Genomic DNA, 267,500 nt, shown 5'->3' with positions numbered 1-267,500 from the left:
GGTGTGTGTCTTTGAGTGCACCGTGTGTGTTCATGGCATGTGTGCCTGTGTGTTTACATTCCCACTCTGTGTCCCCCCCAGTAAGCTGAAGGTAATGGATAAGGACCGTCGTCTGTCTATAGAGGTGTGGGACTGGGACCGTACCACCAGGAACGACTTCATGGGCTCAATGTCGTTCGGTGTGTCTGAACTCATCAAGTCCCCCGCCTGCGGCTGGTTAGTGATCCTTCACACACAGACAAGTGCCCAGGCACACACACACATATACACACACATATACACACACATATACGCACACATATACACACACACACACACACACACACACACACACACACACACACACACACACACACACACACACACACACACACACACAACTAGTGTTCTTGTTCATTCATCCTTTACTTATATAGGTAGCTGGAAGTTTTCCAGTCCGATCCAATGGCTGATACTATTTTATAATATGAAATAGGTCCATACTGTTTTCAAATACAAAAACACACTCAGTGAAGTACAGCCTGTTGGACAGTGCCAACTCCATTCATTCATTCATTCATTCATTCATTCATTCGGACAGACAGACAGACAGACAGACAGACAGACAGACAGCATCCCTCTGGGCTCTAATGCATAGACAAGTTGTTGTTGGGATTTTTGTCCGGCTGCTGTGACAAGCCTGGATGGGCATACGTAAACACTCTCTTTTAATGTTAGCATACTTCCATCAGTTAGCCTGATTCAACCCTGACTCACAGCTAAGTGCTCAGCGTGTCCTTAGCCTTGCTAGAAGCTGGGGAGAAGATTCAGGACTGGGAAGGAGACCATTGCTTCCTGGAAAGACCTGGGCCCACTAGTGCTTAATGCTTGGCATCGGCAGGCATCACTGTAGACGATGACGGTGGTGATGATGATGTGTGTGTTTGGCAGACATTTTAAAGAGGTGTCTCTGTGAGTGTATACAGATGGTCCCTGATGCTTAGTAATGAGGTGTGGTGTGTGTGTCGTGTGTGTCGTGTGTGTCGTGTGTGTCGTGTGTGTCGTGTGTGTGTGTGTGTGTTCTGCCAGTGGGGAAATGTGCCAGAATGGTTACACAACAGAGCAGCCAACTGTAAACAGAGATATCCATTCTGCTGGCATTGCAGTATCGAGGCTAGACTTACTATAAACACATTATACATATCAATACAGAGCACTGCCAGCTGCAAAACCTCTATTGAGTATCACTGATGCTTACATTTGTGGTTGGTCCTGGTCCAGTATAGTGAAGTCAACAAAGGTCATTTTTTAAATTGGTTAACCTGATTGATTTATTGATTGATTGATTGATTGACAGATTCTGACAGTGCTGCTCTGGTCCACTCTGCAGGTACAAGATGCTGTGCCAGGAGGAAGGGGAGTACTACAACGTTCCCATCCCTGAGATCGACGACGTCAACATGGAGCTCAGGCATAAGTTTGAGGTGAGGAGAAGAGGATCATGGGATTTGTAGTCCATCGACCACTCACTGGGAAAGACATTAGAGCGTGTGTGCGTGTGAAATTCTAGGAATTACATATTACTTTATTAGATCTCTGGATGGAATAATAATTGGTTACTGTCACATTGTTGAATAACAATCTTGCCTCCCACCAAGCAGTCTTCTCACTGTCACACACACACACACACACACACACACACACACACACACACACACACACACACACACACACATAAATACCTAAACACTCTCCCTTAACAAATTGATTATTTCCTGATTCCAGAGCTCTCTGAGATACTGAGCCACCATGGTGATGTTGTCTGTTCTCTCTCTCCTCTTCAGCTGTGTGATTGAATATTACTCTCTCCTCTTCAGCTGTGTGATTGAATATTACTCTCTCCTCTTCAGCTGTGTGATTGAATATTACTCTCTCCTCTTCAGCTGTGTGATTGAATATTACTCTCTCCTCTTTAGCTGTGTGATTGAATATTACTCTCTCCTCTTTATCTGTGTGATTAAATATTACTCTCCACTTTAGCTGTGTGATTGAATATTACTCTCTCCACTTTAGCTGTGTGATTGAATATTACTCTCTCCTCTTTAGCTGTGTGATTAAATATTACTCTCTCCTCTTTAGCTGTGTGATTAAATATTACTCTCTCCTCTTTAGCTGTGTGATTGAATATTACTCTCCTCTTCAGCTGTGTGTTTGAATATTACTCTCTCCTCTTTAGCTGTGTGATTGAATATTACTCTCCTCTTCAGCTGTGTGTTTGAATATTACTCTCTCCTCTTTAGCTGTGTGATTGAATATTACTCTCCTCTTCAGCTGTGTGTTTGAATATTACTCTCTCCTCTTTAGCTGTGTGATTGAATATTACTCTCTCCTCTTTAGCTATGTGATTGAATATTACTCTCTCCTCTTCAGCTGTGTGATTAAATATTACTCTCTCCTCTTTAGCTGTGTGATTAAATATTACTCTCTCCTCTTTTGCTGTGTGATTGAATATTACTCTCTCCTCTTCAGCTGTGTGATTGAATATTACTCTCTCCTCTTTAGCTGTGTGATTGAATATTACTCTCTCCTCTTTTGCTGTGTGATTAAATATTACTCTCTCCTCTTTAGCTGTGTGATTGAATATTACTCTCTCCTCTTTATCTGTGTGATTAAATATTACTCTCTCCTCTTCAGCTGTGTGATTGAATATTACTCTCTCCTCTTTAGCTGTGTGATTGAATATTACTCTCTCCTCTTTAGCTGTGTGATTGAATATTACTCTCTCCTCTTCAGCTGTGTGATTAAATATTACTCTCTCCTCTTTTGCTGTGTGATTAAATATTACTCTCTCCTCTTTAGCTGTGTGATTGAATGTTACTCTCTCCTCTTCAGCTGTGTGTTTGAATATTACTCTCTCCTCTTTAGCTGTGTGATTGAATATTACTCTCTCCTCTTTAGCTGTGTGATTAAATATTACTCTCTCCTCTTTATCTGTGTGTTTGAATATTACTCTCTCCTCTTTATCTGTGTGATTGAATATTACTTGGAATGAATGCTCTCAGAGTACTACTAGCCCCTTTCACATTTCTCTTTTTCTGTCTATTTTCCTCCGTCTCTTTAATCCATACAAACTACTGACACAGTACCACAGGGCAAAACCATATAACCTCCTTTCCTCGCGTAGTCTCCTGTCCTGAAACAGTCTCCTGAGACCTACATGTAGTTGGGTTGTTTTAATTCTCATGTCGCTCTATTCAACAGCCTTCACATCCCTCCAAGGCCAGGGTTTTCACAAGTCTGGGTGGGTTGCCTGGGAAACCAAAACATCATCATCAGGAAGAGAGAGAGAGAGAAAGAGAGAGAGAGAGCGAGAGAGAGAGAGAGAGAGAGAGAGAGATGCCTCTACAGGTGTATAGTATCATTAGAATATTGTAGCTCTTGAGCATGGTGTCCGTTGCATATTGTGAGAGATGGTTTTGACATTCTCTGTATGTGCTGATAATGCCATCCTTCATTAAAAATAAGCTGTTAATAATCATGGATATCGAAGCGCTTTAAAGGGGTGGTGGGGACTTACTACCACTGTAGCTTCTCTTTCCTGTCTCTTCTAGGCCTGCCAATTAAACCACTACCTCAAGGTAGCTCTTCTGCCCCCCCACCTCTCCTTTAACCATCCCTCCTTTTCCCACCCTTCTCTATCAGCTCTGCAGTCTCCTCTTGTCTTCTTCCATTGATGTCTCACACCTCTCCTCTGATGGTTTGAGTAGCGCTCAGCTTCTTCAAACGTGATTTACTAACAAAGATGCCAAGTTTGTACAGGTCAGGTCATGTGGTTAGGAGCCATTCCAGGCCTGGTCTGCTATGCAAGAGAAATTCTCACATTTTCACTATTACGTCACACATTGTACACACACACACAGACACACGCATAAACACACACACACATAAACACACACACAAAAACACACACACAGCGTTGATGTTAGTAAATCTGTGGACCACACAGACCTCTGGAGGGGTCCTCATCCTCACCATCTCAGGCTCAGCAATGCACTGTCATTGCCCAGGAGAGCAACACTACTGCTCCTCATTGGCTAATTCTGACAATGACCCCTCCTTATTGGCCAGTAGTGTGGTCCGCAGCCCACCTTCAATTAGTCCATCACAAGCTAGACTATAGAAGGCTAATAAGTGGTTAAGCATGTGGGCATGTGTATCGTGTTGAACTGTCCTGTACATGCACGCCTTGGTGTGTGCACACACTCTCCTCCACAAGGTGGCAACATTGGATTGGATTCAATTGTATAGGTTTGTGTGTGTGTGTGTGTGTGTGTGTGTGTGTGTGTGTGTGTGTGTGTGTGTGTGTGTGTGTGTGTGTGTGTGTGTGTGTGTGTGTGTGTGTGTGTGTGTGTGTGTGTGTGTGTGTGTGTGTGTGTGCGTGCGTGCGTTAAACTCTATGGTCAAATGCTCTCACAAAATCTATTGTATGTTTCACATTGTCTAACTTCTCATCTACGTTAAGCTTTTTTGTTGTACAAACTAAACTTCAGATTCCAACACATCACCATCATTGGAAAGCATTTAAGTCATCATATCAGCTAACATAAAACTGTAGTAACATAGTAAGTAAGTACTGTAGTGAGTACTTACTTAAAAAAGTGCCTTTTTAATGCTTTGCATACATAAAAAAAAGAAAACATTGCACCTTGTGTTTCACTGCCATTCTGATGTTGACCACTAGAGCTAGCTGCTCTTTTTCCTACCAATAGCCACTAGATTGGAAACCGATAACACCGCCTAACACTACCAACCCATTTAGTCAACGTTAATGTCAACACACCTACCTATATTCTCCCTGTAGGTCTAACATGATGACGTTCTGAAGTTCATGCTTGTTGTTGGTGGTGTGTCGGTGCAGTAAAGGGCCGGTCCCTATGCTCTGCTTGCATTAGCCTCTCCTGTCTATAGACTGGTTTAGCGTCTGTCTCTGAGCAATCATACATCAGTCAGCCCACCTTTATTTATTTAAACAGGTAGGCTAGTTGAGAACAAGTTCTCATTTACAACTGCGACCTGGCCAAGATAAAGCAATGCAGTGCGACACAAACAACAACACAGAGTTACACATGGAATAAACAAACATACAGTCAATAACACAATAGAAAAAAAGTCTGTATACAGTGTGTGCAAATGAGGTAAGATAAGGGAGGTAAGGCAAAAAATAGGCCATTACTGGCAAAATAATTACAATTTAGCAATTAAACACTGGAATAATAGATGTGCAGAAGATGAATGTGCAAGTAGAGATACCGGGGTGCGAAGGAGCAAAAAATAAAATAACAGTATGGGGGTGAGGTAGTTGGATGGGCTGTTTATAGATGGGCTATGTACAGGTGCAGTGATCTGTGAGCTGCTCTGACAGCTGGTGCTTAAAGTTAGTGAAGGAGATATGAGTCTCCAGCTTCAGTGATTTTTGCAATTCGTTCCAGTCATTGGCAGCAGAGAACTGGAAGTAAAGGTGGCCAAAGGAGGAATTGGCTTTGGGGGTGACCAGTGAAATATACCTGCTGGAGCGTGTGCTACGGGTGGGTACTGCTATGGTGACCAGTGAGCTGAGGTAAGGCGGGGCTTTACCTAGAAAGTACTTATAGATGACCTGGAGCCAGTGGGTGTGGCGACAAATACGAAGCGAGGGCCAGCCAACGAGAGCATACAGGTCGCAGTGGTGGGTAGTATATGGGGCTTTGGTGACAAAACAGATGGCACTGTGATAGACTGCATCCAATATGCTGAGTAGAGTGTTGGAGGCTATTTTGTAAATTACATCGCCAAAGTCAAGGATCGATAGGATAGTCAGTTTTACGAGGGTATGTTTGGCAGCATGAGCGAAGGACGCTTCGTTACGAAATAATAAGCTGATTCTAGATTTAATTTTTGGATTTGGATTGGAGATGCTTAATGTGAGTCTGGAAGGAGAGTTTACAGTCTAACCAGACACCTAGGTATTTGTAGATGTCCACATATTCTAAGTCAGAACCGTCCAGTGTAGTGATGCTGGACGGGCGCGCAGGTGTTGGTAGCGATCAGTTGAAGAGCATGCATTTAGTTTTACTTGCATTTAAGAGCAGTTGGAGGCCACGGAAGGAGTGTTGCATGGCGTTGAAGCTCGTCTGGAGGTTAGTTAACACAGTGCCCAAAGAAGGGCCAGAAGTATACAGAATGGTATCGTCTGCGTAGAGGTGGATCAGAGAATCACTAACAGCAAGAGCGACATCATTGATGTATACAGAGAAAAGAGTCGGCCCGAGAATTAAACCCTGTGGCACCCCCATAGAGACTGCCAGAGGTGCAGAAAACAGGCCCTCCGATTTGACACACTGAACTCAGTCTGAGAAGTAGTTGGTGAATCAGGCGAGGCAGTCATTTGAATAACCAAGGCTGTTGAGTCTGCCAATAAGAATGTTGTTGATTGACAGAGTCGAAAGCCTTGGCCAAGTCGATGAATACAGCTGTACAGTATTGTCTCTTATTGATGGAGGTTATGATATCGTTTATGACCCTGAGCGTGGCTGAGGTGCACCCATGACCAGCTCTGAAACCAGATTGCATAGCGGAGAGGGTGTGTTGGGATTCGAAATGGTCGGTGATCTCTTTGTTAACTTGGCTTTCGAAGACCTTGGAAGGCAGGGTAGGATAGATATAGGTCTGTAGCAGTTTGGGTCTAGAAGAGGGGGATGACCGCAGCAGCTTTTCAATCTTTGGAGATTTCAGACAATAAGAAAGAGAGGTTGAACAGGCTAGAAATAGGGGTTGTAACAATTTTGTCTAATCATTTTAGAAGGGAGGGTCCAGATTGTCTAGTTTTGCTGATTTGTAGGGGTCCAGATGTTGACCAGGGTAGGGGTGGCCAGGTGGAAAGCAAGGCCAGCTGTAGAAAAATGCTTATTGAAATTCTCAATTATCGTGGATTTATCGGTGGTGACAGTGTTTCCTAGCCTCAGTGCAGTGGGCAGCTGAGAGGAGGTGCTCTTATTCTCCATGAACTTTACAGTGTCCCATAACTTTTTGGAGTTTGTGCTACAGGATGCAAATTTCTGTTTGAAAAAGCTAGCCATTGCTTTCCTAACTGCCTGTGTATATTGGGGGGCTATTCGATGCTAATGCAGTATGCTACAGAATGTTTTTGTGCTGGTCAAGGGCAGTCAGGTCTGGAGTGATCCACGGGCTATATCTGTTCCTGGTCCTACATTTTTTGAATGGGACATGCTTATTTAAGATTGTGAGGAAAGCACTTTTAAAGAATAACCAGGCATCTTCTACTGACGGAATGAGGTCAATATCCTTCCAGGATACCCGGGCCAGGTCGATTAGAAAGGCCTGCTTGCTGAAGTGTTTAAGGGAGCGTTTGACAGTGATGAGGGGTGGTCATTTGACCGCAGACCCATTACAGACGCAAGCAATGAGGCAGTGATCGCTGAGATCCTGTTTGAAGACAGCAGAGGTGTATTTGGAGGGCAGGTTGGTTAGGATGATATCTGTGAGGGTGCCTGTGTTTACGGATTTGGGTGGGTTCTGGTGGGTTCATTGATAATTTGTGTGAGATTGAGGTACATCAAGCTTAGATTGTAGCATGGCCGGGGTGTTAAGCATGTCCCAGTTTAGGTCAAATAACAGCACGAGCTCTGAAGATAGATGGGGGACAATCAATTCACATATGGTGTCCAGGGCACAGCTGGGGGCAGAAGGTGGTCTATAGCAAGCGGCAACGGTTGGCCTTCATCAGAGTGTCAAGAGTCTTTCCCTGGTGTCCAGAGACAAATTTCAACAAATTAAAAATACCTAGTTATCGAAAAGACAAAGTCAACCGGTCCTTAAAAAATTGCAGTTCATTTTGTCAAATCGTGTTTTTTCATCAGGTGTGCATTCATCACCAGAATCATAATAGAATCAGGACCGTGATAGCGAGTCTGGTCCAAGGCTTCAGTTCTTTCTGAAATGCAATCATAGACAGGTAGTTGGCCTGGCAACAGTTGTCTCTCTGCTGGGTGTTAGTTTCCTTTTTCTCTTGTTATCTGAAAGAAACAGACAGCGGTTGGAGCTGCAGTGGTGGCCGGTGAGCTCTAATTGCCCTCTGTGTTGGGGACATGGCAGTCCAATCATTGTCACAAAGGGGAACAGAGACACCCCTACTGACCCACACCCATGCCCTCACAATAATGCCAAATACTACTCTGGATAACTGTCAATCAAAGGGCAACAAATATATTTTTTTATGCTCCAATCAGTCGATATGAAACATCAAAACATCTGAATTGTTCTGTTATTACAACTTTTAGTTATCAAATCTTTATGTTGTCTTGGTGTTTCTGCATTCATTTTCTGAATAAGTTTGTGTTGTTTGGGATATAAATTGTTTCTGAAGCTCTATAGGAACTTGTTATTACCACCTCCCTACTAGCTATGAAGTAGCTTCATCATGGGTCCATTCTGAATCCTTGAAAATATGTAGATCTTAAAAGCTGTAAGCCTATCGTCAAAGGATAGAGCATGGTAGCAGTCTATTACCATGGCATCTATCCCAGTGTTAAAGCTACCATAAAGCAGACAGATGAGTGGGAATAGTGTTTGTGACTACCTGACTGTTATGGAACTCCCACAAGTCCCAGAGGACCAGACTATACTTTCTGACTGACTCTCTGTCAGTCTCATAGGCAGGAGACACTTAAAGGGGCAATCTGCTATTTAAACAACACAAAAGTGGACACCCCTCTGCTTTTTTGGGTAAACACCTGAGGTATAGGGTTAGGGAAATGTATTGACAGAGCAATCGATGCAAGAACTGACCATCCATCTGATCAAAATGACAGTTTTAACTATTTTGAAGCTATACAGTGTTTGTTTACAATTACATTGTTTACAAACAATGGAGTAAAACAATCTTCTATTTTGGGTTCTGATGACAGTTGAACTACTCTCATGAGGCATTTCTAAGTTATATTCTTGACGAATCAATGGATATATATAATTCATTTAAAAGTCCCAAAATGGATGTAGCAATCGCAGATTGCCCCTTTAATGCTTGGTCTCAACTCTGTTCCACACCAATAGACACTGGATGACAGGCAGCTGAGCACTGGGTTTCATTTGATGCTGTCAGAATCAGAAGAGTAGAATTTCATCATGTTGGTTGTTCGAAAGAAAGAATCTGGATGCATCCCAAATAGCCCCCTGTTCCCTTTATAGTGCACTACTTTAGATTAGAGGCCTATGGGTGCCACTCTCCCTTAAGGACAGATCATTTACTTGGCAGGCTGCATCAAGCACCTCATGACATTTTTGTTATTTTGTTTGTTGGATGTTGAGTCATGTCTGTGGAGCATGTAGTATGAATTGTAATATGTGGGGTTAATAAAATGTGGTGTAACAAGTTTGTGTTTGTGTGTGTGTGTGTGTGTGTGCGTGCGTGCGATGTGTGTGTGTGTGTGTGTGTGTGTGTGCGTGCGTGCGTGCGATGTGTGTGTGTGTGTGTGCGTGCGTACGTATCTGCGTATGTGTGTTTTGCGACGTAGAAAGCCAAGCTGGGCCATGGGAAGAAAGTGATTACGCCAGCGGACCACAGACGGTTCAGCTCGGACCGCACCGTGCCCGGAATGGACCGTGTCCGACTCAGTGACTTCAACTTTCTGGCTCTGCTGGGGAAGGGCAGCTTTGGCAAGGTAAGAGAAGAGGCTGGGAATGTAACATGTGAGTAGTTGAATTCATTAGAGGTTGAGGCATCAAGCTGGACCAGCAGAACCAATGGCAGGGATCATTTTTGACATATTCGGTAGACTACTTTTGAAGTGTGAAAACATCTGACAAACTTATATTTTTGGAATGTAATGTCCCTTTAAGGTTAGGGTTAGGGCTAGTGGTGTAAATCCTTTAACCCCAGGTGTCCCTGTGTAGGTGATGCTGGCAGAGATGAAGTCCACAGAGGAGCTGTACGCCGTCAAGATCCTGAAGAAGGACGTGGTGATCCAGGATGATGATGTGGAGTGTACCATGGTAGAGAAGAGAGTCCTGGCCCAGAGAGACAAACCACCGTTCCTCACTGCACTCCACTCCTGCTTTCAGACTGTGGTAGGTACTGTACACACACATGCACACATGGGCATACATACATGGACTTACACATATACGCACACACACACACACACACACACACACACACACACACACACACACACACACACACACACACACACACACACACACACACACACACACACACACACACACACACACACACACACAGGGGATTCCCAGTGGGACTAGGGGGTTCAGGGGTCATGCTGCAGCTGAATAATAGAGGAGGCCTCGTCAGTGTGTTCTCATCACTCTTTCATGAACCTCTCACTGAGAAGAAACAGACAGAGCCCTTGACGACGCATCTACACACACTCCTTTAGAGCACGGGCTTGTGTGTGAAGTCCTCACAAGGATGAGAAACAGACAGAGCCCTTGACGACGCATCTACACACACTCCTGTAGAGCACGGGCTTGTGTGTGAAGTCCTCACAAGGATAAGAAACAGACAGAGCCCTTGACGACGCATCTACACACACTCCTGTAGAGCACGGGCTTGTGTGTGAAGTCCTCACAAGGATAAGAAAACAAAGACAGTTCTGCCAAGTGAAGACATTTTGCCTGTCCCCACAAGGAACATTACTATTTTAGGCTTAGGGGTGGGTTTAGGTTTAGGGTTAGAATTAGGGTTAGGGTTAGAATTAGGGTTAGGTTAAGGGTACAGTTTAGGGTTAAGGTTGGGGTTTTGGATTAGGGTTATGGTTCGGGTTAGGTTAAGGTTTAGGGAAAATAGGATTTTGAATGGGAATCAATCGTTTGGTCCCCACAAGGATAGTAAAACAAATGTGTGTATTTAATGTGTGTATGTTTCTTTTGTGTCATTGTCTTTGTGCGTGTACACGGCACACACTGCTTCAACACAGTGGCCAGTGAGTTGAGTGAGTTGAACCTCTCCAAACAACCCCATCATATAGATCTACAGAGCAGAGGGAGCAGAGAGAGAAGAGAGGCCTTTGTCTTCAATCAGCCCTGTGGAGAGTCCTGCTCCAGCCTCTCTGTCTGACTGACAGATGACTTATAAGGCCTTTCATAAAACAATAAAACACTCAGGTCTGAAGGTTACACCTGACACCTGCTGGGCTTTCATACACTTCAGGGATGGATTATGGGACTGTTGGTCTTCTATGTTGTGTACATCAGCAGGGTACTGATGAGGGTACAAACCTACTGTGTTTTGTTTCCTCCGTTGACGTCTGTCAGCTTTCTATTTCTGTGGTTCAGGTAGTACAGGTATTAATAGGAGGCTGTGGTTCAGGTAGTACAGGTATTAATAGGAGGCTGTGGGTCAGGTAGTACAGGTATTAATAGGAGGCTGTGGTTCAGGTAGTACAGGTATTAATAGGAGGCTGTGGGTCAGGTAGTACAGGTATTAATAGGAGGCTGTGGGTCAGGTAGTACAGGTATTAATGGGAGGCTGTGGGTCAGGTAGTACAGGTATTAATGGGAGGCTGTGGGTCAGGTAGTACAGGTATTAATAGGAGGCTGTGGGTCAGGTAGTACAGGTATTAATAGGCTGTGGGTCAGGTAGTACAGGTATTAATAGGAAGCTGTGGTTCAGGTAGTACAGGTATTAATAGGAGGCTGTGGGTCAGGTAGTACAGGTATTAATAGGAGGCTGTAGGTCAGGTAGTACAGGTATTAATAGGAAGCTGTGGTTCAGGTAGTACAGATATTAATAGGAGGCTGTGGGTCAGGTAGTACAGGTATTAATAGGAGGCTGTGGGTCAGGTAGTACAGGTATTAATAGGCTGTGGGTCAGGTAGTACAGGTATTAATAGGAGGCTGTAGGTCAGGTAGTACAGGTATTAATAGGAGGCTGTGGGTCAGGTAGTACAGGTATTAATAGGAGGCTGTGGGTCAGGTAGTACAGGTATTAATAGGAGGCTGTAGGTCAGGTAGTACAGGTATTAATAGGAGGCTGTGGGTCAGGTAGTACAGGTATTAATAGGAGGCTGTAGGTCAGGTAGTACAGGTATTAATAGGAGGCTGTAGGTCAGGTAGTACAGGTATTAATAGGAGGCTGTGGTTCAGGTAGTACAGGTATTAATAGGCTGTGGGTCAGGTAGTACAGGTATTAATAGGAGGCTGTAGGTCAGGTAGTACAGGTATTAATAGGCTGTAGGTCAGGTAGTACAGGTATTAATAGGAGGCTGTGGTTCAGGTAGTACAGGTATTAATAGGAGGCTGTGGGTCAGGTAGTACAGGTATTAATAGGAGGCTGTGGGTCAGGTAGTACAGGTATTAATAGGAGGCTGTGGTTCAGGTAGTACAGGTATTAATAGGAGGCTGTGGGTCACGTAGTACAGGTATTAATAGGAGGCTGTGGGTCACGTAGTACAGGTATTAATAGGAGGCTGTAGGTCAGGTAGTACAGGTATTAATAGGAGGCTGTAGGTCAGGTAGTACAGGTATTAATAGGAGGCTGTGGTTCAGGTAGTACAGGTATTAATAGGAGGCTGTGGGTCAGGTAGTACAGGTATTAATAGGAGGCTGTGGTTCAGGTAGTACAGGTATTAATAGGAGGCTGTGGGTCAGGTAGTACAGGTATTAATAGGAGGCTGTGGTTCAGGTGGTACAGGTATTAATAGGAGGCTGTAGTTCAGGTAGTACAGGTATTAATAGGAGGCTGTGGGTCAGGTAGTACAGGTGTTAATAGGAGGCTGTGGGTCAGGTAGTACAGGTATTAATAGGAGGCTGTAGGTCAGGTAGTACAGGTATTAATAGGAAGCTGTGGTTCAGGTAGTACAGGTATTAATAGGAGGCTGTGGTTCAGGTAGTACAGGTATTAATAGGAGGCTGTAGGTCAGGTAGTACAGGTATTAATAGGAGGCTGTAGGTCAGGTAGTACAGGTATTAATAGGCTGTGGGTCAGGTAGTACAGGTATTAATAGGAGGCTGTGGGTCAGGTAGTACAGGTATTAATAGGCTGTGGGTCAGGTAGTACAGGTATTAATAGGAGGCTGTGGTTCAGGTAGTACAGGTATTAATAGGAGGCTGTAGGTCAGGTAGTACAGGTATTAATAGGAGGCTGTGGGTCAGGTAGTACAGGTATTAATAGGAGGCTGTAGGTCAGGTAGTACAGGTATTAATAGGAGGCTGTGGTTCAGGTAGTACAGGTATTAATAGGAGGCTGTGGGTCAGGTAGTACAGGTATTAATAGGAGGCTGTGGTTCAGGTAGTACAGGTATTAATAGGAGGCTGTGGGTCAGGTAGTACAGGTATTAATAGGAGGCTGTGGGTCAGGTAGTACAGGTATTAATAGGAAGCTGTGGTTCAGGTAGTACAGGTATTAATAGGAGGCTGTGGGTCAGGTAGTACAGGTATTAATAGGAGGCTGTGGTTCAGGTAGTACAGGTATTAATAGGAGGCTGTGGTTCAGGTAGTACAGGTATTAATAGGAGGCTGTGGGTCAGGTAGTACAGGTATTAATAGGAGGCTGTAGGTCAGGTAGTACAGAGGTGTTCTATAAACACAACATCCTGCCTTTCAGCTTTTGTGAAGGCTTGTTTGATGTTGATGACTCTCTCTCTCTCCCTCGCTCCATCTCTGTCATCTCTCCTAGGATCGTCTGTACTTTGTGATGGAGTATATTAACGGAGGGGACCTCATGTACCACATTCAGCGTGTGGGCAAGTTCAAGGAGCCACAGGCAGTGTAAGTTACAGTCTGTTGTCACTGGCTATATATCAACAGCCATACATATAGACCTAGCTCACCTATAAGACAGTTTAAAGTCAATAGTGCACAGCATCTATATCCTCAAAGTCAGCTCTCTGTAAATGGATGTACTGTATTATCAACCTGGTATCATACCTTTCTGTAACATCTACTGTTTTGAAAAATCATCACACTTTTCACATATCTACATGCTTTTCCATGTTTCTAAGTGATCATGTTGTTGCCATTGTAGGTTCTATGCTGCAGAGATCGCTGTGGGCCTGTTCTTCCTGCACAGAAAGGGTGTTGTATACAGGTGGGTGTGAAAGTCTCCCTGGAACCATATTCATCTCTACACTAGTTTGGGGGATTTCCTTATCCGGTGTAGTGTAGAAATTTGTCCCACACTGAAATTTAAAACACATCAGGGACAACTACAGTGTTATTGAGAAACTGTGGTGACACAGGGAGTAACTGCTGTTTGTGAAAGCTGAGTATTGAGCTGCAACTTTGCCTGGCTTGTTTATAATAGCTGTATCTTAATTATATCTGCATGCTGAAAAAGTTAGCTTAGAAGGTTCTATAAATACAGACTGAGAGACTCATTGTAGAGGTAGTGAGATAAAAGAAGGAGCAGTACAGGGAAGATAAAGAAAGAGAGAAAGGAAGAGCCAAGGCTAAGAGATGTACAGTTGAAGTTGGAAGTTTACATAACCTTAGGTTGGAGCCATTACAACTCCAACCACTCCACAAATTTCTTGTTAACAAACTATAGTTTTGGCAAGTCAGTTAGGACATCTACTTTGTGCATGACACAAGTCATTTTTCCAACAATTGTTTACAGACAGATTATTTCACTTATACACTTTACACACTGTATCACAATTCCAGTGGGTCAGTTGTACACAAAATGGACTGTGCCTTTAAACAGCTTGGAAAATTACAGAAAATAATGTCATGGCTTTGGAAGCTTATGATAGGCTAATTGACATCGTTTGAGTCAATTGGAGGTGTTGCTGTGGATGTATTTCAAGGCCTACCTTCACACTCAGTGCCTCTTTGCTTGACATCATGGGAAAATGAAAAGAAATCAGCAAAAAATTGGAGACCTCCACCTTGGGAGCAATTTCCAAATGCCTGAAGGTACCACGTTCGTCTGTACAAACAATAGTATGCAAGTATAAACACCATGGGACCATGCAGCCGTCACACCGCTCAGAAAGGAGACGCATTCTGTCTCCTCGAGAACCAACTTACCTGGGTCGAAAAGTGCAAATAAATCCCAGAACAACAGCAAAGGACCTTGTGAAGATGCTGGAGGAAACAGGTACAAAAGTATCTATATCCACAGTAAAACGAGTCCCATATCAACATAACCTGAAAGGCAACTCAGCAAGGAAGAAGCCACTGCTCCAAAACCACCATAAAAAAAGCCAGACTACGGTTTGCAACTGCACATGGGGGCAAAGATCGTACTTTTTGGAGAAATATCCTCTGGGCTGATGAAACAAACATAGAGCTGTTTGGCCATAATGACCATCATTATGTTTGGAGGAAAAAGGGGGAGGATTGCAAGCCGAATAACACCATCCCATCCGTGAAGCACGGGGGTGGCAGCATCATGTTGTGGGGGTGCTTTGCTGCAGGAGGGACTGGTGCACTTCACAAAATAGATGGCATCGTGAGGATGGAAAATTATGTGGACATATTGAAGCAACATCACAAGACATCAGTCAGGAAGTTAAAGCTTGGTCGCAAATGGGTCTTCCAAATGGACAATGACCCCAAGCATACTTCCAAAGTTGTGGTAAAATGGCTTAAGGACAATAAAGGCAAGGTATTGGAGTGGCCATCACAAAGCCCTGACTTCAAATTCTATAGAATATTTGTGGGCAGAACTGAAAGCGTGTGCGAGCAAGAAGGCTTACAAACCTTACTCAGTTACACCAGCTCTGCCAGAATTCACCCAACTTATTGTGGGAAGGTTGTGGAAGGCTACCCGAAACGTTTGACCCAAGTTAAACAATTTAAAGGCAATGCTACCAAATACTAATTGAGTGTATGTAAACATCTGACCCATTGGGAATGTGATGAAAGAAATAAAAGCTAAAATAAATTATTCTCTCTACTATTATTCTGACATTTCACATTCTTAAAATAAAGTGGTGATCCTAACTGGCCTGTAACAGGACATTTTTACTAGGATTAATTGTCAGGAGTGTGAAAATTTAAATGTATTTGGCTAAGGTGTATGTAAACTTCGGACTTCAACTGTACATAGATACTGTACATGGAGAATACTGTAGGCTACAGGGAAAGAGTTAGAGAATGGAGACAAAAGCAATAGTAAGAGAGAATTAGTTTTGAAGAAAGGAAAGACAGATGTAAAGGGGGAGGAATATAGAGGTAGAGATATGGAATGAGAGGTTCAAAGAGAGAGAGAAAGAGAAAGCTCTGTTTTATCTCCATCAAATCAAATCAAATTTTATTTGTCACATACACATGGTTAGCAGATATTAATGTGAGTGTAGCGAAATGCTTGTGCTTCTAGTTCCGACAATGCAGTAATAACCAACGAGTAATCTAACCTAACAATTCCACAACAACTATCTTATACACACAAGTGTAAAGGGATGAAGAATATGTACATAAAAATATATGAATGAGTGATGGTACAGAACGGCATAGGCAAGATGGAGTAGATGGTATTGAGTACAGTATATACATCTCCATCCCGCGGATCAGCGGGTTGTTACCTACCCTCACCACCTGGGGGTGGCCCGTCAGGAAGTCCAGTACCCAGTTGCACAGGGCGGGGTTGAGACCCAGGGTCTCGAGCTTGATGATGAGTTTGGAGGGTACTATGGTGTTAAATGATGAGCTGTAGTCGATGAACAGCATTCTCACATAGGTATTCCTCTTGTCCAGATGGGTTAGGGCAGTGTGCAGTGTGGTTGCGATTGCATCGTCTGTGGACCTATTGGGGCGGTAAGCAAATTGGAGTGGGTCTAGGGTGTCAGGTAGGGTGGAGGTGATATGGTCCTTGACTAGTCTCTCAAAGCACTTCATGATGACGGAAGTGAGTGCTACGGGGCAGTAGTCGTTTAGCTCAGTTACCGTAGCTTTCTTGAGAACAGGAACAATGGTGGCCCTCTTGAAGCATGTGGGAACACTAGACTGGGATAAGGATTGATTGAATATGTCCGTAAACACACCAGCCAGCTGGTCTGCCTAGGAGCAAGACATCCTGGTCCGTGATGGGGCTGGTTTTCTTTTTGTAATCTGTGATTGAATGTAGACCCTGCCACATACCTCTTTTGTCTGAACCATTGAAGCGTGGAATCAGATTGGTCGGAAAAGCGTTGAACAGACCTGAACGCGGGAGCTTCCTGTTTTAGTCTCTGTCTATAGGCTGGGAGCAACAAAATGGAGTCGTAGTCAGCTTTTCCAAAAGGAGGGCAGGGGGAGGGCCTTATATGCGTCGCGGAAGTTAGAATAACAATGATCCAGGGTTTTACCAGCCCTGGTAGCTCAATCAATATGCTGATAGAATTTAGGGAGTCTTGTTTTCAGATTAGCCTTGTTAAAATCTCCAGCTACAATGAATGCAGCCTCAGGATATGTGGTTTCCAGTTTACATAGAGTCAAATAAAGTTTGTTCAGGGCTGTCGGGGAGGAATATATGCGGCTGTGATTATAATCGAAGAGAATTCTCTTGGTAGATAATGCGGATGACATTTGATTGTGAGGAATTCTAATTCAGGTGAACAGAAGGACTTGAGTTCCTGTATGTTGTTATGATCACACCACGTCTCGTTAATCATAAGGCATACCCCCCCGCCCATCTTCTTACCAGAAAGATGCTTGTTTCTGTCGGTGCGATGTGTGAAGAAACCAGCTGACTGTAACGACTCCGATAGCGTGTCTCGAGTGAACCATGTTTCCGTGAAGCAAAGAACGTTACAGTCTGTTATGTCTCTCTGGAATGCTACCCTTTCTCGGATTTCATCAACCTTGTAGTCAAGAGACTGGACATTGGCGAGTAGTATGCTCGGGAGCGGTGCGCGATGTGCCCGTCTACGGAGCCTGACCAGAAGACCGCTTCGTCGGCCCCGTTTACGGTGACGTTGTTTTGGTTCCGTTTCGTGAAAGTCGTATTCCTGGTCGTAATGATAGTGAGTTGACGTTGCTCTTATATCCAGAAGTTCCTCTCGACTGTATGTAATAAAACCTAAGATTACCTGGGGTACCAATGTAAGAAATAACACGTAAAAAAACAAAATACTGCATAGTTTCCTAGGAACGTGAAGCGAGGCGGCCATCTCTGTCGGCGCCGGAAGTAATATGTGGTTCTGTGGTAAACACAGTGATATAAAACACAGGGCTTAAAGACAGGGCTAAAACACAGTGATATAAAACACAGTGCTAAAACACAGTGATATAAAACACAGTGATATAAAACACAGGGCTTAAAGACAGGGCTAAAACACAGTGATATAAAACACAGTGCTAAAACACAGTGATATAAAACACAGTAATATAAAACACAGGGCTAAAACACAGTGATATAAAACACAGTGATATAAAACACAGGGCTTAAAGACAGGGCTAAAACACAGTGATATAAAACACAGTGATATAAAACACAGGGCTAAAACACAGTGATATAAAGCACAGTGCTAAAACACAGTGATATAAAACATAGTGCTAAAACACAGTGATAAAAAACACAGGGCTTAAAGACAGGGCTAAAACACAGTGATATAAAACACAGTGCTAAAACACAGTGATATAAAACACAGTGATATAAAACACAGTGCTAAAACACAGTGATATAAAACACAGGGCTTAAAGACAGGGCTAAAACACAGTGATATAAAACACAGTGATATTAAACACAGGGCTAAAACACAGTGATATTAAACACAGTGATATAAGACATAGGGCTTAAACACAGTGATATAAAACACATGACTAAAACACAGTGATATAAGACACAGGGCTAAAACACAGTGATATAAAACACAGTGATATAAGACACAGGGCTAAAACACAGTGATATAAAACACAGTGATATAAGACACAGGGCTAAAACACAGTGATATAAAACACAGGGCTAAAACACAGTGATATAAAACACAGGGCTAAAACACAGTGATATAAGACACAGGGCTAAAACACAGTGATATAAAACACAGTGATATAAGACACAGGGCTAAAACACAGTGATATAAAACACAGGGCTAAAACACAGTGATATAAAACACAGGGCTAAAACACAGTGATATAAAACACAGGGCTAAAACACAGTGATATAAGACACAGGGCTAAAACACAGTGATATAAAACACAGGGCTAAAACACAGTGATATAAAACACAGGGCTAAAACACAGTGATATAAAACACAGGGCTAAAACACAGTGATATAAGACACAGGACTAAAGGACTAATATAAAACGCAGAGCGAAAGCAAATGAACAGGCAAAAGAGCAGAAAGACGCCAGAAAGGAAGGTAGAAGCGAAGGAATGGTGAAAAGAGGCGGGCTGCTGTAGGACCACAACTGATTAGAGGCCAAAGAATGATTGTCTGTTGTAGTGTTTTAGTGTGTTGAATGCGTGTTGAGGGACAGAAAAACAGGATAATTTAAGGCAAAATATTGATGTTTTTCAAATGTTTTCAGCCTCCCTCTGATCTTCTGCCTCCTTCAGAAAGAACAAACAGTAATAATTCAGTCAACAACACACCAGCTCCGTAATCAAATGACAGCTTACACAATTAAACTCTCAAACGCCTTCCTTCCACATAAGAATTTGTTCTTAACTGACTTGCCTAAAAAAATAATTGCTCTTTCACTGTCTCTGTCTGTCACCAACTCTCTTGCTCTTTATCTCTCTCCCTTTCTTTGATCCCTCTATCACAGGGACCTCAAATTGGACAACGTGATGCTGGACTCTGAGGGCCACATTAAGATAGCAGACTTTGGCATGTGTAAGGAGAACATGTATGAAGGCATGGTCACACGCACTTTCTGTGGTACCCCCGACTATATCGCCCCAGAGGTGAGGACCACGGGGGGGGACTGAGGGGAGAGACTGGGGGCGAGAGATTGAGGGGAGAGACTGATGGGGAGAGACTGAGTGAGAGAGACTGAGTGAGAGAGACTTAAGGTAGAGACTGAGTGGGAGAGACTGATGGGGAGAGACTGATGGGGAGAGACTGATGGGGGAGTCTGAAGGGAGAGACTGAAGGTAGAGATTGAGGGGGAGAGACTGAGGGGGAGAGACTGAGTGAGAGAGACTTAAGGTAGAGACTGAGTGGGAGAGACTTAGGGGAGAGACTGAGTGGGAGAGACTGAGGGGGAGAGACTGAGTGGGAGAGACTGAGGGGGAGAGACTGAGGGGGACAGGAGGGAAGAAATTAAGGGGTAGGGGTGAGGATGCCGAGGGCCAGAGATAAGGGGTCATGAACGGAGACAGGTGGTAGAGCTGCTTCCTGTATTGTCTGCTTGAGGGGGTGACCGGTGGTAGAATGTTCTTTCCCAATTTCTGCACGTGCTGTGTTTTATCCCTCACTACATGTAAGAATTGAATCTCATTTCACGTCTGTGGCAAAAGCCATCACAGCTCAGTTACAATTTAGCTGTGTGTGTGTGTGTGTGTGTGTGTGTGTGTGTGTGTGTGTGTGTGTGTGTGTGTGTGTGTGTGTGTGTGTGTGTGTGTGTGTGTGTGTGTGTGTGTGTGTGTGTGTGTGTGGGTGGACATGTGGACTGGTAAATTGGATGGTAGGAAAATAGTCCTTTGTTATGGCAGATATACATAGCCCACTGTAATAATGGTGGGTGGTGTGGTGGAAGTTTAGAAGAGAACAATCGTATGTGCTGCTACTGCTGTTAACGTAGCTCAGACCAGAGTAACTGTCCTTGACTGAAATTGCAGGCAGAGCAAACCTGGGTAAATATGAAAATCACATGGGTTGCAGTGGTTCCCACATGCTGGTCCCACAATGGAATAGTGGGTGTGTTTGGGTTGGGCTTCCAGCAGTATATTATTCATGTAATGTGGCTCTTTCACCTTTCTCTCCTCTCTCCTGACAGATCATTGCATATCAGCCCTATGGGAAATCAGTGGACTGGTGGGCTTATGGGGTTCTCCTCTACGAGATGCTAGCAGGACAGGTACGTGCAGTAGTATATTTGTCAGATGGAAGTCTATTGTTCAATAGATCAAATGTGGCCTCATGTTATGCTGAGTCCATATTTCATAGCATTCTATAGCCTATATATATATATATATATATGGCTCCAGGTCATCTACAAGACCCTGCTAGGTAAAGTCTCCCCTTATCTCAGCTCGCCAGCAGCAAGAGCGACATCATTGATGTATACATAGAAAAGAGTCGGCTCGAGAATTGAACCCTGTGGCACCCCCATAGAGACTGCCAGAGGTCCCTCCAATTTGACACACTGAACTCTATCAGAGAAGTAGTTGGTGAACCAGGCGAGGAAATAATTTGAGAAACCAAGGCTATTGAGTCTGCCAATAAGAATGTTGTGATTGACAGAGTCGAAAGCCTTAGCCAGGTCGATAAATAAGGCTGCACAGTAATGTCTCTAATCGATGGCAGTTATGCTATCGTTTAGGACTTTGAGCATGGCTGAGGTGTACCCATGACCAGCTCTGAAACCAGTTTGCATAGCGGAGAAGGTACGGTGGGATTCGAAATGGTCGGTAATCTGTTTGTTAACTTGGCTTTTGAAGACCTTAGAAAGGCAGGGTAGAATAGATATAGGTCTGTAGCAGTTTGGGTCTGGAGTGTCTCCCCCTTTGAAGAGGGGGATGATCGCGGCAGCCTTCCAATCTATGGGAATCTCAGACGATACGAAAGAGAGGTTGAACAGGCTAGTAATAGGGGTTGCAACAATTTTGGCAGATCGTTTTAGAAAGAGATGGTCCAGATTGTCTAGCCCGGCTGATTTGTAGGGGTCCAGATTTTGCAGCTCTTTCAGAACATCCGCTATCTGGATTTGAGTGAAGGAGAAGTGGGGGAGGCTTGGGCGAGTTTCTGTGGGGGGGCGGTGGGCTGTTGATCGGGGTGGGGGTAGTCAGGTGGAAAGCATGGCCAGCCGTAGAGAAATGCTTATTGAAATTCTTAATTATAGTGGATTTATTGTTGGTGACAGTGTTTCCTAGCCTCGGTTCAGTGGGCAGCTGGGAGGAGGTGCTCTTATTCTCCTTGGACTTTACAGTGTCGCAGAACGTTTTTGAGTTTGTGCTACAGGATGCAAATTTCTGCTTGAAAAAGCTAGCCTTAGCTTTCCTAATTGCCTGTGTATATTTGTTCCTAACATCCCTGAAAAGTTGCATATCACAGGGGCTGTTTGATGCTAATGCAGTACGCCACAGGATGTTTTTATGCTGGTCAAGGGCAGTCAGGTCTGGAGAGAACCAAGGGCTATATGACTATATATGGCTATATATCTGTTCCTGGTTCTACATGTTTTGAATGGGACATGCTTATTTAAGATGGCGAGGAAGGCACTTTTAAAGAATAACCAGGCATCCTCTACTGACAGGATGAGGTCAATATCCTTCCAGGATACCCGGGCCAGGTCGATTAGAAAGGCCTGCTTGCTGAAGTGTTTTAGGGAGCGTTTGACAGTGATGAGGGGTGGTCATTTGACCGCAGACCCATTACGGATGCAGGCAATGAGGCAGTGAGTACAGACCTGGGTAGTAAGACAGAACTCTGCAGGCTTTCTCTGCAGGAGATTACATCACCGCCCCCTTTGGCAGTTCTATCTTGTCGGAAAATGTTACAGTTAAGGATGGAAATTTCAGGGTTTTTGGTGGTCTTCCTCATCCAGGATTCAGACACGGCTAGGACATCCGGGTTGGCAGAGTGTGCTAATGGCGTTGTTGTCACAGTAGCACTCAATAACAGGGCAAAGCATGTCATTGCATTCTGATGGGACAATCTGAACAGATGGTAGAGAACTATGGCTGGCATCTATTGCCAATATGAACCCACTGTACACCAATGACTTCTATGACAGATGAAAGACTTCACAGAGGAACATTAAAGGAACTCACACACACACACACACACACAGAAATTAGATCCACAGGTTGGTTCTGAGTGGCTGCTGGGTTTTTAGGGCTGAGTTCCCAACTGTCCTCTGTTTTATTCCACCTCAGAGTGGTGGCTAGTCCGGTGGTATCGCGCTGTGTAAGATCACAAAGACAAGGGGATTGATTGGTCACAAAATACATGATTGGTCACATTTCTTTGGCTATTTGTCCTTTTTGAAGATATACTGTAAGTATACCATAAGCACTGCATGTACAGTAAAATTATTTTCATATCTTATCCACTATAACCATGTTGCTACAAATGTGGACCTTCAGTAAGCAAATTGCAGTAAAATGTGGACCCTCACTCGTGTGTACATTTTGGTTGTCAACTGTATCAATGAATGACGTGTGTATGTTGTTTCCCTGAAGCCGCCGTTCGATGGAGAGGATGAAGATGAGTTGTTCCAGTCCATCATGGAGCACAACGTGTCCTACCCCAAGTCCATGTCTAAGGAGGCTGTCGTCATCTGCAAGGGAGTAAGTAGCTGGGAGATATGGGGTTGTATCTCTCCTACAGTAACTCACTGAGAGATATGGGGTTGTATCTCTCCTACAGTAACTCACTGGGAGATATGGGGTTGTATCTCTCCTACAGTAACTCACTGAGAGATATGTGGTTGTATCTCTCCTACAGTAACTCACTGAGAGATATGGGGTTGTATCTCTCCTACAATAACTCACTGAGAGATATGGGGTTGTATCTCTCCTACAGTAACTCACTGAGAGATATGGGGTTGTATCTCTCCTACAGTAACTCACTGGGAGATATGGGGTTGTATCTCTCCTACAGTAACTCACTGGGAGATATGTGGTTGTATCTCTCCTACAGTAACTCACTGAGAGATATGGGGTTGTATCTCTCCTACAGTAACTCACTGAGAGATATGGGGTTGTATCTCTCCTACAGTAACTCACTGGGAGATATGGGGTTGTATCTCTCCTACAGTAACTCACTGGGAGATATGTGGTTGTATCTCTCCTACAGTAACTCACTGGGAGATATGGGGTTGTATCTCTCCTACAGTAACTCACTGAGAGATATGGGGTTGTATCTCTCCTACAGTAACTCACTGGGAGATATGGGGTTGTATCTCTCCTACAGTAACTCACTGAGAGATATGGGGTTGTATCTCTCCTACAGTAACTCACTGAGAGATATGGGGTTGTATCTCTCCTACAGTAACTCACTGGGAGATATGGGGTTGTATCTCTCCTACAGTAACTCACTGAGAGATATGGGGTTGTATCTCTCCTACAGTAACTCACTGAGATATATGGGGTTGTATCTCTCCTACAGTAACTCACTGGGAGATATGGGGTTGTATCTCTCCTACAGTAACTCACTGAGAGATATGGGGTTGTATCTCTCCTACAGTAACTCACTGAGAGATATGGGGTTGTATCTCTCCTACAGCAACTCACTGGGAGATATGGGGTCATCATTTTAAATGGGCATCGATGACCCTATACATAAGTTGTTCAACTCATGTACAAAGCATTTTACACAATGCTTGTGAGGCAACATATATATATATTTTTGACACCACACAACGGTGCCAATGTGATTTGGAACTGGATGGCATGCTCCAACTGAAAGTTTGCTGCATTTCTACACATTTTCCCATGGGGCGGAGGGAAGTTTTAGTAATTTTATATAATTTCATTGGCAGTGGGTGGAGAGAAAATTTTTACAGCTAATTTCCTGTAATTCCACACGTTTTGCCACAGGGTGATGAAAAATGTTTCAGTAATAAAAATGAATAAGGGCCCCCGGTCGGTAATTTGACCATGATTACTACATGTTAATATAGCTGGCTAGACTAACTTACCGATCTCATTTTGTTTGCTGACATGGGCTGATTGAGTGACTGTCAGTGACTGACATGACAAGAAAAATACTGCTGATGCACAAACACATTTCATTCTACAATTGTAACTCTCAACAGTAAGTTGAGATCCTGACTAAGTTCCTACAAAAGCGGGCCACCTGGCGGGCCACCATCCCTGGTCTCCTTGGTATCAAAGTCACATAGTCTTCCTCTTCTTTCTGTGGATGGCCATGCTTATATACACTATCGTTCAAAAGTTTGGGGTCACTTAGAAATGTTCTTGTTATTGAAAGAAAAGCATTTTTTTGTCCATTAAAAGAACATAAAATGTATCAGAAATACAGTGTAGATATTGTTAATGTTGTAAATGACTATTGTAGTTGGAAACGACTGATTTTTTAATGGAATATCTACATAGGCATAGGCCCCAAACTTTTGAATGGCAGTGTACCATTGAAATTTGAATTTTGCAGCAATTTACACATAGAAGAGATTCAATTTAGATGTTCTGTCTTCGGTTCAGTTACTTAGGGATGATGTCACCCGCTGTCCATGCTTCTGAACATATACAGTAATTCATCTGATGCTCTATTGTCGTCGTGACAACAGAGGCGTGTCTCCTCAACCCTTCTCTCCTCCACCTTTAAATCTATATGATCTATGAAATCATTATTAAATGAGACAATTTGGAGTTGAATAAAATAGGCGCTAAATACATATTATCGATAACCATCATTTGCAATTTCCTCCCCTTTCTATTTTTAGGCTGGATTCTGAATAATGAAAATATGGATCAAAAATAAGGTTATTAAGGAATGCTGTTGGAAAGGGAAATATAGAGTGGCTTTAAGAGTTGAAGGGAAGCTACACAACAGACCACCAGTACACCAGTAATAAAGAACTGCTGTTGTCAAGGCTATACAATTGTAGCTTCTATAATGCTCAGTTATGGGCCTCTCTCTCTCTTTCTCTCTCACTCCCTCCCTCTCTCTCCCTCCCCCATCACTTTACTTCCCCCACCCTCCAGTTCATGACCAAGCACCCATCAAAGCGTCTGGGCTGTGGTCTGGAGGGCGAGAGGGACATCCGGGAGCAGGCCTTCTTCAGACGTATCGACTGGGACCGCCTCGCCAACAGAGAGATCCAACCGCCATTCAAGCCTAAAACGGTGTGTATGTGTGCGTGCGTGACTTACCCAGCTATTAGAGTCATTCCAGAAGTTATTGGAAGTCTATGATCAGATGAAAGAGACCTTTTTATCCACATGCACAGGCTGCTATCATAACAAGTCTCTTTAAAGGAGAAATCTTCAGTTCAAACCATTACAAAGCGTCACCCCTCCACTGATAGCTACAGTAAGAGATGGGGCTGGAGAAATGTATCCACTCTCAAATTCATAGACAAAGCTATGGATAGAAAGACTGACCATCCATCATATCAAAATGACAGTTTTGACTATGTTTTGAGGTGATACAGTGTTTGTTTACAATGATTCTGTTTACAAACAAAGGAGTAAAACAAGCTTATATTTTGGGTTCTGATGGAGTAAAAACATGTAACTAAGCTCTTGAGGGTTTTATAAGTTATATTCCTCAAGAATCAATGGGGAAATATCATAAAATTAAAAGTCAAAAAGTGGATGTAGCACACACGTATTGGCACTTTAACCTTTTAATGCAGTGGGCTAAATCAGGGTCACATGGAATGTTTCTTGGTAGTCTTAAATAAATCTACTTTGAAAGAAAAGTATACACCTCACACACATGGTTATGGTCTTAAAATGAAGAAGACACCTGTACCATGTCAGATATGGAGTTGAAATGTATTAAATCTTTTGTTTAAATCCCAATATTACACTTTATATACATCACAGGAGCCTGAAATATAACAAAACCGCTTGACATAGAAACACAACATTTTCTGCATTTAAAAAAAATCTAAGTTTCTAAAAAATATTAATAACATTCCACTCATGAGGCCACTAGAGGGCGATTTGGTCATTTGACTGCAGGAAAGGGCTGGAGAGGACCACTCACCACTCTGATGCACAACATCAAAGACACACACTTCAGGTGCACTATTACTCATAAGTGGGGTTTGTATCATATTTCTAAAGAGTTGTAAAACTATTTTTAAAGAGTTTTAGAGAGTCTGTTTCCATAACTAAATTGGCCACTGTAGAAATGTAGGCATCACTTAGTGTGTGTGTGTGTGTGTGTGTGTGTGTGTGTGTGTGTGTGTGTGTGTGTGTGTGTGTGTGTGTGTGTGTGTGTGTGTGTGTGTGTGTGTGTGTGTGTGTGTGTGTGTGTGTGTGTTCGTCCGTGTGTTCGTGCGTGTGTTCGTGCCTGTGTGTGTCTCTCTGATTCATCTCCTACCCTGTGTGGGTCTGAGAGCCTGCAGCCATGTGTCACTGTGGGAGGTTAAAAAACTGCTAGAGCACAGCTGCAGCCTCCATCTACCCTCCTCCATCCCTCCCTCCATCCCACCATCCTCCTTTGCCACCCTTCCTATTGCTAAACACACTCTCACAACCAGGTGTGGGGGCTTTGTGACCAAACCTACACCCCAACCCCTACCCACCCCTCTCTCCCTCCATCCCACTTCTCTCCATCACAGCCCCTTCTTTTCCTACAAACACACTTGCCGGGCGTGGGGGCTTTGTGACCGAACCCTCCTACAGAGGTTTAAGAATACATTGGTTTAAAAATAGCCCTCTAAAAGCCTCGTAGCCCTCACACCATATCCGCCGCATTGCTTCATGGCGGATGTATCAGTGTGGGTTCACATACAAACAGAGCTAATTCTGGTCTCCATTTATTCTGGAGGTATTGTGAGGTACAGTATATTGTCATAATGAGATCGTTCTGGAGGTATCGTGAGGTACAGTACACTGTCATAATGAGATCACTCTGGAGGTATCGTGAGGTACAGTATACTGTCATAATGAGATCATTCTGGAGGTATCGTGAGGTACAGTATACTGTTGTAATGAGATCATTCACCCACATAAAGTGACAGCTAGACATCCTCTTGCTGTGGGCAACATAATGCACTTCCTTTACCGCCTAATATCAGCCATGTCTCTGTCTCTCCCTCTCCCTCCCCCCTCTCTCTCACACACCCACACAGGGCGGCAAAGGAGCAGAAAACTTTGACAAGTTCTTCACACGCACCCAGCCCATGTTGACCCCTCCAGACCAGCTAGTCATCGCCAACATTGACCAGAGCGACTTCGCTGGTTTCTCCTACATCAACCCACAGTTCATCCACCCTTCCCTCCTTCACAGTGTGGTATGAGGGGATAGATCAGGGAGAGGAGGAAGAGAGAGAAAGAGGTTGGTGAGAGAGCAAGAGAAAGAGAGAGAGGGGGAGAAGAGAGCCATGTGGACTGGGACTGGGACAGCAACCCTCCACATTGACCACCAATCCCCTATTGTCCCTTTGTCAAAGAGACTAATATTATCTTCATGTGTTCTCTGGACTTCAGTCGGCGACATTCTGTAAACAAGCTGTCCGCGAACGATCTCGATTGGAATTTGTCTGATGCGATGGAGGGGGTAAGGGAGGGGTTGGTGTACAGGGGAGTATGTCTATCTGGTGATTGAGCGCAGTAATCATGGATACATTGATTTGAGAAGTAGGCCTGCAGTAAGCGTTGACAGTACAGTAAGCATTGACATGAATTGCACACTGTTACCATGGGGAACCCTTTAACTCTGCAACCTACTGGCCTAACATTCAGGAATGGGTTCCATGTTTTCCACAGTTCCAGAACCTCCTACTTGCTCTAGAACCTAGAGCCAAACCCTACAGTACCTTCCTGTCCGGAAGTTGTCTGTGGGACTACGTACAGTATCTCATGATTCCTCAGTGTGTAGCTATGGATAGTAAAAAAGAACTCCCTCCCTATGAAGCATGATGGAACATACCCTCCTGTCCCTACCTTTCCTCTCTCTGTTGTACTTACTGTACTGTACTGCCATTTCTAAACAGTCTGCTACACCACATTCTAGATTATATTTATATACCTACAGAGAAGAGAGGTCTATTATCTACTGTTACACGAGTGCCAAAATAGAGGTGAAACAAATCATTTTATTCCAGTACATATCTATATAAACATCTACTATCTACAGCGTCCTTTTCTTACGAAATTCCTATAGTCAACTATGATGTCTTTCCTTGTGGTGAAGCCGTCAACCCTTCTGATGGTGTCAGCACGCTAAACTAAGCTCAACACAGTGTTTCGCTGGCAGTTTTATTAAAATACTCCAAACCGTTACCGAACGTTTACAAACCGCTATCAAACGTTTACAAAACGTTACTAAAATGTAACCCACCAAGTATAGCTGTGTCTAACCTAGTATGTTGTTAAAGAACAGCTTTTAGGTCCGTATGAACAGTTGACTGATGAAACAATGATGAACTTTTAAAGATTTTATTTTTGGTGAAAGCACCGGTACCAATTTTCTCAGAGTTATTTAGGAGAATTAATGAGCAAGACTGAATTGAGGATATGGTTCTGTTCATAAGGTTTGCAACAACATGTAACTTGGTATTCCGGACTTCTATTTATGGGGAAAAATCTTGAACTGAGGTTCATGAGAAGACGATGTTTTGATTTTCCTACTGAAAATGCTCTTTCCATATGCACAATGCAGTTCTCGGTTGCATGCTTATTTCCTGATTCTGAAAAAGCGCTAGATGACTTTCTAGGGGCTGCAGCACACGTCTGATATTTATCATTGTGAAACCAAGTATTATGATATCTGTTGATTCATTCATTGTTGTCTGTATGAAAGTCCTACCCCACTGAAAAGCTGAATGAGATTCAGAGACTTGTTACTTATTAAACATATTCCGTATGTTTCCCTCTATACTTTTCTGTCCAGAGAGAACATTGTTTACCCTATTTGTCGACCATTTTGTAGATATCGAAAGAGCTTTTTCAAAAAGAGAAATGACTCGCAGATTTTATACCACGAACTGAATGTGCTTTTACTACCTTAGACGGGTTAAACATCTCTGTTTAGATGACTATCCCAAAAACACATGACGTTTGGCTGAATCTTTGGTAGCTTTGTTATCAGCGAAACCTTGTAATATGTATTTTCTCTATTTATCCACAGTTTGTTTTTGACTATTTTAAAGGTAGAGTCAGAGAAATGACCTTTGCACAAAAAGCATCGCAGAAATTGCGATGAGCAAGACTCAAGACTTCACTCTCACAAAGTCACCCACAGTATCTGTACATGGGTTCCCTCCACGCGCTTACAGAGTAGTAGGCACTGGACCAAAACTGACCCGCACTCTCAGTGTGTTGCAGAGATTGACCCACTATGCTGTTTACTTTGTGCATCTTGGTCATATCGCTGACTCTACCTTTAATGTTTCACAGACGATATGCAGTATCTACAGTATGTGTGACTGTGGCGCGTGGTCCCTGGTTGAATACACTCCTACTCCTAGCCTTGGCAGAAGTGTGTTTTCTGGCTTTCGCTGTGTGCATGTGAGGGTAAGGCCTGATCTAAGCATGAGAGAAGGCATGATGCATGTTAACACAGATCCCCAGGTGTACAGTATGAAGTTCATGTGTCACCAAGCATCACAGTGAGACACACGCCTGTCCCGCTAGCCCCTCCCACTACACTTCTCTCCTCTTTCTGTTCTCCTCTTCTCCATTTGTTTATTGGTTTGTCTTAGTGTTCAGTCTCCTGACTCAACCAAGTTCTAAATTCAGTCAGAACTCACATCTAAGTCATGAACGATTTGAATTTTCTGTCTCTTCTGTTTTGGTTGTGGTTATGTAGAAGATCTCTTTCTGTGCCAGACTGTGAACCTACATAATGAGAGATCAACACAGAACAAGCACAGGAAGTTCAATCAGACACAACTGAACTGCCAAAGAATAAAGAAACGTTGGTCTATTGTGTAATACACCCTGACCACAAAGACACAGTTGTTTTGGCGTTTCAGCCTATTGCCAAATGTCTTGCATTTAGTCAGTTTCTGTTAGACAAAAGTATTTGTAGCATGTCCTTGAAATGTAGCTGTTCAATGGGGATGACTACTGAAATGATGTTAACATGTAACTTTGATTCCATTTTAGTATTAAAGTGTCCCATCTGGACCAAATGGACCTATTAGAAATAAGGGGAACCATATGTTTACACAACATTGCTGATGAGACAAACTGAGAAGTATTTCATTGAGTCAGGATCTTGTCTGTCCATCTAGATATTATGTTTTACTTCAAAGATGTGGAGGTTTCTACATGGAGAATATAGCACTCTCTATAGAACTTATCAGATACTAGTGGGAAAGAGAGGCTAACCTTAGTTAGCCCTGTGAATGACGTCTCACATTGAGAATCTATGTCTAGTGAGTGGGTGGTGTTTGGGCTACTATAGACACAAAACCTCCAAGCAGTATGTACTTTCAGGAGGAACTACAATCACTTGCAGTCATTATTTGAATCACCGTGGCGATCATGGGACCACAACACAGGGATGTTTTGTATGCTTTGTTTTCATTTCACTCTCCTTGCTTTTGTTTGTCAGGTTCTCCCCTGTTCCTTCGCTAACTGGGGTATAAAGGATACTGTGTATGAATAAACCAATGAAAATGCAATCTGCTTTATTTGTGTTGTTTAGCTTTCTGTAGCCTCCCAGGCTTCGTGTGTAGATTCTACATGTTGGACGGTTTGCTGTATCATTGTACTGTCTATCACTATTGCTATCCATGAGGAATCCTGCTTTGCCTCACAGACTTCAAAAGTATTCTTGCTTAAAAGCAACGAAATCTCACCAATATCCAAATGCCACATTCAGTATTTTCTCACCGAACAACAGAAACCACAGCAATAACTTTTCCATCTCCTCAGGGTGACAAAAGGATGAAGGTTGTCTGCCGTCTTCATATTAACCCTTCAAACGTGGCCTGCCAGATAGGAGCATTTAGAGGTTTTGCACACTCGGCCTGCACACAGACAAATTGTCAGCAATCAAAGCCTACTGAGCCCTCAGATGAATCAGCAGAGTCCTGCTGTTTGTTTTGTCTTGGGCTGGGGTTCGCCTCGTAATGTGTGTGTATGTCTGTTGTTTCTCCCACTCTATGCCCCCCCCCCTGCCCCCCCCCCCTCTCGCTATCTCTCTTCCCCCTCTCTCTATTTCTCTCTCTATTTCTCTCTGTCTGTCTAAGTGGACCACTCTGCATTCACAGCACACAGACCTGGCCTGGTACGTTGGCTCCTATTATATTCCAGTTGCTGAGCAAGTGAACCTGCTCATAAAGCCATAATAATGCAGAATACTTTTGGAATCTAATGGAAGTTCATCTAGATAAGATATGCCCTTGAGATATACCTCGTCGGTTATATATGTAACGCTCGTCGTCGTAAGGAAGAGTGGACCAAAGCGCAGCATGGAAAGTGTTCATGATCTTTATTGTCAAGAATCACTCAAACAAAAATAACGAATACAAAAACAAAAGCGGACAGTTCCGTCAGGCACAGATACTAAACGGAAAACAACACCCCACAAAACCCAAACGGAGAATGACAAGTTATATATGATCCCCAATCAGAGACAACAATAGACAGCTGCCTCTGATTGGGAACCACACTAGGCAAAAACAACAAAGAAATAGAAAACATAGATTCTCCCACCCGAGTCACACCTTGACCTAACCAAACATAGAGAATAAATAAGGATCTCTAAGGTCAGGGCGTGACAATATAAGCTAATACTGAACACATGAGTAAACAGTTTGCTTCATGTAAAGCACTCAAAGGCCCCCTACACACTTAGATTGTACAACTTATTTACAACGCATTTGACATAATGGTTGTGATACAACAGATATTTTTCTGATACAATGGACAGTTTTGTCTGTTCCTTGTGTTGTTGTTTTTGTACAGAAGAACTCTCTGTTGTATCACAACGGTTGTGCCAAATGTGTTATGTATTCCTTGTACAACATGAGTGTGTACGGGGACAAGAAGACTCATATTTTATCCCTTATGAGAACGTGACTGTAGCAGACAACTTATCACTATGCACAATGACAGTCTTTGTTGGTACACTCTAAAAAGTAGGGGTTCAACAAGGGTTCTTCTAAGATCCTCAAAGTTCTTTGAAGAACCTTAGTCTTCCTGGTACTGCAAATGGCCCACAAAAGGTTCTTCCAAGAACCCCATATGAGGTGGGGTTCATCGAGGAACCTCCTTAGTTGGTGGGGGTTCTTGCAGGAACCTAACTGCCCAACTGAAACATTTGGATTTGAATTTGAAAGGACAGCAGGTGCAGGCACTTAACTAAAAAATGTAAAGATCTCCTCAATTTAAGGTTGGTCCCTTATATGATCTAAATTGATATTGTTTTGTAATGATACCATCTCTCTTTTCATATTTGTGCAAATCTTTCTAAAACAAAGACTGGACACAATTCAATGGATATCAATCAACAAAGAGGTAAGAATTTGTAGGCTACAATATGTTGAAGGCTATAATATGTTGAAGGCTGGCTTTATTGGGTGCAGATGACTGAACTGCTCACTTTTGTGTCTGTGTCTGCAGGTATACAGACGAGGAGGCATACAAAGGTATGTCAATTGGAATGTTATGCAAATCACATGAACACGGGAACATTGCCTTTAAATTTAAATCGAGCTGTAACATGGATTTTCTGCGATACTTCTGTCATACTCATTGAATCCAGCCCAAAGCATTCTCTCTCATCTGTCTTTCGTTCATGGCAGGAGCTGGCCTTGGTGCTGAAGTCCCAGGGGCCCGGGACTGTTTCTAGACAAGACAGAATAAAGGCACAGTGTTTATGATGCCTTTGTATCAGCTGTTTTGCTGGGGCTAATTCTGTATTTGTCCACTGGTGTGAAGTTATTTTCTGCTCACTCTATCAGAAATGTGTGACATGTTTTCACAAAATAAGAGGACATGTTTCAGATGTATTTTTAGGATACTTTGAGGAATTGCACACATAAATAACATACAGATATATACGATCTCTCTAAGGCAAGAGGTAGACTTATAATTTCATTATTGATGATCTCAAAACGTTCTAAATATACAATAAGCCATATGAGCATCTATCATTGGTGACTGGACTCCTTTAGGGGGTGATACTGACGCCACCTTTTTCGGAAAAAGTGTAAGACTGTATGTAACCTGATGAAATAGTTTGTTTTGGTTGGTGCCCCCCCTCTCTCTCTCTCTCTCTCTCTCTCTCGTAGCCTCCGCATTCAGCATTCCGCGCAGCGATGATATCAATCACCATGGCACGAAGCGTCTGAATTGAGCTGAGCAGGACAGCTACGTGCTGGTGCGGTCTGCGGATATGTCCGTCGTCAGTAGTGAGTGAGTGAGGTCGCCTGCTAAATCCTAGGAGCTCTAGAGGAAGCGCACCTTCATGCCAAGAAGCGAGTGGCTACGGTGTGCACCTCCGTCCATCTTGTCTGTTTACCCAGCGGCGCTCCAACACTTTTTGTTACTGTCTGTGAGGGGTGCAGATGAAGACACACATAGGAGGGAGAACTACTGAGAGAGAACCCAGACTCATCCTACGCACACAGATCTGAGGTACGCAATCTGATGTAATGCCGAGTTTATTTGGTCCGGAATTTAAATTGGACGTTTTTATTTCCCAATGAGTTGCGTTTTGTATGACCTTCGCATTTTAATTTAAGAGGGGATATTTGGATTGAACCGGCAGTTAAAATTGATATATGTAGTCACAGTAAATTGTTTGAATAAAGATGAGTGATTAGAGAACACGTTTTCGTACTACAGCGCAGGGCACTTTGCCTCTATTTTTTTTCGTAATTTCAGGTCCATGGATAGTTCCCATGCATGCAGCGGTTCAAATAAATGTCACTTCACTAAACCATTCAACTTGTAGCTGTAATACAAAGTGACGTGAACAATAGTTATCTCTGCAAATGATTTATTTTATCTCACCAAAGAGCTAAATTGGACAATTTATTGGTCTGTTTTCTTTCATCATTGTTTCTGATCGATATATTTTCGCGGATCAGACCAATGGAAAGTTTTCGTTCTCTCTCTCTGTCTCTCTCTTTGTTTCTCTCTCTTTGTTTCTCTCTCTCTCTCTCTCTCTCTCTCTCTCTCTCTCTCCTCTTTCTCTCTCTCCTCTCTCTCTCTCATCTTTCTCTCTCTCTTCTCTCTCCCTCTCTCTCTCTGTCTCTCTCTCTGTTTCTCTCTCTCTCTCTCTCTCTCTCCTCTTTCTCTCTCTCCTCTCTCTCTCTCCTCGTTCTCTCTCTCTTCTCTCTCCCTCTCTCTCTCTCTCTCTCTCTCTCTCTCTCTCTCTCTCTCTCTGTCAGAGAAAGAGATAATGGGTCTGGGCGGGAAATTATAGAGAATTGCGCGCTACTGTCACCTTTGAATCAACTGCACAATAGAGCGCCGATGAAATGACGGTGTCGCCGCAGACAATCAGTTTATGGACTACCTGCAATATCCTCTGCAAGTCGACAACACCGAAATTACAAGTGCCATCCTCTAAAGTTGGTTAGTTTGAATCCTCGAGCCGACAAGGTTAAAAATCTGTCGCGCCCTTGAGCTACGCACTTAACCCTAATTGCACCTGTAAACTGCTCTAGATAAGAGCATCTGCTAAAATGATTATTGAAAACGAGTTCAACCCTGATTGAAAGGATCAGTGATGTCTGAGTTCACGAATGTTTTTTAGCATCTGCATTCTGCAGCCTGTAGCCATACAGCATATTAGTGTGATGGAATCTGTATTGAGAAAGTGTGTCCACATCTTTGGTCAATTATTTAAAATACTTTATTTGAATTTATATTTTGTCCATTTAGCTAATCAATTAAGTCTGGAATGCACAGATATGTTTTGGGATACTGCCAATAAAATTATTCAAATATGCCAAGAGAGACAAAGATAATAAGCACTTTTTTTAAAACAAAACAACACCTTAAAGTCCATTTTATTTTTCTGTAGTACATTTTGTTCATCTGTAAACCTAAATCCTCAAAGGCTGGACATTTCCCAGTAAACTGGCTGTGGTTCCATGTATTATAAACTGGTCTAGAAATCCCCCTACAAACCCCAGTCACAGTGAAGCCCACCATGGAAAGGTTTATGAGTTATGAGACTGAAAGAATGGGACTCTGCAGCTATCAGCAGTTTACAGCAGGTTGCAAATCTTATATAAATACATACACATCAATACGTAGCCTAGAAACAGAACCATCACAACCATAGAGCCAAAATATAGGCTACTATCAGTCACCACAGTGTCATATTCAATCAGGGGTAGTACTAGGATGGTCTTGATTGTAACTAACTGAAAGGACATGATTCAGTCACTTCTAACCATCCAGTTGTATAACAGGTTGGGTGTAGGTCTGATGACACACTTGTAACATAGAGGATGCTTATGGGCCAGGCAATATGAATTGCTGGGCATATACAGTAGGACAAGCCATTTTCACAAGTTGAGGTGTTTTGTAGCCTTCACAGTTGTCTCTTTTGTTGACAGTTTGCCCCTCTGATGTCTTTTACCTCCTCCTTTTTACCAGTGATGATGTCATGAACCTTGAACCCGATCACGCGTCCATAACATGTTCTTCTTACTCATTCCCTCAGCAATCACCTTGGTGTTAATTGGGGGATTTTCATATCCAGTATGACACAGATCATTTGTTTTAATAAGTCACACTAAAGTGGAACATGTCTAAATTTGTCTTTTGACTCACTGCCTGGTGTGAGTGAGTGACAGGGTTGTGAATGTAAATAGAAGACTGTCTCTGTATTCAGTCTCGCTTCAGTCTGCCATGGTGAATGTTTCCTGTCAGAGTTCAGAGGCTACAGGTACTGAAATAGTAGAATCAGATTATAACTAGTAGAAGTCTTTGTGTGTGTGTGTGTGTGTGTGTGTGTGTGTGTGTGTGTGTGTGTGTGTGTGTGTGTGTGTGTGTGTGTGTGTGTGTGTGTGTGTGTGTGTGTGTGTGTGTGTGTGTGTGTGTGTGTGTGTGTGTGTGTGCGTGCGTGTGTGCGTGCGTGTAAGTTTGTGTGCATGGATGTGTGTGTGTAATGCCCTGACCTTAGAGAGACGTTTTATTTCTCTATTTGGTTAGGTCAGGGTGTGATTTGGGGTGGGCATTCTATGTTTTGTATTTCTATGTTGGCCTGATATGGTTCCCAATCAGAGACAGCTGTTTATCGTCGTCTCTGATTGGGGATCATATTTAGGCAGCCCTTTTTCCCACTTTCTGGTGTGGGATCTTGTCTATGTATAGTTGCCTTAGTGCACATCAGTAGCATCACGTTTTGTTTGTTTGGTTGCTTGTTGTTTTGTTCAGTGAGTTTCGATTTATTAAAATGATGTGGAACTCTACTCACGCTGCGCCTTGGTCCGATCCTTATGACGAATGTGACAGTGTGCATGCACAGATCCAGTCAAAAGTTTTGACACCTACTCATTCAAGGGTTTTTCTTCATTTTTTTAATATTCTACATTGTAGAATAATAGTGAAGACGTCAAAATTATGAAATAACACGATATAGGAAGCCGATTCTAGATTTAATTTTGGATTGGAGATGCTTAATGTGAGTCTGGAAGGAGAGTTTACAGTCTAACCAGACACCCAGGTATTTGTAGTTGTCCACGTATTCTAAGTCAGAGCCATCCAGAGTAGTGATGCTGGAAGGGCGAGCAGGTGCAGGCAGCGATCGATTGAATAGCATGCACTTAGTTTTACTTGCGTTTAAGAGCAGTTGGAGGCCACGGAAGGAGAGTTGTATGGCATTGAAGCTTCCTATATTTTCTATTTTGTCACTTTGTCCAATTTTTATTCCAAAATCTCCTCAATTACCGCCTCTCTCTCTTTCTTTCTTTCTTTCTTTCTTTCTTTCTTTCTCTCTCTTTCTCTCTTTCTTTCTCTCTCTCTCTCTCACTCACACTCACACTCACACTCACACTCAAACACACACACACCAATCATGTAAGCATGTCCTCCTTCAGGGCTTGATGTTCCTCCAACACTCTTAACGCCTGCCAGCACGCCCGCACCGCCCACACAGTCATTTATATACCCTCTCAAGTCCAGGGGAATTCACCACAATGAGCCAACAGCTGTGTTTTAAATCAGGACATTAGGTCTATTCACTGAGAAACATTTTCAGTCTACCTTTGAAACGTCTTTTCAAACACCTCATAGCACCCAGCCATGCATACTCCCACGGTTTCTTTCATGTGTGGCTGTAAGGTGTTGCTCCTCATGCTTTATCATTAATTGGCCTATAGATTCATCCACATGTCCTCACAGCCACAGAGCAGTGAGAGAGAACTGAAAGGGTAGTATTAGAACATCAGCACAGGGTCGGGTGGCTGTGTCATGCTGCTAGTCGCACGTCTTCTTCTCTCTCTCTCTCTCTCACTCTCCCTCCCGCTCTCTCTCTCACTCTCTCTCTCTCTCTCTCTCTCTCTCTCCCTCCCTCTCTCCCTCTCTCTCTCTCTCGCTCCCTCTCTCTCTCTCGCTCTCTCTCTCAGTGACACAGGGCAGTATGACATGTATCTCTGTCTGAGAGATCTAGCAGCATTATCCCATTATACATCCTCTACCAATCGTACAGAAGAGCATGCCAGTCAATTGTGTGTGTGCCTGGTCCTTTGCATCCTAAGTGTGTTCACTACCAGTAGGTCGCTCTGCTTGTGTCACCAACTACATCCGTGTAGTTGCTTGTGTCACCAACTACACCCCATTAACTGTAACAACCCCCTACTTCTCCCCACAGATCTGACCTCTCACCTCTGACCCAGTGCCCCCTACTGGTGCGGACCACCTCTGATCCTACCGTGATGAGCGCGTGCGGCAGGAAGGCTCTGGCATTGCTGAGCAGCGTGTTTGCGGTCAGCGGGCTGGGGCTTCTGGGAGTTGCGGTCTCTACAGACTACTGGCTGTACCTGGAGGAGGGGGTCATCCTGCCCGTGAACCAGACCACTGACATCAGGACCTCCCTGCACTCTGGACTCTGGAGAGTCTGCTTCCTGGCAGGTCACTACCATCTCCAGTTGATCCTGGATCAGACCAATTGAGACCAATTCTAGCTGTACACTCTTAGAAAAAAGGTTACAAAAGTGTTATTTGGGTGTCCCCATAGGAGAGCCCTTTATGGTTCCAGGTATAACTATTTTGGGTTCCATGTAGAACCCTCTGTGGAAAGGGATTTACATGGAACTCAAAGGGGTTTTACCTGGAACCAAAAAGGTTTTCTCAAAGGGTTCTCTTATGGGGACAGCAAAATAACATTTTTAGGATCTAGGATTCTTTCTCACTGTCTGGTTGTTTTTGGGGAATGAGAGGGAGAATGTTGCATTTCCGCATTAGCGATGAAAGGTGACAGAGCTAGAGCGGTATTTGTCAGACCAGAAGACATTAGCGATGAAAGGGGACAGAGCTAGAGCGGTATTTGTCAGACCAGAAGACATTAGCGATGAAAGGTGACAGAGCTAGAGCGGTGTTTGTCAGACCAGAAGACATTAGCGATGAAAGGTGACAGAGCTAGAGCGGTGTTTGTCAGACCAGAAGACATTAGCGATGAAAGGTGACAGAGCTAGAGCGGTGTTTGTCAGAGCAGAAGACATTAGCGATGAAAGGGGACAGAGCTAGAGCGGTGTTTGTCAGACCAGAAGACATTAGCGATGAAAGGGGACAGAGCTAGAGCGGTGTTTGTGAGACCAGAAGACATTAGCGATGAAAGGGGACAGAGCTAGAGCGGTGTTTGTCAGACCCGGAAAATGGTCTTCTCACAAAATCGTCTGTTGCGTCTTAACGGTTCGGCCTACAGTTTATGACCCCTCTATGGAAAGTCTCAGCATGTCTTTCTGTCTTCATGTCTCCCTGTCAAAATAAAGGTTAAATCATAACCTCTACAACCTCTGTATAGGCTCTCTATAATCCCTCTCTTCTTCTCTTCCAGGTGAAGAGGCAGGTCGCTGTTTCACCATCGAGTACATCATGCCCATGAACTTACAGCTGACCTCTGAGTCCACAGTCAGTGTACTTAGTAAGTTATATTTCTCTAATTTTCCTGTCTCTCTCTCGCTCGCTCTCTCAATCTTTATTGTGTGGTTGCCTCTGTTGCCAAGGCATTGTATACATAATTGAACAATATGCTTGAGAAACAATAATAATAAATATCAACTTTTAGGCCATCTGCTCTAAAGGGTCACTCCCTCTCTTCTCGATGTACAGTGTTTGGTTGAATAGACCCTGTCTGTGTGTGAGTAGATGAAGCACTCTTTGTGGTCAGAGTGAGTGGGTGGTTGGAATACTGCCAATGCATTCAGGACAAATAAGGACAAGTGACACAATGTATCAACATATGGCACCCTCTTCTGGTTACTTAGCTGAACAGTCTTTCTGCCTGAATAGCTGAAGCTGTGAGAGGGAGCAGTGCACTGTACAATTAAGAAGCTGTATGTGCATTGGAAGAACTATTACTGAGGTTTTCTGAGTTCCTGTCGATGAATGGAGTGGTAATGATAATATCAGTCTGGCTTGTAACCAGCGTTCTAAAGTGAAGAAATGGAAGAACAGACTGAATGCGAGAGATAATATATTGCCTCTTGGGTGGCAAAATATGTGTAAAATGGTGCTTCTTCATCATCAGTAATTAAACTTTCACATCACCAATTAAAGCTCTAATGCTTAAACGTAATAATACAATGCAGTTTTATTGAAATTTGTTTTCCTCCTCCTAGCGTGTCTGAATGACTACCTCTTTACTATTCAAGTCTCTTTCCAATTGCCCCGAGCCCAGTCTGCCCATACAGAATAAAATGAGTCATCAGAACTCCCAGCGTCTCTGGGTCTCCACCCTGCTGACTCCTCTCTGCTTCAGAATACTTATTAGGTAATAACTCTGAGGAGTCACACTGAGGGGAGTTTGACTTTCTCTAAAGTCCCAGCCTCATTAGGTTTTGGTTGATGCCTGTTGAAAGGTCTCTGCTAGACAGGAAGATTGTTTGGACCTTCTATGTTCAGAGTTTGAGATGAAAGTAGAGTATAAGAGTTTGTAGATGAGCATAGCTATATGTGTCTGTTAAATTCTGTTTCTGTATAGTTATGTCTTTCTCTATGTTGCTGTTTTTCTCTCTCTCTCTCTCTCTCTCTCTCTCTCTCTCTCTCTCTCTCTCTCTCTCTCTCTCTCTCTCTCTCTCTCTCTCTCTCTCTCTCTCTCTCTCTCTCTCTCTCTCTCTCTCTCTCTCTCTCTCTCTCTCTCTCTCTCTCTCTCTCTCTCTCTCTCTCTCTCTCTCTCAGAGATGATTCGTTCAGCCACTCCGTTTCCTCTGGTCAGTCTGTTCTTCATGTTCATCGGCTTTGTGCTAAACAACATCGGACACGTCCGACCTCATCGCACCATCCTGGCCTTTGTCTCCGGAATCTTCTTTATCCTTTCAGGTACTCTTCTAATCTTCCCTCTCTTCCTCCTCACCTCCTTTTCTTTCTCCTCTTCTTCCCTACTTCTCCTCTTCCTCGTTTTCTGCGGTCTCTGCTTCAGCTACAGAATGGTCTCTGCTTCAGCTACAGAATGTGACGGTGTCTATCTCGCTTTAACACAATCACTATCTGTCTTCTCTGTCTGTCTGTTTCTTTCTCTGACTGATGTTCAGGCTTTGAAGGTTTGTTTAATCTCTCGTTTGTCTTCCCCCCTCTCTCTCTCTCTCCTTCTGTTATCTCCCCCTCCTCTTCCCTCTCTTTCTGTCAGGTCTGGCTCTGGTGGTAGGTCTCGTGTTGTATATATCCAGTATTAATGACGAGATGTTGAACAGGACTAAGAGCAGTGAGTCCTACTTCAGCTACCGGTACGGCTGGTCCTTCGCCTTCGCTGCCATCTCCTTTCTGCTCACTGAGGTACTTCAAAATCCAAAAGGCACTCGCACATCTGAGCTATCTTTGTTGCAGGTCCATGGTGACAGTTGAATAAGACGAGAAAAAAAAGAAGAAACATGCACTCACTGAGGTAGATTTGTTGTAGAATAAATCTACATGTATGTCTACATGTTTTTTTTTTATTGTCACACTGGATAGGTGAGGTGAAATACTACAGCCATAGTAGTAGAGCACCCCTGGAGCAAATTAGAGTCAAGTGCCTTGCATTTCACCTTGTAGGCTCGGGTATTCGAACCAGCAACCTTACGGTTATGGCCCAACGCTCTGATCACTAGTTTACCTATCGTCTGCTGGTGTGGTACCCTCTCTTCTGGGTCTTCTGGCTCTCTATACTACAGAGTGCAGTGTCCTCTAACCTTTATCGTCTGTCTGTCTGTCTCTCTTTCTGTCCTTCTTTCGGTCCATCTGTCCGTCTCTCTCTCTTTCTGTCCGTCTCTCTCTCGCTCTCTCTCCCAGAGTGCGGGCGTCATGTCCGTCTACCTGTTCATGAAGCGCTACACAGCCGAGGAAATGTACCAGCGCCACCACCCCGGCTTCTACCGGCCACGCCTCAGTAACTGCTCTGACCACTCCGGTCAGTTCCTGCACCCGGAGACCTGGGCACGTGGACGCAGCCCCTCGGACATCTCCAGCGAAACCTCACTCCAGATGAGCACCAGCTACCCGGCCCTGCTCAAGTGCCCCGACTACGACCAGGTCTCCTCCTCACCCTGCTGAAGGGGTCATATCAGGTCAGGGCAGGTCGCCAAGGTCAAGGGTGAGAAGTCATAGGTGATTTTAGATACTGATCTAAGATCAGCTTTCTTTTTTAAGTTATCTGGAATCTGTGGAGGGTTGCTGGGAAGTTGCTGGGTGTGGATAGAACCTCCCGCCTGTTTACTGGGAGATCAGTCCCAATAGATATACAGGGAAGCCTCTGTCTCTTTATTTTCTTGTTGTTCGTTCCCATTGTGATGCTGTGCCCTGGACCTTGTTTGAAAACGTCTATGATTGCTGCTGAGGCAACAGTTGATGCCGCTGTGCCACATCTTACCTACAGATGGCAGCAAAGTGCAGAGTTTTTTCAGGAGTATTCACTTCTCACCTATTTTCTATTATATCTGGATACTTACTGCCACTGATTAGTTAACTTGACGAGGACCAAACTAACATTTACACAAATGTTTGAACGGGAAAAATACATGTCACTATATTAAAGTTGCAATCAGCAGTTGAAACAATAACAAAGTAAACTCCCATCCCTTTTCAGTAAAAAGCTGAGGAATGGGGCTAGAGAAATGTAACCACTCTCAAATTCATAGACAGAGCTATGGATGCAAGGACTGGCCATCCATGATATCTAAATTATTGTTACCATGTTTTGAAGGTATATAGTGTTTGTTTACAAACACTGGAGTGAAACAAGCTTTTATTTTGGTTTCCGATTGTTATGACAGTTGAACTAAGCACATGAGGCATTTGTAATATTATAACATCATATTCTTAAGAGGTCCAAAAATGGATGAAACAACTGCAGATTGCACCTTTAAACGTGTATGTGTGATATGTTAAATTGTGTAGTTTGCTTCATGTTGGAGTTTTTTGATGTGTCCCTGCTGGCTCACGGATCTGCCAACATGACATTTTCATGTTATGGAATCTCCTCCCAAACAATGCTTTGTTTATGTATCATGTAAAAATGAATTATTTGAAAAGTAATTGGTATTCACTCTAAGACAGATTGTTTATACATGCATATGGATAACTGTTGTACATTGTATGAATATAGCGAACCATTGTCAAATGTGTAGTCGCTGCTTAAAATGATTCATTCTGAGTGTCAGCTTCATGCCGTCGGCATAGCAACTGTTACATACAAACTGTACAATATCTGGAGAATATCTAAATGTGGGAAATAAATAGACTTTGTGAAATCTTTTTAATGACATTGCCTGTGGATGGAATGCAATTTCATTCATTAACTCCAGTTTCAAGATATTGATGGTTTGAGAACTAACACAGCAGGATAGGAGAATTAATGAAGGGTAGGAAAGGGTTAGGGCTTAGCTAAAATGCTAGTTGTCAACAACTGCTATCCCCAACGTGACAACTAGATGGCGCTGTAATGGTAGCCACAACCTTATAAACCATCAGTCTCAACAAACCATCGGTATCATGTTAATGGATTGGAGTTCAATTTGGCTTCCATGTATTGTAATGCCACATCAATACACTGGGAGTCGGTGTTGCATCACACTATAAAGCAGACAGAAATCCCTTCAGGTCAGAAGTGTATAGAATCAGGACTTAAACACCCATCTGCCCACTATGTTACCTAAGAACTCGGTCCCCCTCTTTCAAATGATTTATTTTCACACCTTATCTAGACACTATCTATTTATTGGCCAATTAAGGGGGGAACTCGTATTACTCTGACCTGATCTATGTCTGTTTGCTGATCAATGAAGGGGTAGATTTTAACCATCAGTAAAGGGTTTCACATAGACTTTAACCATCAGTAAAGGGTTTCACATAGACTTTAACCATCAGTAAAGGGTTTCACATAGACTTTAACCATCAGTAAAGGGTTTCACATACTTTAACCATCAGTAAAGGGTTTCACATAGACTTTAACCATCAGTAAAGGGTTTCTCATAGACTAACCATCAGTAAAGGGTTTCACATAGACTTTAACCATCAGTAAAGGGTTTCATAGACCTTAACCATCAGTAAAGGGTTTCTCATAGACTTTAACCATCAGTAAAGGGTTTCACATAGACTTTAACCATCAGTAAAGGGTTTCACAGACTTTAACCATCAGTAAAGGGTTTCTCATAGACCTTAACCATCAGTAAAGGGTTTCTCATAAACTTTAGCCATCAGTAAAGGGTTTCACAGACTTTAACCATCAGTAAAGGGTTTCTCATAAACTTTAGCCATCAGTAAAGGGTTTCACAGACTTTAACCATCAGTAAAGGGTTTCTCATAGACTTTAACCATCAGTAAAGGGTTTCACATAAACTTTAGCCATCAGTAAAGGGTTTCACAGACTTTAACCATCAGTAAAGGGTTTCACATAGACTTTAACCATCAGTAAAGGGCTTCTCGCTCTGTAGACTTTAACCATCAGTAAAGGGTTTCACATAGACTTTAACCATCAGTAAAGGGTTTCACATATACTTTAACCATCAGTAAAGGGTTTCTTATAGACTAACCATCAGTTAAGGGTTTCACATAGACTTTAACCATCAGTAAAGGGTTTCTCAGACTTTAACCATCAGTAAAGGGTTTCTCATAGACCTTAACCATCAGTAAAGGGTTTCTCATAGACTTTAACCATCAGTAAAGGGTTTCTCATAGACCTTAACCATCAGTAAAGGGTTCCTCGCTCTGTAGTCTTGTCCCACCACTCCACATTGACCATCTGTCTCTACACTCATAAGAATGTTCATGGACATGGGCTGGACGTCAGTTGGTTGGTTACTGTTCAGGACATGTTTTTTTTCCAGTTACATTTTCTTTTCCACTGCTTTTCCACCATATAAAAAACAGGCAAATATTGTATCTAAAGTCTATTTAAATAATTACTACCCATGACAGTTGGTACTTAGATGATTAACATACATTAAGAACTTAATAACCTTTGATCCATGACCTACTAAGTTTAATAAAATATACATTTCAGCATATTATCTACTGATAAACTGGATGATTAATTGCATATGCAAATATGTAGGTCAAGCTCAATAAATAATAAATCAATGCGTCGTACAACGGATGTAGTCTTTGTATACTTTATGTAGCTTTCCACGTCATGTACAATGTGACCAATAGCTTTTACAGAGATAGAAAAGTTCATTTAGCTATAGCCCCACACAAGGGGCAGTAGTAGGTAATATTCTGCCCTGAGATCAGGGGTCATATCTTACAAACACATAGAAAAACTACTGGATTAAACTTCTTCAGTCAGCATTATAGTTCGGACATCATCATTTTCATCATCATCCATATTACTGCCACCCATATCCTATTCATCCTCAACATCTGCCTTATCATCATCAATATTACTACCACCCATATCTTATTCATCCTCAACATCTGCCTTATCATCATCAATATTACTACCACCCATATCTTATTCATCCTCAACATCTGCCTTATCGTCATCAATATTACTACCACCCATATCCTATTCATCCTCAACATCTGCCTTATCATCATCAATATTACTACCACCCATATCTTATTCATCCTCAACATCTGCCTTATCATCATCAATATTACTACCACCCATATCCTATTCATCCTCAACATCTGCCTTATCATCATCAACATTACTACCACCCATATCCTATTCATCCTCAACATCTGCCTTATCATCATCAATATTACTACCACCCATATCCTATTCATCCTCAACATCTGCCTTATCATCATCAATATTACTACCACCCATATCCTATTCATCCTCAACATCTGCCTTATCATCATCATCAATATTACTGCCACCCATATCCTATTCATCCTCAACATCTGCCTTATCATCATCATCAATATTACTACCCCCCATATCCTATTCATCCTCAACATCTGCCTTATCATCATCAATATTACTACCACCCATATCCTATTCATCCTCAACATCTGCCTTATCATCATCATCAATATTACTACCACCCATATCCTATTCATCCTCAACATCTGCCTTATCATCATCAATATTACTGCCACCCATATCCTATTCATCCTCAACATCTGCCTTATCATCATCACCATCATCATCAATATTACTACCACCCATATCCTATTCATCATCACCCTCATCGCCATCATTATCATCCTCATTCCTGCTGGAAATGGACTTTTCCTGACATCACGTTATATAGTATTTGTTTATGATCATGTTTTTGACTTGTGTACAGAAGACCTCAAACTGACCTGATGCAAAGTACAGCCAGTAGGTGTAACATGTTTCAGAGTATTCATACAACAACAAAAAGGAGACCCATAAAACCTCTACATTATTTACATATACATAACTTAAGTCTTTAGTTAACGCTTACGGACAGAATGGAACCATTTGACAAAGAAAATAAATACAAACAAGATAATAGATTATATTTTGTAAGGGGAACACAAAAAGCAAGCAAGGATCTTCGGTTATAAATGAAAAGCATATGGGTCACATCAATGCATCGCCCCTCACTGGCGCTGTTGGACCTCGAGACACTGAAAGAAAAGCTTAAAATGACTGGTACCCTATTGGGCTGTTTCACAAACCCATATTCAAGCATTCTCTTAGACTACAACACATTTTCAAAGGATGTTCAATTGCATTGCAGACACACCATTGAAAATGGAGTAACTCCAATCGTAGGCTAAATATAGGTCTATGTAACCACCCCTATAATTCACAACCAAAGTTAAAAGTATGCACATTTTAATATTCTGTGGTCCGCACAATGTTTGGAATCAGTCCAGCTGACTCAAGACTGTAATGTTGTAGTTTTTCTAGGTTTTGTCTTCCTAATTTCAGCACTAACCTAGCGTTGTATTCTGAGGTTGCAGCAGAACTGCTGCAATGGCACCTGGGAAAAAGAGTTGAGCACCATAGTGGGATGATTACATGGTTTATGTTTAGGGCCAGGAGTGTAAGGCCCAGATTTGTTCCTGGTCAGGTCACATGTTCATGTACGGTTACTGCAGCCCTGGAACTTTCTCTCCTTCCCTCTCTCTCTGATACACTCACTCCATCTCTCACTCTCCTCTTTCTGCCATGTCTTTCCATCCACCTGAACACTCACAAGAGGAACTCTGTTTTTCTACCATCTTCATAAATGATCACACACAAACCTTTCTGTATAATGGATGTCAGAGACAGTCGTTGTGTTAAATGTCTGCTCTTGGCTTGCGCACTACTGTGTTTACATACATACATGCATATATACTGTGTAGATACACACACAAGTTAGCACACCCACTTCTAAATGCACTTTATGGTATATCTATAAACAGACATACATGCATGTGTATGTGAAAAATTGCAGTTTTGCTTTTCAAGTCGCCCAAATGCAGAAGACCTAGAAAGCAGGGGTTGGAACCAGTTCAGGGAACAGAACAGAAAAATAAATACATGTTTTGAGGAACAGAAACAGAACCGTGTACAAAAGTGATCCCTAGTGTTCCGGAACATAACTGTTATTTTCAAATCTTGAGAACCAATGTTCTTTTGAGTTCCAAAAATAAATAAATATAAATTCTAGTATATAATATTCTGTAATTCGTTGTATAAGGCTAGTAATACCCTACACTCATTCTAATTCAAGACCTGTTATGATGTTTAGAGCTTCAAGCCAAGCCCCCTCCATGTCCACCCCTCTCTCTCTCTCTCACACTCTTGCTCCACCCATTAAATTTCAGTCGCATCTCACACCTGCACTTATGTGACTAAATAAAAATGTAAACAACAATCTAACCCGTTCCATAGCAAGCTGCTCTATCGGCACTAATTGGTGGAGTAAAAATTTGCTAAATGCATGTTGATTTCACAGGTTAAACATTTTATGAAAAGGATATATATAAGCTGTTACTTTTTGATGGTTGGAACTGGTTCAGAACTTTATTTTCTGGTCGGAACACTGGAACGGAATGAAAAAAATAGTCTTTCTGCTCGGAATGGAACGATTGGGAAATAATTTCTGCTCCAACCCCTGCTAGAAACACATGGACGTAATCAGAATGAATGTGGGGAACACAGGAGGGCAGTGTGGGGGAGTAAAGAGATGAGAGAGACAGAGAGAGAGAGAGAGAGAGAATGTGTGTTAATACATGTTAATACATCCCACTGGCTTCCCTCGGTAATCTGTAGTGTGGCTGAACCACACTGGTCCTATAGAGGGATGTCTCCCTGTGTTGGTCCTCTGCTTTAGTCCTGGGACGTCATGTCCCTGTAACTCCAGCCCCTGGTACTGCAGCCAGGGCTGGGGAAGTGTCCAGAATGGGGACGGGGGTTGTCTTCAAGACCGGAGACTGTCCTCGTTGTCTTCAAGACCGGGTGCGAGTTCTATCAGGGTCTGAAGGGTCAGATGGCTATCTTTGGTTGGCCATCATCTCTCTAGTGACAAGTTGGGCTCTGGGGGTCCAGAGGGAGAGGGATAGTAGGGAGGGAACTTCATGAGTGGAGTCTGTCCGTGGGAGTGGAGGGAGGGATGGATGGGTGAGGGTGAGGGAGGGGGAGTGTGGAAGGGGTGTTTAACTTCATGAGTAAGGTCTGTCTGGGGAAGAGGATTGGTGGGCTGAGGAAAGGGGGTTTGGGGTGTCCCAGTTTGGGGAGTCCTGGGATGAGGGGTGTCCCTGCTCACTTCTTGTTGGCAATCCGTCTTTTCCTGGTGGCCAACATATCATAGAAGGGATCCCTGCTGATGCTCGCCCTGGAACAACCAATCAAAACAAATATATAATAATATGCCAGGGGGAAACTTGAGCATCTTTGATATGGAAATGCAGCCACATTTCTACTAACCCCTGCCTTAACTAACTAGATGAAAAAAATAAAAGTTTGTTCGGTGACCTAGTTTTGTTTCCATGGTTTCTGAAGAAAACCTACCCACCCCCTTTTTTCTTATTTTCCTCAGCACTACGGTTCCATCTCTTTCAGAGATTCTGTGGAATGTCGTTCCCTGATTCCCTGTTCTAGAACCCTTCCAAGTGTTCTCATTCTAGCACTCTCTCCTCTCTGCAGTTTTCCAAGTTTATAGGTTGGAGTGCAGGGCAAACAATAGTGCTCTAAATTATCGACACTCCAGCTCTCTTTTTCTGGGAGAGAAGGCACTCGGTACAAAGCGAAGTGAGTCACAGAGCCATTCTGGCTCCGGCACAGAGCGCAGTTTCAGTTTCACGGGTGTAAAATCCTGTTAGCACCAGCACAAAGCCAAAACCGGCTCAACCCCCCACTGCGGATTCTCTCTCTCTTACTCCCTTTACATTGTCCCCCATATACGACTATGTCTCTGAGCTATGGCAACAATTCCTCTCCTTTTTTTTTAGCTTTTGGTTATTTACCGCAACCTAATTTCAGAAAAACAAAAGAAGAAACCCCGGGGCGCCTTTCTTTCTGGAAATAAATTCAACAGAGAATGTAATAGGATGAAGTATATCCATGAAAAGACATTGCGACACATTGAAATGGATATGAATGTGATACCAAATATTGACTTATTTACAATGGAGCTACAGTATAGCAAATATATTGAGTTAGCCTACATAACATGTATTTCATACAGTTATATAAGAGCTTCATAGCCCAGTTCAGAATTTTCCAAACTCACACAGATGGTCCCCTAAAAGTAGTCTTAACTGTTTGTTTAAAGACTGTCCTACATCGCGATTAAAGATAAGAGGATAAGGAGCGTGACTATACGACCATCCCTATTTTACTGAGGAAATGTGATTGACATAAAAGCCTTTTATCTTGGCTAAATCCTTATTGACTCCCTCTGAAGAAGATAACACACACACTGCATGGTAATGGTTAGCCTCTGTGGCAACAGGGGGGAAGCGCTGGGGCTTTAGCCCAGTTTTGAGCCTCCTTTCCTGGCCAGGCTAGCTGGGCTCGATCCCCATCCCCCGGGGTGCTTTAAGCGATAACTAATCCTTCCCGTATTTCCCCTGGGGGAGCTAACTAGCATTATAGCCTAGATAGTGAATGTGTTGGGGAGTGGTTTTGGGAAGCGAACTAGCATTGCAGCCTAGATTGTGAATATGGTGGGGAGTGGAGGGAAGCTAACTAGCATTGTAGCCTAAATAGTAAATGTGGTGGGGAGTGGAGGGAAGCTAACTAGCATTGTAGCCTAAATAGTAAATGTGGTGTTGAGTGGAGGGAAGCTAACTAGCATTGTAGCCTAAATAGTAAATTTGGTGGGGAGTGGAGGGAACCTAACTAGTATTGTAGCCTAAATAGTAAATGTGGTGTGGAGTGGAGGGAAGCTAACTAGCACTGTAGCCTAAATAGTAAATGTGGTGGGGAGTGGAGGGAAGCTAACTAGCGTTGTAGCCTACATAGTAAATGTGGTGGGGAGTGGAGGGAAGCTAACTAGCATTGCAGCCTAAATAGTAAATGTGGTGGGGAGTGGAGGGAAGCTAACTAGCATTGTGGCCTAGATTGTGAATGTGGTGGGTAGTTCCAGGAAGCTAACTAGCCTTGCAGCCTAAATAGTAAATGTGGCAGTCAGGAATCTTACTTGATGGACTTGATCCACTCCTCTTTCTCCTCAGTCGTGGGCGCCGATATCCTGTACACCGTGTGGTTGCCCTCGACGACCCGGCCGTCCGCCTCCGTCTTACACGCCTTGATCACCGAACCCTTGTGGTTGGGGTTGTAGAGCTCGAAGCAGTTCTGGGGGTTGCAAGGTAGTGGTGAAAGGGTGGTCCAACACTTTAGGAAACCCTAGTGTCTTTCCCCAGCAATCAGTTCTGATGGGTGAGGAGATGTTTGAGTTGAGTGGGTACTAGCATTGTAGCATAATCCCAACAGGGTGGAGGTGAAAGGGTGGTTGTATTGCCCAACAATTAGAGACCCTATCCTCAACTAGGTTACATGTTCCAGGTCAAATACATGGCTAGAAATATGGAAGACTATGTTGACTTTTGACCCCTGGTGATATCATGAGTTGGGCTTCTCCACTGGGTGAGTGGAACCTTGTGGATGAGGTTGACTACCAGTACCACCTAATATAATAGTGACATAATAAGGTTTCAGAAGGGATGTGATGCAGTATCATGAAGCACTCACTGGTTTCCTGGGTTCCTCCACCTCTCTGATACTGAGGTTCTCTAAGGGGATGATCCCACGAGGCTCCTTATCCTGGAGGAGAGAGAGAACAAGACATGATCTGTGACATTGTTTCATAGACTGGAAAACAACCTTCATTCCCCTCTGCTCTGCTCTCTCTAATATAACTAATGATGTTAGTGTCTGGCAGGCAGACAGTCTGGAGGACAGAGAGATAATGATATGATCCTCTAGGATAATACAAGGGTAGAGGACAGACTGCTGATAAAGCAGCTGGATCTCTGGATAGAGAGGCAAATGCTTTGATAAAAAGCTTCCAGTTATACTACCACATATAAACGCCTGTACAAACACACAGGCAGCGTACTTGCCTACAATACTGCGCTCGCACACACACACACTTACTGTTGTGTACTCAAAGTAGTACAGGCAGTTGTCTGTCAGGATGAACCACCTTCTCTTCCAGGTCTTCACTCTTCCCCCTGAGACAGGAAATAGGAAGGGGAAACAGGAAGTGATGACACAATGGAATTAGTGACAGACTGACAGCCTCCACCATACTCCTCACAGTAGGAACAACAGGAGGAAGGCACTCCAACAAGACCAGAGCTGGAAAGTAGGCAAAATGGCCGCCTTGACCACAATAACATGACAGCTCTAGTGTTATAAATCAGCCAAGATAAATAAATAAAGTTGCTGAGAGATTTGTCTCAAACAATGGCAGAAAATCTAGATACTGTACGTAAAGCATGTATACCAATGCCACAGGAGAAATAGAATATGAGTGAGAAAGAGAGAGAGAGAGACCTTACACTTCCTCTCAAACACCCCATCCTCCTCCTGTGGACCTAAGACACTGAAAGATCAAAGCCAATGAACTCTGCTGTTGGTACTTGGCACCACTGATTGAGAGGTGATGCAATTCCATCACAGGATTTGTTCAGCAACGTGATTGGTTAAACCATGTCTTCCAGTTACTGCATAGAGAATATTCAATGATTAAATGATCACTCACACAACTCCTGAATTATTGCTAACTTTGCTCATTCATTTTTTAAAGGCAACGGAATAAAATGCTATTGGCTCTCCAGAAGAAGGAAGGTACACACCACACTTGATATGAACCTAACTTGGCATCTATAGCACCCTTGGAGGAATAACACACACGCACACAAACGCATTTGTAAGCACAAATGCACACACACACCAAACCCCCAAGCACAGAGTTTTGTAGCATGGGTATACCAAAGCTGAGGGGTATAGAGGGGAGGCAACACACAGTTGAAATAGTTTTTAACAGTGTTCCCCCTCAGGCAACTACAGCCCAATACAGTGCAGCGTTCAGCTGAAATGAAACACACAGAGATGCAAGGCAGGGATGCTGAGAAGACTTCCCTGTTGGAAGACAGCAATAAATACACCAATACTGTGTTACTCTCTCACACACACACACACACACACACACACTTAGCCCTCAGCACTGGCAGTGGTATTCACATAAAACGATACTAAATACAGCTGTTTATGAGTGAAGCATAGAAATAGACAGATATATAAAGAGAAAAGTAAGCCCCGATCCAATTTTATACTTTTGAGTTACAAATCAAATCAAAGTTTATTTGTCACATGTGCCGGATACAACAGGTGAAATGCTTACTTACAGGCTCTAACCAACAGTGCACTTTAAAAAAAGTATTAGGTGAACAATAGATAAGTAAAGAAATAAAAACAACAGTAGCAAGGCTATAACAGTAGCAAGGCTATATTCAGTAGCGAGGCTATATTCAGTAGCGAGGCTATATTCAGCAGCGAGGCTATAACAGTAGCGAGGCTATAACAGTAACGAGGCTATAACAGTAGCGAGGCTATAACAGTAGCGAGGCTATAACAGTAGCGAGGCTATAACAGTAGCGAGGCTATAACAGTAGCGAGGCTATATACAGTAGCGAGGCTATATACAGTAGCGAGGCTATAACAGTAGCGAGGCTATAAACAGTAGCGAGGCTATAACAGTAGCGAGGCTATATACAGTAGCGAGGCTATAACAGTAGCGAGGCTATATACAGTAGCGAGGCTATAACAGTAGCGAGGCTATATACAGTAGCTAGGCTATAACAGTAGCTAGGCTAGAACAGTAGCGAGGCTATATACAGTAGCGAGGCTATATACAGTAGCGAGGCTATATACAGTAGCTAGGCTATAACAGTAGCGAGGCTATAACAGTAGCGAGGCTATAACAGTAGCGAGGCTATATACAGTAGCGAGGCTATATACAGTAGCGAGGCTATAACAGTAGCGAGGCTAGAACAGTAGCGAGGCTATATACAGTAGCGAGGCTATATACAGTAGCGAGGCTATAACAGTAGCGAGGCTATAACAGTAGCGAGGCTATATACAGTAGCGAGGCTATATACAGTAGCAATGCTATAACAGTAGCGAGGCTATAACAGTAGCGAGGATATATACAGTAGCGAGGATATATACAGTAGCGAGGCTTTAACAGTAGCGAGGCTATATACAGTAGCGAGGCTATAACAGTAGCGAGGCTATAACAGTAGCGAGGCTATAACAGTAGCGAGGCTATATACAGTAGTGAGGCTATATACAGTAGCGAGGCTATAACAGTAGCGAGGCTATAAACAGTAGCGAGTCTATAACAGTAGCGAGGCTATAACAGTAGCGAGGCTATAACAGTAGCTAGGCTATAACAGTAGCGAGGCTATATACAGTAGCGAGGCTATAACAGTAGCGAGGCTATATACAGTAGCGAGGCTATATACAGTAGCGAGGCTATAACAGTAGCGAGGATATATACAGTAGCGAGGCTATATACAGTAGCGAGGCTTTAAGAGTAGCGAGGCTATAACAGTAGCGAGGCTATAACAGTAGCGAGGCTATATACAGTAGCGAGGCTATATACAGTAGCGAGGCACACAATGCAAATAGTCCGGGTAGCCATTTGATTACCTGTTCAGGAGTCTCATGGCTTGGGGGTAAAAACTGTTGAGAAGCCTTTTTGTCCTAGACAGGGCACTCCGGTACCGCTTGCCATGCGGTAGTAGAGAGAACAGTCTATGACTGGGGTGGCTGGGGTCTTTGACAATGTTTAGGGCCTTCCTCTGACACCACCTGGTGTTAAGGTCCTGGATGGCAGGCAGCTTAGCCCCAGTGATGTACTGGGCCGTACGCACTACCCTCTGTAGTGCCTTGCGGTCGGAGGCAGAGCAATTGCCGTACCAGGCAGTGATGCAACCAGTCAGCATGCTCTCGATGTTGCAGCTGTAGAACCTTTTGAGGATCTGAGGACCCATGCCAAATCTTTTTAGTTTCCTGAGGGGGAATAGGCTTTGTCATGCCCTCTTCACGACTGTCTTGGTGTGCTTGGACAATATTAGTTTGTTGGTGATGTGGACACCAAGGAACTTGAAGCTCTCATCCTGCTCCACTACAGCCCCGTCGGTGAGAATGGGGGCGTGCTCGGGCCTCCTTTCCCTGTAGTCCACAATCATCTCCTTAGTCTTGGTTACATTGAGAGATAGGTTGTTATTCTGGCACCACACAGCCAGATCTCTGACCTCCTCCCTATAGGCTGTCTCGTCGTTAATCAGGCCTACCACTGTTGTGTCATCTGCAAACTTAATGATGGTGTTGGAGTTGTGCCTGGCCATGCAGTCGTGGGTGAACAGGGAGTACAGGAGGGGACTGAGCACGCACCCCTGAGGGGCTCCTGTGTTGAGGATCAGCGTGGCAGATGTGTTGCTACCTACCCTCACCACCTGGGGGCGGCCCGTCAGGAAGTCCAGGTTCCAGACGCAGAGATGGGATAATGGTTTTGATGTGAGCAATGACCAGCCTTTCAAAGTGATGGTTGTTTTTTGCACCTCCATTCTATCCATTCTATTTCTACAATTGATAGTTATTAATCCACAGCTGAGAATATCTGGAATGATCCTGTTTTCAGTTTGTTGTTTTTCTTGCCCTCCAGGTGAGACATGTCATAGGATGTGGTGTGGCAGGCTGACTGTGCATCCTGTGGTTTCCTGGGTGTGTGTGAGTGGGATTTGTCCTAACAACGTTCTTGTGGGAGAGCTTTGTCCCAACATTCCTACAGGGCTCATCACTGACCATCCCTTAGGGCAGTAGTGTCCATGGAAAAACACATGTTTGTAAAGCACACTAAGTACTACCAGAGAGTTTTTAGCACCATCTTCGGTCTTATTCATTTCATTGAATCTCTCATTTCCTTTCTGTCTTTTAGTCGATAAATCCATGCTAAAAAGTCATTAATCCTATACACGCTGTTTTCATAGACTTTTCTGGGGAGTTTTTCCTGGCATATTTACATGAGGTAAAATGCTTAAAATACTTTCTCTTAATTTCCACAGTGTACAGAGTGATCCTCTCTAAAAGAGACTAATTCATTTAGCCTTCAGGGTTTATTTGTACTGGGCCAAATTAGAATTATTACAGAGAAAAGTCCAGTTGTAAACTGCCTGGGGAGAGAAAGCACTATAATATAATCATTCACAGGTCTTAAGGCACACTGGGACTATTTGCAAACATATATACTGGGTTTGATGAGGCTGCAGAGACGTTACATAGAGCCAGTGGAATGTGCAGCATGTCTGAGCCAGTGTGTGTGTGTGTGTGTGACAAGGCTTAGCCCACCTGCACGGAGTTGGCCTTTAACCCTAACAAGTCATAATAAGGCAGTTGGATGGCAGCGTTACAACAGCTGTTGAAACAGGGACCTGTCCAAAACACAGGGGCTGTAGGACGCAATAAAAACAGGAAATGAAAAGTGGGTTGAGATGGAGGTAATGGGAGAAGGGAATGAAAAGAGAGATGGAGGGATGGAGGTTAGGGACAGAGAGGTGAGAGGTCAGAGAGAATAAGCACAACAGAAAATAATGTGTATGCAACCTTACAGCCGACCAACCAGAAAACCCCAAATACATTTCTAAAGATATCACACCAAGATAATGTTGGTGAGGAGGAAGAGGAGACAAGGGATGACAATCAAAAACCCATGTAAACAAATAAAACATAAACATGGGAGAGAAATAGAGAAAAATGTGATAAGGTTCAAATGTGGGAAACTGCACTACTATATTTAGGAAGGCGAGAGCTCTGTATAATATAAATAAATTAAATGATTGTCTTTGAGTGTTGCTATGACACCCGTCAGTTCCACAGCCCCCGGTTATTTTGTGATCACTGCATTGTGGGAGAGCTGATGATGACCGCTCCCTCAATTAATGCTGCAACCATGGTAACAGGTCAGCTTGACTGTGTGTAGAGAGACATTGCTACCTGTCTCTAGGTCTTACAGTGTTATGTAACTAACAGTTGTGACCTCAAATGCACCTTATCATGGTGATTTACCATGGTGATTCTTTCAACTTTAACATACAACCATTTACATAAAATCCTGCTCGAATATCCTTTAAACTGGCCAAAGATTGTGAAATATTTATTCCTGAATCTTCAACATCCTGAAAACCTTGAATCTGGAGGTTTAAAATAGACAACACTACAGATAACAGCCCACTGTGTGAGAACTCTGAACACTGAACCTTGTTCATATTGTACCAACAAGACGTGAGTCATGCAGCAAAACACATTGCTTGAGAGACTGCAACATTACAGTCTACAGCAGAATCTGGATCTTAGCTGCACGGGTCAGCCAGTGAAACACTGTACTGGTTCATAGCAAGAGAATGGTGTAAGAGGAACCAAAAACCATGCATAGCAATAGCATAGCACTTAGAATGAATCTCCAATACATTGCTTCATTGTAAGTAGTATGCTAATGGAGCCATTGGAACAGAGAGGTGGGTGTGATGCAGGCATTCTTAGTAAGGGACTGCATTCTCATCTCTACTAACCCAGTTTGAGCAGCCATCCCTCTCTGTCTGGGTTGAAGAACGTGTGAGTTAGGTCGTTCCCATCATCCTCTGGGATCTTAAAGGGTTCACTCTTAATGCTCTCATAGAGATTCTGGAGAGGAGAGAGAGGGATGAGGATGGAGTGATGAGAGAAGGAGAGAGAGGGATGAGGAGGGAGTGATGGAGAGAAGGAGAGAGAGGGATGAGTAGGGAGTGATGGAGAGAGAGAGAGGGATGAGGAGGGAGCAATGGAGAGAGAGAGGGATGAGGAGGGAGCAATGGAGAGAGAGAGGGATGAGGAGGAAGCAATGGAGAGAGGAAAGAGAGAGGGATGAGGAGGGAGCAATGGAGAGAGAGATGAGGAGGGAGTGATAGAGAGAGAGAAAGAGAGAGAAAGAAAGAAAGAGAGAGAGAGAGACAGAGAGAGAGAGAGAGAGAGAGAGATGGTGATGGGGGAAAAGGCGGTGAAAGCATTAGTGTTAAACTCCTACCACTTGAACAGCCACTTCCTGCATCTTCTAACAGCCATCCCAGTCCATAACTAAATCAACAGTGCATAAAACATGACAGAACAAGATCCTATGAAGGACTTGTTAGAAAAGGAAAGTGTTGAAGGGTGTGCTCATTCATAGGGGCTGAAACTGGGTGTTAAATACTTGGGACACTTTTGACAATCTGAGTTACAACTTTGAGAACTGTTGGGAGAGAAAGGAACAACAAGCCAACCCAGAAGTGTTATGTGTGTGCCCTTTGAACTGTGGTTGAGCTGAAGGCTGTGTGATTATCTCTCTGAGCTTGTTCGATAATAATATTCATCATTAGCATTACTGGCCTGAAAGAACAGCACATTAGATGAGCTAGCATTTTGCTACAGTATCACCCTTGATAGAAGAGAGTAAAGCTTCTACGTGACGTGGGAGAAACACAAACACACACTCATCAACCATATCCAACCCCCCCCCCCCCACTCCACACACCAAACACACACTCATCAACCATATCCAACCCCCCCACTCCACACACCAAACACACACTCATCAACCATATCCAACCCCCCCACTCCACACACCAAACACACACTCATCAACCATATCCAACCCCCCCACTCCACACACACTCATCAACCATATCCAACCCCCCCACTCCACACATCAAACACACACTCTCACCCTGAGTAGGTCCTCTGGCAGGTCTCCTCCCTCGTTGATGCCTCTGTTCATGGAGATGAATCTCTCTACGGGGGGCTTGTCTCTGACGTTGGGGTTGTGGAGGCTGGTATTCAACATGATGATGGCGAAGGACAGGACATAACATGTGTCTGGGGAGGACAGCAGGGATAGGTGGTGTGAAGTGTGTGTGTGTGGGGGGGGGGGGGTTGAGTGTGTGTGTGTGTGTGTGTGTGCGCGCGCCGCTATGACTTTGCAATCATGACTCTACCACCCACTTCCCCCACCACCCCACTCTGTTCTATAACCCCTGGCCATTTTAACCTGGTGTGTGTCGGGGCACCAGTCCCCAGGGGGACGCAGCAGAAGCAGCTATAACTAAGTCAGCGTGTCACCACTGCAACACATCCATATTCATGAGGCCAAGACCACACATCAACCCACCACTGGTTACTGGGACAGGGGACACAACACTGCAGATAGAACATAGAGCTGACATGACACAATATCATATACGTCCTCGACAATACATGTCTCTACAGAGACAACGTGTGGCCTGAGCGTGCTTCACTAGTCACTAATGACCCTCTGTTATTGACCAGTGATCAAAGTCCTTATTAGAGGAGCCATGCAAGTAGTGATGACACAGCAACAATGAACCGCAAGTCTGTCAGCAACAAAGTGCATTAAGTCATCGGACAGAGAGTCAAGTACCGACTGATAGTGAGTGATTCTAGAAATGTGAGTGTACCGGTATTTGGGTTTTTAATCGTTATAGCAATTCAAGACTTCCTTTTCAACAAACTGACGCATTGATCTAAGGCAGGGGTGGTCTGGCGCTGCTCTTTATGACAGGGTCTGTCCAACGTGTGTGTGTGTGTGTGTGTGTGTACCTGTGGATTGGAAGACACCGGGGTTGCAGGAGCAGTACCGCGAAGCGAAGGCCTCCATCATACGATCGATCTTCTGAGCCTCACCAGGCAGTCTGAAACTCCACAGAAACTGTCTACACTAGCAGAGAGAAAGATAGAGAGAGGGGGAGAGAGAGCGAGAGAGAGAGAGAGCGAGAGAGAAAGAGAGAGAGAGGATAGAACACAGGAAAAACAAATGAGAAAGAAAACAGAGGCTCCAAAAGTGTATTGAAAGCAGCAGGACATCATTATAAAGTGTATTGAAAGCAGCAGGACATCATTATAAAATGGATTGAAAGCAGGACATCATTATAAAGTGTATTGAAAGCAGCAGGACATCATTATAAAGTGTATTGAAAGCAGCAGGACATCATTATAAAGTGTATTGAAAGCAGCAGGACATCATTATAAAGTGTATTGAAAGCAGCAGGACATCATTATAAAGTGTATTGAAAGCAGCAGGACATCATTATAAAGTGTATTGAAAGCAGGACATCATTATAAAGTGTATTGAAAGCAGCAGGACATCATTATAAAGTGTATTGAAAGCAGGACATCATTATAAAGTGTATTGAAAGCAGGACATCATTATAAAGTGTATTGAAAGCAGCAGGACATCATTATAAAGTGTATTGAAAGCAGCAGGACATCATTATAAAGTGTATTGAAAGCAGGACATCATTATAAAGTGTATTGAAAGCAGCAGGACATCATTATAAAGTGTATTGAAAGCAGGACATCATTATAAAGTGTATTGAAAGCAGCAGGACATCATTATAAAGTGTATTGAAAGCAGGACATCATTATAAAGTGTATTGAAAGCAGCAGGACATCATTATAAAGTGTATTGAAAGCAGGACATCATTATAAAGTGTATTGAAAGCAGCAGGACATCATTATCAAGTGTATTGAAAGCAGGACATCATTATAAAGTGTATTGAAAGCAGCAGGACATCATTATAAAGTGTATTGAAAGCAGCAGGACATCATTATAAAGTGTATTGAAAGCAGCAGGACATCATTATAAAGTGTATTGAAAGCAGCAGGACATCATTATAAAGTGTATTGAAAGCAGCAGGACATCATTATAAAGTGTATTGAAAGCAGCAGGACATCATTATAAAGTGTATTGAAAGCAGGACATCATTATAAAGTGTATTGAAAGCAGCAGGACATCATTATAAAGTGTATTGAAAGCAGCAGGACATCATTAGAAAGTGTATTGAAAGCAGCAGGACATCATTATAAAGTGTATTGAAAGCAGCAGGACATCATTATAAAGTGTATTGAAAGCAGGACATCATTATAAAGTGTATTGAAAGCAGCAGGACATCATTATAAAGTGTATTGAAAGCAGCAGGACATCATTATAAAGTGTATTGAAAGCAGCAGGACATCATTATAAAGTGTATTGAAAGCAGGATATCATTATAAAGTGTATTGAAAGCAGCAGGACATCATTATAAAGTGTATTGAAAGCAGCAGGACATCATTATAAAGTGTATTGAAAGCAGCAGGACATCATTATAAAGTGTATTGAAAGCAGGACATCATTATAAAGTGTATTGAAAGCAGCAGGACATCATTATAAAGTGTATTGAAAGCAGCAGGACATCATTAGAAAGTGTATTGAAAGCAGCAGGACATCATTATAAAGTGTATTGAAAGCAGCAGGACATCATTATAAAGTGTATTGAAAGCAGCAGGACATCATTATAAAGTGTATTGAAAGCAGCAGGACATCATTATAAAGTGTATTGGAAGCAGCAGGACATCATTATAACGTGTATTGAAAGCAGGACATCATTATAAAGTGTATTGAAAGCAGGAGGACATCATTATAAAGTGTATTGAAAGCAGCAGGACATCATTATAAAGTGTATTGAAAGCAGGACATCATTATAAAGTGTATTGAAAGCAGGAGGACATCATTATAAAGTGTATTGGAAGCAGCAGGACATCATTATAACGTGTATTGAAAGCAGGACATCATTATAAAGTGTATTGAAAGCAGGAGGACATCATTATAAAGTGTATTGAAAGCAGCAGGACATCATTATAAAGTGTATTGAAAGCAGCAGGACATCATTATAAAGTGTATTGAAAGCAGCAGGACATCATTATAAAGTGTATTGAAAGCAGCAGGACATCATTATAAAGTGTATTGAAAGCAGCAGGACATCATTATAAAGTGTATTGAAAGCAGCAGGACATCATTATAAAGTGTATTGAAAGCAGCAGGACATCATTATAAAGTGTATTGAAAGCAGCAGGACATCATTATAAAGTGTATTGAAAGCAGGATATCATTATAAAGTGTATTGAAAGCAGCAGGACATCATTATAAAGTGTATTGGAAGCAGGACATCATTATAAAGTGTATTGAAAGCAGCAGGACATCATTATAAAGTGTATTGAAAGCAGGACATCATTATAAAGTGTATTGAAAGCAGGATATCATTATAAAGTGTATTGAAAGCAGCAGGACATCATTATAAAGTGTATTGAAAGCAGGACATCATTATAAAGTGTATTGAAAGCAGCAGGACATCATTATAAAGTGTATTGAAAGCAGGACATCATTATAAAGTGTATTGAAAGCAGGATATCATTATAAAGTGTATTGAAAGCAGCAGGACATCATTATAAAGTGTATTGAAAGCAGCAGGACATCATTATAAAGTGTATTGAAAGCAGGATATCATTATAAAGTGTATTGAAAGCAGCAGGACATCATTATAAAGTGTATTGAAAGCAGCAGGACATCATTATAAAGTGTATTGAAAGCAGCAGGACATCATTATAAAGTGTATTGAAAGCAGCAGGACATCATTATAAAGTGTATTGAAAGCAGCAGGACATCATTATAAAGTGTATTGAAAGCAGCAGGACATCATTATAAAGTGTATTGAAAGCAGCAGGACATCATTATAAAGTGTATTGAAAGCAGCAGGACATCATTATAAAGTGTATTGAAAGCAGCAGGACATCATTATAACGTGTATTGAAAGCAGGACATCATTATAAAGTGTATTGAAAGCAGCAGGATGTCATTATAAAGTGTATTGAAAGCAGCAGGACATCATTATAACGTGTATTGAAAGCAGGACATCATTATAAAGTGTATTGAAAGCAGGACATCATTATAAAGTGTATTGAAAGCAGCAGGACATCATTATAAAGTGTATTGAAAGCAGCAGGACATCATTATAAAGTGTATTGAAAGCAGCAGGACATCATTATAACGTGTATTGAAAGCAGGACATCATTATAAAGTGTATTGAAAGCAGCAGGACATCATTATAAAAAGTGTATTGAAAGCAGGACATCATTATAAAGTGTATTGAAAGCAGCAGGACATCATTATAAAGTGTATTGAAAGCAGCAGGACATCATTATAAAGTGTATTGAAAGCAGCAGGACATCATTATAAAGTGTATTGGAAGCAGGAGGACATCATTATAAAGTGTATTGAAAGCAGCAGGACATCATTATAAAGTGTATTGAAAGCAGCAGGACATCATTATAAAGTGTATTGAAAGCAGCAGGACATCATTATAAAGTGTATTGAAAGCAGGACATCATTATAAAGTGTATTGAAAGCAGCAGGACATCATTATAAAGTGTATTGGAAGCAGGAGGACATCATTATAAAGTGTATTGAAAGCAGCAGGACATCATTATAAAGTGTATTGAAAGCAGCAGGACATCATTATAAAGTGTATTGAAAGCAGCAGGACATCATTATAAAGTGTATTGAAAGCAGGACATCATTATAAAATGTATTGAAAGCAGGACATCATTATAAAGTGTATTGAAAGCAGGACATCATTATAAAGTGTATTGGAAGCATGAGGACATCATTATAAAGTGTATTGAAAGCAGGACATCATTATAAAGTGTATTGAAAGCAGCAGGACATCATTATAAAGTGTATTGAAAGCAGCAGGACATCATTATAAAGTATATTGAAAGCAGCAGGACATCATTATAAAGTGTATTGAAAGCAGCAGGACATCATTATAAAGTGTATTGAAAGCAGCAGGACATCATTATAAAGTGTATTGAAAGCAGGACATCATTATAAAGTGTATTGAAAGCAGCAGGACATCATTATAAAGTGTATTGAAAGCAGCAGGACATCATTATAAAGTGTATTGAAAGCAGCAGGACATCATTATAAAGTGTATTGAAAGCAGCAGGACATCATTATAAAGTGTATTGAAAGCAGCAGGACATCATTATAAAGTGTATTGAAAGCAGCAGGACATCATTATAAAGTGTATTGAAAGCAGGATATCATTATAAAGTGTATTGAAAGCAGCAGGACATCATTATAAAGTGTATTGAAAGCAGGAGGACATCATTATAAAGTGTATTGAAAGCAGCAGGACATCATTATAAAGTGTATTGAAAGCAGCAGGACATCATTATAAAGTGTATTGAAAGCAGCAGGACATCATTATAAAGTGTATTGAAAGCAGCAGGACATCATTATAAAGTGTATTGAAAGCAGGACATCATTATAAAGTGTATTGAAAGCAGGACATCATTATAAAGTGTATTGAAAGCAGCAGGACATCATTATAAAGTGTATTGAAAGCAGGACATCATTATAAAGTGTATTGAAAGCAGCAGGACATCATTATAAAGTGTATTGAAAGCAGCAGGACATCATTATAAAGTGTATTGAAAGCAGCAGGACATCATTATAAAGTGTATTGAAAGCAGCAGGACATCATTATAAAGTGTATTGAAAGCAGCAGGACATCATTATAAAGTGTATTGAAAGCAGCAGGACATCATTATAAAGTGTATTGAAAGCAGCAGGACATCATTATAAAGTGTATTGAAAGCAGCAGGACATCATTATAAAGTGTATTGAAAGCAGGACATCATTATAAAGTGTATTGAAAGCAGGACATCATTATAAAGTGTATTGAAAGCAGGACATCATTATAAAGTGTATTGAAAGCAGCAGGACATCATTATAAAGTGTATTGAAAGCAGGACATCATTATAAAGTGTATTGAAAGCAGCAGGACATCATTAGAAAGTGTATTGAAAGCAGCAGGACATCATTATAAAGTGTATTGAAAGCAGCAGGACATCATTATAAAGTGTATTGAAAGCAGGACATCATTATAAAGTGTATTGAAAGCAGCAGGACATCATTATAAAGTGTATTGAAAGCAGCAGGACATCATTATAAAGTGTATTGAAAGCAGCAGGACATCATTATAAAGTGTATTGAAAGCAGGACATCATTATAAAGTGTATTGAAAGCAGCAGGACATCATTATAAAGTGTATTGAAAGCAGGACATCATTATAAAGTGTATTGAAAGCAGCAGGACATCATTATAAAGTGTATTGAAAGCAGGACATCATTATAAAGTGTATTGAAAGCAGCAGGACATCATTATCAAGTGTATTGAAAGCAGGACATCATTATAAAGTGTATTGAAAGCAGCAGGACATCATTATAAAGTGTATTGAAAGCAGCAGGACATCATTATAAAGTGTATTGAAAGCAGCAGGACATCATTATAAAGTGTATTGAAAGCAGCAGGACATCATTATAAAGTGTATTGAAAGCAGCAGGACATCATTATAAAGTGTATTGAAAGCAGCAGGACATCATTATAAAGTGTATTGAAAGCAGGACATCATTATAAAGTGTATTGAAAGCAGCAGGACATCATTATAAAGTGTATTGAAAGCAGCAGGACATCATTAGAAAGTGTATTGAAAGCAGCAGGACATCATTATAAAGTGTATTGAAAGCAGCAGGACATCATTATAAAGTGTATTGAAAGCAGGACATCATTATAAAGTGTATTGAAAGCAGCAGGACATCATTATAAAGTGTATTGAAAGCAGCAGGACATCATTATAAAGTGTATTGAAAGCAGCAGGACATCATTATAAAGTGTATTGAAAGCAGGATATCATTATAAAGTGTATTGAAAGCAGCAGGACATCATTATAAAGTGTATTGAAAGCAGCAGGACATCATTATAAAGTGTATTGAAAGCAGCAGGACATCATTATAAAGTGTATTGAAAGCAGGACATCATTATAAAGTGTATTGAAAGCAGCAGGACATCATTATAAAGTGTATTGAAAGCAGCAGGACATCATTAGAAAGTGTATTGAAAGCAGCAGGACATCATTATAAAGTGTATTGAAAGCAGCAGGACATCATTATAAAGTGTATTGAAAGCAGCAGGACATCATTATAAAGTGTATTGAAAGCAGCAGGACATCATTATAAAGTGTATTGGAAGCAGCAGGACATCATTATAACGTGTATTGAAAGCAGGACATCATTATAAAGTGTATTGAAAGCAGGAGGACATCATTATAAAGTGTATTGAAAGCAGCAGGACATCATTATAAAGTGTATTGAAAGCAGGACATCATTATAAAGTGTATTGAAAGCAGGAGGACATCATTATAAAGTGTATTGGAAGCAGCAGGACATCATTATAACGTGTATTGAAAGCAGGACATCATTATAAAGTGTATTGAAAGCAGGAGGACATCATTATAAAGTGTATTGAAAGCAGCAGGACATCATTATAAAGTGTATTGAAAGCAGCAGGACATCATTATAAAGTGTATTGAAAGCAGCAGGACATCATTATAAAGTGTATTGAAAGCAGCAGGACATCATTATAAAGTGTATTGAAAGCAGGATATCATTATAAAGTGTATTGAAAGCAGCAGGACATCATTATAAAGTGTATTGGAAGCAGGACATCATTATAAAGTGTATTGAAAGCAGCAGGACATCATTATAAAGTGTATTGAAAGCAGGACATCATTATAAAGTGTATTGAAAGCAGGATATCATTATAAAGTGTATTGAAAGCAGCAGGACATCATTATAAAGTGTATTGAAAGCAGGACATCATTATAAAGTGTATTGAAAGCAGCAGGACATCATTATAAAGTGTATTGAAAGCAGGACATCATTATAAAGTGTATTGAAAGCAGGATATCATTATAAAGTGTATTGAAAGCAGCAGGACATCATTATAAAGTGTATTGAAAGCAGCAGGACATCATTATAAAGTGTATTGAAAGCAGGATATCATTATAAAGTGTATTGAAAGCAGCAGGACATCATTATAAAGTGTATTGAAAGCAGCAGGACATCATTATAAAGTGTATTGAAAGCAGCAGGACATCATTATAAAGTGTATTGAAAGCAGCAGGACATCATTATAAAGTGTATTGAAAGCAGCAGGACATCATTATAAAGTGTATTGAAAGCAGCAGGACATCATTATAAAGTGTATTGAAAGCAGCAGGACATCATTATAAAGTGTATTGAAAGCAGCAGGACATCATTATAAAGTGTATTGAAAGCAGCAGGACATCATTATAACGTGTATTGAAAGCAGGACATCATTATAAAGTGTATTGAAAGCAGCAGGATGTCATTATAAAGTGTATTGAAAGCAGCAGGACATCATTATAACGTGTATTGAAAGCAGGACATCATTATAAAGTGTATTGAAAGCAGGACATCATTATAAAGTGTATTGAAAGCAGCAGGACATCATTATAAAGTGTATTGAAAGCAGCAGGACATCATTATAAAGTGTATTGAAAGCAGCAGGACATCATTATAACGTGTATTGAAAGCAGGACATCATTATAAAGTGTATTGAAAGCAGCAGGACATCATTATAAAAAGTGTATTGAAAGCAGGACATCATTATAAAGTGTATTGAAAGCAGCAGGACATCATTATAAAGTGTATTGAAAGCAGCAGGACATCATTATAAAGTGTATTGAAAGCAGCAGGACATCATTATAAAGTGTATTGGAAGCAGGAGGACATCATTATAAAGTGTATTGAAAGCAGCAGGACATCATTATAAAGTGTATTGAAAGCAGCAGGACATCATTATAAAGTGTATTGAAAGCAGCAGGACATCATTATAAAGTGTATTGAAAGCAGGACATCATTATAAAGTGTATTGAAAGCAGCAGGACATCATTATAAAGTGTATTGGAAGCAGGAGGACATCATTATAAAGTGTATTGAAAGCAGCAGGACATCATTATAAAGTGTATTGAAAGCAGCAGGACATCATTATAAAGTGTATTGAAAGCAGCAGGACATCATTATAAAGTGTATTGAAAGCAGGACATCATTATAAAATGTATTGAAAGCAGGACATCATTATAAAGTGTATTGAAAGCAGGACATCATTATAAAGTGTATTGGAAGCAGGAGGACATCATTATAAAGTGTATTGAAAGCAGGACATCATTATAAAGTGTATTGAAAGCAGCAGGACATCATTATAAAGTGTATTGAAAGCAGCAGGACATCATTATAAAGTATATTGAAAGCAGCAGGACATCATTATAAAGTGTATTGAAAGCAGCAGGACATCATTATAAAGTGTATTGAAAGCAGCAGGACATCATTATAAAGTGTATTGAAAGCAGGATATCATTATAAAGTGTATTGAAAGCAGCAGGACATCATTATAAAGTGTATTGAAAGCAGGAGGACATCATTATAAAGTGTATTGGAAGCAGGACATCATTATAAAGTGTATTGAAAGCAGGAGGACATCATTATAAAGTGTATTGAAAGCAGCAGGACATCATTATAAAGTGTATTGAAAGCAGCAGGACATCATTATAAAGTGTATTGAAAGCAGCAGGACATCATTATAAAGTGTATTGAAAGCAGGACATCATTATAAAGTGTATTGAAAGCAGCAGGACATCATTATAAAGTGTATTGAAAGCAGCAGGACATCATTATAAAGTGTATTGAAAGCAGCAGGACATCATTATAAAGTGTATTGAAAGCAGCAGGACATCATTATAAAGTGTATTGAAAGCAGCAGGACATCATTATAAAGTGTATTGAAAGCAGCAGGACATCATTATAAAGTGTATTGAAAGCAGGATATCATTATAAAGTGTATTGAAAGCAGCAGGACATCATTATAAAGTGTATTGAAAGCAGGAGGACATCATTATAAAGTGTATTGAAAGCAGCAGGACATCATTATAAAGTGTATTGAAAGCAGCAGGACATCATTATAAAGTGTATTGAAAGCAGCAGGACATCATTATAAAGTGTATTGAAAGCAGCAGGACATCATTATAAAGTGTATTGAAAGCAGGACATCATTATAAAGTGTATTGAAAGCAGGACATCATTATAAAGTGTATTGAAAGCAGCAGGACATCATTATAAAGTGTATTGAAAGCAGGACATCATTATAAAGTGTATTGAAAGCAGCAGGACATCATTATAAAGTGTATTGAAAGCAGCAGGACATCATTATAAAGTGTATTGAAAGCAGCAGGACATCATTATAAAGTGTATTGAAAGCAGCAGGACATCATTATAAAGTGTATTGAAAGCAGCAGGACATCATTATAAAGTGTATTGAAAGCAGCAGGACATCATTATAAAGTGTATTGAAAGCAGCAGGACATCATTATAAAGTGTATTGAAAGCAGCAGGACATCATTATAAAGTGTATTGAAAGCAGGACATCATTATAAAGTGTATTGAAAGCAGGACATCATTATAAAGTGTATTGAAAGCAGGACATCATTATAAAGTGTATTGAAAGCAGCAGGACATCATTATAAAGTGTATTGAAAGCAGGACATCATTATAAAGTGTATTGAAAGCAGCAGGACATCATTAGAAAGTGTATTGAAAGCAGCAGGACATCATTATAAAGTGTATTGAAAGCAGCAGGACATCATTATAAAGTGTATTGAAAGCAGGACATCATTATAAAGTGTATTGAAAGCAGCAGGACATCATTATAAAGTGTATTGAAAGCAGCAGGACATCATTATAAAGTGTATTGAAAGCAGCAGGACATCATTATAAAGTGTATTGAAAGCAGGATATCATTATAAAGTGTATTGAAAGCAGCAGGACATCATTATAAAGTGTATTGAAAGCAGCAGGACATCATTATAAAGTGTATTGAAAGCAGCAGGACATCATTATAAAGTGTATTGAAAGCAGCAGGACATCATTATAAAGTGTATTGAAAGCAGCAGGACATCATTATAAAGTGTATTGAAAGCAGCAGGACATCATTATAAAGTGTATTGAAAGCAGCAGGACATCATTATAAAGTGTATTGAAAGCAGCAGGACATCATTATAAAGTGTATTGAAAGCAGCAGGACATCATTATAACGTGTATTGAAAGCAGGACATCATTATAAAGTGTATTGAAAGCAGCAGGATGTCATTATAAAGTGTATTGAAAGCAGCAGGACATCATTATAACGTGTATTGAAAGCAGGACATCATTATAAAGTGTATTGAAAGCAGGACATCATTATAAAGTGTATTGAAAGCAGCAGGACATCATTATAAAGTGTATTGAAAGCAGCAGGACATCATTATAAAGTGTATTGAAAGCAGCAGGACATCATTATAACGTGTATTGAAAGCAGGACATCATTATAAAGTGTATTGAAAGCAGCAGGACATCATTATAAAAAGTGTATTGAAAGCAGGACATCATTATAAAGTGTATTGAAAGCAGCAGGACATCATTATAAAGTGTATTGAAAGCAGCAGGACATCATTATAAAGTGTATTGAAAGCAGCAGGACATCATTATAAAGTGTATTGGAAGCAGGAGGACATCATTATAAAGTGTATTGAAAGCAGCAGGACATCATTATAAAGTGTATTGAAAGCAGCAGGACATCATTATAAAGTGTATTGAAAGCAGCAGGACATCATTATAAAGTGTATTGAAAGCAGGACATCATTATAAAGTGTATTGAAAGCAGCAGGACATCATTATAAAGTGTATTGGAAGCAGGAGGACATCATTATAAAGTGTATTGAAAGCAGCAGGACATCATTATAAAGTGTATTGAAAGCAGCAGGACATCATTATAAAGTGTATTGAAAGCAGCAGGACATCATTATAAAGTGTATTGAAAGCAGGACATCATTATAAAATGTATTGAAAGCAGGACATCATTATAAAGTGTATTGAAAGCAGGACATCATTATAAAGTGTATTGGAAGCAGGAGGACATCATTATAAAGTGTATTGAAAGCAGGACATCATTATAAAGTGTATTGAAAGCAGCAGGACATCATTATAAAGTGTATTGAAAGCAGCAGGACATCATTATAAAGTATATTGAAAGCAGCAGGACATCATTATAAAGTGTATTGAAAGCAGCAGGACATCATTATAAAGTGTATTGAAAGCAGCAGGACATCATTATAAAGTGTATTGAAAGCAGGATATCATTATAAAGTGTATTGAAAGCAGCAGGACATCATTATAAAGTGTATTGAAAGCAGGAGGACATCATTATAAAGTGTATTGGAAGCAGGACATCATTATAAAGTGTATTGAAAGCAGGAGGACATCATTATAAAGTGTATTGAAAGCAGCAGGACATCATTATAAAGTGTATTGAAAGCAGCAGGACATCATTATAAAGTGTATTGAAAGCAGCAGGACATCATTATAAAGTGTATTGAAAGCAGGACATCATTATAAAGTGTATTGAAAGCAGCAGGACATCATTATAAAGTGTATTGAAAGCAGCAGGACATCATTATAAAGTGTATTGAAAGCAGCAGGACATCATTATAAAGTGTATTGAAAGCAGCAGGACATCATTATAAAGTGTATTGAAAGCAGCAGGACATCATTATAAAGTGTATTGAAAGCAGCAGGACATCATTATAAAGTGTATTGAAAGCAGGATATCATTATAAAGTGTATTGAAAGCAGCAGGACATCATTATAAAGTGTATTGAAAGCAGGAGGACATCATTATAAAGTGTATTGAAAGCAGCAGGACATCATTATAAAGTGTATTGAAAGCAGCAGGACATCATTATAAAGTGTATTGAAAGCAGCAGGACATCATTATAAAGTGTATTGAAAGCAGCAGGACATCATTATAAAGTGTATTGAAAGCAGGACATCATTATAAAGTGTATTGAAAGCAGGACATCATTATAAAGTGTATTGAAAGCAGCAGGACATCATTATAAAGTGTATTGAAAGCAGGACATCATTATAAAGTGTATTGAAAGCAGCAGGACATCATTATAAAGTGTATTGAAAGCAGCAGGACATCATTATAAAGTGTATTGAAAGCAGCAGGACATCATTATAAAGTGTATTGAAAGCAGCAGGACATCATTATAAAGTGTATTGAAAGCAGCAGGACATCATTATAAAGTGTATTGAAAGCAGCAGGACATCATTATAAAGTGTATTGAAAGCAGCAGGACATCATTATAAAGTGTATTGAAAGCAGCAGGACATCATTATAAAGTGTATTGAAAGCAGGACATCATTATAAAGTGTATTGAAAGCAGGACATCATTATAAAGTGTATTGAAAGCAGGACATCATTATAAAGTGTATTGAAAGCAGCAGGACATCATTATAAAGTGTATTGGAAGCAGGAGGACATCATTATAAAGTGTATTGAAAGCAGCAGGACATCATTATAAAGTGTATTGAAAGCAGCAGGACATCATTATAAAGTGTATTGAAAGCAGCAGGACATCATTATAAAGTGTATTGAAAGCAGGACATCATTATAAAGTGTATTGAAAGCAGCAGGACATCATTATAAAGTGTATTGGAAGCAGGAGGACATCATTATAAAGTGTATTGAAAGCAGCAGGACATCATTATAAAGTGTATTGAAAGCAGCAGGACATCATTATAAAGTGTATTGAAAGCAGCAGGACATCATTATAAAGTGTATTGAAAGCAGGACATCATTATAAAATGTATTGAAAGCAGGACATCATTATAAAGTGTATTGAAAGCAGGACATCATTATAAAGTGTATTGGAAGCATGAGGACATCATTATAAAGTGTATTGAAAGCAGGACATCATTATAAAGTGTATTGAAAGCAGCAGGACATCATTATAAAGTGTATTGAAAGCAGCAGGACATCATTATAAAGTATATTGAAAGCAGCAGGACATCATTATAAAGTGTATTGAAAGCAGCAGGACATCATTATAAAGTGTATTGAAAGCAGCAGGACATCATTATAAAGTGTATTGAAAGCAGGACATCATTATAAAGTGTATTGAAAGCAGCAGGACATCATTATAAAGTGTATTGAAAGCAGCAGGACATCATTATAAAGTGTATTGAAAGCAGCAGGACATCATTATAAAGTGTATTGAAAGCAGCAGGACATCATTATAAAGTGTATTGAAAGCAGCAGGACATCATTATAAAGTGTATTGAAAGCAGCAGGACATCATTATAAAGTGTATTGAAAGCAGGATATCATTATAAAGTGTATTGAAAGCAGCAGGACATCATTATAAAGTGTATTGAAAGCAGGAGGACATCATTATAAAGTGTATTGAAAGCAGCAGGACATCATTATAAAGTGTATTGAAAGCAGCAGGACATCATTATAAAGTGTATTGAAAGCAGCAGGACATCATTATAAAGTGTATTGAAAGCAGCAGGACATCATTATAAAGTGTATTGAAAGCAGGACATCATTATAAAGTGTATTGAAAGCAGGACATCATTATAAAGTGTATTGAAAGCAGCAGGACATCATTATAAAGTGTATTGAAAGCAGGACATCATTATAAAGTGTATTGAAAGCAGCAGGACATCATTATAAAGTGTATTGAAAGCAGCAGGACATCATTATAAAGTGTATTGAAAGCAGCAGGACATCATTATAAAGTGTATTGAAAGCAGCAGGACATCATTATAAAGTGTATTGAAAGCAGCAGGACATCATTATAAAGTGTATTGAAAGCAGCAGGACATCATTATAAAGTGTATTGAAAGCAGCAGGACATCATTATAAAGTGTATTGAAAGCAGCAGGACATCATTATAAAGTGTATTGAAAGCAGGACATCATTATAAAGTGTATTGAAAGCAGGACATCATTATAAAGTGTATTGAAAGCAGGACATCATTATAAAGTGTATTGAAAGCAGCAGGACATCATTATAAAGTGTATTGAAAGCAGGACATCATTATAAAGTGTATTGAAAGCAGCAGGACATCATTAGAAAGTGTATTGAAAGCAGCAGGACATCATTATAAAGTGTATTGAAAGCAGCAGGACATCATTATAAAGTGTATTGAAAGCAGGACATCATTATAAAGTGTATTGAAAGCAGCAGGACATCATTATAAAGTGTATTGAAAGCAGCAGGACATCATTATAAAGTGTATTGAAAGCAGCAGGACATCATTATAAAGTGTATTGAAAGCAGGACATCATTATAAAGTGTATTGAAAGCAGCAGGACATCATTATAAAGTGTATTGAAAGCAGGACATCATTATAAAGTGTATTGAAAGCAGCAGGACATCATTATAAAGTGTATTGAAAGCAGGACATCATTATAAAGTGTATTGAAAGCAGCAGGACATCATTATCAAGTGTATTGAAAGCAGGACATCATTATAAAGTGTATTGAAAGCAGCAGGACATCATTATAAAGTGTATTGAAAGCAGCAGGACATCATTATAAAGTGTATTGAAAGCAGCAGGACATCATTATAAAGTGTATTGAAAGCAGCAGGACATCATTATAAAGTGTATTGAAAGCAGCAGGACATCATTATAAAGTGTATTGAAAGCAGCAGGACATCATTATAAAGTGTATTGAAAGCAGGACATCATTATAAAGTGTATTGAAAGCAGCAGGACATCATTATAAAGTGTATTGAAAGCAGCAGGACATCATTAGAAAGTGTATTGAAAGCAGCAGGACATCATTATAAAGTGTATTGAAAGCAGCAGGACATCATTATAAAGTGTATTGAAAGCAGGACATCATTATAAAGTGTATTGAAAGCAGCAGGACATCATTATAAAGTGTATTGAAAGCAGCAGGACATCATTATAAAGTGTATTGAAAGCAGCAGGACATCATTATAAAGTGTATTGAAAGCAGGATATCATTATAAAGTGTATTGAAAGCAGCAGGACATCATTATAAAGTGTATTGAAAGCAGCAGGACATCATTATAAAGTGTATTGAAAGCAGCAGGACATCATTATAAAGTGTATTGAAAGCAGGACATCATTATAAAGTGTATTGAAAGCAGCAGGACATCATTATAAAGTGTATTGAAAGCAGCAGGACATCATTAGAAAGTGTATTGAAAGCAGCAGGACATCATTATAAAGTGTATTGAAAGCAGCAGGACATCATTATAAAGTGTATTGAAAGCAGCAGGACATCATTATAAAGTGTATTGAAAGCAGCAGGACATCATTATAAAGTGTATTGGAAGCAGCAGGACATCATTATAACGTGTATTGAAAGCAGGACATCATTATAAAGTGTATTGAAAGCAGGAGGACATCATTATAAAGTGTATTGAAAGCAGCAGGACATCATTATAAAGTGTATTGAAAGCAGGACATCATTATAAAGTGTATTGAAAGCAGGAGGACATCATTATAAAGTGTATTGGAAGCAGCAGGACATCATTATAACGTGTATTGAAAGCAGGACATCATTATAAAGTGTATTGAAAGCAGGAGGACATCATTATAAAGTGTATTGAAAGCAGCAGGACATCATTATAAAGTGTATTGAAAGCAGCAGGACATCATTATAAAGTGTATTGAAAGCAGCAGGACATCATTATAAAGTGTATTGAAAGCAGCAGGACATCATTATAAAGTGTATTGAAAGCAGCAGGACATCATTATAAAGTGTATTGAAAGCAGCAGGACATCATTATAAAGTGTATTGAAAGCAGCAGGACATCATTATAAAGTGTATTGAAAGCAGCAGGACATCATTATAAAGTGTATTGAAAGCAGGATATCATTATAAAGTGTATTGAAAGCAGCAGGACATCATTATAAAGTGTATTGGAAGCAGGACATCATTATAAAGTGTATTGAAAGCAGCAGGACATCATTATAAAGTGTATTGAAAGCAGGACATCATTATAAAGTGTATTGAAAGCAGGATATCATTATAAAGTGTATTGAAAGCAGCAGGACATCATTATAAAGTGTATTGAAAGCAGGACATCATTATAAAGTGTATTGAAAGCAGCAGGACATCATTATAAAGTGTATTGAAAGCAGGACATCATTATAAAGTGTATTGAAAGCAGGATATCATTATAAAGTGTATTGAAAGCAGCAGGACATCATTATAAAGTGTATTGAAAGCAGCAGGACATCATTATAAAGTGTATTGAAAGCAGGATATCATTATAAAGTGTATTGAAAGCAGCAGGACATCATTATAAAGTGTATTGAAAGCAGCAGGACATCATTATAAAGTGTATTGAAAGCAGCAGGACATCATTATAAAGTGTATTGAAAGCAGCAGGACATCATTATAAAGTGTATTGAAAGCAGCAGGACATCATTATAAAGTGTATTGAAAGCAGCAGGACATCATTATAAAGTGTATTGAAAGCAGCAGGACATCATTATAAAGTGTATTGAAAGCAGCAGGACATCATTATAAAGTGTATTGAAAGCAGCAGGACATCATTATAACGTGTATTGAAAGCAGGACATCATTATAAAGTGTATTGAAAGCAGCAGGATGTCATTATAAAGTGTATTGAAAGCAGCAGGACATCATTATAACGTGTATTGAAAGCAGGACATCATTATAAAGTGTATTGAAAGCAGGACATCATTATAAAGTGTATTGAAAGCAGCAGGACATCATTATAAAGTGTATTGAAAGCAGCAGGACATCATTATAAAGTGTATTGAAAGCAGCAGGACATCATTATAACGTGTATTGAAAGCAGGACATCATTATAAAGTGTATTGAAAGCAGCAGGACATCATTATAAAAAGTGTATTGAAAGCAGGACATCATTATAAAGTGTATTGAAAGCAGCAGGACATCATTATAAAGTGTATTGAAAGCAGCAGGACATCATTATAAAGTGTATTGAAAGCAGCAGGACATCATTATAAAGTGTATTGGAAGCAGGAGGACATCATTATAAAGTGTATTGAAAGCAGCAGGACATCATTATAAAGTGTATTGAAAGCAGCAGGACATCATTATAAAGTGTATTGAAAGCAGCAGGACATCATTATAAAGTGTATTGAAAGCAGGACATCATTATAAAGTGTATTGAAAGCAGCAGGACATCATTATAAAGTGTATTGGAAGCAGGAGGACATCATTATAAAGTGTATTGAAAGCAGCAGGACATCATTATAAAGTGTATTGAAAGCAGCAGGACATCATTATAAAGTGTATTGAAAGCAGCAGGACATCATTATAAAGTGTATTGAAAGCAGGACATCATTATAAAATGTATTGAAAGCAGGACATCATTATAAAGTGTATTGAAAGCAGGACATCATTATAAAGTGTATTGGAAGCAGGAGGACATCATTATAAAGTGTATTGAAAGCAGGACATCATTATAAAGTGTATTGAAAGCAGCAGGACATCATTATAAAGTGTATTGAAAGCAGCAGGACATCATTATAAAGTATATTGAAAGCAGCAGGACATCATTATAAAGTGTATTGAAAGCAGCAGGACATCATTATAAAGTGTATTGAAAGCAGCAGGACATCATTATAAAGTGTATTGAAAGCAGGATATCATTATAAAGTGTATTGAAAGCAGCAGGACATCATTATAAAGTGTATTGAAAGCAGGAGGACATCATTATAAAGTGTATTGGAAGCAGGACATCATTATAAAGTGTATTGAAAGCAGGAGGACATCATTATAAAGTGTATTGAAAGCAGCAGGACATCATTATAAAGTGTATTGAAAGCAGCAGGACATCATTATAAAGTGTATTGAAAGCAGCAGGACATCATTATAAAGTGTATTGAAAGCAGGACATCATTATAAAGTGTATTGAAAGCAGCAGGACATCATTATAAAGTGTATTGAAAGCAGCAGGACATCATTATAAAGTGTATTGAAAGCAGCAGGACATCATTATAAAGTGTATTGAAAGCAGCAGGACATCATTATAAAGTGTATTGAAAGCAGCAGGACATCATTATAAAGTGTATTGAAAGCAGCAGGACATCATTATAAAGTGTATTGAAAGCAGGATATCATTATAAAGTGTATTGAAAGCAGCAGGACATCATTATAAAGTGTATTGAAAGCAGGAGGACATCATTATAAAGTGTATTGAAAGCAGCAGGACATCATTATAAAGTGTATTGAAAGCAGCAGGACATCATTATAAAGTGTATTGAAAGCAGCAGGACATCATTATAAAGTGTATTGAAAGCAGCAGGACATCATTATAAAGTGTATTGAAAGCAGGACATCATTATAAAGTGTATTGAAAGCAGGACATCATTATAAAGTGTATTGAAAGCAGCAGGACATCATTATAAAGTGTATTGAAAGCAGGACATCATTATAAAGTGTATTGAAAGCAGCAGGACATCATTATAAAGTGTATTGAAAGCAGCAGGACATCATTATAAAGTGTATTGAAAGCAGCAGGACATCATTATAAAGTGTATTGAAAGCAGCAGGACATCATTATAAAGTGTATTGAAAGCAGCAGGACATCATTATAAAGTGTATTGAAAGCAGCAGGACATCATTATAAAGTGTATTGAAAGCAGCAGGACATCATTATAAAGTGTATTGAAAGCAGCAGGACATCATTATAAAGTGTATTGAAAGCAGGACATCATTATAAAGTGTATTGAAAGCAGGACATCATTATAAAGTGTATTGAAAGCAGGACATCATTATAAAGTGTATTGAAAGCAGCAGGACATCATTATAAAGTGTATTGAAAGCAGGACATCATTATAAAGTGTATTGAAAGCAGCAGGACATCATTAGAAAGTGTATTGAAAGCAGCAGGACATCATTATAAAGTGTATTGAAAGCAGCAGGACATCATTATAAAGTGTATTGAAAGCAGGACATCATTATAAAGTGTATTGAAAGCAGCAGGACATCATTATAAAGTGTATTGAAAGCAGCAGGACATCATTATAAAGTGTATTGAAAGCAGCAGGACATCATTATAAAGTGTATTGAAAGCAGGATATCATTATAAAGTGTATTGAAAGCAGCAGGACATCATTATAAAGTGTATTGAAAGCAGCAGGACATCATTATTAAGTGTATTGAAAGCAGGATATCATTATAAAGTGTATTGAAAGCAGCAGGACATCATTATAAAGTGTATTGAAAGCAGCAGGACATCATTATAAAGTGTATTGAAAGCAGCAGGACATCATTATAAAGTGTATTGAAAGCAGCAGGACATCATTATAAAGTGTATTGAAAGCAGCAGGACATCATTATAAAGTGTATTGAAAGCAGCAGGACATCATTATAAAGTGTATTGAAAGCAGCAGGACATCATTATAAAGTGTATTGAAAGCAGGATATCATTATAAAGTGTATTGAAAGCAGCAGGACATCATTATAAAGTGTATTGAAAGCAGCAGGACATCATTATCAAGTGTATTGAAAGCAGGACATCATTATAAAGTGTATTGAAAGCAGCAGGACATCATTATAAAGTGTATTGAAAGCAGCAAGACATCATTATAAAGTGTATTGAAAGCAGCAGGACATCATTATAAAATGGATTGAAAGCAGGACATCATTATAAAGTGTATTGAAAGCAGGACATCATTATAAAGTGTATTGAAAGCAGGACATCATTATAAAGTGTATTGAAAGCAGCAGGACATCATTATAAAGTGTATTGAAAGCAGGACATCATTATAAAGTGTATTGAAAGCAGGACATCATTATAAAGTGTATTGACTGCACATTATCAATAATAAATACTACTATATTATTTTTTTTAAATGTGATGAACAGCTGGGAATCTTAGTCCAGTAATATGCAGAAACAGCTCACCGTAAAGCCTGTACGAGGTTGAGATCTGCAAACTCATGAAGGTCTACGAACGCCTGCAACACCTTGAGGTTGAAGTCGTCCCTGAGATGAGGTTCAGATTCAGGTCAGGAAATGTCTGGTATTCAGTGTTAGTCAAGATCAGTCTAGCACTTCCAAAAACAGAACTATTAGAGGTAAAGTGTGTTTCAATCCATTAGGAACTGAAATGTCTGTTAGGGGAGAGGCCCTTTTTAAACCCAACTCCACCCCTTCTCTAGATTATGACTCTATCAAACCATTATACAATATGATAAGATTGCAGGTCGTAATAAATTGCTATTTGTTTGTGCATTCAACCAACTTAACATACAAGATGTTGTTGCTTTCTTAAGGGCATTTTCTAAAGAAAACGATCTATCCCAACCACAGAGCCAGCCTCAGACTCTGCTCTGTCCATTTGCTACACAGGTTGTTTTGACAGTCACATTCCTGCGAGGTGGCCCACGTGTCGTAGATATGAAACACATGTAGCCAGGCAGAGCAGATCTCTGTTTTACTGGCATGGCCCCTTGTCTACTGTCGCCGCTGTGCTCCGTAAATCCAGACAATCCATTTCCCAAGGCTTTATGCCCGGGCTTATACACGCACAGAGGGAGAAATCTCCCTGAGAGATGGACAGAGTGTAGGAAAGAGAGAGGGAGAAATCTCCCTGAGAGATGGACAGTGTAGGAAAGAGAGCGAGAAATCTCCCTGAGAGATGGACAGAGTGTAGGAAAGAGAGAGGGAGACATCTCCCTGAGAGATGGACAGAGTGTAGGAAAGAGAGAGGGAGAAATCTCCCTGAGAGATGGACAGAGTGTAGGAAAGAGAGAGGGAGGGAGAGAAGGGAGAAAGAGGGGGAAAGAGGGAGAGCGAGATGAAAACAGAGGAGGTTAGAGCAGTGTGTTTGTTACCTCTCTCCTAAGTAGTCCCCTATGACAGTTTTGTTGAGGCCCTCTCCTTTGTAGAGGAACTGGGATACGTCCTCAGGAGTGTGCTGGAGAAGGTCGTTCTCCAACAGAAACTGGATCCCCTGGAAGACACACACAGTTTGGTTAGCACTCCAAGCCACACACCCACCCACACACACACACACACACACGGTTATCTGTTTTGACCTGAAGGAGAGCTAGGAGGCATTACAATAAGTCATTAATACAGATAACACAACATCCAGATAACACAACATACAGATAACACAACATACAGATAACACAACATCCAGATAACATCTTTGATGGACATGGTTTATTGTGTAACCTTTTCTACATGGCTAAAGGAGGCATAACAGGTACACATGTAAGTTTCTATCTGTTTTTATAGAAATCAGAAAACATTCAATAACACCAGATTAACATCAGTGCAAGTGGGTAAATCATGTATTTAGCATGGATTGCATGGACTTTAGACAAACCTTTTTGGGGTCCATGTTGAATTTCTTCCTTCCCATGGCGATCTGTTTATTTCTTTGTGTTGTTTTACTGTGATTGGACAGAGCAGAGAGATCCATCAGCTCTCTAGAACAGGTGTGGCATTATCAACAACTGACGCCGGTATTTGTTCACCAGGTCAACTGTCACATTTGTCTACTTCGTACAGTATTTATCCAGGATACTGAACGGTATTGTGGTGAGTTAGTGAGTTTACACGGTTAGTTTACATAGGGCTGGGTTCAGGAGAAATTCAGCTGGATTCAGTTATTACTGTTCCAAGACAGCTATGAACATGAGAATGTAATGATCTTCTAAAAACAAGGATCTTTGACTTGTCTTTCCATTTGGACTGTAACATCAACCATGTAGGTTGTTGTACCGACTAACTGATTAGCAGGAGAAACTCAATCTAACTCAAACTCAGTCTAATGAAAAATGAATGAAAACCATATGCCTTTCTTTGTGTTCGTGTGTGTGTGTGTGTGTGTGTGTGTGTGTGTGTGTGTGTGTGTGTGTGTGTGTGTGTGTGTGAGGTGTGTGTGTGTATTATTGCATGTGTGTATACTGTGTTCTCCCTGTGTCCTAAAATAGCTTGAACCATTCCCCAGCTGCACCTAAGACACACACACTAACACACACTCTCTCCACCTCATCACCAATGAGCCCTGAACAGCCAATCAGTTGTCAGTCCCTGAATAGGAGCGGTTGTGGGGCATTTATCAACTGTTTGGCAGAGGGGACGGCTCAGCTCTACAAACAAAGATGGATTATTAACCCACACTGGGACAGGTGTGTGGCTGGACGACTTGGAGAGGAGAAGGGAACAGCAGCTAGGAGGGGGGAGGGGTGTTGAAGGGGGGGTGTTACGCACCTTTCCCCCACGCAGGTTAGCTGCTCGATCTCAGTCATCACCTCTGCAATCTCAAACTTCAACCGCTGCCAACAGGATTAGAGGGAGAATTAGCTGGGTTGAATTCACAACTGAACTCTAGTTGTTTAAGCAGTGCATTATAAATCAACAAACAGATTCAATGTAAGTGGTTAGAGTCAAAGTAACATTTTAGCCACCCACATAAAGTCATATCATATCAAGGGTGACTGATATCTTTATAAAAAATATAAAATCTTGACATTTCTTTTCATTTTCTTGACTCACCTCAATGTCATCCAGTAGCTCTTTTTTCCTGCGTCGTATGTTTGACAGCTCATCTCTCTCTTCCAAGGAAAGGTCTTCAGGTACTGTGAAAGAGAGAGATGTAAGTATGGAATTAAGATACAAACATAGTCAGACACTTCCATGGATGAAGATGTGATAGCTAGTGTGCTGTAAAACAACACACAAGGCTGACGAACCACAGATCTAGGATCAGATTAGTGTACCCCAATGCTAAACCTAACCATTAGGGAGATGGAAAAACATCTGATCCTGGATCTGTTGTTAGGGACACGTTCCAGTTCCACCTACTAGTAAAACAACACATCACTCTCTAGCAGTATACTGGAACTTCTGAGAGCTCTTGACTTCCTCTCTGGCAAAAGGAAAACTCCTCCATGAATTACAACCAAACCGCCCAGGACCTTGGACCCCCCCCCCCCACACACACACACCAGCGCTGAACATCTGCTAAAACGTGCTTCGTCCAATATTAGTTCTCAGATAGTCTGCTTCCTCATTTGAGGTAATTAGTACCACTGAGATATCTGGGCCAAATGCTAGCCCACTTTTCACACACACACACACACACACACACACACACACACACACACACACACACACAGACTATACTGTATGTGAACTGAGCACCCAGTGGTAAATCATACAGACTGACATTTACACGTGTTCTACTCAATAAGGAGTCTCCCCAGTCCGTCCTGCTTATCCCTCAGTTTACCAGCAGCACGTACATCAACCTGTCTCCCCAGACCTCTCTCTGAGGACGTCCTCCTCACCACCTCCCTGTTAGAAAGCAGGCAGAGGCAGGCATGCTCAGGCTCACAGGATGTAGGTCATTCTCACATCAAGAGCCGTGGCAGAGAGTGGAGGGGGGGATTAAATCCCAGCTGATTCATAGAGCAGCTTTACTGATTCAGATTGTTTCTCTTCTCTCTTTCCATTGTCAATAGCTATTGACTTGTCTTTTTTTCTCTCTCCGTAAAGACAAAAAGAGATACCACGGACCATTAAGTCGGGATGGGATGGCATTGTGGTACTCAACTCTCGGTGGCTTCTCATCACGGATGAGCAGCCAATCAGAGCCAAATGCAGATGGTAGACAGAGGAAAAGGATCTCAGAAGTGGTGATCATTCTCTCTCACGGCCGAGTGGACCCACTCAAAGCCTCTGACTGACTTCTACATAAATGAAACAGAGAGATAGATGAAGGAGAGAGGACACGGAGTGTACAAAACATGTTGCCCTCAGAACAGCCTCAATTCATCAGGGGCATGGACTCCACAAGGTGTTGAAAACGTTCCACAAGGATGCTGGCCCATGTTGACTCCAATGCTTCAGAAAGTTGTTTAAAGTTGGCTGGATCATTCTTGATACACACAGGAAACTGTTGAGCATGAAAAACCCAGCAGCATTGCCGTTCTTGACACTGAAAACCAGTGTGCCTGGCACCTACTACCATACCCTGTTCAAAGGCACTGAAATATTTTGTCTTGCGCATTCACCCTCTGAATGGCACACATACAATCCATGTCTCATCCTTCTTTAATGTCTTCCCCCTTCATCTACACTGATTGAAGTGGATTTAACAAATGGGGGTGCAACCCAATATTAGGAAGGTGTTCCTAATGATTTGTCCACTCAGTGTAGCGAGAGGGGAGAAATAAATAGAGTAGATACAGAGAGAGGAAAAACAAATAGAGTAGATAAAGAGAGCAAGGATAAATAAAAAGAGTAGATACAGAGAGAGAGGAGAAATAAATACAGTAGATACAGAGAGAGAGGAGAAATAAATAGAGTAGATACAGAGAGAGAGGAGAAATAAATAGATACAGATAGAGGATAAATAAATAGAGTAGATACAGAGAGGAGAGAAAAGAGAGAAGAGATATATATACTAGACAGCTAGAGAGAAGAGATATATTTATTTTTTATTTTACCTTTATTTAACTAGGCAAGTCAGTTAAGAACAAATTCTTATTTTCAATGACGGCCTAGGAACAGAGAGAGTGAGATATATACTAGACAGCTAGAGAGTGAGATCTATACTAGACAGCTAGAGAGAGAGATATATACTAGACAGCTAGAGAGTGAGATATATACTAGACAGCTAGAGAGTGAGATATATACTAGACAGCTAGAGAGTGAGATATATACTAAACAGCTGGAGAGTGAGATATATACTAGACAGCTAGAGAGAGAGATATATACTAAACAGCTGGAGAGTGAGATATATACTAGACAGCTAGAGAGTGAGATATATACTAGACAGCTAGAGAGAGATATATACTAGACAGCTAGAGAGTGAGATATATACTAGACAGCTAGAGAGAGATATATACTAGACAGCTAGAGAGAGATATATACTAGACAGCTAGAGAGTGAGATATATACTAGACAGCTAGAGAGTGAGATATATACTAGACAGCTAGAGAGTGAGATAGCAATAGGGGACAGAGAGAGAAATAAAATAAACCAGAAGAAAAAAAGACTATAGATACCACTACCATAAGACAGCCAGAGAGAGAGAGAGAAAAAAGGAAGCGATTCCCAAACCTTCCATAACAAAGCCATCACCTACAGAGAGATGAACCTGGAGAAGAGTCCCCTAAGCAAGCTGGTCCTGGGGCTCTGTTCACAAACACAAACAGACCACACAGAGCCCCAGGACAACAGCACAATTAGACCCAACCATATCATGAGAAAACAAAAAGATAATTACTTGACACATTGGAAAGAATTAACAAAAAAACAGAGCAAACTAGAATGCTATTTGGCCCTACACAGAGAGTACACAGCGGCAGAATACCTGACCACTGTGACTGACCCAAAATTAAGGAAAGCTTTGACTATGTACAGACTCAGTGAGCATAGCCTTGCTATTGAGAAAGGCCGCCGTAGGCAGACATGGCTCTCAAGAGAAGACAGGCTATGTGCTCACTGCCCACAAAATGAGGTGGAAACTGAGCTGCACTTCCTAACCTCCTGCCCAATGTATGACCATATTAGAGAGACATATTTCCCTCAGATTACACAGATCCACCTGTTGCCGTGAGAAAAGGGCAACCAGTGAAGAACAAACACCATTGTAAATACAACCCATATCTATGCTTGTTTATTTTATCTTGTGTCCTTTACCATTTGTACATTGTTAAAACACTGTATATTATATATTATATATATATATATATATATATATATATATATATATATATATATATATATATATACATATACATATATATATACATATATATATATACAGTGCCTTGCGAAAGTATTCGGCCCCCTTGAACTTTGCGACCTTTTGCCACATTTCAGGCTTCAAACATAAAGATATAAAACTGTATTTTTTTGTGAAGAATCAACAACAAGTGGGACACAATCATGAAGTGGAACGACATTTATTGGATATTTCAAACTTTTTTAACAAATCAAAAACTGAAAAATTGGGCGTGCAAAATTATTCAGCCCCTTTACTTTCAGTGCAGCAAACTCTCTCCAGAAGTTCAGTGAGGATCTCTGAATGATCCAATGTTGACCTAAATGACTAATGATGATAAATACAATCCACCTGTGTGTAATCAAGTCTCCGTATAAATGCACCTGCACTGTGATAGTCTCAGAGGTCCGTTAAAAGCGCAGAGAGCATCATGAAGAACAAGGAACACACCAGGCAGGTCCGAGATACTGTTGTGAAGAAGTTTAAAGCCGGATTTGGATACAAAAAGATTTCCCAAGCTTTAAACATCCCAAGGAGCACTGTGCAAGCGATAATATTGAAATGGAAGGAGTATCAGACCTCTGCAAATCTACCAAGACCTGGCCGTCCCTCTAAACTTTCAGCTCATACAACTTATCAGAGATGCAGCCAAGAGGCCCATGATCACTCTGGATGAACTGCAGAGATCTACAGCTGAGGTGGGAGACTCTGTCCATAGGACAACAATCAGTCGTATATTGCACAAATCTGGCCTTTATGGAAGAGTGGCAAGAAGACAGCCATTTCTTAAAGATATCCATAAAAAGTGTCGTTTAAAGTTTGCCACAAGCCACCTGGGAGACACACCAAACATGTGGAAGAAGGTGCTCTGGTCAGATGAAACCAAAATTGAACTTTTTGGCAACAATGCAAAACGTTATGTTTGGCGTAAAAGCAACACAGCTGAACACACCATCCCCACTGTCAAACATGGTGGTGGCAGCATCATGGTTTGGGCCTGCTTTTCTTCAGCAGGGACAGGGAAGATGGTTAAAATTGATGGGAAGATGGATGGAGCCAAATACAGGACCATTCTGGAAGAAAACCTGATGGAGTCTGCAAAAGACCTGAGACTGGGACGGAGATTTGTCTTCCAACAAGACAATGATCCAAAACATAAAGCAAAATCTACAATGGAATGGTTCAAAAATAAACATATCCAGGTGTTAGAATGGCCAAGTCAAAGTCCAGACCTGAATCCAATCGAGAATCTGTGGAAAGAACTGAAAACTGCTGTTCACAAATGCTCTCCATCCAACCTCACTGAGCTCGAGCTGTTTTGCAAGGAGGAATGGGAAAAAATTTCAGTCTCTCGATGTGCAAAACTGATAGAGACATACCCCAAGCGACTTACAGCTGTAATCGCAGCAAAAGGTGGCGCTACAAAGTATTAACTTAAGGGGGCTGAATAATTTTGCATGCCCAATTTTTCAGTTTTTGATTTGTTAAAAAAGTTTGAAATATCCAATAAATGTCGTTCCACTTCATGATTGTGTCCCACTTGTTGTTGATTCTTCACAAAAAAATACAGTTTTATATCTTTATGTTTGAAGCCTGAAATGTGGCAAAAGGTCGCAAAGTTCAAGGGGGCCGAATACTTTCGCAAGGCACTGTATATATATATATATATATATATATATATATATATATATATATAATATGACATTTGTAATGTCTTTATTGTTTTGAAACTTCTGTATGTGTGATGTTTACTGTTAATTTTTATTGTTTATTTCACTTTATATATATATTCACTTTATATATTATCTACCTCACTTGCTTTGGCAATGTTAACACATGTTTCCCATGCCAATAAAGCCCTTGAATTGAATTGAGAGAGAGGAGAGAGAGAAAAGAAGAAGAGAGAGCGTTCTCTTCTCCGTGTTACTCTGGCTCTTTAACCAGGCCCATAAAGCCAGTGATTGTAGAGCAGATCGCCCCCCCAGGCAACCTACATCTCTAATGGGCAAAGCAGAGCGCCATCCCACCTACTTTCCCTCAAAAAACACAGTCAACCAAAATAAAAGGGACAAATTGTCTGGGATTGATGGCCGCTGTGTTCAGTGACAATCCCCCTGCTGTGTGTATGCATGTGGAAACGCTGGGTAATCTGATATCATCATTGTGGATGAACTGCTGCTGTAGGCTATACACCGTCAGCCTGGTTATCTAATGCATTATACATGAAGGATGTGTGTGTGTGTGTGTGTGTGTGTGTATCCCTTTCTTCCACCTCCAGTCTGACTCCCTTCCTCCGCTCCTCTCCTCTACCGTGACCGACCAGATCAATGTGATCTTCAAGGGTCACCGAGGTCGTCAAAGAGGTGAGAGGTCAGATACCCCTAGGCAGGGTCAAAGTGCTACTGCTACTGAACGGTCACTTAAGGAACTCACTGTTGCAGTGTAATCAATTATACAGACCAGTGGCCACACACCACACGCCATGGGAGACTTCCTCCTTCACTTCGTTTTATACTGAAAATAATCACTTATTATACACACTCAGGGCTGAGCACTAACTAGAGCTCATGCAACTCTAAATCTAATGTGAATTATGCATTGATGTCAATAGGATATTTGAGTGGAAAGTTTGAATTCTTCAATATTTCAGGCCCTAAGCGAATTGAACTAGGAAGTCATCTTGATCTGAGAGAAAGTGCCTATTTTCCAACAGACACGTTTGTCCAACGTTTCTCAGTGTTCTACTTGTTATTAAGTCTTTATAATAATCTGTAGAGGAGATCTGAGCCCTTATTAACAAAGTGTCTCACAGTAGTGCTGATCTAGGATCAGGTCCTTCCTGTCCATATAATCTTATTCTTTATAATCTAAAAGGGATAACTGATCCTAGATCAGCACTGCTACTCAGAGATGCTTTGTGAGTACTGGCCTGGTTCTGATGGGCCCCATGATATTAAGATCTTATGACTGATTCAATTTGACATTTGACTTATTTAGCAGACGCTCTTATCCAGAGCAACTTACAGTAGTGTATTCATCTGAAGGAATGCTAGATGAGACAACCACATCACAGGCATGGTAAGTACATGATCATCCTGTCTCCTCCACCTCCTCAGTCAGACTTCTCTCTGCCCTGGTCTTGAACCAGGAACAGACAGGGAGACAACATGCAAATTCTCCACGCCATTGATAAACCAATGTCATTCATCTCCTGATCCAAGTGACGCTGTGATACACTGGACCCTGATAGAATCAGTACAACACTTGGACTTGGGGATCCCCTTTGTTGGATCAAGTTGGAACATCTCTCTGGAAAAGTTGCAGACACAGTGGTGCTGGGCTAGCCTTGTCCCAGATCTGTTTGTCCTATCTTGCCATGCTAAGGTTTGGCTGGCTTGGCTTGGAAACTGCTCTGTTATGCTGACCATGCTTCCCCCAGCCTGGACGTGCATGCCTTTAGTCCCAAGTCTTGTAACTGTTAGCTTTGCTAGCTAAGGCTACTTAAGGCCTTTTGCATAATGCATAGCTGTCTCTGGCTGCCGGTATAAGATAGATAACATACTCTAGAGATTCTAGAACACCCTGGCTGTATTCACAGTAAGAGGGCTGATCAAGGATCAGGTCCTACTATCCATAAGAAATAGTAATAATTAAGATCTAAAAGACTAAACTGATCCTAGATCAGCACTCAGTGTGGGAAGCTGTGTGAATAGAGGCCCTGGAGTTCTCTCTTGGACAGTGACTGACATAGACAGAGGGTGAGATAGAGGTCAGATGCATGCAGGGAACAGACCACTATTGACCGTTCCCGAAGTCAGATCTACAACTCAATCGAGTGTCACGCCTTTCAAATCTCCTTGGTAGCGAGAGAGAATACAAAAGCTGGCCACTGATCCCCTGGTTGCACTGCAGAGGGAGATCGACGGGAGAGGCAGACATGTTGGAGTGTCCCTTGTTGCGTGGTTTCATGGTTCCGTGGCTAAAGACAGATAGTGACAACTCTATCTGGCTATTATAGAAACAATGGAACACATGGACTTTTTGACAAGAAATACAATTTCAACTACTAAACTTAAACGTAACCTTTAGGCTACTCTCACCTCAACCCTGACCTTACCTTTGACCCTAACCCTCGATTAAGAGCACATAGCTATGTTAATAGGCTACTATTGTCCTTTCTAGCATGGCCATCTAGTGCCTACTGTGACAGCAAGGCAAGGAAACCACTAATAAACAGAGCCAGTGGAGCCACTTCCTGATTTTCTCCAGGTCTGCACTGTGACAATGAGAGAGGATGCCTGCACTGATTAGGCCCACTGACTCTGGTCCGCCGTAACAATAGTAGCCACACAAACACAGGCTGGGTTAAACTAAGTTCACATCACGGCTAGCTCAGGAACACTTATACAAGCGCTCGCCATAGTCTCCTCATTGTGTTACTATAATCATAGAGAAATATGTGCAACAACACAGCTGAGACTGTTGAATGATGTAAGTAGGTTGAATAAGTGTGTCATGGAAGACAAAACCTGAAACATGTGTGTCTGAGTCAGGGCCGACCTGAACCGTACTGTGCTAGCTGGATATTTTCTTCTCACATTGAGGTTCCAGCAACTATGGTGGAAGCATAACCAGGCCAGCTTGGTTTGACTCGGCTCTGTACTGGGAATATGGTATGGTTTTTTTATTTTACCTTTATTTAACCAGGCAAGTCAGTTAAGAACAAATTCTTATTTTCAATGACGGCCTGGGAACAGTGGGTTAAGGCTACTTAAGGGGCAGAACGACAGATTTGTACCTTGTCAGCTCGGGGGTTTGAACTCGCAACCTTCCGGTTACTAGTCCAACGCTCTAACCACTAGGCTACCCTGCTGCCCCAATCTGATTCCAGCTCTGTCTCTGAGTTGAATACATACCCCAGATCTGAGTCCAGCTCTGTCTCTGAGTTGAATACATACCCCAGATCTGAGTCCAGCTCTGTATCTGAGTTGAATACATACCCCAGATCTGAGTCCAGCTCTGTATCTGAGGGTCAGTAGTGGTCAGTAGGACTGCAGGACTGTGTTGTTGGCTGAAGCTTTACAGCTACATTGCCCACTGCTTTTAGCTGGTTGTTTTCCTCTCTCAGGTACAGGTGTGATGGCAGGTCCTTTGACAGCCATCTCTCTCTTATCCTCTCCTTCTTTCATTTTCTCATTCTTTCACCCTGTCTTTCATTATCTCCCCTTCTTTCAACCTCTTCTCTGTGTTTAAATATTTTAAATCACTATTCTTTTCCTTGTCTTGCTTCTCTTTCACTCTTTAGTTCTCTCTCCCCTCCATCTTCCTCTCCCTCCATCTTTCTTTCCCCTAATTTTCCCTGGAAAACTCTTCACTATAAGCCTTGTCTCATAAAAAAACATGTGAAACTTTCAAAGTGAGCCATGTTCTTTCGGAGAGCTTCATTGGCTATTTATTAGCCTCATCTCCATGGTAATAGTCAGGAGGATGATGTGGTTCTGGTCTGACCCACCAGACCAGTCTAGAGAATGCTGCAGCTTCTAGTGTATAGGCCCTTTAAGAGTATTGCAACTTTGATCAGACTACCGTAGCAGTAGCTCCTGTGTAGTCAGACTGAATGCTCTTAGGACCCGGCAAAAGCTGTCTGCTGCTTGCCTGCTTCAATGACCCTTCTCCAAAGTTCAACACACAGAACAGACTAAATGGTTCTATGCTCAGACCCCAAGTAGTTCTACAATTAGCACCCAGAGTTCAGACCCAGTAAATCATTCTGTTATCAGAACCCAAACTGTTCTAAAATCAGAAGATAGAGTTTAGACCATCAGACCCTTCCCCAGCAAGGTTCTTCGGTCAACACCCAAACAGTTCTCAGGTCAGAACCCTCTCCCCATTGGAAATAGTTCTACAGTCAGAATCCTCCCCCGCCAAGTGTTCTCCAGTCATATGTAACATGATTAAACCATGTGCTAACCTCATCCAGTCTCTCTCATTAGCATAGTCTCATGTCTCTCATATTGTTATTGGCTGCATTGATTTAATGCCGGTCATAAAGCACTCTGATTTACAGTCTTCTCCTGTTTAAACAAATGGCTGAAGGGAATTTCCATCACTGAGGGAATCATGCACATGTATTTCAACAGGCTCTAGGATCAACCACTTGTTTTTTCTCCTTGTGAATGCGACCTCTTTCACTCTATCGTTCAGTTGCTTGCCCTCCCTCTCTCTCTCTCCACCTCTCCCTCCACCTCTCCCTCGCTCTCTCCACCTCTCTCTCCACCTCTCCCTCTCTCTCTCCCTCGCTCTCTCCACCTCTCCCTCTCTCTCTCCCTCGCTCTCTCCACCTCTCCCTCTCTCTCTCCACCTCTCCCTCTCTCTCTCCCTCGCTCTCGCCACCTCTCTCTCCACCTCTCTCTCCACCTCTCTCTCCACCTCTCTCTCCACCTCTCTCTCCACCTCTCCCTCTCTCTCTCTACCTCTCCCTCCACCTCTCCCTTGCTCTCTCCACCTCTCGCTCTTTCTCTCTCCCACCATTTCAAAGCAAATCAGTCTTTCAATTTAAAGTATTTTCTAGCACCAAACGCGCGCACGCACGCACGCACGCACACACACACACACGCGCACACACACTGTGTAAATGGAGACAATTTCCCACTACTCTCCCTTCGGTGCCTGGACCTGCTAAGATCATCAGTCAGTCTGCTAAAGTCATCTGATCTGAAAAACATGTTATTGTACTGGGACTCCTCATTTACTGGAAGACAGACCTCGCCTAAGACACTACACTGAACAAAAATATAAACGCAACATGTAAAGTGTTGGTCCCATGTTTCATGAGCTGAAATAAAGGATCCCAGACATTTTCAAATGCACAACAAGATGTCAAAAATTCTAGGCACTAATCTGTTTACATCCCTGTTAGTGGGCATTTCTCATTTGCCAAGAGAATCCATCCACCAGACAGGTGTGGCATATGAAGAAGCTGACTAAACGGCATGATCATTACACAGGTGCACCTTGTGCTGGGGACAATAAAAGGCAACTCTAAAATGTGTCACACAACACCACAGATATCTCAAGTTTTGAGGGAGCGGGATTTTTTTTATTATTTTTTTTATTTAACTAGGTAAGTCAGTTAAAAACAAATTCTTAAATTACAATGACGGCCTAGGAACAGTGGGTTAACTGCCTTGTTCAGGGCCAGAACGACAGATTTTTACCTTGTCAGCTCGGGGATTCGGTCTAGCAACCTTTCAGTTACTGGCCCAATGCTCTAACCACTAGGCTTACCTGCCTTCCCAGCATTGGCATGCTGGCTGCAGGAATGTCCACTAGGGCTGTTGCTAGAGAATTTAATGTTTATTTCTCTACCATAAGCCACCTCCAACGTTGTTTTAGAGAATTTGGCAGAACGTCCAACCGGCCTCACAACCGCAGACCACATGTATGGTGTTGTGTGGGCAAATGGTTTGCTGATGTCAACGTTGTGAACACCCCATGGTGGCGGTGAGGTTATGGTATGGGCAGGCATAAGCTACCAACAACAAACACAATTTCCTTTTATCGATGGGAATTTAAATGCACAGAGATACCGTGACAAGATCCTGAGGCCCATTGTTGTGTCATTCATCCGCCGCCATGTTTCAGCATGGTAATGCACGTCCCCATGTCACAAGGATCTGTAAAAAATCCTGGAAGCTGAAAATGTGGCAGTTTTTTCATGGCCTGCATACTCACCAGACTTGTCACCCATTGAGCATGTTTGGGATGCTCTGGATCGATACGTACAGCAGCGTGTTCCAGTTCCCAACCAATATCCAGCAACTTCGCACGGCCATTGAAGAGGAGTGGGACAACATTCCACAGGCCACAATCAACAGCTTGATCAACTCAATGTGAAGGAGATGTGTTGCGCTGCATGAGACAAATAGTGGTCATAACCGGATACTTACTGTTTTTTTTTATCTACCTTGTTTTCAAAGGTATCTGTGACCAACAGATGCATATCTGCATTCCCAGTCATGTGAAATTCCCAGATTAGGGCCAAATTAATTTATTTTAATTGACTGATTTCCTTATATGAACTGTAACTAAGAAAAACCTTTCAAATTGTTGCATGTTGCATTTATATATTTTGTTCAGTATAGTTTGGTTCAGTCGTTTGGATTGTCATTGATTTACACCAAAAAATATGCAGCGTAATCATCTGATTTTGTACAACTCATTCTTGCTTTCATGTTTGTATTCAACGGCATATTTCACTTGATTGAGTCGGCGACAGTCACTGGGAATGTTTGCTGTCATTTCTGCTATTTCTGAGATCCAAACATTGCCCCAAATAAAAGGGGATTTCAACATCAAAACAAATATATCACAACACAGCTGTTTAATGATCAAAAAGCCCCAGAGGAAACACAAATCGCTCCCCCTGTAAGCCTAAACCCACCTCGACAGCCACGATGACTTATTCATATGGAATTAAACAGGATCACCGTTTTTACTGCTAACGTTTGCCAAAAATACACATTAAAGGAACACATCCGCTTCCCTTCCGGAGATGAAAACAGGGCCGTAATTGGTCTATTTTGGGGTCATCATGTGTCATGCTCTTCCTAACAAATGAGATTAGTCGTTTTGGCAGCAGGGTCCCCTGTTCTTTATCTCTTCTCAGTTACAGGCGCTGACTGCAGTGGGTTTGCCTTCGATTACTCTTGATGATCCTCCTTTCACGTGTCACTTCCTGCGTATTAATGGAGCGAATCACAACATCAAATCAAATTGTATTAGTCATATGCGCAGAATACAACAGTTGTAGACCTTACCGTGAAATGCTTACTTACGAGTCCCTAACCAACAATGCAGTTTAAAAAATATATATGAATAAGAATAAGAAACAAAAAGTAACAAGTAATTAAAGAGCAGCAGTAAAATAACAATAGCGAGACAATATATACAGAGGGGTACCTGTACAGAGTCAATTTGCAGGGACACCGGTTAGTTGAGGTAATATGTACATGTAGGTAGAGTTATTAAAGTGACTATTCATAGATGATAACAACAGAGAGTAGCAGCGGTGTAAATGAGGGGGAGGGACAATGCAAATAGTCTGGGTAACCATTTGATTAGCTGTTCAGAAGTCCTATGGCTTGGGGGTAGGCATATCTTGTGAATGAGTATATTATGACTGTATGCCTGCATTATTTCCAGTGTACATTTTTATAGAGAGTTTACAGTACATTTTTAGAGAGTTTTGCATGTTTTAAGTTGTGACCAATGATTACCCCTTTAAAATACCCTTGCCATGAGTCTACCTCAGAGGGGCCTTATTATCTTATCGTGCATGCACCATCCTGCTGGGGCCATGTCTCCTTTTCCAAGGAGAGACTTCTAGGGGGGAGGCTGGGTATGGCATGAGGGCATGAGAGCACAACTTGGGCCCCTTCTTACCTACACATTGACTTAAAGGAGGATAGAGGGGATACTGTGGAAGCACCGTTCAGACCTCTACTACCGTTCTCTACAAAACATCCATATTGTTGTATACTGTATATCGCAGTACTTAAAATATAGAATACTTACATAATACAAAAAAATACTTAAAATTAATTTAGACAATATTAATTGAAGCATTGGCCCTAGGCTGTAATTAAAGCAACCAAGGACTTTTGTATGTATTGTGTGTCAGGCCAGACAATGTGTGAGGATTACCGATTGGCGCTGGAGAGGAGAAAGTAGCACAGCTCACTAACGGCGTCTAGAGCAGCATCTACAATGTCACCCTACGACACAAATACTACAGTCTACAACGTCACCCTACCATAGGAGGCACTACAGCGTCTACTCCAAAGTCACCCTAGGACACACACCACTGATCAGAGAACAGTGTGACCGCTGGATCGGACCGTTTAGGAGGCAATAAAACAGCCCCGGGGACAGTGACTGTAGATAATAATGGGAGATACGCCTCTGAACCTCCAATGATGAGCAGAGGTTATAGCTGACTATCAATCATCAAGTCATTTAGGGTCAGACTTTAGAGTAGGGGGTGGTTGGTGAAGGAACAAGCGCTTGGAAGTTGTCATGCACGGCAATCTCTGAATTCCTATATGGTGGACGGAATATAAAAGGCCTACTGGAACGGTGAGATCTCCATTGGGTTGGCTTTACAGCAGTGGATGACTGCCAGCACGTGAGAGTCCTGTATTCTATTGTGAGGTTCAGAAGTCTCATCCCCCACTATCACTACTATTAGTCATAGTATTAGTAGTAAGGAAGTAAAAGAACAACACAAATGTTAACAGGGCCTCTCTTAGAACCCTCTTTAGAACCCCAACAGTCCTCCAGTGTGAGTCACTCAGGAAATGACTGGAGTGTATCTACCACTAGCCAGTTGTCTGATACGGAGACCCTGAGGAGACAAACAGAACAGAGCCTGTGAGGCTGAGGAAGGCTGCACTGAATGACTGAACTGTTTATATTGGGCTCTGGCCATCCAGACAGCACATCTGGAAAAGAGCATGAAGGAGTATAAGAGAGAGAAAGACTAAAAGAGAGAGAGACACTCTGGCTGCCAAGTAGGACTCTAGCTGCTGTTGCCTGCTCTCTGTGTTGTTCTGTGAGAGGAGAACAGCAGGATCACAGCAAACATTAAAAAAGTCGAGCTGGGATCACTTTATCACAGGGAATACGTGGGTGGTTGAGGTCAGTCAGACATCCTCTTTTTCTCTGGACGTTATTATAGAAAACTTTTTGCAGATTGTACGCCTCCACATAAGAGGGGTTTTATTCACTTCTCTAGTGTGTCTGGAACTGAAGATGGTGATGAAGTTTACAGAGATAGACATTTTAACTGTTACTAGCAGCATCTTTATGAGGAAGTGTTGTGAAATGCAGATTCTCTATTGGTGGAGCAAAGGTGCAGGGTGCAGACCTATTGGTTGCTATGTGATTTAGTATGGTACCATTGGGCAGTTAGTGTGGCATTTAAATGCAGCTTCAGCAGTGAGGTCTACAGTAATCAGTTGATAATCTTTATGCTGCCTATAAGATATTAAAAACAAACATTTGACCACAGATTTCAAGAAAAACCCCATTTAATCCAACTGATGCCATTTTCAGATATCAGAATTGGCCTACAAGATATAAATATGACATGGATTACATATGTTGGGGAAATAATGAAAAATAGTAACCCCCTCTAGCTACAGTAATACCCCCCCAATTATCCTTCAAAACACATTAACAATTTGATATAAATTACAATATTTTGATATAGTCCCACTGTTGCATTCGACCCACCTGAACCCATGTCACATCCAGCTGTGACCCAGCTTCATAGAGCTGAATATTGGGGTAGCCAGATGTTGAGGAGATAGGAAAATGCAGTCATGCAAAATAACATAGGATACAGGAAATAATATGAAGCTTCCTGTTTGAAAAGATCCAGCTGGATGGAACTCAGATGTTCTGTATGAAGTTCAGTAACGCTGGGTTCATATCTACTGTATGTATCTATGATTTGAAAATGAAAAGATTGATCCATCACTAACCTATAACAACCATATGGTTTCCTTCCTGGATTTTTATTTTACCTTTATTTAACCAGGTAGGCTAGTTGAGAACAAGTTCTCATTTGCAACTGCGACCTGGCCAAGATAAAGCATAGCAGTGTGAACAGGAAACAACACAGAGTTACACAGGGAGTAAACAATAAACAATAAACAAGTCAATAACATAGTAGGGAGAAAAAAATAATATATATACATTGTGTGCAAAAGGCATGAGGAGGTAGGCAATAAATAGGCCATAGGAGCGAATAATTACAATTTAGCAGATAACACTGGAGTGATAAATGATCAGATGAACATGTGCAGGTAGAGATACTGGTATGTAAAAGAGCATAAAATAAAATAAAATAAAAACAGTATGGGGATGAGGTAGGTAAATTGGGTGGGCTATATACTGATGGACTATGTACAGATGCAGCGATCGGTTAGCTGCTCAGATAGCAGATGTTTAAAGTTGGTGAGGGAGATAAAAGTCTCCAACTTCAGCGATTTTTGCAATTCGTTCCAGTCGCAGGCAGCAGAGAACTGGAGGGAAAGGCGGCCAAATGAGGTTTTGGCTTTAGGGATGATCAGTGAGATACACCTGATGGAGCACGTGCTACGAGTGGGTGTTGCCATCGTGACCAGTGAACTGAGATAAGGCGGGGCTTTATCTAGCATAGACTTGTAGATGACCTGGAGCCAGTGGGTCTGGCAACGAACATGTAGCGAGGGCCAGCCGACTAGAGCATACAGGTCGCAGTGGTGGGTGGTATAAGGTGCTTTAGTAACAAAACGGATGGCACTGTGATAAACTGCATCCAGTTTGCTGCGTAGAGTATTGGAAGCTATTTTGTAGATGACATCGCCAAAGTCGAGGATCGGTAGGATAGTCAGTTTTACTAGGGTAAGTTTTGCGGCGTGAGTGAAGGAGGCTTTTGTTGCGAAATAGAAAGCAGACTCTAGATTTGATTTTGGATTGGAGATGTTTGATATGAGTCTGGAAGGAGAGTTTACAGTCTAGCCAGACACCTAGATACTTATAGATGTCCACATATTCTAGGTCGGAACCATCCAGGGTGGTGATGCTAGTCGGGCGTGCGGGTGCAGGCAGCAAATGGTTGAAAAGCATGCATTTGGTTTTACTAGCGTTTAAGAGCAGTTGGAGGCCACGGAAGGAGTGTTGTATGGCATTGAAGCTCGTTTGGAGGTTAGATAGCAGAGTGTCCAAGGAAGGGCCAGAAGTATACAGAATGGCGTCGTCTGCGTAGAGGTGGATCAGGGAATCGCCAGCAGCAAGAGCAACATCATTGATATATACAGAGAAAAGAGTCGGCCCGAGAATTGAACCTTGTGGTACCCCCATAGAGACTGCCAGAGGACCGGACAACATGCCCTCCGATTTGACACACTGAACTCTGTCTGCAAAGTAGTTGGTGAACCAGGCAAGGCAGTCATTAGAAAAACCGAGGCTACTTAGTCTGCTGATAAGAATATGGTGATTGACAGAGTCAAAGGCCTTGGCCAGGTCGATGAAGACGGCTGCACAGTACTGTCTTTTATCGATGGCGGTTTATCGATGGCGGTTATGATATCGTTTAGTACCTTGAGCGTGGCTGAGGTGCACCCGTGACCAGCTCGGAAACCGGATTGCACAGCGGAGAAGGTACGGTGGGATTCGAGATGGTCAGTGATCTGTTTGTTGACTAGGCTTTCGAAGACCTTAGATAAGCAGGGCAGGATGGATATAGGTCTGTTACAGTTTGGGTCCAGGGTGTCTCCCCCTTTGAAGAGGGGGATGACCGCGGCAGCTTTCCAAACCTTGGGGATCTCAGATGATACGAAGGAGAGGTTGAACAGGCTGGTAATAGGGGTTGCGACAATGGCGGTGGACAGTTTCAGAAATAGAGGGTCCAGATTGTCAAGCCCAGCTTATTTGTATGGGTCCAGCTCTTTCAGAACATCTGCTATCTGGATTTGGGTAAAGGAGAAGCTGGGGAGGCGTGGGTGAGTAGCTGTGGGGGGGGGGGGGGGGGGCGGCTGTTGGCCGAGGTTGGAGTAGCCAGGAGGAAGGCATGGTCAGCCGTTGAGAAATGCTTATTGAAATGTTCGATTATCATGGATTTATCAGTGGTGACCGTGTTACCTAGCCTCAGTGCAGTGGGCAGCTAGGAGGAGGTGTTCTTGTTCTCCATGGACTTTACAGTGTCCCAGAACTTTTTGGAGTTAGAGCTACAGGATGCACATTTCTGCTTGAAAAAGCTGGCCTTTGCTTTCCTGACTGACTGCGTGTATTGGTTCCTGACTTCCCTGAACAGTTGCATATCGCGGGGACTATTCAATGCTATTGCAGTCCGCCAGTGGGTCAATAAGATAGGAGAGTGGAAGACACAAAGGTGCTCAAAAAAGACTGAAACTCAAAGAAATAAGATCAATACTTTTCTTGATGATCCAACATGGTGGTTCTGTTGCTGTAAACACAAGGGTTTAACATGCCACTGTTCTCATTATGGCTCTTTGAACATTTCCAGGCATACAGGGCTCAAGTGCTTCTCCCTTTCTTGAGAAATTGAATGCTGATGATGATTTTAAATAGTGAAAATTGTATTTTATCTAGAGGAAGGACAATTTTCACTGTCTTATTATTATTTACAGCCACCTGTACAGTTTTTCAAGTCTTCAGATAAGTGAAGTATCATATTTACTGAATATTTCTCCCTGCGTTTTGAATAAATCCTAGAATTACAAGGGAACGATATCTTTCAAAGCGGAAAGTGGGAAAACTAGTGGAAACAATTTACAGCCTCTGGAAAACAAATATAATCATTCCATCCAGGTCCAGATGTTGGTAATAACCATTTTCTCCATATTCACCCTTGGAAACAACTCTATAACCATTTCATTTATGGACATCTCACACCAGTGCGTCTGGCTAATACACATGGTATTGTCTACCACCTCATTCTACAGTAATATCATGCTATAACTTATCTAGCCATCAAACCTCTGATGAAAAATCAGCAATGACAGTTTGCTCTGCAAAAGCTACTCAGAGAACACCAGGATGTTAGTGGCCATCGTCTAGATATTTGGAATATCACTTTGACACACATATGGAGAACCTTATTAATGACTGTGGGATCTCTCATAATGTATTTCCGTAGCTAGTGACCCCTCAGAGGGAGGGAGGGCTTGTTTCGTAGTGTTTGTGTATTCCAGCCAGAGAGATGATGTGAAGTGACAGAGGTGACAGGAGATTAAATGTGTGTGTGAAGGGACCCATGCCTCAGAGCTACTGTAAATCTCTGGTTACACCCCGAGGCGCTCTTGTCTGTGTGTGTGTGTGTATTATTCCACCCCAGGACAGCATGTTGATGCAGCTTGATATCGAGCCGCTACGTCTCGTTATCAATGCTCTCTTGGACATCAGCAGGCCCATTCTTGAGCCTGTCAGGCTGACCTAGTCCAGAGAGCCTGAGTAGACCGACCTGCCTTGGAGGCCATTCACATTTCATTTCACGCTTCCCACCATGAAAAACATGAGTCATTCTTTCTGCTCTCCTCCCACAAATCCCCACACAATGTAGTGGAGAGGTTTGAAAGGTCAATAGAATACGTTGGATCCTCCGTATTGTATAAGCAGAACAGATACCGGCTACACACAGTTCACTAAACTGTGCCTCCTATTCACTACTTGAGATTGTCCCACTGTCAAGACGACTCGGCTGATCCCAGATCTGTGTGTGCTTTAGCCAATTGGCAGGGGTTTTTCTGGATCAAAAGGGGGTTTAGGTGGTGGGCGTGGCAGGGGCGTGGCAGAGCACGTGGCAATGAGCGCGGTCGGCTACATTTTTTATTATTTTACACCTTTTTCTCCCCGATTTCATGGTATCCAATTGTCTCATCGCTGCAAATTCCGTATGGACTCGGGAGAGGCGAAGGTCGAGAGCCATGCATCCTCCGGAACACAACCCAACCAAGCCAAACTGCTTCTTGACACAACGCACATCTAACCCGGAAGCCAACCGCACCAATGTGCCGAAGGAAACACCGTACACCTAGCGACCTGGTCAGCGTGCACTGCGTCCGGCCCGCCACAGGAGTCGCTAGAGCGCGATGAGACAAGAACATCCCTGCCGGCCAAACCCTCCCTAACCTTGACGACACTAGGTCAATTGTGCGCCGCCCCATGGACCTCCCAGTCGCGGCCGGCTGCGGCAGAGTCTGGCCTCGAACCAAGAGTCTCTGGTGGCACAGCGAGCACTGCGTAGCAGTGCCTTAGACCACTGCGCCACCCGGGAGGCGCAGTTACATTTTAGAAGCCCCCATCTTGGCGCTATATATCATTTTTAGCATTTTTAAGTCCATTTCCTGCAATTCTACAGCTTTTGCCATGGAGCTGAGAGAAATCGTTGCAGTTTTAAAGCAAATTTCCTGCAATTCTATGCATTTTGCTATGGCCTATCCTGTGTTCTTTTGCTCAAACATAAAAACAAAATGAATACTGCTAAATTCATTGTTTTGGGAATTTTCAATTCTCCTTGACTGCCTAGATTTTTATTTTGATGATTGTTAGTTCTCAAAGATGACATTATTTAAATATACATGGTCCATTATCTTTTCTACATAATTGATATCTGGTTTTAATTGTTCAAGTTAATCACTTAAATATTTTTTCCATCCTGAAAATGTTTTCCTGACTGTTTGGACTTCAGTGGGTTACAATGTCAGAAAGATGCCTGATTGGTATGCCGTATATGTAGTCAGAAAGATGCCTGATTGGTATGCCGTATATGTAGTCAGAAAGATGCCTGATTGGTATGCCGTATATGTAGTCAGAAAGATGCCTGATTGGTATGCCGTATATGTAGTCAGAAAGATGCCCGATTGGTATGGCGTATATATAGTCAGAAAGATGCCCGATTGGTATGCCGTATATGTAGTCAGAAAGATGCCCGATTGGTATGCCGTATATGTAGTCAGAAAGATGCCCGATTGGTATGCCATATATGTAGTCAGAAAGATGCCCGATTGGTATGCCGTATATGTAGTCAGAAAGATGCCTGATTGGTATGCCGTATATGTAGTCAGAAAGATGCCCGATTGGTATGCCGTATATGTAGGCAGAAAGATGCCTGATTGGTATGCCGTATATGTAGTCAGGGGATCAAGGATCAGGCTTCTCATCATTGACGTGGGGAAAGTCTTGGTAACAATTTATTTGGACAGTACCAAGGAAATGGTTTGTACATGTTCAATAACTGTCAACATCATGCCAAATAACTATCCATTAACCTTAACCCTTATTCTAAACCTAACCTTAACCTTAGTAAGTGTTTGCTTATCAACATATAGCGTGTTGATAGTATGACCATCTATATGGGACTATTTAAATAATGTGGGACCAAAGTCTCAATGTAGTAGTGACGTACGTATCCTGCATTTGTGAAGAGAGGGATGGTTTCTCATCTCTGTCATGTTTGTATCCTGTTTATTGGTGTCTCTCCATTCAGCCCACATCCCCAGTTGGATGTAGGGAGGTGACAGTCATCAGCTCTAGTTGGATGTAGGGAGGTGACAGTCATCAGCTCCAGTTGGATGTAGGGAGGTGACAGTCATCAGCTCCAGTTGGATGTAGGGAGGTGACAGTCATCAGCTCCAGTTGGATGTAGGGAGGTGACAGTCATCAGCTCCAGTTGGATGTAGGGAGGTGACAGTCATCAGCTCCAGTTGGATGTAGGGAGGTGACAGCCAGCAGCTCTAGTTGGATGTAGGGAGGTGACAGCCAGCAGCTCTAGTTCGATGTAGGGAGGTGACACCCAGCAGCTCTAGTTGGATGTAGGGAGGTGACAGCCAGCAGCTCTAGTTCGATGTAGGGAGGTGACACCCAGCAGCTCCAGTTGGATGTAGGGAGGTGACAGTCATCAGCTCCAGTTGGATGTAGGGAGGTGACAGTCATCAGCTCCAGTTGGATGTAGGGAGGTGACAGTCATCAGCTCCAGTTGGATGTAGGGAGGTGACAGTCATCAGCTCCAGTTGGATGTAGGGAGGTGACAGCCAGCAGCTCTAGTTGGATGTAGGGAGGTGACAGCCAGCAGCTCTAGTTCGATGTAGGGAGGTGACACCCAGCAGCTCCAGTTGGATGTAGGGAGGTGACAGCCAGCAGCTCCAGCCCATGACCCTTAATCTACTACCTGTCCCCATCCCTCCAGAGCTCATCTCCCCCATTTGTTTAAGCATGGAGAGGGCTTGCAGCAGCCGGTAATCCTCTCCATTTACACACAAACACAAATGCACGAATGCACACACACATCAAAGCACATTGCAGTTAATCTTGTGTGTATCTCATTGTGGTCCATGGGAGTGGGAAACTGTGAGATACTGAACACACAGCTGGGGCTGATCCCTCCACCACCAACCTACTTTGGCTGAGTACTATATAGATGGTAACTGCAGCATTCACTTTGCTCTGAATTACTCCTAAACACTCACTATATATACAGTACACTCATAAAGCCACACACACACAGGTCATGCAGAGGGTCCCTGTTCGCCTCTCCTCACAACTAAACAACACATTCATTTTACATGATGAGGCTGTATTTTACAGCAGAAAAAAAACAGTGTGTGCAGATCTACCATGAGAGAGAGAGAGAGAGAGAGCGAGAGACAGACAGACAGACAGACAGACAGACAGACAGACAGACAGACAGACAGACAGACAGACAGACAGACAGACAGAGCGAGAGACAGACAGAGAGAGCGAGCGAGACAGAGTGAGCGAGACAGACAGAGAGAGCGAGAGACAGACAGACAGAGAGAGCGAGAGAGAGCGAGAGAGCGAGAGAGACAGAGAGACAGAGAGAGCGAGAGACACAGAAAGAGAGAGCGAGAGACACAGAAAGAGAGAGCGAGAGACAGAAAGAGAGAGCGAGAGACACAGAAAGAGAGAGCGAGAGACACAGAAAGAGAGAGCGAGAGACACAGAAAGAGAGAGCGAGAGACACAGAAAGAGAGAGCGAGAGACACAGAAAGAGAGAGCGAGAGACACAGAAAGAGAGAGCGAGAGACACAGAAAGAGAGAGCGAGAGACACAGAAAGAGAGAGCGAGAGACAGAAAGAGAGAGCGAGAGACAGAAAGAGAGAGCGAGAGACAGAAAGAGAGAGCGAGAGACAGAAAGAGAGAGCGAGAGACAGACAGAGAGAGCGAGAGACAGACAGAGAGAGCGAGAGACAGACAGAGAGAGCGAGAGAGACAGAGAGAGCGAGAGACAGAGAGAGCGAGAGAGACAGAGAGAGCGAGAGAGACAGAAAGAGAGAGCGAGAGACACAGAAAGAGAGAGCGAGAGACACAGAAAGAGAGAGCGAGAGACACAGAAAGAGAGAGCGAGAGACAGAAAGAGAGAGCGAGAGACAGAAAGAGAGAGCGAGAGACAGAAAGAGAGAGCGAGAGACAGAAAGAGAGAGCGAGAGACAGAAAGAGAGCGAGAGACAGACAGAGAGAGCGAGAGACAGACAGAGAGAGCGAGAGAGAGAGACAGAGAGAGCGAGAGACAGACAGAGAGAGCGAGAGAAAGAGAGAGTGAGAGACATACAGAGAGTGAGAGACAGAGAGCTGGTCCAGAATAAGCATTACTGTACACATCCTCTTATAGAGGAGAGGAGAGGAGAGGAGAGGAGAGGAGAGGAGAGGAGAGGAGAGGAGAGAGCACTGAGATGGCAGATTATGTAGTACAGCACTATACTGTTGATTCCGTGTCCTGCCATCACAAATGTACAAAGTACATTTCTTTCCAGTAAGCTGCAAGCTCAAAAACCAACAGTGCATATCAAACCTGATGTGAAGACAAGACAGTGGTCAAGACGATAAAATCATTTTTCAGGAAGATACACTCCTCTCCCTAGCCAACACCAATCTATCCCTAGAAAATGAACACCATGGTCAAAAGAATAAAAGTATAAATAGTCTCTGTTCTGGCCACCCCGTGATCCATCCATTTGAAGGACGCATTTAGTCTGAGGAAACCAGAGGTTATAAGATCCTGTGTGTTTGGAGACAGAGGGGGGCTGGATGTCCTGGCATGCTGGCTGGCTGTAGTGACTGAGGGGGGCTGGATGTCCTGGCATGCTGGCTGGCTGTAGTGACTGAGGTGGGCTGGATGTCCTGGCATGCTGGCTGGCTGTAGTGACTGAGGGTGGATACACCTTTTTCCTGCATCTTCAGCAGCTTTTACAATCTATGACCCCTTACATAACTGTTCCAGCCGTGCCTTTTCCTCCGGTCGGCCTTCCCTTCCCCAAAAGCCAACATGTAACACATGCAGGCACAAATGCACGCATAGACAGACGCACACAGGCACAGATAGAACCTTGAACTAGACGCCTGACAAAGCCCAGACTGGAGAGGGGGCTGTTCTTTCCCGCAAATATTCTTTTCAACATATGACCCAGGACTCCTGGGAGTTCTAGCACGCTCTGAGAGAGAGGAGAAAAATAGAGCTCAATTTGCCTTATGCTTCCAAAATCCCCCTCCCACACACACACACACACACACTGCCCCCCCTCCACCCACACACCCCAAACCTCCCTATTGTTGGCCTGGTCTAGGTCTGTTATTAATCTATTCAACCATTGTTCATGTGGACCCCTTTACTCCGCAGCCCCGTATATTATCCAGCCGGGGAGGGAACATGGACTGGAGAGGAATCTTGGCTGTTATTGAGAACCTCTGTGTGCTCTCTCCAACACTAGAACCCACTGCTGGGGCACAACAGTTCACAGATTGCTGTCACACACACCACACTCACTTATAAACATTTCTTAGACCCCTTTTTTAAAAGATTGAGAAAACAGTGCTGAGGTTCAGGAGGATTTCCCCCAGTCTCTCCTAACACAACAGAACACAGAGCGCATTTACGCAGCTACATCTACCTTCCAAACCCTATCAAATCCATTGAGAGAGAAACTGATTCAACTTCCATGTGGGCCCGTCTGTCAATAATCCCAAAACTCCAACTTAACTAACTCCAACTTAATGTAACTTAACTTCAACTCAAGTAGGGAGTATAGGGAGGTATCAAAGACATAACTGTAGCACGCGCTCCACCATTCAAAATGTGGACTTGACACCCTTCAGTCTCTCTTAAAAAAGAGATCATATCTCAATAACATTAACCTGGGTGAATAAAGGTTAAATGCAATAGAAACATCTGCTTGTTTGGACCTATAGTAGGGTGTGTGTGATAGGAACAGACTTGAAACCACTCTGGCCACACGCCCACTCAACCCATCCACCGTACAGTATCAAGTCCCCCTCTCTGCTGTATCTGTTGGTATGATCAGATATTGAGCCAGGCCAAACAAGGTCTCTGTTATACAGCCAGCAGGGCATCAGGGTGGGGACAACCACCCAGCAGTCACAACACAGAGCCCAGCCTGACAGAGGTGACTCACACTGGGCTGAATCACACAGGGAGGCCTGGGTGGGGAACCAGACAACCCACCAATCAATGTATAAGATATATATTTAGACTGAAATACAGTATATTTAGACTGGAAAGAAGATGACTGTTAAACTAAGATAGAGGAAGAGAGAGAGGCTATAGGACGTAGTATTGACCAGTCTGGCTGACTGGTGGTGGCCCTTCAGGGTTAGATTGAGAAGTAACTGATTGGGGCAGCAGTGGATGTTGACCACGCCCACAGTCAGCAGCCAGAGAGATGGAGAGACATGGAACACATAGGCACTATTACCAATAAAATGTAGTCTTCATATTATTTTTGGCTGCTACTTTTTCCTGTTAATGCAGTTGTGGTAGTCTAAATCCAGACTGGCCTGCTGGGATCCAATCTATTTCTGCAGGACTGCAGTAGTAAACTAGAGCTGGTTCCAGCTCTGTAAGTGCTTTAGTGCCCTCACTATTGTTGTCAAGCCATACATACACATTGAGAGCTTCCCACTGGGCAGACGTCAATTTATGTCTATAACACGTTGGTTCCACGTCATGGACGTGGAAACAATGTTGATTTAACCAGTGTGTGCCCAGTGGGTTGGAACTATAAGATTCTATCTGCAATGATTCTGACATAATTGGCCTTAAAGTTCTGAATGCTCATTGGTTTGACTGGTGTCAGGAATCTTTATCTTAACAACGTGAATTGGAGTATTTACTGCACTATATAAGTAGAGAACTTTGAACAGAAAAAGGCTATGTCAACAACTACATTTTGACAAAAATGAAGAGAGAACCTTCTAGTCCCAAGCTCTTGACCCACTGGTCAGGTCAGTGGAGCCCTGGGAGGGCCAGTCAGTCTGGCAGGCCGCTGTGCTGTGACATACTTTGAAGGACTCCAGTCCACCTGTATAAATGGTGGATCGGCACAATGTGCGCTCTGTGCTGCACCAGAGCAAAGGGACGTCTTCTAGCTGGACCAGCTAAGCGTGAGTTGCTCTAAATTGTGGAGAGTTCATATAGTCATTGAACCGTGACCCATCAACTTTTCAGCTGCACTTCTCTTAGCTACTTCACAGAGGGTGGGCCTTGGGTAAACAGAGAGGTCCAGAGACACAGCATCTATTCCACAGACCAAACGTAAACAAACAACCTCCTTAACATTCTCTGTCTGAAGCCATTTTGCCGTCCACAGAAGCAAGCACACGGGAAGGTCTGGGACCGTTGCTTCCTCATCTTCTATCCTGAATGTGGGTTGGTCAGAGTAGAGGGCATAGCAGGCCTTCAGGTCAAATAAATACTGTGGTTGAGTGTAGTAGGTGCTTAATGTCCAATTCTTCATTAGTGCAGATGAAGGACAGGAGACAAGCAGAGGAAGCCATATCAGACTATTGAGATATGCCTCCGAGGTGGAAGGTGTCTCGCCTCGGCTAGCCTGGAGCGTGCATGGCATAACCTCGCGGCTGCACGGGCACACGAGCGTAGCCAATGAAAACGGTTGGTTTTCGCACTGAGTAAACAGAGAGGTTTGTGGCCAAACATACACACAGTCCGTCGGTAGACATGCTGTGAACGTAACTAAAGGGATAAAAACACTGATTCATCCCATATGGGGTCGGTCGGTCGGTCGGTTGGTCGGGCTCTCTCTCTCTCTCTCTCTCAACACACTGTTCATTTAAGCATTGTATTGTGGAGTGTCATGCATGTCAGACGGATTCAATCTCCTTCGTTTCTGCTGCTGCCCAGAGTTTTATAACGCGCGTGTGTGTGTATGTGTGTGTGAATGAGGAGTGCTCTGCTCTCTCCTATAAGGCCTCACTGGTGGAGAGGAGTACAGCACATCACTACTACCACCCACAGTTAGCTAATCATCACACAACAGATAGGAGTTTTATTGAACATAAATCCAGTAATAGACTGAAGAATTGATTAAGGAGGAATATGTACTCATCCCTGCACTGACCTGGCCTTCCTCCTTACCTCTCTGGTCTGTCTCCAACCTTCCCTCCTCTTCCTCCCTTCCTCTCTCCGTCTACCACTTGATCTCGCTATTATCCTTTGGCCACACTCTCATTCTCCTGCTCTCTCCATCCCTCTCTCTCTGGCAGCTCTCCATCTGGTCTGGCATGCTATGTGTGTGTGTGTGTTAATCACACTGGCCCAGCAGGACTCCTGTCGACCGCCCCACGCCCGGCGTGTCACAGACAGTATCCCACAGAGCAGAGCCAGGAACCGTCTCTCACCCACTCTGCCCTGCTCTGCTACCCAGCCTAATCACCTCCTCCCTGGGCTGTCTCTCCTCAGTGACCCTGGTAAGCTCTGGTTCTGTTCGGACATACAGTGTATATACTGTAGATCTTGGGTGAGGAGATCACTGATGATTGGTGATGATGATGTCCTTCATGTGTCCTAAATCAAGCCAAGCGTGCTAGACAATAAGCCCGGTGGTCTCTCTCTCTCATCAACTGTCTGCAGAACTGGCCTATGTGGCGCTATGGGTATCCTTCCAGGACATATTAATACGTTATTCCAGATGAGTGGAAACAGCATGGCCTATATTACACACACATCTCCTCCAACACACACACCCCCATCTCTTCCAACACATTGACTCACACACACACATCCCCTTCAACCCACACACAGACTTCCCCTCCAATACACATACACACACATCCCTTCCACTACTCACACACACACACACAAAGATCCCCTCCATCACACACACACACACACTGACACTTCTCTTATCATTCCAGACCACAATCTATCCATCCATCCATTCATTCATTCTCTCTGTTAGGGAAGACTGCCGTGAGGGAGAGGGGGAACAGGGATAGGATGGAATGGAAGGGGGGGGGGGGGGGGGGGGTCGATCTTCCTCTCTCGGCAGTCTAACTGTCAATTATCTCTGGTTGGCATCACAGGACCATACAACATGTCTGTCTGTCTGTGGTGTGTGTCTGTGCTGCTGCTGACGTCTCCCACCCACCACTGGAGGGGAAGCACTTTGATAGCAGCACAATGAGGGCTCTGTACCCTCTTCCCTCGCTCCGCTCTGCCACAGTGAACAACATACATCACATCACATAGCTCTGGACTAAACAGTAAAGGGGCCTAGCAACAGCTGTAGATCAGTGTTTTCTCAAAAGGCGGGTCGGGACTGTAGTTGGAACTAGGGCCAGATGTTTTTCCTGGACTTTTCTGGCTCAAATAGAGATATCCAAATCATGTGTAGCGTACTGAGCCGATTGTGCTTATGTCAACACACACATATTCATTCCCAAAGCATCTAGTCATGGAACTGAGCCAGAGAGAGCAATCTTTAATTCCTCATAACTTTACATATCACTGAGCAATGCTTGAATTAGCCTTCCCTACATATGGAATGACCTGTTGAGCTTGCCTGGAATGAGTGTGTAACTGACCTGGTGACTTAAAGTTTTAATAATAAGCCAAGGGAGTAGCGTTCTGCATTCAGCCTTGTGACAGTGATGTATCATACAGGCATCATGCCTATCCGCTGGAGTGTGACAGTCCTGCTTGTTATTTACGCAGAATATAGGTCAATCCATACCCCTCCATCCTGCATTAGCGCGCTACACATCCACTGTGTGTGATGACTGATGGTTATGTTTCAGATGACTTCTCATGGAACATGCTCATAACTGGGTCGCTATACCATACACGAGTGAGGGTGAACATGTAAATTGTGTCTCAACGTAGAGGTTCACATTCAAAATGCCTTCTATTTATTTTCGTATTTTTTCTTATTTTCTAACGTCATCCTTAAATCTATTGTAACATAAAACATAGACATATTATTATTATGTGAAATATCACAATACCAAATACGGTGTTAACCTGATTGTTGTCATTAAACCGGCCTTGGGTCCTGCTGTAGCCTACCCAAAATGATCATAGTGTACACAACAACACATCGACACATGAAAGATAAACATGCGTGTGAAAGGGATGTAACGATACCTTGATTGTCTTCGTCCATGGCTGAAGGGGAAAATGCTAAGGTCCAAAAAAACAAGTAAGATCGCTGAAACTTGTTGTATGAATGTGGGGTAAATGATTGAAATGCGCGTTTTAATTTGTAGGGTGCATTCGCAGACAGGTTGACCACAGAAGCCGCGTCTTGTTTTGGGGAATATTATTTTCTTGCCATCAATGCTGGAATCACGAGGCAATCCGCTTGGATATCCGTCACCAGTGTAGCCTATTTCAGATGGAACTGAATCGGCGACGTCTTTTTTCTAGAGTGATCGGTAGCATATTATCCGACAGATACACCTTCACTCCACTAGCATCGGGAGAGCAGGCTATCCCATCCGAGCTCCACGACTCCGCTTCTCCACTAGACAGACAGGCAGCTTTCACTGTACGTCATCATTATCTGTCCCGCCCTGTGGAGCAGCGACTACAAACCTGCCCTCATGTGACTGTACTGTACAACGGCTGTACTGTATTGTAATATGTGAGGGAATTATTCAATCATATCCCTAGATCAGTGATTAGGTCAAGTATGTATAATATAGGCCTACATATGAAATCACTTCTCAATGTTGCCGTCCTACGGTCACTGCATCTGGTTTCTTTCATTGACAAATAAAATATGCTCATTGTGTGTGAGTGTGTGTGTGTGCTGACGATTTTAGAAACTAGACTATTATATCATATTATCCTCTCCAATGTAGGCTATACTGCAGGATCTCTGCTTGGTCCAGTAATGCAGATCCAGAAAACAAGGATGCCACTATGAGACAGGGAATGGTACTGGGGAGTGAAGTGGTATCTGATTCCAAGCCCAGAACAAACACGTACACAAGCAATGGGAACCAGCCAGTGTGTAGGCCAATAGCAGGGAAAAGGCACACACACACTCTGCGGCTGTGTTTCTACAACACACACGGTTTCAATTATCGCATTCCTGCCTCTTCAGAGAAAGAAGGGGGTCTCTCTTCCTGTACACATTACTCCAGGGGTCAATAGTGAACAGATGTTTTAATGTATTCATTCATTCTTTCATTTGTTTATTCATTGATGTGTCTAACAAAAATGTTCCAGAATTGAATGCTTCTTCTTGTACAGAGACAATTGTGAAGACAAACCCTGATGTAGGCTATCCCTATAAACTGAAACGAATGGAGTGTGAAGCATCCAGCTGATTTTCCTATAGTCTACATACTGTAGTTTATGTTTGAACAACATGTGAAGCATCCAGATGATTTTCCTATAGTCTACATACTGTAGTTTATGTTTGAACAACATGTGAACCATCCAGATGATTTTCCTATAGTCTACATACTGTAGTTTATGTTTGAACAACATGTGAAGCATACAGATGATTTTCCTATAGTCTACATACTGTAGTTTATGTTTGAACAACATGTGAAGCATCCAGATGATTTTCCTATAGTCTACATACTGTAGTTTATGTTTGAACAACATGTGAACCATCCAGATGATTTTCCTATAGTCTACATACTGTAGTTTATGTTTGAACAACATGTGAAGCATACAGATGATTTTCCTATAGTCTACATACTGTAGTTTATGTTGGAACAACATGTGAAGCATCCAGATGATTTTCCTATAGTCTACATACTGTAGTTTATGTTTGAACAACATGTGAACCATCCAGATGATTTTCCTATAGTCTACATACTGTAGTTTATGTTTGAACAACATGTGAACCATCCAGATGATTTTCCTATAGTCTACATACTGTAGTTTATGTTGGAACAACATGTGAAGCATACAGATGATTTTCCTATAGTCTACATACTGTAGTTTATGTTTGAACAACATGTGAAGCACAAAGGAATACATTAAACTGTGTGTGAATATTCCTCACATTACAGACTCCAGCATTCCACTTCGATTGGTTCTAGAAGTCCTCTGCAGTCTAAACATTACATCAGCATGACACTACCAGAACTAGCTCAATCCAGAATGATCCAGTGTAGTCCGGTTGGGATGGAGTACTTGTTGGTTCACATGGCAAATGACAAACTAACACCTCTCTGTTTGCTGGTCCTGCAAGTCATCCTTAATTTAACTGATATATACACTCTTTGAAAAAAGGTGCTATCTACAACCTAAAAGGGTTCTTCGGGCTGTCTCCATAGGAGAACCCTTTGAAGAACCGTGGTTGATTCCAGGTAGAACTATTCTGGTTCCAAGTTGAACCGTTTTGGGTTCCTGGAACCAAATCGGGTTTTAGTTGGAACTAAGAAGGGTTATCCAATGGGGACAGCCGAGAAGCCTTTTGGAAGAGCTTCCACTACGTTTTGAGCAGCATACTCTTTGTCACCGTTGACTTATTTCTGTGGCTGTTTGTTTTTCTCCAGCTCTCGTGTTAAGTTGACATCCATCAACACTCTCTTTTCAGCCTTTAACACCACAGCAGCTGAAACTGGAGCCACTGGGCTTAGAAGTACAGTATAAACAGGGCCCTGAAGCTCCACCTGGATAACCCCACAACGCCTGGCGTAGACCAGGTAGACCTGAGGGGTGGTGGGAATGTACACCATGGACCAGTGGCTACACATCCACACGCTGTTTGCTTTTTCTGCACTCGGACCTTCTGCGTACCCTGTGATGATCTAGACATGTGTTTTAATAGGAACATAATGCTGGGGGATCATGTCACTTAGCTTGGAGAGAGGAGAAGAAAGAGGAGGGGGGGTCGTGGGAGAGTTGGGAAACGTGTGTGTTCCTGTGTTTAGTAGGAGTTTAGGGGACTGATTTGAAAAAAAGGGAGCGCAAAGGGAGATGGGGGACTTTTAGAAGTGGGGGCTCCCGACCAGGCTCGGGGTGGGGGGGGATTCAAGCAAAGTATTCAACAACGCACAGCACACAGGCCTGATTTGAATATTTTCTGTGCTACAGAATGCCTAAATGTCACCCAAGCCTGTTTAACTTCTTAAAACCCAACATATGCTGGCCTTTCTGGCTGACTACCAGGGCTCTCTCTCTCTCTCTCTCTCTCTCTCTCTCTGAGAGTGTGCCACTGCGGGCTGATGGCAGTTGCCTTATGCCCCGAGGGTGCCCATGGCACTGCATCTGGCAGATTACGCTCCCCCTCATGTCAGACGAGACGGCTGTGGCGCCCGGCGCTCCTGACCAACTTCACGTGACCTGATTGAGCAGTCAGAGAAACAACACGACTTCATATGCTCCAGTCTCCACGGTAACACCAGGGGGCAGGTTAGTGGTTACCTCCCCCTTCAGCCGCCAACTCCCTAACTGTCGAACGACCCCCACACCCAAATTACCCCCCAAAACCCATTCACCTCATAATCCAGTCCGGCGGCAGCTGCATTACATACAGTACAGCTGTACAGTAGCATCACACTGGCTTTCTATGGGGATTGTAGGGCAACATCTTTTCAACATTTATATAAACCCAGAATATATGATTTATAAGGGCAAAAGGGTGCATTGGTATAGCATTTGGGATGTTTGAGTACACACCACCAGTTGGACCAAGCATTCTGAAAGAGTCTTTACTGAAGGGGGTGCTGATAGCTGTAGTGTGAAAGAGTGGAAAGACTGAGAAAGTCTTCACTGTATAAGTCAGATTGAGATGTAGTCCACAGTGTATAGACACATACTGTATATCCTAAATCTATACCATATCCATTTGACTGATCAGAGAGTAACCAATCTACACGTCTTACACCAAACTGACCATAAGTCAGTGACGGAGTAGCTTCCTTTACATTGGGGAATGGAAGGAGGGCTTTCAGGAGGTCTGATACTCTCCTCGTTGGTCAGGGTTTGAATTGGCTTGGGGGTGCCCTAAAAATAGCAGTCTAGAACAACATCAATATCCTTTCATGCTTGGAGATGCCCTAATTTATTTTGGGAGTGTCCATTATATTCTCATGATTTGACCCGACACAGTAGAACAGGTTGGTATGTTGTATTAGAGTGTTTCGATTGTGTGAATTTCTATGCTGACCTCACAGAGTGAATTTCTATGCTGACCTCACAGAGTGAATTTCGATGCTGACCTCACAGAGTGAATAGCTATGCTGACCTCACAGAGTGAATTTCTATGCTGACCTCACAGAGTGAATTTCCATGCTGACCTCACAGAGTGAATTTCTATGCTGACCTCACAGAGTGAATTTCTATGCTGACCTCACAGAGTGAATTTCTATGCTGACCTCACAGAGTGAATTTCCATGCTGACCTCACAGAGTGAATTTCTATGCTGACCTCACAGAGTGAATTTCTATGCTGACCTCACAGAGTGAATTTCCATGAAAATGAACTCTAAAGTTACCAAGTCAAGGGTTTCCATCATAACTAGGTTGATGATTCTCCTTCTTCATACAGGCTACAGCTTGTGGGCGTAGACTGAGACAAGGGATATGGGTGGGGGATGGTGATGGTGGTGATGGGGGATTTGGGTGGGGGGGGGGGGGTGATGGGGGATTTGGATATGGTTGGGGGATGGTGGTGGTAGTGATGGGTGGTTATGGTTGTGGTTGGGAGTGGGGTCTGGGGTGAAGGTTGAAGGGGCGACTTCCTATCTTGTAAGTGGGGCGAGGGGAGTTCAGCTACTCAATCCCAAATTGACCTTCAGCCACAACCCCTACATGCTTCATGTATATTTGAATAGACTGGATAGGTATACTTATTGTCATTGTAAATAATAATTTGTTCTTAACTGACTTGCCTAGTTAAATAAAGGTTAAATAAAACATCTATAAATAAAAAAATACTTATTCTGGTAATAACTCCATCTTGCCATATATTTACTATGGTAATACTGTAGCTTCATCTTGCCATATATTTACTATGGTAATACTGTAGCTTCATCTTGCCATATATTTACTATGGTAATACTGTAGCTTCATCTTGCCATATATTTACTATGGTAATACTGTAGCTTCATCTTGCCATATATTTACTATGGTAATACTGTAGCTTCATCTTGCCATATATTTACTATGGTAATACTGTAGCTTCATCTTGCCATATATTTACTATGGTAATACTGTAGCATTATCTTGCCGTATGAGGGGTATACTACAAAACAAGAGCAATGACTTAGCCAGCTAACTTGCCTTAATATTCTGGAGATTTTTTTTGGGGGGGGGCGGCGGCATTGTCTAACAGACTCAACAACCCAAAATACACATCTAATTTTAGCTTTCTTAATGATCCAGAAATCATTAGTAATTTCTGGTTGTTTATCAAAGTTAGCTGTGTAACTCATTGATCCTGATGTGTAGTATAACCCTCTGATTGGCTAGGTGGAATTGCCATTATATTGTTTACTCCTATCCAATAGGTGGTAGGGGCAAGGGGTCAGTCTGGATTCTCCATTCACCACGCTGATCCTCAACACGGGGGCACCTCAGGGGTGCGTGCTCAGTCCCCTCCTGTACTCCCTGTTCACTCATGACTGCACGGCCAGGCATGACTCCAACACCATCATTAAGTTTGCCGATGACACAACAGTGGTAGCCCTGATCACCGACAACAACGAGACAGCCTATAGGGAGGAGGTCAGAGACCTGGACGTGTGGTGCCAGAATAACAACCTATCCCTCAACGTGATCAAGACAAAGGAGATGATTGTGGACTACAGGAAATGGAGGACTGAGCATGCCCTCATTCTCATCGACGGGGCTGCAGTGGAGCAGGTTGAGAGCTTCAAGTTCCTTGGTGTCCACATCATCAACAAAATAATATGGTCCAAGCACACAAATACAGTCGTGGAGAGGGCACGACAAAACCTATTCCCCCTCAGGAGACTGAAAAGATTTTGCATGGGTCCTCAGATCCTGAAAAGGTTCAACAGCTGCACCCTCGAGAGCATCCTGTCTGGTTGCATCACTGCCTGGTACGGAAACTGCTCGGCCCCTGACCGCAAGGCACTATAGAAGGTAGTGCGAACGGCCCAGTACATCACTGGGGCCAAGGTTCCTGCCATCCAGGACCTCTATATCAGGCGGTGTCAGAGGAAGGCCCTAAACATTGTCAAAGACTCCAGCCACCCTAGTCATAGACTGTTCTCTCTGCTACCGCATGGCAAGTGGTACCAGAGCGCCACGTCTAGGTCCAAGAGGCTTCTAAACAGTTTCTACCCCTAAGCCATAAGACACCATAACATCTAATCAAATGACTACCCTGACTATTTGCATTGCCCCCCCCCCCCTTTTTATACTGCTGTAGGTGCTACCTACACAACATGTAGGTAGAGTTATTAAACTGCATTGTTGGTTAGGGCTTGTAAGTAAGCATTTCACTGTAAGGTCTACACCTGTTGTACTCGGCGCATGTGACAAATACAATTTTATTTGATTAATACCCCTTAAACCACAGGCTAGAATACCCGACTGAGGTAGAGGTTGAGGGGGGTGGAGGAGAGGGGGGTCTGGTTTGGGTCTGGCAGGGGGATAGGGTGACAGATACTTCCTTCCTTGTGGGGGGTGAAAGGGGTCAGTCCATGGGTAGCAAGACGGAAAGGAGTCCAAGGGGGGCAGGGGGAAAGTGGCTTAACAGAGGCCACAGGAAGTTCTGTGCGGCAGGACTTCCTCTTTAAGTGTTGTTGCTATCCGACTCCAATCTCTTTCCACTTCTTTCCCAGCCACGGCCATCAGATCTGCCTGAAGTTTGGATCTCATCTGTGAAATTTAAGGGCCCAAATGAGTCCCATGGTCTCTGTTGTTACTCTGTCTGGGTCTGGTTGGTCTGGAGGTATGCAAAGACAGCACCGTGTCCAGGAACCAGAAACGTGTTAGTAAGTAAACCAGGTTCCTCTCATTGGTTATGTAACTACTGTAAAGTAGGTGTCAACGACAGCCTCCAAACACCTCTGGAATTTCCTCTTAATATTTATCTTCTCGTAATGCAGAATGCAGCTGTCTACCAGTCCTACCTGCTGAATGTGTTCATGAGCACAAAGTATTGACAGATAGATATTGATACAGATGATCAGTCTGATTTAATGAGTTTTATTTTATTTATTTATCTATCTATCTATTTCATTGTTGTTTCTCTTCACATGCTGTGTGTCAAAAATCAGCCAATCTTTGCCATCTAAACCATATCAGTCCTAATTAGGAAAGTAGCTCAAGGGGAATCAGCTCCGTGGCAGAGTATTTGACTAACGGAAAAAGGATATTAATATCATATGAAACAATAGTGTGATAGGTATACAAACACATTTAGATGAACTATGTTGTGGGGGTATGTTGGAACAAAAGCCACAACGCTGCAACATTGAATGCATTATGTTGGTGCAGTTTTTCATTAGTAGACTTCTGAGTGAGCCAAACATTTACAGTGTTTGTCACAGTCAAATGATGTGTACTACTAATAAATCAACTGTGTCATTACTGACAGCTATATTACCTTTGACAATATTGCATCATTCAACACTTCAGCTATGGGGTCAATTTAGGGACTATAGAAACAGAAACACACACACACATGATGAAACACGTGATAAACCCAACATGTTGGCAGGAGTAGAGATAACATCACCAATCCCTCCCTCCCTCCCTCCCTCCCTCCCTCCCTCCCTCCCTCCCTCCCTCCCTCCCTCCCTCCCTCTCACACACACAAACTCACACACAACTTTAATTCAGTTGCGAGGTCAGGTTACATGCAAAGTACCTGTCACCTGTTCTCATCCTTTTTCATACTTTGCACACTTTGCATGAACAAGTGTACATGCAAAAAAGCTGGTATTGTTTGCTTAACCATCAAGTGGACCCATATACTGTAACCAGCCTTGGTGCCAACGCACGGGCATGTTCAGCAGGAGAGCGTTGTGGAGCATTTAAGATAGAAATGTCATGGATAGAGACTGCTTATTCTAACCTACATGGTTGCTCTACATAATATTTATATTTCCACAATGCTGTGGCCTGCTATGCTGAACGCAGCCAGCAGTACATTCATTCTACTGCCTCAAACAACATCAGTGATCTCATACTCATATCATTATTATCAATTCTCAACATCCAATCCAGAAGGATCATGTGCAATCACAGTTTTTTACTAATGCATTTGAGATGACATGAACTGGATTCATGTTTGATTACATTTAGAATGGCTAATCCGTTTTCCCATGCATGGTGAACTTGGAATAGTAGGACTGTATCCTTTACAAATGCACATGAGAGTGAGTGAGCGACTGCCACTCTTGTTGATGATGTAGTAGTGTCCCTACAAGAAACTGACATATTTGAGGTGTTTTGTTAAGTAAACCAACAACAATGTCAGATTCTGATGTGAGGAAATACAGTTCAGAGCTATACATGATTCTGACCTCTTAAAGACTGAGGCATCCTATTATCAGATTTCACCCCTTCCCTTCACAAAGGGTCTGAATACTTACGCAAATAAATCATTTCTGTTTTTTATTTTTAATACATTTGCAAAAATGTATAAAAACCTGCTTTCACATTGTCATTATGGGGTATTGTGATGTCATTATGGGGTATTGTGATGTCATTATGGGGTATTGTGATGTCATTATGGGGTATTGTGATGTCATTATGGGGTATTGTGTGTAGATTGATGTGGACATAAAAAATTAATAAAAATCTATTTTAGAATCAGGCTGTAACGTAACAATGTGGAAAAAGTCAAGGGGTCCGAAATACTTTCCGAATGCACCGCACCTACAGTCTACACCTACAGGTTTACACCTACAGTCTACACCTACAGTCTACACCTACAGCAAGTTTACAGTACACATACAAATACATCATTATCATATCCAAACAAAGTTCATTATCACCCTGTAGTAAACACATGGAAAGCAGCATATGGACACACTCAAATACACATGCATGGACGCACATGCCCCAATGCACACAGACTATGCACCTGTGTGACCATGTATGAACAAACACACACACACACACCCCTCTGTAGCAGAATTCTCACTCAGATACACACACACATCATTATCAGGCCAAATCACACAGAGAAGTAGCCTAAAGCTCACATCCTTGTTGCTATAGAACACATAGGACTTGCCTGGTTGCTATAGGACTTGCTTAGTTAAATAAAATAAATAAAAATAGAAGCCAGTCTATTTAGCCTCTATCTTCATGTTGCATCCTCCATGTTTTTGAGTGTAGCCTGTATACAAATGGTGGTTGACTGTATTTGAGGGACAAGATAAATCTACTTATTTATTTTAATTTTTTTTAAATGTAACCTTTATTTAACTAGGCAAGTCAGTTAAGAAAAAAATCTTATTTACAATGACGGCCCACCTGTCACGACATCCGGCTCCCCTGCCTGTTCGGGCGGCGCTCGGCGGTCATCTAGCTGGTCTACTAGCTGGTCTACTAGCTGGTCTACTAGCCGGTCTACTAGCCGGTCTACTAGCCGGTCTACTAGCCGGTCTACTAGCCGGTCATCTAGCTGGTCTACTAGCTGGTCATCTAGCTGGTCTACTAGCTGGTCTACTAGCTGGTCTACTAGCTGGTCATCTAGCTGGTCTACTAGCTGGTCTACTAGCTGGTCTACTAGCTAGTCATCTAGCTGGTCTACTAGCTGGTCTACTAGCTGGTCATCTAGCCAGTCTACTAGCCGGTCTACTAGCTGGTCTACTAGCTGGTCTACTAGCTGGTCCTCTAGCTGGTCTACTAGCTGGTCTATTAGCTGGTCATCTAGCTGGTCTACTAGCTGGTCTACTAGCTGGTCTACTAGCTGGTCTACTAGCTGGTCATCTAGCTGGTCTACTAGCTGGTCTATTAGCTGGTCTACTAGCTGGTCTACTAGCTGGTCATCTAGCTAGTCTACTAGCTGGTCTACTAGCTGGTCTACTAGCTGGTCTACTAGCTGGTCATCTAGCTGGTCTACTAGCTGGTCTACTAGCTGGTCAACTAGCTGGTCTACTGGCTGGTCTACTAGCTGGTCTACTAGCTGGTCTACTAGCTGGTCTACTAGCTGGTCTACTAGCTGGTCATCTAGCTGGTCTACTAGCTGGTCTACTAGCTGCCACCAATCCCCTTTTCCTTTTCTTTTTGTTGTGTCTTATTGGTTGCACCTGTTTCTTGTTTGAGTTTTGGTTCAGGACTATTTTTGTGCGGGCTTGTTCTCTGTTAGTCTAGGTTGGTTGTGTGTTATGTTCACTGACTGTTTGGTGCCCAGTTTTGGGTTGGACATATTTGTTTTCGCCTGTTGTTTTTGGCCTTAGTTTTGGATACCGTAATAAAGTTTGGTTTCCCCCTTTATCCTCTGCTCTCTGACCTTGACTCTGCACCCACCACTCCTGGCTGTGTGACACTAACAAAGGGAAAAAGGCCTCCTGCGGGGACAGGGGGATTAAAAATACAAATATAGGATAAAACACACATGACGACAAGAGAGACACCACAACACTACATAAAGAGAGACCTAAGACAACAACATAGCATGACAACACAGCATGGTAGCAATACAACATGACAACAACATGGTAGAAACACAGCATGGTAGAAACACAACATGACAACACAGCATGGTAGCAATACAACATGACAACAACATGGTAGAAACACAGCATGGTAGAAACACAACATGACAACACAGCATGGTAGCAATACAACATGACAACAACATGGTAGAAACACAGCATGGTAGAAACACAACATGACAACACAGCATGGTAGCAATACAACATGACAACACAGCATGGTAGCAATACAACATGACAACAACATGGTAGAAACACAACATGGTAGCAGCACAAAACATGGTACAAACATTATTGGGCACAGACAACAGCACAAAGGGCAAGAAGGTAGAGACAACAATACATCACGCGAAGCAGCCACAACTGTCAGTAAGAGTGTCCATGACTGAGTCTTTGAGTTTAGAGATTAAACTGTCCAGTTTGAGTGTTTGTTGCAGCTCGTACCAGTCGCTAGCTGCAGCGAACTGAAAAGAGGAGCGACCCAGGGATGTGTGTACTTTGGGGACCTTTCACACAATGTGACTGGCAGAACGGGTGTTGTATGTGGAGGATGAGGGCTGCAGTAGATATCTCAGATAGGGGGGAGTGAGGCCTAAGAGGGTTTTATAAATAAGCATCAACCAGTGGGTCTTGCGACGGGTATACAGAGATGACCAGTTTACAGAGGAATATAGAGTGTAGTGATGTGTCCTATAAGGAGCATTGGTGGCAAATCTGATGGCTGAATGGTAAAGAACATCTAGCTGCTCAAGAGCACCCTTACCTGCTGATCTATAAATTACATCTCTGTAATCTAGCATGGGTAGGATGGTCATCTGAATCAGGGTTAGTTTGGCAGATGGGTGAAAGAGCAGCGATTACTATAGAGGAAACCAAGTCTAGGTTCAACCTTAGCCTGCAGCTTTGATATGTGCTGAGAGAAGGACAGTGTACTGTCTAGCCATACTGCCAAGTACTTGTATGAGGTGACTACCTCAAGCTCTAAACCCTCAGAGGTAGTAATCACACCTGTGGGGAGAGAGGCATTCTTCTTACCAAACCACATGACCTTTGTTTTGGAGGTGTTCAGAACAAGTTTAAGGGCAGAGAAAGCTTGTTGGACACTCCAGGGAGAGGCCAGCTGAGTATAAGACTGTATCATCTGCATATAAATGAATGAGAGAGCTCCCTACTGCCTGAGCTATGTTGCTGATGTAAATTGAGAAGAGCGTGGGGCCTAGGATCGAGCCTTGGGGTACTACCTTGGTGACAAGCAGTGGCTGAGACAGCAGATTTTCTGACTTAATACACTGCACTCTTTGAGAGAGGTAGTTAACAAACCAGGCCAAAGACCCCTCAGAGACACCAATACTCCTTAGCCGACCCACAAGAATGGAATGGTCTACTGTATCAAAAGCTTTGGCCAAGTCAATAAAAAATAGCAGCACAACATTGCTTAGAATTAAGGGCAATGGTGACATCATTTAGGACCTTTAAGTTTGCAGTGACACATCCATAACCTGAGGTGAAACCAGATTGCATACCGGAGAGAATACATCAAGAAACATCAAGAAAGCCAGTCAGTTGATTGATAAAAAGGGCAAAATAGAAAGTGGCCTATAAGAGTTAGGATCAGCTTGATCCACTCACTCTCTCTCTCATTCTGTTCCTGTCAGTCCTTTATGTTAACCCTATTATTAAAATATTTTCATGTGGCAAATCCCAGAGAAATGAAACCATGTTCTTTTCCAAAGAGGAGGTGGAGTGTTCGGGGTTGCCACATGGAGAATTATAATGCAATTGCCTTGGCAACCTTATGGTTTTTACATGTGCCTGCCATTGAAATACTCGGTCTGAAGTTTTCGTCCGGGGACACTTTGCACTGTGGGAGGTATCAGCATTTTGCAGATCTACAAATCCAGAGTGCAAGCCATAGCAAAGGAAAGAGGTCCAGTCCACCAACATTAGTCATCACTCGTAAATCGGAGTTGAGTTTAATCGGCGAGTGCAAAGTAGGGCTGTTGGTCGGATTACAGCGTAATTTTTGTTTCACTGCACGTTGACACTTTTACATTACAAGTACATCTAGTTAAAGAGTTTTGGGGAGATTGTATCTGAGATGAGAAAAGAGGAGAATCCGAGAGCTGTTCGCTGCTAACATGATGGTAAGACTAAGTCACCAGTGATAGACATTACTATTGACCAAAAAGCAAATTACTTATTTTGTCTCACTTCTATATTTTCCATTTATACTAGGTCTAGGGGTCATGAATGATGTGCTTTCAGCAAGAGTTGGGAAGGTGGTAAACTAGCAGTGAGGAGTTGCTGCCACCGTGTGGACAAACATAGAACATCAGCTAAGTCAAGATAGAAGGATACACTACCCAACAATTCTCCTTTAAAGGATGTACTACCCAACAATTCTCCTATAAAGGATGTACTACCCAACAATTCTCACAAATTATTAGCTCTTGGTGAGCTATAGGACAACCGCCATTATGAAACCATATTCTGTTATGCATATTTAATACAGTATTATTGTTCCATTAGGGGAGGATCCACATTTAGGGGAGGATCCACATTTACATAATGGGTACCTGGAGGAGGGTCATGGGTACCTGGAGGAGGGTCATGCTTTTCCAATTCCAATTTCAGTCAAGGGGAGGGTTAAGTTTTTTAAAATCTAGTCCAGGGGAGGGTCATGTAATTTTTCATTGATGAAATGTCAATATTTCTCAGTGTTTTAGAATGAGTTGTTTATCAGGCGATATATCGCTGTGTGCCTGATGCCGCCCCTCATCTCTGATTCTCCACTGGGTGTGCAATATCAAGTGTGCCTATAGGCTATTTAGTGTGGTCTCAATCAAATTATCCATAGGCTATAGGCTATTTAGTGTGGTCTCAATCAAATGATCCATAGCCTATAGGCTATTTAGTGTGGTCTCAATCAAATGATCCATAGCCTATAGGCTACGAAGTGCATGCTCGGAGAAGCACAGAGCAAAGTTATATTCCTATGATAGCTGCTGGGATGATGTAAATAAAACTAGGCAGCATTACACACTGCAATGGATATTCCAACCCTGAGCCCTGGTCTGCTCTTGCTGATCAAACACTTTTTTGTGTGCTGCCTAACCAATGGCTGTGCTGTTCAGGAGGAGCACCAAAGGCTTCTTGAACCAGGGACCCTCTGCACACATCAACAACAGTCACCCACGAAGCATCGCTACCCATCGCCCCACAAAAGCCGCAGCCCTTGCAGAGCAAGAGGAACCACTACTTCAAGGTCTCAGAGCGAGTGATGTCACCGATTGAAATGCTATTAGCGCGCACCACCGCTAACTAGCTAGCCATTTCACATCGGTTACACATAGTCCAAAAAACTCACTATCTTGAGTGTGAACTAGCCTATAGTTTATTTTCTGTTCAGTTCGAGAAGGAGAGCGTGACGATGAGAAAGGAGGACCGGAGGTCAACTTTGATAGCTTGCTACTACTATAATTGATTTGATTTAAAATAATATGTTTCTTTCCCATGGTGTAGGCCTATTTATCAGTGTTATTGACCTCACAATAAGACAGATTTACATTGTGGTGCTGAAACTTGAAGCTGCGGCACAAGCAATCTAAAATGGACAGCACATGGTGCTGAAAGTAGGCAAATTTGAGTAGGCATAATTAATTTCAACATCTTCATTTTAATTGGACTTCATTTTACTAACAACAATGGGGCTTTGTGTTGGAGCCTATTTCTACCTATTTAAGAAATAAGAGGTAAGCTTCCTGTTTGACAGACAAAATTAGGCTATAGGCTGCTATCCATAAGCTATTAAGTTAAACCCGAAACTCGAAATGAAGGGGTATGAGAGGGTTTACCATAGGCCTATTTTTATGAAAGAAAATGGCAAAAAGCACAGACCTACCTCTTGTTTGCTTAAGATTTGGAAGAAAATAAAATGGATGCGATTATATAAAGTGATCTATAACAGCGATTTGGGCCGCAATGCTTTATGCTAGAAACAAGCTGTAAAATACCAAGGAAAGACTCCCATGCATATAGGGATATTATTGTTTCATTTCTTTGACATTCAGATGCTGAGCTACAACCTGATATAGCTGAGGAGACACATATTTTTACTTTAATTCTGTCACTATCAATTGATTGAGCTATTCACTTTCTGTACAATAGAATATGTTTAAACCCAGACAGATTTTAGGGAAACCCTAGCCAGCAGCTTACATTTTTCTGCGTCGGTAGCAGGTCTACTCTGTATGGGGTGGAAAGTTTTGAAAGTACTATGCTCAGATTCCTAATGACGTCTCAGATTTTATTATTTGCAAATAGGGACAGTTTAGTCGCAAACAGGACAATGATTTGGCATTGGAGAAATATGTTAAGATTAACACATAGGCCTATCTCTCTATCCATTCTTAGCCTGTGATTTGGGGAATTTGCGCGGTATTAAAACAATTCTGCTAATATGTAATTTTTTTAAATAAAAGGCCATTTTTTATTGGTCCTGCAAATACGATGAAAGATTCATGCAATGCTTTTACAATAAAGGAGATCTTTCCACCCCTACTCTTGCTATCAACATTCCTGAGTTGCCATATAATGTTTACAGGATGAAGAACAGTTTCTAAAACTGCATATCTAAGGTTCTGGTCTGTCCAAGAAGTGAGGGTAAACGGTAGGCATGTTCTCTGCTATTCACTTTATTTAAATGATCATTTTAGGTATAGAGGGTCACTTGTTTTTTCAAGCATTCAGGGAGGGTTTAGGTCAAATATGTTTTGCTGAAGGAATTGAGAACCATTTTCATTTCAGAGGTCTGATTTTCTCCATGTAACCCTTATATAATGTTCACTCCCTTACAATATGTTTCTAAGACAATCTTTAACAGATCAATGGACCAATGGATCATCTTGATTGCAGACAATGTCCTGCTTCATCCATAAGGGGATATGTTGAATTGACTGTAATTAAATTGTCTGAAATCCACTTTTAATTAAATGAATTGATCACATTGTAAATGATCTGTGGGCTATGAAATCCATCTTGGGAGGATGAATGAATGACCTCAATAGTCACACTGTTCTTTGAAATGGTATCTCTGCTATGCCCTCTGGACACTCTCTAATAATAGATTGGATAAGATATACAGGTTAAATAACAGATTTAACACAAAAATCCTTACTATAGATCTTACCCACTTAAGTAAACATTACCATGAGGGTGTAGAAGGGTAGAGGTTTGTGTATGAATCCAAGATGATGAATCTTATAACCTTAAAGTTATTTCATAGAATGTAAATGACAGAAATAGATGATTGTTTAATAATTTATTGTTTCCAAGGAGGTACAACCATATTAAATTCCTTACCCTTTTAATACAGTGACTCGAGAATTGACAAAACCCACAAACACTTTACTGAGAAATAAGGATGAGTGCATACCTAAGACAAAATCATAAACCATTTATTTCAAATCTAAAATGCCACCTCGTTAGCTCCATTGACCGATAGAGAGAAGTGGGTGACAAGTGTGTGTTTGTGTGTCATGCAGTCATTCCTTTCCTGGATCCTTCCTGTTTGTCTGACACCTACACTGCAACATTCCATTCCAAATCAGTGAGAAGAAGTGACACTAAGGATAGATGCACATTACACAACAAGCACCTTGCCCTTTCTATAACTGAAAGGTGACCGTACCCATACTGAAAGGTGACCGTACCGAGACTGAAAGGTGACCGTACCCATACTGAAAGGTTGTAACAGTAGCCCTGCTGAGCTACACTGAAAGGTTGTAACAGTAGCCCTGCTGAGCTACACTGAAAGGTTGTAACAGTAGCCCTGCTGAGCTACACTGAAATGTATCCTCTTCCACTTTCCAACTCACTGCACCATCTTTCCATTGGCAAACAAACTTTTCCAAAACCGCTCAAAAAAAATGCCCAAACCACTGAGAATAGAAAACATGCACTGGTTTATGTCATGCGGTGGAGATGCAAACTAGTGGATACTTGTGTTTCATTATGAGGGGAACTATATGACAAGTTTCCAGTTTTCCTTCGGAGACGACTACAGATGAGCACGGATGAACACGTCAAACAGAACTCTAAGAGGAAGAAGAAATAAGGTTCCAAAAACATTCATTCCATTGTTGTCATTGTAATTTTTGTTTCTCAGTCCTCCTTGTGGTCTGCGACAAAAAGGCAGTGTCGAATTCCACTGGTCATCCTTTCCTATGTCTCCTCTGACCAGATGGGCAGCTCAAGAATCTCTGGTGGCGAGTGGCTGTGAGGGATATATCCCAGTACAACCTCACAGATCTCTGCACTCCCCGGCGGCCATTGTTAATGACATCATCATGGTGTCCTTCCCAGACAAAGGCACTGGGTTCCTATGACAAGGGGTGGCTGAGACAACGGCCGTGTAACATTGCGCATTGTCACACTGGCCCCTGATACTAGTGCCCTCTTCCACATTGTTGATTGTGTGAGGTCTGCAGGGTCTCTTTGGGAAGTTCTGACTGAAGATGCCCACTAATGAGCAGTCAGGGGTGTTGGGTCCTCAATTGTGGCAGTTGTAACACACTCAGTGAATCTCAATATGGACCTGCAAATAGGAAAATACAAAGACAGTTAGCTAAAAATTGGAAATCTGACATATTGTAAATGTATGAAAACAAGAAATGACACTCAACAAAGCATGACGTGTCAAAGTGGGCAGTGGCTGTCTAAATCTGCCTCCTTTATGGTCGTGATACTGTACTTCAAACTTGATTTGCATTGCCAAACCTTATGCTGTGGCTTCTTAGATTAGCTAGCAAACTAGCAAATTACCTTAATTTTTTATTTAGCCGTCGCGTTAACGAACGTTAGCTAGCATCTAAAATAGCTCAGTCAATCTGTGAAGATAAAATGTTCGCTTTAGCTAACTGTATGCACCGTTTAGGTGCAAGGTTAGCCAGGAATATGTTTACCTGTAATCGCACATTGAACATCATCGAAGCGATGAGGTAGAGGTATGGGAATCTGATTCGCAGTCGCCACGCGAGATCAAAAAATATCAACAAAGTCCTCGTCAATCCTTTAGAAAACACCCCATAAGTCCGACCAGCGGACCCCGAAAAACGGAACACTAAATAAGACAGACCCGCCATAAAACAATATCTACAACGGAGATTATCCACCGGAATCTTATTTACAAGTTAAGAAGATACAACAGTGCACACTGCCATCGTTGTCTGGAGTTTTAAACATTCATATTTTCGTCTTTTGACGAGGTACCCCACCCCAACCGAAAAATCCACCATTATTTTCCAGTTTTGGTCAAACGGAACATTAGTGTGACTCACGGAAGTTGCAATGCAATGATATCCGGCTACGTCATCATGGTGTAACTGTCTATGGTGTCCGTAAATACTCTTGTTATTTTTTTGGAGAATATAATCATTTGGATAAACTCGTCTCTCGTATACTCTTCTGGTTACTATGTATACCAGATACCTTTGCATACCATACCGTATATCAACATCACGATGTCAGCATATTATCTTCTGTTAACTCCACGCTACCTGAAAACTGAAAGTTGTTCACACTTCTCAAAAGTGTATTTTGGTACACGTTTTCAAACGGCTAACTTACTTATAAATAATTGGACGTATGTTGTGTGAAAGATACAAGTTCATATCCCTTTTCTTAATTTCATGCTTCTTTCGTTTTTCACAATGTACTGTCTTTTGTTTTAGGATTAAACCACTGCACATCAGTGATTTAAATCCGTGCGTGGGCGTCTAAAGCAACCGGAAGTGACCCGGTGAACGGATAGTTCCGCACGGTTTTGCGATGTAAAACGCAGCTCTGTTTTTTTCTTCAATGGGTGGTAGCAGCTGTTTGCTCCATAATTTCCAGTTGAGAAAGTATGGGAATGTAGCAAGATCACTTCAAAAAAATATCTTATCGGACACTTTCGAAAAGACACACATTAACCTTGTCAATCAGTCTTACTTTGACCAAATAATTACAGACATTTCAAGTTTGAACAAGTTTAGACAAAATAGTGGGTAACTGAGCTAGCACCCAAGCTAGTAAACGGACTTAGCGACGCATCTGGACCAGTCTGGTAGTACGGTCCGGAACAATGCAGGCCATAAAGTGTGTCGTGGTTGGGGACGGGTAAGTTTATGAACGTTTACTAACTATAAATACACGATGTACCATTGTAGCTAAGTGACTATCTATATTTGGTGTGAATGTCAAATAAATAATATAGCTAGCAAATGTGTTAACTTGCTAGCTAACGTTAGTTAGCTAGGTGAAAAGTTAGCTAAAGGCTAGGTAACTACCAAACTAACAAGTTCAATGACAATCCAACATTACGCAAGCAAATACATGCTTATTCTCACAATTGTTATTTGTGCAAATCAGCTGGTTTAGTCCCCATCAATGTGACTAAATTAAGTGGGTGTGTAAACTTTATGAATTAAATCACTGCTCTGCCATAGCTGTGTACATTCAGATGCTGAAACATGTCTATATTCTCGCCAAATATCTCAAACTTCGCTACCAATTATTATTTTGTTTTTTGTTAAAATACGGATAATGTTGGCCAAAAATGATATTGCGATATGTAACTATCGATTTTCCCCCATCACTAGTAACTATACGTCGATACTTAAACATTTAAATTATTAAACACTTACCGTATACCTGTGTTTGTCCTCTGTTGTTGCAGGCCATTTGTTTGCTGAAATCATACTTTTTTATAAAACGCTAATAAAATACAACCACCGACTGTTTCCCGGTTGCTGTATGATGGCAACTCCGCGCAAATGCGCTTGTGCCAATTGAATCAACATGGAAACAGTCAGCGATTGTATTTGATGAACATTTTATTAAAAGGTAGGGCTTAAAGCAAAAAAATAAAGGCACGCAACAGAGGACAAACAGATACATGTAAGGGTTTACAAATGTATATTATTGAAGTCGGAGGTTCCTTTCAAAACTCCAGTCTGCACTCAACTTAATGGAGGAGTTGAGGTACTTGGCAAGCTGTATTTGAAGCTTTTGTATTTTTTGGGCTCCAGTTTATTTCTGTCATTGTTTACTTGGTTATTTCATTGAATCTAAATTGTGAAAACAGTTAACTGGTATTCATCTTTGCCAGCAAGCTAATGTTACCATAGAAACATTTTCCAGGTGTGAAGTAAAGAGAGGGAAAGGGGATACCTAGTCACTTACCCACTGAATGCATTCAACTATCTCAGACCATTACAGGTGGACTGACTCACTCAATATATGAATATTAATGTCTGGATCATAGGGAGTATTTCATCTAGACTGTATAAATCTCCTTGAAGTTTGCTGTTCCCAACCAAGTTAAATGGCCTAAGGTGTGAGTGTGGTAATAAGACGTGGTGACTCACTGCACTTCACCAACCTCTGTTTGCTAACCAGGTAGATACAAACCCTTTGCTAGTGGTTGGTAGGTAGGTATTACCCAACAAATAGGTAACAAACTTGGTAACATATTTGAGTTACCCTAGTGGTGCTGGTCAAACCTGTTCCTCACCTGGCTGGTATTTAGCCATTCAAATAACTGTGCACTTTTGGATGACCGTATCAGAAAACTCTGATCTGTTTGGGCGCTCCTCATAATGTGTAGGAGGGAGGGGAGGGTGTACACAACAGAGGATGTAGCCTCTGGGCTGGGTGTGGTGGATATTGTAGGTAGCAGGATAAATTAAAGCCCACATGTCATAGATGGAACCACGGCTGAACTGTTCTATTCTTTGATTTAAGGAGGTAATATAACTGTCCACTCCCATTCGTCGGCTAGCTTTTTATCTTTTGAAATAGTAACTAGGCCACATTTCAAAGAGTTACGGACGTGAGTTGGTTTTACTGAACCTCAGATCAATGAAAAAAAAGCAGGTGATCCTCTGAAATGTGCGATTGTCAATAGAGGTCGACCGATTATGATTTTTCAACACCGATACCGATTATTGGAGGGTTTAAAAAAGCCGATGCCGATTAATCGGCTGATTTTTAAAAAAAATTGCTAAATGTGCAGGTTTAAAAATATATACTTGATTTTAAGAAAGGCATTGGTGTTTATGGTTAGGTACACGTTGGAGCAACGACAGTCCTTTTTCGCGGATGCGCACTGCATCGATTATATGCAACGCAGGACACGCTAGATAAACTAGTAATATCATCAACCATGTGTAGTTATAACTAGTGATTATGATTGATTAAGTTTAATTCTAGCTAGCAACTAGCTAGCATTACGACTCAGACACAATAGGTATGTGGCAGGGTCTACAGTCAATCACGGATTACAAAAAGAAAACCAGCCCCGTCACGGACCAGGATGTCTTGCTCCCAGGCAGACTAAATAACTTTTTTGCCCGCTTTGAGGACAATACAGTGCCACTGACACGGCCCGCAACCAAAACATGCAGACTCTCCTTCACTGCAGCTGAGGTGAGTAAAACATTTAAACGTGTTAACTCTCGCAAGGCTGCAGGCCCAGGCGGCATCCCCAGCCGCGCCCTCAGAGCATGCGCAGACCAGCTGGCTGGTGTGTTTACGGACATATTCATTCAATCCTTATCCCAGTCTGCTGTTCCCACATTCTTCAAGAGGGCCACCATTGTTCCTGTTCCCAAGAAAGCTAAGGTAACGACTACCGCCCCGTAGCACTCACTTCCGTCATCATGAAGTGCTTTGAGAGACTAGTCAAGGACCATATCACCTCCACCCTACCTAACACCCTAGAACCACTCCAATTTGCTTACCGCCCAAATAGGTCCACAGACGATGCAATCTCAACCACACTGCACACTGCCCTAACCCATCTAGACAAGATGAATACCTATGTGAGAATGCTGTTCATTGACTACAGCTCGGCATTCAACACCATAGTACCCTCCAAGCTCGTCATCAAGCTCGAGACCCTGGGTCTCGACCCCGCCCTGTGCAACTGGGTACTGGACTTCCTGGCGGGCCGCCCCCCAGGTGGTGAGGGTAGGTAACAACATCTCCACCCCGCTGATCCTCAACACTGGGGCCCCACAAGGGTAAGTTCTGAGCCCTCTCCTGTACTCCCTGTTCACCCACGACTGCGTGGCCACGCACGCCTCCAACTCAATCATCAAGTTTGCGGACGACACTACAGTGGTAGGCTTGATTACCAACAACGACGAGACGGCCTACAGGGAGGAGGTGAGGGCCCTCGGAGTGTGGTGTCAGGAAAATATCCTCACACTCAACGTCAACAAAACTAAGGAGATGATTGTGGACTTCAGGAAACAGCAGAGGGAACACCCCCCTATCCACATCGATGGGACAGTAGTGGAGAGGGTAGTAAGTTTTAAGTTCCTCGGCGTACACATCACAGACAAACTGAATTGGTCCACCCACACAGACAGCATCGTGAAGAAGGAGCAGCAGCGCCTCTTCAACCTCAGGAGGCTGAAGAAATTCGGCTTGTCACCAAAAGCACTCACAAACTTCTACAGATGCACAATCGAGAGCATCCTGGCGGGCTGTATCACCGCCTGGTATGGCAACTGCTCCGCCCACAACCGTAAGGCTCTCCAGAGGGTAGTGAGGTCTGCACAACGCATCACCGGGGGCAAACTACCTGCCCTCCAGGACACCTACACCACCCGATGTCACAGGAAGGCCATAAAGATCATCAAGGACAACAACCACCCAAGCCACTGCCTGTTCACCTCGCTATCATCCAGAAGGCGAGGTCAGTACAGGTGCATCAAAGCTGGGACCGAGAGACTGAAAAACAGCTTCTATCTCAAGGCCATCAGACTGTTAAACAGCCACCACTAACATTGAGTGGCTGCTGCCAACACACTGACTCAACTCCAGCCACTTTAAAAATGGGAATTGATGGGAATTGATGTAAAATATATCACTAGCCACTTTAAACAATGCTACTTAATACAATGTTTACATACCCTACATTATTCATCTCATATGTATACATATATACTGTACTCTCATCTACTGCATCTTTATGTAATACATGTATCACTAGCCACTTTAAACTATGCCACTTTGTTTACATACCCTACATTACTCATCTCATATGTACAGTGCCTTGCGAAAGTATTCGGCCCCCTTGTACTTTGCGACCTTTTGCCACATTTCAGGCTTCAAACATAAAGATATAAAACTGTATTTTTTTGTGAAGAATCAACAAGTGGGACACAATCATGAAGTGGAATGACATTTATTGGATATTTCAAACCTTTTTAACAAATCAAAAACTGAAAAATTGGGCGTGCAAAATTATTCAGCCCCCTTAAGTTAATACTTTGTAGCGCCACCTTTTGCTGCGATTACAGCTGTAAGTCGCTTGGGGTATGTCTCTATCAGTTTTGCACATCGAGAGACTGACATTTTTTCCCATTCCTCCTTGCAAAACAGCTCGAGCTCAGTGAGGTTGGATGGAGAGCATTTGTGAACAGCAGTTTTCAGTTCTTTCCACAGATTCTCGATTGGATTCAGGTCTGGACTTTGACTTGGCCATTCTAACACCTGGATATGTTTATTTTTGAACCATTCCATTGTAGATTTTGCTTTATGTTTTGGATCATTGTCTTGTTGGAAGACAAATCTCCGTCCCAGTCTCAGGTCTTTTGCAGACTCCATCAGGTTTTCTTCCAGAATGGTCCTGTATTTGGCTCCATCCATCTTCCCATCAATTTTAACCATCTTCCCTGTCCCTGCTGAAGAAAAGCAGGCCCAAACCATGATGCTGCCACCACCATGTTTGACAGTGGGGATGGTGTGTTCAGCTGTGTTGCTTTTACGCCAAACATAACGTTTTGCATTGTTGCCAAAAAGTTCAATTTTGGTTTCATCTGACCAGAGCACCTTCTTCCACATGTTTGGTGTGTCTCCCAGGTGGCTTGTGGCAAACTTTAAACAACACTTTTTATGGATATCTTTAAGAAATGGCTGTCTTCTTGCCACTCTTCCATAAAGGCCAGATTTGTGCAATATACGACTGATTGTTGTCCTATGGACAGAGTCTCCCACCTCAGCTGTAGATCTCTGCAGTTCATCCAGAGTGATCATGGGCCTCTTGGCTGCATCTCTGATCAGTCTTCTCCTTGTATGAGCTGAAAGTTTAGAGGGACGGCCAGGTCTTGGTAGATTTGCAGTGGTCTGATACTCCTTCCATTTCAATATTATCGCTTGCACAGTGCTCCTTGGGATGTTTAAAGCTTGGGAAATCTTTTTGTATCCAAATCCGGCTTTAAACTTCTTCACAACAGTATCTCGGACCTGCCTGGTGTGTTCCTTGTTCTTCATGATGCTCTCTGCGCTTTTAACGGACCTCTGAGACTATCACAGTGCAGGTGCATTTATACGGAGACTTGATTACACACAGGTGGATTGTAATTTATCATCATTAGTCATTTAGGTCAACATTGGATCATTCAGAGATCCTCACTGAACTTCTGGAGAGAGTTTGCTGCACTGAAAGTAAAGGGGCTGAATAATTTTGCACGCCCAATTTTTCAGTTTTTGATTTGTTAAAAAAGTTTGAAATATCCAATAAATGTCGTTCCACTTCATGATTGTGTCCCACTTGTTGTTGATTCTTCACAAAAAAATACAGTTTTATATCTTTATGTTTGAAGCCTGAAATGTGGCAAAAGGTCGCAAAGTTCAAGGGGGCCGAATACTTTCGCAAGGCACTGTATATACTGTACTCGATACCATCTATTGCATCTTGCCTATGCCACTCTGTACCATCACTCATTCATATATCTTTATGTACATATTCTTTATCCCTTTACACTTGTGTGTATACGGTAGTAGTTTTGGAATTGTTAGTTAGATTACTCGTTGGTTATTACTGCATTGTCGGAACTAGAAGCACAAGCATTTCGCTACACTCGCATTAACATCTGCTAACCATGTGTAAGTGACAAATTTTTTTTTATTTGATTTTGACCTTGGCTTCCTACTGCATTCGTGTAACAGGCGGGCTCCTCGTGAGGCAGGTGGTTAGAGCGTTGGACTAGTTAACCGTAAGGTTGCAAGATTGAATTCCTGAGCTGACAACGTAAAAATCTGTCGTTCTGCCCCTGAACAGGCAGTTAACCCACCGTTCCTAGGCCGTCATTGAAAATAAGAATGGGTTCTTAACTGACTTGCCTAGTTAAATAAAGATTAAATAAAGGTGTAAAAAATATAATATACAGATTTCCGATTGTTATGAAAACTTGAAATCGGCCCTAATTAATCGGCCATTCCGATTAATCAGTCGCCCTCTAATCATCAATGTGTGATAATTAATGTGTAGAGCATGGCATCAGACATCTTGGCGGAGGCTAGGCCTAATCTCAACCTTACTCATTTGAACCAAGTCTGAGTTCCTGGCTGCAGGGCATTCAATCGTTCAAGGTAGATTTTGAAGTCTGTGTTGTCCATCCACCCAGATTCAAGTTTGGTAGGGACCTCAATGCCCTCTATAATAGACCATAGCCATGTCTTAAGCATGGTTCTTTCAGAGGATCGACATCATGCTATAAAATTGGCATATGGCATGCACACCTATGATTTGTTCCATAACATTGACATGTACCTTTTATCTTCTCTTCCAGAGCTGTGGGTAAGACATGTCTGCTGATCAGCTACACGACCAACGCCTTCCCTGGAGAGTACATCCCCACAGTGTGAGTACCTCTACAGCCCCCGGTTGGGAGGTCTGGCCTGGGAACCCCCTGAAGCCAGACACCCCCAGCACCACACCCCTCTAATTCTCCCCTTGTCTCAGTCTCCACAACCATTATTCAGGCTAGATAGGGAGGGAATCTCTACATAGCTATCTTTTGCCCCTCACCTAAACTTGCAAATAAGATTTCAATTGGATTTGGTGGGAAAATGTTTGTTGGCAGCTTGGGATGCTTATCATGCTAACCTGGGGGCCTTAGCATCATACCGGTAGCGTTTGCCAGCCAAGAGTACATAGCATCTCTGAACAGAGTGCCAGACGTAATTTGCTAACCAATTGTACATGTAGAATCACATGAAAATGTTGTCAGTCAGACGTCCACTGGCGGGGTGGTCCCTAAAACATACTGCGCCAAACAAACGGCAGATGGCCGGCAGATCGACATTCGTTGGGTTGTGTGCGCTCCCTTAGGGGAAGAAATACTTGGAAAACACGGCAACATAAATTACCAGAAGGGTTTTTAGGTCTTATCTGACCTAGCACTAACTTGTTATGTTGATCTGTATCAGTGACATAAACTGGTTTAGATAAGTGACCAGATTTTCTATTATTGATGGTCACTGGTCAGATTTACCAAGAGTTTTTCACCAGTTTGAACCAGTTCTTCATAAGAGGGAATACTGTAAAACATTCAAATAATAATGTTAAAGGGGAAATCTGCAGCTGCTACTTCCATTTTTGGACTTCTAAATGAATGAGAGAGACCCATTGATTCTTAAAGAATATAACTGATAAATGCCCCATGAGCTTAGTTTACAGTGCATTGCGAAAGTATTCGGCCCCCTTGAACTTTGCGACCTTTTGCCACATTTCAGGCTTCAAACATAAAGATATAAAACTGTATTTTTTTGTGAAGAATCAACAACAAGTGGGACACAATCATGAAGTGGAACGACATTTATTGGATATTTCAAACTTTTTTAACAAATCAAAAACTGAAAAATTGGGCGTGCAAAATTATTCAGACCCTTTACTTTCAGTGCAGCAAACTCTCTCCAGAAGTTCAGTGAGGATCTCTGAATGATCCAATGTTGACCTAAATGACTAATGATGATAAATACAATCCACCTGTGTGTAATCAAGTCTCCGTATAAATGCACCTGCACTGTGATAGTCTCAGAGGTCAGTTAAAAGCGCAGAGAGCATAATGAAGAACAAGGAACACACCAGGCAGGTTCGAGATACTGTTGTGAAGAAGTTTAAAGCCGGATTTGGATACAAAAAGATTTCCCAAGCTTTAAACATCCCAAGGAGCACTGTGCAAGCGATAATATTGAAATGGAAGGAGTATCAGACCACTGCAAATCTACCAAGACCTGGCCGTCCCTCTAAACTTTCAGCTCATACAAGGAGAAGACTGATCAGAGATGCAGCCAAGAGGTCCATGATCACTCTGGATGAACTGCAGAGATCTACAGCTGAGGTGGGAGACTCTGTCCATAGGACAACAATCAGTCGTATATTGCACAAATCTGGCCTTTATGGAAGAGTGGCAAGAAGAAAGCCATTTCTTAAAGATATCCATAAAAAGTGTTGTTTAAAGTTTGCCACAAGCCACCTGTGAGACACACCAAACATGTGGAAGAAGGTGCTCTGGTCAGATGAAACCAAAATTGAACTTTTTGGCAACAATGCAAAACGTTATGTTTGGCGTAAAAGCAACAGCTCATCACCCTGAACACACCATCCCCACTGTCAAACATGGTGGTGGCAGCATCATGGTTTGGGCCTGCTTTTCTTCAGCAGGGACAGGGAAGATGGTTAAAATTGATGGGAAGATGGATGGAGCCAAATACAGGACCATTCTGGAAGAAAACCTGATGGAGTCTGCAAAAGACCTGAGACTGGGACGGAGATTTGTCTTCCAACAAGACAATGATCCAAAACATAAAGCAAAATCTACAATGGAATGGTTCAAAAATAAACATATCCAGGTGTTAGAATGGCCAAGTCAAAGTCCAGACCTGAATCCAATCGAGAATCTGTGGAAAGAACTGAAAACTGCTGTTCACAAATGCTCTCCATCCAACCTCACTGAGCTCGAGCTGTTTTGCAAGGAGGAATGGGAAAAAATGTCAGTCTCTCGATGTGCAAAACTGATAGAGACATACCCCAAGCGACTTACAGCTGTAATCGCAGCAAAAGGTGGCGCTACAAAGTATTAACTTAAGGGGGCTGAATAATTTTGCACGCCCAATTTTTCAGTTTTTGATTTGTTAAAAAGGTTTGAAATATCCAATAAATGTCGTTCCACTTCATGATTGTGTCCCACTTGTTGTTGATTCTTCACAAAAAAATACAGTTTTATATCTTTGTTTGAAGCCTGAAATGTGGCAAAAGGTCGCAAAGTTCAAGGGGGCCGAATACTTTCGCAAGGCACTGTAACTGTCATACCCCAGCAGAACCCAAAATGTATGCTTGTTTAACTCCAATGTTTGTAATTATTGTAAATGTAAACCAACACTGAATGGGTATTCAACTCTTACCCCATGAGGTTTGGTGCCTGCTGGTTTTCTGTTCTACCTGATAATTAATTGCCCTAACTTGGTGTCACAGGTCTAAATTGGTCTATCATTTTGATATCTTGGATGGTCAGTCATTGCATCCATAGGTCAGTCTGAATTGAAATGGTTACATTTCTCCAGGGCCATCCTTCAGCTTTCTACCAAAAGTGGTGGGGAGATGCTTTATAGTTTCACCTGTTGATTGTCCCTTTAAATAAGGATTACGAGCTTATGTAAAAACATCTATAGATGTTCTTCTATTCCCTTATAGAAGTATGATTTATAGTTAGTCTGATACATACAGCTAGGCACTTTAGGTTTTCTCATCAAGTTAAATAGGATACACTTCTCTCTCCTTTGTTGTCTTAAGCATGGTTCTTTCAGAGGATCGACATCATGCTATAAAATTGGCATATGGCAATTGATTATTAGCCTATACCCAAACTCAGAGCGGTTGACTGATCCCTACAGGTTTGACAACTACTCTGCCAATGTGATGGTGGATGGAAAACCAGTCAACTTGGGCCTTTGGGATACAGCAGGGCAGGAGGACTACGACAGACTCCGCCCCCTCTCCTACCCACAGACAGTAAGATTGACAGACCAGACATGCATTGCCATGGGAACAGCTGAAACTTCCTTACTATTGTTTTGTTTGAAATGAAGCCTTTGTGTACTTACAGGACATTCTGTAAAAAATAGCGTAGTCCTCGTCTCTGTGAGTAATAATAAGGACGTTTTAGATATAAGGAAACACACACCTTTGTATGTAAGGAACACTGTGATTACGGAAGTGATTATCACAGGTACTGACTGAGATTATTCCCCCTCTCTCTCTCTCCAGGATGTGTTCCTTATCTGTTTCTCCCTCGTGAGTCCTGCCTCGTTTGAAAATGTCCGTGCCAAGGTGGGTGCCCTGTTTGAAGCAACTCATCATAGCTCTTAAGAATTCAATACAAGGAGCTTGTCTACAGCACATGATGATCAGTTCAAATACATTTATATTGTCTAGCTCTATTTTTCAGAGCTGCATTTAGGAAAAGACAGTCCATATTGATTCTTCATAAGATTACTGATTTTTACTGGTTATATTGATCAACCTTTTGAAAAGTCATGGAAACTGTAATGACAAATTGAATGGGAACCCTATGAAAGTGACATGCCCAATGTGGTCTCTCTTCATAGTGGTACCCAGAGGTCAGGCACCACTGCCCCAACACGCCCATCATCCTAGTGGGCACCAAGTTGGATCTGAGGGACGATAAGGACACCATCGAGAAGCTCAGGGAGAAGAAACTCACCCCTATCACCTACCCCCAGGGCCTGGCCATGGCCAAAGAGATCGGTATGTGTTCAGTGTCTATCAGTGACAATGAATGCAGGTTTAGGGAGTGTGTTTACTGTTAGGGACAATTCATGCTTTGAATGCAGATAACCTTCTCAACCAGGAGAAAGTGGTTGGACTCATGCATTACTTGTAGTCATGCTCTCTGAGTAAGGCTTTAGAAAGTGATGTCTCAAAGAGAGTGAGTGAAGAGTAACTGGCTTCTCTCCTCCTTGGACTGCACATGCACACCCTTCAGAGCCACGCATTAGTAGTAACAGTCTCCTCGTTCTCTCTCCTGTCGCTCAGGTGCGGTGAAGTACCTGGAGTGCTCGGCCCTGACCCAGCGCGGCCTGAAGACTGTGTTTGATGAGGCCATCCGGGCGGTCCTCTGCCCCCCGCCCGTCAAGAAGAGGAGAAGAAAGTGCTCCCTGCTCTAGAACCCCGCAGACAGGAAGTATCGGGAAGTGGGCACTCGTCGGGCAGGGAGACAGGCAACGCAGACACAAAAGCATTTTACTTCGGAATCTTTCCTTTTATATATAATATATTAGTCTCTACTAGTACAGCACTGGGACAAACTGTTCCTTTGTTAAAAGAAACTGAACATACAGGTAGGTTTAGGAATGGGTGACATCACTGAAGTGTAAGAAATTCCAGAGGCCTTCTAAAAATGGATTTCAACTTCTGTGAGAAGGATGATGAAATGTTTTTGATTTGTTGCTCTTACTCGTAGTCCATATTGTTTACAGTCTTTAGAGGTTGTTTTGGGTGGAGTGTGAATTTGCCAAACTGCATACTGCAGATATTAGAAGCTGTACAGCAGACAGACACTAAACTTGTTGCTATTTTTTTTAGGTTTACCTCCTTAACAGTACAGCTAATAATTTGGCATGATGCACTGCAGTTAACGGTTACATGGTTAAGATGGCATTCTATTTGTGGGGTGGCATTCTTTATAACATGGAAATCCAGAACTAGCCAAGTTAATAGCATCACCAATTTTATTTTCACCTCCAACTACTAATTAATGTACCATACATCTAATTAGACTAGGACTGAGTTTGGGAAACACTGGTCTAGCCAAGTTAATAGCATCACCAATTTTATTTTCACCTCCAACTACTAATTAATGTACCATACATCTAATTAGACTAGGACTGAGTTTGGGAAACACTGGTCTAGCCAAGTTAATAGCATCACCAATTTTATTTTCACCTCCAACTACTAATTAATGTACCATAAATCTAATTAGACTAGGACTGAGTTTGGGAAACACTGGTCTAGCCAAGTTAATAGCATCACCAATTTTATTTTCACCTCCAACTACTAATTAATGTACCATACATCTAATTAGACTAGGACTGAGTTTGGGAAACACTGGTCTAGCCAAGTTAATAGCATCACCAATTTTATTTTCACCTCCAACTACTAATTAATGTACCATACATCTAATTAGACTAGGACTGAGTTTGGGAAACACTGGTCTAGCCAAGTTAATAGCATCACCAATTTTATTTTCACCTCCAACTACTAATTAATGTACCATACATCTAATTAGACTAGGACTGAGTTTGGGAAACACTGGTGCTTTTTTTGTCGATTGGAAAAAGCGTGATCCTTCAGTATTTAATGGGAGAGCTGGCGTGCCTCGTTGCACGGTTGAACCCGTTAGTCAAAAATGTTGTATCCCCCACCCGCTCCTGCTGTGTCCTCCCTGTACTGTGACTGTCTGAACCGAATCGTTGCCTGAGAAAAACAAAGCCTGCGACTTTGAGAAGATTGGATGTGAGGACTGTTTTGGGTGTCGATGTGAGATAAAAGCACCTTTTATATTAGTCTTTGGGCATTTATCAGAAACCATTAATGCAGCGATTTCTTCGTGAATAGCCCATTTGATTTACAGTAGCCACAACTACTTAGAAGGCGGAGCAAAGGAGAGAGCATTTAAATGACTGAGGAATGTTGTAACGGTAACTTAGCTACAGTCAGTAATGATGTAGTGTGTATATATTCATCTTTGGTTATCATTTGAATTCAATTGGTTATTTTGTATTAAAAAAATTCCACTGAAGTTAATCACTCACTGTATTTTTAAACAAACTATGAACGCTATATTGTTTACCAACTACAAATAAACCTTTAATTTTCCTACAAGTCTAGCCTTTTGTAATTAATGCAGATGGCATGAAATGTGCTACATATACTGATACATTTTATATTTTTTGCATTTACATATTTGAACTACAAGATATGTAACTGTTATTCAGGCATCAAGCTGCGCTCCAACTGAGCCAATGTTGTGGCCCTTTGGTTTTATGCATAAAGAAATGTCACTTTTTTGAGAACCATTACATTTGAATTCAACATACTGTGTGCATTTACTTTGCCTTTACATTTGAGGTATTCATGTCACAGTACTTAGCTTCTCAATTGAGGAATTCATATTTACAGTAGTTAGTTTCGCAATTAGTGTTTAAGCTTTTTCTTAAGGACTGACGTGCTATTGTACTTCCTCCTTTGAGGACTCTGAGCCTAAGTATAGCTGGTTGTAGGGTCCACACGTTGCAATTGTCTTAAAACAAGGACAGTCAACAAGGAACCTTAAACGATTTACAAACCAGAAAAGGCTTTATTTTACACCATTGGCATTTCACCTATTTGGCAGAAAAACAAGGCAATAAATGATTAACCAGATTCGTTGGTGTAACATGGCCTCTCGTCATGTTCAGTTGCTTTAAGGGTTTCATCCATGAAACAGGTTGTTGGGTTCAGTAGTCCACACACCGTAACAATGTTCCTGAAGTTGTGGGTATACTAAAAAAAGAAAAGAGCTGGTAATGTGGGTACAACATGACCAATTGTATTAGATACACGTCAGTCGACAAGAATAGTTGATGGCTACGCCCAGGAGTCAAGTTCCAAGTTGTCACGTGCACAAGTACAGTAACATGCTTCACTTGCAAGCCCTTCCCAGTATTCAGTCAATATCAAAAGAGTACAACTCTCCCAGGAGAAAAAATAACATGTAAGCTGTATACAGGGTCAGTCCCAGACTTACAATGTTGCAGGGATACCTGATTAGTTGAGGTAGATATGTACATGTAGGCAGGGATTAGGAGAAAGTGACTGGTAGCAGGACAGATCATAATAGTAAACAATATGGCAGCAGCATAAGTGGTGTGTGTGTGTAAGAGTGTCATGATGTTCAGGGAAAACTCTTGGTCCTACTGACATGAAAACCAGTCTCACCATTCTACTAGCTCTGCACCAATGATGTCATGGATGTGGTACTTGATCTGGAATTTAACCTGTGAGTTGGTCTGCCTCTCCTCCAGTTCTGCCTTTAAGACTTCATTATATTTGGACTTCTTAACCATGCCCAGCACAGCTTTACGACCTGGGTCAGGGGGAGGAAGATAGTAAACAGTCAACACTCCATTAGCAAAGTAGTGCTAATTACTTCTTTGTTTGGTAGCTGACCCTGTATTAGGTACTTGGTGAATCTGCCAGAGTTGGGGATGGAGAGCCACCAGCTGCCAGCGTCCCTCACAGTCAGAACCCCCGACTTCACCAGTTGCCTGGGTGGGGGTGGGAAATAGCACAAGTTATTAGTGACTCATTTACAATGGAGCAAATGCATCCAAGCAGAGACTTTCAGATACATGAAAAGGATAAGATGCAGCATAGATGACCACCCTCTCAAACATTTAAAAAAAAATCTCACACACACAGTGCCGGTTTTTTGGACAGAGATCAAGCCTAGACCAGGACTAAAAATCATGTATAATAGAGAATCTCCATTGACATAGCCTTTAAGTCCAGGACTAGGCTTATTCTGTGTCTGGGAAACAAGCTACAGTACAAACGCATTCAAACAAAGACTTTCAATACATGAAGAGACCAAGATTAATAAATAAAAAAGCAATTTCCCTCATACGTTATCTCTGAGTCTGTGAAGAGAAACTCCTTCAGCATTTTGTCTTTGTTGAAGCTCAGGTCATTGCAGGAGGGCAGCACTTTCTCCAGGAATTTATCCACTGTGCCCCGTGTCCCTCTCCCCTCCTCCCCAGCCAGGACTTTAGCCTTGTAGTCTGCAGCGAACACCAACCCAAAGGCCTCGGCATCAAAGCCCAGCTGGAACATCAACAGCTCCCCCTGTTCCCTCAAGTCACTCTAACAAAGAGATGATGAAAATGAAGATGTTGGACATTAACAGATGGATCAACCAAGGCAATGGTCTAAATTGACAACACATTTGAATATTTCTCCAGAACTAGTAGTGTTCTTCAAACCCAGTCCTGGAGACCAAAGTGTGGAGGTTTTTGTTAGTGCCCAGTACAGTGTCATCCGGGTTTGGCCGGTGTAGGCCGTCATTGTAAATAAGAATGTGTTCTTAACTGACTTGCCTAGTTAAATAAAGGTTAAATAAAAATAAAAAAAATAACACATTTGATTGAGACCACCAGGATTGAAGAACACTGCTCCAGCAATATTCATTGGGCTTACAAGCTGCCTGTCCACTTGGGTCCTATCATTGTGTATGCTGTAGAGTTGGTGTTTTAGGACAATTTGTGGAAGGGCGTCATTGAAGAGTTTGCGTGGGAATAATGTCATAAGGTCCTGCAGGATGGCTTTGACGTCCAGTGGTCCCGCTGGGGAAAGAAAGGGACAAGAAAGGAGACGGACAACAAGTCAAACACTGACACATTTAGCTAGATAGCTACATTTAAGTTTGAGGAAAGGCACCTTCTCCATTGTTGACAGCTCCAAACTGCTTCTCATTGCCAACTCTTCGTTTGTTCACTTTAAACGTGTCTGATATAAGGGCCCGTTTTCGGTTCATAACTGAGAGGCATGAAAACATTAACAATTAACATTAACAATCGTTGTGGAGTGCTAACATTAGTGGCTAGCTACAGTAGCTAGTTGTTATTATGAAGACAGACAGCAGCATGCTAACGTTAAAATAAACGAGCTTCTAGCCATTTGTCTACTACGGTAAACTTTATAATAACGGTACTAATTACAAAATATTGGTTTGTTTTCCATAAGTATATTTACTGGCAATAAAATGAATGTCCATACCTGACTTAAAGTAAGCATTGCTGTAGCAACTCTTGGTCAAACAAGATTTGCCAATCGTTTAAACATACCCCGGACAAAATGATTCTGTCAGAATGACAAGACAGCACCCGACTCCGAAACATACCGCCACCTATCCGTCAGGATCAACTGTTACACATCCTGCAAAACAGAAGTAACGTTAGCTAGCTAGCTAATAAGACGGTGGTGAGTAAATTCACATTTTGCAAAATGAGTTGCATCTGCTTTGCTTGATCAAAACATAGAAAGTAGCATGCATAACATAATGTATCATGCATGCAGTTTGTGTTGAAGGAAACTAAGTTAATACCATTGTGCATTTACTGTTAGCTAGCTAACTAGCTCGCTAGACTGCTAGCCATGCATTTGCAATGCTGAAGTTACATTGACTGGAGGGTAGTGTATTTTTAAAAAAAATGTTTTATCTGTTATTACGTCTGATGTAACATATTACAGTATTTATGTAATAACCAATACAGTGATATTACCTATCTAGTCCACATAACTACCTAATTTAGTTACGCGTGCTTTCAGCCAGTCATACGAGACAGCAGTGGCAGAAGCCGAAGGTTTGGGTCCGGTGTCTGTTATTGCTGCATACTGTATGTTAGTCGCTAGTTAGCTAGCCAGCCTACTTCTGTGGTTTGCATCCCAAAGTGTTTAGACATCACTCATGTCTAAACATTTTCTAGAAAGACTGCAGTCTCCATTAATAAATAGGAAGAAGCAATGTGATTGACCCGTTCTGTCTCTCCATCTATCCATCCTGTTCTTCCAGATCAGTTAACGGTCCAATGCAGACATTATTTGTATTTTTTTAATTTAAAAAAGTCTCAATATCAAATCATTTCTGGGTAACAATCAAGTACATTACAGGGATTGTTTTGAATTCAAATCAAAAAGAAACTAAAATAGCTTATTACCAAAGAGCAATTTCTCAAACAAGAATTTTGCTAGGAGTGGGGAGGGGAAAACCAACCTCTTGGCAGAGATGTTTGGAACTTCTTCTTCTTCTGTGGGTTTTATGGCAGACTAGAACACCGAAAGGTGTTTTGCCGCCACCAACTGGATGGGTTGAAAACACCAAAACCATACATGACATCTAAAACTAACTTAATCCACCCAAATAAAAATAGTACATTGACCAAAACAAAACTTGGCCAGGCCAGGCACGACTCCAACACCATCATTAAGTTTGCTGATGACACAACGGTGCTAGGCCTGATCACCGACAACAACGAGACAGCCTATAGGGAGGAGGTCAGAGACCTGGCCGTGTGGTGACAGGACAACAATCTCTACCTCAACGTGATCAAGACAAAGGAGATGATTGTGGATTACAGGAGCAAGCACGCCCTCATTCTCATTGACGGGGCTGTAGTGGAGCAGGTTGAGAGCTTCAAGTTCCTTGGTGACCACATCACCAACAAACTAACATGGTCCAAGCACACCAAGACAGTCGTGATGAGGGCACAACAAAACCTATTCCCCCTCAGGAGGCTGAAAATATTTGGCATGGGTTATCAGATCCTCAAAACGTTCTACTGCTGCACCATCGAGAGCATCACTGCCTGGTATGGCAACTGCTCGGCCTACGACCGCAAGGCACTACAGAGGGTAGTGCGAATGTCCCAGTACATCACTGGGGCCAAGATTCCTGCCATCCAGGACCTCTATACCAGGCGGTGTCAAAGGAAGGCCCAAAAAATTGTCTGACTCCAGCCACCCTAGTCATAGACCATTCTCTCTGCTACCGCACGGCAAGCGGTAGCGGAGAGCCAAGTCTAGGTCCAAGAGGCTTCAAAACAGCTTTCACCCCCAAGCCATAAGACTCCTGAACAACTAATCAAATGGCTACCCAGACTATCCGGGTGAGACGCAACACACGTTCCTTCTGATCAGCAGAAGTACAAAAAAATCAAAACAAGCCCGCCTCTCGTGATCATCACAGCCTTCACTTTACCCAGCACTCTCCACCAGTTCGGATATAGTCAGGTTCATAAATATTTGGGCATTGACCAAGTCATTTTCATTTTGGCTCTGTATGCCAACACAAAGGATTTGAAAGGAAAAGTGCAGACTTTCAGATTTAATTTGAGGGTATTTACATCCAAATAGTGTGAACAGAGTAGGAATTACAGCACTTTTATGTGGTCCCCCCCAATTTTACGGGCTCAAAAGTAATTGGACAAACTAACAATAATAAATTAAATTGTGAGTTTTAATACTTGGTCGCAAATGACTGCCTGAAGTCTGGAACACATAGACATAACCAGATGCTGGGTTTCTTTCCTGGTGATGCTCTGCCAGGCCCTTACTGCAGCTATCTTCAGTTCCTGCTTGTTCTTGAGGCGTTTTGCCTTCAGCAAGTGAAATGCATGCTCAATTGGAATCAGGTCAGGTGATTGACTTGGCCATTGCAGAACATTCCACTTCTTTGCCCTAAAAAAGTATTCGGTTGCTTCTTCAGTATGCTTTGGGTCATTGTCCATCTGCACTGTGAAGCATGGTTTTGAAGCATTTGGCCGAATCTGAGCAGATAATATAGCCCTAAACACTTCAGAATTCATCCTGCTGCTTTTGTCAGCAGTCAGATTATCAATAAATACAGGGGAACCAGTTCCATTGGCAGCCATACATGCCCATACCATAGCACTACCTCCACCAGATGAGGTGGTATGCTTCGAATCATGAGCAGTTCCTTCCCTTCTCCATGCTCTTCTCTTGCCATCATTCTGGTGCAAGTTGATTTTTTGTCTCATCTGTCCATAGGATGTTCCATAACTGTACAGGCTTTTTTAGATGTTGTTTGGCAAACTGTAATCTGGTCTTCCAGATGGTTTTACATCTTGTGGTAAACCATCTGTATTTACTCTGGTGTTCTCTTGATTGTTGACTCTGACACAGATATGCCTACCTCCTGGAGGGTGTTCTCTTGATTGTTGACTCTGACACAGATATGCCTACCTCCTGGAGGGTGTTCTCTTGATTGTTTATTCTGACACAGATATGCCTACCTCCTGGAGGGTGTTCTCTTGATTGTTGACTCTGACACAGATATGCCTACCTCCTGGAGGGTGTTCTCTTGATTGTTGACTCTGACACAGATATGCCTACCTCCTGGAGGGTGTTCTCTTGATTGTTGACTCTGACACAGATATGCCTACCTCCTGGAGGGTGTTCTCTTGATTGTTGACTCTGACACAGATATGCCTACCTCCTGGAGGGTGTTCTCTTGATTGTTGACTCTGACACAGATATGCCTACCTCCTGGAGGGTGTTCTCTTGATTGTTGACTCTGACACAGATATGCCTACCTCCTGGAGGGTGTTCTTGATCTGGCCAACTGTTGTGAAGGGTTTTTTCTTCACCAGGGAAATAATTATTCTGTCATCCACCACAGTTGTTTTCCATAGTTTTTCTGGCCTTTTGGTGTTCCTGAGCTCACCAGTGCGTTCTTTCTTTTAAAGAATGTACCAAATAGTTGATTCGGCCACACCTAATATTTTCGCTATCTCTCCGATGGGTTTGTTTTGATTTTTCAGCCTAAGGATGGCTTGCTTCACTGGCAGTGACAGCTCTTTGGACTTCATATTGAGGGTTAACAGCAATAGATTCCAAATGCAAATGACACTCTTGAAATAAACTCTAAACCTTTTATCTGCTTACTTGTAAATTAACTAATGAGGAAAAGCACACACCTTGCCATGGAACAACTGAGCAGCCAATTGTCCAATTGCTTTTGGTCCTTTAAAAAGGGGAGGACCACATATAAAAAGTGCTGTAATTCCTACACCGTTCACCCGCTTTAGATGTAAATACCCTCAAATGAAAGCTCATATTCATTATTTAATTTCAACTCCAATATGCTGTGGTAGACAGCTAAAATAACAATAATACCTTGGTCAATGTCCAAATATTTATGGACTTGACTGTATCAAATGGATTCTTCAAGATTAGTAATCCGATCAGCTGCTCGTCATTAACAAACCGTACTCGTACAAGATACGAAGGGTCATTCTCAGCCCTATCTTGCTCCATTTTCCATTATTTTGGACAATATTCAAATTGTCCTTAATTCTACCGCCATTAGATTCCCAATCCACATCAGTGTGTCCGCTTCCGCCATCCTTCCTCCTGTCAGCAATCTAAGCCAACCTCGTCTGTTTTTCTCCAGGTTTGGAACTCCCTTTTTTTATTGGTCTATTAGTTCATCTACACCAGGCAGGCTAAAACTCCATCCCACCTAAATTGACTGACATTTCAGGCAATTAAAACAGCTAAAAGGGCATTATCATTTTTTAATTTCACACACTTCAAAGTGTGGCAATATGTAAAAAAATATATTAAAAAAACACAGGAAAGTCACATTTGGACTGCTTTGGGCTTTTAATTAGGAGTAGTATACAAAAAGGAAAGATTGGAAGAGATTGAGTCAGACACTGACTATTAGATTGTTATTTGAATGATTATTAACTAGATATATTTGTCTCTTCCTAGATCACCATGGACCAACGCCACCAGTCCCACCACAGACCCCAACATCCAAACTCCAATCACCACGACAACCACCAGTCAACATTCAAGAGAGACATGGATGACAGTGGGAGAGGCCATTTCCAACACAAGCGCTTCAGACCTGGTCAGAACCATCACCCGGCTGGCCCTTCAACACCCCCATCTAGCCCCCCAACCCAGAGCCTGAGCATACAACGACAGCTGTACGAGAGAGACTTCCCCTTATACAAACAGCCTGTGGAGGTGGGACATTTCTCCCTGGACTCTGAGCGCAGGTTTTTCAATGATGCCCGGCAGCTGCGTTACTACGTGGAGCCGGAGAAGAGTTGTCCTAACTTCGACTTGAGGGACGGGTACAGGGGCCGCTTCGTCAAGAGGGACGACAGGGTGAAGGAGAAACTGGACCACATCCTCAGATGGATCCTGGCAAACAGGTCCAAGCTGCAGTCGAAGGACACAGCTGCTTCTTCTTCCCCATGGTAAGCACCACTAGTGTCAGTTTAAGAGATGTTATTTTGATTGATACATTATTCATCAGTAGCAACACCTTTCTGTCTAGTTATACAGATATAGGCCCACTAATTGTCAGTCATCAAGGCCATAAACATTTCAGAATGGGATCAGTTGTGATGGACACAATATTCAATATACACACACACAATATCCTCAGTCAATTCTGTGATTCCTAGTCACAAGGAATGACTGTGTGTTCCTGTGTGTTATGACAGACATGTATTATTTGATCAACCTCTCCTACCAGTGCATTAGGTGTAGACATTGTGACATGGCGCGGCCACCTAACCAAGCTGTTGACCACGCCTTATGAGACCCGGGAGGGCTGGCTGCTGGCTGTGACCAGGATGGGGGGGACACTGTACATCAGTGAGGTGGAGACGGAGGCTGCACGCCGGGACCGGGAGAACCGCACTGAGAGGCACGAGGAGATGATGTACTGGGGATACAAATTTGAACAGTACACCTGTGCAGGTAGAGGATCGCTTCTTGTATTCCTCTTTTGCTGTACGCACTGAGTTGTTACAGTACCTTGCAAAAGTATTTATCCCCCTCTGCATTTTTCCTATTTTGTTGCATTACAACCTGTAATTTAAATGGATTTTTATTTGGATTTCATGTAATGGACATACACAAAATAGTCCAAATTGGTGAATTGTAATGAATGAATGAATTGTTTTGAAATGTCTGTAACCTTCTTTCAGATGATGCCCAGAGTCTTCCAGATCCAGGTGGGGTTGTAAACACCAACGAGGCCTTCTGCACTGTAGTCCAGACCCGGCTAGCCGAGCACAGACTGCTGTTCTCTGGCGAGGTGGACTGTCGGGACAAAGACCCCAAGGCCCCGTCTCCTCCAGCCAACTACATCGAGATGAAGACCTCACTGGAAATCTCCACCCCCAAACAACGCAGCAACTTCCACAGGTAAACTATCCACAGATACGCTCTGCACTAGCCCCCTATTATGGAGACGGATTGGACATCTGCATATCCAAATCTTATATCTCTGGATATCTGCAGTTGGGCAATTCCATGTTAACGGAATTTGCTGAGACTCACATTTTTCTTTAAACTGTATGCCAAACAAAAGCCATTGATTTCAAAGTTTAACAATCCATACAACTCTATGCACACTGACTATGTTGAACAATTTACACAATAAAAAAAAACATTTAAAAGTTTAACAATCCATACAACTCTATGCACACTGACTATGTTGAACAATTTACACAATAAAAAAAAAACTTTTACTTGAAAAATTGTGCAGGTGCAAAGTTTGGTAACAGAATTACGGTAAAATCTCCTTCAGTTTTATTCTGTTACCAAACTTTATATCTGCACAGTTCTTCCTGTATTTGTAAAATTCTCAGTGTAAATTGTTAAAATTAGTCTCTGTGCATAGAGTTGTATGGTTTGTTAAACTTTTAAATGTTTTTTGTTAGACATACATTTTAAAGTGAAAAATCTGAGTCTCAGCGTAATTCCATTACCATGGAATTGCCCAGTAACCAGTTCTGTTGTCACTGTCTGGTAAAGACAAATTTGCTGATGAATATACACAGAATGAAACTGGAACCAAGGCTAGCTCCTCACATCTTCAGTTTGAACATTTTCCCAAGAGAGTTAAAATGTTTCTCTTGTGTATGTTCTCCTTCCAGGTTTAAACTACTAAAGTGGTGGGCCCAGTCCTTTCTTCCTGGGGTACCGCGAATCGTAGCTGGTTTCCGTGATCATGACGGAGTGGTTGTGTCTGTGGAGACTTACCACATCTCCAAGATATCTCAGCTTATCAAGGTACGATTACAGTTGTATTTTCTTCTGAAAAAGAACATACACATTTTTCTACCAGAAACCCAGTAGGTCTGTGTAATATAGGATGCCTATTTTGTGAGTTTAAAAACAATGTGCGTGCTTGTTTGTCCTAAGAGGTTGTCTCTTCTCTCATACAGAATGAAACTAACTGCTGGAAGCCAACTGTCTGCATGAACTTCTGCTGTGAATTCCTGTCCTTCGTGAAGAGTGTGGTCACAGAAGACGATCCAAGGTGATGCTTGATATGGTTAAGATTCTTTTAAAGTACTTATTTTATTACAGTGCTCATAACCTTTACTTTCTGCTACCATTAAAAAAAGCTTAAGAGAACTTGCTATTGCATACAGTCAAGAGTTTCCCTAGAAACATTCTGACTCTAGTTAACTATGTTATTTATTTCTGTCAGGTTGGTGCACCTGTTCTCATGGGATCCACACCGAGACGTCACCTACTCCATCCACAGAGACTCTCAGTACTCCTTCCTACCAGACTGGTACGTCAGGGAGATGACCAGTTCAACCAGTCGTGAGACACACCACCACCCACCTCAGACCTGACTCAGAACAAACCTGACAATGGCCCGTATTGACAAAGCAGCTCAGAGTAAGACTGCTGATCTAGAATAAGGTCCCTCATCCTATTCATTCTGATTTAGTAGGCAAAACGGAGCCTAGATCAGCACTCCTACTTTGATATGCTTTATGCGTACAGGCCAAGGTTTTCACCTTATACCAGTATGGACTTGAAGCAATACTTTAACGCTGAAACCTGTTATTTGATAATGAAGTAGAAACACACCAAGCGCCCTGAAGGAGTAGGCGGGTTCTGACGGGTCGGTTTTTGACGATAAAGAAAGTTATTTTATTCAACTTCCATTTTCCTCCCAGAGTGGCTGAGTTATATAGTGTGGATCAGCATGGACTTTAGCATTCACAAACCAGCTTTTGGGACTTTCTCACAAATGGTGTACAGGTTCACAGAAGACATATCTTTCCTAATGGTTTGTGGTGTCTTTTTTTATGTGAAGTATTTACATTCTTCAGCTCATCTCTGATTTGTATTTTTTTTTTACATTTTATTACAAAATTCTGTGAACAGTTGCGGTTTGAAGTGTCTGCTCTGAAACTGTCGAACAATAGTAGCATAACAAGATTTAATTTCCCAATCAAACCTTTTTATTATTAACCCCATGGGCATATCGATCACTTATCATGTTCTTTTCTGAAGTACATGAATTAAATTATGCCACAAAAAAACTAAACTTAAGAACATCAATATTGCATAAGCAGTTTTAACCAAAGTGTTGATGGAAACTGTCCAGTGTCAGAATGCATTGTCCTTTGTCCTATAATAAATGACACCTTCATTGAATGACGCATTGACAATGTCGCAGATGGTAGAAAACATCCCAGGTAAAAGTCTGATTCTACAATGCAGTTGTGCTGAATGGAATTAACTAAAAAAAAACACTATTTGCTCTGTAAAGATGTTAATCTGTCATAGCTTTCATTTATTTCAATGCAATTTACAGAATTATTATTCATTTAAAACCTGCAGGATGCATACTAGTCCCAGAGTTCTCCATGAATTCCAAGGCACATCTTGTCATGTCCTACTATACGTCCTTAATCATTCCTCAAGTCAGAAGTGGAAATAGACTGTTATAACCACATACAGTGTATTCTGAAATGATTCAGACCCCTTGAATTTTTCCACAGTTTGTTACGTTACAGCTTTGTTCTAAAATTGATTCAATCCCCCCCCCTCAAGCTACACACAAAACCCCACAATGACAAAGCAAAAACAGGTTTAGAAATGTTTGCAAATGTATAACTAATAAAAAAATGTTACATTTACATAAGTATTCAGACCCTTTACTCAGTACATTGTTGAAGCGCCTTTGGCAGCGATTACAGCCTCAAGTCTTCTTGGGTATGATGCTACAAGCTTGGCACACCTGTATTTGGGGAGTTTCTCCCATTCTTCTCTGCAGATCCTCTCAAGCTTTGTCAGGTTGGATGGGGAGGGTTGCTGCACAGCTATTTTCAGGTCTCTCCAGAGATGTTCGTCCGGGCTCTGGCTGGGCCACTCGAGGACATTCAGAGACTTGTCTCAAAGCCACTCCTGCATTGTCTTGGCTGTGTGCTTATGGTCATTGTCCTGTTGGAATGTAAACCTTCTCCCCAGTCTGAGGTCCTGAGCAGGTTTTCATAAAATATCTCTCTGTACTTTGCTCCATTCATCTTTCCCTTGATCCTGAATAGTCTCCCAATCCCTGCCACTGAAAAACATCCCCACAGCGTGATTCTGCCACCACCATGCTTCACCGTAGGGATGCCAGGTTTCCTCCAGACTGAACTCTTTGGCCTGAATGCCAAGTGTCACATCTTGGTTTCATCAGACCAGAGAATCTTGTTTCTCATGGTCTGAGAATCCTTTAGGTGCCTTCTGGCAAACTCCAAGCAGGCTGTGCCTTTTACTGAGGAGTGGCTACCATCTGGCCACTCTACCATAAAGGCCTGACTGGTGGAGTGCTGCAGAGATGGTTGTCCTTCTGGAAGGTTCTCCCATCTCCACAGAGGAAGTCTGGAGCTCTGTCAGAGTGAACATCGGGTTCTTGGTCACCTCCCTGACCAAGGCCCTTCTCCCCCGATTGCTCAGTTTGGCCGGAAAGCCAGCTCTAGGAATAATAATAATGATAATGATGGAGGCCACTGTGTTTTTGGGGACCTTCAATGCTGCAGACATTTTTTAGTACCCTTCACCAGATCTGTGCCTCGACACAATCCTGTCTCGGTGCTCTACGGACAATTCTTTCGACCTGATGGCTTGGTTTTTGCTGACATGCAATGTCAACTGTGGGACCTTAAACAGGTGTGTGCCTTTCCAAATTATGTCCAATCAATTGAATTTACCACAGGTGGACTCCAATCAAGTTGTAGAAACATCTCAAGGATGATCAATGGAAACAGGATGCACCTGAGCTCAATTCCGAGTCTCATAGCAAAGGGTCTGAATATTTTTGTAAATAAGGTATGTTTTAATTTAATACATTTGCAGACACTTTTAAAAACCTGTTTTCGCTTTGTCATTATGGGGTATTGTGTGTAGGTTGAGGGGGAAAAAATTAATACATTTTAGAATAAGGCTCCTGATTGGCGCAGCGGTCTGAGGCACTGCATCTCAGTGCAAGAGGCGTCACTGCAGTCCCTGGTTCGAATCCAGGCTGCATCACATTCGGCCGCAATTGGGAGTCCCATAGGGTGGCGCACAATTGGCCCAGCGTCTTCCGGTTTTGGCCGAGGTAGGCCGTCATGGTAAATAAGAATTTGTTCTTAACTGACTTGCCAAGTTTAAAAGATTTTTGAAAATAAGGTAACAAAATGTGTAAAGCGTCAGGGGTCTGAATTCTTTCCGAATGCACTAAGTCAGAATTTCAGTGCAACAAATATGTAGTAAAATGTAGACAGTTATTATAACTTGTATAATTTATTGCTGTGGAAGACAGTCCGCTTTCTTAGTGCAGGTCACATACTGTTCATATTATTCTGAACATCCAATCTACAGCAATCGCCTACTGTCTAGGCTAAGCAGGTCACATACTGGTCATATCATTCTGAACATCCAATCTACATACATAGCCTACTGTCTAGGCTAAGCAGGTCAGATACTGTTCATATCATTCTGAACATCCAATCTACATACATAGCCTACTGTCTAGGCTAAGCAGGTCACATACTGTTCATATCATCCTGAACATCCAATCTACATACATAGCCTACTGTCTAGGCTAAGCAAGGCAGCAGATTATGGGTTGTATGAACTACTGATTTTAAGACATAACAGATTTGACTACTGACCAGCACAGTCAGTATGTGATGTGTGTCATCCGTCTTTACAGTGCTATCAACAGATCTGGTCCACCACCATCGCTAGTTCCTAGGTTTGGAGGCACTTAGCATAAAAAAGTACAGGCTCAAGAATTCCAGTGAACAATGACAACAATGCATGACAACATTACATAGATTGCAAAATGCTGCAGTGAAATGATAATTATCACTGCCAAATGTACATGTATTGATTCTTCTAGTTGGCCCATTTTCATTTAACTAGTTTAGATTTGAATATAAACCCCTTCATGTTCTGTGCAAGTTAAGTAGACAAGATATATTCCAATACAGCATAGAAAATGTATACTATGCTTTTCAACTTGGAAAAATGTTGATCCAATCTAGAGATTAGGATTATTTATCTAAATGTAAAACATATTTAAAAGTATTTATCCGATTTCTCTATAGACAGACATTCCTGGCTACAGTTGTGTGAAACATGACATAACACTCATCTTATAATGACACCTTAAATAAATAAAAGTAGCCTTTTGTCTTGCAGACATTCTTCTAGGTTAAACTCTTATGGTAAACCAGTATTTTAATAATAACTAGGGCCCAGAGTTGTTCCTTGTTAGGTGGTTGGGGGAAACTTGTTTTAAATAAGAGAAGCATTTAGAAGAATCATTATTGTATTCTGAATTAAATCATAAGACTGAGAAATGGTTGACTGGCTTCATTAAAAGGCAATACAAGGTAAATATTTCAGGAGTAAAAAATGGGATCCCCTTCTAGTACGTAATTGAAGCAAAGTTTTTTCTGTCCTGTGCCAATAGTGCGTACCGCAGATGGCCAAGCAGATCAAACATAGGCTATTCAGCACATACAGTTGAAGTCGGAAGTTTACATACACTTAGGTTGGAGTCATTAAAACTCGTTTCACGCACTCCACAAATTTCTGGCAAGTCGGTTAGGGCATCTACTTTGCGCATGACACAAGTCATTTTTCCAACAATTGTTTGCAGACAGATTGTATCACAATTCCAGTGTGTCAGAAGTTGTCATACACAAAGTTGACTGTGCATTTAAAAACAGCTTGGAAAATACCAGAAAATGTCATGCTTTAGAAGCTTCTCATAGGCTAATTGACATAATTTGAGACAATTGGAGGTGTACCTGTGGATGTATTTCAAGGCCTACCTTCAAACTCAGTGCCACTTTGCTTGACATCATGGGAAAATCAAAAGAAATCAGCCAAGACCTCAGAAAGAAATTGTAGACCTCCACAAGTCTGGTTCATCCTTGGGAGCAATTTCCAAACGCCTGAAGGTACCAGATTCATCTATACAAACAATAGTACACAATTATAAACACCATGGGACCACACAGCCATCATACCGCTCAGGAAGGGGACACGTTCTGTCTCCTAGAGATGAACGTATTTTGGTGCAAATCGAAAAGTGAAAATCAATCCCAGAACAGCAGCAAAGGACCTTGTGAAGATGCTGGAGGAAACCGGTACAAAAGTATTTATATCCACAGTAAAACGAGTCCTATATCGACATAACCTGAAAGTCCGCTCCGCAAGGCAGAAGCCCCTGCTCCAAAACCGACATAAAAAAGCCAGACTACGGTTTGCAACTGCACATGGGGACAAAGATCGTACTTTGTGGAGAAATGTCCTCTGGGCTGATGAAACAAAAATAGAACTGTTTGGCCATAATGACCATCGTTATGTTTGGAGGAAAAAGGGAGGCTTGCAAGCCGAAGAACACCATCCCAACCATGAAGCACGGGGGTGGCAGCATCATGTTGTGGGGGTGCTTTGTGGCAGGAGGGACTGGTGTACTTCACAAAATAGATGGCATCATGAGGATGGATAATTATGTGGATATATTGAAGCAACATCTCAAGACATCAGTCAGGAAGTTAAAGCTTGGTCGCAAATGGGTTTTCCAAATGGACAATGACCCCAGGCATACTTCCAAAGTTGTGGCAAAATGGCTTAAGGACAACAAAGTCAAGGTATTGGAGTGGCCATCAAAGCCCTGACCTCAATCCTATAGAAAATTTGTGGGCAGAACTGAAAAAGCGTGTGCGAGCAAGGAGGCCTACAACCTGACTCAGTTACACCAGCTCTGTAAGGAGGAATGGGCCAAAATTCGCCCAACTTATTGTAGGAAGCTTGTGAAAGGCTAAACGAAACGTTTGACCCAAGTTAAACAAAGGCAATGCTACCAAATACTAATTGAGTGTATGTAAACTTCTGACCTACTGGGAATGTGATGAAAGAAATAAAAGCTGAAATAAATCACTCTATTCTGACATTTCACATTCTTAAAATAAAGTGGTGATCCCAACTGACCTAATACTGGGAATTTTTACTAGGATTAAATGTCAGGAATTGTGAGTTTAAATGTATTTGGCTAAGGTGTATGTAAACTACCAACTTCAACTGTAGCCACCAAACTGTCACAGCCAACTGAGAAATCAACACCTACTTTTCAAGAGCAGTAACATCTCTCCGGAAAGGGTTTGCAGTGGTCTTAACGCAGGGCTGAAGGAGCACCGTGACATATACAGAGATTTAAATAGAATATAGCCATGTCTGCAAATACCTTGATGCTTCACTCAAGCCCTCAAAGTTCTTGAGAATATTGCTCTTCACTCGCTTGGGCATTGTCCAAGCTTGTTAAGCAAATAGTTTTTTGGCATCGTCTTTCTAAGCAACTATTTGGCAAGACAACATCTAAGCCAAAAGGAGTTGGCTAGTAAAACTGCTAGTTGTTATCAGCACTCCAGGGTAATAGTGGTGGAGAAAGCATAACAAGCTTCAACTGTAATGCCATTCATTCAGGTATAATAAAATTGCCACAGAATGCATATGCTGGACAGTTATGGCACCTCCTATAAGACCATGTACAACCATTTCCAGAGAGATTCACTCATATTGGCAGCGTAGGGAAGACAGATATCAATACTGTATGTGGAATAAACCTCAGTGTAAGGGGAAAAGAGAGGAGGAGAGACACCATCTCTGGTTGAGGTGTATGTTGGGATTGAGGAAAGGGAAGTTGGGATGGGGAGTCAGTAGCCCAGTGGTCACCAACCCTCATCTTGGAGACAGGTGTGTAGGCTTTTGTCATAACCCAGTGCTAAACACACCAGAATCAAGTTCCAGATACGTGGTAATAGGTCAATCTGAACGTTGAACCAGGGGTTTCATTGCTGGGCAGGAACAAAACCCGGCACACCTTCTGAGCTCCTCTCCGGGACCAGGGTGGGTGGTGACCACTGTTGTATAGCCAGTGCAGGTTGAGGTCTAAGGGCCCGCTCACACCTCAGTGCTTCAGTTTCTTGTTGATGCCCATGACCTTGAAGGTGGCTGCGGTGATCTTCTCATACACCACAAACATGAGGGCTGCCGTTAGTACCGTCTGGAGCAGTTTGGCCTCCAGGCCTTTGTATAAGCCCAGCACACCATGCCTCCTGCAGGGGAGAGGACAGGGAGGGAACACGTCCATGGATCAACACAAGACATACTCATTGGCACAAGACGGTCTGAAAGTGTCCCACCACATTGCAGTAGTCAGACTGTTGAGACGCAAGAGTTCCATTGTGTGTGTGAGATCTACTCACTTGATTCTGTCCATAAGTAGGTAGACTATGTTTCGGAGACTGCCCAGTAGACCTCCCTTGCCCTCAGCTTTGTGCTGCCCAAACTGGGGGGATAGAAAGACAGTAATTGAATCAACAAAATGAGCTGTGAGTACAGGAAATACAGACTTATTTTACTGAGCAGTACATAATCATGATATCAGACACAGTTTGATGGGAAGCGTTGGGGAAACACTGCTATGAGTATTCAGTTAGCAGGTGTGTGCATTTAGAGATGTTTACCCTTAGAATGGCCTGGACGGTCTGCAGGGGATACGTCGCAGTGGTAGCGATGGCCTTGGCCACAGCGCCAATGAGAAAGATCTCTGCTGATGTAATCTAGGAGCAGACAAAAACAAAACAAAGGCTCAAAGACCTTCAGCATGACTGACACTCAGACACGCCACAGAGGTGTCAAAGTTGGCTCCCTCCTCTCCTTCCCTCACCTTCCTCCCTCCTCTGCCTGCTCTCCTCTTCATGGCTTCATAGAACATGAACACAACTGCAGGGTTGAAGACCAGCACCAGAGAAGGCAGTGTACCGTTCCAAAGAGTCCCCACTCCCTCCCTGGCTATGATCTGCGAGAAAGCATCTGCAATCGAAAACACACATTGTATGATGATAGTAAGTCACATTTTATTAGTACTGAAAAGAGACAGTGAATAACACAAATAGACAGACACACACCAAAGATGCCTCTGTAGTGGGTCTGCTGGAGGTCTTCGTTCCTGAACTTTGCCCCCTGCAGTTTGAGCCGGGTGTTGACCACCCACATGGGCGTGGTCAGGAGCACGTTCACTGCCCCTGGGGGAGAAACACACAACTTGGGCAACAGAAAGACATTTAAATACATTTAAATATGGAGGTCAAATTTACTTTCTTCAATGAATCTCTCTGTTAATCACCTCTCAGACTCCCCTAATATAACTACATCAATGACTTAGAGTCCATGAAAATAGGTGGCAGTAGGTTAATAGTGACTTAGCCATTACCACTAAAAGGTCCCTGTTCGGTTGTCCTACCTGAGATGAAGCCCATGAGAAGGTCTTTTCCTGGTCTGGACCGGCCCTGATTACCCACCATGACTTTCTTCAGCGTGTTGAAGGTGTAGAAGTAGACAAAGTTGGAGCAGCACAGACTGGAGATGACTGGGAACCAGCCTCTGTACAGAGACAACCTGGGAGGGGAGAAAGACCAGGGAAATCCACAAAGTCAGTCATTGGGCCATGGGAACCCAGGACTAGGAGTTTTTCCTGTGCATGTGATCTGACAGGGGAAAACTCCTGGCCCAACACAAAAGTAGTCATAGAAATACAATGGGTGGAATGGACATTGCTTTGAACTGAAAGGAATGGCCATTCTACTACTCTATTCTAGATCTATGGGTACAACAGCCCAGTGAAAGCCCTGTATTGCAGTGGTACGAGGCCAGCTTTCCTTTCCAGTCAATTGATTTCACGCAATCTAAGGTGGATTATAAATTGTAGTAAAGTAGGTGTACAGTTCCATACAATACTCACAGGCCTTCCTCCTTTGCTATTTCAGCCAGGAGAATGGCAGTCGATTTGGACTTCCGATTCTCATCCACTGCAACAGAAAACGAAGGCAGAAAAGGGATTGTCATTTTGCTTACATTATTGTAACATTGGAAGTAGGCTGCAGCTCTGTTATGCTAAGGTCTCTCTTGTCAATGTTTCCACTTCTATATATCCATCACTCATTTCCTTGTGAACTCACTGACCCTTGGGTGCAGAGTCCAACGTTATAGCACACAAGTATGACCACACTGACAACAAAGATGGTTATCAGCAGTTAGTATGTACCACCAATTACTCTACAACTCACCCTGAAGTCTGATCCTCGCTGTATCCAAAGGAAAGAAGACGGACATCGCCGTCATGCTACCCTAGAAGCAAATACATTATGATATATAGAATATAGACGGGTAGTTAAACCTAAGTTACACGACAAAATTCAAAGTTGATACAATCTGACACAGTATGCTAACTAACAAACTAGCTAGAGGCACCGGTTGTAACATTTCAGTGTAGTTATTCGAACGTTTTGGCCTTGTCTTTATTATTAAAGGACTGTTCATACATAGGCAAACTACGTTGAGATGTCCTTACCACTGCACCTGCCACGGCGTGTACCAGTGTCTCATAAGACAGAAGGTTGATCGCTGAGGCACCATTGTCGGACATCTCCGATTCTTTAGGGCCGCAGAGCGTCGATCTAGTACGAATGCCAAATCCGTCAGCGACTGCAGAGCACCCTGTTCAAACAACCGGTGGTTGAGTTTCTTGCGGTGAGACTGGTTGTGGTGGAGTACGTTTACCTGCTGTCATTCCATGATGAGTGGCTGAGTGGCTTTTGTGTACTCTGACAGTGCCATAAATAAGTCAAATTTCGTTGTGGAGATTTCTGCTTCCTAATAACTAATTTTGGTGGTGCAGTCAGTCAGAGTTCAGAACGCTCTAAAGGGCGATACTGCCATCTACTGGAATGGAGTACTTTAGGCCACCTGAGATTTGTACGGCTTTCTTTTTGCGCTTGAGTTCAAAGCGCGCCTAGCCAGGTATGGCCACTGTCCTGTTTTATGACCTCGTGACATTTTATGAATAAAAGCCTACTGATATATATGCACAATTAATTTAACATATTTTGACTATATATTGTCTCTGTCATTGCCATTCCAACATTTAGCAACATGTGACCTAGGCCTATACAGTAGCCTAATAACTTATCTCATCATATCAATTGTAGATTCTTGAATTTCCTCAATGGGACTGCATGACAAATCCCAAATGGACTTTGCTTTTGTTTTATGGCAGTGAGTTCCACCGATATGATGACGCCCAGCGCTCTGACCAAACCACTCACATCTCCGATGCGCAATTGTGGCGCTCCAACGCGCTGGAAGGAAGAACAAAATGCCAGATTTCTTCTGCTAAAAGACGTGCCTTTTTATTTAATTTCACAGTGTAGCGTTCTAAACACAGAGTAAACATGTCTAGGTACCACAAAGCAGCGATCGATGGCTACCTGGACCTCTTGAAAGAGGCTACCAGGAAAGACCTGAATTCTCCGGACGAGGACGGGATGACGCCTACGCTATGGGCTGCTTTTCATGGACACGTCGAGGCCCTTCAACTTATATGTAGCCGAGGGTGAGTGCAGTTGATATTCAGAAGTCATAGCCTACCTTCCCATACCTACAATCCCAAAATATGTTAAGTGGCATATTAGCAATATATACCTATTGTGACGTTTTTACAATCACTAATTCCAATCAATTGAAACCTAATTCAGAAATGATTTTTCTCATATTAGTTAACTGATTTAACTAAGTCTAAACTATTAGAATGTGAATTTATTTGGACCTCTTTTAATTTAATTTACCCTATGTATGTTTAGATCAATTGACTTCTAATCCAATGAAAAAATAGCAGAAACTCTGCCTGACATGAGGAGGAAGGATAGAAGCTATAGGTTATGGTTTACCTTTTGACCTCTTCCTAGTCCTTGTCCATTACTGTCATTACCTTGATGAAGTCTTCCTGGTATGAGAACGGATATTTCCAATCTCAAATCTACATTGATGAGTTGCTAAAACACAACAATAAAGGCATCCTCCAGTAACCTACAAAACAGTCACAAAACCTATAGTACCAGTCCAATGAATACTGTAATATTGTATCTCCTTTAATATTGATGACATGTTTTGTTGGGAGGGATGCAGTTGGAGGATAAAAGTCCGGACGTGGCCTAATGCTGATCCTATTCCCAGCACTGCTGCTTGTTTCCAAAACAAATACTTGAACGAAGAGCAAAGGTGGACTTTATTGTTCATTCAAGTGATAGAAGGAATGCCCATCACCTCATTCCTGATGCCCATGAACCTACTAGAGGCTACCCTCATTAAGGATTTATAGGTGAGAGAGGTGCAGTTAGCTGTGTCACATGGGTTTCAACCTCACAGGTTTCTCTATCAACTTAAACCACCGTCCTCAAATGGTGACTGAATGCCTCTGAGATTTGAACTATATTCTACAATGTACTGTATGTCCATGTCACATTTTACCCATGTTATTGTTGTGCATTAGACATGCATGCCACTCTGAAACTGTCCCCCCACATTAGACCACATTTTCCCATAAGCAGAGCCAAATATGTAATCAGCCAAGGGGAATCATGTAATTAATGACATACAATAGAGCCCTTCATTCCCCTGGCAGATTTCCCCTGCTTTCATACTACAGGAAAAAAACAGACCTGATTTTCATCTCTCTTATTTATTTCTGTCAAGATGACAACCGACCAATTGCTTGATTATTTAATTGAATCACACAAACAATGGATTACGAAGTTTTCATAACATTGAACTCAGTGTATTTTTCTATAATGATTGGAATGATGTCAATCATACCTTTGTGATCATAGCTGCGTATTTCCATGTTGGGCGTTAGCAGTAGGATGTACTGCAACAAACTCGGTTTAATGATCACCTGTTGCTAAGATACTGCAATCGGGAGTTTTATAGAGGTCGTGATGGCACAAAGGACTTTCATTCTTAATGGCTTACCAATTAACCCATAAGGAAGGGTTGGTTTGTTCTTCATGAGGATAACGTTGGTGGCAGTCCTTTTTCATTCATTTATTATAGGAATGCTATTATACAACATCAGTTAATGACTCATTATTTTGTTTTCAAGTGTTGTTCATTATATTGTATTGTTAGATTCAGGTTGATATGGACATACAGTGAGGAGAACAAGTATTTGATACACTGCCGATTTTGCAGGTTTTCCTACTCACAAAGCATGTAGAGGTCTGTCATTTTTATCATGGGTACACTTCAACTGTGAGAGACGGAATCTAAAACAAAAATCCGGAAAATCACATTGTATGATTTTTAAGTAATTAATTTGCATTTTATTGCATGACATAAGCATTTGATCACCTACCAACCAGTAAGAATTCCGGCTCTCACAGACCTGGTAGTTTTTCTTTAAGAACTGCACCTGTTTGAACTCGTTACCTGTATAAAAGACACCTGTCCACACACTCAATCAAACAGACTCCAACCTCTCCACAATGGCCAAGACCAGAGAGCTGTGTAAGGACATCAGGGATAAAAAATTGTAGACCTGCACAAGGCTGGGATGAGCTACAGGACAATAGGCAAGCAGCTTGGTGAGAAGACAACAACTGTTGGTGCAAATATTAGAAAATGGAAGAAGTTCAAGATGATGGCCAATCACCCTCGGTCTGGGGCTCCATGCAAGATCTCACCTCGTGGGGCATCAATGATCATGAGGAAGGTGAAGGATCAGCCCAGAACTACACGGCAAGACCTGGTCAATGACCTGAAGAGAGCTGGGACCACAGTCTCAAAGAAAACCATTAGTAACACACTACGCCGTCATGGATTAAAATCCTACAGCGCATGCAAGGTCCCCTGCTCAAGCCAGCGCATGTCCAGGCCCGTCTGAAGTTTGCCAATGACCATCTGGATGATCCAGAGGAGGAATGGGAGAAGGTCATGTAGTCTGATGAGACAAAAATAGAGCTTTTTGGTCTAAACTCCCCTCGCAGTGTTTGGAGGAAGAAGAAGGATGAGTACAACCCCAAGAACACCATCCCAACCGTGAAGCATGGAGGTGGAAACATCATTCTCTGGGGATGCTTTTCTGCAAAGGGGACAGGACGACTGCACCATATTGAGGGGAGGATGGATGGGGCCATGTATCGCGAGATCTTGGCCAACAACCTCCTTCCCTCAGTAAGAGCATTGAAGATGGGTCGTGGCTGGGTCTTCCAGCATGACAACGACCCGAAACACACAGCCAGGGCAACTAACTAAGGAGTGGCTCCGTAAGAAGCATCTCAAGGTCCTGGAGAGGATTAGCCAGTCTCCAGACCTGAACCCAATAGAAAATCTTTGGAGGGAGCTGAAAGTCCGTATTGCCCAGCGACAGCCCCGAAACCTGAAGGATCTGGAGAAGGTCTGTATGGAGGAGTGGGCCAAAATCCCTGCTGCAGTGTGTGCAAACCTGGTCAAGAACTACAGGAAACGTATGATCTCTGTAATTGCCAGCAAAGGTTTCTGTACCAAATATTAAGTTCTGCTCCGGTGGCGCAGTGGTCTAGAGCACTGCACTGCAGCGCTAGCTGTGCCAACCAGAGACTCTGTCAGCTCTGTCGTAGCCGGCCGCGACCGGGAGGCCCGTGGGGCGACGCACAATTGGCGCAGCGTCGTCCGGGTTAGGGAGGGTTTGGCCGGTATGGATATCCTTGTCCCATCGCACTCCAGCGACTCCTGTGGCGGGCCGGGCGCAGTGCGTGCTAACCAAGGTTGCCAGGTGCACAGTGTTTCCTCCGACACATTGGTGCGGCTGGCTTCCGGGTTGGATGCGTGCAGTGTTAAGAAGCAGTGCGAGGGCCTCCCGGGTGGCGCAGTGGTTAAGGGCGCTGTACTGCAGCGCCAGCTGTGCCATCACAGCGCCCAGGCTCTGTCGTAACCGGCCGCGACTGGGAGGTCCGTGGGGCGACGCACAATTGGCCTAGCGTCGTCCGGGTTAGGGAGGGCTTGGTCGGTAGGGATGTCCTTGTCTCATCGTGCACCAGCGACTCCTGTGGCGGGCCGGGCGCAGTGCGCGCTAACCAAGGTTGCCAGGTGCACGGTGTATCCTCCGACACATTGGTGCGGCTGGCTTCCGGGTTGGAGGCGCGCTGTGTTAAGAAGCAGTGCGGCTGGTTGGGTTGTGTATCGGAGGACGCATGACTTTCAACCTTCGTCTCTCTCGAGCCCGTACGGGAGTTGTAGCGATGAGACAAGATAGTAGCTACTACAACAATTGGATACCACGAAATTGGGGAGAAAAAGATTAAAATAAAAAAAACATTCTGATTTCTGATGTATCAAGTACTTATGTCATGCAATAAAATGCAATTTAATTACTTACAAATAATTTTTGTTTTAGATTCCGTCTCTCATAGTTGAAGTGTACCTATGATAAAAATGACAGACCTCTACATGCTTTGTAAGTAGGAAAACCTGCAAAATCGGCAGTGTATCAAATACTTGTTCTCCCCACTGTATGTGTTAATATGTATACATGTCTATAGACACTGAGTGTACAAAACATTAGGAGCACCTGCTATTTCCATGACATAGCTTTCACCTGGATTCACCTGGTCAGTCTATGATGCCTTATTGATGTCACCTTTTAAATCCACTTCAATCAGTGTAGCTGAAGGGGGGAGACAGGTTGAAGAAGAATGTTTATACATTGAGACAATTGAGACATGGATTGTGTATGTTTGCCATTCAGAGGGTGAATGGGCAAGACAAAATATTTAAATGCCTTTTAACAGGGTATGATAGTAGGTTCCAGGTGCACCAATTTAAGTGTTTCAAGAACTGCAATGCTGCTGTGTTTTTCACTCTCAATAGTTTCCTGTGTGTATCAAGAATGGTCCACCACCAAAAGGACATCCAGCCAACTTGACACATCTGTGGGAAGAATTGGAGTCAACATGGGCCAGCATCCATGTGGAACAATTTTGACACCTTGTAGAGTCCATGCCCGGTGAATTGAGGCTGTTTTAAGGGCAAATGGGGTGCAACTCAAGATTAGGAAGGTCTTCATAATGTTTTGTACACTGTGTAGATAAAGGTTTTTCACAATATCTGCAATATACCTTAAAAATACAGAAAACACGTTATTCACTGTTACAAATAATACATGGTAATAATCTATGAAAAGTCAACTGACATTTACTCCTGACGTGCTGACCTGTTGTGCCCTCGATAACCACTGTGATTATTATTATTTGACCCTGCTGGTCATCTATGAACATTTGAACATCTTGGCCATGTTCTGTTATACTCTCCACCCGGCACAGCCAGAAGAGGACTGGCCACAACACATAGCCTGGTTCCTCTCTAGGTTTCTTCCTAGGTTCTGGCCTTTCTAGGGAGTTTTTTCCCAGCCACCGTGCTTCTACACCTGCATTGCTTGCTGTTTGGAGTTTTAGACTGGGTTTCTGTACAGCACTTTGTGACATCAGCTGATGTAAGAAGGGCTTTATAAATACATTTAATTGATTGATACAGTTTGGATTTACATTTCTCCTGAAGTTGTAAACCTCCATGCAAAAGATGTAATGATAAACAAATTACAGGTCACTCAAACTGAAAAGCAAAAGTTATCACTCTCAAAACAGTTAATTTGCCTTGCTTTGTTCAAACTGTCAGACAGTGACATCCATTATAGAATCAGTCAGTGTCAGTATCTTCTACAGGAGAGATGATCATGGGTCTTATATTTTATGCTGCCACAGGGTCTGGAGATAGGATATCGTTTCTCAGTGACGGTGGAGCCGGTGAAAGAGTAGATATGAGTCCTGGCCTCCACATTGTAGATGAAGACCTGACCCTTCTCATAATCCACAAATACCCCTACCTTCTGGGGCTTCTCTCTCAGGGAGAGCGAGACAGGAAGATTTGCGAGAATCATGTACTCATTCACATTCCTCAGCCACAAAATCCAGGATCCATCCTCAGCACTCAGTGTTCTCATCCCCTTTCTGTTGATGGGCTCTCTGGCCACTCCAAAATCCAATTCAGTCTTCCCCTTAACCTGCACCTCATAGTAAAATCTCCCAGGACACTGAGAAAAGTATCAAACCTCTCTTGCTTGGCAGTGTCTGATGTATATTTCCATGTTCCACTTGTTTCCATCCTCAGATAGAATGAGACGGTGATGTGCCATATCAGGGTCTAGAGTCACATTCACTGAATGTTTTTGAATGGTTTCAAGATCTTTACCCCTTCCTGTTCACAACTGATTAATGAGTACAATCAGCTTCTTTGATCTGATCCTGCTCCTCAGTTAGGTTTTTCAGCTGACAGTTGAGGTCTTCATTGATGCGATCCCTCTCTTGAATGAGACCCCTTTGCTCACCATGAGCTAAAATGCATTCATCTTTGACTAGAAGTAGTTCCTTGGTGAGGTTTTAATTTTCCTGAGGTCATCCCACTGCTGTTTAACTTGATCCTTTATATTTTAGACGGCAGATGGTCACAGATATTCCACAGTAGAAGAAACTGTCACCTTAGAGAGTCTTTTTATTTCTCAATTTGTTTAGGTCGGGGTGTGATTTGGGTGGGCATTCTAGTTTTTCTATTTCTTTGTTGGCTGGGTATGGTTCCCAATCAGAGGCAGCTAGCTGTCTATCGTTGTCTCTGATTGGGGATCATACTTAGGCAGACTTTTTTCCCACCTTAGTTTGGGATCTTGTTTTTGTGTAGTGCCTGTGAGCACGCCAGTCATTATGGCTTTGTTGTTGTTGTTGTTGTTGTTGTTGTTGTTGTTGTTGTTGTTGTTGTTGTTGTTGTTGTTGTTGAGTTTCATTTTAATACACATGTGGAACTCTAGGCACGCTGTGCCTTGGTCCGTTCATTTCAACGAATGTGACAGCAACCAGCAAGAGAAACACTAGAGAGCACGCCCAAAATATCCCTTAATGATTTTCATCTTCACATATGTACTTAACACACCGGAACAGCTGACTAGGAATGTGAAATTCTGTCTTCCTCACTTCATTGAGCGGGCTCTGTTGAACAATGCCTATCAAATAATTTTCTGTTTGTCTCCTGTTGAGTGACCTTTAGTTTGGCAGAGTAGAATCCCTCAGTGTTCCTTTATATCTCTGAATACCAACCATACAATTTGGTTCCCTCAATGTCCTGGATACCAGCCTTTAGATTTACACCTCGGAACAATAACTACCCTTCTCAGCTCCTCAATTGAGATCACTGGCTGGGAGCCAACAGCTACAGACACAAAGGTATACAGGATTTAAATTACTGAAGTGAGGTTTTGAGAAAATGAATACATGTTATAAGGCAGACTGTATAGGTTATTGCATTTGACAGAAAATGTAACCTTACCTTTAATACAGACTTCCATGGGGAGATCATCATACCTGGACTTTGTCTTAGTAAAGTACTTGATAAAACCCATCATCATTGCCTTGTACCCTGGTCAGTTTCAAGGTGTTGCATCTTTTCAGTTAGTCTTTAAACAGTTCTGTACTTCCCCTGTAGGAGACCATCTGATCCTTAGTTGTCACTTCAGTATTGGTAAAGATGAACAGCAGAGCCTGGGTGGGGAAGTCTAAACCACTCCACTCTCATATCCTCAGCATTGATACCGGGTTTGAGGTAGAGGTCTTCACAGGTCTAAAAAGTTGCGCATTGGATCTGTGGCTTTCCCACCCAATCTGAAATGTTTCATCAAACAAAAAAACAGATACCCATTCCGAATGGAACCCAGGACAGTCAGACCAGTTCTGAAAAAGGCTTGTGGAAAAACAGACCCAAACAGACACGTGCCGGTTCGGATCTTAGAGACCCGTTCAGATCCGAGAGTAAAAAGAGAAAGAAACCTCAGACTGGGAGCTGTCAAATGAACACACACACACACACACAGTGAAGGTGTAGAGTAGGCCTACTGTACCTGAGACTGCTCTGTGGAGGAGAGGGACAAAGACAATCTGGTAGCATCACCGTCATTCCAGAAAGCGATGATTACACAAATGATCAAGATGAATTCCATAACTTCAAATCAGGGAGTCAATAATGACATTTCAGTGTTTAGAAAACAATACACACAGAAAAACTGTGGAATAATCTAAAAGCAAACATACCAAAGTCAGTTCTCCTAGTTGAACAAAGGCTTTCCTTCAGTGCAGCCTTGTCAGTGCAGCCTTGTCCATGTACTCATCTGGAGTGACTTTTTTTAACTTACAACATAAAACTTGTCCAACTGCATACCTTTCACACCTACAATGATGAGCCAAAGCTGAACAGAAATCACAGAGATAAAACATATTTTATCTAATCTTGTCATAGAAATGTATGATTGGTTGGTTGATTAATTGGTTTGTTGATTGACTGACAGATGTTTCTGTGTTCTTTCAGAGGGGACCCCAACAGGAGCGACATCTGGGGCAACACGCCGCTGCACCACGCCGCCACCAATGGTCACATGCACATCCTCAGCTTCCTGGTCAACTTCGGCGCCAACCTCTTCTCCCAGGACAACGACTTCCACACAGCTATGGACGTGGCAGCGTCGGGCGACCGCATGGACTGCGTGCGATTCCTGGACAGTGCCGCATCACAGCAGACCATCCAGAATGCCAAGAAAGTGGCCAGGCTGAAGAAGGAGGCCACCAAAGAGGCTGAAATGCGGGTGAAGCTGTGTGAGAGGGTCAAAAAAAGGCACAAGAGCAAGATGGATAAGATGTACCAAGGGTCAGTGTCAGAGGCCAGCACGGCATCTCCGTCGTTCTCCAAGATGGGCACCATCAATAGTGTGAACGAGCAGTTCTCCAAGCTGATTGCCTCTGATACCTCAGGCTCGCTTACGGCCCGGTCGAAGGGGACCCTCCAGAGAATATTCGGGAAAAAGGATAAAGGAACAATGGAGAAGGTGAGAAGAGACGGGAACGTCATCTTCGTCAAGCAGGAGAATGGCACCCTCTCTGGGAAGCCTGAGTTCATGGGCGTTTTCTCCGAGCAGGACGAGATCGATGAGGAAGAGGACGGAGGGATGAGAAGATTCACTGATGATGACGTTAATGACGATGACGAAGGAGGAGATGGCCCAGGAGCCAAGGAGTCCATCTTCAAACGGCCCGGCCTGGGGAACATGGTCTTCAGGAAGAACTTCTCCATGGAGATGGGGATAGAGCCCGACGACTTCCCCAGTGGGAACAATGAAAACCTGGGCTTCCTCATCCGCAGGGAGGGGTTCGACACAGAAGGGGAGGACACAGGCTTTGTTGAGGACGAGGAGGACGACGACCTGCCCTGGAACCAGGAGGAGATCGGCCTGGATGACGACCAGGATGAGGAGACCTCCCCGCTGGATGCCTTCCTCTCATCCATCTCCCTGCCAGACTTCTCCCCAGCCTTCACCCGTGAACAGCTGGACCTGGAGGCGCTGATGCTCTGTTCCGACGACGACCTCAAGGGCATCCGCATCCAACTGGGGCCCCGCAAGAAGATCCTGGAAGCTGCCGCTCGCCGGAAAAGTGCACTGGAGAAACCTGGCGCCATCAAGGACAGCTTCCTGTGATGAAATTCTGATATTGGAGGTGATTGAATATGGCTGAATGGAGAAAGTAGGATGAATGACAATACTTTTGAATGAAAAGAACACTGATGCAAAGTTGAGAGTTTGAAGTGGAAATACATATCCTGGTTTTCTATCCTTTAAAGACAAATTCTTTAATCTTTCTCTTACCTTGGACTAGGAGTGACTGCAGCCCTTCATTACTTTGCTATAGCCGCCACAGGCTAAAGTTAGCATTGATTCACCTAAAACAATGGGGGTTCGACGGGCTGGATAAGTCTGGCACTGTGACGAGATAATCGGACATGGTTGAACTGAGCAGGAATGTCATTTAGATTAATGGAGTGGCAATAACACCACCACAACCACTACCAACCCCCATCTTGCAATACCAATTCATGAAGATAGAAGGAAGAAACACTGTCAGATTTCAAACATAATTTGAGCTGCATGCTCTTTTTGGCATGTCTCTGAGAAGCACACAACTCATTTTGAGTAATGATGCAATGTAAGAGCCTATTAACTGGAAACTGTTCTGATCTTGATTTTCTTGTTTCCTCCTTTGATGATTGATAGAAAGGAGACAATATTGTGATGAATTCAGTTGTGACATTTTGTATGTGAATTTTAATCCTTGTGATTTGTACATTGATTAAAAAAACGTATGACAACCAAAATAAATAACGTTTCTAAATCAGTTGATCAATTCTTTCATGTGAGTTGCATGCATACATTTTCTCTGACTGGATTGTTTGGCACGTGAAAGTTCTGAATCACTGGTGAAGTAGATACATACCATGCAAAACTGTAGTGTGCCATGAGTTTCTCCTTACCAGGTGACCTAACCAGGAAAAACTCTGAGCCCTGGTAATGTGAATCTAGCCTTTGTTGCCAGCCAATTTAAAAAAAATATCTTAAATGTTTATTAGACACACAGCTCATATGATAGAGAGGAAGACAGAAGGAATCCCAGCAGGCCATGATCAGGAGATCCTTCTGACCCAGTCAACCAGGCAATGAAGGGAGGAGGAGTCCCATGCAACAGCAGTCAGCTCAGACGGAAAGCTTTTGATTCTGGCTTCAATGGAGAGGACACAGAGAGAGGGAGAAGACAAGTTCAAGCCAGTTATCTACATGGGTTGTGTCTGGTGGACAACTTGTCATGGTCATGATGATGAAATATTGCTCAAGTCTAAACTGTTTTCCGTATGAAACTTTATAGTAAGGCCATCCGAATAGTTGTTTTTATCTAAACTGTAAGTGACTACAACCAGTCGTGTATGTGCCAGTATGCAGATGTTGGTCATTATATGAAATCTGACCGTATCATACATTGCATAGGATCACCACTGACATTTACAAAGTCTATCTCTGATGTAACCATGAGTCACTGGAGTGGTATTATGGCTATTGGTGATAATATGTGGATTTACACTTAGGTGGAGCTTCAAAGGAGATACATAATACAGTGTGACTAACTGATATACACAAAATGTGTTTTATTACATTATACTTTGAACCGGTTCATGATGGATCAACCTTTTAGGGTCTAACCAAGCAAGGACCTTTGAGGACCTAAACAGCAGGGGGCGATAAGGAGCTCTGTTTCACTTTGCTGAGAAAGTAAAACAGAGAGAAAAGAAGAAATGGCGTCTGGTGGTCACGATTCTTAACAATTTTTCGGTCGACACCTGACAAATTTGGATTGTTCTATTGATGCCGCAATGTTTATCAGGTAATGTAACATATTATCACAATATCAGGGTAGAAGTGCATGGTCTGCAGTCTTAGCTTTTGGGCAATAAATGACAATTTTAGGAGGCAAGTGTCGATCATCATTTAACTTAGCAGTTGTCAGCAGTGTCAGTCAGTCTGAGCGCTTTCCAGAAATCTTCGGCAATAACAAACTAGCTTGCTAGTGTTTTAATCACACTCATTGCATATGTAGTGTTCTAATTTCAGTTTCAATGTTCTATTTCAATCGAAAGAATCAGTTTGCTTCCTCAAAATGATTGCATTGGTTGAAAATGGTGTAATTGCCATAACAAGGGTGAAATGTAATTACTACAATATTATGTTGTGTGAACTGGAATGGCATTATCTGGTCTTGAAATTGTACTAGACACTTGTGATGCTGCTATGAATTCCCTCACTAACCTTCTTTTTTTAATTTTGTATTATTGTATTTGTTATGGAGAGGTCCGTATATGAGAGGAGACTGTTGCCCCAGTGGTCTGAAAATATTCTTGACAGGCAAACTGGGGAAAAATAGACTGTAGCCAGCAGATTCGACCGGCTTGCTTAAAGCTGCTCTAGGGTTGGGCAGCATTCCTGTGTCGATTTTAAAGCCTCTGCATGCTCAGTCAAACACAGCACTTACTCCGATGCGGCTCTGCAGAAGTCAAGGCATTCATACTTCTTGCAATTCGCATAGCTGTTGTCTTGGAAGGGGGTTTGTGTTTATACAGGACATAACACAACCAGTCATGTCAATGCAGAGCTATACGGAGTTGTTATTCACGTTATTACAACATTTTGGAGTCGAATGGCATTGCCGTGCGGACCTTGATTTGGCCTCTGCTGACCTGGGGGGGATGAGAAATGCGTTGTACTCCTAATTTTCCCATTATCCCAACTGTTAAACTGAGAAGATTGAACGACTGCTAGTTTTTCTGGAAAAGTGTCATTTTTGTCCTCATGCTAGATAGCAGAAGACATAGCAGCCATTTTGTTGTTCAATGCGCCATACCATAATGGTTGCTGTGACTACCTATAACTAGCATGATGTCAGTGTAATGGGACAATTTGTAGTACAACACATTTCTTATCCCTGGATTACATATCCCTGGTATGTTTTCTGAGCCAAATCTCGCTCCAGGTCCACGGTTTCTTAATCTACACAGGAATGCTGTCTGACCCTAGTGCAGCTGTAAGCAAGTGGGTCAGGTCTGCTGGGTAAAGAGACTGTAGGCGACGGTCTATCTGCCTCTTCCTCCCCTACAGGCTTGACTAAAGTGAAAGGATGGCCGAAATCATTGCTGTGAACATCTCAGCCACATCCGCCACCTTCTTCCTGCCCCCATCTCCTGTCCTTGAGGACTCTGGCTTTCCCCTGGCCTCGCTGGACAGTGAGGACTATGTGTTTGTGGAGGCCAGGCACCCCAACAAGGTCCTGGAGGGCCTGAACAGCCTGCGTCTCAACAATGCCTTCTGTGATGTGACACTGTGCTGTGGGGGGCAGGAGTTCCCCTGTCACCGTATCGTACTGGCTTCCTTTAGCTCCTACTTCCAGGTATGGACAGTGGTGTACAGTACAATACAACGTTATTAATCCTTTGGGGGGACAAACAGTAGACGTTGGATCTGGGAGTCGTTCCCCAGAATGTTTGGGGAAATTTTAAAAGGCATTTCCTGCAATTGTGCACAGTTTGACATTACTTTATTATGCCTCTCTTGAAGGGTTTTTTGAAAACAGTGGAAGGATAAGTCAGCACCATCATGAATTAAGGTATTTCTAGGCAAATATTAAGAAGACAAAAAAGATCAAGACTGAGTTTTATTATAATTGTGAATACTTACATCACAATTGGCACAATTACAGCACAATTGGCCTAGCGGCGTCTGGGTTAAGGAGTGTTTGGGCCGGTAGGGATATCCTTGTCTCATCGCGCACCAGCGACTCCTGTGGTGGGCCGGGCGCAGTGCACACTAACCAAGGCAGCCAGGTGCACGGTGTTTCCTCCGGCACATTGGTGCGGCTGGCTTCCGGGTTGGAGGCGCGCTGTGTTAGAAGCAGTGCGGCTTGGTTGGGTTGTGTTTCGGAGGACGCATGGCTTTCGACCTTCGTCTGTCCCGAGCCCGTACGGGAGTTGTAGCGATGAGACAAGATAGTAATCACTAACAATTGGATACCACGAAAAGGGGGTCAAATTTAAATAAATAAAAAATAATAATAATATTGGCGGAGGGGACATGTCCCTCTCATCCCCCGTGGGATGACCAAATCAAATCAAATCAAATTTTATTTGTCACATACATGGTTAGCAGATGTTAATGCGAGTGTAGCGAAATGCTTGTGCTTCTAGTTCCGACAATGCAGTAATAACAAGTAATCTAACTAACAATTCCAAAACTACTGTCTTGTACACAGTGTAAGGGGATAAAGAATATGTACATAAGGATATATGAATGAGTGATGGTACAGAGCAGCATAGGCAAGATACAGTAGATGGTATCGAGTACAGTATGTACAAATGAGATGAGTATGTAAACAAAGTGGCATAGTTTAAAGTGGCTAGTGATACATGTATTACATAAGGATACAGTCGGTGATATAGAGTACAGTATATACGTATGCATATGAGATGAATAATGTAGGGTAAGTAACATTATATAAGGTAGCATTGTTTAAAGTGGCTAGTGATATATTTACATAATTTCCCATCAATTCCCATTATTAAAGTGGCTGGAGTTGAGTCAGTGTCAGTGTGTTGGCAGCAGCCACTCAGTGTTAGTGGTGGCTGTTTAACAGTCTGATGGCCTTGAGATAGAAGCTGTTTTTCAGTCTCTCGGTCCCAGCTTTGATGCACCTGTACTGACCTCGCCTTCTGGATGATAGCGGGGTGAACAGGCAGTGGCTCGGGTGGTTGATGTCCTTGATGATCTTTATGGCCTTCCTGTGACATCGGGTGGTGTAGGTGTCCTGGAGGGCAGATAGTTTACCCCGGTGATGTGTTGTGCAGACCTCACTACCCTCTGGAGAGCCTTACGGTTGAGGGCGGTGCAGTTGCCATACCAGGCGGTGATACAGCCCGCCAGGATGCTCTCGATTGTGCATCTGTAGAAGTTTGTGAGTGCTTTTGGTGACAAGCCGAATTTCTTCAGCCTCCTGAGGTTGAAGAGGCGCTGCTGCGCCTTCTTCACGATGCTGTCTGTGTGAGTGGACCAATTCAGTTTGTCTGTGATGTGTATGCCGAGGAACTTAAAACTTGCTACCCTCTCCACTACTGTTCCCAACAGTCAGACTATGCGTTAATATAAGTCGGTGGCCTCGAGGTTTGAGCGTTGGACTTCCGGAGCCGACAAGGTAAATGAATATGTCGCTGTGCCCTTGAGCACAGGGCCCTCGTTCTCCTGAGACACTTAACCCTAATTACTCCAGGGGCACAGTACAATGGTGAACCTGGCCGTGACCCCACTCCATGCGGGTGTCTCAGGGGGATTTGGGATATGCAAATTACACACTTGTGTATAACAGGACAAATATAAGCACCCCCCCCAAAAAAATTATTATTCTAACTGCTATACTACATAGACCCAGAGGGAAATACAGTGGTGCAACGGGGCTGAGCAAGCTGACGGTGCCCCTGCTTCTCAACTATTTACTGAATGGATACAGTTTACTGATGACCGTGCATCTTTTATATTGTCACTCACTGCAGACCAGAAGTACTTACATGTGGTCATTTGCTGTTGGTGCTTCTCCATTGGCAGGAGTCTGTTTCTCCCTTCTCCTAATGGTCTGCCCTCCCCTCTGTCCTCCCCAGGCCATGTTCTCCACAGACCTGATGGAGTCCAGACAGGAGCGGGTGGCCATCAACGGAGTGGAGTCCCAGATGATTGGCATGCTGGTCAGCTACGCCTACACGGCTGAGGTGGTCATCTCCAAGGCAAACGTGCAGGTGAGGTAGAACCGTTGTCTTCCAGTCTCACTTTGTAGTCAACTTCTGGTTTAGCATTGCAGTTGTTAAATTAAAGTTGTACTACCCCAGAATTGAAGTCAGTTTCATTCCTAGTCATAAATACAGTAAATGGCACTTTCCATTTCCTAAATATATGTCCTGAGTCGACTGTCTTGAAATCAAATGTCATTGACCTGTGACCCCCAGGCCCTGCTGGCTGCGGCCAACCTCTTGGATGTGATGGCAGTGCGCGAAGCCTGCTGCCGCTTCATGGAGCGCCAGATGGATGAGATGAACTGTGTGGGCATCCACTGCTTCGCTGAGGCCCACTCCTGTAGGGAGCTGGAGAAACACAGCATGGACTACATCCTCCAGCACTTCGGCAGTGTCTGCCAACAGGTGAGATAGGAAGGGAGGTCTGGGTTGTGTAGTCCAAACCTGGGACCTGGTCTCAATAGTTTCAAATGTATTTTTCACCTCTATTCTCCTCTATCTGTGCTGCATTGAACACAATGATCCCAGAGAGGTATTTGGTTTCACCCGTGTTGTTCCTCCAGAACAGTGCAGATGAAGGAGGGGACTCATGTCTCATTGTTTAGACATTCCCATTCTTCGTGTATGTGAGAAAGGGGAAGTGACATCATAGTCAACTGTCTTTTGTTCCCCTTGCTGGCCCCTTGCCAGCCCAGGATCATGTTCATTAGGCACCAAAAGGAAGAAACTAGACTTAAACAGGGAGGGACTACCTGGACTTCTTCCAATAAGCAATGCAATTTTTTGCTTAAATTTCAAAATCTTTTGAACACTGTCCCCCCAGGAGGAGTTCCTCTCTTTGTGTGCAGACAAGCTGACGGAGATCATCGCCAGCGACCACCTGAACGTAGCCAAGGAGGAGACTGTGTTCGAGGCCACCATGCTGTGGCTGGACAAGAGCGCCACCCGCAGGCAGAGCTTTGAAAAGGTTAGCATGAAAACACAACAGTCAATGCAGTGGTCCCCCATTGTCTGTGTGTTGAGCGGTATCTAGGCGACAGATTGTGTCCAGCTCTGTGCTACGCCCCCTCCCTACAGTTCTCTGTTGACTGTGGTGTGGGGGGGGTTTTAAGCTCTGGAATCCCCAGTAGATCTGACTGTCTGAAACTCCAGCTGTCAGTCACTCAGCGTTACATAAACGTTAGGGGTGTTAGCAATTTGTTATTCTTCAAAAATACAACCTCCAAAGCAAATCAGGGGGAGAAAAGTAGGTTTATTCAGAGGACAAATCAAGATGTTATGCTGGGAGTCAGATGTTCAGTCTCCCCTGTCCTCAGCTTTTCACCACCGAACAAAAGAACAGGATGCCATTTATAACCCCCGACCCTAGCCTGGGGTTGACCAATCAGAAGTCCTTGCAGTAGAGCTTGGCCAATGGCCAAATAACCAGTATCCCGCTCCCGACTCAATGTACAGACCAATGAAAACGTGGCCCACGTCACTCTGAGTTCAGGAGTGACATTCCACAGATTCTGAACAGATGTTGAACTGAAAACCAACTCCTATTTACAAATCGCTATTGACCGTTAGTCCTCTAGTACACTCATCCTCTGCATTGTGTATTTATCTTCAAAATATTCTTATATTCCCCCCTAGACCATTTAAAAAATAAATCTAGTTAAAATGTCATTTTAGAAAACAACATTAGTAAACATAAAAAAATAGACCGAATAAAATACATTAGCAGTAAGCATAAAATAATTCACATTAAACACCTTGCATTTCTATAAAACACAGGGCATATTGTACTTGCCGTTGCCATAAGAAAGATTTCACACAAAGTTATAGAAAAGAGGTCTTAACAAGTGTGATCACACATCTGAGAGAGCATGGTTCACTACAGCACCGAGGACAGTTACCACGGGCACATTGACCACAGTCATGAGGCTTGGTGTGATGATGGTCCCCACCACATTCACATTGTGGTGTCTGGAGGAAGCATCAGAGTAGCTGGATTACATGGTGTCTTTTCAACTATACACATGTCCCATAGATCTTTACTCACTACTTTAGTAGAGGCCATAACTACCTTGCTAATGGGATATTGTTTTGTGCAAGGTGGGGCATCACCTGTCAAGCACACTGATTCCATATCCACAGTTCCACAGTCATTTTTCTTCATAGTCCAAATAGCATGGTTCTGAACTATAGATTTCTGGGGTTGTCTAATTTGCCACGTCACCTTTTCTTAAGGAATGTTCAATGTTGAGTCAAGTTACATAATAACATCAAAGCCTAAAATAGGTTGTTCAAATGAGCCTATCCACACCCCTGCATCAATCTTCATTGGACCAATAGAAATTGATAATGGTTTGGTTTGTTTCATATCTGTCTTCCCTCCACTCCTGTTGCTCCCATCTTCTTTCCTGTGTACTGAGGACATATATGTTTTGCATAAGATGTGGGCAATACAGTGACTTCAGCACCTGTATCTACTAAAACATCTACTGCAAAGTTGTTAACCATCATGTTCACATATATTCCATCGAATTTCATATGTACACCAGCTGAGATGGGACGTAAGAGGGGGGGGTCTATTAGTTTACCTCCACTGCATCTAGCAACCTCTGCTGCTGAGCTGGAGAGAGCTTTTTACATTTCTGCACAAGTATTGTGTCGTTGGGGCTGTTGTCTTGTTTCCATTTTCCCTGCTTCTCCTGGCCACTTCTCATAAAATCACGTTTTCTTTTCTGACAGTCTCGCTGCCAGTGATCAGAAATCCCGCAATAATGACATACACCAGGTTCCTCTTCTCCTGAACGGATTATGTTGTTGGTTTCACTCGGAACCTGCATAACTCTGATAACCACGTCTCATGGAAGCTTAAACGTTTTTGACCATTAATCCAACTGTTTTGGAGATGCTGATTTATGTGTGATCACTATCTCTGGAAGTTTGTCTTTACTCCCTTTCACAGCCTGTGTTCTGGTTGGCCTAAGACATTGTTCGTCACTGCTGTCAGAATCTGTTGACTCAAAGACAGGCAGTGCCAACCAGTTGCTTGAAATCTGATCTGCCTTGCACAACTCAGTGTAAGGATAGATTAGGAGAACATAGAGGGTGGGGTCACGTCTGACTTTCATCTGTGTCTCCTGCTCTACTTTGAAATGGTTCTAGACAGTGAATTTAAAATGTCATGTTCACATCCGAAGGAGCTGTTCCACCCTTTTCCAGAGTGGTTTTCTCACTTAACAATGACATTACATTAACGTCAGAAGTTGTATAATATAAACTCAGCAAAAAAAGAAATGTCCCTTTTTCAGGACCCTGTCTTTCAAAAATAATTCATAAAAATCCAAATAACTCTTCACAGATCTTCATTGTAAAGGGTTTAAACACGGTTTCCCATGCTTGTTCAATGAACCATAAACAATTCATGAACATGCACCTGTGGAACAGTCGTTAAGACACAAACAGCTTATAGGTAGGCAATTAAGGTCAAAGTTATGGAAACTTAGGACACTAAAGAGGCTTTTCTACTGACTCTGAAAAGCACCAAAAGAAAGATACCCAGGGTCCCTGCTCATCTGCATGAACATGCCTTAGGCATGCTGCAAAGAAGCATGAGGATTGCAGATTTGGCCAGAGCAATAAATTGCAATATCCGTACTGTGAGACGCCTAAGACAGCGCTACAGAGAGATAGGACGGACAGCTGATTGTCCTCGCAGTGGCAGATCACGTGTAACAACACCTGCACAGGATCGGTACATCCAAACATCACACCTGCGGGACAGGTACAGGATGGTAACAACTGCCCAAGTTACACCAGGAAGGCACCATCCCTCCATCAGTGGTCAGACTGTCCGCAATGGCCTCAATCCCATTGAGCACGTCTGGGACCTGTTGGTTCGGAGGGTGAGGGCTAGGGCCATTCCCCCCAGAAATGCCCAGGAACTTGCAGGTGCCTTGGTGGAAGAGTGGGGTAACATCTCACAGCAAGAGTTGGCAAATCTGGAGTAGTCCATGAGGAGATGCACTGCAGTACTTAATGCAGCTGGTGGCCACACCAGATACTGTTTGTTAATTTTGACCCCCCCCCCCCCCCCCCCCCCCCCCCTTTGTTCAGGGACACATTATTCCTTGAGTTTGTCTCAGTTGTTGAATCTTGTGTTCATACAAATATTTACACATGTTAAGTTTGCTGAAAATAAACGCAGTTCACAGTGAGGATGTTTTTTTTTTTTGTGTTTTTTTGTTGTTGCATTTTTCTGAGTTTATGTATGTGTGTTTTTATATAACCCCTTTTGAGGACCCCAACCTCTTCTAGAACACAAATTGTTTCTGTAGGGCCTGGCTGCTTATGTTCACTTTTGAATGCTTACAAGGCTTACATTTACCACGTGTAAAAATTGCTAGAAGGTTTCACAAGAACAGACTCCAACCTTTTTAATAGAGTAAAGAAAGGACTACACTCTGTAATAAAACAAAGGACTTGAACACTTATACATCACAGATACATATCACTCATTGCATACACTATTTGAACCTGATTTGGTTTGTTTAAAATGATTTTGGTCTAGACTCACCCAGCAATTCTGTCATCAATCAGGAGATTAAGAGTTGACTCCCCAAAGTGGGTTGCGCTCAGCCTCTTTCTTCTGGATAAACACACAGTTGATAAGTTCTTATTGTTGTTCAGACCAATTCATCAGGAACATGATACCAAATGTTAGCAATTTATATTATTCTTCAATAACACAAACTCCAAAGCAAATCAGGGGGAGAAAAGTAGGTTTATTCAGAGGACAAATCAAGATGTTATGCTGGGAGTCAATGTTCAGTCTCCCCTGTCCTCAGCTTTTCCCCACCGAACAAAATAACAGGATGCCATTTATAACCCCCCACCCTAGCCTGGGGTTGACCAATCAGAAGTCATTGCAGTACAACTTGGCCAATGGCCAAATAGCAAGAAAGATCAACAGTAACAGTCTGGTGCTCCCAACTCAAATGTACAGACCAATGAAAATGTGGCACATGTAGCCCACATTGCTCTGAGTTCAGGAGTGACATTCCACAGATTCAGAACAGATGTTGAACTGAAAATCAACTCCTATTTACAATTCGCTATTGACCATTAGTCCTGTCATCCTGTGTTGTGTATTTATCTTCAAAATATTCTTATAGGGGTTTGAACCCCATTGTATGGTCCTGTAGTAACCATGGGCCCTGGAAGGTGTCACCCTGGCCTGGCACCAATATAATTTAGAGCCTCTCAGATGTGAGTCCATGTCATTTTGGATAGGTCAGAGGTCAGCGATACTATCATGTTAAGTGGAAGTTGGAGGTATCAAGGTCGCTCTGATAAATAAAACTGTAGAGTTCGGATGGAGATGCCTACCTGTGTCTGTCTGCTCATGTCTATATCCAGTGGGTGCGTTTGTTTTCAGTGTATGTGTCGTCATTCTAACCCACCCTGCAGGTCTTGGAGCACATCCGCCTGCCCCTGATCAGCCCGTACTACATCCACGATGTGATTGAGTCTCTGGAGGTGGTCCGGGAGTCTCAGCGCTGTCAGAGGCTCATCTCTGAGGCCAAGGACTACCTGCTGCTACAGGACCGACGAGGAGAGCTCTACTGCCCCCGAGCACGCCCACGTAGGTCCACAGGTAGGTACCACACGCATGGATACATGAACATACACACTCCAAATACACCCTGTTATCCTAACACACACAAGGACTTGAACATACACACATTTAACCTCCCACTTGCCAAACTCCTCCACACGCCTAGCGCTTTAATTAATTAGATTTCTGAAGCGCAAACCCTGGTATGCCTGGAGGATTGTTCTACCAACTGCCTTTAATACAATGATCAGCTCTCTGAAGGGACAAGTGACTGGAGAGCCACAGAGACATCTCTCTCTGCTGGCCTCTCTCTGTGACAGGGACAGCTGAGGTGATTGTGACGGTGGGAGGAGAGGACGATAAGGTGGTGCTGCGTAGCGTGGAGAGTTTTGACCCCCTTACCAGCCAGTGGAAGAGTCTGGCCTGCCTGCCCTTCGCTGTCAGTAAACACGGCCTGGTGGTTTCAGGTGAGGACCATTTGGTTTAGTTTGTATATTAACACCTAGTGATAAGATGGATCCTATGTCATAGATTGTTATAGGACCTTTGTTACATTTTACCTAATGCTTGAATGAGATGAAGAAAAGAGAAATGTCAGTTTCTCACAAATACACACATTTTGTGAGGAATTTTATCATTTTCTAATTTATTCCAATCTCCATGTTCTCTCCCCCAGGCTCCACTCTGTACCTGGCTGGAGGGGAGTTCCCTGATGGCTCAGCCAGCAGAGAGATGTGGCGCTATGACCCCTGCTTCGACTCCTGGCTGGAGATGGCCCCCATGAACGTAGCTCGCTCAGAGCTAGGTAAAAATCAGTAAATTCTAGCAGTTTATTTATACATTTTTACATACTGTCTGACATGTCATAACACTGGTTAGAAGGACAGCCGGGGACGTGACTTTTTTTTTGTAACAGGTTAGGTCCCCCGTCCATGACTTCTGTAATGGAATAAAACAATAGCCAATACAGTACATCCTTTGTGAATGCTGACAGACTTCCATTGGATAACTCCTCTCTGTTTAAAGTTGAGCAGGCTGGCTCTTCCATAAATATGTCCCCCTCCCTCCCCTCCAGGTTTGGTGATGCTGGATGGCTATGTGTTTGCAGTGGGGGGCTGGGAGGGCCGTTCCCGCCTGGACTCTGTAGAGTGTTACAACCCCCACACCAACACCTGGCAGTTCATGGAGTCGGTCAAGATGGCCGTCACCAGCCCTGCTGTGGTGGCACTGGATGGACTGCTCTATGTCACAGGTAGGGGAGATCATTGCTCACCCACTTCCAGAGAACTCTATGGCTGCGTTTACACAGGCAGCCCAATTCTGATATGTTTTTTTCATTAATTGGTCTTTTGACCAATCAGATCAGCTCTGAAAAAGATCTGATGTGATTGATCAAAATACCTATTTGTGGGAAAAATATCAGAATTGGGATGACTGTATAAACTCAGGCAAAGTATTTACTGTGGACAGCTACAGCAACTCTATAGGTTCAACTTGGTTTATATAATTTTTCTGAAATTGCTTTATGTGGTAGTTTGAATTGTCTACAGGTCATCTTTAATATTAGATAGTAACTTATTAGTGTCCTCCTGGCTCCTAGGTGGTGCTGTTCTAGAGGATGGTGACGGCACAGACCTGGCCCAGGTGTACAACCCTAAAACATCTGTATGGACTGAGGTGGCCCCCATGCAGATCGCTCGCTCCGGCTCTGCTGCCTGCACCCTGAAGGGGAAAATCTACGTCATAGGTATCAGGGATCAGTTTTGACTTTTAGATCACAATGAATATATTTACATGGACATGGGGGACTTGATCCTAGATCAGCACACCTACTCTAAGATGCTTGATACATAGTGACTCAGGAAAAAAGTAGTAAGGCCCAAGTTTGATGCCAGAGGATATTTCCACATTGTCTGTGGAGAACTACATTAGGATTTTCTCCTGTATTCCATTCCTAGGTGGCTGGCATGCGTCCACAGAGAACACAGACAAGGTGGAGTGTTACGACCCCAAGAGTAACCAGTGGACCATGTGTGCCCATATGAGGGAGAGGCGCTACCGGCCCGGTGTGGCCGTGGTGGACGGCAAGATCTACGTGCTGGGTGGAGAGGAGGGCTGGGACAGGTAAGACAGCTCCATGTCAAGCCTTTTCTAATCATATTCAGCTTGATTGTGTTTATTAGGCCACACCTGAGCAAAATGGTTTTCAACAGAAAATGAAAGCAAGCGTTTCTTATTGAACAGGTTGACGTATTCTCTCCCTATTTCAGTCGGTTTTCCCGCGTTTGGTGCCTACTGAATACGACCCTGATTTGGCAGGTGCAAGGCCTATAAAATATATTTTTAAGGAGAATATGAAAAGGATCTGGGCTGCCTATGGCGCCCTATTCATAGCACTACTTTTGATGAAATGGCACCTTATTCCATATGTAGTGCACTACTTTTGACCAGAGCCTACACAACCTGTCCCATCTGTCCGCCAGGTACCACGACACCATTGAGCGGTACTGTGAGGAGACAGACAGCTGGGAGATCGTGGGGGAGATGCCCACCAGCCGGAGCTGGCTGAGCTGTGTCTCTCTGCAGCTGAGGAAGGATGCCCATGGGGGCAGCCGCCCCGGCACTGCCTCAGAGACCGAGTTCTCTGTGGACTGAGGGAGAACTCCAGACGGAGGTCCTTGTACCATTCATTTATATTGCTCCAGACTGCCACCTTTTGGAGAGCTCTGAGTATGCATCTCTGCCAAACAGTCAACCTGACCCTGGCTGTTCAGGTGCTGAACAAAGTCACTCTGTGCCAGAGAGAATGCCAGAGGGCAGCTAACTACCTTAGTAGGGCTGGTATTCTGTCTCATCGTGAGTCTTGACCTTGCCAAGTGACTGCGCCTCCAGGCTTAACTCATGGAGAAGGACAGTTGTGTGACTGCCTCAATGGCAAGCCTGACAAAAGTGGTCTTTATTTCACCATGAAAGCCTGTTCTCTTACTCAATGGCATGGTTCCATTCTGTTGCCATGTCACTATGTCCATGGTAACGGTATCATTTAGGATGGATGACCCTCGTCACACACTTATGGAACCCTCTCTTTTAATGTTACGTGAACGTTTGGGGTCAGGGTGTTTCATTAAACTGTCACCAAGATGTTCTCTCCACAACCATCGCAGTCTATTTTTGCATTGTGACGTTTTGTATTTATTTGATGTCTTTAGTTGAGGATGGCCCATTTTATTACAATTGGAAGATTATTATTTTTCCTGTTTATAAAAGATGCTCTTTATTGGCCAAAGAATCTATTGTGAACCAGTATTTAAGACTAATTAGTGAACAAAAGCCAAACATGTTAAGTGTTTTGTCATGCAAATTTGGAAGGAATGTTCACAATTGCCTTTTGACTGCCTGTTATATGGTTTAGTTTATATGTCTAATTGGTATGCTTGGTAAATGTTGCTTTTGAGTAGTCATTTTAATTCTGTAAAAGTGGAAATGTGTATTTAATAAAAGCATATGGATGCCAATTTAGTTATTACTGAATCTGACTATTCTGGGTGCATCTCAACCTAATCTTGTCCCCTATAGATGCCAGGATCTCTACCTAATCTTGTCCCCCTACAGATACCAGGATCTAAACACATCTCAACCTAATCTTGTCCCCCTATAGATGCCAGGATCTCTACCTAATCTTGTCCCCCTATAGATGCCAGGATCTCTACCTAATCTTGTCCCCCTATAGATGCCAGGATCTCTACCTAATCTTGTCCCCCTATAGATGCCAGGATCTCAACACATCTCTACCTAATCTTGTCCCCCCTGTAGATGCCAGGATCTCAACACATCTCAACCTAATCTTGTCCCCCTATAGATGCCAGGATCTCTACCTAATCTTGTCCCCCTATAGATGCCAGGATCTCAACACATCTCTACCTAATCTTGTCCCCCTATAGATGCCAGGATCTCTACCTAATCTTGTCCCCCTATAGATGCCAGGATCTCAACCTAATCTTGTCCCCCTAGATGCCAGGATCTCAACCTAATCTTGTCCCCCTAGATGCCAGGATCTCTACCTAATCTTGTCCCCCTAGATGCCAGGATCTCTACCTAATCTTGTCCCCCTAGATGCCAGGATCTCAACCTAATCTTGTCCCCCTAGATGCCAGGATCTCTACCTAATCTTGTCCCCCTATAGATGCCAGGATCTCTACCTAATCTTGTCCCCCTATAGATGCCAGGATCTCAACCTAATCTTGTCCCCCTAGATGCCAGGATCTCAACCTAATCTTGTCCCCCTAGATGCCAGGATCTCAACACATCTCTACCTAATCTTGTCCCCCTATAGATACCAGGATCTCTACCTAATCTTGTCCCCCTATAGATGCCAGGATCTCTACCTAATCTTGTCCCCCTATAGATGCCAGGATCTCAACCTAATCTTGTCCCCCTAGATGCCAGGATCTCAACCTAATCTTGTCCCCCTAGATGCCAGGATCTCTACCTAATCTTGTCCCCCTACAGATGCCAGGATCTCAACACGTCTCTACCTAATCTTGTCCCCCTATAGATGCCAGGATCTTGACACATCTCAACCTAATCTTGTCCCCCTATAGATGCCAGGATCTCTACCTAATCTTGTCCCCCTATAGATGCCAGGATCTCAACCTAATCTTGTTCCCCTATAGATGCCAGGATCTCAACCTAATCTTGTCCCCCTATAGATGCCAGGATCTAAACCCATTTTACCACATGGCTTTTACCCAAGTGTCCAGTGTCATACATGCATCCATCTGCCCATAGAGGTTCCATTGATTACAATGCTGAAACTTGAACAGGGTCTTCCATAATTATACATTAAATACATTGGGCAAGTCACTGTGTAGGTGGTAATCAAATTATAATTTAAAACCAATTTAGGAATGTTTCCCAAATGAAACACTACAAATACTGGAATGAACATGTCCACCTTTAACTGCACCAAATGAAGGAAAAAGGTCAACATAAGGAAAGCTAAGTGTAGTTGCTATGATTCTACTATGCTTGGTTTGACATCCCGTATACTCTATATAGAATTACCACATTTACAACATAGTAATGTTAAAAACAAGTTAAGCCATTTTTGTTCCAACGCTTCAGATATACCTATTCTGTCCCAACATTTCAAAATGGACATAGCCCTACAAAATAGAATCTTCTGTACATAAGTCTGACAGGACATGAAACAAAGCAGGACAACATTAAATCATAGTCTGTCCCATTTACAAAAATCTGAATGACTAAAGCAGGTGGTGTCCCATTAACCCTACAACCCCCATCCCGAGCTCTCTTCTCACACCAGCAGTCTCTCAATGGCCATCTTGGTAGACTGGATCTGGGGCTTGAGCTGCGAGCCCTCCTTGATGGTGACCGAAGTGGCAATGACTGGGCGTGAGACCCCACAGGCGCGTCCCAGGGCCTGCTTGGAGCGCACAAACACATAGGGCACGTTCTTGTCCTCGCAGAGCAGTGGCAGGTGGAGGATGATCTCCAGGGGCTCTGTGTCTGCGGCCATCACAATGAACTCAGCAATACCGCGGTTAAGTGTTTTAGTGGCTGGGGGAGAGAGGGCGAGCAGATGTTAGAGAGTGACAATTCTGAAGCTGTTAGGTGGTACTATTTCAGAGGCATGTCGATCGCATTACTGGTCTGGATGAATTGCTGGTCTTCCCCCAAACACATTAACTTGCTACTGTCTAGCTCCTAACCTCACATGCACAGTGAAATGCCTTTCTTACAAACTCAAACCCCCAGAATGCAATAATCAATGTATTACTAGAAATAAAATAATGAGAAATATACAGGAAATATTTAAAAGGTCAGTTCCAATAACATATTTACATATGGAGATATATATATATATATATATATATATATTATATATGTGACAGGATATATATATACAGTGGGGAGAACAAATATTTGATACACTGCCGATTTTGCAGGTTTTCCTACTTACAAAGCATGTAGAGGTATGTCATTTTTATCATAGGTACACTTCAACTGTGAGAGACAGTATCTAAAACAAACATCCAGAAAATCACATTGTTTGATTTTTAAGGAATTAATTTGCATTTTATTGCATGACATAAGTATTTGATCACCTACCAACGAGTAAGAATTTCGGCTCTCACAGACCTGTTAGTTTTTCTTTAAGAAGCCCTCCTGTTCTCCACTCGTTACCTGTATAAAAGACACCTGTCCACACACTCAATCAAACAGACTCCAACCTCTCCACAATGGCCAAGACCAGAGAGCTGTGTAAGGACATCAGGGATAAAATTGTAGACCTGCTCAAGGCTGGGATGGGCTACAGGACAATAGGCAAGCAGCTTGGTGAGAAGACAACAACTGTTGGCGCAATTATTAGAAAATGGAATAAGTTCAAGATGACGGTCAATCACCCTCGGTCTGGGGCTCCATGCAAGATCTCACCTTGTGGGGCATCAATGATCATGAGGAAGGTGAGGGATCAGCCCAGAACTACACGGCAAGACCTGGTCAATGACCTGAAGAGAGCTGGGACCACAGTCTCAAAGAAAACCATTAGTAACACACTATGCCGTCATGGATTAAAATCCTGCAGCGCACGCAAGGTCCCCCTGCTCAAGCCAGCGCATGTCCAGGCCCGTCTGAAGTTTGCCAATGACCATCTGGATGATCCAGAGGAGGAATGGGAGAAGGTCATGTGGTCTAATGAGACAAAAATAGGGCTTTTTGGTCTGAACTCCACTTGCTGTGTTTGGAGGAAGAAGGATGAGTACAACCCCAAGAACACCATCCTTAATCACTCTGCTTCCCTTCACATCTGTGGACCAGTGGAGGCTGCTGAAGGGAGGACGGCCCATAATAATGGTTGGAACGGAGCGAATGGAATGGCATCAAACACATGGAAATAATGTGTTTGAAGTATTTGATAAATTCCACTTATTCTGCTCCAGGCATTACCACGAGCCTGTCCTCCCCAATTAAGGTGGCACTAATCTCAGGTGCTGTGGACATATATATTGGGACCCCAGTGATGACTCCCCTCAACCTAGAATAAGCACCAGGTACATGGCTTTTAATCTTCTTCCCATTAAGCTTTTCCATTTGCAGAATCTTCCCTTGCTGAGCCTGGATACCACTAAATATTAGCAATGTACCATTTCCACTTAACCAGGCTGACTTAAATTCACCTCTCTCTTTCTCCACGGCATTAGTTATGTACCGATTGTCTATGGTGGAAGCTACTGGTGACCCGGGAGGAGGGACTTTAATCACGCTGTAGAAATAGTATTCTATCGAGATATGAAACTCTCAGCTGTTGTAATGAATTTAGGGATAGTGCACATTCTGAACATAGTTTTTTTAAAGTCAGTAAGAATCCCCATACCTCAAATTTCAAAATCCAACAGCTGATGGCTGCAAGACACAAAGACTTGCATTATTAAATACCGCCTAGGCTTTTAGAATAGAATACCAGTCTTGTATTGCGCAGATGGGTTCAAATCCATTTGCAGTCACTCACTTGTGTGAGTAACCTTGCATGAGACCTGAAGACTTGTTCGCCAAGCTAATGCATAGGCTTTAGCTCAGTGGGCTAAGACAGTCTTGTGGTGGGTTTGATGACAAACCCAGTTGATCACACCAGACCTGCCCTCTCTTCAGCTGAGCTGTTTCTCCTTCAGTCACCACAACTGTTTTGTTTTATTGTAGTGTATTTAACACATACCCTTATGGCAAAAGTTACAAAGTTATGAAAATGCATTACAGTCGACTCAGCCTGTCCATACAATTTCTGAATCTGAAAAATGTTAATCTTGTTAAATGGGCAATCTGCAGTTGCTACATCCATTTTACACTTATAAATTAATGGTATATACCCATTGATACAACTATTGTACACAATGTCATTAGTCATACCTCATCAGAACCCAAAATATTAGCTTGTGTTATTCCATTGGTTGTAAACAAGGTTAATGTAAACAAACACTATCAGTGGAGGCTGGTGGAAGGAGCTATAGGATGATGGGCTCATTGTAATGGCTGGAATGGAATACTGGAACGGTAAACACATGGAAACCACATGTTTTACTCAGTTCCATTAATTCCATTCCATCCATTACAATGAGCCCGCTCCTCCCACCAGCCTCCTCTGCATTGTATAGCCTCAAACCATGGTTACAACTTTAACTTGGATATCATGGATGGTCAGTCCTTGCATCCATAGCTCTGTCTATGCATTTAAGTGGTAACATTTCTCCAGGCTCATCCCTCAGATTTTTACCAAAACAGTATTGTTTCAACTACCGATTGACCCTTTAACGTTAAATAGCTTGACGAAGGCAGAGCGGTGCATTCTGGGTAGGACGTCAGCGCGTCCATATCTGTATTTTACTGCTGCTGAAGGAGAGAAACGGGAGTCATGAAAGGGATCCGAACTCTAAATAAATTCTCCGTGAGTCTCGTTACTCTATCCTATTAAACGTGTATTTTATAACGATGTATCATGAGGTTTCGTGCATTCTTTCCGTTGGGGAGTCAATTGGAACCCACCCGCGGACTCGCCGGCTAAGTTGCCAAGGTTGGCTAGTGGAAACGGATGGTTAATTAGCCTGTCGGTTACCGTAGCTAAAGTTAGCTAGGCGCGCTTACTTCTATAATCTTGACCGAGAATGTATCCAGTCGGTTTCATGAACCTATAATAGCCATTCTTACTTACAAATGAGGCTATGTACTACATTTTACAATGGCATGTTCTCTACTGGCGAATCGCTGGCAGGCTGTATTGCTAGCTAGCTGTCACGTACCCCATGGTTCCATCCAGCTCAACCCACTGAAGGTCATTGCGGTTCTGCTGGTTTTCAGATCAATCCCGCACTGACAATCCAAGCCAGGTGACATGCCATGGAGCAGTCAATGTCTCAATTCACCGATCAAGTAACCTCATTGCAATGTTGATTGGTAGTGATGGGATTAAGTATCTGGCAGTTTTAGCTACGAAGGTCTGACAAGCCACCGGCTTTCTCCCGTATTATCTAGTATACTGTTGATTTCTAGGAAGCTTGACAAGTTAATGTTTCGATATTATCCTGTTTTTGAACAATGTATTATAGTATATCTGGAGTGTGCTGCAGAATTCCCAGTGCTACTTGCTAATGCTTGACATCCAAAGCATCAGCATTGAGATGTTTTAATGTAGACTACTCAGACAGAATTCGCAGTGGCAGCCAAGTGTTTGGTGTCTAGCTCAGCTGTCTGCAGATAGGCTTAGCTGACAAACTCAGCAAAAAAAGAAACGTCCTCTCACTTTCAACTGTTTATTTTCTGCAAACTTAACATATGTTAATACAAATTTACACAAGATTCAACAACAGACACAAACTGAACAAGTTCCAGACACCAGCGATGGTAGGTTTGTGCCTATAAGTGATGTGGTCGCCAGTGATGTCTGGTGCCAGTTCTTGCAGTGAGATGTCGCCCTCGACCTCCGATCGAACAGGTCCCAGGCGTGCTCAATGGGATTGAGATCCGGGCTCTTCGCTGGCCATGGCAGAACACTGACATTCCTGTCTTGCAGGAAATCATGCACAGAACAAGCAGTATGGCTGGTGGCATTGTCATGCTGGAGGGTCATGTCAGGATGAGCCTGCAGGAAGGGTATAACATGAGGGAGGAGGATGTCATCCCTGTAATGCACAGTGGTGAGATTGCCTGCAATAACAAGCCCGATGATTCTGTGACACAATGCCCCAGACCATGACGGACCCTCCACCTCCAAGTTGATGCCACTCCAGAGTACAAGCCTCGGTGTAACACTCATTCCTTCGACGATAAACGCAGATCCGACCATCACCCCGGTGAGACAAAACCGCAACTTTTTGCCAGTCCTGTCTGGTCCAACGATGGTAGGTTTGTGCCTATAAGTGATGTGGTCGCCAGTGATGTCTGGTGAGGACCTGCCTTACAACAGGCCTACAAGCCCTCAATCCAGCCTCTCTCAACCTATTGCGGACAGTCTGAGCACTGATGGAGGGATTGTGCGTTCCTGGTGTAACTTGGGCAGTTGTTGTTGCCATCCTGTACCTGTCCCGCAGGTGTGATGTTTGTATGTACCGATCCTGTGCAGGTGTTGTTACAGGTGGTCTGCCACTGTGAGGACGACCAGCTGTCCATCCTGTCTCTCTGTAGCACTGTCTTATGCGTCTCACAGTACGGACATGGCTATTTATTGCCCTGGCCACATCTGCAGTCCTCAGGCCTCCTTGCAGCATGCCTAGGCACGTTCACACAGATGAGCAGGGACCCTAGACATCTTTGTTGTTTTTCCAGAATCAGTAGAAAGGCCTCTTTAGTGTCCTAAGATTTCATAACTGTGACCTTAATTGCCTACCGTCTGTAAGCTGTTAGTGTCTTAACAACCGTTCCACAGGCGCATGTTCACTAATTGTTTATGGTTCATTGAACAAGCATGGGAAACAGTGTTTAAACCCTTTACAATTAAGATCTGTGATGTTATTTGGATTTTTACTAATTGTCTTTGAAAGACAGGGTCCTGAAAAAGGGACGTTTCTTTTTTTTGCTGAGTTTATTAGCTTTTCAGATATCAGGTTCCAGATTAGTTTAGGTCAGAGGTCTCCAACAGGTCGATTAGCTCGCAGCCCACCTACGAGAAGCTCGCCAAACAATTCTGAAAATACATGCAATTTATCAAGTATCAGACACAGCAAGCTCCCAGTTACTATCTAATCAACGCAACTTTGACATGATCCAACTCCTGGTTAGCCACTATTGGCTTAAAAAGCCAAACCTAACACGATCTGCCTATTAATTTCCAGCAATATTGCATTTGTCTGTGTGGTGCGCGCGTTTATCCATCACACTATGTGTTGATATGATAACCATTTTGTGGGTTGACAGTTTCCCCAAAACATCAATTAAATGTTAACTGCAAACTTGGTGCTTCTTCTCTGGTATAATGGCGTTCGCATCAATTGTATGTGCATTCCGCCACCTACACTACAAGTTGATGATAATAAGGCTCTAAAAAGGAAGGAGAAAAGAAATGGGGTAAAAAATACATTTTAAAAAAATGCATTCAAACTATCTAACGAAATGTTAATTAAACTAAAGCTTTTCTATTTTAAGCCGGCCCCTACACAGGCTCAGAAGGATCCTGTGATGGTGGGACATATCCCGGTGACAGTAGTCCTTGCAGTGCTTCTGCCATTAAGACCCAAAAACTTATCGGCTGCAGATATGATGTCCAGCTTCTTGGACACTTGTGCATTACAATTAATAACTGTGGCTATAAATGCTACAAAATACACCTTTTTCACAATAAGTGTATTCAACGTTTGCAACTGGTTGTGGCATATCCACCTCCATATCTTCTTCAGAACAGTGGCCTCTTGCCCCTTCAAAGCTCTTTACCGACTACATCCCTGATCTTTGACACCTCAACCTCTTTCACCCTAACAGGGCACTCAGGGAATTCGGAAATACGATCCCCACCACAGTTACAACATTTTACATTAAGACTCTTCAATAAGATTCCTTCCTTCTGCAAAGACTTGACACATGGCCAACCTTTTTACACCTCTTGCATTGCATCGGGTTTTGGACGAACGCTGTTACGGCGTTTCTTAGGGTGGTATATACTAATTAAACAATAATACAGAAACTGTTCATTTTCCCCATTCTCCATATGTGTCTAGCGACGTATTAACTACTCCTGGAATTTTTGGCCTAACATAATGATTATCAATGTCCAATAGGACGCCAGAAATAACATTTTACCCGTGCCCTGCTCCGAAAATCAAAGCTGTTCACTTCATGCGTCGTTATTTTCGCGAGCCTCAATGCACACTCCTTTTGCTCTTTAGATACACATAATATCAACACCATACCAATTCTGGTTACTTTGACTGCATCCACTTTTCCCAACGCCGCCTTCACCATCCTCGTGACTTCAAAAGGGTTTCCCAAATAAACATCTTTATCCAAAAAACGTACTCCAACAAGGAACGATACATTAGACTAATTTTCCACAACTTAAGCCCATTTTGTTCCATTCTTGTTCTATTCTTCACTGTTGTCCACTAATCTTTCACGCTAACTGTACTCGACGCGCTTTAATCGACACTTTTGCTTCCGCCATCTCACCGTCCTAGCACTTTCCCCACTCACTAGATACGCAAATAAATGGCCAAATGCGCAATTTAAGGGTAATTACACAAAAAAATACATTTTTACATACCTAAAAAAAATGTTTTCTGATGTGATTTAACCGTTGACATGGACTCAGAACATCCAATTTCGTTGTTTTTCTATGAACAATTATACTTTTGAAAGTGAAACTTAAACATCTAAAACCAGGAAAAATAAAACAGAAAACATAGTGTACAAGAGTAAGTAGTTCAATAAGAACCTGGAGAAGAGAAGAAAAGTGGGCCTATTTGAATGCTAGAGAAAAATGAGTAGCTGGCAATTACACTTATGTAGCTCTCATGCCAGAAAAGGTTGAAGACACCTGTTTTGGTCATTTCTGTGGAAATAACATGAAATGCTTTAATGTGGAAAATTATCTGTATGACTGCAAAAAAAATGAGTAGCTTCTATTTCTCTCTTTCATATTGTTGTAGAGTTGTCTGTACAAGCAGACACCATAATCTCTTCTGACATTAGATGTTTGACTGGGGGTTGGATCTTATCAGGTCTTTAGGATATAGCCTTACTACTGATTGAGTTTCCCTACACCTCACCCTCATCTTAACCAAGGTGCTACAGCCAATGTATGATGTGTCTTCTTGGAAGGACAAATAAGAAGGCGGCTTAACATACTACACATTTCAGGTTGGCCTGGCACCCAGTGAGTCTACCCTCAGAGTGGACTAAATATCATCAAGCATACCCACTGCTCTAGTCTAGACCAGGCTCAGAATTCATCTCCCATCTTTAGGTCTAGAGGAAGCTGCTCATATCACAAAACATCCTCCTAAACAAAACCTGTTATTATGGTCATTAGAAGTCATTTGACTGGGGTCATTTGAGGACAGAAGGAAATCTAGATCCCTCCACATGAACTGAATAGTGTATCATATTGTAATTCCCAAGCTGAGGAAGTGCTGGTGAGTGTTTGTTGACATGATTTCTTTTATCATTTCCCTCCCCAGATACGATGCTATGCAGCCAGGAGGAGTGATGTCCTCACTGAGCCCTTGGCTGGCCTGAAGGCTGGGGCGGCCCTGCCCCCCCAGAGTGTACAGGTATGTCATAGAGGCCAAGAAGTTTTCACATGGGATCACAGGAAAAACTCTGGGCCCTAGTTGTAGCCCAAACTGGGGTGTGGAGTTTTTCTTGGTGGGTCCTTGCATGGCGTGTCAGGGATGAGGATGTGCTCTACTCTATGGCTAAGCATTGTGATTATGTTCATGTGTAGACTTGTTTTAGGTACTACCATGCACACACCTTTACTTACTGTGTAGACATATTTTTCCCTCCATATTGGAAAATGAACTTTTGGTTGTGTAGTTGATCACAAGAACTTTACCTCAGTTGAACAGAATGGAATGTTTACTCTCTTACTCACTCTGCAGTTTCCAAAACAACAATGCTGCCAGTCTCACGTGTGTTCCAGCTGTGACATCATGACTCTCCCTCCCTGTATTCTCTATTAGGTGTCCAAGCTGCCCAACGGTCTAGTGATTGCGTCATTGGAGAACTACTCTCCCGTGTCCAGTGTGGGTGTGTTTGTTAAAGCAGGCACTCGTTATGAGACTGTGGAGAACCAGGGAGTCAGTCATGTCCTGCGGTTGGCAGCCAATCTGGTAAGTCCCAGTGGTTTTATGAATGGATTGATCTCTTTGACTTGTGAATGACTTCAACAATAAGGGCAGTTTCCATCACAACTACACTGTTTTTTTTTTTAAAGTCCTTAAGTTAATGAATGAACACTGTCCCTGTTGTTGTTTTCAGACTACTAAGGGAGCGTCTGCGTTCAGGATCTGTCGTGGTGTGGAGGCAGTGGGGGGTAGTCTGAGGTCAGTGAGTATGGAGAGTACAGCACTATGTCCCCTCCCTCCCTGTCCCCTAACCCCATTTTTGTCCTCATGCAGAGTATACATTATACTGTTTCCTATCTCCACATACAGAGTGTATGCTACAATATACCCTCTGTTACCCTGTATGGCTCAGTTGGTAGAGCATGGTGCTTGTACCGCCAGGGTTGTGGGTTCAATTCTCTGGGCCAACCATAAGTAAAATGTATGTACGCATGACTATAAGTCGCTTTGGATAAAAGCGTCTGCTAAATGGAATATTATTATTATATTATACACTTGTGTTGTGTACCCCTTCCCTCCTTTTCCCTTATTCCTCCTGTGTCCCCGCCTGACTTGCCGTAAATAAACGTAAATGTAGGAGGCAGTGAAACGTTAACACCAACTTCAACACCCATACCTCACACAAGCTATAGCTTCACTACATTATAGATGCACACACATACAGTTGCCCTCGAGTCAACAGGGGGCTCACGTTTTAGGATAGAGCAGAATGAACAAGATGAGAGAAGCACAGAGTCACATGCAGGTTGACATTTATTGGGATGAATCATGTCCTGGGGGCAAAGCTAAGTGTTCCGCTAGATGGGCCAGCTGCAAAGTCAAAATTGGCTATATCGTAAACAAAGTTATGAAAACAAAAATTTGTTTTTTTCCGTCTCAATTTAAGGTTAGCAGTATGGTTAAGTTTAGGTTTAAAATCAGATTTGATGACTTTGTGGCTGTGCCAGCTAGTGACCACCCTGTAGAGCTGCCTCCAGTACATGAATCATCCCAGTAAATGCCAATCTGCACACACAGCACAAGAATGTTCCTATTTTCACCTCATTCCAAAGCAATGTGCATCATAGCTAGTCTAGTCTGGAGGATGTAGCTAACATGTCTGTTTTCTGTATGTCCGCAGCGTAACGTCATCGAGGGAGACCATGGTTTACTCTGTGGAGTGTTTGAGAGACCACTTGTAAGTACCCTTACTACCGCAGCCAGACTCCCTCAAAGTGTGTGGGTTTACTTTGGTGTTGAATTGATGGATGAGGAAACTTGAATTACGGACACGTTGTATGCGAGGACAGGGTTGATTCATGGTGTAATTAGCTCCTGTGTTTCTTACCTATTTATCATAGAGGCTTCCCATAGGGCCACTTGAGATCATCTTGATTCATCATCTACAGTGGCAAGAAACAGTATGTGAATCCTTTGGAATTACCTGGATTTTTGCATAAATTGGTCATCAAATTTGATCTGATCTTCATCTAAGTCACAACAATAGACAAACGTAGTGTGCTTAAAATAATAACACACAAATTATTGTATTTTTCTTGTCTATATTGAATACATAAATTAAACATTCAGTGTAGGGTGGAAAAAGTATGTGAACCCCTAGGTTAATGACTTCTCCAAAAGCTAATAGGAGTCAGGAGTCAGCTAACCTGGAGTCCAATCAATGAGATGAGATTGGAGATGTTGGTTAGAGCTACCTTGCCCTATAAAAACCACTCACAAAATTTGAGTTTGCTATTCACAAGAAGCATCACCTGATGTGAACCATGCCTCAAACAAAAGGGATCTCAGAAAAATGGTTGACTTACATAAAGCTGGAAAGGGTTACAAAAGTATCTCTAAAAGCCTTGATGTTCATCAGTCCACGGTAAGACAAATTGTCTATAAAAGTTCAGCACTGTTGTTACTCTTCCTCGGAGTGGCCGTCCTGCAAAGATGACTGCAAGAGCACAGCGCAGAATGCTCAATGAGGTTAATTAAGAAGAATCCTAGAGTGTCAGCTAAAGACTTACAGAATCTCTGACGAGTCTATGATACATAAAACACTAAACAAGAATGGTGTTCATGGGAGGACACCACGGAAGAAGCCACTGCTGTCCAAAAAAACACTGCTGCACATCTGAAGTTTGCAAAAGTGCACCTGGATGTTCCACAGCGCTACTGGCAAAATATTCTGTGGACAGATGAAACTACAGTTGTTTGGAAGGAACACACAACACTTTGGAGAAAAAAAGTCACAGCACACCAACACCAAAACCTCATCCCAACTGTAAAGTATGGTGGAGGGAGCATCATGGTTTGAGGCTGCTTTGCTGCCTCAGGGCCTGGACAGCTTGCTAAAATCGACGGAAAAATGAATTCCCAAGTTTATCAAGACATTTTGCAGGAGATTAGGCTATCTGTCAGCCAATTGAAGCTCAACAGAAGTTGGGTGACGCAACAGGACAACGACCCAAAACACACAAGTAAATCAACAATGGCAGCCCATTCTTGCATAATCAATGCTTGGACTTTGTCAGAATTTGTGGGTTTTTGTTTGTCCACCCGCCTCTTGAGGGATTAAGGTCTGGGGAGTTTCCTGGCCATGGACCCAAAATATCGATGTGTTGTTCCCCGAGCCACTTAGTTATCACTTTTGCCTTGTGGCAAGGTGCTCCATCATGCTGGAAAAGGCATTGTTCGTCACCAAACTGTTCCTGGATGGTTGGGAGAAGTTGCCCTCGGGGGATGTGTTGGTACCTTTCTTTATTCATGGCTGTGTTCTTAGGCAAAATTGTGAGTGAGCCCACTTCCTTGGCTGAAAAGCAACCCCACACATGAATGGTCTCAGGATGCTTTACTGTTGGCATGACCCAGGACTGATGGTAGCGCTCGCCTTGTCTTCTCCAGACAAGCTTTTTTCCGGATGCCCCAAACAATCGGAAAGGGGATTCATCAGAGAAAATGACCCCAGTCCTCAGCAGTCCAATCCCTGTACCTTTTCGCAGAATATCAGTCTGTCCCTGATGTTTTTCCTGGAGAGAAGTGGCTTCTTTGCTGCCCTTGACACCAGGCCATCCTCCAAAAGTCTTTGCCTCACTGTGCGTGCAGATGCACTCACACCTGCCTGCTGCCATTCCTGAGCAAGCTCTGTACTGGTGGTGCCCTGATCCCACAGCTGAATCAACTTTAGGAGACGGTCCTGGCGCTTGCTGGACTTTCTTGGGCGACCTGAAGCCTTCTTCACAACAATTGAACCGCTCTCCTTGAAGTTCTTGATGCACCTAAATCAACTATTTATCGGATCAATCTTACTAGCTGCAATATCCTTGCCGTGAAGACCTTTTTGTGCAAAGCTATGATGACGGCACGTGTTTCCTTGGAGGTAACCATGGTTGACAGAGGAAGAAAAATGATTCCAAGCACCACCCTCCTTTTGAAGCTTCCAGTCTGTTATTCAAACTCAATCAACATGACAGAGTGATCTCCAGCCTTGTCCTCGTCAACACTCACACCTGTGTTAACGAGAGAATCACTGACATGTCAGCTGGTCTTTTTGTGGCAGGGCTGAAATGCAGTGGAAATTGTTTTTTGGGGATTCAGTTCATTTGCATGGCAAAGAGGGACTTTGCAATTAATTGCAATTCATCTGATCACTCTTCATAACATTCTGGAGTTTATGCAAATTGCCATCATACAAACTGAGGCAGCAGACTTTGTTAAAATATTTTGCAGCAGACTTTGTCAATATTTGTGTCATTCTCAACTTTTGGCCACGACTGTACAGAAAATGTTTGTTTGAGGTTATTGCTGCCAAAGGAGGGTCAACCAGTTATTAAATCCAAGGGTTCACATACTTTTCCCACCCTGCACTGTGAATGTTTACACAGTGTGTTCAATAAAGACATGAAAACTTCTAATTGTTTGTTATTAGTTTAAGCAGACTGTGTTTGTCTATTGTTGTGACTTAGATGAAGATCAGATCAAATTTGATGACCAATTTATGCAGAAATCCAGGTATTTCCAGAGGGTTCACATACTTTTTCTTGCCACTGTATGTTGAGAGTTATGACTGTTGCATTGTCTGTGTGTGTCCATATGTTTGTCTGCCCATCCAACGTCCATCCTTCTCCTCAGAGACACAGTGATTGAGTACCTGATCAACGTGACCATGACCCCAGAGTTCCGGCCATGGGAGGTGGACGACCTGACCTCCAGGGTCAAGGTAGACCGGGCCCTGGCCCACCAGTGTTCACAGATAGGTCGGCAACACTTCCCCTCTATTCACTTTACTTGTTCAGCACGATTGGTCTTTGTTGAATTCATGTTTTATTCAATTACCAGTAGCATTTTGGTTTAGTATATATTTGTATGCTGCCGATTTTTATTTTTTTATTTAAAAAAAAAAAAATATATATTTTATTTTTTATTTTATTTTTTGGTCTATAGTCATTTGTCTAGCATCCTGTTATTAGTTATCCTTGCCAACACACTGACTGAAGTATTTTGTTATGGGGTTTATTTCTCTGAAGGTGTCATTGAGAAGTTGCATGAAGCTGCTTACAAAAACGCTCTATCCAACTCCCTGTACTGTCCTGACTACATGGTTGGCAAAGTCAGTGGTGAACAGGTAAGACTGTTAATAGCTGTGTTTTTCACTATAGTGCTACCTTGTTTGTCACAGCTTAGCTCTCTCTTAAACTCTCTCCTACTTCCTTATTCCCCTTAGCTGCAGTCCTTTGTCCAGAACAATTTCACCAGTGCCAGAATGGCTCTTGTAGGACTAGGTGAGTGTGTCTGGCTGTTAGTCCTTTTGATCCAATGGCACCCTGGGTTCTCCTTTTAACATGTTGCAGCTCCTTCAGCATGTCTCCGGGGCCGTTCTGATTCCTTGCCCTACCTTTTCCCTGAAGTGTGCAGCCCCTCATGGATTGAAAAGGAATATGGTGGAAACTCACTCTAGCCAATGTATTACTTTTAAATCCTTGAGGGGATATTGAGCAAGTGCACACTTCAGGAAGAAGGGTAGGGAATCGGAACAACCCTATTGATTTGGTCACAATAAGGGTCATATCCTTTGAATTAGGCTGACGTAAACACACTCTCCTTCTGTGTGTGTACGTACTGTGTACACATCACATTTCCTTTGGCCTCCGTCCAAACCCTAGAGTTAAAGGCTGTCTAAAGATATGTGGAGTAGAGGTCAGCTGTTCTGCTCCAGTATGACACACTTTGTGTGTGACATGACTGCTCTCTGGTATGTACAAGTGATAGGAAATAAATTGCTAGTTACATATTGAGATTATTTTTGACGATATCGTATAGTTTTGATAATATCGCAATATTGATTTTGCGGTACTTGCCCCAACTTGTTCTCCATCTTCTTTTTAAATAGGGAGCCAATTTGTTTTCAGCACTTACACTACCTGTCGAACATCTCATTCCAGAATCATGGTTAATAATATGGACTTGGTCCCCCCTTTGCTGCTATAACAGCCTCTACTCTTCTGGGAAGGCCTTCCACTAGATGTTGAAACATTGCTGCGGGGACTTGCTTCCATTAAGCCACGAGCATTAGTGAGGTTGGACACTGATGTTGGGCGATTAGGCCTGACTTGCAGTTGGCGTTCCAAGTCATCCCAAATGTGTTCGATGGGGTTGAGGTCAGGGCTCTGTGTAGGCCATTCAAGTTCTTCCGCACCGATCTCAACAAACTATTTCTTTATGGATCTCGCTTTGTGCATGTTGGCATTGTCATGCAAAAACAGGAAAGGGCCTTCCCCAAACTGTTACCACAAAGTTGGAAGCACAGAATCGTTTGGAATGTCATTCATTGTATGCTGTAGCGTTAAGATTTCCCTTCACTGGAACTAAGGGGCCCAAACCATGAAAAACAGCCCCAGACCATTATTCCTCCTCCAAACTTTACAGTTGGTACTATGCATTGGGGCAGGTAGTGTTCTCCTGGCATCCTCCAAACCCAGATTCGTCTGTCGGACTGCCATATGGTGAAGCGCGATTCATCACTCCAGAGAACACGTTTCCATTGCTCCAGAGTCCAATGGCGGCAAGCTTTACACCACTCCAGCCAACGCATGAACTTAAGCTTGTGTAAGGCTGCTTGGCCATGGAAACCCATTTCATGAAGCTCCTGGTGAGCAGTTATTGTGTAGATGTTGCTTCCAGAGGCAGTTTGGAACTCGGTAGTGAGTGTTACAACCCGAGGACACTCGGCAGTCCCGTTTCGTGAACTTGTGTGGCCTACCACTTCGCGGCTGAGCTGTTGTTGCTCCGAGACATTTCCACTTCACAATAACAGCACTTACAGTTGACTGGGGTAGCTCTAGCAGGGCAGAAATTTGAGAAACTGACTTGTTGGAAAGTCACTGAGCTCTTCAGTACAGGCCATTCTACTGCCAATGTTTGTCTATGGCGATTGCATGACTGTGTGCTCAATTTTTACACCTGTCAGCAACGGGTGTGGCTGAAGTAGCCGAATCCACTAAGTTGAAGGGGTGTCCACATACTTTTAGCCATGTAGTATATTTCCCTTACTGATGAAGTCATTTTCTCATGGCTCTCTCATCCCTCGGCAGCAGACATATGGTGAGCAAAATATATATTGAATCGAAATAAAATCACAGTATCGAATCGCAGTACATATAGAACGACACTACATATCGCTTCAGCACCTAAGTATGGTGATAATATCGTGAGGTCCCTGGCAATTCCCGGCCCTAGTATGTACCCCTGTGTGAAACACTGAACTGAGGGCATGTGATGTCTATGTGATGACAGTCCACCTGTGTGTGTGTCTCCTGCTGGCTCTCTGGTGTGTCTTCCAGTGACATGACCCCTGTCTGTGCCGTCTCTCCACAGGTGTGAATCACTCAGTGCTGAGGCAGGTAGGAGAGCAGTTTCTCAGTGTCCGCAGTGGGGCTGGAGTTGCTGGGGCCAAGGCTGTATACCGCGGAGGTAAGACCCATAGAGAGCCTTAGAAGCAATGAACGCCTAACTGCTGAGCTCTAGTCTGGGCCACTGATTCAGTCAACCCCAGTGTGTGAGCCAAGATGGGTTGTGTGTTCGTACCCTGATGGTGGTTAACCGTGTGTGACTGTGTCCCTGCAGGTGAGCTGCGGGTGCAGAACGGGGCCGGTCTGGTCCACTCGCTGATCGCCAGCGAGGGCGGTGTGACTGGATCAGCAGAGGCCAATGCCTTTAGTGTGCTGCAAAGGGTTCTGGGAGCCGGGCCACACGTAAAGAGAGGCTCCAACGTCACTAGCAAACTGAGCCAGGGCATCGCCAATGCAACCACACAGCCCTTCGATGTGAGTAACTTCCCTGTTTGTTGCTACAGTTATTCCTGTGTTGTTTGTGGTCACTACAATATAAATCGATATTCAACATAACTCCAGTTATGTAGAATTTCAGCTTTCATTGTATGATTGTCTAAATTACGCACAGAGAAAAATAAAAGGTTTAGAGGTTAGAAAGCACAATGATCTTGGACTATCTTGTGTACAGAAGTTAATCTAATGCTTATTTCTCTGTCTCCTATTCAGGCCACAGCCTTCAATGCCACATACGCTGACTCTGGACTCTTTGGAGTCTACTCCATCGCCCAAGCCGACTCCGCAGGAGAGGTGAGCACACTATAATGCAGTAGTGACATAAGAACGTGTTAGAACCTGATATATGTTGATAAGTGACTGTCCCTAACAGTGACTGTCCCTCTGTACAGGTGATCAAAGCTGCCATCGCCCAGGTGACAGGGGTTGCGAAGGGAGGCGTGTCCGAGGACGATGTCACCAGAGCAAAGTGAGTTCACTAAACAACTTGGCTCATTAAGTGGACATGAAACTTGGTGCTGTCTCTCTGTGGTTTTATTTAACCTTTAACCAAGCCAGTCAGTTAGTAACAAATTCTTATTTACATTGATGGCCTAAAATAACTTATTGCCCTGATTTGACCTTTGACCCTTTCCCCCTCTTACCTGGTAGGAAGCAGTTGAAAGCCGAGTACCTGATGTCCATGGAGAGTTCCGAGGGCCTGCTGGAAGAGATGGGGGCCCAGGCTCTGTCCAGCGGAGCCTACCACTCACCAGAGACAGTTACCCAGAGCATCGACTCTGTCAGCCACGCAGACGTCGTCAACGTGAGTACACTTCAACATTCACTACTGCTAGGGCAAGAAGGTTCTTATGTTACTACTGCATTATTGACCTTCATGGCTAAGACATAATAAATGTGTGTGTGTGTGTGTGTATATATATATATATACACACACACACACACACACACACACACACACACACACACACACAGTTGAAGTCGGAAGTTTTCATACATTTAAGTTGGAGTCATTAACTCGTTTTTCAACCACTCCACAAATTTCTTGTCAACAAACTATAGTTTTGGCAAGTCGGTTAGGACATCTACTTTGTGCATGATAAAGGCATGGCTTTAGAAGCTTCTGATAGGCTAATTGACATCATTTGAGTCAATTGGAGGTGTACCTGTGGATGTATTTCAAGGCCCACCTTCAAACTCAGTGCCTCTTTGCTTGACATCATAGGAAAATCAAGACATCAGCCAAGACCTCAGAAAATAAATTGTAGACCTCCACAAGTCTGGTTCATCCTTGGGAGTAATTTCCGAACGCCTGAATGTACCACGTTTATCTGTACAAACAATAGTACGCAAGTATAAACACCATGGGACCACGTAGCCGTCACACCGCTCAGGAAGGAGACGCGTTCTGTCTCCTAGAGATGAATGTACTTTGGTGCAAAAGGTGCAAATCAATCCCAGAACAACAGCAAAGTACCATGTCAAGATGCTGGAGGAAACGGATACAAAAATATCTATATCCACAGTAAAACAAGTCCTATATCGACATAACCCGATAGGCCGCTCAGCAAGGAAGAAGCCACTGCTCCAAAACCGCCATAAAGCCAGACTACGGTTTGCAACTGCACATGGGGACAAAGATTGTACTTTTTGGAGAAATGTCCTCTGGTCTGATAAAACAAAAATAGAACTGTTTGGCCATAATGACCATCGTTATGTTTGGAGGAACAAGGGGGAGGCTTGTAAGCCAAAGAACACCATCCCAACCGTGAAACACGGGGGTGGCAGCATTATTTTGTGGGGGTGCTTTGCTTCAGGAGGGACTGGTGCTCTTCGCAAAATAGATGGCATCATGAGGATGGATAATTATGTGGATATATTGAAGCAACATCTCAAGACATCAGTCAGGAAGTTAAAGCTTTGTTGCAAATGGGTCTTCAGAATGGACAATGACCCCAAGCATACTTCCAAAGTTGTGGCTAAATGGCTTAAAGTCAAGGTATTGGAATGGCCATCACAAAGCCCTGACCTCAATCCTATAGAACATTTGTGTGCAGAACTGAAAAAGCGTGTGCTAGCGAGCTGGTCTACAAACCTGACTCGGTTACATCAGCTCTGTCAGGAGGAATGGGCCAAAATTCACCCAACTTATTGTGGGAAGCTTGTGGAAGGCTACCTGAAATGTCTGACCAAAGTTAAACAATTTTAAAGGCAATACTACCAAATACTAATTGAGTCTATGTAAACTTCTGACCCACTGGGAATGTGATGAAAGAAATAAAAGCTTAAATAATTCTCTCTACTATTATTCTGACATTTCACATTCTTAAAATAGTGGTGATCCTAACTGACCTAAAACAGGGAATTTTTACTAGGATTATATGTCAGTAATTGTGAAAACCTGAGTTTTAATGTATTTTGCTAAGGTGTGTGTGTGTAAAACATTAGGAACACCTTCCTAATATTGAGTTGCACCCCCTTTGCCCTCAGAACAGCTTCAATTCATCGGGCATGGACTCCACTAGGTGTCAAGCGTTCCACAGGGATGCTGGCCCATGTTGACTCCAATGCTTCCCAGAGTTGTGTCAGTTGGCTGGATGTCCTTTGGGTGGTGGACCATTCTTGATACACATGAAACTGTTGAGTGTGAAAAACACAGCAGCGTTTCAGTTCTTGACACTTAAATTGGTGTGCCTGGCACCTACTACCATATCCTGCTCAAAGGCTCTTAAATATTTTGTCTTGCCCATTCACCCTCTGAATGGCATGCATACACAATCCATGTCTCAAGGCTTAAAAATTCTTCTTTCTCCTTTCCTTCATATACACTGATTGAAGTGGATTTAACAGGTGACATAAATTAGTGATCATTGCTTTCACCTGCTCAGTCTATCATGGAAAGAACAGTCGTTCCTAATGTTTTGTACACTCCTTGTATGCCTGTGAATATTTATGGTGAATATATTGCCCCTTGGCTATGGGGGTTGCTGTCTGTATGTGCCCCTAAATCCTTCCTTTCCCTCCATGTCTATCTTCCAAACTATACCTCCATATAATGTTTGGGTAAAGTGATCGGAATGCCATTCTCCAAGTAAAAAATAAAGGGGAAAAAATAACTGAATAACATTTTTGAAGACTGATTTCTGTGTGCATCCTACATTTACGTTTATTTATAGCAGATCAGCTGGGGACACAAGGGGAATAAGGGACCATGTGATAAGTGTATTTTGTTTTTCCAGGCTGCGAGAAAGTTTGTGGACGGCAAGAAATCGATGGCAGCTAGCGGACACCTCGCCAACACACCCTTTGTGGATGAATTGTGAAAAGAAATAAACCATAAACAATGAAACAGTTATTTAACATTTTAACCTGGGCAGGTTGTGCCTGGCTGCTTACTCCAGAAAAAGGAACCTGGTTCTGATATGAAGCCCATGACTTCATCTCACAGCAAACGATAATCTTTTGTTAACAAATCATGTTAAAGTTTGTTCTACAATAATTGTACACATGTATCAGGAATAATGATGCTTTTTGTTGTCAATTTCTCTGTATATTTGATGTAAATTCATTAAATGGCCTATCTACAGTAATGGCAGTCTGATTTGATCACCAAGATGAATGTGAGTAATGATATCTTTGTTATTCCGCCCAGCTGCTGCAGGGGGAGACTAAGAGCCTTGGAAATCTGTTGGCGCTGCTACATCAGCAAAAATGTTGCATGTAGTGTAGCAGCCAAGTATGTTAGAATGAGAGGAAAATTGTGGGGGTATTGTTTATATCAAAAATATAAACGCAACATGTTTCATGAGCTAAAATAAAAGATCCCAGAAATGTTCCATATGCACAAAAAGCTTATTTCTCTCAAATTGTGCACACAATTTTGTTTACATCCCTGGTAGTGAGCATTTATCATTTGCTAAGATAATTCATCCACCTGACAGGTGTGGCATATCAAGAAGCTGATTAAATAGCATGATCATTACACAGGTGCACCTTCTGCTGGGGGCAGTAAGTCCACACTAAAATGTGCAGTTTTGTCACACACCACAATGCCACAGATGTCTCAAGTTGAGGGAGCGTGCAATTGGCATGCTGACTGCAGGTATGTCCAACAGAGCTGTTGCCAGATAATTTAATGTTAATTTCTCTACCATAAGCCACCTCCGTTTTAAAGAATTTGGCAGTTGTCCAACCAGCCTTTCAACCGCAGACCACATGTAACCATGTCAGGCCAGGACTTCCACATCCGGCTTCTTCACCTATAGGATCGTTTGGGGGGTCAATTTATTTAAGTTGACTGATTTCCTTCTATGACCTGTAACTAAGTAAACATTTTGAAATTGTTGCATGTTTATATTTTTGTTAAGAATATTTATCGATCTGGAGTTTGGTCAAACACGTTATCAAAAATATGGCACAGCAAAAGCAGCTATTACGAATAACCACTATGACGAGAGAGAGAGGGGCAAAAAAGGCCTTGATGACTAAACATTACAAATCAACACATATCAACTGGGTGTCAGTGACTCATGTATTCAAGGAACGTAGTGAATAATAAAGCTACATATCCATGTGGGTCTATTTAGGTTTAACATGTATTGCCCATTGGAGGTGGTGGAGTGGTGCTTGAATCAGTGATTGACTGACTGTGTGGTTACAGGGAAATGCAATAATATACCTCATGTGCCATAAATGCCATGAAGGCTATAGTGTGGGGTCTTCTGAGAAAATCTAATCTTATTAAACAAATTAAGAACTTTTTTTCTCTTCAAATGGGTATACATTTTACTAGGATCTCTTTTAGTCCTCATTTGGACTAACCTTCCAAGAGTCCTTAAACATGAGTACATTTTAACATATAACACACTGTCAGCTAAGGACCTCTTCCACCATTAGAATGTGTGTTCATGTCATTCTGCCTGGTCAGCCAGTGGGACCTACAATTGAGTGAATATGAGCACACAGGATATAATTTTTCCAAGTTGGGTCTCCTGCATATTCTAGTGTCAATTTCGGGTTGTTCTGTAAAAGCTTAGATCATACAGGCAAGCAATACAAACTCGGAAAAAAAGAAACGTCCCTTTTTCAGGACCCTGTCTTTCAAAGATAATTCATAAAAATCCAAATAACTTCACAGATCTTCATTGTAAAGGGTTTAAACACTGTTTCCTATGCTTGTTCAATGAACCAAAAACAATTAATGACCATGCACCTGCGGAATGAACGGGAGGCAATTAAGGTCCCAGTTATGAAAACTTAGGACACTAAAGAGGCCTTTCTCCTGACTCTGAAAAACACCAAAAGAAAGATTCTCAGGGTCCCTGCTCATCTGCGTGAATGTGGCATAGGCATGCTGCAAGGAGGCATGAGGACTGCAGATGTGGCCAGGGCAATAAATTGCAATGTCCGTACTGTGAGACGCCTAAGACAGCACTACAGGGAGACAGGATGGACAGCTGGTCGTCCTCGCAGTGGAAGACCACGTGTAACAACACCTGCATAGGATCGGTACATCCGAACATCACACCTGCGGGACAGGTACAGGATGGCAACACCAACTGCCCGAGTTACACCAGGAACGCACAATCCCTCCATCAGTGCTCAGACTGTCTGCAATAGGCTGAGAGAGGCTGGACTGGGGGCTTTTAGGCCTGTTGTAAGGCAGGTCCTCACCAGACATAATTGGCAACAACGTCGCCTATGGGCGCAAACCCACCATCGCTGGACCAGACAGGACTGGCAAAAAGTGCTCTTCACTGACAAGTCACGGTTTTGTCTCACCAGGGGTGATGGTCGGATTCGCGTTCATCGTCGAAGGAATGAGCATTACACCGAGGCCTGTACTCTGGAGCGGGATCGAGGTGGAGGGTCCGTCATGGTCTGGGGCGGTGTGTCACAGCATCATCGGACTGAGCTTGTTGTCATTGCAGGCAATCTCAACGCTCTGCGTTATTGGGAAGACATCCTCCTCCCTCATGTGGTACCCCTCCTGCAGGCTCATCCTGACATGACCCCCCAGCATGACAATGCCATCAGCCATACTGCTCGTTCTGTGCGTGATTTCCAGCAGGACAGGAATGTCAGTGTTCTGTCATGGCCAGCGAAGAGCCCAGATCTCAATCCCATTGAGCACATCTGGGACCTGTTGGATCGGAGGGTGAGGGCTAGGGCCATTCCACCCAGAAATGTCAGGGAACTTGCAGGTGCCTTGGTGGAAGAGTGGGGTAACATTTCACAGTAAGAACTGGCAAATCTGGTGCAGTCCATGAGGAGGAGATGCACTGCAGTACTTAATGCAGCTGATGGCCACACCAGATACTGTTACTTTTGACCCCCCCTTTGTTCAGGTACACATTCCATTTCTGTTAGTCACATGTCTGTGGAACTTGTGTTCAGTTTATGTCTCAGTTGTTGAATCTTATGTTCATACAAATATTAACACATGTTAAGTTTGCTAAAACTTGGGTGATCTATATATTCTCTCCAAAGCAGAAACACATTTAGTAAAAACTGGTTGAATCAAAGTTGTTTCCAGATTATTTTAACCAAAAAATGTAATGATGTTGTGGAAAACTGATTGGATTTGCAAATAGTCATCAACTTAAAGGTATTTTGTATTTTACACCCTACTTTTAACCTAAATTAAATGACAGGGTGACATGTTTGGTTGATTTCACGTTGAATTCACGTTAGTTAACAACTCAACAAAATGTGCATCAAAACAAGATGTTAAACTGACATCTGTGCCCAGTGTGAAGACTCACATCGCTGAGACTGCTGTGTTGAGTGGGTGGGAGGTTACTTTCTGCTGATTGCTTTGCTGCTCTAATGGAATAGTGGAAAGCGCTGACCAGCAAAGTACTGCTATCTGGCACACTCCCTTGATAGATCAGAGGATTTGCTTTGACCTTAACTACAGCATGTGTCAGTGAGAATAAACTAAGGCATCTACACATGCTTTTGTTGGCAAAAATGTGTCACAAAAAGGTAATCATACAAACATTTCAGATTGTCGTTTTTTCCCCCCATCACTCCTATCTTGGGGACCACTTTTATCTGGTAGAATGGACACTTATTCAAACATGGGATAAGGAGCCTTCGAGTGTTAAAAGGAAAGGCGTTACTTCTTCCTCTGATGAGAATAATAAACGGTTTGATGTATGTCATGTCCTTCTAAATGAGTGGTCTCATCTACCCCCTCTGCATGGTCCCATCTGTCTGAAACGTCTCTCACGCCAACGATCTCGCGAGACGATAGCGAATGCCCCCTGTGTGTGTGTGTGTGTGTGTGTGTGTGTGTGTGTGTGTGTGTGTGTGTGTGTGTGTGTGTGTGTGTGTGTGTGTGTGTGTGTGTGAGTGTGTGTGTGTGTGAGTGAGTGTGTGAGAGAGAGAGAGCTGTTGTGTCTGTGGAACGCACTGCGTGAGGCACGGTGTTCGGTTGATAGGGGGCCAAGCTAGTGGGCTAATCGGGGAAAGCATAATCACCACCTCTCCTAGCGGCTTTAATAATATCGTATTTCCATATAAAGATTATGCGAAAGCCGCAGAGCCTGCTCGAGCTGCCTTGGTTCCTACTTCGCTATGTCCGCACCAGAGCTTGCTAGCTAGCGGTCTATTTACACTACAGATGCTATTCCAGCAGCGGAGAAGGGGGCATGAATAAGCAAGAGGGAGGATGGGTTCTCGTTTTCCTGACGGCTAGCTAGCCTTAGAGCTTCGCTGAAAACAAGGACATACTGAAGGCACAGCATTATTCGATTATTTAGTACTTCTGTCTGACGGAGTTTTGTTCGTGAAATGGTTTAAAGTACTTATTCAAATGGGGGTTCGGCCGTCAAGCACCCTCTCTGGGTTGTTGTTCGGCACACGGAGTTCGAATGTGGGAAATAGCTAGCTAGGTGGCTAGCTATCCGGCTAGTCTCAATAACCAAATGCTGCTGCTACCGTGCAGATCCGAGCGAGAACACCAGCGACTGGAGACTTGGGCCCTGACGTTGCGCCAGCTCCTTTTGCTTTATCGGAGGAAGATTCGGGTCGAAAAGATGGTCGTTTGAGATGTGATTTTTTTCCTCCGTTTTTAGCCATATGTAAGCGGAATGAAGGTGTGTTGATTTGCTGTTGCTGCCATGTCCAAATTAATAATGACAGGCTGAACCTCCAAACCAGTTGAATCTCTTTTGAAGGGGGTGAGGTGGACTGATAACTATCTAACGGAAACGTATATCTAAAAACTGTATTTCTGAGGTTTACACTCCTTGGTCTTACTTGGAACTCTAAGCCACGTCTTTCATATCTGCTCATTTAAAGCACACAGACTTGAGCTGCAAATATGGATAAATTAACAATTATATCAGGATGTCTGTTTCTGGCAGCGGATATCTTTGCAATCGCAAGCATTGCAAACCCCGACTGGATCAACACAGGCGAATCTGCAGGTAATTGGGGAATTATTGAACTCTTATCTTTGACATTGACCACTGTATTTTCCTTTTAATGTTACAGCATCACTGATGGAATGATTCCCCTTTGCAGATTGTTATACGTTATACATTCATTGAAGCCTTTACCTGCTGCTGCATTCACCCTCTAGCAATGTTTACATATCAGCCGGGGTATCTTGTCCTCTCTGCAACTCAGTCGTTTGTTCTATGTTCCTCTGTGATTTGAAACACTGGGCTACTAATCCAAAATAGGGATGCATAATAAATATATAATGTATATATCACATGTAGATATTATTTTAGGCCTATATAATAAGTTATTGCTGATATATTGGTGACACACACAAATAATTTGATATATGTTGTATTCTCTACTACTCTCTTTCCCATGTATTACGTAAGGGTAGAGTTGTAATGATTTCATATTAGCAAGACCAAGAAGCACTACTCAGTAATTTATTGGCGGCGGTTGTTTATTTAGTAGATAGATCTGTCATCAGAGCAATTGGCCACGTCAATGACCACTTCGTGGTCAATCCTATGGGTCAATCGACAGACTTGACCAACTGTAACAAGTGTTGAATACAGGCTTCCTGCTGGCCTCCCGAATGCCAGTTGGTCTTTTTCTGTTGACAAGCCTCAAAACGTATCCACATGCCATTAATAGGCTGATGCTCTTCTTTGTACCCACCCCCACCCCACGATGATGACGGCTTATAGTAGGAACTGGGTCAGGAAGGGTTCATGCACCAATGTGAAACCAATGTAGCCTGTCAGCTGCTGCAGTGGGAGCTATTTGTTTTCACTGCCCTATTTTCTAAGAAGAAACGGGACGGATGTTTTCAAAACACTGTTTCTGATGTGTGCTCACTGTCTTTATCTTTCAATTGGACTGTGTCCACACACACTCTCACACATCAACTCAAATAAGCCTTCTATGACAATAACATTCATGTTTGGTCTTTAAAAACGACTTGACAATATTGACACCCTTACTGGAAATGAAGAGTAGCTAACTCGTGTTCGACAGTAAATAAGAATTGTAATTACATGTAATTAGAAAGCATGCTGAGTTGCTTCGGTATGCCTACTCAGCAATGGCCTCAGTAACCTATTCCTGCTAGGCTGTGCCATCTGCCTCACTCCTGCTTTGTTGATAATGGTCACACCTGCAATTAGCCTACCACAGCAAAAGTGCTGGTAAGTGTAGGGTTGCATGCATTGCAAACCACACATCTTAGTGTTTCCCCTTGGATTTTTGTTCAGCAGTGGTGACAAGGGTAGCGTTAGGGCAATGACATGCAAGCTGTTCCCATAGACTTCCAGTCATTGAGCCAACGACTATCCATTTAAAAGCGAGTCTCAGCCGATATTGATTATAAACAACCATTTTTTTTTGCAGTGGTGGCAACAATTAACAGTGGTGGGCCACCCCTGCTAAATGAATATAGGGAAAACAATGTCATAACCGATTCCAATTATATAATGTTTTAATTCTCGACAAAAAAATACTTTCCAAGGCGCAACTCAGGCTGTAATTGGCCAAAAGGGTTTGTTTTGGTTTGGCTGCTGGTTTTAGTAGAGCGGTGCAAACGACCATCCTCTCATATCTCCCACTGTTCTCACTTCCCCTCCACAGTCTTCCCTGCGGTTTCTTTGATGATGACGTCTTTTGTTGGGCTGTTTATGAGATGGAAAGACCCTTCTTAACATCCTGTCTCTGAAGGCACCAGGCTTTTCTCACCCAGGGATATAGTCACAAAGCCTGTGTTTGGTATCCTGTGCTTCTCATCATACCCTCCTGGTTTTGTGACAGGCTGCGGGTATTAGGTGTTATCGGTCCAATTCATTATAGAAGTAACTCAATATAGAGAAGAACATTTCCAGCACATTGACAGCCTTTTAATGGATGGCAGAAAAAGTAATTTGGTCAGGGTTGGCCTGTGTGACGCATCATAAGAATTTCCCTCTGTCATCATGGTTTGATTGTGATGTGTTTGTGGACATAGTGGTTAGCCTAATTGCTCACCACAATTTGGGAGATAATTGTAGATCTTACACTCTCAACAAGCACATTAATGGAAGTGATGATTTGATTTATTTTTGGATGAAGGGAAAGCAAGCATACAAATGCAGTTTGTTTTGTAATGTTTCTTCTTCTTCTGTTCTCAATTTATACTGGCATAATTGGCCTAACACAGCCTCACTTCTTTAATGCCTGTACAAGTAACAAATAGGCTATGCTCTATTTGCCCCCAAACAACATTGCTATAGTAGAAAGATTTTAACATTAAAAAAAACAGAAACAAGAAAAGAACTCTATCATCAGTCTTCAGCCTCTGCTTTTGATTAAGTCATCTGAATGTAATTTATGAGACTGAATGTATTATTGGTTGTAAAGACATTGTGTGACCAATGTGAATATTGCTTTAATCTTCATCTGTCAGTTTCAGTTTCTCTTAGCGTAGCACAAAGATGCAGACATGGCATTTAGCAAAGCATTAAATCATCTGCTATCCTTTATTTAACTAGGCAAGTCAGTTAAGAACAAATTCTTATTTACAATGACGGCCTACCCTGGCCAAACCCAGACAATGCTGGGCCAATTGTGCGCCGTCATATGGGACTCCTAATCACGGCCGGTTGTGATACAGCCTGGAATCAAACCAGGGTCTGTAGTGACACCTCTAGCACTGAGATGCAGTGCCTTAGACCGCTGCGCCACTCGGTGACAAACAATCTGTGTAATTGTTTGTCACTTGATTACTCTTCAGAGAAGGCATGTTAATTACTAAGTGATGAACAGATATGATTCTACCATGGAAGACGTAAATGTTTGACAGGGTGGAATCTCTCTCTTCATCTTCTACTGATGCTGGCAAGGCTACAGTGGGCTCCCAAGTGGTGCAGCAGTCGAAGGAACTGCATCTCAGTGCTGGAGGTGTCACCCCTGCTCCCTGGTTCGAATCCAGACTGCATCACATCCGAGCGTGATTAGGAGTCCCAAAGGGCAGCACCCAATTGGCCCAGCATCGTCTGGGTTTGGCCGGAGTAGGCCGTCATTGTAAATAAGAATTTGTTCTTAACTGACTTGCCTAGTTAAATAAAGGTTAAATAAAATAAAAAATTCAGTGGGTGTATCTCAATAGTCTAAAGTGGCTTCCTCGTCTCCTATCCTCCACCTGTACCGAACAGGTGAATTCCTGGATGGCTGTCTATCCACATGGCTTTAACCTTGTGAGGTTCTTTGGCTCCTGACCCCATTTTGATATAAAAATAATAATTGCGACACCACGATGTAAAAAATTAAATTAAATTAAAATAAGTTATGTAATCAACTGCAATTGTTTACTTTTTTAGTTTGGACTATGACAGTATGAAGTGACTGAAGTGCATCAAAGGTATGGCAATAATGTTGGATGATCTTCTGTGTAGAAAAGAACATCATCACAGTCCCACTGGTCTTGTCCACTCGGTTCTAACGGCTTTTGGGCATAGTACAGGGAAACAGTACATTTGTAATGATGCAACACAACATTTCACAATTTGTTATCATGGCAAGTGCTTCAATACAGAGTTCTACAAAGTGTTTCATTATAAATTAAAACATAATAATGCAAGAATGTAGGCAACAATGCAGCAACCTTATCCTCTGTTTCCAGCTGGCTGAGGAGGTTTGTGACTGCCTGGGATGATGACTTTTCTGCCAACAAAAACTCTCTGTACAGATGAACATGCTCTGCATGGTACTTCACTGCCTCAAATGAACTATTCCATCTGGAGCTCACTGCTTCAGGAGGAGCCTTGGCCTGCACAAACTCCTTCATAATGAGGAAGCTCACCCATCTTCTATTTCTGACAGGCTTCTTGAAGAAGACAGATCTCATCCATGTCCCAAGTGATGCAACTTCAGAGAAGTATTTGTAGTGCTGCCAGGTTTCACCCTCCAGATTGATGACCTGATAGAGACAGGGTACATGAACACTGTTGGGCATCTCTCCTTTCAGAACCTCCTTGTATGCCTTCAGGCAGTAGGAGGCATTGTCTGTGACCACTGCCCAGGCATCATTCAGGTTCAGATGGTTGCTGTGGAGGGAGGCTAGTATAGCTTGGGAAAACGTTGAGTAGTTGCATCTGTCCATGAAAATGACATCTACCAGAAAGTACTGGTTTTCAACACCTGCGATGAAAGATAAGGACAAACTTTAGTTATGTTTTAATCTAAAATAATATTGTGACAAAATTAGTGTTATTTAAATTTCAAGTGTAAACACAATATAGATACAGCGATAGTTAGCTAGATGGAGAGGCAGACGGCTGCTGACATTATGCATCGCTATATTTCACCACGAAAGCTTGTCGTTTGGAATATCACAATTTGCATGCGGACAATTCACGGCCTACATTTACATTCTGCAGTTGCAGCGCTTTATTAATAGGCTGTTGAGTTAACTCACCAATGACGATGTTTCGAACGCTGCAATCCCCTGGATCTGTTGTCTCGTCAACAACCACCACAAACTTCTTCCCACGGATCTTCAGTAGAACGGCAGTCATATGTTGGCCGCACACACGGGGCGGGTGAGTTTGACAGAGGCTGCTCTCATTTTCGAGGAACGCTCCTTCCTGTTTGCAGTGCTTCACACTTAAAACGGCCATAGCTTTCTTAGCTTTTCTAAGGGGATCGGCGCGCACACAGCCGCAAAGTCCTGAATAAATTCTCGTCTTGAATCTGCTGATGAGCTTGCACTAGAAATGGTTGTTTGAAGAGGTATGCTCTGGCTAACACGGTGCTTTTCCTTGTTTTTCACATGGGCTTTAGACTTTAAGTGGTCATCACATGTATTTTTACGGGTCCAATCAATAGTATGTTGACATAATTTGCAGAACAGCTTATCGCCTGACTCATAGTCCTTTGGGTATTGCTCTGCTCTGAATTTAGGGGTTAGGGTCAAAGTTTTTCGTATTTTTGATGACTTGGCCGTCCTAGGTCCCACGCACAACCTCCCCCCTCAAAACACCCCAATCGAAAACTTAATTATTTATCTAGGCCTACTCGTCTAATTTTACAATTATGAAATCATTTTCAATTTCAGCCAAATTATGGAAAATTCTGCAATCTTCCATGTTTTACAGTTGATTCCATTTTTATTACCAAATTCCGTCTGCGTTTTCAGCATCTCGGAAATCATAGGGCCCTACATAAACCACTCTTTTTTATTAAAACCGCATCTAGGTTAATGATGTAACCCTGGTTCTATGAAGTAAGCGCACATTTTCTCTCGCAACCCCATTTTCAAAGCAGGCGACCCCTCATGGGGTCGCAACCCCTAGTTTGGGAAACCCTGACCTAGCCAGTGCATTCAGTAAAGAGGAGTGGAGGAGACCAGCAGAGGTGGTCACTTTAGGCTATTGAATTGCATCCTTTGTGTGTTACCCACACACATTCCTCATTGCGGGGCATTATGGACCGGAGTGAAATGTCACCCAAACACAATCCTAGTGGAATTTGCCCCTATGCTCAGATCTAGGATCAGATGACCATACCCCAGCATTAAACCTAAACCATTACTATATAAAAACAAAAAGCAAACCTGATTTGGGATCAGTGGCGGAGGACCTCATCATGGTGTCTCTCTAAGGTCAAAGTGTAGAGAAACAGAAATGCCACCCAGGCCAATTAGTAGGGATGCATGAAGATGTTGCCCACAGACACTGATCATAGGTCAGATTTTTGTAACCTCCTAATTAAGTTAGCTGTACCTACAGTGCCTTGCGAAAGTATTCGGCCCCCTTGAACTTTGCGACCTTTTGCCACATTTCAGGCTTCAAACATAAAGATATAAAACTGTATTTTTTTGTGAAGAATCAACAACAAGTGGGACACAATCATGAAGTGGAACGACATTTATTGGATATTTCAAACTTTTTTAACAAATCAAAAACTGAAAAATTGGGCGTGCAAAATTATTCAGCCCCCTTAAGTTAATACTTTGTAGCGCCACCTTTTGCTGCGATTACAGCTGTAAGTCGCTTGGGGTATGTCTCTATCAGTTTTGCACATCGAGAGACTGAAATTTTTTCCCATTCCTCCTTGCAAAACAGCTCGAGCTCAGTGAGGTTGGATGGAGAGCATTTGTGAACAGCAGTTTTCAGTTCTTTCCACAGATTCTCGATTGGATTCAGGTCTGGACTTTGACTTGGCCATTCTAACACCTGGATATGTTTATTTTTGAACCATTCCATTGTAGATTTTGCTTTATGTTTTGGATCATTGTCTTGTTGGAAGACAAATCTCCGTCCCAGTCTCAGGTCTTTTGCAGACTCCATCAGGTTTTCTTCCAGAATGGTCCTGTATTTGGCTCCATCCATCTACCCATCAGTTTTAACCATCTTCCCAGTCCCTGCTGAAGAAAAGCAGGCCCAAACCATGATGCTGCCACCACCATGTTTGACAGTGGGGATGGTGTGTTCAGCTGTGTTGCTTTTACGCCAAACATAACGTTTTGCATTGTTGCCAAAAAGGTCAATTTTGGTTTCATCTGACCAGAGCACCTTCTTCCACATGTTTGGTGTGTCTCCCAGGTGGCTTGTGGCAAACTTTAAACAACACTTTTTATGGATATCTTTAAGAAATGGCTTTCTTCTTGCCACTCTTCCATAAAGGCCAGATTTGTGCAATATACGACTGATTGTTGTCCTATGGACAGAGTCTCCCACCTCAGCTGTAGATCTCTGCAGTTCATCCAGAGTGATCATGGGCCTCTTGGCTGCATCTCTGATCAGTCTTCTCCTTGTATGAGCTGAAAGTTTAGAGGGACGGCCAGGTCTTGGTAGATTTGCAGTGGTCTGATACTCCTTCCATTTCAATATTATCGCTTGCACAGTGCTCCTTGGGATGTTTAAAGCTTGGGAAATCTTTTTGTATCCAAATCCGGCTTTAAACTTCTTCACAACAGTATCTCGGACCTGCCTGGTGTGTTCCTTGTTCTTCATGATGCTCTCTGCGCTTTTGACTGACCTCTGAGACTATCACAGTGCAGGTGCATTTATACGGAGACTTGATTACACACAGGTGGATTATATTTATCATCATTAGTCATTTAGGTCAACATTGGATCATTCAGAGATCCTCACTGAACTTCTGGAGAGAGTTTGCTGCACTGAAAGTAAAGGGTCTGAATAATTTTGCACGCCCAATTTTTCAGTTTTTGATTTGTTAAAAAAGTTTGAAATATCCAATAAATGTCGTTCCACTTCATGATTGTGTCCCACTTGTTGATGATTCTTCACAAAAAAATACAGTTTTATATTTTTATGTTTGAAGCCTGAAATGTGGCAAAAGGTCGCAAAGTTCAAGGGGGCCGAATACTTTCGCAAGGCACTGTACATCAGTTATCTGGATTAGCGTTAATGGAACCAGGATTTTGATTTTGAGCTACATATTGACTCTTAGGGTGGTGCCCTTATTACGGTGCCTTGATTTCCTACAGGAGAGCTCGGCAGCTCTAAACACCCCTGTAATTGAAACCTTGAGTCAGATACCTTGTGTGTATAATATACAGAAGAAGGGTTGAGTCTTCTCACTCAACACAATGCCACAGCTGTGTTTCCTAAATGGGTTACTCTACACCTGTCTTTGGTCACGGCTAAAGATAATTCTAATGAAGGAGATAACATTATTGATTTGTTGTTAAACAAGACCAATTGAAAAGCCTGCAAGTGAGTAAGTCATAAGTAGAGTCTGGAGTTTCTCCAATCCTGACTACGTAACCTGACTAGGAACAACTCCTGGCCCAGGGCAACACAGAGACGTTTGGGGACCACGACAACCACTGGCACAAAAGGAGGAGAAATGTTGGCTCTCCAGCTGAAAAGACCCTGTCCTCACCTCTGTGTGACGTTCCCAGGCAATCACAGTAAACTTCATTTCCTGCCTGGGCTTCTACACAAAGCCCATTATTACTGGCAGTGTCAGTGTCACGGAGACAACTGTGAATCTGCCCGCAGCCCTCTGCCCTCCTGTAGATCCTGTTGTCTTCAGAATGTCTCTGTCACCATCTGAATGAAAATAGACCCACACACAGAGAGAGACAGTGAGATTAAAAAGGGTCACGGTTCAGTATTTAGTGTTATTTTGTTTTCTTGACTGAAATGTGATATGCCATCTCTCACAATTCCATCCTACAAGTAGACTTGATAATGAGATCCTCGCTTCACCTTCCAGCTGCCAGACATATGTAGCACTATCATTTCATGCAGGAAGCATATTGTGTCTTCTTTACATTTCTTTCCAAGACAAAAAGCGTGGTCAACTTGATGATCATTTCAGCACTGTTTTGATGGGACAGCACCATTGTGCTGCTTTGAAACAAGCATGGGGCATTATCTGAATATCTGTTTGAAAAATAATAGCAATCTATATTTTCTAATCTGTATCATGAGGAAGATACTCCAAATGTAACAGCCTACGCCTGCTCCCTAACAAAGCGGAGCCAGGGTAGGAAAAAAAGATAAAGGGTGCAGAGGTTCATCCAGGTCAAATTTGAGATTTCTTTACATGATCGGAAAGAGCAGATTGTAATGTTTTCTAAAGCACATACAGGACCTTCAGGAACTATTCACACCTGTTGACTTTTTCCACATTTTGTTGTGTTACAGCCTGAATTTGAAATTGATTAAATGTATATTTTGTGTCAGTGGCCTACACACAATACTCCATAATGTCAAAGTGGAATTATGTTTTTAGAAATTGACAATTTAATTAAAAATGAAACGCTGAAATGTCTTGAGTCAATAAGTTTTCAACCCCTTTGTTATGGCAAGCCTAAATAAGTTCACGAGTAACACTTAAGTCACAAGTTGCATGGACTCACTCCGTGTGCAATAACAGTGTTTAACAGGATTTTTAAATGACCTCATCTCTGTACCCTACATGTACAATTATCTGTAAGATCCCTCAGTCGAACAATTAATTTTAAACACAGATTCAACCATAAAGACCAGTGAGGGTTTCCAGTGCCTTGCAAAGAAGGGCACCGATTGGTGGATAAGTATAAATAAAAAAAGACATTGAATATCCCTTTGAGCATGTTGATGTTATGAAATACACTTTGGATGGTGTATCAATACACCCAGTTACTACAAAGATACACACGTCCTTCCTAACTCTGGTGCCAGAGAGGAAGGAAACCTAAGGGAATTTACCAGGCCAATGGTGACTTTAAAACAGTTACAGATGTTTTTGGGGGGGCTGTGATAGGAGAAAACCGAGGATGGCTCAACAACATTGTAGTTACGCCACAATACTGACCTAAATGACAGATTGAAAAGAAGGAAGCCTGTACAGAATACAAATATTCCAAAATATGCATCCTGTTTGCGATAAGGCACTAAAGTAAAACTGCCAAAAAGGTGGCAAAGAAATGAACTTTGTCCTGAATACAAAGTGTTATGTTTGGGGCAAATCTTAACACAACACATCACTGAGTACCACTCTTCATATTTTCAAGCATGGTGGTGGCTGCATCATGTTATATGTATGCTTGTCATCGTCAAAAACTAGGGATTTTTTGGGGATAAAAATAAATGGAATAGAGCTAAGCACAGGCAAAATCCTAGAGTAAAACCTGGTTGTCTGCTTTCCAACAGACACTAGGAGACAAATATATCTTTCAGTAGGACAGTAACTTAAAACACATGGCCAGATATACACAAGTTGCTTACCAAGATGACATTTAATGTTCCTGAGTGGCCTAGTTTACAGTTTTGACTTAAATCGGCTTAAATCTATGGCAAGACTTGAAAATGGCTGTCTAGCAATGATCAACAACCAACTTGACAGAGCTTGATGAATTTGAAAAAGAATGTGCAAATATTGTACAATCCAGGTGTGCAAAGGTCTTATAGACTTACCCAGAAAGACTCACAGCTGTAATCGCTGCCAAAGTTAATTCTATCATGTATTTACTCAGGGGTTGAATACTTACCTAAATTAGATATTTTTGTATTTCATTTTCAATACATTTGCAGAAATGTCTAAAAACATGTTTTCACTTTGACATTATGGGGTATTGTGTGTAGATGGGTGAGATTTTTTTTAATCCATTTTGAATTCAGGCTCTAACACAACAATTTACAGTCGTGGCCAAAAGGTTTGAGAATGACACAAATATACATTTTCACAAAGTCTGCTGCCTTTAGTTTGTATGATGGCAATTTGCATATATCCCAGAATGTTATGATAAGAAGAGTGATCAGATGAACTGCAACTAATTGCAAAGTCCCTCTTTGCCATGCAAATGAACTGAATCCCCCCCAAAATATTTCCACTGCATTTCAGCCCTGCCACAAAAGGACCAGCTGACATTATGTCAGTAATTCTCTTGTTAACTCAGTTGGCTGGAGATCACTCTGTCATGCTGATTGAGTTTGAATAACAGACTGGAAGCTTCAAAAGGAGGATGGTGCTTGGAATAATTTTTCTTCCTCTGTCAATCATGGTTACCTGCAAGGAAACACGTGTCGTCATCATTGCTTTGCACAAAAAGGGCTTCACAGGTAAGGATATTGCTGCCAGTAAGATTGCACTTAAATCGACCATTTATCAGATCATCAAGAACTTCAAGGAGAGCGGTTAAAATGTCGTGAAGAATGCTTCAGGGCGCCCAAGAAAGTCCAGCAAGCGCCAGGACTGTCTCCTAAAGTTGATTCAGCTATGGCATCAGGGCACCACCAGTACAGAGTTTGCTCAGGAATGGCAGCAGGCAGGTGTGAGTGCATCTGCACGCACAGTGAGGCGAAGACTTTTGGAGGATGGCCTGGTGTCAAGAAGGGCAGCAAAGAAGCCACTTCTCTCCAGGAAAAAAACATCAGTGACAGACTGATATTCTGCAAAAGGACTGCTGAGGACTGGGGTAAAGTCATTTTCTCTGATGAATCCCCTTTCCAATTGTTTGGGGCATTCGGAAAAAAGCTTGTTCAGAGAAGACAAGGCGAGCGCTATCCTCAGTCCTGTGTTATGCCAACAGTAAAGCATCCTGAGACCATTCATGTGTGGGGTTGCTTCTCAGCCAAGGGAGTGGGCTTACTCACAATTTTGCCTAAGAACACAGCCATGAATAAAGAATGGTACGAACTCATCCTCCAAGAGCAACTTCTCCCAAACATCCAGGAACAGTTTGGTGACGAACAATGCATTTTCCAGCATGATGGAGCACCTTCCCAGAAGGCAAAAGTGATAACTAAGTGGCTCGGAGAACAAAACATCGATATTTTGGGTCCATGGCCAGGAAACTCCCCAGACCTTAATCCCATTGACAACTTGTGGTCAATCCTCAAGAGGCAGGTGGACAAACAAAACCCCACAAATTCTGACAAACTCCCAGCATTGATCATGCAAGAATGGGCTTCCATCAGTCAGGATGTGGCCCAGAAGTTAATTGACAGCATGCCAGGGCGGATTGCAGAGGTCTTGAAAACGAAGGGTCAACACTGCAAATATTGACACTTTGCATCAACTTAATTTAATTGTCAATAAAAAGCCTTTGACACTTATAAAATGCTTGTAATTATACTTCAGTATTCCATAGTAACTTCTGCCAAAAATATCTAGACACTGAAGCAGCAAACTTAATATTTGTGTCATTCTCAAAACTTTTGGCCACGACTAGAATAAGTCAAGGGATATGAATACTTTCTGAAGGCACTGTACAGGCACCTACAAACTCTCATGTGCAATAAAAAATGTTTTGTTAGATGACAGCTATTTTATTCAAATAGCCGTCCACACACATCTGCACACCCCTACCCTCACTCGTCACCTGTGCCGGCATGCGCTGGGGATATATACATGTGAAAGTCTTATGCCGGCAAGAATGTGGTAAAGATGGACCTGTTTTGAAAGGGGGTCATGTTAACATTGCAAAACAATTGCATGCAACAAACTGTAAATCCTATGTGAAAGGGATATTAGTGACACTTAAGTGAAACAGCTCTATACTCCTGTCCAAGTCCTTTTTTCATGGCAAGATTAGATTTCTACTTTTGGTGATCCGAACACACACAACACATATTGATAGAGAATCTAAGAGGCATAAAGACATTGGATTAACGCCGCCGTTCCACAAATCCATGCCTATAACCGAGGGGTACAACATCACCCTGAAAACACAGTGGAGGGGAAGCTTTGACATGAGCTGTGCGAGAGAACAAAGTCCACCATAGAAGAAGACCACAAGGGGATAGTCGTGACAATTTCAGAAAAGAGAACAGCCAGCAAGGCCGTCATGGCGTGTATAAATTCTGTGTTGGAGTGTGTGTATGTGTGTTACAGCTGCGAAGGGAGAAAATGATGTACCTCTCTTATCTCTCTCCCGCTCTGTCTCTCACACTCTTCTGTTCTATTCATCGGTGTGTTGACATGGACGGCTGATTGTCTCTCTCAGTGATAGGTCGTGTCGGTGGCTGTTTTTAGAGTGATTTCTGGTCTACTTCTAAATGGCAAAGCCAGCAAGCGGTGCCAAGCCCTCCCACTGCTGTGAAAATGTTCTGTTCTGATCGCTCTGTTCTGACTAAACAACCTTTGCGCTGAGGTACAATTGAGGAAATTGTTTTTGTTGTTTAAACAAAGCCGTGCCATTGAAAATTTGATATTTAAAAGCGTACATCTGGAAATAGCTCTTAATTTGGCCTCGTCCTTGTACAGCCAAAGTATCCCTGTTGCTTCCCTGCGTGCTATTGGGGCATAAGGTTTGGATAACTGTCTTGGTTAGCCTTGTTTTAGTAGAGCAAGCACAGTTACAGTAGGCTGTATGTGTGAATGTAGCAAGTTAATATTTGATCATTAACCCTTACTTTACCAGATACGTTAACTGAACACATTTTCAACACCCTGGCCAGGGAAGAGTTGCAGGGGAGTGTAGAGAGATTGAATGAGCCAGTTGGAGGTGGCCATGCTAGTATCAACAGCCAAGTTGGGACACAGCCACAATAACATCACCTGTTTCCCTGTACCAGCTGTACCAGAGAGCAGAATCCTCCTCCACCATCTTTGTCTGCACTGACTGGGCAGCATCCTGTTGTAGTACGTGGTCAGGGCATGAGGGACTAGGGGGAGAAAGAAGTGCTTCGCTGTTGAAAAGTATACTACCAGCTTCCTGCCCTCTCCCTTAACAAGTGCTTTTATGTTGTTGTGTTAAGTAAAACTGTGTGTGTAAGCGTCTGTCCTTTTGTCATGGAATGAATATGAAGAAACGTGTCTTCTGGAAACACTTGGAAAACTTATGCAGTGGTAACTAACTTCAGACCGTGGCTATGTGTTTTCCTACCTTTCAAGTCCACCTTTGAAGACTGTATGTAGTGTTTATTTGTGTACGGATATTGAATATGCAGCCAGCTTGTGTGTGTGTTGTTTGTATACGTCTCTGGAATGAATGTGTGTATGTATGCGTGTCTTCACCTGTGCGTGTGGCTATGTTGTGTGTGTGTGTGTGTGTGTGTGTGTGTGGGGACAGTCAACACTACAGTCTACCTTCCCCTGCAGCCCTGTGATGTAAGTACAAGAACGGCCGGGCTGTTAAAACCTGCAGTGGCTGCCTTCCACCTCCATACTTCCACCCAGCAGAGTTTAGAGGTCTCCTGCTCCACTCACCCCTCCAGTGCTGCCTCCACCTCCATACTTCCACCCAGCAGAGTTTAGAGGTCTCCTGCTTCACTCATCCCTCCAGTGCTGCCTCCACCCAGCAGAGTTTAGAGGTCTCCTGCTCCACTCATCCCTCCAGTGCTGCCTCCACCTCCATACTTCCACCCAGCAGAGTTTAGAGGTCTCCTGCTTCACTCATCCCACCATTGCTGCCTCCACCTCCATACTTCCACCCAGCAGAGTTTAGAGGCCTCCTGCTCCACTCATCCCTCCAGTGCTGCCTCCACCTCCATACTTCCACCCAGCAGAGTTTAGAGGTCTCCTGCTCCACTCATCCCTCCAGTGCTGCCTCCACCTCCATACTTCCACCCAGCAGAGTTTAGAGGTCTCCTGCTCCACTCACCCCTCCAGTGCTGCAGGTCTCCTGCTCCACTCATCCCTCCAGTGCTGCCTCCACCTCCATACTTCCACCCAGCAGAGTTTAGAGGTCTCCTGCTCCACTCATCCCTCCAGTGCTGCTTCCACCTCCATACTTCCACCCAGCAGAGTTTAGAGGTCTCCTGCTCCACTCATCCCTCCAGTGCTGCCTCCACCTCCATACTTCCACCCAGCAGAGTTTAGAGGCCTCCTGCTCCACTCATCCCTCCAGTGCTGCCTCCACCTCCATACTTCCACCCAGCAGAGTTTAGAGGCCTCCTACTCCACTCATCCCTCCAGTGCTGCCTGCTGTCTGGCTAACAGTAGCTAACACCTCTCTGCACCTACACTAATGACAGTATCGCCATGCTCTCCCATGCTCAGGACCAACTCACACAGCCCTCATTTCCTCTCATTTAGACACAGACTGGGCGAGAAGCAGTAATCTAATGGAGATAGAGAGAGGGGGTGAGAAACAGTGATCTCACTCAAAGAAGAGTGAATATGGATGGAGGGAAAGAAGGAAGGAACATAGAGAGAGAGAAGTTGTGATAAACAGTGAGACGTCAGGAGGGAGGGGATGGGGATGGGGAGAAGAGAAACAGATATGAGCTGTGTGAATACAGAGAGAATAGAGGGGAGGCACATGGGAGGGAACTCCGGAGAAGAGAAACAGATATGAGCTGTGTGAATACAGAGAGAATAGAGGGGAGGCACATGGGAGGGAACACCGGAGAAGAGAAACATATATGAGCTGTGTGAATATAGAGAGAATAGAGGGGAGGCACATGGGAGGGAACACCGGAGAAGAGAAACAGATATGAGCTGTGTGAATACAGAGAGAATAGAGGGGAGGCACATGGGAGGGAACACCGGAGAAGAGAAACAGATATGAGCTGTGTGAATACAGAGAGAATAGAGGGGAGGCACATGGGACACGGTTAGCTAGAGACACAGGGATCCATGGAGATTAGAACTGTTAATAATGTTTTTATGGGGACTGTCAGTATCTTTGTGAAGAGGCTGTATTATTGTGTGGGACAGTGTATGAGTGTTTGTGTGCTACTGGTTGTTGTGCTCTGTGTATATCTGGATGTCTGTCTCTGTACACAGCAGCAGTGGTGGGTCTTGCTGTACCCTTCACCATCTCTGCTCTGCGGTGGGCTGGGGGGAAATGAGGCGTCGCTCCATTGCTCACACTTTTCATTTTAGATTCCAGGTTTATTTATCCAGATGTGTAGTCTCACGGAGTGTGTATGTGTGTGTGTGTACGTTTGTGTAATTTATGTCAGAGTACCATGTTTTTGCATGCCGTGTGTGTGTCGTGTCCAGTGGTGTGTGTGCCATGCCGTGCCTGCCTGTTGTAAGGCAGGAATTCCACTGAGAGCTAGTGAATCAGCAGGAGGCTGGAGGATCCGGGGGGAAATGGCCATAAAACAAGACTATTAGTGCTATCAAAGCCTGCTGATGTTCCACACACACACACTTCCCGTCCTCAGACAGGTTCAAGGTTACAGTACCCAGGCAGGAATATATGGCCTACTTCACTTCAGAAATAGGCTCTTGGGTAAGCTCTAGTGCTCTGGTGGGCGTTCCAGGTGCCATTTTAGTCTGCCTCGCTCTGACCTCCTTCTTTCTTTAGTCTAAAGGCTGAGTAGTTCTTCCGGTTGACAGCAGAACACATTGGCCCCAGTGCAGACTGCACAAGGCAAGGCAATAATGGCCTTCTAGAATGTTGGTATTCTTGGATGTAGCCTATTTTAGAATATCCAGGGCTCGGATTCTAGATTATGTTGATTATATAATCTCTAAAATGTTCTCTATTGTTCTAGCACATGACAGCATTCTCCAGCAGAGGAGCATTAGGCCTTCATAGTGTTTGTACGTGTGGTTAGGGAAGGGTTGAGGCGGTGTTTGCTTGTTATTGTAGAGGCGGTGTTGTGCTGGCCTGCTAGCTGTTATAAAGGGGACAGGATTTCCTCTGGACTGATGGCCAGTGGACTGTTTGGCTCGCTGTGGGATACCAGAGGAGACGAGACCCGCCCTGCCCCAGTGCAAGAGGAGATTCCCAGGCCAATCTGTCTTTCAGCATCTCCACCATTGGACCTCCAATATGTATTGTATCATCTTTTCCACCATGTCTTTCCAAGTTGTTGTAAAATTCAAGTATTGTCGATAGCCTACCTGGTAAGATTATGGTGAAGGTGGTAGTAAAACCCACTCTTCATATCCGAGCCCACCTTTCATTAAAAAGACTACAGGTTCCTACCACCTAAACCTTTCATGAAAAAGACTACAGGTTCCTACCACCTAAACCTTTCATTAAAAAGACTACAGGTTCCTACCACCTAAACCTTTCATTAAAAAGACTACAGGTTCCTACCACCTAAACCTTTCATGAAAAAGACTACAGGTTCCTACCACCTAAACCTTTCATGAAAAAGACTACAGGTTCCTACCACCTAAACCTTTCATGAAAAAGACTACAGGTTCCTACCACCTAAACCTTTCATGAAAAAGACTACAGGTTCCTACCACCTAAACCTTTCATGAAAAAGACTACAGGTTCCTACCACCTAACCTTTCATGAAAAAGACTACGGGTTCCTACCACCTAAACCTTTCATGAAAAAGACTACAGGTTCCTACCACCTAAACCTTTCATTAAAAAGACTACAGGTTCCTACCACCTAAACCTTTCATGAAAAAGACTACAGGTTCCTACCACCTAAACCTTTCATTAAAAAGACTACAGGTTCCTACCACCTAAACCTTTCATTAAAAAGACTACAGGTTCCTACCACCTAAACCTTTCATGAAAAAGACTACAGGTTCCTACCACCTAAACCTTTCATGAAAAAGACTACAGGTTCCTACCACCTAAACCTTTCATGAAAAAGACTACAGGTTCCTACCACCTAAACCTTTCATGAAAAAGACTACAGGTTCCTACCACCTAAACCTTTCATTAAAAAGACTACAGGTTCCTACCACCTAAACCTTTCATGCATAATATGATACCGTTTTGATTACTCAGGTAGAAATCTCCATGAAGACGAGCACACACTGATTTAGTGTCTCTCCTATGGTTCTCAGTGGTTTGATGTGTGTTTGTGTGTGTGTGTTGTGTGTGTGTAAGAGTGACCTACGTGTGGCTGCCTACGTAACTGTACAAGTGTGTGTGCTCATGAGCTAGTCTATCTCTGGCAGACGTCATCATGGCTCAGTCCAGAGGCTATAAATCCTCTGTGTGTGTCTGATCAGTGATAGATGGCTCCAGTAGGCTCTCCGCCATAGGCTAGATATTATCTCCTCTCCTCCGTGTTCCAGACCAACAGATGTGCATACTTACTGACTGACTTCAAGATCAGGGAAGAAACTCTCCTGGAGAGAAAGAAGCTTCTTCAGTTTGAAGTGAGAGAAAGTGAAGTAGGAAGAGAGGAAGAGAGAGGACAGGAAGGTGTGTGTGTTTGGTGGATAAATCAAAGGGAGAAATACTGTACTATGTCTGATGGGAGAAGTGAGATGAAATATATAGTAGCGATGCGAACTGCTGTCACGTTAGCTAGCAGAATTTTAGACTTTTTCAAAGCCTCTGCTTCTTAATGAACTGACACATTATACAGGGAATGCTGAGGTGTCGAGACAAACATCCGGATACAGTGTGTGTGCGTGCCTGTGAGTGGATAATGATTTATGTCTGTTGCTGTGTGTACGTGCACCTGTGTGTGAGAAGAACCATTACAATCTGTTGCAGTGTGTGTGTGGGAGATGTGCATGCTTGTGTGTCCTTGTGTGTGTTACAGAGCAACAGCCTCAGCCTCCTCTGACATAATTGGGCCCTGTAGGCTGCAGAGAGGAGCTCCTAGCAGGTATTGGTTCACAGACAGATTAAAGGGGGGGAATTCCACAGTAACGGAATTAAACTTTGTCTCAGTCTTTTCACTTTAGAATGTATGCCAAACAAAAAACATTTATTTTCAAAGTTTAACAAACAATAGAGCTCTATGCACAAGGACTACTTTTAACAATTTCCACTTCTTTTTTTTTTTACAAAAACAAATTTAATGTAAGAACTGTGCAGATGGAAACTTTGGTAACGGAATTACTGTAAAATCTCCCTCAGGTTTTTATGTGACCACGTTTTCCAAAAACGGTTAAATATACGCTCAGAATTAAAGATACACTATGCAGAACACCATTTCCTGGTTGCAAAAATTCTAATAGTTCGCCTAATTTCAGTTTGTGACAAAACAAGCAAGTATAGTGTAGAGAATCATTGTGCCATCTAAATCACTGTGAAATACTATATTTTCCATAACAGAAAATATAGTATTTTCATCTGTTTAAAGCTGGTGTACAAACCCAAAAGTAAAACGCACAAGTAGAAGCATAGAAATAGCTCGCATAGAACAAATATACAGCTTCTTAGACTTGCTTTCAATGTGAATGGCCGATCTATAACTCACATTTCTATGTGAATTTGGTTGGGTCGCCCAAAAAGTTACATATTGCAGCAATAAGATTCAAAGATGTCTGCAGAAAGAATGGGGTGTCACCTATGGCATGTGGAGTTTAACAGAAATCTATTTTGGATATTGAACTACAGTAAGTGAAGTGGAATTACGGTAACGGAAATACATCATGGGTCCCTGATCTATACTACACAGAAATGAGTAATTATGGATATGAATATCATTGTCTTCATGTTTTACAAGTTTGGGCATCGCAGCACAGATGAGTGGAGTTCTGTACAGCGCAGTAGAATACAGTATAGTTCAGTACAGGACAATATACTGTACTATACGCCTCTTTTATTTATTGTCCTCTACTATATTGTACTGTACTATTGTATTGGACTGTACTATACTATGCTCTACTCACTGTGCTGTACTGTACACAGTACCAGAGGTTGGAACCGAAATTATTTTACAATTGTTTCGTTCTGAAACAGAACCATTATTGTTTTCATTCCGTTCCACTGTTCCGACCAGCAAAATAAAGTTCTGAACCGGTTCGAACCAACAAAAAACTACCGGTTTTAATGGTGCCTTTCTGTTCCTTTTTAAACTTCTGAAATCAGTGCGGATAGAGCAGCTTGTGGTGGAGTGGGCAAAATATTTACATGCACTGGACAGATGAGTGTAGGGTGTGAGATGGGACTGACATTTTGCAGTGGGGAGAGAGAGAGAGAGAGGGTTGAGGAGGCTTGGCTTGAAGCGCTGGGAATCTTATGACATGCATTACCTGAATTAGGCCCACAGAATTATACCTATGGAGGAGCGGCTTCTATAAAGGAACTTTGAATGTCTTTGAACATCATAGTCGACTTAACGTTGGACCTGCTAGCTAGCTAACATGTTTGTGTGTGCAGAGCAGCACCGGAATTCAAATAAAAACACATCCTCCTCCCAAGTGGTGCAGTGGACTAGCTGTGCCACTAGAGACTCTGGGTTAGAGTCCAGGCTCTGTCGCAGCCGGCCGTGACCGGGAGGCCCAGCGTCGTCCGGGTTAGGGAGGGTTTGGCCGGCAAGGATGTCCTTGTCTCATTGTGCACTAGCGCCTCCTGTGGCGGGCCGGGTGCAGTGCATGCTTGTTATTTCCACACTGTACCACATTTGTTTTCTTTCTATGCCTCTATTTTGTGAAAGTCACTTTTTCTTTCCAAGTACCATATACTGTATATTAAATGGATTCAATGTCAGTTCCTTTCGCCACAAGGGGCATTGTGCCGATTTCTAGAGTGCTTTTGTTACCCGCACTGCCTCACAGGCAAGATTTGTGGCAAAAAAGTACATTTGCACATCTTTGGCTCCAGTGCTGCCTCACAGGCACTATTCATGGCAAAAAAAGCACAAGTGCACACCAGAAGCTCTTGCTAGGAAATTAGCAGTTCTCAGCTGTTCGCAGTCTCTTACTAACGGTAAGAACGGCCGATTGCCATATTTATTTTAGTTACATCACTCAGTTATTACATTTCAATTACATTTAACAAACCAAATACCATTATTTAAGTTAAGGTAAAGTAAAAATACAAACCGGACTGTGCATCAATACCTGTATATAGTCATACAGTTTACTGCCCAGCCCTACAAGGATGTGCCCTAACAGTGTGGCTGGTGAGAGTATTTAAATGTGTGTATGATCTAACACCTATTCTCTCTCTCTCATTTATATATATATATATATAGGTGCCCTGACGGTAGGCCTGGTGCGGCAGTGCCAGACCATCCACGGTCGGGACCGCACTTGTATCCCCCCGCGGCTTCCCCCCGAGTGGGTCACCACGCTCTTCTTCATCATCCTGGGTATCATCTCCCTCACGGTGACCTGTGGCCTGCTGGTGGCATCCCACTGGCGCCGCGAGGCCACCAAATACGCCCGCTGGATTGCCTTCACCGGGAGTAAGTGACCGAAACGACCCTACCTTAATGACGGTCGAGTGTACATTGACCAATCAAAGCCAAGCTCAACCAACTGTGTCTCTTCTCTTTACTGATAGACGTTACTCAGAGACATACTACACTTGACCACTAAATAAGAAAATGCACCCTCTCTATCACCCTGTTAAGGAGCTTCACCAAACAAGCTGTAGGCCTAGGTACAGAGGTCTCTCTCTCACTCCTCTCTCCAATCTCACTCCCCTCTTTCATGACATAATTTCCTTGGAATAACACTCCCCTCAACACCAGTGCATCCTTCTACGAGCAGATATACCCTCTCCTACACAGGGGAGGGGTAGGGGTAAAGAGAGAGTAAGTTGAGGGAGAGAAGCGGAAAGGGGGAGGCGAGGGAGAGGGGGGCTGTGAAAATATTGGTTTAGCTTTGCATTCATGCCCAGCATTTCAGTGGTGAAGCTGATTTCAGGTAAACCAATGGAACCAATGTGTGTGATGTTGGCGTCTTTTGTGTGGGCGGTGTGTGTGTGTGTGTGTGCGTGCGTGCGTGCGTGCTTGTATGCTGTATGTGTCTTCTCTATCCTCCATGCCTCCAGATCATCCCTTCCCTGCAGCTCTTCGACTGAGAAGTGCATTCTATGGTACCTGTGTGGGCGTCATAGAGTACCACTCAATCGCTTCTTTTTGTCTTTCAACACTCATCCCCCTCTTTTTAGACAGGCATTCAGAGGAGACCCTTCTTAACTCAATACCAACCCAACATTCAGCAGCCCTGCTGAGCTGTTTCGTAAGGCTGTGTAGGTGTTCATATTCTGATTGGTTGTTTAGCAAAGAGAAGAGACGCCCCCCCCTCTCTCACTCACTCACACACGTAGAGAGTTTTACTAGCACACAGACACATTTGATTGAATTGGTGCATCACAGTCATTATATGTTAGTTGTATTTAGAGAACAAGAAGGATTATATTTCTATGGTATATTTACCCAAGAATCACCCAATAATCCATGTCCCTCCAGCCCGTCTAAAAAGATGCGTTGTCAATGTGTTCATTGCAATTCTGTGTCACGTGCTAAATGTGATTTTATTGAGTAATTTTTTGACAATCACACATCGCTCTGAGCCAAGTGATGAGGTTGCCCTGGCAACAGGGAGGATAAAGTCACAATCATCCAGGGTTCCGTTGGCTGTATCAGGTTCTCAGTGATAATCTCTCTTTCTCTCCCTCTTGTGCTTTCACATTCTATCGCTTTCTCTCCCACTCTCTGTCACTGCAGTGAAGACTACCATTGATGGCTCTTTCAGACAAAGAGATGCATTTTAAAGGAACAGGGAAAGGGGAAACCTAGTCAGTTGCACAAGTGAATGCATTCAACCGAAATGTGTCTTCCGTATTTAAACCAACCCCTCTGAATCAGAGAGGTGAGGGGACCTGCCTTAATCGATGTCCATGTCATCGGCACCCGGGGAGCAGGTGGTGTTGCGGGGGTTAACTGCCTCGCTCAAGGGCGAGGTAGGGGGTAGAGATTGTAGGTAGGGGGTAGAGATTGAGAGAGAAGGAACGGGAGAATGTTTGTAGGTAGGGGGTAGAGATTTAGAAAGAAGGAACGGGATAATGTTTGTAGGTAGGGGGTAGAGATTGAGATGCGTGAAGAGGAGACTACAGAATGACACTGAGCTACGCTGTTAACCGCTAGGCTCCCTGCCGCCAGAAAGTAAGATATTGAGAGAGAAGGAACGGGAGAATGTTTGTAAGTAGGGGGTAGAGATTGAGAGAGAAGGAATGGGAGAATGTTTGTAGGTAGGGGGTAGAGATTGAGAGAGAAGGAACGGGAGAATGTTTGTAGGTAGGGGGTAGAGATTGAGAGAGAAGGAATGGGAGAATGTTTGTAGGTAGGGGGTAGAGATTGAGAGAGAAGGAACGGGAGAATGTTTGTAGGTAGGGGGTAGAGATTGAGATGCGTGAAGAGGAGACTACAGAATGACACTGAGCTACGCTGGACCAGGAAGAGGGAGAGAGGGAGACGAAGAGAAAATGAGAGTGCAATTGAGAGACTGGAGAGGTAGAAAAGCATCACTTGTAACCTGAGAGCCAGCTATGGGAGAAGGAAAGGGGGTAGAAAGTAAGAGGGCTTTGAGTATTTCCCTGACAGTGCTGAGCACTGCACCTCACAGGGTTGCTGCTGCTGCTGCTGTTTAATGGGCAGGCTGGGCTTTCTCCTTTCAGGAAAGAGGGAGAGGGGAGGGAGAGGTAGAGTGAGGAGAAGTGGTAGACTAAAAGGGGATTAAAAGAGAGGTAGAGTTAAAGTGAGGGAGAGATTGAGTATGTGATAGAGTGAGGGGGCTGGGGGTTGGGATAAGGGGCATCTGTGATTGGTGCTCTGTTACAGAATGAAAGGTGCATGGAGAGGGGGGTAGCTAATAGGGGGCTAACAGGTGATGATTGCTGGCTGGGGAAAGGAAGCTACCAGTAGGCGTAGCTGGCCCAGGGCCACTGCCACCTGAAAGGACCCTTTTGTACAGCCAGCACAGGCCTCCTTCTGTCCCCTGTACACTACAGTCTTTACACTAGGCTCTAGCCAGGCCTCCTTCTGTCCCCTGTACACTACAGTCTTTACACTAGGCCCTAGCCAGGCCTCCTTATGTCCCCTGCACACTACAGTCTTTACACTAGGCCCTAGCCAGGCCCCCTTCTGTCCCCTGTACACTACAGTCTTTACACTAGGCCCTAGCCAGGCCCCCTTCTGTCCCCTGTACACTACAGTCTTTACACTAGGCCCTAGCCAGGCCCCCTTCTATCCCCTGTACACTACAGTATTTACACTAGGCCCTAGCCAGGTCCCCTTCTGTCCCCTGTACACTACAGTCTTTACACTAGGCCCTAGCCAGGCCCCCTTCTGTCCCCTGTACACTACAGTCTTTACACTAGGCCTTAGCCAGGCCCCCTTCTGTCTCCTGTACACTACACTCTTAACACTAGGCCCTAGCCAGACACTACTATGTCCTCGCAAACCCCACTGTCTGACTTCGCTGTACACTACACCCCAGGTACAGTGAGGTACAGTATTCTGACAGGCTAAGGATCAGTAACATATCATAACATATCATCAGTAACATATCATAACATATCATCAGTAACATATAAGTTAGTTTGAAAAACACTGAGGTTCTGGCTTGCGGTGGGTAAACACATGGCCGCGGCAGTGAGGACAGACGTAAATATTAGCCGTGTCTGCCCAGTCCGGGGGGGTTAGCCAGACAACACTCTCCTCGCTAGCTGGCAGCACAGACAGGGCACATTCAGCCAGCCAGCCTGCCTGCTAGCGTAGAGAGAGCCATAGAGAGCCAGCTGCATCATCTGAGCCATTTTAGCTAGGCTAAATCAGTCCCTTTCTGAGGGGGAAAATAGCCTGTGTGGGTTTGGGCTGGAGGACATGATGTGTAGCTGTAGTGTTGTGGAAGCATATGAGGAGTTATTGCCCGAGGCCTCTTTTGATTTCCATCTACGTGCGTTTGGAAAATCAGCCCTATGATTGGAGCTTTAGTTAGTGCACTCCGTGTGAATGGAAGACAGTTTCAACTGTAAGCCTTTGATTGTGTGTTTGGCAAAGCAACATGATTTGATTTAGTCCGTTTCCAGTTCGTCTGTTCAGTGGTAATTCACAGGAATCAGAGAATTATCTGGTTTGACTTTCGATTGACAGTTGCACTTATAGACAAGACCCAGCTAACACTTCCCAGCTAACGTTCTCCTTTGGTTATTTGACATACAGTGCCTTCAGAAAGTATTCACACCCTTTGACATTTTACTGATTTTGTTGTATTACTGCCTGACTTTAAAATGGATTGAATGGAGATTTTTTTGTACCTCCTAATGTCAAAGTAGAGTTCTCTTCTTTTTTTAATCATCATTTATTTATAAAAAAAATTACATCTGAAATGTCTTGAGTCAGTAAGTATTCAACCCCTTTTGTTATGGCAAGCCTAACTAAGTTCAGTAGTAAACATTTGCTTAACAAGTCACATAATAAGTTGCATGGACTCACTCTGTGTGCAATAATAGTACTCCCTCATCTCTGTACCTCTGGACAAGCAGTGCATTTCTAACACAGATTCAACCAGTGCGATTTTCCAATGCCTCGCAAAGAAGGGCACCTATTGGTAGATTGGTCAAAATAAAAAAAGCAGACATTGAATATCCCTTTGAGTATGGTGAAGTTATTAAATACACTTTGGATGGTGTATCAACACACCCAGCCACTACAAAGATACAGGCGTCCTTCCTAACTCTGTTGCCGGAGAGGAAGGAAACCACTCGGGGATTTCACCATGAGGGCAATGGTAATTTTTAAACAGTTTGTTTTCTCCTATCACACTCTGAGGATGGATCAACAACATTGTAGTTACTCCACAATACTAACCTAATTTACAGAGTGAAAAAAAGGAAGCCTGTACAGCATCCTGTTTGCAACACGGTAATAAAGTAAAACTGCAAAAAATGTGGCAAAGCAATTCACTTTTTGTCCTAAATACAAAGTGTTATGTTTGGGACAAATCCAAAACAACACTTCACTGAGTATTACTCCCCATATTTTCAAGCATAGTCATGGCTGCATCATGTTATGGGTGTGCTTGTAAGGACTGGGGAGTTTTTCAGGATAAAAAAAATAACTAAAGAGAGCTAAGCACAGGCAAAATCCTAGAAGAAAACCTGGTTCAGTCTGCTTTCCACCAGACACTGGGAGATGAATTCACCTTTCAGCAGGACAATAACCTAAAATACAAGGCCAAATCTACACTGGAGTTACTTACCGAGAAGACAGTGAATGTTCCTGAGTGGCCGAGTTACAGTTTTGACTTATCTGCTTGAAAATCTATGGCAATACCTGAAAATGGTTGTCTAGCAATGATCAACAACCAATTTTACAGAGCTTGAAGAATTTGGGGCAAATGTTGCTCAATCCATGTGATAATCTCTTAGATACTTACCCAGAAAGACTCACAGCTGTAATCGCTGCTAAAGGTGATTATAATATGTATTGATTCAGGTGGTTGAATACTTATCTAATCAAGATATATTAGTGTTTTATTTTTCCAGAATTTTTTACAATTGTTCGATTTTTTTTCCCCACTGACATTAGAGTGTTTTGTGTAGATCGTCCTGGGAACTAACATTTGGTAGCTGGGGAGGCTGCCGCAAAATAAAACCAAACATGAGGAGTTTCATGATGCTAATTAACAATGACTTTTTTAATTAACTGGTCCTACCAAGAGGCTAATCACTTGGATTAAGACCGATAACTACCCTAATGATTTTACTCCTGACCTTGTCCCTGTGCCCAGTCACTGCTTACACATACACACTGAACACACACACCGTATTGTGCCCCATCAGGACTGGTGTGTCACTCCACTTTGTGGGGTGCCAGAGCAGTGACTTATTACACTGTTATATCACTTCTCTCAGCAGGAAGTCTAAGACACTAATTGGTGTCTTGAAGTGGACGCCAAGTGCTTGTCTCTTCAGAAATATATATTTATGGCATCCCGAGTGGCGCAGCGGTCTAATGCACTGCATCGCAGTGTTTTGCGGTGTCACTACAGCCTTTGGTTCGATTCCCAGGCTGTGTCACAACCGGCTGTGACTGGGAGTCCCATAGGGACACAATTGGCCCAGCATCGTCCAGGTTAGGGGAGGGTTTGGCCAGGGGGGCTTTACTTGGCTCATCGCGCTCTAGCGACTTCTTGTGGCGGGCCGGGCGCCTGCAGGCTGACTTCGTCAGTCGAACGGTGTTTCCTCCGAAACATTGGTTAAGCGAGCGGGTGTTAAGGAGCGCAGTTTGGCGGGTCATGTTTAGAAGGACGCATGACTCTCCCGAGCCCGTTGGGGAGTTGCAGCGATGAGACAAGATCGTAATCACGAAATTGGGGAGAAAAAGGTGGCAAAAGTTTGGACACACCTACTCATTACAGAATTTTTCAGAATTTCTACATTATAGAATAATAGCGAAGACATCAAAACTATGAAATAACGCATATGGAATCATGTAGTAACCCAAAAAGTGTTAAACAAATGTAAATATATTTTATTTGAGATTCTTCAAAGTAGCCACCCTTTGCCTTGATGACAGCTTTGCACACTCTTGGCATTCTCTCAACCAGCTTCATGAAGTAGTCACCTGGAATGCATTTCAATTAACAGGTGTGCCTTCTAAAAAGTTCATTGGTGGAATTTCTTTCTTTCTTAATGCGTTTGAGCCAATCCATTGTGTTGTGACAAGGTAGGGATGGTACACAGAGAGCCCTATTTGGTAAAAGACCAAGTCCATATTATGGCAAGAACAGCTCAAATAACCAAAGAGAAACTTGAAGGTCAGTCAATCAGGGAAATTTAAAGAACTTTGAAAGTTTCTTCAAGTGCAGTCGCAAAAACCATCAAGCGCTATGATGAAACTGATGAGGACCACCACAGGAAAGGAGTTACCTCTGTTGCAGAGGATACGTTCGTTAGATTTAACTGCACCTCAGATTGCAGCCCAAATAAATGCTTCACAGAGTTCAAGTAACAGACACATCTCAACATCCATGTTCAGAGGAGACTGAGTGAATCAGGTCTTCATTGTCGAATTGCTGCAAAGAAACCATTACTAATGGACACCAATAAGAAGAAGAAACACGAGCAATGGACATTAGACCGGTGGAAATCTGTCTTTTGGTCTGATGAGTCCACATTTGAGATTTTTGGTTCCAATCACTGTGTCTTTGTGTGGCTCCCACCGTGAAGCATGGAGGAGGTGTGATGGTGTGGGGGTGCTTTGCTGGTGACACAGTCAGTGATTTATTTAGAATTTGAGGTACACTTAAGCAGCATGGCTACCACAGCATTCTACAACGATATATCATCCCATCTGGTTTGCGCTTAGTGGGACTATCATTTGTTTTTAACAGTACAATGACCCAACACACCTCCAGGGTGTGTAAGGGCTATTTAACCATTAAGGAGAGTGACGGAGTGCTGCATCAGAAGACCTGGCCTCCACAATCACCCGACCTCAACCCAATTGAGATGGTTTGGGATTAGTTTGACAAAGTGAAGGAAAAGCAGCCAACATATGTGGGAACTCCTTCAAGACTGTTGGAAAAGCATTCCAGGTGAAGCTGGTTGAGAGAATGCAAAAGTGTGCAAAGCTGTCATCAAGGCAAAGGGAGGCAACTTCGAAGAATCTAAAATCTTTGTCACAGATCCCCCCCGGGACTGCTGCCCATTCCGTGCACCAGTTCCGGAAGTCTACGTCACCGTCCTCTAGGCGTCACTAAACTGTCTCATTATGGACACCTGGTTCCCATTCCCCCTGATTAGTAATTGAATATGTGTGCCCTCTGTTCACCATTGTCTTGGTCGGTTACTGTTCCCATGTCCGTCGGTCTTGTGAGTACCTGTGCTTTGTTGTTTCGACTTTCGTGCTGCGTGTATTGTGCACTTGTTATTACGGGTCTCGTCTTGTGTATTTATTAGAGGTTTAACCTCACTCTTTTGTTACATCCCTGTGTTTTTGTATACGTGTTTTGATTTGGGCTTCTTCCCCGTGCCTTTCATGGCATTGTATTTTGGGGTGGAGTATTAAAACCCCCTATTACGTATTCCTGCGCCTGTCTCCAATCATTTATACAACGTGGCAATCTTAAATATTTTTATTTCATTAACACTTTTTTGGTTACTACATGATTCCATATGTGTTATTTCACAGATTTGATGTCTTCACTATTAGTCTACAATGTAGAAAATAGTAAAAAAAATAAAGAAAAACCCTTGAATGAGTAGGTTTGTCCAAACTTTTGACTGGTTCTTTATATATTTAATTATTTTTACTTGTTGGTTTTTTATCTAATGATATTTGTTGCTTTTTTCGACACAGAGTAGAATGCCTGGGGAACATGTCTGCAGTCTCTCTCCTATAGCTCCTGGTATGTCTCAAACGGCCCGTCATGATGTGACAGTGTTTGTGATGGAGTGGCCCTTCTATTGCTGCTGAGAGAACACGGATACTCTACCATAGAGGAGAGCAAAAGTTATTTCACTGCAGAACACCGCATGTCCACTGAATTAGCGTTAGCCTAAGTGATTAAGTTACAGTATATCGAATTAGCTTTTAAAGTAATCTTTTAAAGAGTATGTGTAAGTCCTTGACTTTGCCGTTTCAGATTAGTAACACTGCTTCAGATGGACAGATTCACTCAAAGCCCACAGAATCTATGTTGTGCGTACATGTGTGGGTGTTCAGTTGGTGTTTGTGTCTCTTGATCTGGTCCTGAGTCCCTCTCTACCCGCTGCCCTGACTGTCTGAAGAGAGAGAGATGCTCCCTGGTCTCGGCTCCCTCTAGCTGAGTGGATTATAAAATTACCTCAGTTTGTTACAACGCCAACTCACTTTTCTCTCTCCTACTCTCTCTCTTCTACTCTCTCTCTCCTCCTCTCTCTCTCTTCCTCTCTCTCTCCTACTCTCTCTCTCCTACTCTCTCTCTCACACACACACACAGAGTCTTGTGTAACTAACCTTGTGAGGACACACAATTCAGTCCCATTCAAAGTCCTATTTTCCCTAACACTAATTCTAACCTTAACCCTAAACCCCCTAGAAATTTGAATTTTACCTTGTGGCGACTCTCCGCAGTTGTTCAGTTTTTTCTTGGGATTACTATTCTTGTGGGGACTTCTGGTCCCCAGTAGTATAGTTAAACACGTCCACACACACACTTTCTCTCTCTCCTCTCTCCATTCCTCCATCTCTCTCTCCCTCTGATCATTGATCTGCTTGGAAGCCCACTGAAAGGCCCCATTATCCTATGCCGAAGAGCGTCCCGTCTGCCTGTTGTTTTTGGAGCTCTTGTAAAAGCCTGCATGGTCTGGTTGTGTGTTCGTGGCCTTGGTACATTCACGGTGGTGAGACTGGAGTGTGTCTCCTTCACAGCTAAGGTCTATTTATGTAAAAGGGTTGAGGCGTGATGGTGTCTGGGGCCTTGGATGAGTGTTTTGGTTCTGTAGTGTGTGTGACCTTGTGCGGTAGGTAGTATGTAGGCCTACTGAGGACGAGTGATGATTCAGTCATTAAATTCATCAATTAACAAATCAAGTCAATCTTTATTATACCAGAGGGAGATTTGGTTGACAAGCATCCAGTCCATCCCAGGTTTCATCCTAATTGAAAGCGGAGCTGTCTCCAGTGTAGCAAACACCACAGGAAATAGTAAACAATTCCAACATGTCTAACATTATCTCTCTCTCTCTCCCCCTCAGTGATCCTGTTCTGTATGGCGGCGCTCATCTTCCCCATCGGCTTCTACATCAACGAGGTGGGTGGCCAGCCATACAAGCTGCCCAACAACACGGTGGTGGGCTCCTCCTACGTCCTCTTTGTCCTCTCCATCTTCTTCACCATAGTGGGACTGCTGTTCGCAGGCAAGGTGTGCCTGCCCGGCTGACTGCGGCTACCACTCTGCCACCTGGACTTTAAGCTGGGGCCGAGGAGAAACATACCAAGGAGATCAATAAAATGGAGGAAAAGAAAAATGGACGACTAAAAAGAAAAACACTGGCCAGGAAGCAGGGATGGGATGTCTCTGACGGACGGTGTGACGATATGCAGCTGGGGCGGTTAACGCGGAATAACAAACTAACTGAGATGAATAGACATGGACGAATATGGACGCTGTCGAACTGACTCAGGCTTTTTTTTCCCTCTCTGCCTTTGCTTATTTAAAACATGTTATTTTTACATTGTTGTTGTTGCACTTTGGAGAGCGATGTGGGAGGCACACGTCCACTCCATGGGGGGGGGGGGGGGGTTGGAATGACCGCTGTACTTTCCCCAAACCCCCTGCCGTTGCCACGGCGACAGTAACTATGGCGTCACACCTTTCGGAGGATGTCCACTTCACCCTTCCTGCCCAGCGAGAAAACAAACCGTTGTCATCTCAACTGTTCCTGTTGCTATTTTTGGCTTCTTACACTATTTCAGTTGTTTTAGTTTCTCCCATTTAGTGTTTTTTGGGGTTGTTGCTTTCTCCTCTCCCCCTTTTTCACTGAGGTGAAGTTTGGGCCAACGAACCTCTGGAAGAGCTGTAAAGGTATAGGCTGCTGCTGGGGTCATTGTCTCTCTGCCTCCCCATGTATGGTCTGGGACAAGAGTCACTTCAGCCATGGTTAGGCAGTAACTAGGGAGGGGGTTATTTGGAGTAGAGGGGGAAGGTTGGTTGAGATGACATCCTAGCTTGCTGGGTATGAGCAAGTCCCCTTTGGAAGAGGGAGGGTGGACTGCTACATTGGCCTTTCCATCTTCACCCTAACCTTAACCCCAGCACCATGACCCATATAATCCATGGGATTTAGACAGGTGCGCCGTTCCAGAGAGGGGAGGGTAGGACCCCAGGCCCTGACGACCAAGGTTCCCTAATTAACCAGGCACCACACAGTAAGTCAAGCACCTACCAGCTGCTCTACAGGAAAGGAAAAAGGGAATGAAGACTGAGAGCAGCTGGATTATTATGAAACATGGATGGGATCAGGCAGGAGGGATGTTTTGTTTTTGCTTTGTAAAATAGTAATAAAAGGCATCAGGGACTGCAGGTCAGGTCGTTGTGTGGGGCTGTGCCTCACTACTGTGCTGTGCCCGATGCCTGTGAAACACACACACACACACACACTAACAGATGCACAAAAGACTCGCACGCAAACACACACACGTGTTTCGGGCTCAATCTCCAAGTCATGGTGAAGTATTTGTTGTCCATTTCCATTCCTGCTCAGCTTTTCTTTACGTTGGTCTGTATAATATGGATAATGAAGAAGTCCTTTCTGGTTCCTAGTTTGATTTGTTGTTGTGCCATGATCAGAATTTCTGTTTTAGGAAGCACTGTGCATTCAAGGGTATAGCTAATAGCAGAAGAGGCACCACAAATGTATAAAAAAATAACTTCTTACCTCATATTTTTTTCTTATTCAAACTACTACTATTGTGTTTTCCAAACCATGGCGATGAGTTCCCTAGAAATGGTATTGTCTTGATCAGGCGGCTAGGCATAAAGCTTGTGATCAACGCAAATGATTTATCTTTCACTGAATAAAAAGAGAAAAAAGACGGCTGTGTTTGAGTCTGACACAATCACTCTACATACTGTATAATGTTTAGTCTGTTTCAACATGTTAGTGTTCAGCTCCAGGCCTCGAGGGCCACCATGTCAGCTGGTTTATGTGTTGCCTGGTTTGTCATTTATCAACTAGTGTCTTTGACTGGTAAGGAGTAGCCAATCACACCGGTCTCTGATAAAAGGCAATGACAAAAACCAGGGCGATGTTCAGTAGGAGAAAACCTCCCTGTTTCAAAAGTTATGTAAAATTTATAAAATAATCCAGAGGACCTATTTATTATTTATTTATTTTACCACAAAAATAATTTCATTTGTGTGTTTGTGTGTGGGTGGGGGGGGGGGGGGGGGGGCAGTTATATATTTTTCAGTTTCTTCTGGAAGAATGTGCCATCTCCAAATGGCCTTCCCATGTGAGCGTTTTAAGACATTGCACTTTTGTCAACACAAACCTATGTAGAAGACAGAGGCAACCAAGGTGCATCTCAGTTGAAGGGCTATATGTTTTCAGTCAGCCTGCAAAGTGTTTATTGTTCCTCTGGAAATGAGCACCAGTGGAGTTAGTGAAGAACAAAACGTACAGTACCTTCCCAACCACGTGACTATTGATTCAAGTTGGTTCTTTTTCAAGACTTTAACAGTGTTTGTCATATTCACCTTTGAATTGACTTCATCTCCAGTTAAGTTTTACAGTCAAACCTATGAGTGACTTTTCATTCGTGTTCATACTGCATTCATGTTTCTGTTAAATGTGGATTTTGTTCAGAAGTCTGTGTGCTCAGTGTCCAGCCAAGAATGGACAAAGATTTACATAATACAACTGATTAAAATGTTCCTTCCATCATGTACAAACACTAATGATTTACAGTACAAAAAGGAATGATGTATCCACAGCAAAATGATCATCTAATTATATGGAAGTGCACATTCACTGTTTGGGTAAGTTATTAGCAAGACACTAGTCACTACTAACATCATCTGACTGTATAGAATAAAAGGCACCAACTATGCAAATAAAGACATGAGCTCTACAGGTGTAAGAGTCAAGGCTCCTCTTCCATCTCATTACAGCATCTTGTCTGTCAACCATCTTGAAACTAATCAATGCCTGTGATGTGATCCATACTATCAATTAATACAAATAAACAAATGAAATAAAGGGCCACATTTACCAATCACTTCCACCAGTGCAAAGTTTGCACCTGTTATGTTCTGAGAGAAAGAAATGAGTATTTTAAAATGTCTGGTTGTTTGGCTAAAGAGAGCTGGTTCTTGTTTGGGTATTAGGTGAAGTCAGCAATTTGGCCATTCAAATGAATTTACCTGCTAGATTGACCCCCTAGAGTCTATGTCCGTGCCCCTGTGGAAATGTAATTAGCATAATAAACAAATCCCCATCAAAATCTGTCTGTTTAAAATGGAGCATTTGCGGTGGAAGTTGGCCGAGCTACAGCAGTGTTTGTCAGACAATGACACATCCCGGTCTTCTCACGAAAATGTCTGTAGTGTCCAAACCGTTTGGCCTCCAAACTAATAGAGCCCCACAGTGGAGGTGTCATAATTCCCATAAAACCTAGCGGTCAAACAAGGAAATGGTTCCAATCATTTTCCCAACATTTATTTTTCCTATAGGGAATGTTAGAAACACTTAAAATAAGGGCTGGGTTTGGTGTAGGCTTACCCTGGCGTGATGTTTTGATAAGAGTGTAAATCTCTCTCGGACAAGGTGACTTTTATCAATATATTTACTCTCAGATTCGAAAATGCTAATTAGCATCAAAGTAGACACCATACAAGACTACAAAACATCCCTTATTTTAAGTGTTTATAAAATTTCCTATGGGGAAAAATGAATGGTGGATAAACAATTACAACCATTTCCTTGTTTGACTGCTAGGTTTTATGGGTATTATGACTCATACTGTGGTGCTCTATATGACCACTCAATGGAAAGATGAGACTCTCACGATGGTGTTCTCCGTTTTGTGTTCTCTACGATCCCCAAAATTGTCACGGGACTCGTCAGAAGTCATTACAGCCGATCTGCTAACTTCTGTCTGTAGCGTCCAAACAGTTTTGGCTACACACTAACATGACCCCTCTATGGAAAGGTGAGAATCTCATAAACATGTCGGCTGATTTACTCTATGACCCTCACAAGACGCATCTGATGGGTAGCCCGGTACCAGGTAAAAGTTTAGTGCGCCCCAAAAAAGGTTAAATATGGGCTTAGACTCTTAAGGATTAAGTTCAGTCAACCAGAGACAGTAAGCTTTTCCTGGCCATGTGACCTGACCAGTAACAACTCTGGGCCTAGTCTACACTCTTAGCAAAAAGGGTTCTTTGTCTGTCAACATAAGATAACCCTTTTGTGGTTCCAGGTTGAACCTTTTTGGGTTCTGTGGAAAGGGTTCTACATTAAACCCAAAAGGGTTCTACCTGTGACATAATGGGTTCTACCTGGAACCAAAAATGTTTTTTCAAAAGGTTCTTCTATGGGAACAGCCTAGATAGCACCTTTTTTTCTAAGAGTGTATAGCCTAGTATATAACTTAGGTTCAAAGGTTTTCCAGGTGACATCACGTGATTCCCAAAAAATTCCAGACCCTGATTCTGTCATGGAGTGATCTGATATGGTTGCCTTCAGACTAGACCATGAATTTGTTGCAGAACAGCTTTACATGCATAGAGAACAGCAGCCACATCTCTTCCTCCTCAATGGTGACTCATCTACATACACTACGTGTCTAATCTGTTGATCTGCTCTGTCTGAGCACACACTCTTTCCACCCATTCCCTCACCATCTGAGGTTCTTCCCCTCTCTTTGTGTTCTACTCTGCTCTGTTAGCACAATGTTGTTGTTTATCTCAGTAGCTCGAGCTAAATGACAGCTGAAAGCCTTCACAGAGCCATAGTGTATGTGTGTGCACATGCATGCATCTGCGCATGTGTGGGTACCTTATGTATGTCTATGTGTGGGTGTGTGTGTATGTTTGAGTGACAGGTTATGAGGTTTTAGGATGAGTCTCCCAGCCTAGAATTACATGGGCTTCCCTCAGGGCCCTGGCTGATGAGCCCTGGTTGATGAGCCCTGACAGATCTGAGAGCAGTGTGGGTGTGCTGGCTGGATTCAAACGGTCAGAGGCTCTCTCTGGTCCCTCAGCTCGTCTGTGACTAACCAATCCATCCATTTGCCACCATAAAAATAGAATGCCATTTTCTCTTCTAGGAATGATATTTCTATGTTTGCCACATTCTCGTGCTTGGAATGAGTCATTGGTAAAAACAGTTTGAAGAGGAGATCTATAGTCACGCTGAAACCATTTTAACACAGTTTTATATGATTAAAACCGAGGGAGAAATGTATAGAGTGTTTGAGACCATTCTCGAATGCAAATTAGTTATCAATTAAGAATATTTGTTTGTAGTTAACGTTAATTAAGATGAATCAGTTGCGAACTTGACTAAAAGCATCACGGTCGTGTGGTGATGAATTAAAACAAAGAGCTAATCTTAAATTGACCACTCAATCGCAATTAAGAGATCAATTAATTAAGCTTGATTAATTGAGAGCTCAGAACGTAATCAAATTGAAACCCTGCAATCAGATTGGCCTGAAGCAACACCATGCAGACATAATAATGATGGGTCCTTTTTCATACTGATGAATATAAAGCCTATTTTTCTCCACATAATGTTACATTTTAAGTAGGAGCACAACCTGTGATCATATTAGGATACCTAATCATCAAGAACATGTTTTGGATCTATTTTCAAAATCTGGCCGTGACCCCACTCTCTGAGTGTCTCAGACATGCGTATTAATACACACTTGTATTGGTGTGAAATAGGACAAATATAGGCACCCATCAAATTATTATTATACATCTGTATAATTTATAGAGAGCTAAGAGAACTGTGGAAGAATAGCTGACTTGATGAATGATGATTCATTCTACTGATGAAATGTTCATAGGGCCATATCAAGTACACAGTCCCTAAATATTTTCTGTTGTCTTTACTTATACCAACACACACACACACACACACACACACACACACACACACACACACACACACACACACACCCTATAGGCCTATATCAGTCAAAATGGTACATTGCTTTGATGATGGAAGCAACCTACATCTTGTCTGTATAGATTAGCAGACCACATTGAGGTTATCAAGGAGAGAGATGTTCACTGTACAAACAACTGACTCCTCAATGGGAGTAAAATGAAGAGTCTTTAGCGATGAAGCATACTCAAGTCGATGTCGATTTTGAACATTATTTGGTATTTCTCTGCCGGAAATGCTGGGGGATTATTGTAATAATCACCAATGTATGTTTTTGTGGTGTATGTCTGGGAAATATCACAGGTTATAATTGTTCATATATTTGGGGATTTGAACTTTTCAGAATGTGTTTTTATTTGTATTCTTCTGTTGATTTGTGGTTTATGAACAAGGAACCCCTTTTTATCACCTGCACTTATGTTATTGAGCAAATGTACCAAAATAAAATCCACTGCTTAAGGATTTCATGAACTGACTGTTTTAATTCCTGCATACTCTACATTTGTCTTCATAAAGGTAACATTTTTACATTATTCCTAACACATTTATAGCCTAAGCACATCATTAATATGACATTATATATTTAGATAGAGTTTAATGAATGCAGGTACATTGATACATGCATAGACTGGCGGGCAGGAGCGGTGGGCCAGCAACCGAAAAGGTTGCTGGATCAAATCCCCAAGCTGACAAGGTAAAATTCTGTCATTCTGCCCCTGAGCAAGGCAGTTAACCCACTGTTTCCTGGACGCTGAAGATGTAGATTAAGGCAGCCCTCCGCACCTCTCTGATTAAGAGGGGTTGGGTTAAATGTGGAAGACACGTTTCAGTTGAACACATTCAGTTGTATAACTGCCTAGGTATTCCCTTTCTTTTCAGGTGGTCCTGTGTAGCTCAGTTGGTAGAGCATGCTTGCAACACCAAGGGCTGTGGGTTTGATTCCTGCTGTGGCCTGCCTGTAAAATGTATGTACGCATGACTAAGTTGCTTTGGATAAAAGTGTCTGCTAAATGACATATATTAGTGCTTAATTGCTCCATACTACTCTTTAGGTGTTGTAGCCTACACACTGACAGGTGCTGATATCATCTCTGTAGGTGTTATAGCCTAGACACTGACAGGTGTTGATATCATCTCTGTAGATGTTATAGCCTAGACACTGACAGGTGTTGATATCATCTCTGTAGATGTTATAGCCTTGACACTGACAGGTGTTGATATCATCTCTGTAGATGTTATAGCCTAGACACTGACAGGTGTTGATATCATCTCTGTAGATGTTATAGACTAGACACTGACAGGTGTTGATGTCATCCCTGTAGATGTTGTAGCCTAGACACTGACAGGTGTTGATGTCATCTCTGTAGATGTTATAGCCTAGACACTGACAGGTATTGATATCATCTCTGTGGATGTTATAGCCTAGACACTGACAGGTGTTGATATCATCTCTGTAGATGTTATAGCCTAGACACTGACAGGTGTTGATATCATCTCTGTAGGTGTTGTAGTCACACACTGACAGGTGTTGATGTCATCTCTGTAGGTGTTGTAGTCACACACTGACAGGTGTTGATGTCATCTCTGTAGGTGTTGTAGTCTACACACTGACAGGTGTTGATATCATCTCTGTAGATGTCATAGCCTTGACACTGACAGGTGTTGATGTCATCTCTGTAGATGGCATAGCCTTGACACTGACAGGTGTTGATGTCATCTCTGTAGATGTTATAGCTTAGACACTGACAGGTGTTGATGTCATCTCTGTAAATGTTATAGCCTAGACACTGACAGGTGTTGATATCATCTCTGTAGGTGTTATAGCCTAGACACTGACAGGTGTTGATATCATCCCTGTAGATGTCATAGCCTTGACACTGACAGGTGATGATGTCATCTCTGTAGATGTTATAGCCTAGACACTGACAGGTGTTGATATCATCTCTGTAGGTGTTATAGCCTAGACACTGACAGGTGTTGATATCATCCCTGTAGATGTCATAGCCTTGACACTGACAGGTGTTGATGTCATCTCTGTAGATGTTATAGCTTAGACACTGACAGGTGTTGATGTCATCTCTGTAAATGTTATAGCCTAGACACTGACAGGTGTTGATATCATCTCTGTAGGTGTGGTAGTCTAGACACTGACAGGTGTTGATATCATCTCTGTAGATGTTATAGCCTAGACACTGACAGGTGTTGATGTCATCTCTGTAGATGTTATACCCTAGACACTGACAGGTGTTGATGTCATCTCTGTAGATGTTATAGCCTAGACACTGACAGGTGTTGATGTCATCTCTGTAGATGTTATAGCCTAGACACTGGCAGGTGTTGATGTCATCTCTGTAGATGTTATAGCCTAGACACTGACAGGTGTTGATGTCATCTCTGTAGATGTTATAGCCTAGACACTGACAGGTGCTGATGTATAGGGGCATATGTTACGTGGGTGGTAAGTGATGTATAGGGGCATATGTTACGTGGGTGGTAAGTGATGTGTAGGGGCATATGTTACGTGGGTGGTAAGTGATGTATAGGGGCATATGTTACGTGGGTGGTAAGTGATGTATAGGGGCATATGTTACGTGGGTGGTAAGTGATGTATAGGGGCATATGTTACGTGGGTGGTAAGTGATGTATAGGGGCATATGTTACGTGGGTGGTAAGTGATGTATAGGGGCATATGTTACGTGGGTGGTAAGTGATGTGTAGGGGCATATGTTACGTGGGTGGTAAGTGATGTATAGGGGCATATGTTACGTGGGTGGTAAGTGATGTATAGGGGCATATGTTACGTGGGTGGTAAGTGATGTATAGGGGCATATGTTACGTGGGTGGTAAGTGATGTATAGGGGCATATGTTACGTGGGTGGTAAGTGATGTATAGGGGCATATGTTACGTGGGTGGTAAGTGTAGGAACATGATCTCACAGAAATTATTATACGTATGGAAACATTTGATTTTCGAAGGAATGCAACAATGTTTTTTCTTGCTAAATGCATGCTTTATGCGTTATGGCTTTCACGTTTGTTGACTGTGATAGATTACTGTGTCAGTGCTGCCAAGTGCACTTAGATGGAAACGTGGTGCCCATCTGCTCATTTGATGGCCTTCCAACTCGATTTAGTTCACCTGAGCAGTTAATACCAGCTAGGCTGCAGCAGTCTCTCCTTCTCCAAGCAGCAGTGAGGAGGGAGGTCATTGTAGTGAATTTGGCAGGAAGCTGTAGCCTACACTCTAAAAATTAGGGGTTCAACAAGGGTTCTTCTAAGATCCTCAAAGTTCTTTGAAGAACCTTAGTGTTCATGGCACTGAAAATTGCCCCCAAAAGGTTATTCCTAAAACCCCATAGGAGGTGGGGTTCATCGAGGAACCTCCTTAGTTGGTGGGGGTTCTTGCAGGAACCTAACTGCCCAACTGAAACAGGATTTGTGTAACGGCAGATTTTCTCCTCTTCGTCTGAAGAGGAGTAAGGATCGGACCAAGATGCGGCGTGGTAAGTGTTCATCACGATTTTAATAAGAAAAGCACTGAACACTATGAAATACAAAACAATAAACGAATACGTGAAATAACCAAACCGAAACAGTACCGTGTGGCGACAAACACTCACACAGAAACAAACACCCACAAACCAACATTGAAACCCAGGCTACCTAAATATGGTTCTCAATCAGGGACAACGATAAACAGCTGCCTCTGATTGAGAACCGTATCAGGCCAAACACAGAAATAGAAAAAACATAGAAACATAAACATAGACTGCCCACCCCAACTCACGCCCTGACCATACTAAATAAAGACAAAACAAAGGAAATAAAGGTCAGAACGTGACAATTTGAATTTGAAAGGACAGCAGGTGCAGGCACTTAACTGAGAAATGTAAAGATCTCCTCAATTTAAGGTTGGTCCCTTATATGATCTAAATGGATATTGTTTTGTAATGATACCATCTCTCTTTTCATATTTGTGAAAATCTTTCTAAAACAGAAAATGGACACAATTCAATGGATTTCAATCAACAAAGAGGTAAGAATTTTTAGGCTATAATATGTTGAAGGCTATAATATGTTGAAGGCTATAATATGTTGAAGGCTATAATATGTTGAAGGCTATAATATGTTGAAGGCTATAATATGTTGAAGGCTATAATATGTTGAAGGCTATAATATGTTGAAGGCTATAATATGTTGAAGGCTATAATATGTTGAAGGCTATAATATGTTGAAGACTATAATATGTTGAAGGCTATAATATGTTGAAGGCTATAATATGTTGAAGGCTATAATATGTTGAAGGCTATAATATGTTGAAGGCTATAATATGTTGAAGGCTATAATATGTTGAAGGCTATAATATGTTGAAGGCTATAATATGTTGAAGGCTATAATATGTTGAAGGCTATAATATGTTGAAGGCTATAATATGTTGAAGGCTATAATATGTTGAAGGCTATAATATGTTGAAGGCTATAATATGTTGAAGGCTATAATATGTTGAAGGCTATAATATGTTCAAGGCTATAATATGTTGAAGGCTATAATATGTTGAAGGCTATAATATGTTCAAGGCTATAATATGTTGAAGGCTATAATATGTTCAAGGCTATAATATGTTCAAGGCTATAATATGTTGAAGGCTATAATATGTTGAAGGCTATAATATGTTCAAGGCTAGCTGTATTGGGTGCAGATGACTGACCTGCTCACTTTTGTGTCTGTGTCGGTATACAGACAAGGAGGCATACAAAGGTATGTCAATTGGTATGTTATGCAAATCACCTGTACCATCCCCTTCCCTTACCTCTTCAATGAAAATCCAATAGGCCTCCTCTACAATACGGACAAGGTATGTGTATGAAAACCATCATCAAAACAGTTTTATTCATTCACATTTAACACAAAAACCAAGGTATGAATACTGTTGTGTGCATGTTTTGTTAAATATCTGTATAATTACTATTTTTTGGATTCACAGACTTCACCCTCCCCACACCTCTGATGAAAATAACAGGAAACCTGTTCAATCACCATGCACTGCTAAATCATTCTGGCTATGGATACAGAGAACATCAACACATTAACATCAACAGGCCAGAGGATATACCCATTGGACTTGGGGCTCTGCTGGGAGTTTACCTCATATTTAGATTTCTTTATGCTGCTTTGCCACTAAAATCATACTAAACACAGACAACTAAAATGTTGTGTTATTGTTATGTGTATTATTGATAATAAGAACCATTTTAAAGGGTTCTTCAAAGAATTTATAGAGGTTCCCCCATTGTTTCGATTTGAAGAAGCCCTAAAGGATACCCCAGGAACCTTTTCTTTTTTAGAGTGCATTGATACAATGCATAGCAAGCACCTTGTGGAAATAAGAGTATATTATATTTAATGCAATGATTGTTCACAATGGCAGGGTTATGGACTTTATAAAAATACCAATAGGCCTACCAGAGGGGATGGGGAAAACGTAGGCTATATGAACCCTCTTGGGGCCTACACTTTTAGTGGAAGCCAAACAAAATAGATCATGCCTGCCAAGAACAGCAACTTGGTCTCTGAGTCTTTCATTATATTCTGTACGTGGAGACACCCCATTCTATGATATGTTACAATTTCTAGCTAGGTGCTAACGTTTCGTATGGTATGTATTAATTTGTGGGTGTCCATCACCCATTTCGTATGATATGTTATGAATTACAATTTGTGTTATATGTTACAAATTTTCCAAAATGTACAATATGCTAAACGTATGACATGTTACAATTTCTAGCTAGGTGCTAACGTTAGCTAGCTGGCTAATGTTATCTAGGGCTGGGGGTTAGGGCTAAGTTTAGGAGTTAGGTTAAAGGGTTAATTAAGGTTAGGTTTAGCTAAAAAGGTTAAGGTTAGAGGAAGGGTTAGCTAACATGCTAAGTAGTTACAAAGAAGCAAAAAGTAGTAAGAAGTTGAAAAGTTGCCAAATACCTAAAATGCTAAAGTTCTCCTGATGAGATTCAAACTTGCAATCTTTGGGTTGTTAGAGGTTTGCGTTATACACCCACCCTGACTAACCATCCTACTTTTGTTTTTGCCTTAAGTAACCATTTCTCTTATCAACACTACTAAACGTAACATATCATACTAATGCTGGTGTCCCGGATTGATATTTACTATTTTACGTCTAGTCTATGAGACCAGGCTGAGAACAGTGTTATTAGGCCTGCCTAGGCCTACCCTACAGGTAAAATATTAACGTTTTTGATTCAGATGTTAAATCTATATAACATTTTCTTTTCAATACAGTTACAGGTATCTTATGTTCCATGCCTTTACCTGCCTCTTTATGCGCTCTCTTTCAAAAATGCGCACTCACGCGCACAGATCGGAAATTGTCGGTCACCTTGGAGATGAGAAACATTGAAGAGGGTAGGTTACGACTGTCTCAGCCTCGACTTTCCACACGAAAACTCTCATCGAAGCACCCTCAATATATCTGTACAACTTTATATACGATTTAGCAAGCTTTGAGACAAAACCGATGATTGCATAAACTGGCGCGAGGCACCATTCGGACACATCCATGTTTTGCGTCTTCAGAATGTCTTGAGAAAGACGCTCTGATTGTCCACCGGTCGACCCTGCAAGCAAAGGTAGAACGCGCCGGTGAAATTGTATCAATTTACAAATGACAAGATTCTGAAACTCTGCTGCATCCTATCTAATTCAGATATGATCTAATTTAATCGCATGTTTTCAAAAACTCTATAGTATTTTTCTTGAAATAAGGAGTAGTCTAAGAATATGATGCCTTAAACCAATGTGGTTAAAAAAGGGCCATCCTGGGATTATGATAATGATTTGCCTGGAAACCCGACGTTGGGCATAAATGAGAATTTACACCAAAGTTTCCGCTCACATCTACAAGCCAGAATGTTTAATAACGTTACATTTTAACGGTTGTCTTTTGCAGTTGGTCGTTTTTGGCGGAAGGAATGTGAGACAATATGCCCCCCAAAATACAGTGCACTCTGGAAGTATTCAGACCCCTTAACTTTTTCCACATTTTGTTACTTACAGCCTTATTCTAAAATATATATATTTTTCCCTTCATCAATCTACACACAATACCCAATAATGACAAATCAAAAATTATGTATTTTTGGCAAACTCCAAGCAGGCTGTTTACTGAGGAGTGGCTTCTGTCGGGCCACTCTACCATACACGCCTGATTGGTGAAGTGCTGTAGAGATGGTTGTCCTTCTGGAAGGTTCTCCCATCTCCACAGAGCAACTCTGGAGCTCTTTCAGAGTGACCATCAGGTCCTTGGTCACCTCCCTGACCAAGGCCCTTCTCTCCCGATTGCTCAGTTTGGCCAGGCAACCAGCTCTAGAAAGAGTCTTGGTGGTTCCAAACTTTTTCCATTTAAGAATGATGGAGGCCACTGTGTTCTTGGGGACCTTCAATGCTCCAGACATGTTTTGGTACCCTTCCCGGATCTGTGCCTCGACACAATCCGTATTCAGAGCTCTATGACAATTCCTTCGACCTCATGGCTTGGTTTTTGCTCTGTCATGCACTGTCAACTGTTTAATCAGCTTCTTGATAGGCCACATCTGTCAGGTGGATGGATTATCTTGGCAAAGAAGAATTGCTCACTAACAGGGATGTAAACACATTTATGCACAACATTTTAGAGAAATAAGCTTTTTGTGCATTTGGACTATTTTTGGGATCTTTTAATTTCAGCTCATGGAACATGGGACCAACACTTTACATGTTGCGTTTATATTTTTGTTCGGTATACATACATTTTTCAAAGCGCTGCTAGTACCTTGAGATTTATATCACATGAAGCATGCGCAGAACCATGTAAACACATCCACAAAATCGGCAAGTACTGCTCAGGGGTTAGTGCTTTATGATTAGTGTTATTTGAGGTCAGTTCTGTTTCGGTTCGATTACTAAAAAATAATCACTGTTTTGATTTCGGTTGAGATTTTTTTTTATTTTTATTAAATGCATTTTGCATTATGTGGGTTGAATGCTGTAACAAAACAGAATAAAACAATTAATACAAGTTCCATGATGGTAGTGACTGGCTATTACTGCTTATTACTTATTAACCATCAGTTATTCAACTTTAATAAAATAATTCCGTTTTTGTGTATATTACGTTTGTTTTACTTAATGACTTCAGTATTTCATTCCAAGTCATCATCATCTCTATAGAGCTGCTGCCTATGCTGTCTGGCAAAATCTATATTTTAGTAGTTCTTCGATGTAAATAAAGCATTGTAGTTAATTACCACATTTTATGGGTTCAACTATTTGGAATATTGGCCTGTTGGAAACTACTACTACATCGCACAGTTCAGCCTGGATTTGATTTATCTCTGGAAAAACTCATTGAGCACACAGAAAAAAAGAACAAAATTGAATTCAAATAATTTATGTCGGTCAATTAGTTGTTTAAAAAACGTTTAAAAAAATGGTTAATCGCTCAGCACTATTGGCAGGTATGCAAAGCGTCTAGTGCATGTATTTGTATGTTGTGCGCATGCTTCAGGTGATAGATATCTGAAGGCCCTACCCTCCCTCTCTTCTTATCCTCTCCTGGGAAGTCTGTGCATAGCAGAGGAGGCTGGTTGGCTGAGCTATAGGAGGATGGGCTCATTGTAATAACAGGAATGGAGTTAATGGAACAGTATCGAACACATGGAAACCGTATTTCTTCTTCCGGTCCATTTGTTCCATTCCAGTCATTACAATGAGCCCATCCTTTTATAGCTCCTCCCACCCCCTCTGGTGGACAGGTGTCTGACAGATGGCTGCATGGCTAAGATCCTTCATGAACAGAATCAATGGGTATTGATTACACTGAAGCCCCAGTCAGTCTGTGACAGTGCTGTGCTGCTGTTTTGTTATTCCCCGGTGGCCACAGAGCTCACAGGGTTACTGCCTCTGTCTGAACTGTGTCTCACTACAAACTCGTCTAACTACACTGGATGTCTCCAACTGTTCTGCACTATTTTGACCTAAATTTAACTAGGCAAGTCAGTTAAGAACAAATTCTTATTTACAATGATGGCCTACACGGGCTAAAAACGGACACCGTTGGGCAAACTGTGCGCTGCCCTATGGGACTCCCAATCACGGCCAGATGTGATGCAGCCTGGGTGTGCAAAGAGGATGCTAGTTACTGTACTTTGGCAGGTCTTACAGATGCCTTTGAGGAACTCTTTTAGAAGAAGTCAAGTGTCATATTGTGTTGTCTGTCATCAGATCAGAGGTGATGCCCAATTATCCATGTTAATAAGCCACCGGCCTATGAGGATGTTGCACACTCCAAAGGTGTTGCAGCGGGTTGCACACTGTTACCAAGGGTTGCATGATGCACAATATTGCCATTCTGAATGAAGGTTGGAGATACAGTGTGTTTTATAGTGTGTTTTTATTGGGTGTAATAGTGTGTTTTTATTGGGTGTTCATTAGTGAACAGGTGTGATGGAAGCGGCCAGTACTTCCCTCAGAGATGACTGCCCTCCCTGGGAAGATGTGTCTCTGTCTGCCCCTCACAGAGACGATGGTCTACTGGTCACCCATGTCAACCAAACACAGGACTTACTGGTGAGCTGGTCAAGTTCTCTGTTGAAAAATACATTTTATCTCCATGAGACTAACCTGGATAAATAGTGTTTAGACTTCCCTTGAAAGCATTGAATTGAATTGATTTGTAGTTTGTTTGTGTCTAATGTATAATCATTCAGATGCTGAATCCACAGTGTAATGGGGTAAATCTTGTTTGTGTCTTTATAGTTCTTTCTCCATGTTATTACTGCCTGTGTCGTCGCTGTCTGTGTTTTAGTCCGTATTGCCCCTGTCTGTCTGTAATGCTGTCTGTGTTTTAGTCCGTATTGCCCCTGTCTGTCTGTAATGCTGTCTGTGTTTTAGTCCGTATTGCCCCTGTCTGTCTGTAATGCTGTCTGTGCAATAGGCCTACCTTATGTCTTAGTCTGTATCCCTCTAAATGTTTCTATATACAGTATATAGTACTAAGGCTTACTTTATGTCTGTAGTACTGAGCCTCAAAGTATATCTGTACTCTACCTTACTTTCTGGGCTCCTATCTGTAGTTGTGAGCCTCAGAGTGTATCTGTCCTCTACCTTACTGTCTGTGCTCCTCTCTGTAACCCAGAGGTCACAGGGTCAGGCTGCGGAGTGGAAGAGCTCCTCTGATTGGCTCCTGACCCACAGTCTCTACAGCTCCGGCCTCTCCCTATCAACACTCCTCTCACACGGGACCACTAAGATCAGGCAAGTGTGTGTGACAGGGGCCTGCTTTACATATCTGGGCCCATATTCACAAAGAGTATCAGAGTAGAACTGCTGATCTAGGATCAGTTTTGACTGAAATCATAATGAAAAAGAGCATGGACCTGATACTAGATCTTTTACACTGAGACGCTTTGTTAATACGTGTCAAGGTCCCTAGCACGCCTAGCTCGTTCCATGTTACAAATGCCCTATGCATCCAACTTATCCCATTTGGGCAGTTATTGCCTGAGCAAGGCTGCCTGAACGGCCACGTATGAACTATGACCTAATAGCAGTTGCCCTTGTCCCCTGCTCTGACCTCTCTGTGTTGGTGGCAGTGCTGAGGAGGACGGAGGCCTCAGCAGACAGCTGGAGATCACTGCTGCAGCACTCATTCACTTTGACTTCCAGCTGTACCAGTGAGTACTCCTCTCTTAACACACACACACATACACACACACACACACACACACACACACACACACACACACACACACACACACACACACACACATGCGTGCAAACTCACACACACACACACTGGCATGTGGTGCCACGCACGCACAGGCACACATACACACACTGGCATGTGGTGCCACGCACACACAGGCACACATACACACACTGGCATGCACCCACGCGGGCATGCAAGCACACACACACACACACACACAAAACAAGTGCTGTCACCCACACACACACAGCTGCAACCGTGACTGCCACTGTTTGTGATAATGAACGTGTTGTTTGGACTCTACAGGGCCATTGAGCTGTACCATGGCAGAATAAGATGGCTGAACCAAGGAAGTATGAAGGTATGGCATAGTAGATCTTCTTCTTCATCATCATCATATACACTATATAACTATTGCTATACAACCTAAAGTGTCCAGAGTGACAGTTTAACTGTGCCATTCCCCTGTGTGTGTGGCAGGTGTTTGGGCTGGTGAAGGGGTCCAGAGTAGGGGTCATAGTTGACACCTCAGATGTTAACTGCACCAAGGACAGACTGCCAGATCTACAGAAGAACCTCCTGGTAAGATAGATAGACATTTAAACCACTGGTTTCACCTTATCATTTACTGGTGAGATAGATAGACATTTAGACCCCTGGTTTCGCCCAGCGATGTTTATAAACCCTGGATGACTGACAGGGACCGGTGTAATAAAGCTACCATGCAGCCATCTTGGTACTACTCCTCCCTTGAAAAAAAGATTTTGGAAGCTATAAAAATGCAATTATTCATGTCTAGATTAGTTTTTGACATGTTTATTCTATTACAGACACTTTGATGCATACTTTTAAATTATATCATGTGAGCTAAACATACAAAGGAAAAATTATAGTTAAAAAAGGACCTTAAAGTATTTCTTTAGAGAATACTAATATTAGTGTCCTCACTACAACTTAAACATTCTTACATACATGTCATTTTGTCCTTGAAACATTTAATTGAAATACTGTAGAATTCCATTTATTCCTATGGAGGACTGCTCCTACAAAGTAGTGCTAAAATGGCCGACCAGTGGCTTCAAAGCCTCTCAATGGCCAATATATTGCATCAGCAATCCAGAGTTTGTATACATCATTGGTTTCACCTCATCATTTACTGGTAAGATAAATAGATATTTAAACCCCTGGTTTCACCTCTCATTTACTGGCGAGCTAGAAAGACATTTAAACCTCTAGTTTCACCTCATAATTTCCTTCATTTACTATGGGCTTTGTCTCTCAGCAAGCATTGAATGTGTGTGTTTATGTGTGTATGTTTGTGTGTGTGTCAGTCTCTGATAGAAGAGCAGCTCAGCTGTAAGCGTCAGCTGTACCTGATGTCCTGTGGTACTGAGACCAGCAGCCTTTGGGACGGCCCCAGAGACGTCGACACCTTCAGGTGAGAAGTCCTAAGAGAGGTCATCGAGGTCATAACATTGTGCTTTAAAGGTGTATCCCATAACCTTTTTGTCCCCTGTGGCCATCAGACTAAATGCTGAAAAAATCCATGCTCAAACACACACATACACACACTATTTAGGCATAGCTGCGGGAAGTAGGGTGCTGAGGGTGCTGCAGAACCCCCTGCAAAATTGAAATATTTTTTGTTGTTGAAAAAATATATATTATAAAAATATCATTTAGAAAAATGAGAAAAGTACTGCCCTGGGCCTTTAATAGTCCTGTATTAGCAGACCGATATATCAGTCTGCAGCGTGGGCAAAACGTTTTTCCAGCCCCTCCCCCAAACGACTTCCCGTGGCTATGCATTTAGGTACCCTGTCAACCTGCCAAGTAGTTTTCTTTAACCAGAAAGGAAACTACAGATTGCACCTTTGACCCAGTTGTTCACCATTGAGAGGATATTATAACTGACATGTATCCCTCAAGTGTTTTGGTGGGATAAAATACAATTATTTTTCAGATGTTGCTATAGTATCCTTAAAAAGCTGCCCAGTCACTTTAGTTCAAGTTCCATAATGATACCAGAGGACTCTGGATGTTGATGTAACAGCATGGCGCTGGAGGGGAGAGGCCTGTTGGATTGTCTCACGGCCTTTGTGTGTGTGTCCCTGCAGTCTCACGGACCTAACCCAGCACAGCGCCCACTGTTTATTTCAGCTCGCTCCTGCGTTTATTTTCATTAGGGTATAATGTCTATTTTAATATGCTTCTTATGCCTCTTGTGTTATTTTAGATGAGTCATTTGGGAATGCGTGTGTACATGTGAGAACAGTTTGTGCCTGTGTTAGTAGAGGAAGACACACACACGCACACACACACACACACACACACACACACACACACACACACACACACACACACACACACACACACACACACACACACAGGGAAGAGTGAGAGCTACTGTGCACTGTTCTGTGGTAACTGACTGGCTGTATTCAACACCAATGCCAAAGAATACAAACAGAATGTGTTTTCATACTGAACATTTTAGTATCTATTAGTGTAAATAAATGTTAAGCGTTCTATCTTTTAATACCCTCATAGATCATCACTCATTCCTAACGGTTAAGTGTATCTGTGCTTAAAAAAAACAGTCCATTCCTACACTGGTTTGTGAAAACATAAACTGTGAATAGTTTGGGGGACGCCCATATTTTCAGGTAGAGTCATACACTCATGCTTCCTCGATGAAATAGCACAACATACAGTTGATCTAGTACTGTAGGAGGTAATAGAGCTACAGTGTTGGGTTAGAATACAAATAGATAAAATACAAACAAGTTCTGTGTGAAACGTCCGTATACACACTTAATGCTATTTTGTTTTTGTTGTTCTTATTGTTGTACGTATATACAGTTGAAGTCGGAAGTTTACATACACCTTAGCAAAATACATTAAAACTCAGTTTTTCACAATTCCTGACATTTAGTCCTAGTAAAAATTCCCTGTCTTATGTCAGTTAGGATCACCACTTTATTTTAAGAATGTGAAATGTCAGAATAATAGTAGAGTGATTTATTTCAGCTTGTATTTCTTTCATCACATTCCCAGTGGGTCAGAAGTTTACATACACTCAATTAGTATTTGGTAGCATTGCCTTTAAATGGTTTAACTTGGGTCAAACGTTTCGGGTAGCCTTTCACAAGCTTCCCACAATAAGTTTGAATTTTGGCCCATTCCTCCTGACAGAGCTGTTGTAACTGAGTCAGGTTGCAGGCCTCCTTGCTCGCAAAAGCTTTTTTCAGTTCTGCCCACAAATGTTCTATAGGATTTGAGGTCAGGGCTTTGCGATGGCCACTTTAATACCTTGACTTTGTTGTCCTTAAGCCATTCAACTTTGGAAGTATGCTTGGGGTCATTGTCTGTTTGCAAGATCCATTTGTGACCAAGCTTTAACTTCCTGACTGATCTCTTGAGATGTTGCTTCAATATATCCACATAATTTTCTTTCCTCGTGATGCCATCTATTTTGTGAAGTGCACCAGTCCCTCCTGCAGCAAAGCACCCGCACAACATGATGCTGCCACCCCCGTGCTTCACGGTTGGGATGGTGTTCTTCAGCTTGCAAGCCTCCCCCTTGTTCCTCCAAACATAAAATGATGGTCATTATGGCCAAACAGTTCTATTTTTGTTTTATCAGACCAGAGGACATTTCTCCAAAAAGTATGATCTTTGTCCCCATGTGCAGTGGCAAACCATAGTCTGGCTTTTTTTATGGTGGTTTTGGAGCAGTGGCTTCCTCCTTGCTGAGCGGCCTTTCAGGTTATGTCGATATAGGACTCGTTTTACTGGGGATATAGATACGTTAGTACCTGTTTCCTCCAGCAACTTCACAAGGTCCTTTGCTGTTGTTCTGGGATTGATTTGCACTTTTCGCACCAAAGTACGTTTATCTCTATGAGACAGAACGCGTCTCCTTCCTGAGCGGTATGGCGGCTGCGTGGTCCCATGGTGTTTATACTTGCATACTATTGTTTGTACAGATGAACGTGGTACCTTCAGGCGTTTGGAAATTGCTCCCAAGGATGAACCAGACTTGTGGAGGTCTACAATTTTGTTTCAAAAGTTTTTGCTGATGTCTTGATTTTCCCATGATGTCAATCAAAGAGGCAGTGAGTCTGAAGGTAGGCCTTGAAATACATCCACAGGTACACCTCCAATTGACTCACAGGTACCCCTCCAATTGACTCACAGGTACACCTCCAATTGACTCACAGGTACACCTCCAATTGACTCACAGGTACACCTTCAATTGACTTCGCCTATCAGAAGCTTCTAAAGCCATGACATCATTTTCTGGAATTTTCCAAGCTGTTTAATGGCACAGTCAACTTAGTGTATGTAAACTTCTGACCCACTGGAATTGTGATATAGTGAATTATAAGTTAAATAATCTGTCTGTTAACAATTGTTGGAAAAATGACTTGTGTCATGCACAAAGTAGATGTCCTAACCGACTTGCCAAAATTATAGTTTGTTAACAAGACATTTTTGGAGTGGTTGAAAAACAAGTTTTAATGACCCCAACCTAAGTGTATGTAAACTTCTGACTTCAAGTATATGTCCATTTATCAATATGTTTTAGATAGAGCTATACCATTTGTGTGCTCATGGATTTCAGTTTGTGTTGACTGCTGTGTGGGTGTAATTGAACATGAACTTGAACTAGATCTAAACTGCTAGTTTCTGTAGGCTGACTCGTTGTCAGTGGATCTGTTTAGGCTGCCTTCTACAGTAGATTGTGTCTCTGTGGCCTGTTCTCTCTCCAGACTGCAGGAGGCTTGTGGCTGGGTGGATGAGCTGGGAGCCAGGGGGGGATGTAACCTCCTACAGGCCCTGAAGAGAGGCCTTGACCTGGGCTGCACTCAGCTTGACTCCCTGGTCATCGTCCTGGGCTCCAGGTGAATCAACTTCAACAGGACAGTGATGTAGTGGGACTGATGATGAAAGTACAGCAATAACTACATTGGGTTGTACACTATCTACACATTGGGTTGTATTATGTAATATGAATGGACTAATCAGAGAGCAGGGCTAGGATGACCAATCAGAGAGCAGGTGTATGACAATGTAATTATTATTATCATGTCATTTTTAAGGGACAAATCAGAGGGCAGGGTTATGATGACCAATCAGAGAGCAGGGTTATGATGATCTTATGATGAAAGGACCAATCAGATAGCGGGGTTAGGATGTCATTGTGAAGGTACCAATCAGAGAGGAGGATTATGATTATGTCTTTTTGAAGAGACCAATCGAAGAGTGGGGTTATGACGATGTCATTATAAAGAGACAGATCAGAAAGCAGGGTTATTCTTACACATAACAAGTAACAAGTCCCCTGTGTTTGATGATAGTACCTCCTCCTCTAACTTCTCTCCTTTCCTCTCTAGCCCTGACCAGACCGCAGATGCCCTCTTTGATTACGTAGGACAAAGCATTTTGGGAAGGACATTGTTGATCCATGTGGTGTCCTACTGTAGCGTTAGCCCTCTGACCATTGTGAGTCAAACTGCTTGACCTTCAGGTCACCAACAATCATGTGTTTTTATTAATAGAGGGACAGATTTACTAAACTTTCTAACCTGTGAAAAGTTTGGTCAATGATTCACTGTGTCTCTGCCTCAAACAGGCAACTGTAAAGAGACTAGCTGAAGTTACACAGGGACGCCACCACATCTTCTCAGCTTCCCTGGTAACCTATCTGTCCTGACTGTGCTATTTGGGTTTGTGTTTTAGTGTGTTGTGGTCCAAAAATAACTTTCCCTGCTGTTTGCGTGTGTGGTGTGTGTCTGTGTGTGTATCAGGGTGTAGTAGACAGCAGTACAGATGTGGAGCTGCTGTGGACAGAGATCAAGGCAGCCAGAGAGCTGCTGGGACACACTGAGGCCCTGCGTCAGGGGCGGCTGGGGGACATGACTGTCACTGTGGTGGGACAGCAGGTGAATGGACTCTGTGTGTGTGTGTCAGTGCTGGTGTCTGTGTGTACAGCATTTTCTTGAACATCTAACATAAACCTTTTAGTGAATCTTTCCTGTTACTGTACTCCCCCAGATTTCCACAGAGTTGGACAGCTTTTCACTCTCTCCTTCGCTCCCCAGACCACCCAATCACAATGTCCCCCTGAGCATCAAGCCCCCAGGTGTCCCGCCCAGCTCCTCGGCTGATTGGCTGAGGAACCATGGACTGAAAGGTAAGTGCTCTAGGTAGAAGTTACACATAGGCACAGATCTAGAATCACCTTACCCACTTTCATCCTAACCTTAACCATTCAAAAGGAACAATACAAAACTGACCATAGATCCGTGTTAAAGTCAACTTCATCTTACTCTAAAAGTAACTGTGGCAACCAAGTATTGATTCCAAAAGCCATTGGCCATGACAATAATAGATTCAGATTGACACTGAATGAAGCCTCTGTCCTAAACTTTGATGTTGGATGTATTATCTAATCCTCTCTCTGCCTGTAGCTAAGAGACTGGGGCTGTACCAGGTTCTGTCTCCCAATGCCTATTCTCTACTGGAGGGGTTTGTTCCTATCCTGAACAAGACTGTCAGCTCAACAGTCCATGAGGTACTACTGTCTGTCTCTTCTTTCTTATTTCTCCTTCTACACTGTTTTCTTTTCTCCTTCTCTTGTAATGGCCCAACAGTCGATGGTTCATGAGGTATCACTGACTGCCTCTTTTTTTCTTCTGCACACACAGTGCTTTCTCTCGTTTTCTTCTGGCTCTTCTTTTTGTGGCCAGGTCACAGTACAGGATGTACCACTCTGTCAATCCCTCTATCCATTTCTTTCTCTTTCCTTTTCTCTCTTATCTCCCTGTCTTTTGATGTTCCAGTCAATCATAATGTGGTCCTTGACCAAACCTCTTTAGGTGGTGCAGAGGGGTGGAACCCAAAACTTATTAGACCGGGCATAATGAACTTATATCAGTTAATCAATGCTACTTGATCAATTACTCTTCCTAGTTTAGTGATCTTTCATTCTGTCTGGGCAGGGGAGGACTTGGAGGAAAAGCATTTAGAGTAATCGCGTCGGTCACTCTTGGTTATTAGTAAGCTTTGTATTTACGACTGTTCTGTCCTTTTTCCTTTCTTTTATCTCAAGTAGGAGGATGGGAGGTGGCTGATATGGCTTAGCCTGGTCAAACAGACTGATCACTGCGCTCACGTTTCGTTTCAAGTGAAACAGCATGTCAGATCAGACTGTTTCCACCAGGCTAGATATGTCTCTAGTCTCTTGTACCTTTCTAGCTGTGAAATAAAAAACCTTTGGTCACAAAAAAAGTTTTTGTCCTGGACTTCCTCCTTCCATGTCGGATCCTACCCAGAAGGCCATGGTGCAGTTTGAGTGGCATGATGGAACGGTGAAGAACGTTCATGTGGACTTGCCCTTAATCTACCACTACCAGGTGGGTTCACCAGTCAGGATGTGATGTCAGAAGCACATGATATCTTGTCTGTCTTTTGATTTGATTATTAGTCTTAGTCTAAACCTTTCTTCTCTTCCTGACCAATAAAAACAGTTGTCTTCTTACTAGTCTATGGGTGTGTTCATAGTGATGCTTTTCTCTCACGTTTCGTCTGTATCTATCTCACCCATAACCCCTGTCCATCCTGTCTTTCTCTCTTCCATCCCTATCTCTCATCCCTCTCTTTGTCACCTACAGAAACAGCTGATGTCTGCAGTGGCTGTGTTGGAGAGGAGGGTGCAGTGGCTGAGCAGTGGGAGCAGGCAGATCTGGGGGACAGTGTGTGAACAGAGGTACTGTAGGACGCTGGGATTCTCTCCTCTCACACACAGCTATCAGTCTGCTATCACTCACAAAATAATGATGTCCATTATCTCTCTAGCCTGTGTCAGGGACAGTTATTTTCTGTCACAGTATAGAGATGTAGGATCTTTATTTATTGCTGAGTAATGTTCCTGTACAGCAGGAAAGGCAAACTTGTAGTGTATTTGAGGTTTAAAACTGATTCTAAAGTCCACTTTAAAATGACAGACTGGATTTGTATCAACCCCTAGACAGAATGTCAGTTAATTATAATCTACATAATAATTCACATTTCATGTTGCTTCAGGATTATTTTCCTGCTGTAGCAAACTGGCTCAAATGAAGCAGTTTCAAAGGTCCACCAATCTCTCTGTCTCTGTCTCTCTGTCTCTCTGTCTCTGTCTCTCTGTCTCTGTCTCTCTGTCACTGTCTCTCTGTCTCTGTCTCCCTCTCTCTCTCTCTCTCTCTCTCTCTCTCTCTCTCTCTCTCTCTCTCTCTCTCTCTCTCTCTCTCTCTCTCTCTCTCTCTCTCTCTCTCTCTCTCTCTCTCTCTCTCTCTCTCTCTCTCTCTCTCTCTCTCTCTCTCTCTCTCTCTCTCTCTCTCTCTCTCTCTCTCTCTCTCTCTCTCTCTCTCTCTCTCTCTCTCTCTCTCTCTCTCTCTCTCTCTCTCTCTCTCTCTCTCTCTCTCTCTCTCTCTCTCTCTCTCTCTCTCTCTCTCTCTCTCTCTCTCTTTCTCTGTCTCTCTGTCTCTGTCTCTCAATTCAATTCAAGGGGCTTTATTGGCATGGGAAACATATGTTAACATTGCCAAAGCAAGTGAGGTAGATAATATACAAAACTCAAATAAACAATAAAAATAACAGTAAACATTCCACTCACAGAAGTTCCAAAAGAATAAGACATTACAAATGTCATATTACGTATATATACAGTGTTGTAATGATATAAAAATGGTTAAAGTACAAAAGGGAAAATAAATTAGCATACTGGTTGACCCTTTTTTGCGGAAACAGGTCACAAATCTTGCTGCTGTGATGCACACTGTGGTATTTCACCTAGTAGATATGGGAGTTTACCAAAATCGGGTTTGTTTTAAAATTCTTTGTGGATCTGTGTAATCTGAGGGAAATATGTGTCTCTAATATGGTCATACATTGGGCAGGAGGTTCTCTCTCTCTCTGTGTGTGTGTCTCTCTCTCTCTGTCTCTCTGTAGGGTGGTGATTGTGGTAGACATGTCTATGATGATCTCTCTCTCTGTCTCTGTCTTTCTGTCTCTGTCTCTCTGTAGGGTGGTGATTGTGGTAGACATGTCTATGATGATCTCTCTCTCTGTCTCTCTGTCTCTCTGTAGGGTGGTGATTGTTGTAGACATGTCTATGATGATCTCTCTCTCTCTGTCTCTCTCTGTCTTTCTGTCTATGTCTCTCTGTAGGGTGGTGATTGTGGTAGACATGTCTATGATGATCTCTCTCTCTGTCTCTCTGTCTCTCTGTAGGGTGGTGATTGTGGTAGACATGTCTATGATGATCCCTGGCTTCTCTCTCCACATCCAGCACTCCCTCAGGGTGCTACTGGAGGAGCAGCTGGCCAACAAACACAGCTTCAACATCATCGCGTAGG

At 42.6% G+C, this 267,500-nt stretch overlaps 14 protein-coding genes and 1 long non-coding RNA gene across 25 annotated transcripts in view; 9 read left to right on the top strand and 6 right to left on the bottom strand.

Moving 5' to 3' along the window:
• Nucleotides 1-31,356, top strand: part of LOC110486837 (protein kinase C alpha type) — a 198,940-nt gene extending 167,584 nt beyond the window's left edge. The window contains exons 7-17 of the mRNA XM_036939339.2: nt 82-216; nt 1,370-1,463; nt 9,549-9,695; nt 9,928-10,101; nt 13,670-13,761; nt 14,018-14,080; nt 19,687-19,825; nt 20,860-20,940; nt 23,267-23,374; nt 25,754-25,894; nt 27,856-31,356. Coding sequence (XP_036795234.1) covers nt 82-216; nt 1,370-1,463; nt 9,549-9,695; nt 9,928-10,101; nt 13,670-13,761; nt 14,018-14,080; nt 19,687-19,825; nt 20,860-20,940; nt 23,267-23,374; nt 25,754-25,894; nt 27,856-28,023 — 1,342 coding nt within the window. The 3' untranslated portion in view covers nt 28,024-31,356. The remainder of the gene's footprint in view (nt 1-81; nt 217-1,369; nt 1,464-9,548; nt 9,696-9,927; nt 10,102-13,669; nt 13,762-14,017; nt 14,081-19,686; nt 19,826-20,859; nt 20,941-23,266; nt 23,375-25,753; nt 25,895-27,855) is intronic.
• Nucleotides 31,357-38,515: 7,159 nt separating this feature from the next.
• Nucleotides 38,516-43,591, top strand: LOC118937798 (voltage-dependent calcium channel gamma-5 subunit). 2 transcript variants are annotated; one of them, XM_036939338.2, is made up of 5 exons: nt 38,516-38,773; nt 39,699-39,785; nt 41,042-41,182; nt 41,490-41,635; nt 42,131-43,591. In XM_036939338.2, the coding sequence occupies exons 1-5, from the start codon at nt 38,578-38,580 to the stop codon at nt 42,389-42,391; spliced, it is 831 nt and encodes a 276-aa protein (XP_036795233.1). In that variant the 5' UTR covers nt 38,516-38,577; the 3' UTR covers nt 42,392-43,591. The 2 variants fall into 2 exon arrangements, with proteins under 2 accessions (XP_036795233.1, XP_090050119.1); XM_090193993.1 differs by lacking the exons at nt 38,516-38,773; nt 39,699-39,785 and adding an exon at nt 40,694-40,779.
• Nucleotides 43,592-45,433: 1,842 nt separating this feature from the next.
• LOC110486798 (cytohesin-3) lies at nt 45,434-110,525 on the bottom strand. The gene is made up of 13 exons (XM_090193992.1): nt 110,123-110,525; nt 81,903-81,985; nt 81,618-81,682; nt 80,728-80,794; nt 80,228-80,346; nt 79,296-79,376; nt 59,391-59,503; nt 58,501-58,649; nt 57,332-57,443; nt 51,849-51,925; nt 51,444-51,515; nt 50,893-51,047; nt 45,434-49,083 (listed from the first exon to the last, which is right to left on the bottom strand). Exons 1-13 carry the CDS (start codon nt 110,139-110,141, stop codon nt 49,011-49,013), a joined length of 1,185 nt encoding a protein of 394 aa, XP_090050118.1. The 5' UTR covers nt 110,142-110,525; the 3' UTR covers nt 45,434-49,010.
• A 16,609-nt stretch (nt 110,526-127,134) lies between these two features.
• Nucleotides 127,135-127,732, bottom strand: LOC110486795 (salivary gland specific protein SAGSIN1). Its single transcript, XM_021558621.3, has 2 exons — nt 127,553-127,732; nt 127,135-127,185 (listed from the first exon to the last, which is right to left on the bottom strand). Exons 1-2 carry the CDS (start codon nt 127,730-127,732, stop codon nt 127,165-127,167), a joined length of 201 nt encoding a protein of 66 aa, XP_021414296.1. The 3' UTR covers nt 127,135-127,164.
• Nucleotides 127,733-127,875: 143 nt separating this feature from the next.
• Nucleotides 127,876-140,357, top strand: LOC110538756 (ras-related C3 botulinum toxin substrate 1). The gene is made up of 6 exons (XM_090193989.1): nt 127,876-128,747; nt 135,215-135,286; nt 138,321-138,438; nt 138,694-138,756; nt 139,035-139,194; nt 139,483-140,357. The coding sequence occupies exons 1-6, from the start codon at nt 128,713-128,715 to the stop codon at nt 139,611-139,613; spliced, it is 579 nt and encodes a 192-aa protein (XP_090050115.1). The 5' UTR covers nt 127,876-128,712; the 3' UTR covers nt 139,614-140,357.
• A 1,428-nt stretch (nt 140,358-141,785) lies between these two features.
• Nucleotides 141,786-145,317, bottom strand: LOC110486793 (winged helix repair factor 1). Of its 4 annotated transcripts, none has more exons than XM_090193986.1 (8): nt 145,259-145,317; nt 144,262-144,420; nt 143,923-144,021; nt 143,683-143,828; nt 143,114-143,349; nt 142,657-142,754; nt 142,426-142,573; nt 141,786-141,990 (listed from the first exon to the last, which is right to left on the bottom strand). In XM_090193986.1, exons 3-8 carry the CDS (start codon nt 144,017-144,019, stop codon nt 141,945-141,947), a joined length of 771 nt encoding a protein of 256 aa, XP_090050112.1. In that variant the 5' UTR covers nt 144,020-144,021; nt 144,262-144,420; nt 145,259-145,317; the 3' UTR covers nt 141,786-141,944. The 4 variants fall into 4 exon arrangements, with proteins under 4 accessions (XP_090050112.1, XP_090050111.1, XP_090050113.1 ...); XM_090193985.1 differs by having other exon boundaries at nt 145,203-145,289; XM_090193987.1 differs by having other exon boundaries at nt 144,768-145,287.
• Nucleotides 145,318-148,780: 3,463 nt separating this feature from the next.
• LOC118936310 (decapping and exoribonuclease protein) lies at nt 148,781-152,878 on the top strand. Its single transcript, XM_090193990.1, has 6 exons — nt 148,781-149,276; nt 149,558-149,784; nt 150,015-150,234; nt 150,969-151,104; nt 151,260-151,354; nt 151,529-152,878. Exons 1-6 carry the CDS (start codon nt 148,786-148,788, stop codon nt 151,677-151,679), a joined length of 1,320 nt encoding a protein of 439 aa, XP_090050116.1. The 5' UTR covers nt 148,781-148,785; the 3' UTR covers nt 151,680-152,878.
• A 1,717-nt stretch (nt 152,879-154,595) lies between these two features.
• On the bottom strand, nt 154,596-161,407 carry LOC110486792 (peroxisomal membrane protein PMP34). The gene is made up of 9 exons (XM_021558611.3): nt 160,739-161,407; nt 160,455-160,515; nt 160,130-160,196; nt 159,632-159,786; nt 159,297-159,413; nt 159,056-159,201; nt 158,853-158,948; nt 158,592-158,674; nt 154,596-158,441 (listed from the first exon to the last, which is right to left on the bottom strand). Exons 1-9 carry the CDS (start codon nt 160,811-160,813, stop codon nt 158,294-158,296), a joined length of 948 nt encoding a protein of 315 aa, XP_021414286.1. The 5' UTR covers nt 160,814-161,407; the 3' UTR covers nt 154,596-158,293.
• A 47-nt stretch (nt 161,408-161,454) lies between these two features.
• LOC110538752 (ankyrin repeat and SAM domain-containing protein 4B-like) lies at nt 161,455-171,458 on the top strand. The gene is made up of 2 exons (XM_036939330.2): nt 161,455-161,779; nt 169,603-171,458. Exons 1-2 carry the CDS (start codon nt 161,619-161,621, stop codon nt 170,762-170,764), a joined length of 1,323 nt encoding a protein of 440 aa, XP_036795225.2. The 5' UTR covers nt 161,455-161,618; the 3' UTR covers nt 170,765-171,458.
• Nucleotides 171,459-172,365: 907 nt separating this feature from the next.
• LOC110539029 (kelch-like protein 24) lies at nt 172,366-185,559 on the top strand. 2 transcript variants are annotated; one of them, XM_090193984.1, is made up of 13 exons: nt 172,367-172,496; nt 173,765-174,053; nt 176,308-176,442; nt 176,650-176,841; nt 177,260-177,403; nt 181,897-182,083; nt 182,365-182,511; nt 182,721-182,849; nt 183,120-183,296; nt 183,645-183,791; nt 184,003-184,168; nt 184,315-184,363; nt 184,528-185,559. In XM_090193984.1, exons 2-13 carry the CDS (start codon nt 173,784-173,786, stop codon nt 184,543-184,545), a joined length of 1,761 nt encoding a protein of 586 aa, XP_090050110.1. In that variant the 5' UTR covers nt 172,367-172,496; nt 173,765-173,783; the 3' UTR covers nt 184,546-185,559. The 2 variants fall into 2 exon arrangements, with proteins under 2 accessions (XP_036795222.1, XP_090050110.1); XM_036939327.2 differs by lacking the exon at nt 184,315-184,363 and having other exon boundaries at nt 172,366-172,496.
• A 1,567-nt stretch (nt 185,560-187,126) lies between these two features.
• LOC118937766 (NHP2-like protein 1) lies at nt 187,127-187,649 on the bottom strand (the record flags this gene model as incomplete). The annotated part of the gene is made up of 1 exon (XM_036938940.2): nt 187,127-187,649. A coding segment is annotated over one exon (288 nt), but the record flags the coding sequence as incomplete, so codon positions are not given.
• A 2,748-nt stretch (nt 187,650-190,397) lies between these two features.
• Nucleotides 190,398-206,805, top strand: LOC149979436 (cytochrome b-c1 complex subunit 2, mitochondrial-like). Its single transcript, XM_090193983.1, has 14 exons — nt 190,398-190,508; nt 195,226-195,318; nt 195,730-195,879; nt 196,028-196,092; nt 197,015-197,071; nt 200,008-200,132; nt 200,403-200,500; nt 200,600-200,657; nt 202,750-202,845; nt 202,999-203,198; nt 203,433-203,513; nt 203,612-203,688; nt 203,871-204,024; nt 206,459-206,805. The coding sequence occupies exons 1-14, from the start codon at nt 190,476-190,478 to the stop codon at nt 206,540-206,542; spliced, it is 1,371 nt and encodes a 456-aa protein (XP_090050109.1). The 5' UTR covers nt 190,398-190,475; the 3' UTR covers nt 206,543-206,805.
• Nucleotides 206,806-210,472: 3,667 nt separating this feature from the next.
• LOC110486786 (uncharacterized protein C16orf52 homolog B) lies at nt 210,473-243,279 on the top strand. Its single transcript, XM_090193982.1, has 3 exons — nt 210,473-211,654; nt 231,910-232,122; nt 241,410-243,279. Exons 1-3 carry the CDS (start codon nt 211,549-211,551, stop codon nt 241,592-241,594), a joined length of 504 nt encoding a protein of 167 aa, XP_090050108.1. The 5' UTR covers nt 210,473-211,548; the 3' UTR covers nt 241,595-243,279.
• Nucleotides 214,956-218,669, bottom strand: LOC149979435 (uncharacterized). The gene is made up of 2 exons (XR_016485394.1): nt 216,118-218,669; nt 214,956-215,840 (listed from the first exon to the last, which is right to left on the bottom strand). It is a non-coding gene; the product is annotated as an uncharacterized LOC149979435 (long non-coding RNA).
• A 10,447-nt stretch (nt 243,280-253,726) lies between the features above and the next one.
• The window catches only part of LOC110517871 (von Willebrand factor A domain-containing protein 3A), a 31,156-nt gene continuing 17,382 nt past the window's right edge, over nt 253,727-267,500 (top strand). For 3 of the 6 annotated variants that reach the window (XR_016485393.1, XR_016485392.1, XM_090193978.1), the window contains exons 1-16: nt 253,727-253,978; nt 256,828-256,955; nt 257,524-257,642; nt 257,981-258,061; nt 258,403-258,457; nt 258,577-258,678; nt 259,428-259,534; nt 262,872-263,003; nt 263,496-263,604; nt 263,735-263,797; nt 263,910-264,044; nt 264,157-264,295; nt 264,573-264,676; nt 265,437-265,517; nt 265,776-265,870; nt 267,376-267,495. Coding sequence is in view for 4 of the 6 variants with exons in the window: in XM_090193978.1 (XP_090050104.1) it covers nt 256,833-256,955; nt 257,524-257,642; nt 257,981-258,061; nt 258,403-258,457; nt 258,577-258,678; nt 259,428-259,534; nt 262,872-263,003; nt 263,496-263,604; nt 263,735-263,797; nt 263,910-264,044; nt 264,157-264,295; nt 264,573-264,676; nt 265,437-265,517; nt 265,776-265,870; nt 267,376-267,495 (1,565 nt within the window). In the remaining 2 variants the exon portion in view is untranslated. Of the gene's footprint in view, nt 253,979-256,820; nt 256,956-257,523; nt 257,643-257,980; nt 258,062-258,402; nt 258,458-258,576; nt 258,679-259,427; nt 259,535-262,871; nt 263,004-263,495; nt 263,605-263,734; nt 263,798-263,909; nt 264,045-264,156; nt 264,296-264,572; nt 264,677-265,436; nt 265,518-265,775; nt 265,871-267,375; nt 267,496-267,500 lie in introns of those variants that run through there. The other 3 variants (XM_090193980.1, XM_090193979.1, XM_090193981.1) reach the window with 3 other exon arrangements.

The sequence above is a fragment of the Oncorhynchus mykiss genome, chromosome 12, assembly GCF_057628025.1.
Source record: "Oncorhynchus mykiss isolate SJ-2025 chromosome 12, ASM5762802v1, whole genome shotgun sequence".
NCBI classification, from domain to species: Eukaryota; Metazoa; Chordata; class Actinopteri; order Salmoniformes; family Salmonidae; genus Oncorhynchus; species Oncorhynchus mykiss.
The sequence above is the reverse complement of the archived record's forward strand: the minus strand, read 5'-3'. Positions and strand labels throughout refer to the sequence as shown.

Excerpts from the sequence above, each read along its gene's own strand:
- LOC118937798 (XM_036939338.2), top strand. The coding sequence starts at position 38,578 with ATGAGCGCGTGCGGCAGGAAGGCTCTGGCATTGCTGAGCAGCGTGTTT. Across the intron at positions 41,183-41,489 it reads AATCTTCTTTATCCTTTCAG|GTCTGGCTCTGGTGGTAGGT; the intron begins GTACTCTTCTAA and ends TCTTTCTGTCAG. Across the intron at positions 41,636-42,130 it reads TCTCCTTTCTGCTCACTGAG|AGTGCGGGCGTCATGTCCGT; the intron begins GTACTTCAAAAT and ends TCTCTCTCCCAG.
- LOC110486798 (XM_090193992.1), bottom strand. Across the intron at positions 59,504-79,295 it reads AACCTCGTACAGGCTTTACG|ACAGTTTCTGTGGAGTTTCA; the intron begins GTGAGCTGTTTC and ends CTGCTAGTGTAG. Across the intron at positions 51,516-51,848 it reads ACTACTTTGAGTACACAACA|GATAAGGAGCCTCGTGGGAT; the intron begins GTAAGTGTGTGT and ends TCTCTCCTCCAG.
- LOC110486795 (XM_021558621.3), bottom strand. The coding sequence starts at position 127,732 with ATGGCGGGTCTGTCTTATTTAGTGTTCCGTTTTTCGGGGTCCGCTGGT. Across the intron at positions 127,186-127,552 it reads TGTTCAATGTGCGATTACAG|GTCCATATTGAGATTCACTG; the intron begins GTAAACATATTC and ends TCCTATTTGCAG.
- LOC110538756 (XM_090193989.1), top strand. The coding sequence starts at position 128,713 with ATGCAGGCCATAAAGTGTGTCGTGGTTGGGGACGG. Across the intron at positions 138,757-139,034 it reads TTGAAAATGTCCGTGCCAAG|TGGTACCCAGAGGTCAGGCA; the intron begins GTGGGTGCCCTG and ends CTCTCTTCATAG. Across the intron at positions 139,195-139,482 it reads GGCCATGGCCAAAGAGATCG|GTGCGGTGAAGTACCTGGAG; the intron begins GTATGTGTTCAG and ends CCTGTCGCTCAG.
- LOC110486793 (XM_090193986.1), bottom strand. The coding sequence starts at position 144,019 with ATGAACCGAAAACGGGCCCTTATATCAGACACGTTTAAAGTGAACAAA. Across the intron at positions 143,350-143,682 it reads CCCAAGTGGACAGGCAGCTT|AGTGACTTGAGGGAACAGGG; the intron begins GTAAGCCCAATG and ends TCTCTTTGTTAG. Across the intron at positions 142,755-143,113 it reads TTCACAGACTCAGAGATAAC|GCAACTGGTGAAGTCGGGGG; the intron begins GTATGAGGGAAA and ends ACCCCCACCCAG.
- LOC118936310 (XM_090193990.1), top strand. The coding sequence starts at position 148,786 with ATGGACCAACGCCACCAGTCCCACCACAGACCCCAACATCCAAACTCC. Across the intron at positions 149,277-149,557 it reads GCTGCTTCTTCTTCCCCATG|TGCATTAGGTGTAGACATTG; the intron begins GTAAGCACCACT and ends CTCTCCTACCAG. Across the intron at positions 149,785-150,014 it reads TGAACAGTACACCTGTGCAG|ATGATGCCCAGAGTCTTCCA; the intron begins GTAGAGGATCGC and ends ACCTTCTTTCAG.
- LOC110486792 (XM_021558611.3), bottom strand. The coding sequence starts at position 160,813 with ATGTCCGACAATGGTGCCTCAGCGATCAACCTTCTGTCTTATGAGACA. Across the intron at positions 160,197-160,454 it reads AGCGAGGATCAGACTTCAGG|TGGATGAGAATCGGAAGTCC; the intron begins GTGAGTTGTAGA and ends TTTCTGTTGCAG. Across the intron at positions 158,949-159,055 it reads CAGGCAGAGGAGGGAGGAAG|ATTACATCAGCAGAGATCTT; the intron begins GTGAGGGAAGGA and ends GTCTGCTCCTAG.
- LOC110538752 (XM_036939330.2), top strand. The coding sequence starts at position 161,619 with ATGTCTAGGTACCACAAAGCAGCGATCGATGGCTACCTGGACCTCTTG. Across the intron at positions 161,780-169,602 it reads CAACTTATATGTAGCCGAGG|AGGGGACCCCAACAGGAGCG; the intron begins GTGAGTGCAGTT and ends GTGTTCTTTCAG.
- LOC110539029 (XM_036939327.2), top strand. The coding sequence starts at position 173,784 with ATGGCCGAAATCATTGCTGTGAACATCTCAGCCACATCCGCCACCTTC. Across the intron at positions 182,850-183,119 it reads CGTAGCTCGCTCAGAGCTAG|GTTTGGTGATGCTGGATGGC; the intron begins GTAAAAATCAGT and ends CCTCCCCTCCAG. Across the intron at positions 183,297-183,644 it reads TGGACTGCTCTATGTCACAG|GTGGTGCTGTTCTAGAGGAT; the intron begins GTAGGGGAGATC and ends CCTGGCTCCTAG.
- LOC149979436 (XM_090193983.1), top strand. The coding sequence starts at position 190,476 with ATGAAAGGGATCCGAACTCTAAATAAATTCTCC. Across the intron at positions 200,501-200,599 it reads GCAAAGTCAGTGGTGAACAG|CTGCAGTCCTTTGTCCAGAA; the intron begins GTAAGACTGTTA and ends TATTCCCCTTAG. Across the intron at positions 203,689-203,870 it reads GACGATGTCACCAGAGCAAA|GAAGCAGTTGAAAGCCGAGT; the intron begins GTGAGTTCACTA and ends CTTACCTGGTAG.
- LOC110486786 (XM_090193982.1), top strand. The coding sequence starts at position 211,549 with ATGGATAAATTAACAATTATATCAGGATGTCTGTTTCTGGCAGCGGAT. Across the intron at positions 211,655-231,909 it reads CAACACAGGCGAATCTGCAG|GTGCCCTGACGGTAGGCCTG; the intron begins GTAATTGGGGAA and ends ATATATATATAG. Across the intron at positions 232,123-241,409 it reads CTGGATTGCCTTCACCGGGA|TGATCCTGTTCTGTATGGCG; the intron begins GTAAGTGACCGA and ends TCTCCCCCTCAG.